Raw genomic sequence first — 206,786 nt, 5'->3', positions numbered from 1 at the left:
GAATTAGAGCCCTGCATCTGGCTCTGTGCTGACAGCTCAGAGCCTGGAGGCTACTTTGGATTCTGTGTCTCCCTCTTCTCTCTGCCTCTCCCCCACTCACACTCTTTCCCATTCTTAAAAAAATAAACATTAAAGAGAAAAAAAAAAAGACAATGAAGCAAGCAGAAAGGGAAAAAAAGTCATGAAAAACTGTTTAGCCTTGTAATTAACTATAGCAAAAGCTATACACATTTCTAAAAGACTGATAGGAACATTTAAATAATGTATGTTTCTGCATTATCTTAAATTTAATGTATGTTAAATTTAAATAATGTATGTTCCACTTTTTCTAAGTACTCCAAAGGTTAACATTTTACCCTTTCTACTTTAGTAAATCAAGCATCAAAATATCTCAACAACTCAAGAGCGTATTCCTGACAAGAACTTCACTCAACAGAGCAGCTCTCAAAGTCATTAAATACTATATGGTTTAAAGACTGAGCTTTTCTGTCCAGTGTGAGCGTGCGTGCACACACACACACACACACACACACACACACACACACACACACACACACCTCTCTCTTAGGTAATCTGTTGCCCAGTGGGGTTCAAAGGGTTTTTAGGAAAATATTACCTCCTTCTTCCCTTCTCCCGTGTTAAACTTTTGTGTATTCTTCCATACATATTTGTCTCTACATACCTATAGGACTAAAAAAAACCCTGAAATAATATGGGCTATTATACATTTTACTTAGAAAATTTTCTAACCTCTTTTTAGATCAACAGATACAAATCTGAGATGCTTTTAGTGTTAAGAAAATATTGCACTGCAAGGATGTACTAAATTTATCCAACTATCTACCTAATTACCATTTAGATTTCCAGGGTGGGTTTTTTTTTCCCTCCAGGTAGTTCACTAAACATCTTTGTACTTACACTTATGTGCAAGGTTGCTTTTATCCTGATAGGATAATTTCTCAAAAGACTGCTTAGTCCAACTATGTGTATTCAATGTTAACACCAATCTAGGTAACGTTTTTGGAACGTACTTCTAGCAGCCGTGTTTCAGTGCACCCGTTTCCTTGCATCTCCACCAACACTGATGTTGCCACTTGACTTTATATGAATCTGATTGATGAAAAGCGGTATCATACTGTTGCTTTTTTTTTCCCCCCAACATTCCTTTAACCATTACTGAGGATGAACATATTTTATACTTGCTGGTTTTTTCAGTGTCCTGTTCTGTGAGTTGATTTCTCTAATAATTTATCATCTTAAAGTTCTCTTTGCCCTAATTCATTAAAGTTCTCTTTGTATATATGGACATTAATAATTTCCCTATTACTATACAAATATTTCTTTTAGCCTACCTGTAGTCTCCTGTCATGATATTAAATTTTTTGGTTTAGTAAAATATGTCTGTCTGGGTTCCCAGCCCTGTTAAAAAAAAAAAAGCGGTCATCACCACTTTCAGGTCATATAAGGTATTTCTTAAAGTGGGTATGTTTGTATGTGTTTTCACTGTTGAGACCAGTATGAGAAAATCTTGCAATTTTTTTTAAGTAATTAAAAAAAAAAAAAGGAGAAATGAATTTGGGCAAAATAAAGAGAGCAAGAAAGGAGGAAGGAACTGACCGTCTATAATTCTACAGAAGAAAAATTCTACATTTCAGAAAATGAGACTTGCAATGTTGTGAATTTTTCCATCATTACAAAGCCACATTCTCAGAAAAAACACAATTTAAAAAATGTATTTTGATGTATCCATTCCATTAATGTGGATGAAATTTTACATATATGTGCATCATTTTATATTTAGATATACATTCCAACTTTTTATTCTCCCCATTTTTGAATAACGCTTATCTATTAATTTAAAAAGATTATAAAAAAGGAAGAGCAAGGTATTTAGGAAAATTACTCAATGCTTCCTATATTTTACCAAATATAAATACAGAAATTCTCTATTTTAAAATGTCACATATACTTTAAGTCAACTAAAATTGCATAAATATTACTTAAAACAGTACCATGCTAAAAAAAAAAGTCACTGCATGATTGTTTATTTAAAATATTATGACTCTGATGTAAATACATATGGGCTTACACAATTTATTACTCATATAAACCCTCAATGAAAATGCTTAATTGTTCATCCACAATGCCTTTTTTTTTCTATTAAGCATAATAAATCTTCTATCTCATTGAAAGTGTTTAAAGCCATTTGAATCTTGATTTGTGAAATTACTGAAAAATAACTTAAGCTTAACTGTATCAAACAACGGCATTGTTTGCAATGCTGTCACAGATTTCTCCATGGCAAAATAGTCACATATTGTTATTGCACAATTATAGATACAGGTTATTATGTGCACATGAACTCTCTACATAATTAATGACAGTGTTTTCACTGCAACTAGCTTAACACATTTAAAATTATGAATACAATTTACAAAATCTTTAACAATATACTTTTAAGATAAAAGTATCCTGAGGATATTACAAAATTCATTTTACCAGCCCTTCATTTCTTCACTTTGACTCTTTAATTTCCCAGATAACAGTTGTCCATATTTTGTTACATAAAAATGTTTTTATAGTTCCTATTAACAAAATATATTTAAGCTAAATAGTATATAATTGTCCCTTAAACACTTAGTCCCATCTGCTTCCAGTCTCCTTGGCTAAAATCAAGTATTTATCAAGTTTTCTATAATTTTTAACCAGAAAAGGTATAGCACAGAACAGACAGAAATAGGTTTAGCACATTTAAGTTAAAAGCATTGTGCATTTTTAATATTTTGGTCATATTTTATAGTAAAATAATATATTTTGGCAAAAAATAATAAAATATAAGGTTTAATTTATTTTCTATTAGTGGTAGATCTGGCGGGTATTTTACATTTGTAAATATTATCTATTTAATTTGACTGTCTTCACATTTGTTTCTAAAAACACTGCTATAAGGTGTTCAGAACTTTGAGACTAAAAGCACCTAAAAAGGAAAAAGAAATATAAGTAAAATGTTTGGTGCTCAAAAATCCTTTGACAAATTTATAAATTTACTTTTAGGTGTCTCTTGTATACCAACACCGAATCGTTATTGCCTGCTAAGACTTAACTGATTCAAGATAATCTTTAAAATAATAATCTTGGATGTCTTCCTGAAATTATTTGAAAATCAGGATGGGAATTCAAAACTTAAGAACAAAAAAACATGAAAAAAAAAAAAACAGTTGCAAAGAAAGTTGCTATTCTAGTGGCAGTAATTGTTATGGCACAAAAACACATGAAAAGACTTGTAGTTTTCTCTGATATATACACAAACTAAGTTCAAGTAAGATGTGTAAGATACATATATACACACACACACTGGGGCTTCAGTAAGGACACTGAGGAGAACTTTATATAATAAGACTGAAGTCCTAATGACAGTTTTTAATGAATATGTTCATTATGTTTTTTATTCTTACCCAATTATCATTTATCATTAATTAATAGAAGAGTGTGAGATGTTTATGTATGAAAAAGGAAGTAACAGTGGTGAGTCAAGTGATGACTGATGTCAACTGCCTTTACATAAAGGGTATTTTTGCTGTTAAATAAATTCATACAGAGATTTCTGCAGAAGAGTTTATCAACAATAAGGAAACGAAAGTCCTTTAACACTACGACGTATTCAGCATAACATACTATAAATATGTACTATTACAGTATTACTTATACATTCTACTTTAGGTAATATAGTCTAATTCTGAATGACCTTGTTAGTTTTTAAGGCATCAGTGCATCCAGGGCAAAGCTCCAAAAAGTAAGTATGAAACCAAGAAAGCATTAGTTTATCTGTGGCAGAGACAGAGTGATCAGTGGACACTGTATGTGTTGGCCACTTCCAGGGAATAGGTAATCAATTATACATCCTATTGTCAAACTGTCAGAGCATAAATTTCACATCATTTTTCAACACTTCATTTAGTGGGCTAAACTGATCCGGCAGTATCCTCATCTTCATTGTACCATCGGCTCCACACGAGAACACGTGGTTTGCTGGCCCTGTCTCAATCTGCATCACTCCAGTTCCAATGTTCCGGAAAATGGACTGCCGAGCATGTTCATTGATAAAAGTGTGGAGAAGAGTAAAGGTAGACAGACTCCAAATCTAAAAGATATGAGAAACAAAATTAAAAATTGACATTGACAATTACATTAAAAATCCAAATGAAAATTTTAAGCCGGTTTTCTTGTGCAAAGAAGTAATTTCTAAAACAAATATGGAAAAAAAATCTGTGTAGGCCTAAGGTCATAACCTTTGGATACTGTGTTGCAATTTCCCAATTCCCTTTGATATTATCACATTCTTCAAAATCTACTCATTAAACAGAAAGGTAATTTAAACCTTGCATTGGAGATGAGAACTTAGGTACTAGGAGGTCAAGTGTACACAGCTAAAGAAACTTGTAATATTGTAGGGACTACAATTAAGACTTCTTATCTCGGGGCACCTGGGTGGCTCAGTCAGTTGGGCGTCCGACTTCAGCTCAGGTCATGATCTCACAGCTCATGACTTCGAGCCCTGCGTCAGGCTCTGTGCCCACAACTCAGAGCCTGGAGCCTGCTTCAGATTCTGTGTCTCCCTCTCTCTCTGCACCTCCCCTGCTCATGCTGTCTCAAAAATAAATAAAAACATCAAAAAAAAAATTAAAAAAAAAAAAAGACTTCTTATCTCTCAGCAAAGCTTGTGCTGTGTAGTTTATAATGGGGTAACCCCTTATAATACCTAGCAAGCGATTAGACCCACTGGAAAGAAGGCCTCAGAAAACGAAAAACTATGTTCCACCCGCAAGATAAATTATCACAACTTCAGCAAACTTAATTTACTAAGATTTTCTCTTTTTAGCCCCTACCACAATAAATGCAACTATTCCTAAAGTAAATTACTTACAAAGTAATTTATAAGCATGTTCAAGTATGTGACGGACTTAAATGCTTTTAGGACATCCATTTTAACTTTAGGGAAACCAAAATAGTCCTGATTTTTTGAGATCCCTTTTTTTGGAAAACTTACTTTTTCCTAAGAAATTCATTAGTACCTATTACTCTAGACTTGATTGTTAAGTTGTGATTCCTAAACATGTATTTTTTAAATGTTTATTTGTTTTGAGGGAGAGAGCACACATGTGAGCAGGGAAGGGGCAGAGACAGAGTGGGGGAGAGAGAATCCCAAGCAGGCTCCATGCTCAGTGCAGAGCCTGACTTGGGGCTCGATCTCACAACTGTGAAATCATGACTTGAGCTGAAATCGAGAGTCAGACACTTAACTGACTGAGCCACCCAGGCGCCCCAAGTTGTGACTTCTGAATACTATGCAGTAAACTTTCAAATCTGTTTTTACTTGATTAAATAATAAACCTCCAAATCAGAGCACAAACTAATATAAAGAACTAATATAAAACCTAATACAACTTGTTCTAAAATGAAGGCAGTTCAAGTAAGAAACTAGCTTCAAACTGAAGGAAAATAATTATGTATGGAAGTTAGTGTATATATTTGATTTTAGGAAAAGCCTTTTCAGGGCTCCTGTATGGTTCAGTCGGTTAAGTGTCCAACTTTGGCTCAGGTCATGATCGTGTGGTTCTTGACTTTGAGACCCACAATGGGCTCTGTGCTGATAGCTCGGAGCCTGGAGCCTGCTCTGGATTCTGTGTCTGCCTCTCTCTCTGCCCCTCCCCGGCTTGCACTCTCTCTCTCAAAGTAAATAAATAAACATTAAAAAAAAAAAAAAAGCATTTTTAAAATTCCACAATTCTAGTTAATTTTTTTTCTGGCTGGCAATTATGATAACAATATGCATGTTGTAAAATAAAAGTAGCCCAACTTATTATTTCTTTTCTTTCTTCTCTTTTCTTCTCTTTTCTTTCTTTCCTTTCTTTCTTTCTTTCTTTCTTTCTTTCTTTCTTTCTTTCTTTCTTTCTTTCTTTCTTTCTTTCTTTCTTTCTTTCTTTCTTTCTCCTTCTTATTATTTTAATGTTTAATTTAAGAGGGAGAGAAACAGCATGAGTGCAGGAGGGGCAAAGACAGAGGGAGACACAGAACCCAAAGCAGGCTCCTGGCTCTGACCTCTCAGCACAGAGCCTGAAGTGGGGCTCAAACTCACCAAGTGACTGAGCTCAAGTTGGTCACTTGGCTGAATGAGCCACCCAGGTACCCCCAAACTTATTCTTACTTAGTAGTCTCACTAGGGGTTAAATTAATGGATTCTACGAATGTAGACTCCTTCAGTGGGTTGCTGGCCATTACAATAACTTAGGGACTAGTCTAAACTGACTTACCCCTAGAGATTTTTCCAAGTGTGGCCAGAGGACTCTCCAACAAAACTGTTAGGTATGTACTGTAAAAATGCATACAGGTACCTAGCAATAGTACTTCTGGGATGGGATGCATTTAATAAGCTGCTTAACATTTTAAATAACCTCTAACTTTTAAACATGGTGGAGTGTGAGAAGCACAGGGCTTATCTAGGTATGTCCCTAACTTCTGAATCAGGCACTGAGTGGCTGGATGCTAATACTATATAAATGAAAAAATGGACAGTATTCAGGATAAAGGAAAATATTACTGCATTTCACAGTATCTGAAATTGAATTTGGTAACTCTGAAAATGGGAGTCAAGACTAATTCTAATGTTTGAAATATGTTTTATCTGTGGAAAATCAAGTGCTTTTGCACATTAATTAAGCCTATTTGAAAACTGAAAAAGAGACAATTTCAAGTTAAATATTATTTCATTCATTAAAAGATTTATTAAATAGCAACAAACATACTGCCTACAAAGGAGTTAATATTTCTACTATTTAAATAGAATGGTATCATTAATACGTGTAAACACTTAAGGATTCTGAAGATTTCTCTTCATTTTGTAGACACTGTGGCATTACCATATTTACCTTTATGTTGCCTTCAGCAGATCCTGTAACAAAGTACTCTTCTGTTGGATCAATGGCAATGGCTTTAACAGGAGAATCATGGCTCTGGAAAAGCTGCCTCTGCTGTCGTTGCCGAAGGTCAAATGCACATGTAAAGCCTTTTCTGCCACCTGATATTAGTAGCTGGTGTTTTGGAGCATATGCTAAAACAGTAGCTCCACTATCATGGCAAGTAAAAGCTGAAAATTAAAATTGAAGTAAATCATGAAGTAAAACCCATTTAACAGTGTAAGCAAGAGACTTCTGACTTCTGGTCAAGGTAGAATGATAGATCACCAGATTCACCCACCTACCTCAAACCATTTAAAAAATTAAATGATATACAGGAAATAATGGTTGGAGACAATGGACACCAGGCAAAGAAAAATGATCTCTAAGAGATGGGAAGCAAACTGGGTGAGCCATACGACTGCCCCTGTTATTGCCTATGGAGGGTTTTCTGGCCAAGGCGCAAGGGGAACCCGAGCTGGTCTGGGTTGCTGTTTCCACCAGCCATAGTGGAAAACCTCTTAATTCACAAAGGACAAAATCTGTTTTGTCCTCAGAAGGGTTTTGCCTCAGAAGCAGGTAAAATTTGTAATGCCTGGCATCTGATAAAAAACCAAGAGGCATACAAAGGAGAAAAATACAACCCATAATGAGAAGAAAATCCATCCAATGAAACTAACCCCAAAATTACACAGGTGATGGAATTAGTAGATAAAGAAATTAACAAGTCATTAAAAAAGAGATACAAATAAAAAAAAACCAGAGATTAAAGACTACAGTAGTCAAATGAAACATGTACTACATGGGGTTAAGAGCAGATTAAACAATGCAAAAACAAAAATGGTGAAACTTGAAGACATACCAGTATGAGAACTAACAAAAATACAATGAGTATTCTTTTCTTAAAAAAGAAGTGGATCTTAACAAATCTTAAAGAAAAAAAAAAGCCTGTCAATAGCTCAAAGACAATATGGCATAATGATGAAGAGTGAAGATTTGGGAGTTAGACTGTCAAGATTTAAATCTTGGTTTTTGCATGGATTTCAATATATACCTTAGGTAATTTTTTTTTTAACCTATGTCTCAGTTTCATCATTTGTAAAAAAAAAAAAAAAAAAAAAAAAGGAGAAAACCCAGCCCACCTAATAGGTTTCTGTGAGGATTAAATTAGTTGACATATTTAAAACATGTACAGTTCCTGGCATATACTAAGTACTCAATAAAATTTAGTTACTCTAAGAATCTAAAGAGAAAATTACAGGGAAAGATTCTTTGAATGTGACCAGCACTTAGAGATATAACTTACACAGAATAAAATGCTGAAATTCTAACTCGTGATGAAGTCTGACTAATGGATACATCTGTGTAACCATCATGCAGGTCAAGACACAGAATGTTTTCATCATCCCAGAAAGTTCCCTCATGCCTTTTTGCAGTCAACCCTCCTCTCCCACAAAGGCAATCACTATTCTAATTAGTTTTGCCTCCGTTCTTGAACTTCACATAAATGGAATTTTACAGTACATACTCTTTAGTGACTGGCTTCTTTTCCTTCAACATAATGTTTAAGAGATTAATGAATGTTGTCACATATATCAGCAGATTATGCTTTTTTTTTAATTGGTTAATAGTATTCTATTACATAAATAGACCACTTTCCTATTGGATGTGTTTGTGTTGTTTCTAGTTTGGGGCTGTTATAAATAAAGCTGCTAAGTTTTATTACATTAATGTATTAATATAATTGTATATTATTGCTATACAAGTCCTTCTGTGGATGTGTGCTTTCATTTCTCTTGGACATATATGTAAAAATACATACTGCTGGATCATGCTAGGTCCGTGTTTAACTCTATTAGAAAATGTCAGTTTTCCGTAGTAGCTGTATCATTTTAGACTCAGCAAATCATGAGGGCTCCAGGTTCTTTATACTCTCACCAATACTTGGTATCCCAAAATCATTAATTTTGGACATTTTACTATATAGAGTAGTATCTTATGATGATGCTAACCACATTTCATATGCTTACTTGCCATTAATCATTTTAGACTCAGCAAATCATGAGGGTTCCAGGTTCTTTATATTCTCACCAATACTTGGTATTCCAGAATCATTAATTTTGGACATTTTAGTATATAGAGTAGTATCTTATGATCATGTTAGCCACCTTTTCATACGCTTACTTGCCATTAATATACTGAGAAGATGGTCATTTTTTAAAGTCTTGAATATATCATTTCTTTCATGGATTATGCTTTAGGTATTGTATCTAAAAACTCAAGACTAAACCCAAGGTCACCTAGATTTTCTTCTCTATTTCCTTCTAGAAATTTTATAGTTTTGAATTTCACATGTAGATAATTCACATTAAATCAATTTTTATGAAAGGGGTGAGGTATGTACCTAGGTTCATTTTCTACATATTGCCATCCAATTGTTACAGTATACTTTGACCACTATGCTTCCAATGAAGTGCCTTTGTACTTTTATTAATGATCAGTCTATTAAATACGTATGGGTTGATAAATGGGCTCTCTATTCTGTTCCATGATCTCTATTCTAAAGCCAATAACATGTGTTTATTACTGTAGTTTTACAGTAAGTCTTGAAATCAGTAATAGTGTGAGTCCTTCAAGTTTGTTTTTCTTCAGGGGAGCCTGGGTGGTTGAGTCAGTTAAGCATCCAGCTTCGGCTCAGGTCATGATCTCACGGTTCGTGGGTTGGAGCCCCACGTCAGGCTCTGTGCTGACAGCTCAGAGCCTGGCGCCTGCTTCAGATTCTCCCTTTCTCTCTGCCCCTCCCCCACTCATGCTGTTTCTCTGTCTCAAAAATGAATAAACAAAAAAAAAAATTTTAAAGTTTGTTTTTCTTCAGTATCCAGTATTTTAGGTCTGTTGCCTCTCTATAGAAATTTTTATTTTTATTATATTTTTAAATGTTTATTTTGTGTGTGTGAGAAACAGAGAGGAACAGAGAAAGAGAGAGACAGAGAGACAGACAGACATACACCAAGCGGGAGAGGGGGAGGGACAGAGAGAAAGGGAGACAGAATCCAAAGCAGACTCCAGGCTCTGAGCTGTCAGCACAGAGCCCAACACGAGGCTTGAAGCCACAAGCCGTGAGATCATAACCTGAGCCAAAGTGAGATGCTTAGCCAACTGAGCCACTGAGGCACCCCCTCTACAGAAATTGTTAGAACCAGTTCGGTGGTATGTACAACATAGTTTCCTGGGATTTCGACTGGGAATGTATTTAATCTATAAAGTTAGGAGGCAGTGGCATCTTAACAACTTTCATTGAGACTTCCAATATGTGTATATGGGCTATTTCTCCATTTATTTAAATCTTTGATTTATCTTTTTTATAGTTTTCCCCAACAGAAGCTATACATATTTTTTTTAGATTTATGCCTCAGTATTTCATTATTTTGGGTGCTGTTATAAATGGTGATTTTTTAAAATTTCAAATGCCAATTGTTCATTGTTGGTATATATGAAAGCAAGTGACTTTAGTATGTTGACCCGGTATCCTGTGACTCTACTACACTTACACTTTAGTTTCAAAAGTTTTTACCTTATTTTTGTTTTGTTTTTTTGTATATAGTCTTCAAGATTTTCTACATAATCAGGGTGCCTGTGTAGTTTAGTTGGTTAAGTGGCTAACTTCAGCTCAGATCATGATCTCACAGTTTGTGAGTTTGAGCCCCATGTTGGGCTCTGGGCTGACAGCTCAGAGCCTAGAGCCTGCTTCAAGTTCTGTATTTCCCTCTCTGACCCTCCCCCGCTCACACGCTGTCTCTCTCTCAAAAAAAAAACCCAAACATTTAAAAAAAATTAAAAAAATTTTTTTTTCTAAACAATCATGTCCTCTGTGAATAAAGGCAGTTTTATTTCTTCTCCTCCTAATGTGCACCTTTTATTTCCTTTTGTCTTATTGCATTAGTTAGGACTCTGAGTACCATTCTGAATAGGAGTGGAGAGAATGGGCATAATACTGTACAACAACTGATGCTCACAAAGATGACCTGTGGCTATCAGATTCAAAGTAAAAACATATGATTTTTATATTATGTATGTTCTACTGTCCTTCATGAAGTACAGTGCAAAGTTAATTATATATGTTGTATTTTTCTGTTTTTAAACTCTACGCCATCATGGGCAAAATAAACCTCACAGGCTAATAAGTTTGTGTCATTAAAGACAAATTCATTAAAAAATTAGTTTATTGATTTTAGTCAAATTCTTGACTTTCAAAATTTGTAAAATGCTTTCAAAACTTACCATGGACTAAACTATTGGCAGGTGCCACAAGAGTATCCCACAAACATATATTTCTGAAAAAAAAAATTACCTTTGAGTGACACAAAAATTTAACAACAGAATAAAAAGTAAGCTTGTTTCATATAGTTACATAACATTCAAACCTTGCTCTAACAAAAAATTCAAATACAAGTAACCAATATATTTATGTATGATTAAATTTTACACAAAATTTTAAAAACTACTAACTTACAAAACTGATTAGCTCTAGATTGACATGTATTTACAAATAATACTGTATGAAGTGTGAACACGGGAAATACCTTTTGTATCTGCTCATTCTGTAACCTAACAGATGGCAAATACCATTAGCAGGATACACTGAATTTCCCCGAGCACAAATAAAACTTATTTCTGCTCTGAACGGGAGCACTTTTACTCCGTTCTATGAGTTACAGAAGAGACACAAATATATGTAAGGATTTCTATGGCAGATGGGCTGGAGACTCCATATTCTTACAATCCAATTTCTAGTGCAAAGTGAGGCCTCACAAATAAATAGAAAAACTCAGCAACCTCAGTAGACATTTACCTCAGAACTCAGCAGTGTGAGGGAAGTAAAACACGGGGGTGTGGAGACGGAGGCAGGAGGAGACATTTTCTTACCTATTTAAGGTTTTGGGGGAAATGTGGACAGGCTGCCACTTACTATCTATCGTACAACTCAAAGAGGTCTTTGAGTTTCTCGTTATCGTGAAACACTGGTAATATCTATCTAAGAGAGCCACTATAAGGATTAACAGAAGAGCAGGGTCAAGAAATAATGGTTCTTTCCTTTGCCTCAAGCTTTCTTAACACATAAGGAATAATACGGAGAAAAATTAATTTCACTATCAAATCATTTTTCTCTTTAAGTCTTAAAATAAAAAAATCAGAATATTAAAAATACAGAAGGAACGGATGTTTTTAATGCCACCAGAATTTCCTTGGCCTTACAATTAGAACACTAAAAATGCTCTAAGAAGGAAATCTTTATAATAAAAATATTGAAAAGCACAATTCTGAAAACAATCTTGAGATATAAGAACGTAAAGCAAATAAGAAATAAAGCTGAGCTATAGAGACACACACTTACATTTCAGTTACAATCTCTTACCTATTGTCAGTTGAAAGACCAGCTGTAGCTATCAAAGAGGAGGAACTAACGAAGACAAAATCATTGGCTGTTTTGTTATGACACTGCCAGGTCTGGAATGGTTATGAAGAAACAAATGTTACTGCTGTCAGTAACAATTTTATAACCAAGTGGATGCATTCACCAAAAGGGATCATATAATGTGTGGCTTACTTAAATCCCCTTGTATCTTTTTTTCACCCTGAACTTGTAGATAAGTTTCAAGAGTAAAACAGAGAATTCTCATATACTCTTTACCAAGATTCACCAATTTTTAACATTTTGCCACATTTGTTTTGTCCCTCCTCCTCTTTCCCTCCTCCTCCTCTCTCTCTCTCTCTCTCTCTCTCTCTCTCTCTCTCTCACGTGCACTTTCCCTGGACCATATAAATAAGCTGCATTATAAATTCTTATAAGACCTTTTGCTTTTGTTCATCTAAAAGTTAAAAAGAAAACAAAAGGAGGTTAAACGTTAAATATTTCTTAGAATATTTGTGAAAATTTGTCTCTTAGAAAAAACCCAGAATTTTAGATTATCTGAGAATGAATTTTCAGAAATATTTAAGCTTTTAAATAATTTTTCAAATATGTGAATAAAAACATATTAAGAGTCAACAAATTCAGAAAATTTACGTTTCTGAATATTCCAGTAACAGTGACTTAATATGAGAGGTTTAGCAAATTATAAAGTCTTCCAAGTTTTATGTGTTCAGATATTTCTCTTCAATCAAAAATGACTTAAGTATGTCAAAATTATCACATCAAATATTTTTCCTTTGAGTCACTTCCCCATTCCATCTGACCATCACTGGAGCTGGATGATCATATGTCCTTAAAACAAACAAAATGTACTTTAACCCCACAAAGCCAATAATGTACATTTTCAATCCAATTTATCTTTTTAGATGTTAAAAAAAAAAAAAAGGCAGCCCCTTAGGGAATGTAAATTTACATATTTAAACCTTATGTTGGTTTTCTTTAAAAAAGAAAAAAATTCTTTTGAAATACCTCACCAGCCCTCTCTGCTTTGCTTGCTTTTACTTAGATCGGTACTGTATTCCAGAATATAACCTTGAGTGAATTACCAGAACCTTCACCCATTTCTTGATTTTTTTAAATAGGTACTGCTTAGTCCTATAAAGGGCTTCACTAAAGAATATATTAAATACAAACTCAGTGGGTTTTTTTTTGCCCCCAAACTCATTGCTCTGTGGAGCTACAGGAGGTTCATGAAGCTTGTGCAGTCCTGAATAGAGATCATCAGTTGTTTCTTTCTTTTCTTTTTTCCAAAGACATAGACAAGAAAATAATAGTACCAGCTATAACATATCCTTTCTACTTTGTTCATAGAGGACCAATTGCAGAAAAACCACAGACTGATGATCTGATGATCACTCTTTTTAGGTATAATCTTTACTGCAGCTCAGTGAGGCTGGAAAAGGGCTTGAGTAACCCACAGGTCACATGAGCCTCCGGAGGTACCATGTTTGTTCTATACACGTTAATTGTCCAAGGCACTAGAGACCAAGACCTCACAGATTAATTTTCACATAATACAAGGACAGGAGTTTACAGTAAAGTGACTGAATACACAGAACTACATTTTGGCTTTAATATGTATTGCCTCAAACATATATTCTTGTTTTCCTTAAAATAAAAATTGAACAAAGTTTAAAGGTAAGAAAATTTGGCTTACCAGGTATGGCTTAGGCATGCTTCCAGTTACTGGACAACATTTCCAGTTTGTCTGATACAGGCTTAAATATCCATCAGCATCAACTATTCCAAACTTAGAGAAAAAAAATTTTTTTAAGTATTAAGTATATCTACCCATACCTTCACTGTGAATCTATTTTGATCTTTAACATTTAATTGATAAATTGACTTTTACTTCACCTATGCATGGATCTAGTCCAGAAAAACATTTAGCTGCTGCTTAAAAAAAAATTCCAGGTGACACAGAAGAAACAAACAGACACATTGTATTATACTAACCAAGAGCATAGTCTATATATTCTCTAAAAGTACTCAAAAAATAGGATACTGGATTTACACATTAAGACATGTGACAACAAACTTTTAGGATATATAAAATAGAAAACTGTTCATTTTCAAAAAGACAAAATAAGGACTTCTAGAATATTCAGCAAGGAAAACATGCAAACAACAGTAGAAAGTAAAATGAAACACAGATTTTTACAGTAAATGAATTCCTACTATGGAAACTCAAGGTAATTTCAGAGGGAAAATGTCAAAATTATACAATGGGGAAGTATATGTCACAAATCTAGAAGGATGAATAAGAGTAAACATTTTTTTCTTTAGATTACAAAAATAATGTTTACTGAACAGTTTATAAAATAAATGTCTATTCTGAACTCCTGCCTTCTCCCATGTCCATATCTGGCAACTATTAACAATCTGAGGTGTTCCATTTCAGATTTATTCTCTGATTATTCAAACATGCACACATATAGGGTTTTATAAAAAAAATTAAAATAATAACAAATACACAATTCCACAATTACATTTTTGACTTATTATGGCCATCTTTTCACATCAGTACATTTAATCTACTTCATTCTTGTGCTGTATTACACTATATAGTTGTATTATAACTTTTGAAAACTTCTCCCTTATAGTTTCTAATTTTCCTGATTACAAAGTGCTGCTTTAAATATTCTGATACATATATCTTTGAGTATTTACATACAATATGTATCTAGAAATGGGAAAGCTTTATCAAATGACATCATTTAAAATTGGCAGATGAAGGGGCACCTGGGTGGCTCAGTTGGTTAGCCATCCAACTTTGGCTCACGTCACGATCTCACAGCTCATGGGTTTGAGCCCCTCATCGGGCTCTGTGCTCACAGCTCGGAGCCTGGAGCCTGCTTTGGATTCTGTGTCTCCCTCTCTCTCTGCCCCTCCCCTGCTCATGCTCTGTTTCTCTCACTCTCACAAGTAAATAAACATTAAAAAAAAAAATTTTTTTTTTGAATAATAAAAAAGAATGTAGTATCTTCCTGAAAATTGTTTCTCACAGGTCATTTACTCTGCTTAATGCCTATTTTAGGCTCAATGAATTCTGGTAGCCCATTTCTGTTCACAATTGACAAACTGATCAGCATTACTGTCATCTGTTCTATTTACTGTAGTAGCCTTCCCTACTAAGGGAGATAGCATGCTTAGTTGTTATGCTATTTAGCTCCATCATGGCCAAGGTAAATGAATGGTAAGTTGACTGTTAAATATACTCGGGTAGGCAATGGAAAACAGTTTTCTGTGCTTTAAAATAGAGTATGTGGAAGGCTATACTGAGTGTTAAGTGGAAGGCTATAATGAGTGTTAAGTCTATAGAATAATTCAGACTGTAGAAGGTACTAAACGGCAAGGTAAAGAATATTGGCTTCAGGGGCGCCTGGGTGGCTCAGTTGGTTAAGCGTCCGACTTCAGCTCAGGCGGTGATCTCGCAGTCCGTGAGTTCAAGCCCCGCGTCGGGCTCTGTGCTGACAGCTCAGAACCTGGAGCCTGCTTCTGATTCTGTGTCTCCCTCTCTCTCTGACCCTCCCCCCATTCATGCTCTGTCTCTGTCTCAAAAATAAATAAACGTTAAAAAAATTTTTTTAACAGAATATTGGCTTCATATATAATAAGGAGCCTTGAAAGGCTCTTGAACAGTCATGTTCATCTCCCTTATAATGTAATTATGTAACTATGTTATTTGTTATGGAATAACAAATGATGTCGTGCTGGCATCATGAAAGATGCATTAGAAAGGTAAGGGTTGAGGTACAGGGACTAGTTAAGGAGCAATATAATAGTAACAAAATAAAAAAGCACGAGTATACATTACACAAATGAAATTACAGTAGTACTCTAAAAGCTTCTAGATTAAGTACCCTCGATTTCCCATTAAAGGGTAAAGAACGTTGCTAATTGATATTAAGAATCCACATTCTCTCAAACTTTGTCTCATAGCTACATGAAAAAATTATCATTGACTTTTGTGAAATGGTAAGAGAGCTAAGTGATGAATATGGTAGGCAAAAAGACTGCGCCGCACCATGATACGAGCAACACACGAGGGGGGTTGAAGGTTTGTAAGTTGAGAGGAAAGGAAAAGCAAGATGGCCCATCTGAGAGGCCCCTGTGTGTTTTCTGTGAAGCATGGCTCTGAAGATGAAGAGCAGCCCGACTTCTCCTTTAATTGTTGTTTAAAGGGACAGTGAGATGCAAGGGGAGCAGAGAGGCAGTCAGATGAAAACAGGACTGTGTGAAGTGAAGACAGTAGAAGTTCTATAGCAGGGCCGGCAAACTTTTTCTTAAAGGGGCATATAGTAGGCTTGCTATCTATAAAGTCTTTGCTTTCCTGAACTCCACTGTTGTAGTAGAAAAGTAGTCATGAAAACAAATAATGAGTGAGGTAGCTGTGTTCCAGTAAAACTTTATTTACAAAACATATGGCTAGGTCATAATTTGTTGATGCCCTGTTCTAAAGCATTCCTCAAAAGTTTAATGTAGGTATAAATCACAAAAGAATCTGATTAAAACGCAGATAGCGATTCAGTAGGTCTGCAGTAAAGTAATCTGTATTTTTAATAAGCCCCCAGATTTTACTCACTACTTGTCCGTACTTTGATTAGGTTCCAGAGGACAAAGAAAGTACAAGTATTTTATAAAAAATGTGTAATATATGGTGGTCCTATAATCATTTGGTCCTTAAGCATCACTTAAGTGAATTTTAATGGATATATATACAGACATACACATACACTCAAACACACACACACACACACACACACACACACACACACACACACAATGTTGTTCCAGAAAGAACCAACTGAACATTAAGTGTTCTTGGGGAAGAATTTTATGAAACAGAATTCACATGGATTAACACTTTATCATAAGTTCACTGAGCTGTTCTCTTCAGAAACCCAGACTAGTAACATTTATAAACCTCCAACATAATCAAACCATATTCCCATTTACATTTTCATATGCTACCTTGTTTCCTTGATAGTTAAATCTCATTCTTGTAACTCTTGAATTGCCACCAGATCGAAAACAGGTTATTTGTTGAGAATGGCCCCATTCAAACATTCTGACACTTCCATCTTGAGCTCCTGTCAGATCTGCAAAAAGGACAAATATTGTCAATTTATTACAGGAATCTTTGGTAAGTTAATTTGTGAATCCAATGTGCAAACCTTTATGACAGAGACACCTATGAAATAAATCACAGTCAATTGTTATGAAATTTCAATTGAATATTTTGAATCTTAAAAACAGTTTTATGATGACTTTCATTTGACTAAACACTACATGGCAGAAGCAATTAAATCAGACCTCTAAGAATTTTATTCCTTTTGAAATTATCTCAAAGAGGTTTTAACAGCCTTTAATAAATACTTTGTACAATAACCAGTTAACAAATTCTTGGGTGTACAAATGAGTCATTTCTTATCAGTCATACTATTAATGTTTAAATGCATACATTTTCTGTGGGAAAAAAAAGATTATAGGAAGCCTTGAACGTCATGCATGGTAAAGAAAGATATCACTTCTAACACTTATTCTGACTGACCGGATAGCTCAAATATATGTTGTATGTTTCACTGAGGAATATGAATAAGCTAAATAATTATTAATTCTTTACTTTGCCAATTCCTAATTTGGTGATGCTAGGAACCTTATTTAATCTCCCTGAGCCTATTTCATATTGTCCTGTAAAAGGGGAATAATGATATATAAGTTAATGGACAGTTGTTAGAAGGAAATGAGATAAACCATATACATCATTTAGAAATATGCCTAACATGTAGGACTCAATTTATGTTAAGTATAATTATCAGTGGTAAGGTGGTATCCAATGTATTAAAAACACTGATTAATTTTTAGATTATTTTATACCTTTAGTATAAGTAACAAAAGTTACTCTCTTCATTTTAAATATAAACCCTTGAATCCTTTTGTTACATATGGTATATAATTTGGAAAACAGGTGCTTGTGGCACTTAGAACAGTGAAGAAGAAAAGGACACTGGTTTTGTCAACTGTACTTTATCAGAGTATCTCTCATAAAAAAAAGTCGTAAAATTTTTTTATATGTTATTAAGTTGAAGGGACATGAATACCTCTTAATTAACATGCACTATGCTTATTACTATAACTGAAATAATTAACTGAAAATAACATATCCTGCCTGAGAGTATAAGAACTTACGACTAACCATTTCCTATGCCTACTATTAATTAGTGTGTCTGATAAAAGGCAAATGGACAAAATATTAATAAAATACAAACTGATTATGATGAGGCAATAAGTGACCACAATATCATTCTAATTTACTTAATAAAATATGGGAGTGATCCTATTAAAATAATAACCAGTAATGTTCAAAAATAAAATGTGCTAACTTAGAAATACGCAGTCAAAATGGTAAAAATTTACTGCATCAAGTTAGCCTTCTCTATTAATTCCAGAAAATTTCTTTTTCTATTTTTATCTAATTTTGAAATGAAGATTTTATTTACTAGCACACATTCTCTACAAAAAAAGTAAAATACTTGACTATCTTTCAATTGAAACTAAAAGCTTCCTTTAAACTGCTTAGAACATGGGCTAATTACGATCAACTTACAGTACGGAAGAGTTGGATGAGAAGTCATTCTTCTGACATTATTAATGGCTTTCTTAATCATCTGTTAAGAAAGAAAAATTGTTCTTCTATAGTTATGCTAAAAAGTAGTATTAAAGATACAAATTGTGACAGGAAATTCAAATAACATCTATTTATTTATTTTTATGTGATTCCATAACTACCATTATGGGTGCTAAAAATACCAAGCACGGTTAGCAGAAATTAAACTTAATAGCTCAGCTCTCTTACATTTAAGTATACATACATTTTCTGCATCACTGACAAGGCTCTAAGAACAAATTCACCTTGAGAATTTACTCTTACCTCCTTTCTTGCCAATTCTTTTCTGATCCCATTAAATTTATTGGAATAATCCTGAATAGTATAAGGTTAAAAAGACAGGCAGAAGCATGTGAAAAAAAAAAAAGAGGTAAACAGAAATTGTACAAATTTTTAATTGCTAGTTTGGAATTGTTTAGTTACCCATTTTTAAGTCATGCTTTGAATGATTTAAGTAGCCTGTCAAATAAGAATAAATATGCAAAATTAAAGGGATAATTTTAATTAATAGAACAATTCCTATTTATATAGCACTATAAGTATAATTATATGCTATCCTAGGTTTGTAGCATCAGTCTTGAGTAGATTTTTTTGTTGTTGTCTTGTGAATTTTAAACTTCCCATTACACTGAAGTTGTGAGTAAAGTGGGGATTTGGTAGGGAGGGAAGAGAGCAGGACAGCACAAATGGTGAAGGACACAAACACTAAAAGGTGTTTATGGTTGTGATTATATTCCCAAAGCAGAAGTTGGTCATGACAACTATTCTTTTTTGTTCGAATTTGTAATTGAATAAATCAGTAAAGAAAATATTTTATTAATCCTCCACAAAAAAAGAAAACTTGCTGAATGTTTCTTTTGTTTAGTAAATTTCGTGTTGAAATCTCATGTTCCTTTTAATTAAGAAATGCTTAAATACTCCTGTTCTTTTTCCTTCGACTAAAGTATCCAAGAAAAACCATAAGTAAAAAAATACATAAACAGAGGTTTAAAAAATCTCTCAGAGCATGTACAGAACATTACAAAGGAAATAAATTGTTACTTATTTTAGAAGATCCATATAAAAAACAACCATTGTATTATACTGGGTCTTTTACTTAATGACGTGGGGCTCGTTCAGCTCATTATGCTTACAAATCACGATCATCTCCATTAAAAACATGTCCTTGTAAGATGCAGACAGAAAGAAAATTCAGTCCTAACAGGAATGACAAAGGTAAATTTCTGTATTATAATGCTTTGGAGTATAAACAAGTATTTTCTGAGCACTGACTATATGTTAAACACTATTCTGGTTAGAGATCATCAGTGTCTAAGGGAGGCATAATGTAATCTCTCAGGGAACTTACACCATTAAAAAAGACAACGAAAGAAAAGGCTGCTGGGGTGACTCAATGGCCTAAACATCTGACTCTTGATGTCGGCTCAGGTCATGATCTCACGATTCCTTTGTTCGAGCCCCACGTCAGGCTATGCACTGACACAGCGGAACCTGCTTGGGATTCTCTGTCTTCTTCTCCACCCCCCTCTCTGCCTCTCCCCTGTTCACATGCTCACTCTCAAACTAAATAAATAAACGTTACCCAAAAAAGTCAACTAAATAATAAACAGATAATTTCAAAACTGATAAAGGCCATAAATATGATAAAATGGGATAATATGATACTGAGTGACTACGGGGAGGGGAGAGAGGAGCAGATGCTGTCACTAAGGAAGCAAGGGAAATTTCTGGGAATGTGAGTTGAGATCTGAAAGGTCAAAAAGAAAAAAGAGTATATGAAGCAGCAAGCATGGCAAAGGCTGTGGACAGGGCAGTGCACTTCATGCTTCCAGAGATGGAGACAAGGCCACTGTAAGCAAAGCAAAGTGAATCAGGTATGGAGTGAACAGAGGATGAGGCTGCAGAAGCTGGCAGGGGTCGAAACACACAGGACCTTAGTGCCATGTTAGGGACTTGTTTTTTTAAAGCTGTACCAGGAAATTTGAAAGTTTTAAACACCGGAGTAAGAGAGCACGTGACTCTTAATCTCCGGGTCGTGAGTTCAAACCCCACAATAGGGATGGAGCCTACTTAAAAATCAATCAAACAAGTAAAATAAACAGTGGAGTGACAACCTAAATGATGCTTAGGAAACACCAACTCTGGCCGCTATATACAGAACAGAGGGAGCAAGTATGGAATCAGAGACCAGCAAGAAATCTGTTACAGGAAAAGCTGTAATACATTGTCTGAAACTGGAGTTGGAAAAATGGTCTTTTATGTCTATATTTTGTATATTCTCTTTAAGTTTCCCTTTAAAAGATGGTAATATCAGTAAGTTTTATAATTAATGTATTTTAATATATCTGTCAGTTGAAAAAAATGAACTATAAATGACCAAGTCATTTGATTTGAATAATTACTATATTGCTTTTCAAATTCTTCAATACTTAAAACATTCCTACCTGAAATCCACGGGCTAAGAGGAACAGAAGACTTTAATATAATAAGCTCTACCACAGATTTGAGATAATGACCTAAGTTAAATCACTAGACCTTCTTGGAACTCAACCTTCATCTAAAAAATGGTAAGCAGGAGTAGTTATAACAGCCATCTCAACAGATACCTCAAAGAATAAAAGGGTTATATGACAAAAAATAAGGTTATATGACTGACAGAACTACATGAATATAAAACACTGTCAGGTATTATTAAAGATGATTAAGCCTTTACTTAAATAATTACCCTTAGTAAAAAAGTTTGGTGGGGGAGGCCAAGGAAAGAATACTGTAGGAATGAGGAAACTGAAAATAACCTCACCCCCAGAGAGCCACTGAAAGAATTACTGGTGCTGGGTTTCTCTGACTCTATGTATCATTAAGTATTAATAAAAGAATCTCATGGAGGTTTACACATGGATCACATCTTACTCAGGGCTCAAGAAAATCCTCAGACAAAATATAAACAAATTACTGTGGCTATGTTCCAATAAAACTTTACTTATAGACAATGAAATCTAATTTCATATCATTTTTATGTGTCACAAAATACCACTCTTCTTTTGATTCTTCCTGTAGCACTGAAAAATGTAAACACTATCCTTAAGCAGGCTGTCTATACAGAAACAGCTGGTAAAGCAGGATTTGACCCAGGGGCATCTGGGGGGCTCAGTCGGTTAAGCCACCGACTTCGGCTCAGGTCATGATCTCGCAGTTTGTGACTTCGAGCCCCACATCGGGCTCTGTGCTGACACCTCAGAGCCTGGAGCCTACTTCGGATTCTGTGTCTCCCCCTCTGTGTACCCGTCCCCTGCGTCTCTCTGTCTCTCAATAATAAATAAATGTTTAAAAAAAAGTTTTTAAAAAAGGTTGAAAAAAAGTTGAAGAAAAAAAAAAAGCAGGATTTGACCCTAGATCTTAGCTTGCTGAGGCTGATGTGTACCAGTAAGTTCCAAATAATTATGTAAAACGCAACTCTCTGTATTTTATTTAAAATCATTTTCTTATCTTTTTCAAGAGGAAACATGTTGTTCTTCATAATCAAAATTTATAATTTCCAGCAATTATGACTTACTAAAAAGTTGGGAATTTTTCAAAAATATGTTTAGATCACCCCTATTCTATTAAGCTAGAAGGGAAAAAAGGACATTTATGCACCACATTTTTAACTTGACGTACCACAGAGGCTCCTCTGCCGGTCTGTGTACTTCCAAGCCATGGCATATTTATCGGAGTGCCGGGATTGCTGTGTGTATATGGGGTTGTACCTTGCACAGCTGTTAAATCATCCCGAGCATGTATAACCAAGAAATCTTCTGATCTACAAAAGAATGTCAACCGGAATGAAAGCAATCCCATCAGTTCTTCATTTCTTCTGTTATACATGAAAGCTCTAATATATGATTTTCTATTTCCCTCCAAAATTAATTTTCTTCAGCTCTTAACCCCCAACTCAAAGACAGTAAGTTCATATGTGAACAATTTTAGGTCCTCTCACTTTATTCTCTTCCAACTCTCAATTCCTTTCTTTAAAGTTCCTGCCACCCCCTTTGCACTCTTTTGCATATTGGCAACCACTGTATTTACAATCTAGGAATATTCCTCTAAATATCTTTTGAAAGTTACAGTCCTGTGGATATCATCATTTTTAACACAATGTTACTGAATAAAAACAAAGTATAAAAGTACCCTTTGTTTTCCATTTCAGTATCATCATCTACCCAAGTATAGATCTGTGTAGCCAGAATTCCAGAAACATCCAGCTCTTGAACATCATGGCTTGAAGCAATTGCTATGCAGTTTCTATTTGCCTGAAAAACAAATCATATGGTAACTTTTAAATAAAAAAGCATGCATATGAGCTACTTCTGAAAATGGAAACTACAAAATAGCCCCTAGAAATGGTAACTTTAAGATATAGAAAAGATAGCATTTTCACCAATGACTCTTTAAAATTAATTCTAATAATTAAATCTTGAGTGTAATTATTTTCAGCTTGATCTTGGAGATATGTTTATGTTCAAAGAATTCAAGAGCATCTAACAGAAAGCCTCCTCTACATGGTAAAACATATACTACTTTATTTCTTCTCCCAGCATTGTCTTTCCAGTTTGTTAGTATGGTACAATCTCCCCAAGGTTTTGACACAGTTCAGAAATTTGAAGGAGCTGTTGAAAAAAGACAGAAGCTCTAGAAGGTAGAAAAAGGTGAGGGAAATAAGGAGCATCACACTAAAATAATGGTGCATTATTCAAATAAGGTAGTACCACTTTCACCTAAAGCTTTTCAGTCCTAGACAAGAAAAACACAATTTGAGAAATGGTCACAAAGAAGAGATGCAGGGAGTAGAAAAAGAGTGGGGACGTATGCCAGAATAAATCATAAATTAAATGCTGGTGAGATTAAATGACCTAAAATTTTAACCATCTATGAACTGAAAATATACACCTCTAAAAGAGAAAATGAAAGGATACTGACAGCAAAGAGAAAACAAGGTTAATATTTCCACTATGTAAAATGCTAATACAAACTAAAACAAAAAAAATGAATATCCCAGACATAAATGGATAAGGAATTCTCTACGGGTCCCTCCATTTCTCCATCTTTTCTGAGCGACTTACTGACTGCTATTTGTTCTGGAGGATGGCTACATACCTACAGTGTCTCTCTCCAGATCAAAGGGCAGGTATATGTAATGTTCATTAGAGAGATTTAGGTTTCCTAAACTCTATGTTCCTTTCCTTACCACACACAACCCATTCTGTGCAGTTATCATTTGACCTTCTCCCTGCCACTCTGTGGTAATTTGAACACAGGGAACCAGAGCATAAATGCTAATATTCCTGGATACTACTTCTGCTATTAGTAATAAACTGTAATGGTCTGTGGTCCAAGAGTCTGTGTCTTCTTACAGCATTCGTTAAACTGAGAAAGCTAACTTGCTAGCTTGAATGCAGGGAAAAATTGTCACAGATAATTCACAACTAAACAAATGGGAAAAAGTTCAATCTCATCAACATTTTAAAATAATGCAATTTAAAGCAAAAGGTATTGTTCCTCAAATACAAATTTAGCAAGATGTAAAACAATAATAAATCAGGAGAAATAAAAATTAAACAGGTACCCTATTCTTATATAGTGGAACACAGATTTTATATATGTGGATGATTGTTCATTTTTTGTTACTTATATACATCCAAAAAAAAAAAAAAAGAGGCTGTAATATATCATATTACATAGATATTAGAACTGAGAACTGCCTAGCTAAGGGGCTGTTTCCAAACTTGCTTGTCTTCAACAGAATCAGTCACTGTTTGGGGGTGTGTAGAAGAGAGAAACGAGACAAAAGACACAGGGAAAGATGAGGGCAGAATGACAAAGGAACTACCTAGGAGAAATAGAAAGAAAGACACAGAATAGGATGATGGAGAAACAACTGGTGAAATGATTAATGCAGGGGTAATGCCATAGAATATTTACTTAAATAATATTTAAAAATTATTTTAAAATTAGGAATACTTGAAAAAGAAGATATACATACTTAAATATATATATTTGTGTGTGTGTGCACGTGTGTATAAATAAAATTGTGCAGTAAAGCATTTAGGTAAGAGAAAAGAAGAAAATGATTAGAGTAATTTTTGACCTTACATTACTGTATATCTAAGGTTATATCTCTTCTATAAGTAGCTTACAGACACTTTTGAGGAAGATGTTGAGTAGAAAACTAAGGAATGTAAAAGAAACACTAGTTAGGCAGCTACTATGGTTGTAAGTCAAAGAGAGAGAATTTCTGTAAGTCATATAAAAGCTTAAATTTAATCTAATATTAGTAATCACATTCAACATATTCATATAAGGAAAATAAAAAATCTTTTCTTTGGATTAAATGCTGTAATGTGTTATAAAATTCTCAAGGCTACTGCATATATAAATACTTGATATTCTCTCTGTGTAGTAATTAAACATTATTTTATCTCCTACATATGCAATATATAATTATCAAACAATATAATCATTTTATAAAATAAAATAACTTATTCAGATTGCAATTTAGGCAATGGGAAGTAGCTTTCAGACAGAAAAATACTAATACCGAATAAACTGACAAAACGGGACTTTCTTCAACCATGAATACTTAGTCATCAAAGAAAAAAAGTCTATCTACTTACTTTATTAACAGCAAAGGCAGTAATGATATCAGATTCCTTGTGAATAATCCTTGCTTTACCTCCAGGATATCCCAAGTCTGCTTCTATCTAAACAGAAGGAAATAGAACATAAAAATATAGTAATTTTAATCACAGGAAAAATAATATATGCAAATCTGTCATTTAATACTTGTATAAATTAAAGAAACTTTTTAAATATTTCATATCTAAAGGTATTGTTTTACATGCTACTCATCCCTAAAATAAAACTCATGCGAACAGGGAAATTTAAACTTTTTCAAGCTTGCCTTTTCATATATAAAAAGACAGTTGATACAAAATACAACTTCTTAATTGCTCACATTCCCAATAAGTTAACAGCAATGAATTAACTTTAAAGGATCAAGACATTCTAATCATTAAAACAAGATCTGTTTACCCTATTTCTTAGTATTATAATCTTTTGATAAATATTAGGTCAGAAAGTAAATATTTTTATATGTTTTGCATGTCATAGAAGATCACTGTTGTATATTTATCTTTTCTTTTTTTTTTAGAACAACCTTTTAAAAATATAAGGACCATTCTTAGTTTACTGCCTGTAAAGAACAGGTCAAATATGGCCAGCTTACTGAATCCTGGTCTAAAACGGCTTTTAATTTATAAAAACAAACAAACAAACAAAAAACAACCTGAAACCCTGAAAGGCACAGTAATTTCCCCAGGGTCAGTAAGTCATTTTAGGTCAGTAGTCATTTTTAATAGCTGAATAAACCATAATTCAATGTACTTTAGATGAGGGAAATAATCTGACCTTTAGCTTACCCCAAAGAAGGTACATACAAGGCCTTTGAACTCAGAAGAGAATACTGTATAAATCAATATTTACTAAACAGAGGTAAAAAGAGAAGGTAATTATTAAGAATTAAAAATGTTAATATAGGATAGTGTTTCATCTTATTTTATATCCCTAACCTTCATTCTTTAAGATGAATTAGTATAAAATGGTTCACAACTCATTGAGAAGTGCGGACGTTATTAATCTAAAATAAGAATATAACAAATTTAAGTCCTGCAAAGTTTAGATAAAAACATCACCAATGCCTGTCCAGTGTTTCACCAACAGAACCGAGTAGAATTAGCAGTATTTTTTAAATGGCAAATATAAAAGACTGTTGAATTGCAAAGGTGAGATGCCTAAGATAAAAACTCAAATAATCCTATGCCAACTAAACTCCTAGTCACTAGATGTAATGATGCCAAAGATGTTCGAATCTAAAATACAATCTGATAACAAACCAAAGATTTTCAGTGTTTGCCAAACATTTTGGTTGATTTTGGGGTCAACCTCTTTTCTAACAAAAATCTTATCTCAAATTCTGTAATTTATGACAGAATCCCAACTTAGTGACCTATCTATAATATCTAGTATCTAAAGTATACTGAGTGTCAGGGCGCCTGAATGGCTCATTCGGTTAAGCGTCCGGCCTCAGCTTAGGGCGTGATCTCACTTTGTGAGTTCGGGCCCGCGTTGGGCTCTGGGCTGACTGCTCAGAGCCTGGAGCCTGCTTCGGATTCTGTGTCTCCCTCTGTCTGCCCCTCTGCTGCTTGCACTCTGTCTCTTGCATTGTCTCAAAAATAAATAAGCATTTAAAAAAACTAAAAAAATAAAGTATACTAAGTGTCTACTACTAGATTTTGAAGAAATTGGAAAGAGAGACAAATGATGTTTGCAGGAAGTGGAGGAGTATGTTATGTGCTGATAACGGGTGGGTGGGGGGAAACATACTAGTTTTAGCTGCAGAGCTTTTTCCAACTTTACCTGATAGGGAAACAGGCTCCTGCAGGCATAAACTTAAAAAGCTTCTTCAATGTGAAAATACATGCCTGTCCTCTCAAAATCTTTATTTAATAAAACATTATTTCTTAATATTGTGGTCTCAAGATCACCTGCTTTAAAATCAAGTGGAGGGAGAGGGAAGGAATGGTGTTTAGCATCTCAAAAACTTAGTATTTAATTTAGAAAACAATGACAAGTGGTAGGAGATTGAATACCAGGCAAGATTCAGTTTGCAAAGAGTCCTAAAAGCCACAATGAAGAGTTCAGATTTTATTTTGGAGCTAGGAAGACACTGCAGGGTTTAGACAGTTCTGCAAGTTGTGAGGTAAAGTATAAAGGGTGTGAGAATGGTTGCCAGAAAACAGTCAACAGGCTACGTTAGTTGCTGAAGAGGTAAAGGTGGGTTTAATTAGGGTAGTAGCAATGGTGGTAGTGATAGTTGGTTGGAATTAGGGTAAATTTTGCTAATGAAATGAAATTATAGTAAGAGTAAAAAAAAGCAAGTATAACTCCTAGTTTTCAGACCTAAAAACTGGGTAAGTGAAGGTACCATTTAATGAGACAAAAGTGAAGGAAAAGTAAGGATTTAGATAAAGATGAGAAGATAGAAAATTCTACTCTTGACATTCAGGGTGAGGTAGCTATTAGATTAAGAAGTCAAGTCCAGAGTTCAGGAAATGAATGGGCTAGAGAGATTTAAGAGTTATCGGCCTATGGAGGATATTTAAACCATGAGATAAACCAAAGAGAAAGTAAAAATAGGGAATAGAAAATGTTACAGAACTAAGTCCTGGTATACCCCATGTTTCAAAAAAGGGGGAAATAAAGGAGATGTACCACAAAAAAAAAGGGGGGGGGGAAGGTCAATTCGAAATGGAAGTAGTTTTAGGAAAGAGGAATACTGACAGAATAAACAGACAGAACAAGGAACATTTTCCAAGTATGAATACTAAATAATCAAATATGATGTTAATAGAAACCAAGTGAAGCAAGAGTTTTAAGAAGGTGGCTGTGGTCAACGGTATCAAAAGATACTGAAACATTGAATTAAAGGAAGACACAATCAACTACTGAATTTAGCATAGTGGGAGTCAAGGGTGACTTTGACTAGTAACATCTCAGTGTAGTGGGCTGGAGATAACACTTAACTAGTTTAAAGACACATGGTGAATAGGGAGGTAAATCCATTGGGGAAGATTCACAGAGGCACTCAAATGAATTGATAATATTTTATTTCTTAAACTGGGTGGTTCCTCCAGGGAGTGTCTGCATCATTACTCTTTAAGTCTTCTATAATGACTTTATAGGCAATTCTATAAATGAATTTTCCTAGATAGGGAAATTAAAGCAATGGGATAGTAGACCGATTCAAAGGTAGGTGTTTTGGTTTTTATTTGAAAGAAAGACAATAAAATATATTTGCTTATGTAGAGAATAATCAGAGAGGTAAATATTTATTAATGAAGACGGAGGTGGGGGAGGAGGGATAACTACTGAAGCAAAGTCCTTGGGTAGGTAAGAGCCCATACGATCAGCGTACAAATGGAAGATCTGGTTTTGGACAAAAGAGTGACAGTCTATCTACTGTTAGAGAAGTTAATGAAACATCTGCATATAGAGCAGAAGTAAGATTTGGTGGTGGAAAGATTAGTCTACATTCCCGATGACTGCACTTATTTTGATGACAGAACAAGGTCATCGGTGGCAAACAGTCAAGGAGTACTGGAAGTTTGAGGAAAGAGAGTAAAAGTGGGGAGAATGAAAAACAAAACAAAACAAAACAAGTACTACAGAGTAATTTATTTTGATCGTTGGGTAATTTGGGAATTGTGGCTATAAATTTTAAGTAAGGCAAACCCCCACTGTTTGTGCTTTTTCTTCATCCACGTTCAGCTCTTGAGGTGAAGATGTCACCAGCTAATCCCCAGGATCTGACCTTTACTATCCACTTGCTTGTATTCACTGACCTTTGTCCTATATTCTTTCTTCCTTAAGCTCTTCTTTCCAGCTTATCTCTTAACTCAGGCAAACAGAAGTCAACACTGCCCCTCTGGCAATAAGCAACTGCCCTGACAAGACTGCCAGGCCAGTCTGAACTTAACCCCTGACTCCAGACTACACAGATGGACCACAGAGGGATCTCTAGAATGACCTATCACTACCTTTCCCTCATTATAATACTAAAATATCTGCCCAAGGAGGAGCACAAGCCTTATACAATATACAATGTGTGTATAGGCACGTTTCCTTAAGGCACATGTGTGACCTTATGCCCGCCACTACATAGGATAATAAGGTTTCTCTATCTAAATATTCATCCTAATCCCAAATAAAAGGAACCCATCCACTCTTGTGCCAGGATCATGGCTTTGGAAGCCATTCCTCACAATCTCCTTATTTGCTGCTAATAAAGTTTTCTTTGTGCAAAAATGCAACCTGATGCAGTTTGTGACTCATCAAGGAGTGAACTCATGTTCTATTACAAAGGCACAGAGTAGACAGAGAGTTGCATGTAAAGAGGTTTGGGGATTTTCAAGGCAAATACACCATAGAGAGAATGGCACAAAAGGGTTGAGGATTTTTCAGAATGATGAATCATGAAATCTAAGGTGGGAAAGAAAGAAGTGGAAACATGATATGCTCAAAACAGAGAACCTGCATCAGCTATGAACATAATTTAATTTGCTAAAGGCCATACAATATAAAACCAAAGTAAAAAAAAAAATCACAATAAATACTATCTTAATGTAAAATTTAATCTATGTTTAATGTAAACCTTAACGAAAGGTTTCAGGCCATGGTTTAAAATCTGATTGGGCTGCAAATGTCCATCGACAAATGAATGGATAAAGAAGATGTGGTATATATACACAATGGAATATTACTCTGCAATAAAAAAGAATGAAATCTTGCCATTTCCAACTACGTGGATGGAACTAGAGGGTACTGTGCGAAGTGAAATTAGTCAGAGAAAGACAAATATCATAGGACTTCACTCACAGGAGGACTTGAACATACAAAACACATGAACATAGGGAAGGGAAGCAAAAATAATATAAAAACAAGGAGGGGGACAAAACATAAGAGACTCATAAATATGGAGAACAAAGAGAGGGTTAATGGACGGGGTGTGGGGGGGGGGATGGGCTAAATCGGTAAGGGACACTAAGGAATCTACTCCTGAAATCACTGTTGCACTATACGCTAACTTGGATGTAAATTTAAAAATAAATAAAATAAAATCTGATTGGGCTGGATTTGTGAGGAAAAAAGAATCCAAATATTAGTACCAGAAGAGATTTTAAGAGATTACACAGATCAAAAAAGAAAGAATTACCACAGATGACAGCAATTCCATTTCTGGGTATGTGTCCAGAAGAACTGAAAGCAGAGGCTTAAACAGATATATACATCAATTTTCACAACATTACTCACAGCACCCAAAAGATGAAAACAACCCAAATATCCATTGATAGATGACTGGATAAACAATATATGTGACATGTACACAATGGTATACTATTTAGCCTTAAAACGGGAGGAGATTCTGAGACATACTACAACATGGATGAAGCTTGAAGATGTTATGCTAAGTCAAATGAGCCAGTCACAAAACGGCAGATATTATGTTCCCACTTACACAGACACCCAGAGTAGTAAAATTCATAGAGACAGAAAGGAGGACGCGAGTTAGCTGGGGCTAGGCTAAGTGGGATGGAGAAAGTGGAGAGCTACTGCTCCAGTTTGGGAATATGAACAAGTTCTGCAGATGTTTGGTGCTGATGGTCGCAAACAAAGTCAATGTACTTAATGCTACTGAACTATACACTTAAAACAACTAAAACGGTAAATTTTTACATGTATATTTTGCCACAGTTTGTAAAAAGAGTACATTTTATACAGGTGATGATCTAAAAAATGTTCAGGTTCTGCAGACCTTCCTTTAAGAACTGAAGAAGAGAGGAACATAACAGACTAACTTCAGGACTTCACTACTATTTTAATTAGAGCAGTTAGCATGTTTAAAATTATCAACCCAGTTTGATACATTAAGGTAAATGAGGCTTCAAGGACATAAAGAGCCCAAGGTCCCACAACAGAGCTATAGAAAAGCTAAGGTGAGACTCTAGGTCTCATTAGTGATTTTCAGCTACTATCACCTTCTATGATGTAAAGCTGAGTGCTTGCACTTCAGCACTGCTCTAATAATATAATTAAATACAACATAGAGTAAAATGAGATCTAAACAATATCAAAGGCATATTGGAAGGAAATGGGAAGCTGGCAAGTGAATACAAAAGAAGACAAATACTCTAAATATTACGAAATAAAAATATTCAAGAAGTAATTTTGTTTTCAAAACTAGCAGTGAAATGAGAGGTGACATCACCATAAATTTTCTTGTATATTAAAAGAATAGGGGAATATTATGAATAATTTTATACCAATAAATTTGACACCCCAAATGAAGCATATTTCTTTAAAGACATGGACTACTAAGGCTCATTCAAGAAGAAATAAATAACCCGACTTGCCCTACATGTTAAAGAAATTGAATTTGTAGATAAAAAACTCCAAGCCAAGATGGTTTCTCTGGTGAATTCTACCACTTAAGTAAGGAACAATACTAATTCTACACAATTTTTTTCCCAAAAAATTAAAGAGAGTATTTCCCAACACATTCTATGAGTCCAGCTTTAGTTTAAAACCAAAAAAAGAACCCCAAAACATTATAGGAAAACTTATGTTCGTTAACATAAATGCAAAAATCTTAACAAGAATTTTAACAAATATACCAATATATAAAAAAAATAAATACAGCACGACCAAATGAAGCTTAGCCAGAGAATGCAAGGTTTGTTTAACATCAAACAAATCCATCAACGTATTTAGTCATATTTACAGACTAAAATAAGAAAAACCATATGAACATCTCAGTGGTAACAACAGAAAAGAGAGGTGACAAAATCCAGCAGCTATTACGATTAAAAATTTTCAACAAGCTAGGAACAGAAAGAAACCTCCTCAATCTTATAAAGAGTATCTATAATAACCCTATAGAATACAGCATACTTAATGACAAAAGACGCAATGCTTTTCTTCAAGATCAGGAACAAGATAAAAATGTCTGCTTTGACCATTTCTGTTCAACATGGGACTGAAAGTTCTAGCCAGTGCAGTAAGACAGTGGGAGATTAGGATAAAGATAAATAGATCAATAGTCCAAAACAGAGTCCCTAACACACATAGGTCAACTGTTTTGTTTTGTTAATTTTTTTTCACCTTTATTTTTGAGAGAGAGAGCCAGAGTGCGAGCAGGGAAGGAAAGAGAGAGAGGGAGACACAGAATTCAAAGCAGGCTCCAGGCTTTCAGTTGTCAGCAAAGAGCAGGCGCTTAACCTAACCGACTGAGCCACCCCACCCAGGCACCATGTCAACTGGTTTTTTTAAAAGGAGGAAAAGGCAATTCAGTGGAGGAAAAGATAACTTTTTCATTAAACAATGGTGAACAACTGATACACACATGGGGAAAAAAAAAAAAGCAACTGCAATCTATACTTTCTACCCATATTAAAAAATTGACTCAAAAATTTTTTTTGTAGGATTTAAACACTGCCTTCGTGTTATAATTTCTTTGTAGGGCAGAGCTTTAGATTTCTGTTTTTAACTGGAAAGCTGTGGTAATGGAAGTAGCCTTCACTAATTGTAAAACTAACACGAGAGCAGAAGTGGAGAAAATCTTTGTGATTTTTAGGTTAGGCAAAGATTTCTTAGATATGACACCAAAAAGAACATCCACACACAAAACAAATTTTGATGAGGTTCGATGTACCAGTTAAAAACTTCTCAGTTTAAAATAAATTGTAGAGAATCAAAAGACATGTGAGTAGGAGAAAATATCTGCAAATGTGATACACCATTTATTTAAATAATAAAAAGAACTGTTAGAACTCTGTCAAGAAAACAACCCAATCAAAAAAAAAAAAAAAAAAAAAGACATTTGAAAATACACTTCAACCAAAAAATTATACAAATGATATAAAAAAGCACACGGAAGATGGTCAAAGTAAGTTAAAACTAGTACACACCTACTAGAATGGCTAAAATAAAAAGGCTGACCATACCACGCCCTGGTGAGGAGGTAAAGCAACTGAGATACCATGTACTGCTGCTGGGAATATAAAAGGGTACCATCACCTTGGAAAATACTTGAGTAGTTTCTCAAAAAGTTAACCACACACATACAATAAAATCTGGCCATTCCACTCCTAAGCATTTGCACAAGAGAAATGAAAGCATACGCCCAACCAAAGGGACCTGTATATGACTAACGTGAGCATTCTTATTTGAAACAGTTCTGAAATGGAAAGAGCTCAAGTGGTCATCCACACATAAAAGAATAAACAAATTATGGTACAGCTATACAATGAACACACCTCAGCGATAAAAAAGAATGAATTAATGAAATATCCAACATGGAGGAATATCAAAATAATTATGCTATGGGAAAAAGTATACATTGCATGATTCCATTTACATAAAATTCCAGAAAATGCAAGCTAATCTATAATATGAAGAAGCAGATTGGTAGCTGCTTGTAGAGGAAGAAGGCACAGATGAAAAAAAGAAAGGAGTAAGAAAGAGATTAAAGTTTTGGGAGTGATGACTATATTCATTTTCTTGGTTGTGGTGATGGCTTTACCAGTGTATACATACTCCAAGATTAATCAAACTGTACTTAATAAATATGTGCGGTTATTTTAAGTCAGGTATACACGATAAAGCTATTTAAAACAAAATTATAGCAGATGTTTGGAAAATCTTGCCCAAAAATGGTTGATGTTAACTAAACACACAGAAGGACTACCTTTGAATGTAATGTGATGACTATAGAAATACCACATTCTGATATTTATTAAATTTAATATATTTATAAATATTTAATATTTATTAAAATATTTGCATGAGATTTCATGATAATGTACAGACTAGTAATTAATGATAACTTAGGCAAGGAATTATTGTAAACTGATTAAAAGTTTCAACTATATTCTTTCAAAATTGCCAAAGGCCATTAGACATTTCCAAAGTATGGACTAAATATACTTATTTTGCCAAACTTGAGTTATAATATACACTTGACAGCTAATCAGTCTTTTTTATTAATTATACAGAATTATTTTTCTTATTTTAACCAGAAGAATTTCTTTGGAAAAGAATTAGCAGGGGGAATTAGTAACCTTAAAAAATTATCTTCAAGAAAGTTTTCCTCTAAAAGTTACTTTGTTGAGATGGTCTTAAAATCAGAGTAAGAAACACATGAGTGAGTTAAATGTCAATTTAATAAAACTCACATTTGAATATATGATCATAGAACATTTGGGAGATATTTCATGATTACACCAATTCCTACCATTCTTGCTCTGTTCTCAAGTGTTAGCAGAAATTGCTACATACAAGGCAATGTGCTATGTGCTATTCCTACCAGCACAATAAATGCTACATTTAGCATCTGATATATTTTAAGGAACTAACATCACAGAAGACATTGTTAACTTCCAAAATGACACTTGTAAAACAGAACAATACTGCTACAATTCTACAATGGCTATTGTAATACACCTTATTAAGAACTTCAGTAGCATTTACTCAAAAAAATGTGTAGCCAAAACAGGTTACATTCAACTCTCTTTAAAATTGCATTCTCTTATTAACAAAACAGAAACAATTTTTATGATTGCATATTTAAGCTACTGAAATCAAGTAAGAATAATCTGAGGGAACAATAATTTAATTGCACTGGAAACAAAGTCCGGTTCAAAACTCAAATGCAAACAATGTGTTTTTCTTGTGAAAGAATGCAATTTCTCATTTTAGTTGAATGATATTTTGTACCTTATTGATGTTTGGCTCCTCCATCATAGAATTTTTGATGGTTTCACAGTTGTCCTCTAATGACTTCATCAAGAAAGAATAACCACATGACAAAGAGTAAAGACGAGATATAACATGCAAAATACCGGGGATATTTTTATAATATTTTAAACTAAATTTACTAGAAAACAACACTGGACTGAGTTGTTATTTTTCAAGTTCATACATCTTAAAAGAAGCACATGTGGAGGTGCATGGATAAGGCTGGGCAAAACTGAATCCCTCAGAACTCATTAACCACCACCATAAATTTTATTTGCCCTTGCAAGAAATTTTAACTTACTTATTTTGAAATGTTGACATTAAAGCAAAGTTGAGCCCCAAGTTCTTAATATTACAAATTTCAGAGCTACTGATCCACAGTACTCTCAGCTGAAAATTAAAGTCAAATTGTTCTCTTTCACATATGCTACTATGCCTTGTCTCCATTATGGTACCTCACTCCTCAGGAAAACCTCCTGATTAGAAACTTTTAATTTCTAGGTTTCTAATTCTCTCCTTCTCTTGATTTAGCCAGAAATAATAAACTGCTTGGAGGCACACATCTTGCTAAAAAGGGGATATTAGAAAAAACTGGTTCAAGACCTCTGGTTCTCAGAAAATGAAAGAAAACAGAAATACAAAGTAGGGACAAAGATGATAGCTGTCAAGTATTTTTTTCTGGCTGGGGATCATTCAGATATAGTTCATTTGCAGCCATCTGTATTCAATTTCCAAGTATAAAAAGGAAAGATCTTTTATTTTAAAAACGCAGTATAGGAAAAGAAAAGATCTGAGCATACACCAGGATTTAAACATCAGATGGAGAAAATTTCATTTTCACACACATAAGGAATAAAGAAACCATCTCAAAATTCTCCCGTCCAAAATACAGAGCCTGTCATGTATCTATTTCCTAACCATATGAAAAGTCACAGTGACGTGGACTCAAACTATTTAAATATAATCATCATTTTATAAAAAAAGACATGGAAGATAATTTTGTTAACATCAAGAACAAGCTAATCAACTTGCCAGTAAAGATTAAACATTATACTAACTTTATAGAGTTAATATTCTACTTAATTCCATCCCATCTGTGGTTCACCAAAGTTTTCATTTTCATATTCCCTTTATCAAAATGTCACTATTTTTAAAAAGTGAAGAATAAAACATGAAGAATAAAACAATAATGCAGTAGCAATTAATTTCTAATAACTACCATTAATGACGCCAAGTTTTAAGTAAATAAGATCTACCGGTTAAAATATTCCAAATTAATTTTGCAAGGGAAAAAACCCCTAAAATTCAGAGAAAATATTTAGCTCACTAATTATAAAGCTTTCTCTCAGTCCAACATTCATAAGCATGCATTTAATTACTAACAAAAAAATTAAAATTTTCTTAAGGTATCATCGAACTCTGAAAGAAAACTCAAACAGCAAAGGAATTTAAAAGATGTAGTTGTACTCATTTCCCTGCTGTTCTTCCTCATGTATCTGGCTTAGTCATGCTACTCCCCTCCCTTAGTGGTTCTATTTCCTGATTCAACTAGACAATCTGGTGGTGAAGAATTTTTTATTTTGTTTTGAGAATTATTTAATTTCCCAAATACCTATATTCCAAATTCCCTATATCAGCAGTAGAGAAATAGTTTTTATATTTACAACTATATTAATCAAATATGGCCATGTTCTTTAAAAAATGATTTTTGCATACATCTATACCTATACAAGGTAGGTCAGAGAAACCCAAGAAATAACAAGCACAGTAAACATACTTTTTCCACAGTAAGCAGGTATAAAGTGTATAAAGAAGGAGGGCTTTATTCACTATTATGGAAATGTTTCAACTTGTAATACATTATTTTAGGCAAAGATATATTTAAAATAAAATCAGAAACATTACCTCACCAATGAACACACCCTAATTAATTAGTCTCTGATCCAGTACATTTTTAATTTTACTTATCCCAAAATTTTCTTGAACTGTTTAATGGTAATTCATATACTAAATATTTAAGATACATCTTATGGAAAGTTAAATAAAACTACTTTTATTTATTCTATTTTATCTATTGTTGGCTTAGATTTCAATGTTATCCTAAGATACATATTTCACAAGTTTTCTAAGTTGCAAAAAATTATGTATTTTGTTTCCTGGCTTGGCTAATTCAAATATATTTACATCACCAGGTGAATGCTAAGTATCAGCACCCGCAGTTGCCTCTTATAAAATAGTGCTTAAACCGAGAGCCCATCAGATCTATGTAATTTTTCTGATTTTCATTAAGGTTATTATATGCCATCTTGCTTTTTGCTAACTTGTCTAGTAAGAAGCCACTTTAATGTATAAACATGCTGAGTCACTATGGTGTACACCTGAAATTAATGTAACATTGTATGTTGACTACACTCAAGTAAAAATTTTTTTTTAAAAATCAGGAAAAAAAGCCGTTCTACTTCCTTATTTCTCCAAGTGAAATACCTTCTTTTTTTCCCCCCACTTCAAGAACCATACAAAACTTGCTTTCAGACTAGTTCAGTGCTTCTCAAAATACGATCCACACACCAGCTGAGGGTCTTGAGTCCATGAGGACATAAGAATTAGTGTCATCACTAAGTCCACCACTGAGTTTACCGGGTATTTTTTAAATAGCAATACTGTCACAGAAAAGGAAGCAACATGTTAATCTACACTCAGGTGCAAATTCTCCATAGCGTCAAAATGGAACTTTTTAAAGCACTGAACTAAATGTTAAAAATAATCATAATGATAACATCAAAGTATAAATAACCACAGTATATTTATAAACTGCACTTACAAAATTCACTAAGAAGCATAATAGAAAGAATAAAAAGAAAATGTACATATTTGAAATGTTCTCAGTATACAAACCCAGTTTCAATAAAACTTCTAAGATAACTTCTTTTAACGATCACATTCTGAAAATCATGGGAAAATTCGACTTTATTTCCTAAAATGGCAATCATGACAACTCAAAGCACACCAAACAAGATACACAATCTTCACTCAAACAGTACCTTTTTAGGAAAAAAAAGTTCCAAATACATCTGAATTAGTTACTTTAAATTGACTTCAGAAAATAGTGACCAGCTCTCTCTCCTTTTCTATTACTGTATCTATTTATTAACTGCATAATATACGTTTATGGTATAAAAGTGGGTTGTAAAATACAACTTATTCTTTATAGGTACATAAAACAAGACTTCAGTAATAAAAAAAAAAAGGTTTTAACTTATACAGACCTCATTTAGACATCTTTTCTTCGTGAATATATTTCTGATAAAAGTTTCCTGAATTTCTTCCTGCTTCACCAAATACTGCCAAAGTCTCTTCACAGACAGTGCCAGATGGTGTTTGGATCTGCAGAGACAGGATATTTAATTATACACTTTGGAGATTTCTGATTAACTTGACCACATTTCCTTGGTGCTGTAAGAATGTTTATAATAATAAATGAACTAGAATCAGATCACATCATCTAGGCAGCAGTCTGCAAACTTTTTCTTAAAGAACCTGATTGTAAAGATTTTAGGCTTTCAGGCTACATGGTCTTTCAACCACTCAACTCAGCTACTGAAGAAGGAAACCACCCATAGATAATATTAAAATCAAAGGGTGTGGCTGTAATCCAATAAAATTTTGTTTACAATGCAGGAGGAGGGGTGGATTTGGCTCTAAGCTGCAGTTTCCGACCCCCAGGAACAGAAGATCTACCAAAATAGTTAGACTTCCTGGAAGAGATCTAGAGGCAGAGCTACTCCAAGTGTCTGAGGACACATATCAGCCCACGAACTGTTACTGATGCTCACTATGGTTAAGAACTTGTGAAATAATGTGTATCAACTGTATAACTAAGCTTGTAAGTACAGTTTAATTCAGTTAACATTTGGTAGCAAGGCTTTATTGATGAAACAAGCACTGCATCGATTTACCTTTTGGTGCAAATGCTTCATCTCCCCACGGACAGTAAAACAGTTTGCTAACTAAATATTTTGAAGGGCACTGTTCCAGAGTGGGCGGAAGTAAACTATGGCCCACAGGTCAAACTCAGCCTGCCTTTCATTTTCAAAAATAAAATTTATTGGATCACAGCCATGACCATTTGTTTACTTATTGTCTATGGTTGCTTTCACTGTACAATGGCAGTTTAAGAGCTGCAACAAGGATTCTAGGGTCTGCAAAGCCTAAAATATTTACTTTCTAGGCCTTTGCAGGAAATGTTTGGTAACCTCTGGCCTACAATATACATCTAACAAAGACACAGATACGAGCCAAGAACTGCAAATTAGACACAGAAGGCCTTAAGTATTTTTTTTTAAATTACTAGTTGATAGCATTCTGATTTAGTAACTCTGACGTAAAAACAGTATGCATAGGGGGCGCCTGGGTGGCTTAGTTGGTTAAGTGTCTGACTCAGCTCCCTCAGGTCATGGTCTCGCAGTTGTGGGGTTAAACAACACGTAGGACTCTGAGCTGACAGCTCGGACCCTGGAACCTGCTTTGGATTCTGTGTCTCCCTCTCTCTGCCCATCTCCCCTCCACTTGTGCTGTTCTCGCTCTCTCAAAAAGAAGTAAATAAACATTAAAAAAAAAAATCAAAAACAGGATCTATAGGAAAACCTACCTAAAAGGAGTGTTTGTAGGTTCCAGCAAAGCTTTATGGCGGAGAATTGCAGGGCCTGCAGACACACTCTCTTCAGAGGTATGACTTGAGATATAGTTTTGAGGTGGCCCACCATGGATTTCAAGTCGTCGGAGAAGAACTTGTTCCCAACACTGAAGAGTTTTCAGAACCGCATGACAAAGTGGTGAACTAACTGGAAGTTCTAAAAAGAGAAAATAAAAATGACCCACATTTGTCTTCTGCAGTAAAATGTTACATTCAACTGTAGGAATGAGAGAAGACACGTTCTGGCAGAGGAGATGTGGAAGAGAGGTGGGCACAGAAACCCAAAGGATTAAAAAAAAAAGATGTAATGAATCTTTATTTCAACATTATTAGGTGACCCTCAGCAACAGAAAAAAAAGAGAAATCTAAGTTGAAATTATATCATAGCTTTACAAGTATAACTTGGAATAATATTTATGACTTATGATATAAAGTATTGATTGCTATATCAATTACTGCCTCTGGCTTTAATTTCACAAGAAAAAATATACCTGCATATTATAAAAATATATTGGAGAGGAAAAAATAATAGCTTTTAACATTTAATTTCTTTATGGTATATATTTCTATATGGTATATATGGTATACAGTGTATGTATGTACATATATATGTATGTACATATATACAGTGTATGTATGTACATATACATACATACACAACACACACAGACACACACATACCCAAATCTATATGGGTATATTTAAAACTTGTTTAGAAAATTAAAATAATACACGAAAGTAAAGAAAAAAAAACCTTAAATAATATTTACCAGTAAATTCAACACTTTCTGGTTCTGTAAACTTTCATTCACATGACTCCTCATTCCACTCTCAACTTTTATTTTATTAAAATTTTTTTAATGTTTATTTATTTTTGAGAGAGAATGAGACAGTGTGAGCGGGGGAGGAGCCAAGAGAGAGGGGGACACAGAATCTGAAGCAGGCTCGAGACTCTGAACTGTCGGAGCCTGATGCGGGGCTTGAACTCACGAACCGTGAGATCATGACCTGAGCCGAAGTCGGATGCTTAACCAACTGAGCCACCTGGGTAGCCCTACTTTCAACTTTTAGCTATTCCTATTTACCTCTGAAGATCTAAATAACAGGATAATACTGTGAATTCATGATTTTTCAATTTTAGAAATGACGTACTAATTTATTACTATGGAACATAAAAATAAACGGTCTCTCCATCACTGCAATATAGTCACATAATAATTTCTGGTTAAATTGATGTTTTCAGGTTTAACTTGTTATATCTATTTATAAATATAGATCATAGCTGAACCACGTGGTATACTATCATGTACCTTTCTGTACAATCTTTTCTTCCCCTGGAGTTAATAATCACTAAGTTTTTGCACGTGGTTAGTTTTCTAAGTGTCTACTGCTATTAAATCCCTCAACACCTGGCTACAGCTATAAATAAAGTCTCAATACAGTCAATCACAACAGGTTCAGATCCCCAGCTTTCTTAGATGATGTCCTCCTAAGGGCACCTATAGAAAATATTTATAGATGGTTGGTTTGGTTAAAAGAAACCTATCTTCTACAATAGTAAGTCACTAAAGTTTTTCTCCACTATTTGAAAAAAAATACAAAATAGTAATTCAAAAGCACTGGGAATATTAGTTCATGTTAAGATATTTATTACCTGCAAGATCGTGACCTGCAAAGGGATAGAAAGTCTTCAAATTGTTGAGTACCAACTGCACCATTGCCAAGCGCATCAATGACCAACTAAAAATAAAACAGGAGATGTGTTAAAAACTTACTTAGGGTTTTGGAAGAGTATACCACTCTTTAATCCAACAATTTCACCACCAAGAATCTAGTCTGCAGATATACTTTCCCAAAACCAAAACAATATAAGCATGGAGTTACTCATGTCAGCTTTATCTAAAATAGCAAAAGAGCAGAAACAACCAATTATCCACCAAGAAAATACAGGTTCAAACACTATGGTTTTGAACCACAGAAAAAAGTTGCCATAAAAAAGGAATGAAGAAGGATCTCAAAGTATTAATATGAAATGAACTCCAGTATGTATTAATAAATAAGCAAATTATAGAACATTATACACAGTATGCTTTTCCATGTAAGAAAGCAGGGAAATAAGATTTTACACACACACACACACATACACACACACACACACACACACACACACACACACGATTATTTTGCAAAAAGGCAGATAAAACAGAAACTAATAAAAATGGGTGTAGAGGAGGAAATGGGTGGAAGACAGAAATGTGACACTTCCGATTTCACATTTTTATATAGTTTTTGCTTTTTTAATTGAAAAAAGAAATATTAGCTTCTCTTAAAGTGAAACACATTTATTTCTTAGAGTACTGGCTTTTTACTACTTTCAATTGTGGTAAAATACACATACCACAGAGTTTACCATCTTAACTATTTTTTAGTTCAGTGGCATTAAGTACATTCATATTTTTGTGCAACCATCACCACCACCTATTTCTATAACTCTTTTCATCTTGCAAAATTAGAACTATCTCTATTAAGCAACAATTGCATTTCCCCCTTCTCCTAGTCCCTGGCCACCACCATTCATAGAGACAAAAGGTCTCTATGAATCGGACTACTCTATGATACTCTACTAAGTATCTCATATGTGGGATTATACAGTATTTGTCTTTCTGTGACTGGTTTGTTTCATTTAGCATGTTGTCCTCAAGGTTTATCCATGTTATAACATGTGTTAGAATTTCCATCCTTTTTTAGGTTGAATAATATTCCACTGTAGGTATATACTATTATTTCTATTTATGCATTTATCTGTCAACAGACACTTGGTACTTTTACCCCCTGGCTACTATTAATAATGCTGTCATGAACATGTTTGTACAAATACCTATTCAATACCTTATTTATTTTAATTCTTTAGGGTATATATACTTAGAAATGAAATTGCTGAGTCATGTGGTAATTCTGTTTTTAATTTCTGAAGAACTGCCATAATGTTTTCCACAGTGGTGTTACCATTTCACATTTCTACCAATAGGGCACAAAGGGTCCAATTTCTCCACATTCTTGCCAACACTGCTATTTTCTTTTTGAGAGCAGTCATGTTAAGAGGTATGAAGTGAACTCTCACTGTGGCTTCAAATTGCATTTTCCTAATAATCAGTGATAGTGACCATCTTTTCATGTGCTTATTGGCCATTTATATATCTGCTTTGGAAAAACATCTATTCAAGTCATTTGTGCGCTTTTTAAATTGGGTTGTTTTGTTTTTGTTGATATTAAATTATACAGTTTGACTTCTGAGCCATGTAAATATTTTGTGTATTCAAAAAACAAAATCAGGTCAACAGGAAATCAACAACAGTATACTAGTAAGTAAAAAATCTCATAATTTTTCCTTTCGATAAAGGACTACTTCATTTTCCCTAATATCCTACTTACTGCTTGTGGAAAATTTCTATTTTTCTATCATACCATAACATACAATGTCTTAATAAAATGTATACACCTTTCAGACATATACAACATATCAACAGAGATAAGATAATACACCATTATCCATGCATGTAAGGATAATGCAGCTTCGGAGCCGAGGGTGAACATTTTGAACATTTATGATTTTTATAATATGGGGAAGACATTTTTAAGACAAAAATCACTGACATGTTAGAGCATTAGTATTACACTGAAAAGATATTGTGTCTTCTAGGCTAAAACAGTGGGATTTGTGTATCTCAGGGAGCAAAGGGCAAGGAATAGTCTGATAGCATTTGTGAGGACTGATTCATACATAATAAATAAACTGTGAAATTATTGTTAAAGAAAGGTATCTAACAATTTCATCTAAAGAAATTTGACTTAGGTGTTTTAATTCAATGAGCTATTAATTTTACATGAACTATTTTCAAAAATATTATGTATATAAGCCATGAGAAATTTTTAAAAAGAAACTTAAAATTAAATATTCCATACCTATATGAATTTGAATTAGAATGCTCTTGCAGATGGAAATCAGAAGCTAAAACATCATCATCATCATCATCATCATCACTCTCCAGACTCTCTTCTGAATCATACTCTGCTCTACTTTGTGAAGGAGGGAGAAAAGGCTATAAAAAAAAAAAAAAAAGTTACGGGATTTATCATTCAACTCCCTGATTTAAAACATTCAATGACAGAGTCTAATATTAACAATTTATCTCATTTTCAGGCACTTCATTGTAAGAAAGTAAAGTAACCAGTATTTGGCTGCTTCTTTTCTGACATTCTATGCCTCTGACTTCTCTTGACAGAATTCTTTATTAATTCAGCCATTCAACAAAAAATTCATCAAGTATCAACACATCAAAAAGTATACTTGCTATAAGAATTTTTGAGACATATACACAGTCACTGAACTCAAAGAGCTTACATTTTAGGGGGAAAAATGGCAAAAAATAGAAAAGGAAGTACAAACTGTATGTAGTTGTGATATATGTATACACACACACACACACACACACACACACACACACAAGGATGGCTGGGATGGAGAAGAGCAACAAGAACAGAGATGAGCTCATCATGAAAGCCCTCTTTGAAAAGTGGCGTGTGAGACTGCAAGGACAAGAAGTAAGCCACAGATCAGAAGGGAAGAAAAGCTCATTTTGAGCAGCGGAAAGAGTAGGTAGAGAGGTTTTCCTACGGGAAAGAGTTTGGTGTGGAAAGAAAGTAGTTTGACTGAAGGCCACTAATGCAGGAGGGTAAGTGTTGCAATGAACACTCAAGACAGTGGTAGGTGATAGGTGGGGCAGGGTGTCTGTAGGTCACAGTCAAGAGGGTAATGGAATGTCACTAGTCAGTTTTAAGGAAAGGACAGGTATTGAGATTTACATTCTAAGACTATTACAATGCCCCTCTCTTATGAGACAAAACTCAAAAGGCAAGAGTAGAAACGGAGACAGTAACTAGGCAAGAGTTGACAGTCTGGATGAAACCGCTACAGAAACGTAAAGGCAGATGGGAATTAAGATGGACACACTAGTGCTTCGGCAAGGCTTGCCTTTAAACTGAACGAATTTTTCTCTTCCTCATTCTTGAAGCCTCCCTCTTCCCTTCATGTGTTGTTCTGTAGAATCCTTTGTTCCATGAACTTGGTATCAATGTGGACATCTCCCTGACCTCGGTGCATAGCCAGTAACGAGACTCGGATGGCCAGGCCTGAGGTAGTCAAGAAACATGAACAACCCGCCTGGCATATGTACCAGATTGTTCTCTAAACTGCCCAGATCCTGTATTTTCCTAAAACCACCCTTAACCTTTTATTACAGGTGGATCTGTAGCTTTGAAGGCATTAGCCTGCTTCAGCCTCCTTTGCCTGGCAAAGCATTAAAACCAGTGTTCCTCTTTATCCCCAAACGCTGTCTTCACGGTATGTTTCAGCTCTAGAGCACAGAGGTCAGGTTTTGACAACGTGGTAACAGGTGATGAAGATGGAGAGAAATAACATACTGATGGTGTATTTGGGGGAAAGCACTGCCAGATGTGCCAATAAATACGGAGAGCAAGGAACAGAGAGAAAAAAGACTATTTCTGGGTTTCTGGCTTGAGCAACTATTAGGAGGAAGATGCCATCTACTAAATTGAGGGAGCTCTGGTTGTGAGAGGGAAGTAGTGGACAAAGTGAGTATCAAAAACCCAAATCTTGGGGCGCCTGGGTGGCGCAGTCGGTTAAGCGTCTGACTTCAGCCAGGTCACGATCTCGCGGTCCGGGAGTTCGAGCCCCGCGTCAGGCTCTGGGCTGATGGCTCAGAGCCTGGAGCCTGTTTCCGATTCTGTGTCTCCCTCTCTCTCTGCCCTTCCCCCGTTCATGCTCTGTCTCTCTCTGTCCCAAAAATAAATAAACGTTGAAAACAAAAAAAATTTAAAAAAAAAAAAAAAAAGAAACTAATCAAAAACCCAAATCTTGAATAAGATTAAGATTATAGATCAGGTAGAAAAGGAAGGACAAAGAAAGGAGACCACAAAAGAATAAATAGTAAGGCTAGGGAAAAAAACAGAAGAGATTGGCATTAAGAGAAGACGACAAAAAAGTGTTTCAAAGGAGGAAATGGTCGTATGTGTTGAATTTTGCTAAGAATTTAAATAGGACGATGATAAAGAAGTTTCAGTTACATGTGACAACAAGGATGCCCCCTGAATCTCAATAACAGCAGCTTCAGAGGGGTAGCTGTGTCAGAAGTCGCACAGTGGGGAATTATGAAAGGGACCTAAGGTAATAGGAAAAAAAATGTGTGTACAGTTTTGAAAAGTTGAATAAGAGGAAGCAGAGAAATGGGGTAATAGCTGAGAAAAGTCTGGGGATCAAAGCAGGACTTGGAATGGGAGACTGGAGAGCACATTTTTGTCCCGATGGGAAGCAGCCTGTAGAGACAAGAGAACTGAAAACATAGTGAAGAGTAGACAGGAAAGCACGACGGGGATTCAGAACAGAAATGGAGCCTGTGACAAGAAGGACTCTTCTTCCATAATAACAGAAGGAAGGAATAAGATGTAGTTATAGCTTCATGATAGGACAGTGACAGTTTTGTGCAATTCTACCTTTCTAATGACTTGTAAGATGAGGGCATTAGTTAAGGGTGAGGACGGAGGAGGAGACGTGGGAAGTCTGAAGTTACTTTGGTCTAGGGCAGCCTGGTGAAGAAATAGCATGGATGGCAGAACTTCTGAAAGAGCTGAATGAGGAGCTTCGTAAGTCCTCTCACCAGAAAGCAACAGGAAAACTGAACAATGTTGTAAAAAGGTCCTTTAAAAGAAACTGGAAATTGATCAATATATACAACACACAGAGAAGCACCTGGCATTTTGGCCAGGGTCTCTGCGACTCCACCCTTGCCACTCTGTGTGACAGGGGTCCACTGGAGCCAGCAGGGCATCCTTGAGGATTGAGAACTCTGCTGCATGGCCAGAAGGGCTGACACTTTAATAAAAAATCCCACCCCAATGGCACAGTCAAAAATGACAGAGATCTCATTACCAAATAGCTAGGAAAGGCTAACATCTCAATTAGCCTGAGGCTATGATATAAAGTGGGACAAGGGCAGAGCAGCCAGAAATTTAACAAGGTCCAGGAATACAGAGAGCTAAAGAAGGCCGTGCTGATCAAGAATCCTTTATCAACTCAAACTGTGCTTGAGAAATGAAGATGACATATATATATTCCCATAGCAACAATAAACATTTGCTGAATGAATGAATGAATGACTCTGTAAAAGGCAATGAGGAACAAGGAGATACGAATACCTGTCTTTAGCCCACGCATTGTACAATAAACGAAAAATAAAAGCTAACGCTTAATGTGCCTGAGGGACTGGTGTCACCAGAAATAGTTCAGTGTCAATTAATACAACAAAATATTAAGAACATCGGGAAGTTGAGAATGTTAGGGATCGGGCTGATCGTAGGAAAAGGAGAAGATACATTCAGGCCTTTTCTGCATGTGCATGGTAGCACAGGAATGTGAAAACAACCATGCAAGCTGAAGTCACTATGAGGCAATCTTTAAATTTTTTTCTTTTTTTTGACGTTTCTTCATTTTTTTTATTGTTTATTTTTGAGAGAGAGAGAGAGAGAGAGAGAGAGAGCGAGCGAGCACTAGCGGGGGAGGGGCAGAGAGTGAGGGAGACACAAAATCCAAAGCAGACTCCAGGCTCTGAGCTATCAGCACAGAGCCTGATGAGGGGCTCCAACCCACAACGTTGAGATCATGACCTGAGCCAAAGTCAGATGCCTAACTGACTGAGCCACCCAGGTGCTCCAAGGCAATTTTATTAAACAAAGGAAAAATTACAAATATTCTATGACTATGAAAAATATTTTTCAAAACATTAAGAACACTTATGGTAGGCAATAAATGTATAAGGAAATGAAAAAAATAGTAAAAATATTTATTTAGAACACTGTAATTAAAATATTAGAAATATTGAGAATTAAGTGTTTTATGTCTTTATAAAAAATTTATCAAGAGTACTCTGAATAGTCCCTGCATTCTAACTCTGTAATTTAGGATACAAAGCAAACATCTTTTCTAATCACTGGCAAATCGTCATCATATTTGTTTCCAAGTTGGTATCAGCTTCCAACATTTTCTTCTTCGCACCTTCAACGTTGTGAAATATTACCCGGAGTTACTCTAACATGAAGATTGTTTTTTTTGTTTGTTTTGTTTTTGCCAATTTCACTATCTCTAGAATATGGTCATCTTTTTGTCACACTTTCCTCATTCGTGTTGACAAGTCAGCCTTCCCTAAGTCTTCTGGCTGCACTAGAGTCTCTCGAATGACAGTAATGTCAGAGATCCCACAATTTGCTATTTTTTCCACAACTTCATTTATATTTGATTTGAATTTCACTTATAGTGCTACCACCTTTCACTGTTGTGTTGCACTTCCATCTTTGTGAGCCAGTTCCCTCTTGTGATTATGCAACTTTAGAAAATGTCACTTGAGTTCATCATGGGAGCCAAGACAGCAACACACTTTTCTGTCTGCATATAAACTAACAGGTACTAATCACCAATAGACTTTGAAAGAACTGTTGTGATTGGTCACTGAACATGAGGTACATGTGTTATTTCCATACTGAACTGTGGACTGAGGAGCCAGCAGGGAGGTTTGTACTTTATGCAGTTATTCACAGTTAATATATTGTGGAAACTTTAAGCCATGTTGTTGAGGGACTCATGTTACTTACTGAAGGACCAAGTAACTATAATGTGTATATGAGAACAGTGCAGGACTGTCTGTAGGACAGAAAAGGAATGACAGCAGGAATGGCCCTGTGGCTTCTTAGCAATCTTGATTTCTTAATTACAATCAAGTACATTAGCATTAAGGTGCTGACCAATTTATCTTTCCATCTAGAACTATTTTGTCTAAAATAAAGAAATCATAACTTATCAAAGAACTGCCTTAACTGATTGGAAATGGCCAAATGTTTTTGAGGGTTTTTTTGGTTTTTTTGTGTTTTTTTTTTGGTTATGCAGCCTGATAAAATGAAAATTTTCTAAATCAGAGTGGGAAAATACTTGGAAGCAGCAGCAATTACAATTATTTTAAACATTTTCATTTCCATTTCACTGCATAAGTATTGTTCTGGGTGGCACTTTTATTACCTTGGCTATGAAATAGTCCCAGATACTGAGCTCCGGCGGGATGAACTTCTCTTTGACTGTCAGTAAGTCCTGGCTGACTGGTGATGAGGAAGAGGTTGGTGGGGCAGATTCTCTGCAAGACATTTTTGATGGCCTAAAACGTTTGTTCTGTTTCTCTCCTTCTTCCACAAGTGAAGAAACTAATAAAAAGAAAAATAAAGTATTATTCAAGTAAGCACTATTTCCAGTGTACTAACTTCATCTATCTTTATATAAGATTTAAGGTTACAAATAAGCACACACACAAAAGTGAATTATTATAATAGTAAGGTAATAAAATAGAAGTGAGACAAAAATCACCATCAACAGCAATCTTTGCTTTTATCTCAACTTATCTCTCATTCTCTGAATGTTAACTTTTCTATTGCATATGTGGGTAATAGGATATAATATCCACTTATAAATGAGTCCACAATGGAACTAAGATCATGAAAGAAAATTATCTATATCCCTCTACTTTGTGTTTAAAAATTTTTTTTTTCAATGTTTATTTATTTTTGGGACAGAGAGAGACAGAGCATGAACGGGGGAGGGGCAGAGAGAGGGAGACACAGAATCAGAAACAGGCTCCAGGCTCCGAGCCATCAGCCCAGAGCCCGACGCGGGGCTCGAACTCACAGACCGCGAGATCGTGACCTGGCTGAGGTCGGACGCTTAACCGACTGCGCCACCCAGGCGCCCCCCTCTACTTTGTGTTTAAGAATACCATGGAAGACCAAGAATATCATGGAATGTCAATGTTAATTGAAAGCAAAAATTCACTTAGGAGGTTCTTTAGTAATCCCTTGGCCTTTTATCTCCATACAAAACTATATGTTTTCACTGAAAATATTAAAAAAATTCAAATATGTAAGAACTTAATTAAGTTGACTCAGACTTCTGGAAATGGGTTACATATGGAATTTTCTGGCCAGTGCAATAACAAATACGAGGGAGAAAATGCAATCTCTGTTGTTTTAACTTCTAAACATTTAACAGTATTCTTTTAGTATTTTGCTTTAGAGTATTAAGGGCCTTAGTAAAGAAAAACAAGTTACACAAATCTTTGACAAATACTAAGTCAGTCACGAGATGCAAATCACCAGTAGAGAACCCAGGATCTCCCAGAGAGAAGCACAGGTCTAATCAACAGGCAAACAACTCCACAATCAGGCACACCCCAATATTCTCCTTCAGTGGTTTCAGTGAGAATTTACTTACCTCCCAAAGGAATGCAAATATTTGTTCTGTAATACAATTTTGTTTTATTGTTGGAAGCTACTCAGCTTGCATAAACAGCATGCTCATGCATCACATCAAGCTACAGCCAAGCTGAGTTTAACAGACTAATTTCATTATTTCAGAGAAAAGGAAACTAAAATGAATAAAATTCCAAACGATTGCTAAAAAAGTGCTATGATTATTACATAACCTTTCAAATGATTTTAAAACGAACCATCAGATTAAAATGTGTCATTTTTTTGTTTTTATAAGCAATTGATATTCAATGATCATTCTTCTAATATATCTGTTGCATACATTTATGTATATTCTAAAGCTTCAACAGTGGTTCTACCAAATTCTGATCAAGTAAAAAATTTAGAATATAAAAGTATTCTTTACCTTCCAAAAAATTAATGCTGTGGTTTAAAAGAAATTTATCATTTGACTTTAACATTAGTATTTGGCTTTTAATTTTGTTTTTAGATCAGAAGGCATATAAACATAGAAGCGTAAAGGATCTCCAGAAAAATAAAACTTACAAACAATGCTAAATGAACACATTTTTGCCAAGATGGCCACGGGATTAAAAAAATCAGAGTTTTTAAAACAAAACCTAAGAAGATTTTTAGAAAGGAAAAACTTTGGAAGTACTGCCTGGGGAGCCCAGATACTGACATGAAAATGAGAAAGTCACCACACACTGGGGGTAAATGTTTAAAGTTACAGACTCAATGCCAGAAGTATAAAACTACTTCTTAAAATATTTTTGATGAACAAGGACAGAAAAAAAAAATGGCAAACAAATTCACAGTACTGAATGTTATGTTATTTCAAATGCTATAAATACAAAAGGACCTGAGCAGTGCCTCCCAGCAAACAAGAAATAACTCGTAGCTGGTTCTTAGTGTAGATGCTCCTTCCTTTCCCTTCAATTACAGCAAGACCTAAGGCAACTTTATGCTTAATCACACGGGGTTAGAGTAGTCGTGAAGTACCAAGAGAGACTACCTATAGTGGCTGAGTGCTCGGCTGCTTACTTTTGAAAATGCTAATAAATATCAAGGATCTCTGCCACTCCTTGGATAAAAACTGACTCTACTATTCTATTACCGAGAGAGTAAATGGATACTTTACCAGTAACAGAAGAAAAAAACAACAACAAAAAACAGTATTAGAGAGAATTGAAAACGAAGTTGGGTATGGAGTTTATGAATTATAAGAAATACAAAGAGGCTAGAAAGTGGGTAAGGAAAAACTACCGTTCATTCACTAACATAAATTTTTAAAATATATTTCTTAGCTGTTTTGGATTCACAGACAGTACGTTTTAAAAGTATAACAATGGTGATTCAAAGGAGCACATGAACCCCAATGTTCAGAACAGCACTATTCACAATAGCCAAAGTATGGAAAGAGCCTAAATGTTCATCAACTGATGAATGGGTAACGATAATATGGTGTGTACATGTGTGCGCGCGTGCGTGCGACACACACACACACACACACACCGGAATATTACTCTGCCATCAAAAAGAATGAAATCTTGCTATTTGCAGTATCATGGATGGAGCTAGAGTGTATTATGCTAAGCAAATGCTTAGTTCAGTCAGAAAAAGATAAATACCATATGATTTCACTCATAAGAGGAATTTAGGAAACAAAAAGATGAACATAGAGGAAAGGAAGGAAAAATAATATAAGGTAAAAACAGGGAGGCAAACCCTAAGAGCCTAATAACTATAGGGAACAGCTAAGTGTTGCTGGAGGGGAGGTGGGCGGGGAGGATGGGATAAATGGGTGATGGGCAATGAAAAGGGCACTTGTTGTGATGGGTACTGGGTATTATATTCAAGCGATGAATCACTAAATTCTACCCCTGAAGCTAATATTACGCTATATGTTAACTAATTTGAATTTAAATAAAATCTTGAAAGAAAAAATACTTTTAAAGTCAAGATAGCAGATTGAGCATGCAAATATATTTTCCTTCCCTCTTAAGAACCCCTATCCTCACTCCGCAGGGGTTTTCTTGGAATATGGAAATGACTCCCAAAAGAATTCACAACAGAACTGGAGAAATGGCTAAAGAAGTTACAGTTGAAGAATGGACCTAGGAGGTACAGAGAAGTAAGAAAGACAACGTTGCTTTTTTTCACAAATTCTTCTGGACTACTAGATTTGCTACCATGCACGTATATTGCTTTGATTAAAATCAAAACAGAAGGCAGCTAATAAGATTAACTTTTTTTGTTTGTTTATCAGACACAAAATTAATATTCTAAACCTAGACTCAAATGTTATTTCTTTAAAACCTGACCTCAAAGTAACCAGCAGGAACGATCTCATTCCTTGCTCCTCAATCTAAGGCAACCTTATCCATGAGACTATTCATGAGTGTGCCAGAGAGTGCAACGAAGCTTCAGGAGGCTTGAAGGTCCTGGACCCTCAAATTTAGCTCCAAAGTTTAAGGGGTGGGAGGATGAAGGTAAGTAACTTAAATAATGACTTAAAACATTTCAGTGGAAAGAAACAAAGATATGTAGAAGATAAAAGTCATGTACGTTCAAGATAAAATAGATTTCAAATCTATTTGTTACTTTTGGCAAGATAATTCAGTGGAAGAGATCTCCTAAGAGATATGTATTCACTCTCCTTTAGCATCCACTTTAGGCAAAAAGTTTGAGAAGTACAAACATATGCCAACACAAATCAAATATTCTGAAAATTATATGTAAAACTTGATTTTACAGGTAAACTTCAAAGATTCTTAAAAGAAAAAGACCAGAACAGGAGATTAAAAGAGTAGTAAATTTAAGGTACTTCTTAATCCTCAAAGAAAAAAAATTAATGCTAAAAAAATATCTGACAGGTGGTATTTTCCATATTTTAGAAAGACTGACTCTCAAGGTCTTCCTCAGATCATTACCTTGCATCTGCTTCATAAGCATCTATAAAAAGAAAACAATGAATGGGGCACCTGGGTGGCTCAGTTGGTTATGCATCCTACTTTGGCTCAGGTCATGATCTCATGATTCGTGAGTTCGAGCCCTGTGTTGGGGTCTGTGCTGACAGCTCAGAGCCTGGAGCCTGCTTCGGATTCTATGTCTACCTCTCTTTCTGCCCCTCCCCTGCTCACACTCTGTCTCTGTCTCTCTCTTTAAAATAAATAAACATTTAAAAAAAAAAAAAAAAGAAACAACTACCTTAGTAGAAAGTAGTGATCTATCTCCAAATCACAGGGCGAGTAGTCGCCAAGGTGGTTGGTGTTGAAAGTGATTCAATGGAATATGGAAATAAAATCTAAGTAAGTAGTAAGTAAATCCACTACTTACATTGAGTTTTTTAAATGAGTAGAGGTGGGAAAAAAGGAAGAGGAGAGAAACAGGGTAAGAAGAGAAGCAAAAGAAGAAAGGAGTAGAGGGAGAGTGGAGAAGAAGAGTGAGAAGGAGGCTGAGGGAAAGCAGAAGTATTAGGGGAAAGAAAAAAAAAGGAGGGGTGAAAAGGGGAGCAGACACGGGAGCTAAGTGGTAAGGGGAAGAAGAAAACAAAATTTGTTTAATATCTGGATCAAAAAGAGTACATGTATTTTATTTAAAAAAATTTTTTTTACATTTATTTTTTTTTTGAGAAACAGAGTGAGACAAAGCGTGAATGGGGGAGGGGCAGAGAGAGTAGGAGACACAGAATCTGAAGCAGGCTCCAGGCTCTGAGCAAGCGGTCAGCACAGAGCCTGATGCGGGGCTCGATCCCATTAACTGTGAGATTATGACCTGAGCCGAAGTCGGACACTCAACCGACTGAGCCACCCAGGTGCCCCAAAAGAGTACATGTATTTTAAATAAGTAAGTACACACACTGTTGTTAAGCATAACCAAGCAGGACTTAGTTAAGCATGTTTTGTCACTAGGGTTATATAATAAAAAATCTAGAGGTAACTGTCCTATGGTACTACTTTTAAACAGTCAATTAAAAGGATTTGGCATATTCACCTATATTTTAAATAGCTGTTTTCTATTTTAAAATGCTCAAGTCTTACCTTTTCTGGTCAAGAAATGCTGCTATTTTGTATATTTTGCTAAAGGAAGGATAGCAATGACATGTATAATCAATCACTAAATACTGAATACAAAACTTCTGATACAAGTTGGAGGGGGAAAAAGTAAAACATCTGGATTTTCTGATCTGTATTTAACATAAATAATCAAAACGCAAAAACACACTTTAAAATGTCTAAAACATCATTAGCAGTCTCATAGTTAAAAAAAAACAGGCTTACAAATAAAATACTCATTTTTTATTTCATGCCTCAATTTGGAGACATAAAAAATCATTACTAAAATTTTATCAAGGTAAAAATTCACAGTTCTCACAACTGCAAATATTACTACAAAATACAATAAAAATTCTTCAAATAAAATAGTTTTGCTTTATAATATGCAATAAAAAGCAAAAGTATGGATTTCTAACTGTTAGCATAAAAAAATCATTTTTTGAAATTTGCTATTGCTTACCTGATTGTCTACTTTAAAAATTAACCATAACAAAAAAATTCCAAACTCCATGAACATACATCTACACTAGTTTTAATTACAAAAAAATGAATCTTTAACATATGATGTGGAATTTGCAAAATTAAATTTGATTAAAAAATAAATTACTGATTTATTACATAACATTTTTGTTAAGAATTCTGACCTGCCAAGCTAAACTCTAATAGAAATCATCTACCATGTTCTCACATTACAAAACTTAGTCATAGTTTTAAACTCTGTCGCTAAAAGAATTAGTACATTAAGTATATAAAAGACTTGTACAGAGAAATAGAAGTTAGTTCATGACACCATTAGTGCAAAGAAAATTAAAGTTAGAATTTAGACCAGAAGAAGGAAAACAAATGGCGACTTTTAAATACCTCTTCTAGTACTAAGCTACATCAATGATTGGTTTAGAAGAGTTTCTAGGTTCTCAAAGACAGATGAGCATCACATAATCTGGATAAGGCTATATCCAGCCCTACTACTAAGTGAACTACATATTTTAAGTATTCTGTGTTATTTGGCTACCAAGTCCTAATCCAAGGGATTAAATATACAGATGCAGATAATTTTTGGTCACCTTACTTACTTATTTACTTACTTACTTCAGTGACTGGTGAAATACAGTTTATGATGGTACCTCTAAGATAATTTAAGTAATGGTATTTGTATACACGAAAAACTAAACCTGGTTAAACAATGAACTTGTTAGACTTTGAGTAAGGTTCTTTACACATCTGTGCTCAGAAGAACTGGTCGGAATTGAGACATAGTGACTGGTAAGAATATTTTTAATTTTTTACAGGTATTTGGACATTCCATAGCTAGAATTTATTCCTTTTTAGCATTTCACATTAATAAGATCAAAGTTTTAAGTAATTTTCTCTTAGAACACATTAAATTAGTTCTGAATTAGTGAACCATTTTTGCATAATGCTTATCTCAGTAGAGCTCTATCTTATACCCCCCTCTTAGACTTTGAAGGTTTTTCTTTAACTGAATTCAGATATCTGAAGTATATATATTCTCAGGCAAGTTTCATGAGAAGTTAAGTCTTTTTCTTTTTTTTTTGTCCATATAAAAAATAAAGCATGAGAAATTACTCTTTAAAAATTAGAAAACAGGTTATAAAAATTAAAATATTTGTTAAAATTTGAAAACTAAGATTAACACACACAGGCTAATAAATTAAAAAAAGAAAACTTAACAGAAAGGTAGAAAGCATTATGAAGATTCTTTTCAGGTCAAGATGCAATATATAGAGTTTTACTATTAGAAAGTTTAGAAATAGGAATACAGTTGTTTAAAATATTTACTTTTCCTGGTATTATGAACACTTAGAAATCCAAATCCCCTAATGGCCAGAATCATAGTATGCAAAACATAAAGCAGCCAATTTGAAATGTTTTCCAGTCATTTCAAGCCATAGTCTGATTTACCATGATTAGCACTGACATTTATTTCTACACATTTAAAATTATGTTAAGAGTGTAAGGAATAGATAACATCAAAACAATTTAAGAGCAGATTGTGGTTTCTACAAGGCTAATCATTGTTTTAAATCAAAAATATGGCTTGATTAAATAAAGGAAATTTCTTAATTTTCTACTGTTAAGTGCAAAACAAAATAAAATGGGCCCAAGGTACCCCAACCCCTTCAAAAAAACACAAAGCAAGCTGAACTGTAAAAGCCTATTTCTAAAGCTAGTATCTTGCCTGCAAGACTGGGAGGGCTATGAGAACTGATGGCTGAAAGAGCTTTGGTAAAGCCCACACATTCCATGGAGAATACCACTACCTGGTGGGGGCTAGGCATAGCAAAGTGCCTTCCTGCCAAAGAAAGAAGAGAGAATCTGTATTTGGGATAGAACAAAGACCACAGTTACAGTATATTTCAAAACAAATGATAATTTCAATAGTAAAAGATTTAAGAAAATTACATTAGACAGTTCTAATCACTGGTGCATGAGTATCGTAAAGTTTGGAAACTGCACCAGAAACTTCATACTGCATTTTCACCATAAAACTATTTGTTCATGCTTTAAGAAAATGGTCTGTAATAAGAATTTTGTGTGAATAAGTTAAAACGTCATTACGCTTGACAAAGTTATCATTCAGATGAATAAATAAAGTTCCAGTCTTAAAAATAAATAAATAAATGAAACTGATGAAAAACTAACCAGGTAAAGGTTTTGAGTGTGTCTGTTCTTTGCTGGGAACATGCGCACCTCCACCAAACACAGCAGACCACATTTTTTCATTTAGAGGATGGGCCACAATCCGAAATAGTTCATTACTAGAATGTGTCGCCAGGCCATGGATGAAGAGACTAAGATACACTGCTGTGAGAATCTCACAGAGTAAAACGGTAAGCCCTGACTGGGCTTCCTCGCCAGAAGAATTCAAAAGTCGAATCAGGGAAGTTATGCCTAGGACAAACAACAAACATAGCTACTAATGACAATAAATTAAAAAAAAATCAACTATAAAAAACTTTATTACATCAGAATTAAAAGTTTTTCTTCTGTAGATTCACAGACTAGTAGAGGTTATTACAGTTAATGCACAAACACTGAGATATCTGTTCAACTTAGAGAAATGATGAAGATCTATAAATCTGAAAGACAAAATTTAATTGCCATGACAAATGATCTCCTATTATAACAAAAGTATAAAAAGTGATAACAATACATTTGAGTTATCTTAGTAAAATGGCTAAGGAAATACCAATGTTAAGTAACTACATAACTTATAACGAATGGGAAATACTCAAGTGGTATCAATTCTAACAATGTTAACTGTTATGTTAACAGTTATTAACATACAGCAAAACTATGCCAAATGTACTTTTTCCTCATCTAATTCAATAAGGCTGAGAAAAAACTCATATATGTATATTTATTTATATATTTTATTTACATATAAAGATATATATATATACAAATTATTTGTACCTGGCCATTGTGCTGGTGCTGTATTAGGAGTTACTGCTTCGTCTAAGCTTCCTGTTTTCAAAGAATGTCGATGGGGAAGCAATACTGTCTGATACATCATTCCAGTAAACTGATTTGTTTGAAATGAACTACGGGAAGAAAACATTTAAATAAGAATAATTTACAATAACAATATAATAAAACAGTAAACATAACATACAATGATCTAAAATGAATTTCATATGTATTATTTCCATATTTTAGATCTAACTTCTAGGGTATCTTAAATATAAATTTATTAGTTATACTGTTATTACTGATCTAAGTACTGTTATCTATAGTCTAGTGTTATGTTAAAACCAAGTATCCTTTGAGTGTAAACGTGCAAATTTTCTAAATTAAAACACATGTCATGTTTTAAGTATTTAGTGAAAGACACAGAATACATACAAATGAGAAAACTAAATTCCTATTGACCACAAACTACCAACTATTCAATCAAATTTCAAAACAAGATTATCTAGTTGAAAAGAAAGTCAGTGTAGGTTCAGTGTGATATTTAATGGCTAGTCAGCCCTACATCAGGATAGGTTACATCAGGTATATGCACCAGGTACCAGGGATATAATTAAAAATGTGGTTTCTGTCTCCATGAAATTTACAGTCAGCTGGAGGTATCAGACACAAATCATTTTATTATATTGCTTTTAAAGACAAAATCTACGCATACAGGGCTATAAAAGCAAAACAGAGTAACATGGCACACAATTTGGGAAGTCAGGATAAGTTTCTCCAAGTAAAAGGCACTTTAAGCTTAAAACTAAGTAAACAGAGGGGCGCCTGGGTGGCTCAGTTGGTTAAGCATCCGACTTTGGCTCAGGTCATAATCTCAAGGTTTTTGAGTTTGAGCCCCACATTGGGCTCTGTGCTGACAGCTCAGAGCCTGGAGCCTGCTTCAGATTCTGTCTCCCTCTCTCTCTGCCCCTCCCCCACTCATGCTCTGTCTCTCCCTCTCTCAAAAATCAACATTAAAAAAAAATTAAACATATACTGATGAAACTAAAGCCACACTCAATGACAAGAAAATGAACTCTTGGAGGACGAAGGCCAAAGATATCAAGTTGAAGCTATCTTGAGAATACATAAGCAGAGTAGTAAGTTTAGACTCTCATGAGAGAATTCAAGGACATAAAATAATCAAAAATCAACACAAAGGAAGAGTAACAACATGTAAGAAACAACAAACTCTGTGAATGACCTGCACCTAAGGAAGCAGATATACCAGAACATTACAGAATGTGCTTTATACTCAGAGAGGTTAAAACAATTAAGAAATAAAGACTGTAAGTTATAAAAATAAAACTGGCTATTAAAATCAACAAGGAGATCTTAAAAATGAAAAACAGAATTTCTAAATCACAAACTCAGATAGGCTAAATAAAAAGACATTGCTGAAGAATGAGTTAGTGTCTGGAAAACGAAGCTAGGATTTCTCCTGAAATGAAGGAAAAATGAATAAAATGAAAGCTAAAACAAAAATAAAAGAAACCTCTATGTTCCAATACCTGTCTAATAAGGAACAAAGAAAAGACAAAATATTTAAAGAAATGAAACAAAACAAAGGATCATAGGAGAAAAAGAAGATGCAAACCAAGAAACAAACTCGTAACCAGAGGGAAGGAAGTGATGCTTACTAGAGTGGGGGAGGGGATGGTAATAGGTAATAGGTAATGGGGATTAAGGAGTGCACTTGGCAGGATGAACACCAGATGATGTACAGAAGTGCTGAATCACTATATTGTACACCTGAAACTAATATTACACTGTTTGTTAACTAACTGGAATTTAAATAAAAATCAAAAAAAAAAAAAAAAAAAGAAAGAGAATTTCAAAGCACTAAGGAAAGATACCTAAGTGTCAAACAATATGTTTTAAAAGTCTAGCTAAATTAGAGTGAAACTTAGGCTATAAAGAGAAAAATCATAAACACCACATTTTTTTCATTTTATTTTTATTTTTCACTTTTATTTAATTTCTTTTTAAATTTACATCCAAGTTAGTTAGCATATGGTACAACAATGATTTCAGGAGTAGATTCCTTAATGCCCCTTACCCACTTAGCCCATCCCCCCTTCCACAACCCTTCCAATAACCCTCTGTTTGTTCTCCATATTTAAGCATCTTATGTTTTTGTCCCCTCCCTGTTTTTATATTATTTTTGCTTCCTTTCCCTTATGTTCATGTGTTTTGTATCTTAAAGTCCTCATATGAGTGAAGTCTTATTTGTCTTTCTCTAATATCGTCTGACATAATACCCTCTAGTGCCATTCACATAGTTGCAAATGGCAAGATTTCATTCTTTTTGATCACTGAGTAATACTCTGTTGTATATATATATACCACATCTTCTTCATCCATTCATCCATCGATGGATATGTGGGCTCCTTCCCTACTTTGGCTATTGTGGATAGTGCTGCTATAACCATTGCGGTGCATGTGTCCCTTCGAAACAGCATACCTGTTGCCTTGGATAAATACCTAGTAGTGCAATTGCTGGGTCGTAGGGTAGTTCTAGTTTTAATTTTCTGAGAAACTTCCATACTGTTTTCCAGACTGGCTGCACCAGTTTAAATTCCCACCAGCAGTGCAGAAGAGATTCTCTCTCTCGGCATCCTTGTCAACATCTGTTGTTGCCTGAGTTGTTAATGTTAGCCATCCTGACAGGTGTCAGGTGGTATCTCATTGTGGTTTTGATCTGTATTTCCCTGATGATGAGTGATGTGGAGCATTTTTTCATGTGTCAGTTGGCCACCTGGAAGTCTTCTTTGCACAAGTGTCTATTCATGTCTTTTGCCCATTTCTTCACTGGGTTATTTGTTTTTTGGGTTTTGAGTTTGACAAGTTCTTTACAGATTTTGGATACTAACCCCTTATCTGATATGTTGTTTGCAAATATCCTCTCCTATTCCATCATTGCCTTTTAGTTTTTCTGATTGTTGCCTTCACTGTACAGAAGTTTTTTATTTGGATGAGGTCCCAAGAGTTCATGTTTGCTTTTGTTTCCCTTGCCACCGGAGACGTGTTGAGTAAGAAGTTGCTGCGGCCAAGGTCAAAGAGGTTTTTGCCTGCTTTCTCCTCCAGGATTTTGACGGCTTCCTGTCTAACATTTAGGTCTTTCACCCATTTTGAGTTTGTTTTTGTGTATGGTGTAAGAAAGTGGTCCAGGTTCATTCTTCTGCATGTCGTTGTCCAGTTTTCCCAGCACTGCTTGCTAAAGAGACTGTCTTTATTCCACTGGATATTCTTTCCTGCTTTGTCAAAGATTAGTTGGCCATACATTTGTGGGTCCACTTCTGGGTTCTCTATTGTGTTCCATTGATCTGAGTGTCTGTTTTTGTGCCAACATCACTCTTTTTTGAAGTTTATTTGAGAGAGAGTGTGTGAGTGGGGGAGGGGCAGAGAGACAGAGAGAGAGAATCCCAAGCAGGTTCCATGGTGTCAGCACAGAGCCTGACACGGGGCTCGATCCCATGAATCATGAGACCTGAGCCGAAATCAAGAGTTGGTTGCTTAACCAACTAAGCCACCCAGGTGCCCCAACATCATTCTTCTGTGAAATTTTTCTCAATTCCAAGTCACTTACTCCCTCCTTTGGGCTCCCTGAGCCTTTTACTATCTTACATCATATATACTATAATTGTATGATATCATACATTACACGTAACAGTATGTAGTTATATATAATTGCATATAATGACAATGTAACTATACTATTATACTCATGCCTCAAGTACAATGTCATGCTATATATATCACTTATCAGCTCACATGTATGTCTTTAACTAGAATGATCTTAAGAAAGGAGAACTTATCTCAGTGCATACTATGACTCCTAAGTTAGTTAAATGAGTTATACTGACAAGGGTCTATTTGGCATTCATTTACCAGAAAGGCATACACCAAAATTTCAAAGCTGGGGAAAAAAGTACTCTTCAGTTCAAATGCTTTCTGTGCTATTTAAAACACTGTCATAAACAGTTTTTCTAAATCTAGAGCATATAAATTCTGAAATGTCATCAGTTACTATAAGCATTCCTCAATTTCACAAAGATATTTACCTGTAGTTATGACTACCACAAAGGCACTGATAAATACAAGCAGAAAGTGAGGCTGCTAAAGTATGCATTACATATACCTGGAAAAAAAACCACAAAATTACTTTAAGTATAACTTTTAAAAAATCAAACTTGTTTCAAGACCAACTATAATAAGCATTATAAAAAAGTGGAAAAAACTATTCTGTCCTTATGAACTACTTCCTTTTTTTCCTTAACATTCATTTATGCCTATACAGGTCTCACTACAGACAAATTAAAAACACTAAGGCTGTGGGCAGATAACATAAAACACACACAGGCTACCTAATTTCTATTTTAAGAGCAAATGGGAAAAGACATTAGCTATTCAGTAGTGCATCAGCCATGTATTAAAAGAAAACCCTTTGGGGCACCAGGGTGGCTCAGTTGGTTAAGCATCCAACTTTGGCTCAGGTCATGATCTCTCAGTTCAAGAGTTCAAAGCCCCATGTCGTGCTGTGTGCTGGCAGCTCAGAGCCTGGAGCCTGCTTCAGATTCTGTGTCTCCCTCTCTCTCTGCCCCTCCCCTACTCATGCTCTCTCTCTCTGAAAAATAAACAAACATAAAAAAAATAAAATAAATAAAAAAAGAAAAAGAAAGCCCTTCAAGACTCAACCTTCTTCAAACAAAATATGTACAAGCTCAGTCTGGTAAATAACAGTTTACCTATGGATAGGTCACTGAAGAATATGCTACCACATATTCTAGCTACTAGAGAAAGCAAGGAACCTAAAGAGAGGGAAATTATTTAGGGAAAGAAGAAGGTATGAAAGACAGCAACTGAAGGGCAAACATTTGTACTGAGGAAGAGAAGGCTCTAAACATGGCATGACAAGCAGTAAAAGAAGTACATCTGACAAGCATAATCCAGGTCAGAAAGCAAACTAGATTAGACTATTAAAAGATTAAGTTCTTCAAATGGAGGGTTGCTGGAATGGAGGAGAGTGGGGATGCACTAGATGCATGATGGACATTAAGGAGGGCATTTGTGATGAGCAGTGGGTATTGTATGTAAGTGATCAGTCACTAAATTCGACTCATGAAACCATTATTACACTATACATCAACTAACTTGGATTTAAATTTAAAAAAAGAGACCAGGTTCTTGATCTAATTATGAAGTAGGACAGTCTTGGATGCAGATAAAAATGGGAGAGTCACAGATTAAAACCAAAAATCAAGGATATCATCATATTAAAAGAAGACAACAAAACCCACATATGGGAAATTGCAAAAATGATCAAAATATTTTTAAGCTTCTCCAATCAAAAAGTGGAGTCTATTTCTCTACTTACTGAACCTGGGCTGGCCTTGTGACTTGCTTTGACCAAGAAGGCAAAGCATTATATGAGTTCTGAACCTAGTCCTCAAAAGGCCTTGCAAATTCTCCTATTGCTGCTCTTTAAACCCTGCAACCACTATGTAAAAATAATCTAGGTGGGATGGTTAATTTTATGCATCAACTTAACTGGACCATGGGGTGCCCAGACATTTGGGGAGACATTCTGGGTTATGTCTGTAAGCGTGATGTGGGATGAAATTAACACGGGTACAAGTGGCAGACTCAGTAAAGCAGACTGCCCTCCCTAATGTGGGCGGGCCTCACCCAATCAGGTGAAGACCTAAACAGAATAAAGCTGAATATAAGGGAACTTCTGCCTGGCTGTACTGAGCTGGAACACTGGTGTTGTCCTGCCTTTAAACACTTGCTCCTCTTGGGTCTCACGCCTACTGGCTCTCACACTGTACCTTATACTACTACTGGCTTTTCTGGTTGTCAGGTCTCTGGACCCAGACTTGAACTACACAATAGGTCCTGGGTCTCCTCCACCTTGATGACAGCCAATCTTAGGACCTCTCAGCTCCCATAGTTATGTAAGGCAACTGCTCTGTACATATACATACACAAGTCCTATTTGTTCTGTTTTTCTAGAGAACCTAGACCAATACATTAGGCTTGGTTCATAGTAGATGAGACCCATATGATCCAGATTCTCCTGTCATCCCTGGAAATAGTGTGCCAACCACCCAAAATGCAAATAAGGCCATCCTAATCCAGAATCCAGCCAACGTACCAGCTGATGGAAGACAAATGAAAATATCCAGACATCAGTCAGTCCAGCTGGCCCAAATTAGAACTGAGGAGCCAACCCAATGAATCATGAGCAAAATAAATGATGGCCATTTGAAGTTACTAATGTTTCAGGGTGGCTCTTAAGCAGCAAAAGCTAACTGATATACCAAGTGTATGCTCATTATTAAAATTAAGTATGTGATACAGTTTAGCTAAAATGAGCAAAATCTCAACAAAATTAAATTCCTTACTGTATTATATACCATGTGGGCATTTATACTAGAGGAGGACAGGAAAAGCGGCAAAATTAAATTACAAGGGTTAAGGTTATCAAAGAGGGTAAGGCTGTAGGCAATATTCAGGCAAGCAGAATATTGAACTGGTATGATATCGCAGCCTGAGAGGTGGGCGAGAACCAGACGACAGACTATTAAGAGAAAAAGAGAAAAGGAGTCCAAACTTGGTCATACTTTAAAGGATTTCAGTATGCTTGGAGAGTAAAGATAAAACATGGAATGTGATATTAACTGTACATAAAGTACAGTGGTGATGATGAAAAGATGATGTGCTTGACTAGATAACCATGTGTACCGATTCAGTAAGTTTGGAGTCAATTTAAGAATCACATATCCTTAAAATACATGTTTTAATATTAATAAAGGAAAACTTTAATTTTATACCATAATACTTAGTTCCTATTTCTAAAAATCAATCAGCTTCTCCCCTAATTGTAATGCTAAAACAATTACTCATGTATCTGCATACACACCTATTACTCTTATCTTAATAAAGTGGCTAAATAACACTAAATAACTAAATTTAAAATTGAAGTACCCTATTGGGTATGAGAATACAAGTGAGGTCAGCCTGGCCTACAACCCTAAGTTCTCTTTGATCAAAAAATATAAACTTAGTAATGTGACAATCCCTATGTATAGTCTGATGTTTAAAATTGCTTCTAATAAGTGTTTCTTAACACTTAGCTTTCGGTTTTATCATAATATACAGGTAAGTTAAAAGAATGAACCAAGCATACTTACCTTATTGCTCTGGATGTCAGGATGGGGTGGTGAATCAAAGTTTATTATGGCATGCAGAATATCATGTGTGAGGTTACTAAGGTGCAGTAATGGATTGGCAACTACTGTTTTGGCACTGGCAGTACAAGCAAAGAGGAGGGGTACCGAGGTTTGCTCTGACAGAGGGCTAGGAAATATGGGTTCTGATGTTTCCTTAAAAACAATGGGAAAAAAAAAGGTTAATCAACTATTTAAAGTGGTAATTTACTACTTTACTATTTCAGAAGTCTCTTGGAAAAACTTCAAAATAATTCAAAATTAAAAGCATAACAGATTACAGAATTAGGACCTGAGGAGGTCAACATTCCACCAATTATAGAGGAAAATGAGGGGACAATACCCTTTTATCCTAAGGAGAAGTTCATCACCTCACAAGGCACTCACGTAAGAAAGCAGAGTATGAATGCAGCAGATCACAGGGCTTGACGGAGAATGATCCTGAAACCATTATACACACACTACGCTACAAACTCCTAACACAAAACGGTATTCCTTAAAGCAACCATAATGAAGAAAATCAACAACTTTAATACTTAAAAACCAAAAGAGCAGTATCAAAAACCATTTCTCATGTGTGTACTATTTCAACTGGCCACTGTGTAACTTACATACCTGCTGAGATTCTTGTAAAAGCAAAATCAACTCCATTCTCACAGATGCAAGACCCCCTCCGTGGGACCCGTGAAGTATGCAGTAACTGAGAAACATCCTCAAGAGTGACTGATATTTCAAAAGCCACTGTCTTTTTTCCTGAAAATTTTCTCTCAGTTGTTTCACTTTTGTTTGCTGAAGCAAATCTTCAGAATCTTCATTTAATCCAAATCCATCTCCATTTTCGTCCAGGGCAGACTGTAATTCTTCTCCATCTGAACAATAGTCACAGGTCCTCTGAAGAGCTATTACCTCTCTTTCAAGCCAGTGGTAGAGTTGGTAACGCAATTTTCCACCATCTATTTCATAGCCAGTAGATAAAGTACGAAGTTCTACAGTGAGAATCTTTAAACATGCTCTAAATTTTAACTGAACTGCAATTATGTCTTCTGATGGACTCAAAATATCATTTTCATCTAGTGTGCTGAGTGTGTCTGTATAATTAGAACTTGTTTCATCTACTTTTTTCACCGTTTTTCTCTGTAAAGGTTTCAGTTCTTTCATTGAGATAGGGAGATCGTCATTTTCTTCATCGTTATCACTGTCCCATTTTAATTCTAAAGAGTCATCCTGAAATACAACGCTTGGTTGGCTCCAGTCAAAAGAAAGAGTGGAGTTTGACTGCTTCTCTGAGGAACCCTCTGAAGAAGATCCAAAACCATTCATCACTGACTGTGACCAATCAACAGCAGAAGACTTATCTTCCCTTGCATCCAAGTTCACTGGAGAAGAAGGAGAATAGTCTTTACTAGTATCCAGAAAACTCGATGTTCTACAAAAAGGTTTTGTTTTCTTGATGACTTTTGGCATCTTTGATAATACTTCCAAAGCTAACATAGGACAGCCAGCTTTTAAATGAGCACTGGCAGTAGTAAAAAATAATCTTCTTTCACTTAAATTGATTGTTCCTGCCAGTCCACTTTTTCCCGTTAAACTCATGTGTGTAGACAATACATCAGATGATCCAAAATGACGTCTCAGCAACAGAGGATGCGTTCTTAGATAATTGTAGAAATTAAAAACTGCAGGATTACAGGCTGACATCATGACTTGATCTGAAAGTAAATTAAGTTTATCAGCTAAGAAAAATTCAAGAGTTGTACTGCAGTCTTTTTCTCTATGGCACCTTTACCCACCTGGTCTTTCGAACAGAATTTTACTAAGAGATCACCCTCACACATGGCATTGAACAGACAAGAACACGTTTGTCATGAAAGTGTTTTAACATAAAAGGAGAACGGAGGTTATACTGATTTCCGCCTCTTCAGGTAATAATTTAAGATTATTTGAACATCCACTTACACACTCATAGTTCTTATTCTCCTACTTCCCTCAACATCCCTTCCCAGTCTGCTGTGCTAAATCTTCCTCATCTTCTCTACTTGAGGATGTTAAGAGTATCCTAGAGTTCAGTGCTTGGCTTCTTTTCTGTCTACACTCGCTGAGTGAACTCATACAGTGCCAAGGCTTCAAATACCATCTAGACATTGGTAACGTGCACATCTATTTCAAGCCCAACTTCATCCTGTACATCTAGACTGCTATATCCAAAGGCCTACATTACATTTCCATTTACATGCACATACTCTTTCCTCAAGGTCTCTTTATCTAGTGTGCTCTTAGCCTAAACCACTCTTTATCCAGACAGCTACTAGATAACTCACTCAGGTCTCTGTTCAAAGGTCAGCTTATCAGAGAGGGCTTCTCTATCTAAAACAACACCCCCCCAAACCTGCTCCTGGTTTTCCTCATACCATTTACCTCAAGCTAAAAATCCAGGAGTTATCCTTGACTCTTACTCCCTTCACATCCAGTCCTACCTAGTTTACCTGAAAATTATATTCCAAATCCCACCATTTTTCTGAGCCTCCGCTCCTATTATTCCAGTCCAAGCCACTCTTACCTTTTAAAATTTTCTTCTAGAATAGAGAATTTGACTCTAAAAGTATGTGATCATGTATTAATACCAAATCAAAATACATTTTTGACATGAATATGTGTAGGTATAAAAAAGTGACCGGCAAAGGCCTTTTCTTTTCCCCCTTCATTACAGACAAGTCAGTTTGGAAATCTTTAGCTCAGATGGCCAGGACATTTCAACAACTGAACATGGCTTTCTCACAATTCTCTCACAGTAAGACTCATGATATTCCTCATTAAATGATGCTATGTAAAAACCTATCAACTAAAATCTTTTCCAATTAGTACTTCAAGTGATATGACTGACACAAAGGATACCAGCTATTACAAATAATTCAATTCTACCTATGGAAAAAGATTTGAAAAGCATATCCCATCATTTTTATATGATTTCATACAAAGATTCCATTTTATACTAACCTCTAGAAAAGCTTAAGCAAAAGGGATTTCTAAAACAAAAGGAGATCTTAAAAAAAGGTAAATTATAAAAAATTCTCTACCTCACTCATCTCATAAAAAACTAATCCTATCACTTGTCAACTTTCTTTAAAGAATGTATTTTTATTATAAAAATTATAAAACTAATGAACAAACACACAAACTTGCACCTGAGAAAAATGGATTTTCTATCACTACTTTCCTCAAAATTTATATTCAAATATTGATAATACTTATGTCGAATACACTGATTTTATAAAAACAGAAAATCCAAAGTTCTTGGTTTTCAAAGGATTTTTCTGAAAAAAAGGATTTTCCTAAAAAAAAAAACCAAAAAACTGTATATACATAACTCTGTGTCCCCAACTAAATCTTAAAAGTCTTAGACCATGTTTTCAACTTGCTTTGTATTACCCTTAGCACCCAACAGTGTGTTCTGCACCCAGCAAATACTAAAACAACTGTATTATTATCTGTATTATTAACATCTTAGAAATGTAGCTTACCATCATCCTCTCTGACTGGTTGCTTTATTAATGTTTCCAGAGCACCACTATAATCTTCCAAAATCCAATATGCCATACTCCGAAGAAAAGGATCATAATGCATACTTATGTTCAATGAATTGAGTTCACTGACAGAAGAATCAATTCCCAAAACTTTTTTACGTAAAATAGATTTATATGCTGCAGATGTATCAAATTCAGACTCATAGAGTCTTGCTATTACAAGAGCCAACTGAATGTCATTCAGTTTCTCAAGACATACCTTCAAAAAGAGAAATACTGGTTATCAATAAGCAGAAGCATCTTTCATTTTAAGATAAACTCGACTGACTCACTAATAACTAGATGAAAAAAAAGGCACTGTTAGTATCTGAAATTTTTAAAAATATTTATTCTTGAGAGAGAGGGAGACAGAGTGCAGGGGAGGGGCAGAGAAAGAAGGGAGACACAGAACTGGAAACAGGCTCCAGGCTCTGAGCTGTCAGCACAGAGCCTGAGGTGGGGCTTGAACTGTGAGATCATGACCTGAGCCGAAGTCAGACACTTAACCAACTGAGCCACCCAGGCACCCCTAGATGATGGGATTTTTAAAAGTCACTATTAAATATTACTATGTATTTATTAGCCTTATGCAATTTCTGCTATTCTTAAATCAAATTAAAAAATAAAAATTTAAGCCTACATAAAAAGCTTAAAAGGCTGACAATGCTTCTTTTCATGTTTATTTACTTTTGGGAGAGAGAGAGAGAGACAGAGCGCAAGCAGGGGAGGGGCAGAGAGAGGGGGAGACACAGAATCTGAAGCAGGCTCCAGGCTCTGAGCTGTCAGCACAGAGCCCGACGTGCGAAATCACGTCCCAACACACAAACTGCGAAATCATGACCCAAGCCAAAGTCAGACACCCAACCAACTGAGCCATCCAGGCGCCCCAACAATGCTTTTATTAAAAAAGTTTCATCATTACCTCAATTGCATCTCTGAGGCAACCGGCTAAAAGAAAAAATGCTGCAGAATGTTCAAATCTTTGTTTGCCTAACAAAGAAAAGGCATTCTTTAAAGCTGCTTTACGCCATCTCTCATCCTCAAAATTGTGTCCAAAAAACTGTGTCATCTTGGTGTCTTTTTGGGATCTATAAAGAAAAAAAAATGTATGAAAATTTTGAAGCACAATGTTTCCACAGTCAGAACCAATTTTATAAAGTCAGCCATTTACAAGTTAAGACTCAAAGGAAACACTTGCCCATGTATGGATTACTATACATCTGCCTGCCCACTGGAGGATTACTGGTGATCAAAACCTAAGGAATTTATTTATCCTGATTCAAAACAATCCTAAAAGATCTAGTCTCTGAGAAAACTGACTGGTGCCCATGATCTTCCCCTCAAAGTTGTATTCATATAGATTCACCTGGAACAGAGTGTGAAATAAATGATGAACTATTTTTAGTAATCATGTTTATCAAGTCTTGCTAAGAATAAGTAAAAGAGAAAATTCCAAGTGATCCTTGCTCAAGAGTGGGGTCGGGGCGCACAGGAGGAGGGTAGTTTGGAGGGATAGCCTGGTCCATGAATCTGTAATAGGGCAGAGGGTAGATGCCTGTTCCAGATTCCACCAATTCGTCTTCTTCCCCACTACAGAGACAAGTCTTTGGTTTAGTTCTTTGTTCCAAAGAAATGCCATGAGAAGTTCTTACAATAAATAAGAAAATGGCTTCCTGGACTGATAAACCTAAAACCTAAAGTGATGTCATCAAGATTTTTCTATTCTGGAAAACACTTGGGCTTCTTTCCTATGAATCTCTCCCTAAACACAAAAATAACTAAGAATGTACATGAGTCACAATTAACAAGAACAACAAATCTTGACTTTATTTCATACACTTGTTCCTTACGAAAAGTTTTCCATTTTGAAGCAGTTTTCTTACCTACCTATATAAGCCCCAAATCACAGCTTTCTTTCTCATTGCAAGGTAAAAAATGGCAGCATCTAAAGGATCATTCTTTCTATAAAAGGCTGCTTTAGCTACCTATAATTAGAAAATGTTGGTCAAAATTTCACGGAAACAATTTTTAAACAAACAAAATAACTTCTCTCACATACCACACCGACACACATTATTTCAATGACCAATGAATTAAGAAAATATGTGCACGAATGCATGGATGTTTATGTATACATACGCACACATATACACATATTTTACACTTGAACGCGTGCATTTTTTATAATTTCAAAAGTAATTCAGGGTGGTGGCCTCCAAAGACACAGAGAGGTGGGAACACATGGACGATGCTCTTCAGTACAAGCTCCTCAGTACTATTTTACTTTTCCAAGACGTATACACATCATTTTGTAAAAATCAGACACATACTAAGTAAATGTATCAACTACAATGGAAGAATTAGAATATAAACATTAAAATCCTGTATTAATGAGATATTTTGAAATATCATGGCTATTTCAAAGCATTTTACTGATTCACTTAAAAAATAGAAACAAGAAAGGGAGTAAGGAATGTTCTTTAAAGCAACACCTAAAATACATTAATTATTTCATTTTTCTACCACAGTAAAATACAACTTACCTTTTCTATGCACTTGCGTAAGGTGCGGGTGTTCCGGACCCACCATCCCACGCCCATGGCTCTCAGTTCCGACCAGGTGGGATCATCTTTCTGCATGGCCGGCAGCATGCTTAGCAGTTCCTCCTCTGCTACTGAGTGAAACGCCCAGGCAAAATGACTAGTAGACAGGCCTGAATAAATGTCAAAAAATAATGTTCATGGGAAATATAAACATGTTTATATAATGATGATCAGAAATGCGTGTGCCATATATGTCATAAGGAAGTCTCAACTCTTTATGGGACTCATAGAAGCACAATTAAGAGTTTAGGGTTGGAGGAAATAGGTTTTTTCTTTCGTTGTTTCTCCTAACAACTCTATCACTTCACTATTTTTTATAATAAGTACATATTTTCTATGATTAAAACACCTATTTTTAAAAAAAGGTAAGAAAAAATGTTTTATGGAAAATGCTACTTTTCTGATTATTTTTGCTCTCTAGCTATTACCCATGATCTTTCCTTAGAAAATGAGAAACACTCAACGTACTGTTCTATGCTGGAATGACTGTTATTCACAGCTGATTCTCACTTTCCTTTGGTCAATGTTTGTTTTGTGGATTGAATACCATGGAATTAAAACAGCATCAAGTAGATAGGACACCTCCCTGAAAAGAACTTAACAGGGTAGACTCTGGAATCAGATGATACAATAAACCCAGATCCATCTCTAACTATGTAACTGTGGACAAATTACTTCGACTCCTGATTGTTCAACTGCCTCATTTATAAAATGTGAATAATCACAGCACTACCTTATTACATTGTTGTGAGGATTAAAATACCAGAGTTTAAGCATTTAGAATAGAATCTTAAAGCATTTAAAATATCAGAGTTAAGGCATTTAGAATAATAACTATTATTACCCCTTATCACCACATTAGTCAGACACTTTTTTATGTACACAGTATCATTTACATCAGCAATTCTCTTAACCTACTGGCCCCTACATTTGGGGCTTACTGTTCAGCTTCCATTTGGTCTCTTCACAGAGTTCATTTTCTTTGGTATTTCTGGGTGAAGTACATGCTTAATTATAAGATGTGGCTTTGAACATATATGGACTCAAAATTTTAATCTGATAGCAAATGCCAAGGAATCTGAAATGCCCACTATACTTTCTTTCCTTGGAAAGAAATATAGAAATTAAAAAAAAGAAAAACACCTATGCAGTAAATGGACTGCTATTCTGAACTGTTTTTAGATGTCTATTATCTCTCAACTAAGTTCAATAATATTTCACAAATAATTAAACGATTAGACTTAGAATTTTAGTACTTTTCCAAAGCTAAATACAAAATGAAGGGAAGGAGGGAGCAGAAAGACAGAAAGGAAGGAAAAGAGAAAGCAAGAGACAGACAGACATCAATAAGAAGAGGCTAACTTCTGTCCCAATAACACTGTTTAACCCTGTAGCTCCAGTAATGCTGGAACCCAGCTGCACCTCTGAACTTCCAGGGCAGTAAGCCAAGAAATACCCTGTTTTAAGTTACCTTAAACTTAAGTCAAATATTTCTGTTAATTTAAGGCCTAAGGTATATGAGAGTATCTGAAAGGTTAATAAACTAACATCTGAAATACACATTAATATTAACAGTAGTTTTGGGGTGAGTGAATTTTCCCTCTCTATGTTCTATACTCTTTACGTAAGACAATTAAAAACTATTATTTCTGGAACAAAAATGTTACTCAAATTTTGGGTAGAAAACTCAACTTTGATAAATGTTAAATAGAGCAAAGAAAAAAATCTAAACAAGTTGAAGAGAATAAAACAGTATTAATTGGTCTTAAATGTATGACGCATTTGAAAATGTAACACAGATTATCTAATTGCCCAATACCCATTTCTTCATTAAGTCTTTCCATCTACCAAAAAAATTCCAGTATTTTAAGCAAAGAAAATTAAATGGAAATAAATATTTTTACAAGTAAGTTAAGGACACTTAAAATGTGTCAAATTTGTCATTGTTATATCTGGGCAAAATGTTCTCAAGCCTCTCTACTTTTACTCTCTTTCCTTTTAATAGATTACTACCAAAATCACCTTGGTGAAGGAGCTGAGCTCGGTAAGCTGGAAGGGAAGTTGTAAGGAACGTATGAAGTCGAACAGCTAAAAGAAATTTTAACCCACATTCATCGAGAGTTTCTCCACCTATGAACAACAAAAACAATAACAAAGTATTTACTTTTTTGTATTTATAAGAAAACCATTTCATGAGCAAACTCCAAGTAAATGTTAATAATTCTGGCATGTGGCATATGTCACAGCACCAAATACAGGAACAAAACATTCTGAAACCAACAAAAGTTACCGGTCTAATTATTATCTAATATTTCCTTTGTCTACACAAACAAACATCACAGACCAAAGTAGTATAGTTAAATATTTTGAAAAATATTAAAGAGAATGAATTGACTTGGGGTTAGCGATATTTTTCATAACTCAACCTCCTCCCATCTGATCTTGTTTAAATTAAAATGTAACTAAATTTTAAAATAGTTTAACCTTCCCTCTGCAATTCCATGTTGATTCAAGCCATAGACCCATCCCAATAATCAACTGCTAACACAGGAAAAAATAATTACATATTTTCCTTTCAAACACAGTTCAAGGGGTGCATCCTACTGACCTATGCACAAGGCCAGACTTGTTAATTTCAAATCTTACTGAGATCTGATGTGAATTCTACCTTCCAATTTTTTTTTTTTTTTTATAACTCAGATTAAGAAGAAAAAAATGCTCTCTGGGTGAGGAAAAGACCTAATTTTATTATACTTATTTTTGTTATGCTAAGCAGGAGTATACATTACTGCTAATTTTAAAGAACCTCAATATTTTAAAAACCCATTAACAGGGGCATCTGGCTGGCTCACTCGGTTAAGTATCCAATTTATGGGTTTCTGCCCAGGTCAGGATCTCAAGGTCTGTGGGATTGAGCCCCGCGTCAGGCTCCACAATGATAGCATGGAGCATGCTTGGGACTCTCTCCCTCTCTCGCTCTCTCTCTCTGCCCCTCACCTCTCTACATGCATGCAAACTCTCTTTTAAACTTAAAAAAAAAAAAAAATTAACAGTGATTACAACAGGAGAAAAAGCAGAAAGCACCTTTTACTTTCAGGTATTTAAAGTGATTATTTATTTATTTATTTATTTATTTATTTTTGAGACAAAGAGAGACAGAGCATGAATGGGGGAGGGGCAGAGAGAGAGGGAGACACAGAACCGGAAGCAGGCTCCAGGCTCCGAGCCATCAGCCCAGAGCCCGACGCGGGGCTCGAACTCCCGGACCGTGAGATTGTGACCTGAGCTGAAGTCGGCCACTTAACCGACTGAGCCACCCAGGTGCCCCTAAAGTGATTATTTAATAAGAAGGTTAACTTTTGCCAAACTCAAAAGGATTCGATTGGATCTTTAACATTATTAAGCAGACATCAGGTAAAAATGACTGGCATAGTGACTCTCTGCATACTCTCTCAAAGTACTATGATTTACGGAAAAATAGTATCTATTAAAGTTAAAACTATCATGAAGGTATAGTAATAATGATTTTAAAAACCGTCATGGGCATAATTTTTATAAAAATTACTTAAGATTATTTTCTGCATAAGTAAGTAGAACGGTGACCAGCTGTTCTGCCACTCCCATACCTAGTTTAGTTTTACCTTGGCTTCTGTCTCTGCTTTCTCCGATATCAGTGCTGGTAGTTGCGATTGTGTCTGCTAAGGCCATCAAAGACATCTGCTCCATCCGGCTGAGTCCTGGTAAACTAGAATGAAGTAAGTGGCCAGAGAGAACCTGAGCGTGCTCAGGACCAAAGTAAGTTGGACTGTATTGTGAAAGGTCGATAACCCTGGGCTTTGTGTTTTCTTCATCTGTCTCTAACACGTGATTATCAGTCATTAAAGTTGGGATCTGAAAAAGCTCATCATAACTTTCTTTTGACAACTGGTTTGAGTTGTTTAAAGTACTTTGATTACTAGATTTCTCTAAAGACGCATAACAGCTATCGTCATCTGCTGCAAGTAAGGCATATAAAGGAAGCGGAGGGACAGAATCTATTTCTGTATAATCTGTATTTTCACTTTTGTTGAAAGCCTGGGGATCTCTGGTAGTACTTCCACTAGCACTGATGGTGAGAGATCTAAGGCGGCGCTCGTGGTTGGATTCGGCTTCATTCAGAGCCACAACCTCTCCAGCAATGCACTTGACAAGGTGCGACAAGATGGCCTTTGCTCTCCGAACTTTGCCAAGGTCCATGAGTTCTAAAAGCTGCAAAGGATGGTACTGAGGTAAAGTTGGGGAAAGAACATGAGCTGCTTCAAAAAGACCTGAATCTTCTGTGTCCACAGAAGGATCAAAGGCAGTTCTCTTTCCACAGATTTTCTGTGCAAGACTGGTCATGGATCGAGTCAGAGTTTTCTTTGGAGGATGTAATCCAGAACTTGATGAGTTACTCTGTTTTATTAAACTTATTATAGATGGAGTGCTCCCATTGTAGGACTCTGTGACAACAGGTTCTTGTTTAGAAGATGGCTGCCACTGGGAATATACATGCATTTCACAGTCCATGCCTACCACCAGGATGCCATCCCGGACCCATGACAAAGAAACAGGAAAAGGTGGAGAGCCTTCTACTGAAGAAACCAAATCCATACTTCTTAATAGCACAAATTTAGAAAGAGGCACAGCTTTAGTGCTTTCCCAGAGAGGAAATGCAAGGCTTTCCTTACCAGCCTGTTCTTGTACCTTGCCAGCCAGGGGTCCATACATAAAAAGTTTTGATCCAATTCCTACAGTGAGGATATGAGAACCATCCTCTCTGGACATCCAATCTAAGTGAACTAAATGCTTTGTGTTGGATGTGATACTCTCTTTACTGGAGAAATACACCTCTTGCTTATTGTAAGCCACTAAGTTGCTATCAATACTAATGCCAGAATCTAACACTGTATTTAATTCGTCTAAATGAATTGTCTGTTCAAGGACCCAACAGGAACCTCCTGTAGACTCACATTCAAAAATGCTTACATGCATCAAAAAGTCCTGAGAAGACCTACTATTAGATGCAGGCTGCTTATAGGCTACTGCTAACCGATTTGTATGTGCACAGCTAACTTCTACAGGCCTACCAGGGACGGTTATACTACTATTGCTATGAAGTCCATCCTCAATAAGTAACGGCCATTCTTCCCAAATGTATACAAGATCCATTTTTCCATTCTTCAATGTGGCAGATTCTCCATCTGTTACTCTGCATCTCCAGAATCTTACTTTCTCATCAGAGCACGAAGTTGCCAATAAATAAGGAGCACTGCACACAGGATATATGGAAGAAGAACTCAGATGTCCTAAAACAAAAATGATCTATTAACAAAATGTCAAATTGGATAAGTATTTCTGTTTTCATGTACTAAAGGTTTTAGTCTTTGTACAAACTCCTGTTAACAACATGACGGCCTATACTCAGTTTAAGAGTCAACAAGATCAGTAAAATGCTTTTAAAGATGTCAAAAAGGTATACATAAAGGGCAATATTACCAAAACCGAGAACTGGAAGAGAACTCTGAGGTGGTCTGCTTCAGTTCCTACATTTAATAGGTAAGGACCTTTGACCAAATATGTGATGTATCTTACACTAAATCAAACACAAGCTAGAATGACGCAGAGTTAGAAAACCTGAATTCTAATGCTGGTTCTCAAACCAGTAGTCTCTCTGCTCATTTTATATATTAATATGCATCTCATTTTAAAGATACCAATATATTTTTAAAACTGTGTCAACATTTCCTGGCTCCTTCTCTTTCATCTTTTTCAATACAATTTTGTAAGCAGCCCATGCTTACTGAAGTACTAGGTGAGCCCTCCGTAACTGATGTCTATGTGACATTACTGATGCTGAGAAGATTCTTAAGTGGGACAAAACATTTGCCATCCTTAATGTAATGACACACTTTTAATTTCCTAAACCACTGGCAAACTTCTTTTTCTTCAAGATGGTAGTGACTATTTTAGGTTCCTAGCCACAGGGTCTCTGATGCATCTATTCCACTCTAGGAGTCTAGAGCAAAAGCAGGTATACACAAAAAGTAGACAAATACGAGTGGCTATGTTCAAACTTATTTACAAAACAGGTAGGTAGCCCATAGTTTGCTAACCCATGAACTAATTACAACATAGAAATGCTATATAGGATATCTATCATATTTTAAAAGCATTTCAACATAATTTTAATAAAGTTTTTTTTAAGTCCTCAAGGAGGATAGCAGTGTTGTGAAAGGACACAATTAGCATTGTCCGTTGGTATCTCTGAGCTGAGTAGAGAGTAGCTGACCTTCTTAATAGTCTTGATATTAAAAAAAAAAAAATTAAGACTAGGAAAAATGCTTTTTCTCTATGCTATTTTTTGCCAAACAAAACGAATTTCTCCTTTTTCGCTAGAACTCCTACTCTTCTGCCAAACTCAACTTGGGCCAAAGTTAAATAAGAGGGCTGTTTTTAGAAATATTTCTCTTAGATTTCCCATATTATTTTAATTAGAGTTCAGTAGTGACGATCCAACTATTCTGGCTAAGGGAACAGTTCTTAAAATTGTGTCTATACAAACGTCATTCTTTTTCAAACTTTTTCTTTGCATTAATGCTTCTTTCACTAAAATATATGAAGAAATAAAATTAAAAGTTATTAGAACAATGTTAATACCCCAGCTCCTAACTTCACCAATTAGAAAAGTACTTGATAATGACACGGCAAACTGCAAAGCATTCCAAGTCATCAGTTCAAAAAATGACAGAGAAGTAGAAAAGACCAAATGCACACTGTGACTATGAAACTCAAAGAAGTGGGTAATAAAAGGTGATTTTGTCTTGGTTTTCCTGATACCCTAGAATCGTGGTTCTTTATCTATTGTATGAATTAGAATCACCTGGGTCCCTTGTTGAACCAGCCTGTGAGGTACACCAGCATTTGTGATTCAGTACACCTGGGAGGGTGTAGACCAAGAATTTTTATTTCTAACAAGTTCCCAGATAATGCTGATGCTGCTGGTCTGGAGATCACATTTTGAGAACCACTGCTCTAGATTAAAGATGATAAATATTACAAGGAATGACCCATTCGAAATCCCTCAGAGCACACAGCTCCAGGCAGCCATGACCAACATTATCAAAGTTGGCAAATAAGGCACAAACTTGTTACTATCTCTGCCCTGGAAACGCTCAGTTTTTCTTCATAAAGACGTCATGAAAATTTGTTTTGGAAATCACTACTTAATGCTACAACTCGCTGGCAAATGTCAGACATCTGAAAACATAATGAGAACGTAAGTTTTCAGTTTAAGGTAAAGAGAGTGTTTCCATTTCTGCTTCCATGTGCATTTAAGAACAGGTAGCTATGCCTCTTTATATATATATATATATATTTTTTCAACGTTTATTTATTTTTGGGACAGAGAGAGACAGAGCATGAACGGGGGAGGGGCAGAGAGAGAGGGAGACACAGAATTGGAAACAGGCTCCAGGCTCCAAGCCATCAGCCCAGAACCTGACGCGGGGCTCGAACTCCCGGACCGCGAGATCGTGACCTGGCTGAAGTCGGACGCTTAACCGACTGCGCCACTCAGGCGCCCCTCTCTTTTTAAATACCTTACTGAATATTCATAGATTCCAAAGTTTGAGTAGTCTCTTTTTACAAACTTTACAAACCTGCTGATGGCTTAACACTTATTATCTCAACTCCTTCTGGCAAATTCAATTCTTGACTATAAACCATTTCTGAAGACAGAGTTAACTTGCTGGTACTCTGGAGATTTGCTCTGCAAGCCTGATACTTCTGTGAAAAAGGAGACAGGATCTTCTCTGGAGAAGATGAATAATGTTCTTCTGGTTGCCAAACTGCTTCAGTTATTTTTGTATCTACTTTTTCATCTATAAAACATAAGAAAAGAACCAAAAACCAGGGGGAAAGGGGGAATCCCTGTAAGTATTAAAATTACTACATTTTATAATCCAAAAGCCTTATAAAAGATTTTAAAACATACTAATATGATTTTTTACAATAAGAAAATGAGAGAATCAGTTTGCTTTTTAAATTAATTGAATAAACTACAGTTACCTTCACTCAATAAGAACAGCTTTAAAAAATATGCAGTGAACTATCTAACCACATATAATTTGTTAATTTAAGCCTAAAGTTAAAAAAAAAATTAAAAAGACTCACCTAATGAGACAGGAATAGACTTTAAATGTAAATTCCACATGTGTAACAATGATTGGTTGTCTTGGGTGCACTCTATTACAATTAGGTAGAATTTCTCAGAAAATCCATTAGGTGAGCTGCCTGTTGGTATTAATAATTTTCACTATTAACATGAATAAATGAGACAACTTATTAAATACACCAAGTTAAAATAAGTGAATTAAAAAAAAAATTAAAACCCTTACCTAAAATTCTACGTAGAAAGTAACATTATAGAGTACAATCAACTTTTTTACCACATGAATTTGTATCAACTTGAAATTTTAACAATTATATGTATGCTATGCTTAAATTTCATCTTTGAATTGACAGGCTTAAAAAATCACATATCACAGTCATCACTGTCACATCATTCACATAGGTTACACTATAATAAGGAAATTTCTGAACAGAGACGCTGTGACGTTGTGACATATACTTTAAATGAATACATCATGGGGTGCCTGGGTGGCTCAGTCAGTTAAGCATCAGACTTCAGCTCAAGTCGTGATCTCACAGTTCCTAGGTTTCAGACCTGCACCGGGCTCTGTGCTAACAGCTGGGAGCCTGCAGCCTGCTTCAGATTCTGTGTCTCCCTCTCCTCTGCCCCTCCCCTGCTTGTGCTCTGTCTCGCTCTCTCTCTCAAAATCAAATAAACATAAAAAAAATTTTTTTTAATCAGCACTACTACCATGATTAAAATTGTGTTGCCAAACACAATTCAAAGTAAATAACTTCCATAATGGAATGATCTATTAATGATGTTTATCTAAGAACCAAACCAAAAAAAAGTATTTATTTAATTATTCATCATATTATTTAAGAACATTTTTCTTGGTCAAAACTCCATGATTTAAGCAGTGCATAAGCTGCTCAAAATAAACCAAAAAACTGCAACTAAAATATAAAATCAGTGACTCATTATTAACTGAAATAAAATGGACCTGGTTTAAATTTTATCCAAGTCTTCTTGGTTACAAGCTAATCTTATGTACAAAATCATGTAAAGAAAAATTATAGAAACTATATAAACCATACAGCATATAAAAATCAGGAAAAAAACCACACACAAATCATATTGTGTTACAAGACTAAATGAAAAGGTAGCTTTGGTAACGTGTTCCAGGTGAGTTAGGCATTTAAAGCACAAGAATTTAGGGGAGGGAAAGGATAAGGGATAGTAACTAAAGACAAAAGATCAGAGATCAATCTATTTCTGATAATTTTACTAACAAGAAAGAATGTCCTATTAATGAAAGTATCTGTGAAATATTTCTTCTCTTCTTAACATTACAGCAAAATAAGATGAACATTTTGGGTGTTTTCTAGAAAACTACAATAATGAAGATAATAGCTTTTGAGTAAAAGTAGAATTCCCTGAATATTTTAAGAAAAACTAGAAAAAAGACTTAAAGAGAAAACAAAAGTTAAAAATTAAAGACTCATAGAAAAGAAAATGCTGGAATAGATTAAGATCACAACAAACTCAACCTTAAGCATAAGAGAGTAATTTCTTTTAAAAACCTTAGAGAGATTTGGATGTTACAATATTAATGTTATTAATATTTTAAGATATGAAAGGAATCAAAAAGAACATTTTGTTGATATAAATAACCCTTTATCTTGTACCTGACATCTTTATTTACCAATTTTAGTATCTTTCTATCCTTATATTCAGAACTTACCAAAGCACTGTGTTGTTGCACAGTTCATGAATTCTCAGAGAAAATGACAGACTAAATGAAAACAGTGGTAAGAAACTAGATATTCGACATAACGGTGCAAAACTCAAAAGAAAAGGAAAATGGAAAAAGGTAGAATTAAGAAATAATGCACAAGAGGAATAAGACAAATAATCAGGAACAAATATAAAATGAAAATAATATTACTTGAGGCTTAATAATGGATTTTAAAAAGCAACAGGCACAAAAAACCAAAACCAACAAACAAACAAAAATCCCGGAAAACAAAAGCAGCAGGCACAAGCTGTATGTATGGTTCATGTGCAAGGAAAGTCATTTCTGAGTTTGGTTTGGCTCCGTACGTGAAACTGATGACCAAGAGATTTTAGTTTCATTTTGTTCTATTTTCCTTTACGCAAAGTAACAGTTAATTCTGAGTGTAGGAGTTTAATATAATTTTTTTAAATGTTTAACTTGAAAGTATTAAGGCAGTCTTTATAATTTGAAGTTTTAAGCTACTGTTTTAAAATTTTTTGTTTTAATGTTTATTTTTGAGGGAAAGGGGCAGAGAGAGAGGGAGACAGGGAATCCAAAGCAGGCTCTGTGCTTTTTTAATGCAAAGTCCAATGTGGCGCTTGAACTCACCGCCATGAGATCATGACCTGAGCCAAAGGACGATCAACCAACTGAGCCACCCAGGCGTCCCTACACTACTGCTTTAAACTGTAGGTTTCTAAAAGGTCAGGTGTCCCTATTACCCAAATTGCTGGTGGAGGACCCTGTCCATGCAAAGAGTACTCACACATTTATCGTAAAAAACATTTCTATTATGCTTTTTAAAAAATGTAATTGACAAACCCCTTTAATGTTTTCATGTTTATATCCAGGTTTAAGAATTTAAAAATACTGGTATTTTTTTTTATTTAAAGAAAAAGTTTTTTTTAATGTTTATTTATTTTTGAGACAGAGACAGAGCATGAACAGGGGAGGGGCAGAGAGAGAAGGAGACACAGAATCCGAAACAGGCTCCAGGCTCTGAGCTGTCAGCACAGAGCCCGACGCAGGGCTTGAACTCACGGACCGTGAGATCATGACCTGAGCCGAAGTCAGACGTTCAACCAACTGAGCCACCCAGGCACCCCAAAAATACTGGTATTTATATGTTAAATAATATCAGAAACCTACATAGGAAAATTTTAAGTTCACATAGATGGTATGAAATACTATATCAACTTATCTTCATTAACTGCTTAATATACTCTACATAATATTTCTCACTACATACAAAAATTATTCTTTACCTGCATCAGACAATATTCTGTCTTTTCCCAGACTTTTCTTCTCGAGGTTATTCAAAATGAAATCTTCTTGAAAAACATGAAGCAGCTGGGTTTTTCTGCCTTGCTGAATGTAAATAAATACCAACATATATAAGTTGACATATGTGTTATTTACCTAATGCTAAGTGGCCAGAAGAATAATACTTACAAGTTTGGTAATGGGATCTAATGCGATAATGCATCCTGGCCTGGCAGTTGACTGCTGACTTACTATGTTAAACACTTCACCAACATATTTCTGTTTAAAAAAAAAAAAAAAAAAAAGGATATCTCCTTTATTTAACAATTAAATTAAAAAATAATAATTAACATGAAATTTCAGGCATAGTAGAGAAATAAGGTCAAGTGGGGCTAAATAAGTCCCTAAGTTGCTCTCATCATAAACATTCTGGGACTTTACCTTACCTAATTATGTTGGAATGAATAAGAATTATGGCTCAGTTGGTACAGAGAAAAACAAAAGCAGTGTGCGGTGACTGCTAGGGGAAAGAATATTTCACATCTATAAATATGAAGGACTGACTTCAATCTCATGGAAATATTCTAAGAATCAATGCTTTTCGGGCATAATTTAAAAAAAAATTTTTTTTTTTAACGTTTATGTATTACTGAGAGACCAAAAGAGACAGAGCCTGAGCATGGGAGGGGCAAAGAGAGAGGGAGACACAGAAACCGAAGCAGGCTCCAGGCCATGAGCTGTCAGAACAGAGCCCAACGCGGGGTTCAAACTCACAAACCGCGAGATCATGACCTGAGCTGAAGTCGGACGCTTAACCAACTGAGCCATCCAGGTGTCCCTTCGGGGATTAATTTTGAGGTAAGAAAGATGGAGCTAAAGAAACAAGCTGATATATTATGTCTATATGCTGATTTCTCAAGCTACTTATGTCCTGACTACTCTAGTCAAGGTCACATTGTTAAATTTGATCTTCAACACACTTAATCTATGAGCAGCATTTGATTCTGGTGATCACTCCCTTCTTGAACTGTCTTCATTCGGCTTCCACTATACACCACATTTACCCTACTTTCAACAATGGCATGCTCCAGGGTTCAATCCTATCACTTCTTCTTTTCTTCAGGGATCTCATTCAGCTCCATGCTTTTAAATTTATATTCTGACAAGTACTCATTTTATATCTTCAGACTGGGCTTCCCTCTAAACTATAGACTAGCTTACTAGGTCTCCTAGGTGTCAAACAGTCATCTCAACATTAACATGTCCAACACCAGGCTCTCAAAAATCCATGCTCTTCAAAATCTGCTACTTATACATTCTTCTCAACTCAAGGTCATTCTATTCTTCCTTGTGCTCACACACAAATGTGGGCCATCATCCTCTTTTGCTCATACAAGCCCTAATCCAGTTCAATCTTGCCTATTTGATGTTCAAACCACATCCCGATTTGTCCAATTCTTTTTTTTAAAATATAATTTCTTGTCAAATTGGTTTCCATACAACACCGAGTGCTCATCCCAACAACTGCCCTCTTCCCTGCCTATCACCCACTTTCACCTCCCCTGTACCCCCCAACAACCCTCAGTTTGTTCTCAGAATTTAAGAGTCTCTTACGGTTTGCCTCCCTCCTTCTCTGTAACTTTATTTTTCCCCTTCCCCTCCCCCTGGTCTTCTGTTGAGTTTCTCAGGATCCACATATGAGTGACAACATATGGTATCTGTCTTTCTTTGCCTGGCTTATTTCACTTAGCATAATACCCTCCAGTTGTTGCAAATGGCCAGATTTCATTCCTTCTCATTGCCAAGTAGTACTCCTTTGTATACATAAACCACATCTTCTTTATCCATTTGTCAGTTGATGGACATTTAGGCTTTTTCCATGATTTGGTTATTGTTGAAAGTGCTGTTATAAACATTGAGGTACATGTACCCCTATGCATCAGCACTTCTGTATCTTTGGGTAGATTCCTAGCAGTGCTATTGCTGGGTCATAGGGTAGTTCTACTTTTAATTTTTTGAGGAACCTCCACACTGTTAAGATTTGTCCAAATCTTACCATCTTTATCACTACCACTTGCTACCATTATAAGCCGCTTTGAGACTGTCTCATGGACTACTATAAAGATTCTTGGATTGGCCTTTCTGATTCCACTTCAGCTCCCATGTCTAATGTGTACAACAGCAAGAGAAATCCTTTCAAAACCTAAGTGAGATCATATCAATCTGTCAATGGTTTCCATGTTCTTCAGATTAAAAGCCAAAGTTACCAAAATGGGCCATACAGCCCATTGTATGATCTTGCCAGGCTGGTTTTCCAACTTTATCCCTGACTACGTTCCGCATCACTTACTCCGCTCCAGTCACAATATCCTCCTTGCTGCTCCTGTACATACCAAACATGCTCTGACCTCAGCATCTTTGCACTAGCTGTTCCTCTTCCTAACATACTCTTTCTCTAAATATTCACATAGCTAGCTCCCTCATCTCTATTAGATCCTTTCTCAAACAGTACCTTCTCTGTGAGGCTTATCCTGACCAGCCCCTTATTTGGCATTCTCCACTACTTCTGCAACATGGTTTCTCTCCACAGTATTTATTAATATATTTTTACCTTTTTTCTATAGCCCTTCACTAGAATGTAAGCTCAGATTTTTGTCTGCTCTCTTCACATCTAAATTCCCAGCATTTAAATAATACCTGAAAATAGAAGGCCCTCAATAAATATGCGTGTTTCTCCTATAACACTCTTGTATGTGTTTTGAAAAACCCTGCATTCTGAAAAACCACACATTAAAAATAGGAAAAAAACAGGATTGGAGCAGACCAGTGACACTATGCAATTATATAACTAAAACATTAACAAAAACATTAACTGGTAGCTGAGGAGATGGCTTGAATTCCCTGAATAATAAGCTCAGTGAGGTTGAAGGTTACCTCAGGGTTCATTTAAAAACACCAAAGCCAAGAGTGGAAATGCTGGCTTGCTGGTGGATTGCTATTAGCTGTGTAGAGGAAGAAGCACCGCCTATCATAAGACAAAGGCTTTGTGAGGAGTTGAAAGGACAATAACTGAACTGCAACGAAGTTGAGAGCTTTTTTCTTTCGTGGTTTAAAACTCTACTGCTGCTACTCCAGCTCCCAGTGTCTTGAAAACACTACAGGTGAATCAACATAACTTCCACATTTATCCTGCCAGTCATCCTCATTCATTTCTGAGCAAAGAAGTATTAGAGAAACACATATTGTAGGAAACCAGACTTTACTTTTGGAATGAATAAAAGAAATGGTTTCTTTTTAAAGAAAAAGCTAACGGGGCGCCTGGGTGGCGCAGTTGGTTAAGCGTCCGACTTCAGCCAGGTCACGATCTCGCGGTCCGTGAGTTCGAGCCCCGCATCAGGCTCTGGGCTGATGGCTCGAAGCCTGGAGCCTGTTTCCGATTCTGTGTCTCCCTCTCTCTCTGCCCCTCCCCCGTTCATGCTCTGTGTCTCTCTGTCCCAAAAATAAAATAAAAAACGTTGAAGAAAAAAAAATTAAAAAAAAAAAAAAAAAAAGAAAAAGCTAAGAATCACTATAATGGTACCTTACAAATGTGAAAAAAATGAAATAACTAGAAAATATACATCTATTTACTACAAATTATAGGTCACAATTCTAGAACATGCCCAATAAATATAAATTACTTATCTAAAAACATCATACTATACACTTAATTTTAAAAGCCATTTACTTACAGAAATTTCAGGATTGGAAAGCTCATATAGAAGTTTCTTGGCATCAATAACAGCTTCATATAATCTCAGATACTGCCCATCACTTGCTACAAAGCATGCACTAGGAGAGTTGCAGTATGCACCTAGAAAGTATTTACGGACACTTACAATTTAACCCTTAAATAATAATGTCAGAAAATCTAAATCTCTTAAATAAGAATTAGAAAGCTCACCTAGACAGTAGCTGGGTATAAGAGTGGGCAGCCACGCCACATTGGAAAATGCAGAAACATGTAGAGAATTAATCCGGGCCAGTTCAGAAACACCTCCAGAAAAAGACAATGGCCCAACGGGATCAACCCTCCAAAGAATAAGCTCACTATAAACTGCATTGGGATCCTGAAATGTCACATCAACGCTGCTTTTATTCTGTTGTGCCAAAGAACATTCTTCAATATTTACAGGATCATGAGGTTGCTTTTGGTTATCGACATCCGGTGTCCTTAGTGCATTATGGTGTGACGTCGTCAGCAGTAATGGTAATACTGAATGGCAAGCTAAATCGTTAAGATGAAACCGATGACCACAATATCTGGATTTATGAGAAATACTGAGAACTGTAGAAAAAGCAGATTCTTCAGCAAAACTGACCAGCCACTGATTCAGAGAGCCATCAGCATGCTTTGAAATCATCATAACATTAGGGGTAAAAATACTTAATTTTAAACTATTAGTTGATTTACTGTGACCAGAGGAGATTAGCATTGATGTGGACCGCGTGAGACTAGAAGGTTTTTGTTTTCCTTGCTGAATAGCCAAGTCAACATTCTTGGTGCAGGCATACATCACTATGCTTTTACAGAGAGAGTTTGCATCACCTGTGGGGAAAGCTACAGGAATTCTGGAAACAAAGGACACCTAGAATTAAGAAAGCAAGCATTAGAACATATGAAATAATAAAAAGAGGTATTACAAAACAGTACCCACATTTAACAAGAAGTAGCTCTCCAGAGATCGTAATAATAGTACCTGGACTTGACGAAACATACCAGGCTGGTATTCATCCAGCCAATCCACATGCCAAACCAGCAAAGAACCATCCATGGGATGAATACTGAATAGCATGTCTGCATTTTTACTCCATTCAGACAGAAGTACTTCAATCTGATGATCAATGGCAGCGGAGGGTAATGGTACAAAACTTGAATTTGGTACCATTTTATCACTGCCCAATTCCTTTTTTTCATGATTTGCTTTCAGATCATCAACACCATCATCCATTTCTATGAGCAAAAGAATTCATGACCCAGTAAGTACAATTAAGGTATTACTATAAATTAAGAAACACCCTTGTAAATACATTCAAGATTAAAAACATAACGGCTTTCCTATAAACAAGAAAGTGGCTCCTTTTTAAAAATAACTTTGCTCCAGGAATATAAGACCATTAGAGTTAATTCTAGAGGGCCTATAGGACTGACTCAGTGGATTAATGGTAGAGTACTAATACTGGACTAGAAAATAGCGAAACTGGTTGTACCACAATTTACTCAGAAGTAAAACATACTACTTGTCTGGACCTTAGTTTTTCTCACAGTAAAATCACGGAGTTAGAACTGGGGATAGAATTCTGGGCTGAAATATATTATTGGAATGCAATTTGTATTTTCTTCATAATATTAGATTTTTAAGAACATGAGTCCACTGTACTAGTGATGCTCTAGGTGTATACACTCATAACTGATAGGACACCTTAAAGAAACTATTTTAAAGGAATACACTTAAAGTGCAATTTCCAGATCTCCTTCAGTAACACAGGTAACTAAAACTGCTATACTGAACTATTAAAACAGGTACATATACATATTGTGACCTCTATTTCAAAAATCCTGGCCTCTACTCTTAGTTAGGAAAATAGAGACGTTCTTAAGAGAGACTCAAAAAATGGTAAGACTGTTTATCAGATTTAAAAAATTTGTTAAGACATACAAATTATTAAGAAAAATAATTTAACAGAAAAATAGGCAAAGAGCAGGAAGAGGCATACCACAGAAGAGCTAAAATAATTCTATTCAATTTGCCTCAAGAAAATGACATGTAAAACAAGATGCCATTTTCCCCATATCAAGTGGCAAAAATATTATGAAATATAATGAAAAGCTCCAGTGTTGGCAAGGATGTGAAAAAAGGTTATGTGGATCCATTAGAAAAGGGTATTATAAACACTTCTGGAGGGTAATTTGGCAAAAGTTATTGATATCTAAAATGTCCACACTCTCTGGCAATTCTGTATCTGGAAATCCTCTTATGTAAAAATTCACAGGAAGATTAAAAGATGTGTCATTGTACCATGATCAGTATAGTGAAAAATAATTTAAATCAATTTAAATGTCAATCAAAGAGAAAATACTCAAATTTTCTCTTGATATGGAATAATCAAGAGCTGGTAAAAATCATGAGGTAGAAAAGGGCCCATCAGTGAATTTAAAAAGCAAGCTGCAGGCAGATCAGTGTTTTTGTTTAAAAAAGGAATACCTACAGCACAACTTAAAAAAACAACCATATGTATGTTTGTATGAGCACAGAAAAGAATAGATCTTGGAAGTACACTCATACAATATCCAATTATTTTCCTAACTGTACTGTTTGATTTCTTTTTTTTAATGAGCCCATACAACCTTATAATCAAAACAAAACTTTTTAAAAACAGAAATATTTATGAACTACAAACTGTAGCAGAGATGGCTAGCTACCCACCACAAACTCATGCTTTCTAGTCCTCAGTATAGAATGACCACCCAGTCAGAGACTGCATGGGCCTTATGACTAGTCTTTGCCAGTTAAATTAGAATATAAATGGTTTGTGATATGTGCCAATTCTGAGTTAAAGATGTTGAGGAACAGCTAAACCTTGTCCCCCTCCAAAGACTCTTCCAGCTCCCAACCTACCTGAGGCTGAATGCAGACTTTAAGGCCCTAGTACAATCACCTGAGGATTTCATTAAATTGCAGATTCTTAAAGATCGTGCATTTCTAACAAGCCTCAGGTAATGTCAATGCTACTAGGCCACAGGTAGTCCTTTAAGTAACAAGGTCCTAGGGGCTGACAAGAGCATAAGTATGGAGAATCCTGAGCCTCTATCATCCCATAAAAGAAAGCCACTTGCAACAGGAATGTTAAATGAGCTGGATTATTAAATGAGCTACTCCAAATCTGTATTACACCACTGAAATTCTGAGTTTCTGAAAGGAGCTAGTTTTAGCCAAATATAGACAACTTAGCTATTCTCAACAAAACTTGACATTTTTTTTTTTTTTAATCCTTGTTAAAGCTTTACCTTCATCAGATTTTACATCTGCCTGATTAGCATCTTCTACACTGGGCTCAGAAGATGGCTGTTCAAAACTTTTTCTAAGTTGCTGTAAAAATACTTCCATGGACAAAGTAAAATGCAACTCTTTGTTGTTCAGCCAGTGTACCACAAAAGGCCCACTCTTCTCATTATTGTCACTTAGACTTAGAGATGTGATAGAAGGAAGAAGTGGAATGTCTATAAAGAACAACAAAACACACACAATATTTCTATCATACACAATATTCAGGTCTCACATTTTTACTATTAACTATTACATTTATCTTTACACTTCTGTAACATTTTAAATAAGATTCCCAATATAATGTTTGCCACGATTATTAGTAACAACAGCTTTAAATGATAAATTTAACATGCCTATTATAAAGGAAAACAATTATGTATTCTAGGTCCTATAGCATAATTTATATACACATACAGATATTTTCTTTATTATCTTTTTTAATATGAAATTTATTGTCAAATTGGTTTCCATACAACACCCAGTGCTCATCCCAACAGGTGCCCTCCTCAATGCCCATTACCCACTTTCCCTTCCCTCCCACCCCCCATCAACCCTCAGTTTATTCTCAGTTTTTAAGAGTCTCCTATGGTTTGGCTCCCTCCCTCTCTAACTTTTTTTTTTCCTTCCCCTCCTCCATGGTCTTCTGTTAAGTTTCTCAGGATCCACATTAAGAGCGAAAACACATGGTATCTGTCTTTCTCTGTATGACTTATTTTACTTAGCATAACACTCTCCAGTTCCATCCACGTTGCTACAAAAGGCCATATTTCATTCTTTCTCATTGCCACGTAGTATTCCATTGTGTATATAAACCACAGTTTCTTTATCTATTCATCAGTTGATGGACATTTAGGCTCTTTCCATAATTTGGCTATTGTTGAAAGTGCTGCTATAAACATTGGGGTACAAGTGCCCCTTGTATCCCTTGGGTAAATTCCTCCAGTATCCCTTGGGTAAATTCCTAGCAGTGCTATTGCTGGGTTGTAGGGTAGCTTTATTTTTAATTTTTTGAGGGACCTCCACACCGTTTTCCAGAGCAGCTGCACCAGTTTACATTCCCACCAACAATGTAAGAGGGTTCCCATTTCTCCACATCCTCTCCAGCATCTATAGTCTCCTGATTTGTTCATTTGAGCCACTCTGACTGGCGTGAGGTGATATCTCAGTGTGGTTTTGATTTGTATTTCCCTAACAAGGAGCGACGTTGAGCATCTTTTCAAGTGCCTGCTGGCCATCTGAATGTCTTCTTTAGAGAAGTGTCTATTCATGTTTTCTGCCCATTTCTTCACTGGATTATTTGTTTTTCAGATATTTTAATTCAAAAAATATTTTCATTAAGAAATAAATCTGTGGTTTGTGGATAGTTAATAGGAAAGTGTCCTTAATTTACATACAAACTGGTAAGAAATCTCTTTTAACCTAATCTACCAAAAAAAATTCCATCAATATGATGTCAGAGGAACAAGTGATATATTTATCTTGATTTTAACCACTTTTTAATTTAGAGACTGACAGTAACTTTTTAAATGATGTATCTAACTCTAAGTGAGATAATTCTGATTTATTAGCATCAAGATTCAAGTTGTAAAGGAGAAACTGAGATCCCTATCTTGTACTCAAGGAAGGCATTTAAGACAAACGAACTCAGCTAAAAAAATTCTTTCTTGGTAGTACTTTTCATCTAATTGCTAAATTAAGTATACTGACGTACAAATTCAGAGTAGAATGTGACAAATGATAGTCCCTAATTAACATAAAGGTGAAGAAAAATTTGCCTATCATATTAAATCAAACCTAAATCTAGATCATGCAGATATCTGCTAAACAGTAAAGGCTACATTGGATTCACAAAAGGTTAACAATTTTCCACAGAACAAATTTATTGATTTTTTTTTAAGGGAGAGATAAATAATTTGAATTAATGACCTGTGTCAGACACCAATGGAAACAGTATTACAGAGGATGAATGATAAAATAAAGAATAAAAAAAAAACCTTTCTCCTATCCCTTCTGCTGGAGGCAAATTCTACGAGTTGACAGATATATCCAATCCAAGAACTCTGTTTATAACTGTACATTCATTACTGTAATTATCTGATTAGCATCTATCTCTTCTCTCCTGATTATATGCTTCATGAAAGCAAAGATCACATCTGTTTCTATTACCACTGTACCTCCAGCTCCTACCATATCTCTGGTTGCTATAATGGCACAGACCAAACACTCAATAAAAGTCTTGAGGTACTATATTGCCAGTCCTACTACCCCTAGGTGCATATATATTAGTGTCAGGGAATGTGAGAGTGCCCTAAGAATCCTAATGAGTATGATTTTCTGATTTTCAAGCAACAATCAACACAAGAGAGATCAGCAATGCCTCTAGGAGATCACAGACCTAGCTGTTAAACACACAAGAAGGAGAGGCTAACGGAGGCTTTTAACAGAAGCATTCTGGGTTAAGACAAAACTTACATTTCTTCTGTCTCCTGACCTCAAAGAATTTCATTAAAGCCATTTTTTTATGAGAGATCTTCAGGGAATGGGTATTAAGAGAACATTCTCTACGAGCTCCTTTCCTTTATCTATGGATGGGCAAATAAGGGAAGCTCTAAGAGTTTGGCCTTGAATAACAAACACAACATTCAGAAAGGTCATTCCAAAAGGTCTAATGTGGGAAAAGAAGAACTCCATGGTGTCTAATCTAGCTGCTAATAATATTATTTTGCTTTGATTTGTTATATACATATGGCTTTTCATTAAGGACCTACACTCTAAAAGAAAGGTTTTAGAGTTTTTCTTATTGGAAGGTCATCAAGGAGATGCTACATTGAAACTTAGTGTTTATTTTTCTGTAACAACTCAGACTTTTCCATTAAAGCAAGAATCCAAGCTTCCTTTATTCTCAACATGTTGTCCTTCATTCAGAAGAGACTTTAAAAACTATTCCAGTGATCTCAGAGTTGCCTGTGGGTATTACAAGCACTGTCAGTATACGTTTTTTGATAAAGGTAACGGTATTTCCCAAGCCTAGGTAATGTTTTCATAAAACTAGTTCAGTTTCAGGGCCCCTGGGTGACTCGGTCGGTTAAACATCTGACTCTTGATTTTACCTCAGGTCATGATCTCATGGTTTATGAGACTGAACCCCACGTGGGGCTCTGGGTTGGGAGCTCAGAACCTGCTTGGGATTTTCTCCCTCTCTCTCTACTGCTCCTGGGCTTGCACGTTCTCTCTCTCAAAATGAATCAACATTTAAAAAAAAATAGTTCAATATTGTCCCCTTTCATTTTCTTGGCTCATGAATTATTTTAGAGCTGGGACTGTTGTTAACCAAATTTGTCAGCAAATACTCTTTACTCCTTCCGTAAATATCCCTATATTTAACTTACCAGAGCACTTCTCACTTTGATTCAGGTAACTAATGAACCATATTTATTGTTATTTTTCCTTGAAGAATGCAATAGTACAGCAACAACCCAGTATACTATATGAAAATAGGTTTACTTTATGCATAAGGGTATCTGCAAATATACAAAAACTCAATAGGGTTTATCTATGGCAGAGAAGGACTAAGGTACAGCACAGGTGAAAGGAGGCTTTCACTTTTCACTTTCTGTACAGATGGTATTTGCCATGTGCAAATACTGTTTTTAATCTTTTTCTCAGTAATATTCTAGTTCTGCTTTAAATGTCCCAACTGTGATCACTTGTTTTTTAAACTCACAGAAAATATTTACTGAAATGATGAGCACTTTAATTTTAAAATTCAAAGATCCAGATATCCTAGATCTTTTAATCTAACAGTGCATTATCTCACTAGTAAGATAAATTTAATTCCCATTTACAACTTCTATATATTTATGCCCTATTTCTGGAATGTCTCCTAAAATCAAGCATTAGACACAAGGGTTTTATTTTAACAACCATACAATAGTTACAAAATACTACTTGGTGGTGTTAACCTGTTAAGTTTTAGCTCAAATCTCAACTTTTTTTTTTAAGCTTTATTTATTTTTGAGAGAGAGAGAGAGACAGAGTGTGAGTGGGGGAGGGGCAGAGAGGGAGACACAGAATCTCAAGCAGGCTCCAGGCTTTGAACTGTCAGCACAGAGCCTGATGCGGGGCTCGAACGCACGAACCATGAGATCATGACCTGAGCCAAAGCTGGACGCTTAACCGACTGAGCCACCCAGGCGCCCTGAACATCTCAACTTTTGAATGAACTAATTAAGAATCTCAATGACTAAAAAAAAAAATTTTTTTTCAGAGAGAGGGAGGGGACACAAGTGAGCAAGGGGCAGAGAGAGAAAGAGAGAGTGAGAGAGAGAATTCCAGGAGGGTCAGAGACAGAGACAGACAGAGAGACAGAGACGTGGGGCTCGTGCTAACCCAGTGTGGGACACGAATTCATGAAATGCGAGCTCATGACCTGAGCCAAAATCAGATGCTTAACAACTGAGTCACCCAGGTACCCTACGACTTCTTAAGATTTTAAATCACAAACCAAGTCATAGCCTTAAAAAGCAAACAAGTAAACAAAAACCTATCCTATGTCATTACTGAGCTGGCTATAACAAAGTTAGGTGAACAAGTCACCTCCAATTTTTTTCTTATTCAAAACTAGAAGTATAACTTATTTGTTACCAAATCAACTTACTCAATTTCCAGGAACATTTTTGGAACAGTGTTCTCTTACCTGTGGCTGGGTTGATGCTGGCTGCAATATGGAAGTGGCAAAGTGCATTGGCGTGCAGGGGAGCATTCCTGTGGACACGATGAGGGTCCTGCTGATGTGGCAGGTATCCAGTATGTGCTACAAGGGCAAGTGATCTCCTCCGACCTCTGCGAAAATGTCTCAGGTTGACCTGTGTGAATAAAAACAAAGTAAAACCATCATTAAAAGTAAAACAATCGTTACATAATGATTGCTTGACATTACATATACCCTATTTCATTTTTTAATTCTAATTAACTTTCAATTACAGTATAATTACAGCTATATTAGCTTCAGGTGTACAATATAATGATTCAACGATTCTATTGGTTACTGAGTGCTCCTCATGATTAAGTGTACTTTTAATCCCCTTCAACTAATTCACTCACCCCTCAACCAACTCCCCTCTGGTAACAATCCATTTTTTTTTTTTGTCTTTTTTTCTTTGTTCATTTCTTGTTTCTTAAATTCACATGAGTGAAATCATATGGTATCTGCCCTTCTCCGACTTATTTCATAACACCCTATTTCAGATGAGTTTGAATGTACAAATATTTTTCAGTACTTCTGTGCAGCAAATTTGAACTTGAAGAATAAGCTTAGAACTGCTTAATTTCTTTTAACCATCACACAATACTTTGCGATTTTTATTTGGTTTATTTTCTGATAATTAATTAATTTTATAAAACAGAACTTTAACAATGTGTCTGTGGATAATGGTGTCTCTATGTGTACTGTTCCCTTTGCATCCACAGTTTATACCCTATGACCACAAAGCACTGAATAGTGTTACCATCATACATTAGGATGTTATTCCATAACTTGCAAAGCTTTTTCAGATATCACTTCATGTGACCCACAAGGCAGACAGTGCTGATTTTGTTATTCACATCTTTCATATAATAGTTTCTACAGAACCCAAAGTCACCTAAACATAGAACAAGAGTCTTCAGATTCCTAGTCAAGAACTTCTTTCAGCTATTATACATAACCATTCTATTACTTGTTGAGTCTCCCAGAAATATATATTTAATTATATTCTGAGCCCTGAGAATACTCTCCAAGTTTAAAAAGTAGTTGTTCCATAATCATACAAAGTATTCAAAGATAAATCACTTCAGAACACTTTGTTTTCAATATCAAGAAAATGGGAAACTGTATTATTAGTCTATGTTCAATTAGCCTACACATTAAAAATTTACTTTTACTTTTCACACTACTTAGTAAAATAGAATCTGACAAACTATTCTTTTTTTTAATGTTTATTTATTTTTGAAGGAAGAGAGACAGAGCATGAGTGGGGGAGGGGTGGAGAAAGGGAGGGGGGGGAGAGAGGGAGAGAGGGAGAGAGGGAGAGAGGGAGAGAGGGAGAGAGGGAGAGAGGGAGGGAGAGAGAGAGAGAGAGAGACACACACACAGAATCCCAAGGAGGGTGTGGGCTCTGAGCTTATCAGCACAGAGCCTGACATGGGACTCAAACTCACAAAACTGAGATCATGACCTGAGCTGAAGCTGGATGCTTAACCGACTCAGCCACCCACATGCCCCTCTGATAAACTATTCTAATCATTCCTATAATTATGACAAAACACCCAACCTGTGAACAGCAAATATATATATATGCATATATATATAAAAAAATTATTTTTACAGTCAAATCTTTGCATTCTCAGATTTTCATTTACTTTGTTATTTTAGCTAAGTCAACTGTAATCTTTTTGTTATCATTAGGTAACTTAAGATTAACTTCATAATTGTAAGTACGTTTATGCTCTAGGCAAATCCTTAAAAGTATTTTTTAATATTTACTTATTTTGAGAGAAAGAGCATGAGCAGGGAAGGGACAGAGGGACAGAGAGAGAGAGAGAGAGAGAGAGAGAGGGAGAGAGAGAGGGAGAGGGAGAGGGAGAGGGAGAGGGAGAGGGAGAGGGAGAGGGAGAGGGAGAGGGAGAGGGAGAGGGAGGAAGGGAGAGAATCTCAAGCAGGTTCCCCACTGTCAGTGCAGAGCCCAATGTGGGGCTTGATCCCACACACCGCAAGCTCAGGACCTGAGCAGAAATCAAGAGTCAGATGCTTAACTGACTGAGCCATTTAGGCGCCCCCTTAAGAATATTTTTTGAACGAAACAAATTATAAAGTTTTCTGAGAATCATTTTCCTAATATACATATATGTCTTCATACCTAACCATATGACTTTGAATATTAACTAGGATGAATGTTACAAAAAAGGCAATGTACAAGGGGTTTTAAAACTTGTAGGAAATAACATCTAATAAAAACACTTACATCTGAAGCATTTTGAATTCGTTCTTTACTAGAAGCATTTCTTTTGAAGTTATTTGTTAAATTAATTGGTTCGGTCCAATGGCTGCAGTCACTTCCATAGAGCAAACAATCATTTGGTAAAAAGGTCTCTACCCAAAGACGACATACATTATCTTTGCAGCAAGTCAACAACACGTTACATACAGAAGCCCTGAGGAATAAAAAGATTTTAGAGGCAAATATATAAATTTCGTACGGTATAATATTCTACAGTGTTTCTGTAATTATTTAAATGCACACAATTGGAGTACCAATGAAGAAATGCCAATATACAGTTATGCAATATATTTAGTCAAAACCATTAAAACTGAGTGGGTATTTGATTTCATCACAGCAAACGCCTGCTAACCTATTTCTTTTCTGCTTAGAATGTGGTACTTCTTGTTTTAAGAATCTAAAATTCACTTACATCCAAAGAACAAAGGCTGAGATAATGCCATAATCCCTCAGTCAATAAGCAAGGAAAAACACATTTTCTTTAAAAATTTTCTGATTTATCCATTGAATGGTTACCATTTGAATTCTTTCATAATGCTTTATTTTTGCTTTCTGTGAAGACTCATGCACACTGGTCACTAACAAGCTACACTATTTAGTATACTTATTTTTCTCCATGCTTAACATATTCCAAAAGTAGTGAAGCACAAGAGAAGAAAAATCATGATAAAATAATTAGTAGCCACCTCCTTCCTTATTCTTGACTGTCAGTGAATTTACTATCTTTCCACTCACAAAAGCAAAATCAATTACATATATATTAATAAACCCCATAAGCATGAGGAGTTCAAAGGCTGAACTCATATCAACAAAGACTACATTCTATTGAGGAACTCCTGCAAAAAAAAAAAAAAAAAAGGAAAGTAAGAAAGAAAAAGTCACAATATCTTGCTTGTAGTAGACACATACTCAAACATATCAGAATTAAAAAGAACAATCAGTACAAGGCTTCTATCAAATAACTCAGGAAGTTAAAGAAAAATAAAAAGGAAATCAAAATTTTGTGTAGTAGTCACTTAATTAAACGTTATCTGCTTGATTAAAAAAAAGAACAACTATAAAGGGGAAGAAAAAGGAAAACTGTGTATTGTCTGGGTTGCTCTCCCCTTCAGCTTCCCTCTCTTTTCTCACCTCTCCCTTCCCCACCCGCTTCTCTGTCTACTCCTCTGCCTTTCTCCCCTTTCCATCCACTCTCGGGCCTCCCTCCCTCTGCCTTCTCCCACAATTCTCTGCTTCTCAGCCTTGCTAGGCCATTCTCTCTTTCCACCTGTCCCCACTTGCTAGGGCACCTCCTTCTTTCCTTTCTGAATTGTTTTCCTACTCCTTTCTCCTTCCTCATGCCTCTCCTTCCTTTTCCATTTTTTCTCCATCCTCCTCTGATCTATCCTCTTTCCTTCTCAGCATTTCTCTCTTGTTCATTCGCATCCACAAAGGTGGTGACAATGAGATTAAAAGCGCAATCAGAACAGAAGAAAATACACCAAAAGGCAATAGGAAAAGTTAAAGGTTCACAGAGCCCATCTGTAACCGGCAGAATGCACAGGCTTATAAACGAAGAGGAGAAAGTAGTAGACTGAAGGGCTGAATAGAGAACAATCAGAAGAGGCATTAAGAACTTAGGCAAAAGCAACAAAACAAGCAAGATACACAACTCAGAAGCATAGAGAGGCCTTTGACCTAGGAGTGTGGTGGCCCCAGGTGACTCTCCTCAAGATACTAGACCTTACAGACAATCAGTATAAAGAGGTGCCAGGTAATCTAAGAGAATGGAAGAAATTCCCTGCTCTGTGTGAGGCATTTCGCTAGCAATATGTCCTTTCCTCACTTCGTATCAGGGTAGCTCATTTCCTCATATTCAGGTACAACCACCACCCCTCAGTAAAAGGTATAACCACATGGAAGGCAAGCATGTGATAGGTAAGTGTCTATGACACCTGTGACAGCTACAACAAGACAGTGTGTCCCATCTTCATGTAACAACAGGCCAATTGTTGTTTTTGCAACTAGTTATCTAGGGAAGGGTATACAACAAACCTTCCACTTATCCTACATTCATCGGTGTTTAGTGAAGAAGTATATGCTCATTACAAACACTTTCCCATTCTTTTCTCTCAAGCCAGCAGTACCCTTGCATAAAGTATTACCATTTGGCTGAGTATCTGAATTTTACGTGAAAAACAAAGCACCTGTATAGCCCAGTGAAGATGCCATATCAGAAAGAGCAATGGTTTAGTTGATAATGGGATCTCTGTCATTCTCCGAAGGGGTCAGCCTTCCTACCACATATCTGCAGGCAGCTGGTAAAACAAAAATGAAACCTAAAAGAGCTCAGGGAGATTAGCTGGTTCGTAAATGACATGGACCAAAAGAAAAATTCTTGAGACGTCTAAAAGATACTGTAACAAACAGAAATTCTAGTCCTATGCCACAGTTCCTGCACGATGTAGTTGCTAAGAGATAAAACGAACACAAGCAGAAGGAGAAATTGCTATGCCTCACTGGTGTTACTAGGCATTCATGACAGTCCAGTGCAAAGCACCTGCCTCTGCCTCCACCACGATCCCTTTTACCAACACCGAGTGAATTAGGTCAGGTACAGATGTGACTGTCCTCTCTCAAAAGATAAATACTTCATAAGCCTCTTTTTCAGTATTCTGGTAGTCTCACCATGTGCAAATGAGAACACTTGGATGTATCCGAAGAAATCAGCCTCCAAAATGATGTAATCTTTATGGTTTGCAATGACAGCTATTTTTATTGTGGCCATTTGCAAATTTTATTATTTATTTATTTATTTATTTTAACATTTATTTATTTTTGAGACAGAGACAGAGCATGAATGGGGGAGGGTCAGAGAAAGGGAGACACAGAATCTGAAACAGGCTCCAGGCTCTGAGCTGTCAGCACAGAGCCTGACGCGGGGCTTGAACTCACGGACCGCAAGATCATGACCTGAGCCGAAGTCGGCCGCTTAGCCGACTGAGCCACCCAGGCGCCCCCATTTGCAAATTTTAAAAGGAGAATTAACACATACCACAGCTCATTACATTCTGAACACATTTTTGTATACGTGGGCAATGGTCTCAGAGGTACTGCAGAGCAACAGTTCACCAAGTGAAGCTGGAGTGAGCTCTTTTGCCAACAGTACAGACTGTCCACACCACTCTCTCCCTTAGCACACTCTGCCACATCCTCCTGACACTACTGGTCCTACAGTGTCCTACTCCTATGCTTGGTTAGCCTAGATGGCTGGGGTAGGAATAATGGTAACTACTGTACTAGAAAAGAACTCAAAAGATCAGGTATAACAATGATGGAAACACGTCATCATACATTTGTCCAAATCCATACAGTGCACAACACCGGAACTGAACCATACTCTCAACGATGGACTTTAAGGAACAATGTGTTGAGGTAGGTTCATCAGTTATAATAAATATACACTCTGGTGGGGGAGGTTGATAATAGGGGAGGCTATGCATGTGTGGGTGCAAGGGATAGATGGGACATTTGTTTACCTGCCACTCAATTTTGCTATGAATCTTAAACTACTCTTTAAAAATCAGTCTTAATATACATTTTTGAAAAAAAAAATCTGGATATACTCTGCTGGCTCAGAAGAGCAAAACTAAAGTCAACAAATGATCCAGGTACCCTCCCACGGATCAGTGACAAAAGGTTAAGGGAAAAACTGTATTGTTCCATGGTGTAACCAAATTGAAAATGGCCATCAAACAAAAAGGGATTTCTACTTATACTTAAGTAATAGGTCTCTGTACCTTACTAAGTACAGGCAAAAGCTCAATGGGTTATCCAGTTTTGCAAGAATAAAGGAAAGAAAAGAAGTTATTAACAGGTGTACTTGTGCATGACTGCATAGATTAAACTAATACCTAATTCAGAGAATAGTAATCTTTTAACCCACTCTCTTTTCCATAAAGATGTTAGATATAGTTAAAGAAATGTTTGAGGCCTCATGTTATATCCTCTCAATAAAGCAGCTTAAAAAAAAAAAGGGAAACCAGAGGAGATACACAGAGAAGGAACAAGATTAGGGACTGAAACGTGGAAAGGTCCATGTAAATGGCAATATAGAGAAGGACTAAGAGACAAAAGAACTGGATACTTAACAAAGAGAAGAAAAGACGTACAATTCTGTCACTTATAGACATGTGAGATGGAGATAAATTATCCTTTCCCATGGCTCTCCTGTGATGTGTCAGTCATAGCTGACCCATGGCCAGACATCTGCAGGCCAAGGATTATCTGATATTACTAAAATCTTCATAGGCCAAAGTCCTATAGCTGTGGATTCTTAAAGCGAGAAGAGCACTCAATGTCACAAAGATGATGTTCTCTTAATACATAGATAAAATGACTAAATCGCTGACCTAGGCATATATTTGCTTGTTTTACGCCAGGAAAATCCATTTACAGCTCGAGGATGGGCCAGATATATAAAGGAAAAGTCCATTTCTCCTTGGGATTGTTTTTCTGAACTTTTATCCGGAGAGGTAACAGCTGTCCGCCAGTTTTCTACATTATACCATACCTTTAAAAGACAGTCATCCTAATGAAAAAAAACAAAAACAAAAATAGAAAAACATTCACATCAGAAATAATTTAAAGGTTAAGTCAAACAGCAAAAGTAAGAACCTTCTCCCCACTTACAGGAATTTAGGGGTGTGAGGTGTAGTTGGCACAGAGGAACTGAGAAGAAAACCTCTGATTGAAACTTTTCTATTAGCATTCCATAATCGTGCTCTGAGAATTAAGGTATGAATGTGTATATTTTGCAAGGAATGGATCAAGGAAAATGCTAGTTACCATACAGGACTCACTGAGAAAAAAATTCATGGATAAAGGGTTTATTTTCCCACTTAGACAAATATCAAATAAGAAAGAATTACCACTAGCAGGCTTACGAGGACTGCCAATTTTTTTAAACAAAAGTTTTCATGAAGTATCATGTGAACGTTCAAAGAAAACGTTGAAGATAGTAATGATGAGTTAATAGCTACTACTATATAAGATATTCCAAGTTTATTTATTTTGAGAGACAGCCAGAGAGCTAGAATGTAACCAGGGGAGGGGCTGGGAGGGAAGGAGATGGAGAATTCCCAGCAGGCTCCACAACGTCAGTGAAGACACAGGGCTCCATCTCACAAACTGAACTGCGAGATCACGACCTGAGCCAAAATCAATAGTTGGTCACTTAACTAACTGAGCCACCCAGGCGCCCCAAAATATTCTAAGTACAATTAAAATCGCATCTGCTAATTTGGGAAGCATGGATAAAACAAGGGGCACTACAACGTACCAGGTTCTGCTTTTAAACTATAATTGCACTTCCACTGGTAAAGTCCATCAGAACAAACTCCATTTCTCTCCTAAAAAAACCTCACTGAAGATTTAGGGTAGCTCACATCTTGGGTCTACAGAAAGGTTTGAACCATGAGAACAATTAATTTTAGACAATTATGTGTATATGAACTGTTTGGAGATCCAATGATTACAAATAAAATAATTCCAAGGAAAAATATACTGCTGGGACATCAGCACGGCAAAATATGAAAATGGTTATAAATGTCCTCTTAGAAAGTCGGTATATCCTTATATTTGCCCAAAAAAATTAATTACTTGCCCCAAATCAAAAAGTTGGTAAATGGCAGATTTACACTCAGATCTATCTTTAAGTCTATGTTTCAATTATACCATACTATCTTTTAGAATAATAATAGCCCGTTTTCACTATATTTTAAATGTTTTTATTAGAATTTTTTTTTAATGTTTATTTATTTTTGAGACAGAGAGAGACAGAGCATGAATGGGGGAGGGGCAGAGAGAAAGGGAGACGCAGAATCGGAAGCAGGCTCCAGGCTCGGAGCCATCAGCCCAGAGCCTGACGTGGGGCTCAAACTCACGGACCGCGAGATTGTGACCTGAGTCGAAGTTGGAGGCTTAACCGACTGAGCCACCCAGGCGCCCCTAGAATATATTTTTAATAGAAAATATTTTCAACTTAAATAAAAGAATAAAGCCAGTTAAGGTTTTTGAAGTTCCAAAATAAACCAACAGCAATAGCAATTTCACAAGATTACCTTCCCAGCAGTGGCAAAAAATTCTCCATCTGGTGAGAATTTCATTAAATGAATTTGGGAAGCAGTTCTGTAAATTAAAGAGAAGAAATAATTTTTAAGGAAAATTAGAATTCTGTATTACTTCTCTAAACAATATTCAGGAACTTGCTTTAAATAATGGAAAATTTTCTGATAACACAAGTTTTACACTCAATTTTAAGTACATCATATAAAATGAATACAAAATATAAATTTTTAAATTAAGTATAAAAATTATTTTTACGTGAAAATATCTATGTGTACGAATCATTAAAGGAAAGACTTCTCAGTCTTTAAAGCTTAAGACAAAACAATCATAGCTCTCACTGTCTTGGAATATAGATACCTAATGGCCCCGGAAATTAGATTTCCAAATTGAAAAATTTCAATTTCTCTTTCTCATAGTCTATCATATATTTTAATGGACAATAAATCAGTATTTTGAAATGAAATCTCCCTTAAGGTGGCATTTACCTCATTGAAGATTACGTGTGGGTTACTGGGGGACTTGCACGCATGAGGGAAGCCTGCCAGCTTCGCCTATGCACTTGGTGCACACTTGCCTTTTCTTCTCTGATGAACTTTGGCTCATTTCACGTCATTGCCTTCCCTTCTGGCTACGCACTTATGCTGATCTCAAGACAACCCTCACTGTCATTGCCTTCCTTTTCTTTACCCAATTTTGTGCTTAGATTCACCTCAAATTTATTTGTAAAACAGGCCAAAGAGGAATTCTGTCACACTTCCTTCCAAATTAAAGTAACTTTTTTCTTAATCTTAAATGTAATAGCTACATAACAGAAAGTATTGCTACATATATATGAAAAGAAGAAAATGAAATCACCTAGTTTCGCCACGACACCCATTCCCAGGCAAAACCACTGCTAACATTCTAATGCACAGACTTCTAGACCCATCTCTCCACCCTCCTCCTCTGTCTACTTTCTTTGGGAGCATATAGGGGAGGAGAGGATGGAGAGTGAGGTCATATTACATTACAATTTGCTTTGTAACATTTATCTATTTTAAAGTATGTAAAGAACACGTTTGCATATCAATGTGTATAGATCTGCATTATTTTACTGGCTATATTATTCTATTACGTATATATGCACTGCCTTAAAATAATTTTTCACTACCGTTTTCTCATTTCTGTTGCTACAAAATAAGTGGTGCAATGAACATCCTTGTATACACTTTTCTATGGATCTGGCTAATTCTAAAGATATTCTTAAAACAAATCATTAAAAGTGCCTGATCTCCATTGCAATCATCTCCAGGAGTGTGACCTCTGTCCAGGTCTTCTCAAAAAAGCTAAGGCAGTCCCTTTTAAAAAGGAATCAGTTCTCAATGCTCCCTCTGCTCAAAATTCTCAAGAGCTTCCCAACTCAGCACAAAAGGCAAACCCTCACAATAACCTCTAAGCAAACTCCCTGACCTTGTTCACTTTATTCCAGCCACAAGCTAAGCACACTTCTACCAAAGTCTGCAGTGAATGTTCACTCTGCCTCCAAGATTCTTCTCCCAGAGATTTCCCCACACACCTTGCTCCCTTATTTCCTTCAGGTCTACACTCAAAAGTCACCTCTACTCTTCTTCCTTTTACCTTAGTTTTCTCTATCATACTACTGATCTTCATCTAACGTGTATAACGGGTTTTAAACACATCACAAAAGGAATGTGATCAAGCTCAATGTTTAAATGTGTTCCAGTCAGTGTAATCATCAGCTGCTCCTAAATTGATACCTGAGTCCCATGGCTTTTCTGCTTAATTAAATAACCATCCCAAATACATAGTATGTCTAGTCCAAGTTATCACCGTAGACTCTAATCTTGAATTAACTTAAGATTCTCCCCCTCTACCAAAAGCACAAAACACATTTCAAATTCTCAGTTCAACCCATGGAAGCCCTGAGAAGGCAATATAACACTTTGCTGCTCCCGTCTCCCCAACTTTACATGGAAGACTCCAGAGCAAAGACAACTGTCTCTAAAGAATTTTCTTTGCAAAGTCCTACTCCCTCTCCATGTTAAGCCTTTTTAAAACTCACAATCTAGCCGAAGGGTACAAAATATATGGAAACAACTCTCCTGAAATCTTTCTAAACTCTATATACCAGGTCTGCCTTACTCTCTATTTGGTATCTTCTATAGTTCTCTTCCTGTTTCATATAAAACGGACTCAGGAAGAATGCCACTTAACATTCTGTCATACTGGTTTACTGGTTGGTAGTCTCAGTCCCTACCTGGTCACTGCTATCTATATTCCAAGCACTTCTACCACTGCCTCAAACATGATAAACACTCAGCAAATAATTGCTGCATGAATGAATGAAATGTGGAGTTACTATCTCAGGGTATAAAAATTAAGCCTGTTGATTCATACTTCCAAATTGCTCTTTAGAAAAATACCAATGCACTCCCTTAAAGAGGATTTAAGAGTACCTGTTCTCCAAACACTCACTAATAGTAGATATTATTCATCCTCTTCTTTCTGGATACTTCTCATTTCTAGATTTTGCAGTCCATCAACTCTTACTTAATTTGCTTATTATTCATATGTACTACCATTTAAAATTTTTCACTTGTCTATTTTTGTTTACTACAGAGATATTAATTTTTAAGACCTCTTTTTAAAAAAAGCATTAACTCCAAATTGCAAATATTTTCCTCAACTTTTTATATTCTGTGTGGTCTGTTTGCTTTATAGAATTTTGTTATTGATATGGTCAACAAATATTGATGTTTTCCTTTCCTTTCCTTTCAGTTTCTAGTTCTGGTATTATACCTAGAAAGTATTTCCCTCATCTAAAGCAGCATTTATCCTGCAACAGTGACAGAACATAAATAACAAATGTTAAATTTCCTAGTAGCCACATTGTAAAAAGTAGTAAGAAACAGGTGAAATTATTTTATTTAAGTTAATATATTAAAACTACTATCATTTCAACATGTAATCAATAAAAAAATTAACTGGATATTTTACATTTTTTTCCTTTGTGCTAAGTTCTTGAAATCCAGCGTGTATTTTATACTTACAGCACAGTCAATTCAGACTAGCCACATTTCGAGTGCTCAAAAGTGGTATATCACTAGCTGCTACCATAATGGACACTGTAATTCTAAAATAAAAAAATTCTCCTGTATTTTCTTCTAGTATTTAGTTCATTGTGTAGAAATTCAAGGTTTCCCTCTTTTGACTTATTGTGGTGTGAGGCATGAAACATACTATAATTTCATTTTCTTCTCCACAGAGTTACCAAGTTTACCCACTGATATAAAATGACACCTAATATACTGAATCTCCATGTGTATGTAATTGGGCCTAATTCTGGACCCTAATCTGTTCCTACATCAACAACAAACTGCTAGACCAGCTCTAGCTTTAGAATTCATTTTTCTATGCTATCTTCACTACTTTACTTCTTACAGAATTTTCCTGATTTTCCCATATTTAACCTGTTAAAACAAGTTTAGAACTATGCTCAAAAGTAGAAATTCCAATGGGATTTTGACAAGGATTATATTCAATACATAAAGCAACTTGGGAAAAATATACTTCTTCACAACAGGAAAACTTCCAGTCAAAAGCATGGAAAGCGTCTCTGTCTCCTTTGGTAGAATTTAGCAAGTTTCTATTTAATGATCATCATACAGGCTTAACACATTTTCTATGTTTCTCCATAGGTGTTTTATTCAATAATTAAAAAAAAAACCTGGATCTATAGATTCACTATGGGAAATAGTGAATCCTCTGTATTTATGAAAAGACCTGTTGCAGAATAAAAAATCAATACTTTTAATGTTGTGTAGTTTCACAGAAACTAAAATGCATTTATAACAAAACCCACATGAACAGATTTATCACTTCAATCCCCTAATTAATTGCTTACTTGCAATGCCAAATGCATCTCCAGTCCCCCAAATTAAGATCTGTTTTATCTGGATTTTCATCTTCAGTTGGCTTCTCCAAGTTAGCATTGGACCACAGTTGCAAACAGCTAGAACCAGTTAAAAGACGATTGCCTAAAAATATATATACATTATTCACCATTTATTATTTAGGTATTTAATTAATGAGTTAAGTTACATGGTTAAGAGTCTCATATAATACTATAAAAACAACTCAACTTCTAAAAAAGTTAAATAACCAAAACATTTGCGGGGAGAGGGAGTGAGGGTGTATTTTAATTCTGTTGAAGCAGTTTGGGGAAAATAGGGAAGAGATCATGTAATCTTTCATTTAAAAAACATTTAATGAGCATCTTCTTTGTACCAAGCACTGTGCTAGCCACTGACGGGGAACACAATGACAAATGAAAACTGTCCTTTTTAAAGACGATTTCACATTCTGGTAGAGACATTCTGTGAAGAGAGGCATGAATTCATGCAAGTTCAAATATATTCCCAAGAATGATTTATAATCTGGTTTATGGTTAAAGAATAAGGTGCACAGAAGACTTGGAAAAAATTCTGGTCAGAGACCAAAGCATTTTTGAAGTTTATAAGGCATCTGGTTACAATTAGTTACAATAAGTTGGGAGTGTTAAGTGTAGAGAGGTTACATAAGTGGATCTGTATTTTAGAAGAAGGAGTCTAAGTAGGATGGGCAGATATCAACAGATGGACTTGAAGAGGCCTCGTAAACCTTGTAAACCTCCCTGCACTGAGACAATATGCAGAAGTTATATGTAAAGTATGTACGTTTTTCTAGAAAGATAATCCTTAATTTTCACCACGCTTTCAAAGGCTCCAGTACACAAAGGTAAAGATTCTTTAAAAAAAAAAAAAAAAAGTCTAGAGATGGATGAGATTAGAGAAAACACACAGGGAAACCTGGTTAATTGACGATAATAATACACAAAGGAAATCATGAGGATCTGAATCAAATACTAAACTAAGAAGCAAGGATTTGAAAGCCATTTCAAAAGCAGAATTTTCAAGGCTTGACATCAACTAAAAAACAGGAGATACAAAAGGTTTCAAGGAAAAATCCCAACTTGGGAAGTTGAGAAGACTGTTGTCATCCAAACAAAGAACACAGAGGAAGAGACACAACTGTGATTGAAAAGTTGAAAATAAATAAGGAATTCACTTTAGCAAATAAGGACTATGGATTTGTGTCTCCCCATAAAGATCACTCTATTTCAAGGAAAGTGGGTTTGTGACAAAACAGACTGTTGACCAGAAATCCCTGTGTCTACATCCAAAGTAAGTCACTTAATTAGTCATGTGAATTTAATCTTGGGCAAACTCTGAGCCTCAATTTTCTTCTCATCTATAAAATCAGAAGTGTGTACAGATCGGCTGTAATGGTATCGTATATATAACTGTGAGGCACAGGCTAGTATCGTACATATAACCGCGATGCACAGGCTAGCGGGCTTAGCAGAAGCTCAATAAATAGCAGCAACAGGGTGGAAGGTCTCACAAACAGCTTAGAAAGCACCAATGAGGAATTTCATTCAAATTTAGTTATTATTAGCACTGCTAGGAATTTACCCAAGGGATACAGGAGTACTGATGCATAGGGGCACTTGTACCCCAATGTTTAAAGCAGCACTCTCAACAATAGCCAAATTATGGAAAGAGCCTAAATGTCCATCAACTGATGAATGGATAAAGAATTTGTGGTTTATATACACAATGGAGTACTACAGGGCAATGAGAAAGAACGAAATATGGCCCTTTGTAGCAACGTGGATGGAACTGGAGAGTGTGATGCTAAGTGAAATAAGCCATACAGAAAAAGACAGATACCGTATGTTTTCACTCTTATGTGGATCCTGAGAAACTTAACAGGAGTCCATGGGGGAGGGGAGGGGAAGGAAAAAAAAAAAAAGAGGTTAGAGTGGGAGAGAGCCAAAGCATAAGAGACTCTTAAAAACTGAGAACTGAGGGTTGTTGGGGGGTGGGAGGGAGGGAAGGGTGGGTGATGGGTATTGAGGAGGGCACCTTTTGGGATGAGCACTGGGTGTTGTATGGAAACCAATTTGACAATAAATTTCATATATTGAAAAAAAAGAAAAAAATTTAGTTATTATTCCACTGCTTAGTTCACCAATGGACACCAGTTTTTTTTTTAATTTATAACTAAAAAATAACACTGTATTAATTTCAGGTGTACAATATAATGAATGACCTGATACTTGCATATACTGCAAAATGGTCACCACAGTAAATTGAGCCTACATCCATCACCATACATTGGTTACAATTTCTTTCTTGTGATGCAAGAACTTTTAAAATCTACTCTCTTAGCAACTTTCAAATATACAATATGGTAGTGTTAACTAAGGTCACCATGCTGTACATTACATCCCCAGGACTTATTTATTTTATAACTCTAAGCTCGCACCTTGTGACCACCTTCACATATTGTAACCACCCCTCACTCCAGCCTCTGGCAACCGCCAATCCCCTTATTTATGTATGAGTTTGGTTTTTACAAGTTTTCTTAAACATAAACTGAAGTTGAAATTAAGGTAGTATAAGAGACTCTTAAAAACTGAGAACAAGCTGAGGGTTGATGGGGGGTGGGAGGAGGGGAGGGTAGGTGATATTGGTATTGAAGAGGGCATCTTTTGGGATGAGCACTGGGTGTTGTATGGAAACCAATTTGACAATAAATTTCATATATTAAAAAAAAAAGAAATTAAGGTATCCCATGAAGGATTAAGAAATTAATATAAAATACAAAATAATTAATTCCAGTTATGGAATGATACAAAGATAGCTAATGTATAATACAGTATATTGCTTTGAACACAAAGGGTGGAGGTATGAATATTAAAGTAGGAAAAAAGGCAAAAAAAAAATCTTAAACAGAAAACCTCATGATTTAAGCTGGATGCAATAGTGGATCTGGAGAAAACACAAAAGCACTATAGTCAGTTTAGTAATGGCATCTGAAAAAATTTCTTTATATCCCAATACCTAGCAAATAGTAAGAAAATACTGGTCAGAACAAAAATGCTAATATTTCACTTAAAATATTTACAATCTGTTTATAAATAAAGTTCACTTGCAAAAATAAACTAATTGTTCCCAATTATTTATTACAATAACCCGTTTCTCAACCAAACCATTAAATTTTAAAGTTTTCAATTGTAAAAAGAAAAATAATTTGATCACAATTAAAGAGATAATGGTCATGAGCTGTTGTCAAGTCACTATTAGGTATGCTAGGAAAATAAGTAACTGTCTTTTATTTTCCTTTATTTTTCAGAGAGACAGAGAGAGAGCAGGCGAGAGGGTCAGGAAGAGGAAGAGAGGAAGAGAGGAAGAGAGGAAGAGAGAGAGGGAGAGAGAGAGAGAGAGAGAGAGAGAGAGAGAGAATCTTAAGCAGGCTCCACACTCAACATGGAGCCCCATCTCATGACTGCCCAGCCCCCATCATGACCTGAGCCAAAATCAAGAGTTGAACCGACTGAGCCACCCAGGTGCCCCAAGTAATTATCTTTTAATACTACTCTCTAATGCTGATTTTAGAGCAATTTAATATTAATACTATCCTCTGAAGCATTAGTATTGATAAACCAATGGTACAGAATATCCAAGCAACTATTAATGTTATTACTAAAGAAATATCACTCAAGGGGCACCTGGGTGGCTCAGTTGGTTAAGTGACCAACTTTGGCTCACGTCATGATCTCACAGTTGGTGAGTTCAAGCCTCGCGTTGAGCTCTGTGCTGACAGCTCAAAGCCTGGAGCCTACCTCAGATTCTGTGTCTCCCCTCTCTCTACACCCCTCCCCTGCTCACGCTCTTTATCTGTCAATAATAAATAAAAACGTTAAAAAATTTTTTTTTTAAAAATCACTCAATTGTTAAATGTTTTTGTTGAAGTTAGTAGTCTGACACCTCAAGTAGCTAGTTTACCTGCTAACAATATTTTTAGAGGGCTCTTATACACCAAGTACTTTCAGATACACTGCTATACCTTATCATTAAAAAACTACCTTGTGAAATAGGTTATTACCTTAATTTCTAAGTGAGTTAACCATTCTTCATCTGTTAAGTACTTTTTTTCATGATAACAAAACTTACAGTCAAATATGTGAACATTTATTGAAAACCTAATATATGATGGGCCCCTAAAGATAAAAACATACTAAATAAAATAGTCTCAGCTCTATCTAACCAAAAATTTAAACCATGTAAACAAATAATTATAATAGACTGTAGGGCTATAAGAGAGTAACCATATAGTGTATCATTCAAATAGGAACTTTTGTTAGAGTAGAAGGTGACACTATTATCATATGAGAACAACAGGCATTAACTGGGACATAAGTCTCACTATAGTAGCAACCGAGTTATACGCCAAATGCTGTACTAAATGAAATGTCAAATTTGAACCCAGGTCTGATCTCTCTCCACTGTATGTATAACATATACACATAGATTACCAGCTAGTAAGCATCAATCCTCTAACCTTCTAAGAAAAAACATTTTAAAACAATGATTTTAAAAAAGTATCTCAAAGATAATCTCTTATCTCCTAATTTCCAAAGTTTTCTAATAAACATTTTTTCTCAGCCATTTCAACTACTATATTAAAATGTAAACTATCTTATCTCTAAACTGATGATTTTTTAGTTCTGTTTCAAAAAGAACTTCTTTCTTATATTCTAGAAACGTCTATCTTTTGGATATTGCTACGTGATATGCAAGCATGTCAAATTCCACATGTCCAAACAAAATGTATGTTCCACTATCTGTAACTCCTACATATCACTGGTCTTCTGGGCACAGATATTCTCAAAAGAATCTAAAATCCAACTGCCAAGTAATATCAATTCTACCACCAGTGCATTTCAGATCTATATATTCCTTGCATTAGTCATTCAACATTAATTAAGCACCAATTACATTAAAGACAGTGAAATAAATTCTTATTCCTCATTCAGACTACTGTGAATCCATACTTTGCAAAGGTAACTATAAATATATTTATCCCCCTCTTCCTCCAGACTCTGACCCTTCTAACTTACTGCTACCAGATAAATCTGGTAAAACCATAAATCTTAGCTTGTCTTGAGGCACTTCAAAAACCTGTAACAGTTTTTTGGACAGTCAAAAAGAAATTCAAATACCTTCGCATGACTTTAAAGACCTTCCACAATATGTTGCAATCTCATCTCCTTATCACCAGACTCACTCCAGCTTCAAAGTCCTATTAACAGAATGTATCTAATGCTTTCTTTTTCTGGGCAATGGACTGATAAAAACTGCTTTGGGATTTTTTTTTTTTTTTTTTTTTAAATGCAGAAGTAGGTAAGGGATACATACACACATGACCTCTTCTTAGAATTCCCTTCTTTTTGTCTCTTCTCATCTATCCCCACTCTCAAAGCTAAAAATCTACCTCCTGACCGGTCAAAAAGCTCCTCTTCAATCAAACTTTGATTCTCCAGACAGGATTAATGTCTCCTTCCCAAATCAACAGGTATTCCTACCATAAGTAGACACTATTACAGTATTTGTGTTTATTTCAGTATAAGCTCTAAAAGAACACAATGTTTTACTTATTTTTTACTCCACACAATCTCACACAGAGCAGAACTGAAATACATGAAAGTAATAAAGGAAACAGCCCAAACAAGTGATACTGTTATTTCATTTCAGTTAATCCTGCTTGTGTTCTTACCTGCAGGATCCCAAGTTATGTTGTGTGCTATTGATTCCAGAAAAAATTGGCCACTTTTCTGCCATTGACTATATAATTCCTAAAATTAAAAAAGAAGTCATTTAGCCAACTATTATGGGCAGCGTTTTTCTGTCAAATATATACATTCATTTATTATTATCACTTATTATTCATAGTAACACATGAAGTCATTTTCTTTGAGGTACAATCGACCATGCAGTCATTTTGAAGGAGAAGAAAATGTTCAATTCAGTCAAGAATAAGAAATATGCAATGGAAGAGAAGAGTGAGAGAATGAATACCCATTCATGGAGGTCCAAAAAAGTTTGTCTTCAGCATAAACAACCAGTAACTATATGCCACACTGGAGAACATTCTCTTTAACTTCAGACTTCTAAAATTACAATGTTTATCGTATTATTATAATAGTTACAAAGGTTTAACTTTAAATTTGTCTGTGTCTGTGCTATCTGAGGCTTCCTTCTCTTTTAATGTTTCATCCTCACCTGAGATCATAAGGTATGTATGAAAATTCAGAGTAAGAAATGAAACACTTCCATTATATTACATAATTTATGACATTATCATTTCTGAAAGCAATACTTTTCAAACTTTTTTACCTGTAGGTCACTAAGAAATGTATGTTGCAATAGGGCCCAAAACACAAACAGACATAAATGCAATCTAAGTTTACCCCCTTACTACATGTGATGCACGGTAACATCTTCTATTTTACCTCATTTTCTTTTAAATTCAGGCTATGGCCTACTAAGTTGATTTCACTAACCTCAAAAAGATTGAGACCCACAAATAATCTTTTAATGTAGTGGTTTTCATACTTTAGTACAATAACCTGAGATGTTTACTTAAAATTCAGATTTCTGAGATGCACATCCAAAGGTTTGGGCTCAAAAAATCCAAAATGAGGAATCTGTACTTTAAATCAATGCCGCAGGTGATTCTGATACAGGTGGTCTGCAGAATATGCTTTTATGAAACACTGCCTTGCAGGAATGGCTTTTGATCATAGTGCACGTCAGAACCCTCTCTAGAACCAGACACAGAAGTGCCTAGGCACAACGCCACACCTACAGATTTAGAAATCCCGAGGGCAGGATGGATACATGGACCAGCTAGTGATTCTGAAGTTGTCTTCCCATGAAGAACCACCACCTTAAAAGAATATTCCAGAATGCACAAAGAAAAGGAAATAGTATCTTTTTTATGAGGATCTACAGATTCTCTTAGACTATACCCAGGAATTACAGATTCTATGTACCTTCCAAAGTCCATTTTTCTATTTGATCCAGTTTTTCCCTTACACATCAAGGTTTTTTGTTTGTTTGTTTTTGTTGTTGTTGTTGTTTTTTACCCTTTCTGCAGTCAGGGTTGCCTACCAATAAACTAACTTCTTCTTACTGACTTTTTAACAATATATTAAACAATTATAACCAGTACATGAGAAAATGGGCAAAAACTAAAATTCCTGATTCTACCCTTACTGATAAAGGTATTTTAACATAACTGATTTTTTCAAAGTCAGTTATTTCATTCAATAAATATTTATGGAACATTACTTGAAATATATCATCCCGAGCAGAGCAATCCCTTTTATTTTTACTACTTTCAATTACTAATTCACAGGTTATTAGGGCTTCTAATATTGGATTCATTTGGTAACACAACACAAATATAAATCAGGGGAGAACTGTGGATTCTCCTCCCGGGAAGTTTTAAAGTGAGTATCAGTTAACCTAAAGAAAATATTTTTCATTAACACAAGGTACAGAAAAGAAAGTCCACACGTAGGAATCAATACAGCTAGTTTTACTTAGTTCTGTGGCTCAGCAGCTGTTTCACTGGTTAACTAACTTATTTTCTTTGGGCCTCTGTTGTCTTACTTATAAAAAAGAAATAACAGCTGTCATACTAAGTCAGAGGGAATTTGTAAGATACTAAGGAGCTAAGTGAAAATGAAATGAAAAATACTCAAAGATATATAAAGGTATGTCTATTATTAAAACACCTCAATTCTTTACATTTAACATACTTCTGCACAGTTTCTGACATGTCATCATTACAATATTCCCACAAAGAATGAATCGCTATTAGCCAATTTCAGAATTGATCAAAGAGCCTCGTAAGACTGACTTGCTTAGGATCAAATGGCTAGAAAGCAGCAGAGAAAGCACGCAAGCAGTGCTCTTAAGACCATACTTTGGTGATCCTCTTTCATAGGACTTAAATCACCAGTTTAATCTTCAGTGGAAATGGGTAAAATAAGGTGGTCTATTGTATCTAGGGCATTCAAGCACCCAAGAAATTTACTACATAACCTTTGTACTTATGAAATATTGTTTTAACCAGCTTTCAGAACTATTTCTGAATACAGTTTCTCTATAAAGAAAAACATTTACTGACCTGTTAACAGTTACATTACACGAACATAGTAAGTGCAAAAAAATAAGCCCTGGAGATATGTTAAGACTCTGCAATTAAAACATGTAACTTTAAGAACAAAATACACAAGAAACAGCAGAGAAACTATATAAAGGTAGATAATAAAAACCAAAAACAAAACAGTCACCCCACCTACATAATGGTGTTTGCCACTAGCGATAAATGAAGTGCCAAACTTGAAGTTGTTGACTCTTGAAATATTTATTATAAAAGAAAAACATCAGAAGAAAAAAAGTATTTTCAGGCACTTCATCAACACCATTTAGTTTAATTCTACTTCAATCCAAGATTTAAAACATATTTTAAATATGGAAGTGGCATTTAACATGTATCTACAATTATGGTATAATTTATACTGATTTATTTGATGATCACTCTGATTCTACACCCTTAAAAAACAGTCTTTGAATACTCAAGACATTTCAATTCCTAAAAGAAAAATGATAAATTACTGACCAAATTTTTCTTTTGCTTCGGTAGGTTAACTGGTTCAAACACAGAGATAACATTTCCATAGGATGCTGCAATCTTTTAAAAAGAAAAATAAAGAAAACTTATGGATATGTTAACTTACTTATGAATCAAAAGAGCAAAACAAATTAATAATATAACTTAAAATAAGCCCCCCACCAACACAATTTCATTCATCAATACTTGAAATGTCAGTTTTAAGAGACCACCATACCCAAATCAGAATTCTAGTACTGTCACTTACCAACTGGGTAACTAGCAAGTTAATCTCTTTGCATCTTAGTATCTCTATCTATTTATCTATATTTATAATATGCATAATACTATCTTCCTAATGGAATTAGTTGGAGGATTAAAACAACGGCTATAAAATATCTAGCATATAATTATCCTATAAGATGCATGGTAAATATTAATTCCCTTCCTCATAGAAAAAAAAAATGTACTCATGTATTCCTTGTCAAGTGGAAATCAGACTTAAAACTCAATTTCTAGGTTATCTCTTTAAAGTTCAAAATTCTGTCACTGTATGTGCATGTAGCCTTTTAAAAATAAAACTTAGATCTATTCCTTTGTGAACTCTCCAAGAAATGCATTTTTTCAATACTCTATTTTATTTGGTATCTTTATAATTTACTCTTTTAGTCAATGGCTCTATTTTATTTTTTTTTCAACGTTTATTTATTTTTGGGACAGAGAGAGACAGAGCATGAACGGGGGAGGGGCAGAGAGAGAAGGAGACACAGAAACAGAAACAGGCTCCAGGCTCCGAGCCATCAGCCCAGAGCCTGACACGGGGCTTGAACTCACGGACCGCGACATAGTGACCTGGCTGAAGTCGGACGCTTAACCGACTGCGCCACCCAGGCGCCCCAATGGCTCTATTTTATAAGGTGGCTACTGTTATAGCTTGAGTGAGCCACAAATGAAGAACACTGAAGTATCAGAAATGAGATTGATAGATACAAAGAATGAATGAGAGACAAAAATAAGAACATATAATCAATCTAAAGAAGAGGGGAGTAAGTAATGAGGATGTAATATCCAATGGAAAAAGACTTTCATTGGCTCTTTTTAAGTGTTCTGCAAGGTTCACAGGATACAGAAATCATCTGCAATCAGTCAGTCTGCAAGGAAGTATTTAGTTTGAGCTTTTAAGTATGGGTAGGGTTTCAAAGAGAAAGGAATATTCAGTGTAGAAGCAGGGTATAACACAAATATGAACACAAGTATAAACATTAGAAGAGACAATGTATGCTTGGAGATGACTACTAGCCCAGATGGAACAGAGTGTCCCTTATAACAGAATAAAGGACACACATCCAAAAAGGTACATCCAATCCAGGTTGTACAGGGCCTCAGGCCAAGGTGAACGATTTAAACTTTCCCAAGGTACTGGGAAGCTAAGAATGTTCTAAGCAAATGAGTCAGATAAATGCAGATGAATATTCTCATGAAAATTAATCTGCTAGTACTACAGAGGAAAACAAAACAGTAATGCTAAAATACTAGATGTCTACAGTATTAAGCAGCATTTCCTTCTTAAAGGCAAACAGAAATCTCCAAGTTTCATAACCTGCAAATTTTCTTCCTGATATCATAAGGAGTCTTTTAATTGTACTAAGATCTGTGACACAAAGGAAATTTACCCTTTATGAAAATGACTATAAAACCAAATAACCAGTTTAACCTGGACTGTCATGTAATATAGGATCTCATGAAAATATAAATCATATGTGAAGTTATTAAAATGAGATTTCCAACATTAACTAGGTCTGAGTCCAGATGGTTTAATCAAGTTTTTACACAATAATGAAGATTATAGAACTACAAAGCTGGAGATCAAACAAACATGAAGGGGGGGAAGTCTCAAGGATTTTCAACATTCCATAATAAAGATCATTTTCGTAATGTAGTAAGAATGAAAGTTGTGAACAAAAGAAAGATAGGTGAGAAACACTTGTAACTACAAAGGTAAGGGACCTAGGAATAACAAAGAAGACCAGTCAAAGAAACAGGTAAAGATTTCAAGAGCCAAAACTTATTCTACCATAAGTAACTCTAAACTATGTCCTAAGAGGTAACTTTTCAGACAGGCAGGTTCATCAGAAATGCTTACATTAAAAAACAAAAAAAAAAGATTGGGTCCATTTGATTCCTCACGCAAAATGTTCTGGTGGAATCATATAGGCAAATAAACATTTTAAATATCTAGCAAAAAAATTAAATAAATTTGCACAGTTTAGCCCAGTCTAGTTACAAGTATACCTAGGCTTGGCCACCTATGCCTACATGGTGCTATATTAAGCTATACACTACTGCCTACTAGCTAGGACTCTACCAATTCTGCTACTATGTAGAACCATATTTCACCTGATACAGAATCATAACCTGTTTCTTTTGTTGTTCTTCTTCTTCTTGTTTCAAGGTCACTTTTTACTTTTCACATGCAAATAGAAGCCCAAACAAAATTTTTCATTTTTCTTACAGACTTGGAATAAATTGATGAAAAACTATGGACTTTAGAAGAGTTGATCTCCATTTTAGTATAAAGTTTATCCAGAAGTTACAAGGAGATACCTGCACAATGAAGAATGACTCTAACATATGATTTCTCCTCAGTAGTTTATGTGTAAACAGACTGAAGGTTTATTGTCATTCCTTTACCTTAATCCAATCAATTTTTAAATAAGTAACCTTTAGAACTGTTCTATGGGTAATGTTCACAGAAAAGATTATGCTATAACTTGAAATTATGTAAGAACAGAATTCTTGACAATCTCCAAGACACATCAGAGAGAAACAAGAATTTTGTTCTCTACTATGCATCTTAGAGAGTCAAAGAAAATTGTAGCTACATTGTCCCTGAAACAAAGCAAGCTTCACATTCAATAGGAAATACATACTTTGGAGATTATCTTGACAAAAACCATATTCAAAACAAATCTCACATTATAAGATTACAAACCTTGCCTTGTTGCATTGAGCAGTCTACACATCCTACTTGAATATTTCCATGTTTAGCTCCTGGGATTATTTGCAACCTTTCAAAATCACTTCCCAGTATAACAATGTCACATCCAGATGCATAAGCCTAAAAAAAAAAAAAGAAAGAGAGAAAGAAAGAATATAAAAAGAATAAACTTGTGAAGAAAGTATATATCACGTACAATACTGGCATTAATATTATGTTTTAACAGAGTGATTTTAAACATCCTTTTTTTTTTTTTAATCTGTATAATTCAAGAATATTTCTTTTACCTCTGATATTCAGTCCCATCAGCAAATTCAGCCAGTCCTGTCTGCAAAATGTTCACTTCCTTCATCACTAATGAATGGTACTGCTCTGGTCTAAACTATCATCATCTACCTCTTGCACTACTATTTTTTTTTAAGTTTATTTAATTTGAGAGTGGGCACACTCATGCATGAGTGAGAGAGGGAGACAGAGAATCTCTCATGAGACAGAGAAGGAGACAGAGAATCTCAAATAGGATCTGTGTTGTAAGCACAGAACCCCACCCAGGATTCGAACCCATGAACCGTGAGATCATGACCTGAGCAGAAATCAAGAGTCAGATGCTCAAATGACTGAGCCACTCAGGAACCCCCCCCCCCATACTACTATTAATAGTCAGACTGTTTCCATTCTTGCTTCCCTCTAATTCCTTTCCACACACAGTCATCTTTTTTTTTTTTTTTTAAGTAGGCTCTAGACCCAACGTGGGGTTCAAACTCATGACTCCAAGATCAACAGTTGCATGTTCTATCAAGTGAGTGAACTGAGCTCCCCTAAGAGTCATCTCTTAAAAATGTTTATTAAAGCAAGTAATTTGCCCTGCTTAAACACCCTTTCAATAGTTTATCCATTGGACATGGAATAAATCAACTCCTTACCATGGTTCAATGCCCTAAATTATTATCCTAACTCTCCAAACCTATCTCAAGCTACTGTTTCCTTCCCTCTTTTGGCTCCCGTCCCTACATTGCCCTTCCTTCTGTTCCAGGGGCATACCAATCTTTTTCCACCTCAGTGTGTTTTATCCACCTCTCTCCTGCCTGATCTTTGTCTAGCTAGCTTTTTTTCAATATTCGGGTCTCAGTTCCCTCTGTCTCTGATTACTTTCCGTCCCACCACTATTTATTCTTCTTCATAGCACCTATCATAATTTTTAAGCATCTTGCTTATTATCCACTTCAATTGCTGCAAGTTAAGTTTCAAGACAAAAAGAGAGCATACAAGCATATCTTATTCTCTGCTCTATCCTCCAATTCTAACTAACAGGATTTCTTTATAAACACCTATGGAATAAATGAAGTATCTAACGTCAAAAAACAGCCACCACAGCCAAACAAATAAAAAGGTATCGTTCAAGGCTTGCTGGCAAGCATTTTATAACTCTTTTCGATTTTTACAATTAGCACAACTCTTCCAACCAGAACTGATTTTGCATCCTTTCTTTAACTTCTTAAATCACAGGAGTTTCTCCTGTTACAAAGTATGTGGCTGTCTTCCTAGAATTTACCTATATAAGCCAGCATGAAGTATAACACTAACAATAAAACATTTATCACAAACTGTTTCCCATCCAAAAATAAGTTCACAGTATTGGCAATTATTTACTTTCTCATCACTTTTGCACCAGCACATTTACCTTACTTAATGTAAAAAATATTATACTTAATATACACATGACCTTAATTCCTATCAAAGCCACAATGTTTCTGTACCTGCCAGCAAAAAGTATTTGAAAAGAAATTTGAGAGAACATACAAATAAATATGCTCACATTACAGATAAGAAAATGAGGCCTTAATAGGCTGACATAACTTCTAAGTGCAGAATGGCTTCAGAATCCTGATCGCTTTTGATTCTTGACCTAGCGCTATTTCCCTGGCACCATTAGGACTTCCCTAGTTATTGTGCTTGCCCGAATTTTCCTAGAAGAAATTAGTGACAATCAAGTATGGTTCCACTAGTATCACACAGGGGAAAATCTTGGCTCAGTGAACAAACAAAAAAAATCTCATGATGGTCTATAAAACGATATAAACATCCACTATCGGAACACAAGACTTGTCACAAGACTATTAGCAAGAAAAATTTCCAAAAACTAATTTAAGAAAAAATTTCATTTGTAACACACTAAATATCTTAATATTTTAGAAACTGATTTTCCCCTCATTATTAAATTTTGATAAAGTACTGATTGTCACTGTATCCCAAAACATTGTGTCAAATTCTGAATGTTTACAATTTAGATTTCCCTACTTGTTAACAAAATTTTTTTAGTTTCCATTAACTGGAATGAACATGTATGTTTCCTTCCTTCCTTCCTTCCTTCCCTCCCTCCCTCCTTCCTTCCTTCCTTTCTTTCTTTCTTTCTTTCTTTCTTTCTTTCTTTCTTTCTTTCTTTCTTTCTTTCTTTCTTTCTTTTCTTTTCTTTTCTTTTCTTTTCTTTCTTTCTTCAATATATGAAGTTTATTGTCAAATTGGTTTCCATACAACACCCAGTGCTCATCCCAAAAGGTGCCCTCCTCAATACCCATCACCCACCCTCCCCTCCCTCCCACCCCCATCAACCCTCAGTTTGTTCTCAGTTTTTAAGAGTCTCCTATGCTTTGGCTCCCTTCCTTTATTTTTTTCCCCTTCCCCTCCCCCATGGTCTTCTGTTAAGTTTCTCAGGATCCACATTAAGAGTGAAAATATATGGTGTCTGTCTTTCTCTGTATGACTTATTTCACTTAGCATAACATTCTCCAGTTCCATCCATGTTGCTACAAAGGGCCATATTTCACTCTTTCTCATTGCCACGTAGTACTCCATTGCGTATATAAACCACAATTTCTGTAACCATTCATCAGTTGACGAACATTTTTTTGTAATTTTTTAATGTTTATTTATTTTTGATGGAGAGAGAGACAGAGTGTGAGTGGGTAGCGGCAGAGAGAGACACACACAGAATCCGAAGCAGGATCCAGGCTCTGAGCTGTCAGCACAGAGCCCGATGCGGGGCTCAAACTCACAAACCGCGAGATTATGACCTGAGTCGAAGCCGGATGCTCAACCGACTAAGCCACCCAGGCGCCCCCATCAGTTGATGGACATTTATGCTCTTTCCATAATTTGGCTATTGTTGAAAGTGCTGCTGTCAACATTGGGGTACAAGTGCCCCTATGCATCAGCACTCCTGTATCCCTTGGGTAAATCCCTAGTAGTGCTATTGCTGGGTCACAGGGAAGATCTATTTTTTTTTTGAGGAACCTCCACACTGTTTTCCAGAGGGGCTGCACCAGTCTGCATTCCCACCAACAGTGCAAGAGGGTTCCCATTTCTCCACATGCTCGCCAGCATCTATATAGTCTCCTGATTTGTTCATTTTAGCCGCTTTGACTGGCGTGGGGTGATGTCTGGGTGGTTTTGATTTGTATTTCCCTGATGAGGAGTGACGTGGAGCATGTTTTCATGTGCCTGTTGGCCATCCGGATGTCTTCTTTAGAGAAATGTCTATTCATGTCTTCTGTTCATTTCTTCACTGGATTATTTGTTTTTCAGGTGTGGAGTTTGGTAAGTTCTTTATAGATTTTGGATACTAGCCCTTTGTCCAATATATCATTTGCAAATATTTTTTCCCAATCCGTTGGTTGCCTTTTAGTTTTGTTGATTGTTTCCTTTGCAGTGCAGAAGATTTTTATCTTCACGAGGTCCCAATAGTTCATTTTTGCTTTTAATTCCCTTGCCTTTGGAGATGTGTAAGTAAGAAATTGCTGCAGCTGAGGTCAGAGGTTTTTTTCCTGCTTTCTCCTCTAGGGTTTTGATGGTTTCCTGTCTCACAATCAGATCTTTTATCCATTTTGAGTTGGTTACAAAATTACTGTTTAATGTAAGTATTAAACATCTGCAGAGTTGAGAAATGCATAGTTATCCCAGAAATAAACACTTAGAACTCTAGATAGGAAAATGCCAATTTTTAATACAATTAACCCTTGATCATTCAAAGATTAACCCAGTTCTGAATTACCCTTGTCCTTTTGCTGCTCCTGTATTACACTATTATTGCCTGTCATTTGACTTTCCTTTAGTGACAGTAGAACATACAAAAGCTTTCTCTCTCTAGTTTTGGTAAACTTCGAATCAATTGAAAATGACTGATCTTATCTGGAATATCTTTCAGTCCCCACTTTCTTCTCTTAGAGTTATAACTAATGCATGGCAATAAACTACTATATGAGAAAAAAAAGATTATAATCATCTGCAGTCTTCACTAGTCGACTACTATGCTTGGTGCTTATAATTAAGATTTTCTAGTATTCTTGACTACAGAACTTATTTTTCAGTTTATCTGCATAACTAAATATAGAATGCATTAAAGACTCAAACCTTATTTGCATTATGTTCCGTTTCTCAATCATTTTCAAGAATCTGTAAATGTCTCTCCTTAAAAAGTCTGCTGTGGGGCGCCTGGGTGGCGCAGTCGGTTAAGCGTCCGACTTCAGCCAGGTCACGATCTTGCGGTCCGTGGGTTCGAGCCCCACGTCAGGCTCTGGGCTGATGGCTCAGAGCCCTGTTTCCGATTCTGTGTCTCCTTCTCTCTCTGCCCCTCCCCCGTTCATGCTCTGTCTCTCTCTGTCCCAAAAATAAATAAAAGTTGAAAAAAAAAATTAAAAAAAAAAAAAAGTCTGCTGTGCATAGGAGACTAGTTAAATAAATATTGCACATACCCACAATGGAGTATAATACAGCTGTAAAAATAATAAGGAAGCTATCTATGAACTGAAATGCAGTGATTTCTTGGGGACATTTTTAAGTGAAAAAAAGCAAAGTACGATGTGTTATTCGGGCAAGGAACAAGGAAAATAAGAAAACACACATGGATCTGCTTATTACAGTAAGAAACACAGGATGGATAAAACTAGACAGTAATAAAGCTGATTACCAACAAAGGTGGTGAGGATGAAGTGGAAGAGATACAGGAAAAAATGACTTTTGAAAGCATGTTAACATAATACATATTCAAAACTTAAATCAATCAGAGTAGGGGACAGGTAGTGAAACAAAGGAATTAACTGCATTTCAAATAAAGAAGGCACAAAGGACCTGAGTAACTTATGAACACAGAGTATGATTGTGTATTATCAGTCTTGGACAGTGAAAAGGAAAACACTAGACCACCTCCTGTGTTTCTCCTTTACTCACACACAACTACCACATTCTCAACACTTTTGACAACAGATGTGGGGTCTTTTAACCACAAGAAATAATTCTGTGACATAAACTGGGTCTCTGACAATTTAACTCAATTCTGACACTACGTACCTGGGGATAGTGTCTGATCCCATAGGTTAAGGGCTCAGTCTTAACTGAGACTGTCCTATACTTCACAAGCTAATCTCAAGTGGTGGGTCCCCAGGTTACCCATAACTTCTGTCCAATTTGGTTACATATCAGAAGTTCCCATGACCTCCTTCCCCTTGGATTTGATATGTGCTAAAACAAAACTTAGGGCAATACTTACTTACATTTACCAATTTATTAAAAGATATGTTAAGGGATACAGAAGAACAACTTAGATAAAGAAATGTATACAGCAGGATCTGGGAGGAGGTTCCAAGTACAGGAGCTTCTGTCCCCATGGAGCTAGGGGAGCATCACCCTCCTGGTACATGGATATCTTCACCAACCGGGAAGCTCCCCGAGTGCCATACTGTTGGGATTTCACAGAAGATTCCTTGCACAGGCATGTCAATTATTAACTCCATTTCTAATCCCTCTCTAGTCTCTGGAGAATAGAAGGTGGGGCTGAAAATTACAAGCTTCTAAATCTGGCTTAATCTTTCTGCTGACCATCCCAGAAGCCATCCGGGACCCTACCTAGAGTTGCCTCATTACAACAAAAGATGCTCCTGGTTCCCTTATAACTTAGGAATTTATAAGGGTTTCAGGAGCTGTGGTAAGTCCCAGCGTAAAGAACCAAGTAAGTATTAGGGGGTGCCTGCCTGGCTCAGTCAATAGAGCATGTGACTCTTGATCTCAGAATTGTAAGTTTGAACCCCACATTGGGTAAAGAGACTACTTAAAAAAAAAATTGGGCATGTTGGGTGGCTCAGTTCCTGAAGCATCCAACTCTTGATTTCAGCTCAGGTCATGATCTTACGGTTCATGAGATCAAGCCCTGTGTCAGGCTCTGTGCTGACATGGAGGAGCCTGCTTGGGATTCTCTCTCTCCCCTCCCCCTCACTCCCCAACCCCATGCAGCACGCAGCACCTGGACACACAATCTCTCTCAAAATTAAATACACATTAAAAAAATATTAAAAAACTGTTAAAAAAAACACAAATATTAGAACAAGTGATGCTCATAATGTTTTTATCACTTAGGAATTTAGAAGAGTTTCAGGAGCTCTGTGCCAGAAACAAGGGAGACAGACCAATATATGTTATCTTCTATTATCTCACAGGCAGGGTGGGGAGAAGTATGAACAAATCTTGAATGCTTTTTGTAGGTTGTTTTGTAACTGTAGTGGTACGGACAATGCAATTCTGAAACTACTTTAAATGTATTACAGAACTGAGCAAATTAGCCGAGGATCTCATGATATAAGGAAGAACAAAGATATAAAATAAGGAAAGATGCAACAGAGTCAAGTAAGGTTGTACTGGAATTGGAAATATTGGTATAAAAATTATGCTTTCCAAAATATACATATTTCCCTGCACATATGTAAATATATTTGTACATGTGTATGTATGTGCATGCCATATGCATATACATTTGTATCATGTGCTGGTACTGTCCACTGAAAAGGACAAGAAGCATAAACATCCCAGTAGCAATGAGATCACCTAGCACCTTGATCTTGGTCTCTAATAGCATTCTCTACTAAAAGAAACCAGGGCTCCTTGAAGAAATAGCTAATTACATCACTGGGGCAGGGTAGCTACAATGAGGGCAAAGAATACCCTCTTACACCAGAAAGAAGGTGCTTTAAAAAAAAAAAAAAAAAAAGGACCAGGCAAGAATCATCATCAGCGGATATTCAACCTAGGAATAGGGACTCAACCTAGGATATTTGCACGGTCTTAAAACTCTCTCACACATTGCTTATTAGGTGCAAGAGGAAGGAAAAAAAAAAAAAGAAATTTGTTGTATGGGGGAGAAACTGGGCAACACCTTCAAGAGTCATCAAAATTAACATCACTAATGATAGATATCACATACACCTAGAGAAGAACACAACATCATCTATGCAGAATTTTGGCCAAGAATGCATAACCTCACTATAATCAAGAAGAAACATCAGAAAATGCAAAATGAGTAAAGGTTTGTTTTTTAAAAGTGGGAAGAACGTACTCTACTCTTCAAATGTCAATGTCAAAATGAATTAAAAAAAAAAGAAATGATGCTAAAGAGACATGGTAATTAAATGTAATCCCATGGTCCGAATCTTGTACTAGAAAAGATAAATCCTGTATAGAACACTGTCATATCAACTAACAGAACTGGAATACAGCTAATACATTAGCTAAAAGTTTATCAATATACATTTATGAAATAGATTACTGTTATTATATAACAGAATACTCGTCTTACCATGAAATCAAACTAAAGTATTTGATTGTAAAAAATTATGACATATGTAACTTATTTCAAAGGGTTCAGGACAAAAAATTATGTAGGAATACACATATCCAAGGAGCACAAATGATAAAGAAAATGGGAATCAAATACTACCAATAGTCAAATCTAAGTAAAGAGAATATGGGTGCTCCTTGTATTATTTTTATTTCATTACTTTTTCTAGGTATGAAGTTATTTCTAAATAGTTACTTTCCATGTAGTGATGAAAACATCTAAAACTTAATTATTTTCAAAAATTTAAAACAAAAAATGCTGTGACTTTTTTGTGCTTTCTTTTATTTTTTCACTTTCTATAGTGTTTTGGGCCTATTTTTTTCTCTGGCACTATACTGCAAGGCCAATTCAAGTGGTTTTCACTGTCAACAGATTTAATCCCTACAACAAATACTGTGAAGTACTCACTATAATCACCCCATTTTACTCATAAGCAAATTCAAGCTTAGACAGACTGAGTAATTGCCTTGAGTGTTAGAGCCAGTAGGAGGCACAACTGAGACTGAAACCAAGTTACAACTACTGGGAAAGGACATGCTCTTACCTGCTGTGTTAGGCTGCCACACGATGTCTTATAAACAAACAATGGCATTGAATTTAATAATTTTTCTCTAATTTCTTCCCATAATTAAAAACGTCTTATTTGGATTGTGAAGCAACCAGCACTCCCATAACTGTTGATACGAATATAAATTAAAATGGTACAACTCAAGATGCTTTCATGGCTCAGTCAGTGGGTCGAGTGTCCAATTCTTGATTTCGGCTGAGGTCATGATCTCACGGGTCGAGACTGACCTCCTGTGCCATCAGTGCAGACCCTGCTTGGGATTTTCTCTCTCCCTCTCTCTTGCCCTTCCCTGGTGCTCAAAATAAATAAATAAACATTTTTAAAAAATAAAAAAAATGGTACAACTACTTTGGAAAACTAAACACATGCCTAATCAATAATCCAGCAATTCTACTCCTAAGTTTATACGCAATAGAAAGTGTCCATATTACACTAAAATACATGAATAAGAACATTCAAAGCTATTCATAAACACTCTGAGGTAGAACCAACTCAAGCATCCATCAACAACAGAACATATAAATAAACTGTAGTATAATCATATAATGGAATACTAGAAAGCAATTGTTCTCAAACTCCCTGGTCTCAGGAATTCTTTGACCTCTTAAGAAAATACTGAGGGGCACCTGGGTGGCTCAGCTGGTTAAGCATCCAACTTCAGCTCAGGTCATGGTGTCGTCGTTCATGAGTTCAAGCCCTGTGTCCAGCTCTGTGCTGACAGCTCAGAGCCTGGAGCCTGCTTCGGTTTCTGTGTCTCCCTCTCTCTCTGCCCCTCCCCGCTCAGGCTCTGTCTCTCTCAAAAATAAACATTAAAAAAAAAAAGAAAATATTGACGTTAACCATCCTCCCTTTTCTCTCCTCAAGGGCTTTAGTTTGTACATTATCACTATCAATACTTTCTCTTTTAGAAATTAAAACTGAGAGGGGCGCCTGGGTGGCGCAGTCGGTTAAGCGTCCGACTTCAGCCAGGTCACGATCTCACGGCCCGTGAGTTCGAGCCCCGCGTCAGGCTCTGGGCTGATGGCTCGGAGCCTGGAGCCTGTTTCTGATTCTGTGTCTCCCTCTCTCTCTGCCCCTCTCCCGTTCATGCTCTGTCTCTCTCTGTCCCAAAAATAAATAAATGTTGAAAAAAAAATTAAAAAAATAAAAAAGAAATTAAAACTGAGAAAACATTATACACCAATTGAATCAATTATGAAAACCTTCCAACAACTAAAAGTCCAGGATCAGATTACTTCACTAGTGAATTCTACCAAACACTTGACAATTAATGCCAATCCTTGTCAAGCTCTTCCAAAAAACTAAACATTTACAAACTCATTGTGTAGGGCCAGCATTCTGCCGTTAGAACTCTAGACAAGGTGGGAAGCCTGGGTGGCTCAGTCAGTTAAGCATCTCTCTCTTGGTTTGGGATCAGGTGATGATCTCATGGTTTGTGATTTCAAGCCCCACAATGGGCTTTGCACTGACAGCATAATGCCTGCTTGGGATTCTATGTCTCCCTCTCTCACTGTTCCTCCCCAGCTCAAAGGCACACACTCACTCTGTCTCAAAATAAACAAAATAAACAAACAAAATAAATAAATAAACAAAATAAATAAATAATAAATAAATAAACAAAATAAATAAATAAATAAAAATAAACAAAATAAACAAAAGCGTGGGAAAAAAGTCTAGACAAGGGCACTACAGGAAAATTACACACCAATATAATTGATTAACACAAATGTAAAAATCCTAAACAAAATACTTGCAAACCAATTTTAACAGCACATTAAAAAGATTATATACCATAATCAAGTGGGATTCAAGGACAGTTCAATAAAGGCCATACATGACAAGCCTACAATATAAACACCACATTCAATGGTGACAAGCTGAGGCAAGCTTTTTTATAATTCTCTAAGATTAGGAAAAAGGCAAGGATGCCTACTCTCACCACTCACATTAAAAACAGTACTAAAAGTCCTTGCCAGAGCAATTAGGTGTGAAAAAAAACAATAAAAAGCATCCAAATCAGGAAGAAACACATCAAAATGACTCTGTTTATACTTAACAAGATATCATATATTGAAATTTCTAAAGGCACTACCAAAAGAAAAAAACAACATTAGAAGTAGTAAATGAATTCAGCAAAGCTGTAGGATACAAAATCAATACACAAAAAATCAGTTGTGTTTCTATATATTAACAATGACCTATTTAAAAAGGAAATTAAGAAAACTGACAATAGCATCAAAAAGAGTAAAATACTTAACAATAAATTTTAAAAAGGTGAAAGATACACTGAAAACTGTAAAACACTGATTAAAGAAACTGAAGATGACACACACAAAAAAGGAAAAATATTTTGTGTGCTTAGAATGGAAGACTATTGTTAAAATGTCCATAGTACTCAAAGCAATCTACAGATTCAGTGCAATCCCTATCAAAATACCAACGGCATTGTTCACAGGAAAAAAAAAAATCCCAAAATTCATATGAAGCCACAAAATACCCCAAATAGCCAAAGCAATCTTGAGCAAGAACTAAGCCCGAGCCATCACACTTCCTGATTTCAGACTATATTACAAAGCTATAGTAATCAAAACAGTATGATGCTGGCATAAAGACAGGCACATAGACAAAAGGCCAACTAATTAGCCAACTAATCTTCAACAAAGGCACCAAGAATGCATAATGGAAATAGTCTTTTCAAAAAATGGTAATGAGAAACTGCACATGCACATGCAAAAGAATAAAACTGTAACCTTATACACAAAAATCAACTCAAAATGGATCACAGACTTGAATGTAAGACCTGAAACCATAAAATTCCTAAAGGAAAACATAGAGGAAAAACTCCTTGACATTGGTCTTAGTGATGACTTTTTTGATATGACACCAACAGCACAAGCAGCAAAAGAAATAATAAATAAGGTGGGGGGGGGGGGGACTACATCAAACTAAAAAGCTTCTGCACAGCAAAAGAAACCGTTCACAAAATGAAAAAGCAACCTACAGAATGGGAGAAAATTTTGCAAACCATCTCTGATAAGGAGTTAATATCCAAAACATATAAAGAACTCATATAAATCAGTAAGAAAACAGTCTGATTAAAAACTGGGTAGAAAACTTGAATAGACATTTTTCAAAAAAAGACATTGAAGTGGCTAATAGGTACATGAAAAAAAGTTTTTCATCACTAATCATGAGGAAAATATACAGCAAAACCACAATGAGATAGTGCTTCACACCTATTAGAACGGCTATCATCAAAAAGACAAGAGACACCAAGTGTTGGTGAAGATGCAGACCAAAGAAAATTCTTGTGCACTCTTGTTGGGAATGTAAACTAATATAGACACTATGGAAAACAGTATGAAGTTTCCTAAAAAAGTTAAAAATAGAAGTACCATGTGACTTAGCAAAGTAACTTCTGGGTATATATCCAAAGATGATGAAATGACTATCTCAATGAAATACCTACACTCCCATATTTACTGCAGCATTATTCACAATAGCCAAGATGTGGCAACAACCTAAGTGTCCAACATGGATGAATGGTTAGAGAAAATGTGTATATGATATATATACACAATGGAATAGTGTTCAGCCATTAAAATAAAAGAAAATCCTGACATTTGTGACAACCTTGACAGCATAATATTAAGTGAAATAAATCAAACAGAGAAAGACAAATGTGATATACATGTATTCCATACACGGAATCTAAAAACATTATACTAATAAAAACAGAGACTAGAAAGGTGGTTGCCAGGGTCTGAGGGTTGAGGGAGATGGGAGATGCTGGTCAAAGGGTACCAACTTTCAGCTGTTAGATAAATAAGTTCCAGGGATCTAATGTACAGCATGGTGACTAGAGTTAACAATATAGTATTATGTCCTTGAAAGTTGCTGTGAGAATAAAGCTTTAATGTTCTCACCGTAACAACAACAAAATGGTCATTATGTAAGGGACATATTAACTAGCGTTACTGTGATAAACATTTCACGATATATACTTGTATCAAATCATCACACTGTATACCTTAAACTTACATGATGATGTATGTCAATTATATCCCAATAAAGCTGGGGAAAAAAAGAGATGAATATGTACAGGTAACCCAAACAAGGTATCATCCAAAAATCACTTAGAATAGACATATCTTCTTATGGATAGTTCTAATGGACTATTCAAATGAATTTGAATAAAAATTTAAAAAATAAAATTAATTCAATCTCTAGAGTATATACAACATGGTGAGGTAATAAGCATGGAATTACACCAGGCTCCCTCCCCCACCAAAATCAGGGAAAGCAGGTTTAAAGTGGGCTAAGCACGTACCACTAAATTCTTAAAATAATCAATCAACCTGGTTTAAATAAAAACCAAAGTAGTAATACAATACATAGTATTCCTAAACAAAAATTTAGAAGTAGTTTGAAAGATTTGGCTAAAATAAATTATTCTCAAAACCCATTTGAAGGTGCCCTGACTATATTGTGTAAGGTTATCAAAACAATAAGAACAGCACTGATTTATCAACTAAACTGTAATACAATTTGGTCTTCAAAATTAATATGCATATATTACAACTGATACATGAGCTGCTTCTATCAAGAGATCTGTAATCAGAAAAATCTATTACTATCCAATGATAATTAAATTAACAAATGAGGGGCGCCTGGGTGGCGCAGTCGGTTAAGCGTCCGACTTCAGCCAGGTCACGATCTCGCGGTCCTTGAGTTCGAGCCCCGCGTCGGGCTCTGGGCTGATGGCTCAGAGCCTGGAGCCTGTTTCCGATTCTGTGTCTCCCTCTCTCTCTGCCCCTCCCCCGTTCATGCTCTGTCTCTCTCTGTCCCAAAAATAAATAAACATTGAAAAAAAAATTTTAATTAACAAATGAAAATTCTTTTCGATAATACATAAATAATAGGTTTACTAACTTTAAACAAGATGCACAGGAAGAACTGAGTTCATATATGTGCCATCAAGCATAGAATCATCATTTTTAACTTTAAATTTTGGCAGAGAACCTTCTCAAATATTCTAAATTCGAAAATTATCCAAGACTGTAACAGCCAGTATCTGAATTTGGAAAACAATTTGATTTTTTGTTTTCACTGATTCATTTTAACCAACCATGCCAGGTATATATTCCAAAGAATTTCTTTCTGGTATATTTCCTGGTTAAATGACTTGAGTTTGGTTTGTTGTAATTAACATTTTTTCTCATTTTTAACCGTATGTTAAAAATTAGTACTGCTTCAATATCTTAACAGCATTAATACTATTTAAAATATAATATTTAAAGAGGGCCAGTTTTTAAAAAGAAGTCCAATTTAGTTCCACATGATGGCATATGAGAACCACAAAAATCTTTTTCCAGATATGAATAATATCAAGTTTTCCTCTCGTATTCTCTCCACTTACAAAGACCCACAAGCCCCTTCCAAAAACAAACAAAAAACCCCTTTCTATCCTCCCACCTATAAAGATTTCCCTAGAAGAACAAAACAAAAAGCTAAAGGATGCTTACTATGACAGAAAGTGTTGGCAGGAGAATGCTAATTCAGCCTCCATTTCTCTACCAACACCCAGAGAGCTGCAGTCAGTCTTTTGACTTCTAATCTGGGTCCCCTTAGCTGTGAACACTGGGTTGTCTAACACAAAAGAGAGCCTGGAGCTCTAACATGTTTGCTTTCTCTTCTAAAGCAAAGATGTTTAAATTTCAAACTAGAGACAGGAAGTCCTAAATATTAACACAATCTGTCCCTTATAAATTACCTCCCTTTCCATTTCACTTGAAACACAGTTTCAACACTAACTATAGATAAGCTATGAAAAGAAAAAAACAATCTATTGTATATTAAAGCATATATGTCATCAGTATTCACAGAAATACTAGAAAATCTAGATTCCAATTAACTGTGACTCTTTTTAACTTATCATTTGTCCTTTATAAACAAAATAGTTTTTATTCTAAAAACAAAAGTTTTCAACAGATCAGGACCAGGTTGCTCACATATTTTCACTCTAAAAGCAGTAGGAAATTAACAAGGAAAAAAAGAGTAATGGAAGAATTCAGTCAAATAAAGAAAAAATAAAGAATTTTTGCTTAGTGTACAGGAAATTTTTCCCCGTTGTTCACCTGATATTGAGGGTAAAACACGTAACAAATAACTGAGAAAAATTTCAAGAAACTTTTTTAAGTTTATTCATTTATTTTGAGAGAGAAAGCCTGTGCACAAGTCAGGGAGGAGCATTAAGAGAGGGAGGATCCCAAGCAGGCTAAGCACGGTCAGCACAGAGCCCAAAGTAAACCTCACCACAGTGAGATCATGACCTGAGCCCAAATCAAGAGTTGAACCCTTAACGACTGAGCCACCAAAATGTCCCTAAAGGAACTTTAATAGAAATATTTTTTTCTAATTTTTTTTTTCAACGTTTATTTATTTTTGGGACAGAGAGAGACAGAGCATGAACGGGGGAGGGGCAGAGAGAGAGGGAGACACAGAATCGGAAACAGGCTCCAGGCTCTGAGCCATCAGCCCAGAGCCCGACGCGGGGCTCGAACTCACGGACCGCGAGATCGTGACCTGCCTGAAGTCGGACGCTTAACCGACTGCGCCACCCAGGCGCCCCTTAATAGAAATATTTTATTTGGACTCAAATATAAATTATTAAAGCTATTTTAAAATACAGCATTTTAATTATATCCCAATGTCTTCTGTATGTCTTATTCATCAATTCAACCAGTATTTATGTGCCAAGCATTAGAATAAGCATGACTTGAATTTTATAATAACTGTCATTTTTGAGGGTTTTACATAAACACTGAACATAGTACACTATGAATAGGTAACACTTTAGCTCTATTTTACAGATGAGAAAAAAAGGAATTTAGAGAGTATAAAAGAACTTGCTCATGGATATACAAAGAGCTGTAAGGAACTAGGCTGGAAATCAAATCCAAGTAATGACTCTACTAATAGGAGTCACCACTATTTTAATCACTGTTCTAGATGGTTATAAGGAAACCATGGGAGACACACACAAAGCAATACTGGTTAATGATATAATGAAAGTACAAATAAAGTGCTTTGACAGCAAGACAGACGTGGTCACTGCCTTCCAGAAGTTCTCATACTAAGAGGGAAGTCAAAATATTTGATGCCAGTTTAAGTAGTAAAAGTGTATCTAATACTTAGACAAATTGTATTACTAAGGGCATATTTTAAAATCTAGAATTCATGAGGGCAGGCATTCAATTTCATTTCAATTTGAAACCTGTCAGACTTGATTTGGAAAACAGGATTTCATTTCTTGTAATCTTTCAAAACAAGAACAGTTAGTTATCTGCAAACATGCAAAGGGAGGAATTACAAACACAGGATGTCTTCACAAAAGGCATAAAGTACCAGGAGGAATAAAACCATTCTTCAAGGGGGCCTGCAACAGGAAGATCTCATGTCCCTCCCTCTAGCAATACTGAAATTTAGAGATTTTTTTTTAGTCTATATATACCATCTACCATTAAGGTCTGTTACCTTCCTATCAAGTACAAATTGGAAAATGTTAAAAACAGAATTCAAGGAGTAAACCATAGATTTTGCTTTTTAACGTAAAGAACAACTTGAAGAGACATAAATTTAAGATGTATAGGGTGTCAAGGAAACTGAAGGCCCGAAACTTGGTTTATAACACAACTACCAACTTAATGTTGAAGAGTCAGGGATGGATTGGGTACAAAGGGAGATGACTGTTAATCCTTAAACTACCACCCAAATTACAGAGAATTGGGATCTCTTTATACTAAACAGACAAAAATTTATTTTTATCTAATTCACTAGAATCCTTCCTTAGATCTGGGAGAAAGCAGCAGTATGCTTAGTAGGAGATGATTAAAGTCTAGTTTATGGAAATAGATTTTAAAGATTTTTAATTTTTTTTAATTAAAAAAAATTTAAGTTTACTTATTTATTTTGAGAGGGAGAGAGAGAGTGCGTGCACAAGCAAGCATGAGTAGGGTAGAGACAGAGAGGGGAGACAGAATTCCAAACAGGCTGCATGCTAACAGCATAGAGCCTGATGCAGGGTTCGAACTCACAAACGGGAGATCATGACCTGGGCTGAGATCAAGAGTTGGATGCTTAACCAACTGAGCCAGCCACCCAGGTGCCCCCAACTTTTTTTAATGTTTATTTATTTTTGAGAGATCATATGAGCATGAACAGGGGAGAGGCAGAGAGAGAGAGAGAGAGAGGGAGACAGAATCTGAAGCAGGCTCCTCGCTGTCAGGGCAGACCCCCACTTGTGGCTCAAATCCATGACTTGAGCTGAACTCAGACACCCAACCAACTGAGCCACCCAGGCACCCCGGAAATAGATATTAAAATAAGGTCGCAGAACTGAGCAACAAGCTACATGATGGTATAGAATAACCATATATAGTCTCTGGCACATTACCTCACCTCTTCTTGAAAATAACATGGACGTGGGGTGCCTGGGTGGCTCAGTCGGTTAAGCGTCCGACTTCGGCTCAGTTCATGATCTCACGGCTGGTGGGTTTGAGCCCCAAGTCGGGCTCTGTGCCGACAGCTCAGAGTCTGGAGCCTGCTTCAGATTCTGTGTCTCCCTCTCTCTCTCTCTGCCCCTTCCCCACTCAGACTCTGTCTCTCCACCTCTTAAAAATAAATAAACATTAGAAAATAGTAATAATAATAAAAATAAAATAACAGGGAGGCATCCACCACGGTTTTATATACACTTAAAAGGATATTCTAGGTGTATAATAGGTCAGTCTATTGCATGTGTTTTGAAGTTCACACTATGGCTTACAGATTCTGAAAGCCTTCTTAGAGAAAGTTGCTAGAATTTGCATTGGATAAAGCACTCATGTAACTAGGAGATGTTACCATCCTGTAATCTTCCACTAGGAAAACCTCCTTAGGGCGCTGTTTATTTCCTCCATCTAAATAGCAAGAGCAGAGAGCAGTGTCCAGCTGCAGAAAGTCTACAACTTTCAGTTCAGTGAGACCCTCAGAATTCAATCTCCTCCTAAATATTCAGGCTAGATTACCATTTAGAATTAGAATCTCCAAAAGCTGCTACTGTCAAATGCAAGCTAAGGTGTGTACTAGTATCTCCAGAGTGGAGGTACAAACTGTCCAAGAGCAAAATACTTAGTTGCCGCAGATCTAAAAGCACAATTTAGGGATGGAACACCTGTACCATGTGAAATCATGACTATTATTTAATCTAATACTTATTCTGACTGACAAAGACCACAAAACAATTCATAGGAGAAGAAAATCTGGGGGATCTGCGAAGCTTTTTTTTTTACTTTGTCTCACTGTTAATGTAAAAATAAGTTTTACTTTTCATCACAACTAAGAGAGAGCAACACAAGTTGTAGCAAATATCCTCAGCATTATAAATAAGTTTATATATCCAATCCTGACTTACAGTTTGAAATTATTATAAAAACTATAGTTAAAGCAGAAAATGCCACTATACTGCTAAGTAGCCTGAAGTTTGGGGCCCTCTTCCTTCCAACATCTGACGAAGACAAATGAAAAAGGAGTCACTTTCAGGTACAGAAGAGTTTTATTGAAAAACTGTAACGTAACTTTAAGTAATTGATGTGAGCAATCTAAAATAAATAACACTTTCCCAGGATTTCTAAACTGCTACACATGGAATTCAAAGGATGGCAGGAGCGAATTGTTTACAAAAAATATTTTTTTCTTTCCAAAGTTATTTATGGGTGATTTTGAAGAGAAGTAAATGAAAACACCGCTTTCACTGTATTACTCAGCGCTAGATGTTGATAGCAAACAATCAGTAATTGTTTTAAGACACCCACTTAAAAAAAAAAAAAAAACACAACTACAAAGATACTTGACCTTAACTAAGAAATGAAACCAATCCCAACTATTTCTAAATTTGACAATTTAAGCCGATAGAGCAGGGTAACGAAAAGCCTTCATACACATCACAACAACGATTTCTGGATAAACGACTGTGGGAAACCATCCCAGTCTTAAGGACGTCAGCCTAGAAACTTTAAAAATCCTACAAAACATTCTAACTTCCGAGCCAGTACCTCGATGACCGACATGTTTCTACCTCCTTCGCTCTCAAAAGCCAGGTCCGCCCGGTCCCAGCGGCGCGGACCCGGGGACCCCAGTGCGGAGGGGACCAGGCGTTCTTGGCCTCGGCCCCGCGATTCTGGGCCGCTCCCGGCTGACTCAGGGGCGCGGACCGGGCACGGGCGACGCGGGAGCCTCCCTCACTCACCGTGAAGCGCTGGTCGCCGACGCTGCCCACGGAGAAGCAGTGGTCGCCAGGGTTCACAGCCCCGGTCAGCACCTGGTGCAGGTTCATGTCTGCGTCTTATTCCAGCAACGGACGCCGCGTCCGGCTCATGCCCAGGGTCGGCGGCCGCTTCCCTCCCTCCTTCCCTTAGGGGCGGCGGCCGCTCTTGGGCGGCGACGGAGGCAGCGACAGGCGCCAGGAGCCGGAGCCGCTCAGCCGGGGCCCGCAGTTCATCCCGAGCCCTGGCGGGCAAGGCCCGGAGGGGGCGGGCCGCCGAGAGGGCGCAGCGCCGCGCTCGTCCGCGCACCTGTCACAGCCAGCGGGAGGCCCAGGTGAAGCTCGGGGTCGACTCAAGGGCCGAGACCCCGGGCCGACTCACCGGCCAGCAGGGCCGCGGCGTCCACACACTTCCTCTGGGCTCGGGGTGGCTGGCCCTGACGGATCCCAGTGGCGCAGGCAGCACGCGCTCGCCTTCACCGCCTGACCTGTCCCTTCCCGGCTCCGGTGCCCGTCACCCCCACTGGCCTTTGCCGCTCACTACGCGTCGCTAAGTCCCTTCAGCCGAAATATCGCGAGGCTTCCCGCGATGAAGAGGGATACTGCGGTAAAGGACGCACTTTTTTCACCACAGTTTACAGATCAGCAAGTGGCTACGAAAATGTCTCGTCTAGTCAGATGCTGGCCAATCCCGAGCTCCAGTCTACGTAGGGCCCCGCCCACCACCGAGGACAGGCCAATCTCGTTGAGTCTGGTAAGTGAGTCTGTCTGTCTGAGCTGATCCAAAGTAAGGAGCCTAGCAGAAACCCAGTGAGCCCAGAATGAGGTGAGAGTTGTCAAAAAATGCTTTAGGTTACGGCTTAATCTGTCGGGCCAGAACGCTTGAAAGGGAGAAGTGCATTATAAGTGGAGCTGCAGTGTCCTCTGTCCTGGTAGAAACTACAAGTCCCAACAGGCACTGCTCCGCTAAGGCGGTGCTTGTCGACTTCCAAGTAAATGTGACCCGTTCAGCATCTGTTATCCCGGCGTGTGGTTTCTCCTGCTTTACGCGCGTTTCCAGCGCACCAAACGGGGTTAATTTGAAAGACTTAAATACTCGACAAGTGTTCAAATGGAGTGTTTTCAGCTAAGTTTTCCTTAACCTACGTTTTGAACTAGTGCTGATAATAATATTGCAGCAGCCCTGCGTTGAGCGTTTGGGAAAAACCCAAGGATTCCAAAATGATTAGTGTCACAGTTACAACCGCTAGATACTCTCAGTGTATTTTGACACAGGTTTTGTGTTATTATCGATAACGGTCTGTTTATATGTCTCCTTCCGTCTGTTTAAGTCTCTTGAGTACAGACTGTGTGGTTCGCCTCTGTATTCCGAGTGTGGGGCTCAGGGCCAGCTCCACTGTAGGTGTTGAGTAAATGTTAAACGAGTGAATGTAGATAGGAACTCTCCACCTAAAAGGAGTAGTTTCTTAAAAACTGCTAAACTGATTTTTATGTCCTTTTGCTGGGGTGAAAAAAAAAAACAAAAAACCACTTTCACACCAATACTTGGACGGGAGGAGTATTAATTTTATTTATGCTTTGCCAAAATGTTTTGTAATGTGTACATTTAATTTTGCAATAAAAAGTTACTTAAAAACCAAATTTAAGAGCCATCTCCCATTTTCAATTTGACAGATGTAGGTGAATTCCATTATTTATCCCAGTTTCTTTATCAAAAGAAGGGACTTAAAACTTAATTTGTTTTAAAAAAACTATTTTATTGATGTCTGACATACTTTACAACTTAATCTGTATTTTAATTATTAATTTAAAATATTATTCAGGGTGGCTTTAACTTAATTTTATATTTAGACTCTAAATAACGTTTTCTCTGTGTTCCACATAAATTGTATCTGGCCCAGCATGTTTTACTCATTCTGTCCTGCCCAGTTTTTACTTTTCAAGGGCATGCAGTATAGCAGAATAAAAGAAATTCAGTGGCCTGGTAGTTAGGAAATCTGAGATCTAGTGTTAATCTCACGTTGGCTGTGTGACCTTGGAAGGGTTTTTGTTAACTTTCAGACTCGTTTTCCTCATCTGTAAAATCAGCAAGTTTAATTTATCAACAACATTTTCATTCCTGCAACTCAGTACATCTGTTAGTTTTAATTAAATTCCTTCAGCCTTCAGTTAGACTACCTGAGTCTGAATCCTGGCCTTACTGCTCACTTAGGTTATTTAATCTCTCTGTGCTTTACTATGAATGGGAGATAGTAGTAGACTTTCTTCTTTTAATTATCACGAGGATTAAGTGAGAACAGTATTTGGTCCATAGAATTCAATAGATGTTAGCCATTATTACTATTATTACTATTATTAAATGAACTTAACCTTTTGACATACACTTACTCTTTCTAAGGTTTTCCAAATAGTGTCAAACCCCAGCACAAATCAGACTTTCCAGGGAAGCTTAAGACTACCACAAAAGTTCTGAGGATGTTATAGTCTATCTAAAACTATGGCACTACAATATCTGATGAAAAGCAAGGGTATTCTTTTGCTTCTTATTCATCAGAAATACTTCTACTACTTTATTAAATTGCCTGTTAAGCAACCTGTCTTTGATATAAAGCAGATGAACTGTTTCAGTGACACAACTAAATGCTTGTAATGTATCTTTTTTCTTCTACTGCAATTCTGGCCTACTTGTCTGGTTTTATACAGCCCAGAATTGAGAATGCTGTTTACATTTTTAAATATAAAAAAAAATATATGAATAGAAGAAGAATATTTAATGACACATGAAAATACATGAAATTCATATGTCCTTAAATAAAGTTTTATTGGGATACAGCCATGCATAGTCATTTAGGTGTTACCTATGGCTGCTTTCACACTACAAAGGCAGAGTTAAGTACACCTGACCTTGGAGCAATGCGGAAGAAGTTCTAGTTTTAAAGGGGAAGGAGGAATTTCTTTATACTCAGTGGGTGGTGACAGTGTAAAGAACAACAAACAGGCTAACCTCTGAGATCTTGGAGGCAAAAAAGGAATATGTATGAAGCCAATTCAGATTGGGAAGCAGTCATGCCTGTTTTTCACTCTCTGATTTCCTGAAATCCTTCTCATTACCCTTAATGTAAATTTCCTACCTTCCCAGTGCATGTGCCAAGAGAGCCACCAGTTGGAACATCCGACCCCATTGCCAACACTCACTTGATGAAGGAGGTTGGAAGTAAACAAAGTCCCTCATCCTATATCTAAGGCTGAATTAGGGGGACTGTGTTGCTGGCATTTCATACAAGCATTATGAACTTACTATTTCATCAAAATAATATGAGGGTTTCTGGTGCATCTAAGACACTGACTGCCCCAGGAACCTGCCTGAACTTTTAACAACAAGCTTGCTATCGCAAAATCTATCAGGGATATTACAGGTTACATAGATATTTGAGCAATGAAATAGGACCCTAATCATCATTTATAATATTGTTACCATAGAAAAATTAATTCTGATACCTCTTAAAATTTGGAGATTGTCATTAAATACTCTTGGCTCATACTCACTTGCTCAGTTGAGGAATTTTCCACCCATAAGCATTTAAAGGGCGGTTATTTATAAAAAGCTACTATTTTATTAAACACCCACTGTACACTGTCATACGTGTTTTATTTATTTCATTTAAATCTCAACAAACTCTTGAGGCACCTGGATGGCTCACTTAGCTAAGCATCTGACTCTTGATCTCAGCTCAGGTCTTAATCTCAGGGTCATGAGTTCAAGCTCTACATTGGGCTCCATGCTGGGTGTGAAAGCCTACTTTAAAGATAAAAATTTAAAAATCTCAACAAATCTATAAAGGTAATATCTCTGTATTATAAATGAAGAAACCTAAACTTAAAAAGACTACATATTGACCAAGATCATATTAGATTTGGATCATATCACCACCCAAAGATTTGAACTCAGATTTCTTGGGCTGCAAAGACCCTCTAAGTGTTTTCCAAAGACCCCTGAATCCCAAAGTGAATACAGTCAGAGTCTATCACTTCCCTCCTTGCTAACAAGGTAAGAAGAGATAGGGAGGTGAGATGACTTCTTTAAGTAAGTCACTTCAGTGATTTTTCTAGTAGGAAGAACCATCTTCCCCAAACACTTTTCTCTTCCCCTTCCTAATGATGGAAGAAAAGCTGGTCTCCTTACCTTGACCCACTCCCAAACTATAAAGACCATGTTTTGTTGAAAGTTAAAATCAACATTTCCAACCAAAATACTCCTGATACTTAGCCAATTAGGTAGATACTCACTTGGTTAAAGGCAAATATTTCTAGGAAAGTCTTGGAATTACCAGTAAGTCACACACATCAGTTGCAGCTTTAATCAGACTGTGACTGTCCTCATGCCTATTGGGACTTTTCTTCAGTGGGAAGGAGAAGTTGAGAGACGGGATTTTGCTCTCTCTCCCTTTCTCTTCCATTGTGGTGTGTGCCCTTGGCTGTTCTTTGCTGTGTCTTCTCACAAGACTTTGAAGATCAAACAATTCCTGGCCAAGAAACAAAAGTGGAATTTTCCCATTTCCCAGTGGATTTGGATGAAAACTGGTAGTAGAGTCAGGTATAACTCAAAGAGGAAACATTGGAGAAGAGTAATTTGGGTCTCTAAGGAGTCACATGAGATGACGCTCATTTATGCTGTTTCAAGATCACTTAACATCTTACTATCACTGAAAAAATCACTACCATCTTTACAGCTAGACATGTTTTATTTGGTGAATGCTTCTTTATTTTTTTATACTTCTGCACTAACAGGTTGGTTTCGTAAAAAATATGTGTGAGCTTTTGTTTGGAAAAAAAGGGGAGCATACAGAAAGGAGAGGCCATATGGGAGACAGCAGCAGGGGGTTTTGTTTAACCAGGAGCAACTTGAGGGCTATGGAGTCTGGAAAAGTAATGAAGAAAAGGGACTGTCCCGATGAAAATCCCAGGAAGTTATTTTGTGGATACTGACAAATTGATTCTAAAGTTTTATAGGGAGGAAAAAGACCCACAACCAGTGAACACAATATTGAAGAAGAACAAAGTTGGAGGACTGACATTAACCAATTTTAAGGCTTACTATAAAGATACAGCAATCAAGACAATGTGGTATTGGCAAAAGAATAGACAAACAAATCAGAGACAGAATAAAGAGCCCAGAAATAGACCCACATAAATATAGTCAACTGCTCTTTGACAAAGGAGTAAAGGCAATACAATGGGGCAAAGATAGTGTTTGCAACAAATGCAAAAAAAATCGACAACGGTGTGCAAAAAATTAATCTAGACACACCTTAAACCCTTCACAAATACTAACTCGAAAATGGATCACAGACCGTGGCGCCTGGGTGACTCATTGGGTTAAGCCTCTGACTTCAGCTCTGGTCATTACAATGGTTTGTGGGTCTGAGCCCCGCATTGGACTCTGTGCTGACAGCTGGGAGCCTGGAGCCTGCTTCGGATTCTGTGTCTCTCTCTCTCTTTGCCCATCCCCTGCTCATGCTGTGTCTGTTTCTCTCAATAAACAAACAAACAAACAAACATTGAAAAAAATGGATCACAGACCTAAGTGTGAAATGCAAAACTATAAAAGTCCTAGATAACATTGGAGAAACCTAGATGCCCTTGGGTTTGATGTTGATTTCTTAAATGTAACACCAAGGGGACGATCCCTGAAAGAGACAATGGATAAGGTGGACTTCATTGAAATAAAAACTTTTGCTCTGTGAAAAACATGTCAAAAGAATGAGAAAATGAACCATAGACTGGGGGAAAATATATGCAAAAACCATATCTGATAAAAGACTGTTATCCAAAATACACAAAGAACTATTAAAACTCAACAATAAGAAAACAAACAACTTGAGATATTATTATACATCTATTAGAATGGCTAAAATCTCCAACGCTGACAACAGCAAATGCTGGTGAGGATATGGAGCAACAGGAACTCTCATTCATTGCTAGTGGGACTGCAAATTGGTCCCACATTGGAAAATAGTTTGGTGCTTTCTTACAAACTAAAACTCTTACCATTTGATCCAGCAGTCGGGCTCCTTGGTATTTACCCAAAGGAGTTGAACATGCATGTCCACACAAAATCCTGCACACAGATGTTTATAATAACCTTATTTATAATTGCCCAACGTGGAAGCAACCAAGATGTGCTTCAGGAGATAAACAGGTAAATAAATAAATTGTGGCACATCCAGACAATGGAACATTAGCCAGTGCTAAAAAGAAATGAGTTATTAAGCCATAAGAAGTCATGGAGGCATCTTAAATGCATATTACTAAGTGAGAGAAGCCAGTCTGAAAGGCTACACATTGTATCATTCCAGCTAAATGACATTCTGAAAAGAACAGAACTATGAAGACAACGAAAAGATCAGTGATTGCCTGGGATCGAGGGTGGGGGATGAATTGGTGGAGCACAGAGGCTTTTCCAAAGGGCGTTGAAAATACTCTGGATGATACTACGAAGATGGATACATGTCCAAACCTACAGAATGTACACCATCAAGAATGAACTCTTAAGACTTTAAGGTACAAAACAGATAGATGAACATAAGGGAAAGGAAGCAAAAATAATATAAAAACAGGGAGGAGAACAAAACAGAAGAGACTCTTAAATATGGAGAACAAACAGAGGGTTACTGGACAGGTTATGGGAGGGGGGTATGGGCTAAATGGGTAAGGGGCACTAAGGAATCTACTCCTGAAATCATTGTTGCACTATATGCCAGCTTGGATGTAAATAAATAATAAATTAATTTACAAATATACCAAAAAAAAAAAAAATGTGAAGCTTACCTAAGGTAAGCTATGAACTTTGGATGATTATTATGTGTCAGTGTAGGTTCATCAACTATAAGAAATTTATCACTCTGGGGCACCTGGTTGGCTTAGTCGGTTAAGCATTCGACTGTGGCTCCAGTTATCGCACAATTCATGAGTTCAAGCCCCATATCTCTGCTGTCATCACAGAACCTGCTTCAGATCCTCTGTCTCTCTCTCCCTCTCTCTCTGCCCCTCCCCTCCTTGCTCTATCTGTTTCAAAATTAAACAGACATTAAAAAACATGTATCACTCTGGTGGAGGATGTTTATAATGGAGAAGCTATGCATGTGACAGCAGGGTTATTTGGAACACCTCTGTTCCTTCCTCTTAATTTTGCTATGAAACTAAAACTTCTCTAAAAAATAGCCTTAAAAAAAAAAACAACAAAACTTTCTCGGCCCCTCCCTCTCCCTGCACACACTCACTCTCTTTCAAAATAAATAAACTTAGAAACAAATGGCCTTAAAAAAAAAGAAGAAAGAATGGGGAGTAAGGTTTGGAAATCTTCAGAGCATACCATTTCCCCCTAGCTAGAAAGGTGAGAAGAGGTAAAGGAGGTAAATTAATGAACAAAAATGTTGGGAATGTTTCTCAAGCGTGGCAAGGAATAATTACAAAATACTGAAATATTCTGAGAGCAAAGAAAACTGAAGTTGCGTGCAGAGGTGAAAATTTTTTTTCCCCTCCGGTTAGAGTATAAACAAACTTATCAGGAACTAAGCTTGCACTCAATCATGTATGTGTTATGGAATAACTGATGAGGTAGAACATGAAATTTTCCAACAAAAGAAACTACCAGCCTCTTTTCTGCCTCAGACAACATAGCAAAGTGCCCTTGAAGCAATCTGTGTCTAGGTAAGAACCACTTAAGTGGCCCGTTTAATTATGCCATATAAGTGAGGCTATTTCTACGTAAAGGTAAGTGTAGCTGAGTCACACACGATCCACCAATATCTAACTAAATAATATATGCATATTTTTTGGTAATTTATTTATCTTGAGAGAGAGAAAGTGTGCATGCTTGCACACATGAGCACGAGTGAGGGAGGAGCAGAAAGAGAGGGAGAGGAAATCCCAAGCAGGCTCTGCACTATCAGCACAAAGCCCAACTCTGGGCTCAAACGCGCAAACCATGAGGTCATGACCTGAGCTGAAATGAGAGTCGGATGCTCAACCATCTGAGCCACCCAAACACCTGCCCCCCCCCCCAAAAAAAGTATTATTAAAAACAGCACAATTTTGTCAGTAACAACTACATTAGGAATGCAAAACAACCTCACAAGATAAACTAGAAAAAGTGATGGCCAACTGCACAAGTCCAAGCTCCTGCTGATGGTTAGCATGGTTCTCCGAGAAGCAGTCCTTGAAAGTTACAAACGCGTCATAAGAACTCTCACACATAATCTCAAATTTAGAAAAAGGGGACTAAGTGTATCCTTATTTTTACCACCACCCCCCCCTCCTCCTTCTGCCTAGGGAAGTAGAAACAGATGCTAGAGAGAGATGGATGAAAGGAATACAACCTAAACTGCCTCTCTCTGGTCAATGCTTAGGCTCCAGGGCCCTACCCTGTAGTGGAGATTAGCAGTGGTAGCTCTCAGGAGAACAGGATTATGAGCCTGGCAAGTGTCTGAGAGTACAATGGAAGTAGATTACAGAAATCTACAAAATCCTACCAGACTATGTGCCCTTAATTGCTGGGCAGTACTGCTCACCTTGGGTTCCCTGGCCACTATAATTGATTCAGGAACGGACCCCGGCTGCGTGGGTCAGGATCCTTCTCTGGGATTTTTCTGCAGCAGGTAGCAGGGAACTCTTGCATTGTTTAAAGAAAGAACCAGGATCCCTGAGCTTAGATGATGACTGAGTGTTTTAGGGAAGAACAAAGAGAGAACAGTAGAGCTAAGTTCTATTTTTTTATTAAAAATTTTTTTAATTTAGGTTTATTTATTTTTGAGAGAGAGAGTGCATGTGAGGGAGGGGCGGAGAGAGAGACACAGAATCCAAAGCAGGCTTCAGGCTCCGAGCTGTCAGCACAGAGCCTGACATGGGCTTGAACCCATGAACTGTGAGATCATGACCTGAGCTGAAGTTGAATGCTTAACAGACTGAGCCACCCAGGCTCCCCAGCTAAGTTCCATTTTTATAGGAACTGTGAGGACATCATGACAACCTCACTTGAACTCTTGGTCCAGTCCAGTGTTGTGCCTTTCCTGCCCAATTACGTGATTCCCAAATCTTCCCCACCTGCTTTTTTTTTTTTTCTTAAGTGGGTTTGAGTTTTAATTCTTTTTCTGTCACTTTGAGTCCCAAGGTTAATACAGAATAACTTACACTCCAACCACACAAGAGTGCCAACTCTCCTGAATCTTTGGAAAATATTAGCATGTGAATTAGCAGAGAGAACGTCAGATAGGAAAAAAGGCAAGAATACTATTCCTGAAAAGTGCTCTCTCTATAACTCTATATAACTTGGCGTGGTTGCTGCCACTAGGATTAAAAAAATAATAATAATAAAACTATAGACACCAGGTAGAAAATTAATTCCACAGAAAACCATCTGGCAGAGCTCTGAACAAATAGAAGAAAGCAGAGATGAGGAATGTATTTCACCTGCTGATTTTTCCTTTTCTTTGTAGTAGAGGAAAGAAACAGAAAATGTTTTTAGGAAGGAAATTCAGTAAACAGCTTCCTACAAACCCTTATTTCTGTACCTGAAATTGCTAGAGATTCAAATGGCCATAGTACTTTTCTTTCCCTGTGTTCTAGAAGAATACTGCCCTATTCTCAGTGCAAAAGATTTTGATTATAGTTCTTGGATCAAAAGCATCCATAGAGAGAAGGTGAACTCCAGGTTGTAAATTGTGCTTTAATTAATGCACATGTGTCTGAATCAATAACGGATTTTCAATAAATAGGGTCTTTGGCTTTCTGAATGTTAAAAACTCGAGGTAGATAAAAGAAATGCCTTTTTGCTACATATGAAAAAGACACTTATGCTGTATATATTTCTGAAAAAAAATCTCATCAAGTTTGTGTATTAAAAAATGAAATTTAAAAAGTATATAGGATGGTATTTTTACACGTGTCTAACTTTCTACTGTAGATGTTGAACTTTGGTGTCTAAAATGGTACATTTGTTTTTTCAGTCTTCTTCCTGGGAAATTTTCATCCTGCAGAAGAAGGGCTAGGAGATTTTGAAATTTTCTCATAGAAGAATAGGAATGGAGAGAGGCTGCTGATTAACAGAGTTGGGTGACTAAGGAACTGGCATTTTACTAATGTAGTAAAACAATGGGGAGAAAATAGCGGGACAAGCCTTTTTGAGTGGGTAAGGCCAAGGCTGATTTTCATGTTTGAATTTGAAGTAATTAGGTGCACTGGGTGGCTTAGTTGGTTAAGCGACCAACTCTTGATTTCAGCTCGGGTCATGATCTCACAGTTTGTGAGTTCTAGCCCCATGTTGGGCTCTGTGCTGACAGCATGGAGCCTGATTGGGATTCTCTCTCTCTTTCTGTCCCTCCTCCCTCCCTCTCTCTCTCAGAATAAATACAGAAAGTTAAAAGGTGTATTTGAAGTAATCATAGGACATCCAGGGTAACAGAGAGATGGGATTGTAACTCAGGAATGATTACACAGCTGGTAATATGAAACCAAGAGGTATTCAGTAATTGTCAAGAGCTGACCCTCAGGAAATAGGTGGTTTCCAGGGGAGAGGGGAGGAAGACAGCAAGCAGTGGAGAACCAAGAACTAAAGCTTAGTGACTATCAAGTAGTGGTCAGGGGCCAACTGCTGTAATACAGTCAGGTAGTAGGAAGGTCGTATAGGAACCATAGGAGGAGCTTTTAGAAGTATGTTGCTTGGGGGAAAAAAAAAGTTTGCTGCTCAGAGCATAAAAGAATTTAAGTCCAAGAAGAGAGCGTTGGGTTTAGGATTTAGGTCATAGGTGACCTGCAGGAGCTCGCGAGAAGAATGTACGGATTCACTGGCTGGCAGCCATATCCGTAAATTGTCTTTGCTTTGGTATCTATTTGCTGTCCTTTTCTTAAGCTGAGTCCTGAAAGAGGAAAACAATGAAGAAAATTACAAGGCTCTGAAGAATTAGCCCACCATGAGAGAGAGTTCTCCAGCCAAGCCTTGAACCTGAACTGGCCACTGAGAGCTCTTGAATACATGAAGACGGACTATCTTTCTTTTTCTTTCCTTATTTCCTTCTTTCTTTTTTCTTTCCTTCCTTCCATACTTCTTTTAAAAACTTTTTGTTTGGGGGCGCCTGGGTGGCGCAGTCGGTTAAGCGTCCGACTTCAGCCAGGTCACGATCTCGCGGTCCGTGAATTCGAGCCCCGCGTCGGGCTCTGGGCTGATGGCTCAGAGCCTGGAGCCTGTTTCCGATTCTGTGTCTCCCTCTCTCTCTGCCCCTCCCCCGTTCATGCTCTGTCTCTCTCTGTCCCAAAAATAAATAAACGTTGAAAAAAAAAATTAAAAAAAAATTAAAAAAAAAATAAAAACTTTTTGTTTGTTTGTTAAAGATTATGAAGTACTTAAATTTCCTTGGTATCTCAAAGGTTCTGACAAGGAGAGATGCTGACTAGAGGATACCTGGGCTAAAGTAGATAAGAGGGCAGTAGTTTCCAAGGCTTCACTCAGGGAACAAGTCCTTTCTAGCTCTCGCTCTGGACCACCGTCCTAAAGAGTCTAATTAGTTTGCTTCTCTGACCTTGATTGCTACCTTGGGAAGAGGCTTTAAAGCCTGTTCAGTTTCCCAAACTTGCCAAGCCCTGCAGTCTCCAAGTAGTCAGCAATCGTGCCCTGCCCAGACCTCTTGCTGTCTGACCACACTGCTTAGCTGACCTCATTTCTGTCACACCCTCTGTTGATGCTTCCTTTGGAAAGGCCCGTCTAAGAGGTAGCTCGGCACACAAATAGAAAGGCTTAAAAGATTCTTAACAGAGCAAAAACCAATGAGATAAGGAATCAAGGGTGGAGGGATTGGACTTGGGAATGGTAAGTGTAGAAATAGAGATCGGTAGCTTTCTAGGATGGGTGGAGGTGAAGTAAGAAAGGTTCAACTTGATAGTCATCAAGTCTTTCTACAAAGTAAGACACAAATTTTTTTTTTTATGTTTATTTTTGAGAGAGAGAGAGAGTGCAAGTTGGGGAGGGGAAGCGGGGGGTACAGGGGGTCTGAAGCAGACTCTGCACTGACAGCAGTGAGCCCCATGTGGGGCTCAAACTCACAAACCGTGACATCATGATCTGATCCAAAGCCAGACATTCAACTCACTGAGCCATCCAGGTACTGGATGCAAATCCTTTTTGAAGAGGGAGTGTGAATTATATAGCATGTGAATTATGTCTCATTAAAGCTATTTTGAAAAGGAATGAATGTACACAAAGAAATGGAAAGACATTCCATACTCATGGGTTGGAAGAACAAATATTCTTAAAATGTCCATACTACCCAAATCAATCTACGCATTCAATGCCATCCGTATCAAAATAACAACAGTATTTTTCATAGAACTAGAATAATCCTAAACAAACAAATAAAAGGAGTGAATGTAAGAAATCGGATAAGATCAACAAAATATTGACTTTAATACTATTAGCATGGCAGTTTCTTTTGTTTGAGAGAGAGACAGAGTGTAATTCAGGAAGAGGGGCAGAGGGAGAGGGAAAGAGAGAATCTCAAGCAGCCTCCACACAGGCCTCAATCTCAAGATCCTAAGATCATGACCTGAGCTGAAATCAAGAGTCATATACTTAGGCCACCTGAGTGCCTGAGTCAGTGGAGTGTCTGACTTCAGCTCAGGTTTTCATCTTCCAGTTTGTGAGTTTGAGCCCCACATCTGGCTCACTGCTGTAAGCCTGTTAGCACAGAGCCCTCTTCAGATCTTCTGTTCCCCACTCTCTACCCCTTCCCCATTGGCACTCTCCCCAAAATAAATAAATTAAGAAAAAAAAAAAAAAAGATGCTTAACTGACTGAGCCACCCAGGTGCCCCTGCATGGCAGTTTCGAGTTACAGGTCCCTTTATATGGAGTCATTGCAGTTATCTATGTGTTCTTCTTTTCATTCTCATTGAAATAATAGGTTGCTCCAAAGGTTTGCACAAAACCTATTCAACTGTATCATAGTCATTCTAGGAAGGAACAAATAGACCATAACCATACATTTCCTAATCAATAAATGCAAACATGATGGTTATACTAAATATTCCAAACATAAATAATATTTAGTAGGATGTTTTAGGCTGTATATAACAGACTATGCAACGATCAGTGCCTTAAATAATAAAGACATGTATTTGTGTCATAGGACAAAGATAGTTCCAAGATGGAACAGTAACACAACGTGGGCTTTCTCCTGATGGACACATGCTGGTTTTAGCAACTCCAAATTTTTCCTCATCAGAAAACATAACAGGAGTGCAGGAAGGATGGGGAAAGAAAAAAAGGTATTTTCCTCACTTTGTTTACTTTTTCCAGTGAAGAAAATCTTTCTAGGAAGCTACCAAGCAAACTTCCTATTATATCTTAATATAAAAATGGGTCACAATACAAATTTCTGGATTTAAGGGAGGCTGGGAAGTGAATAACTGATTTTTTTAGCTTTAAAGATAGAAGTGCAAGAAAGGAGGGGGCTGGAAGTGGCTTTGGGGTACGTAACCAAACTGTCTGCTGCATTACGCACTGGGAAAAAGAATGACAAACACAAAAAAATATTTGCTTGAGGAAATTTCAAGATGAGCAGATTTCATTTAAAATTAAGTGTCCCTGGCTTTGCCGGTAGTACTTACACAACCCACAAGCCTGCATCTCACAATATGTCAACCACAAATACCCTACACATATTGAAAGTAGGGTTGTCAAATAAAATAAATAAAGCCCAGTTAAATCTGTGTTTCAGATTATTTTTGTTGTATATGTATGTTCTAAATATTACAAGGGACACACTTACACTAAAAAATAATTTGTTATTTGTCTGAAATTAAAATTCAACAGGGGGTGCCTGGGTGGCGCAGTCGGTTAAGCGTCCAACTTCAGCCAGGTCACGATCTCGCGGTCCGTGAGTTCGAGCTCCGCGTCGGGCTCTGGGCTGATGGCTCAGAGCCTGGAGCCTGTTTCCGATTCTGTGTCTCCCTCTCTCTCTGCCCCTCCCCCGTTCATGCTCTGTCTCTCTGTCCCAAAATAAATAAACGTTGAAAAAAAAAATTAAAAAAAAAAATTCAACAGGGCTTCCTGTATTTTTTTTTAAATGACTATTGTTTTAGAACAATTTTATGTACATAGCAAAATTTAGAGAAGGATACAGAGTTTTTCCATATACCCACTTCCCCTATAGGGACGAAGGGAAGGCCATCCCCAGATGTGCCACTTTGGCATATTGATTATTTTGAATTACAAGTTACATAAGAAACAGCCAGTGCAAGAGGAACACTCTGACCCCTCTTTGTCTCAGTAAAGTAGGAAATAAATCTCCCATGTAAACATATCCTCCCTGTACCAGGAAGTGAAGAGACATCCTTAGTACCAGAGATAGGGAATTTAGTGCCAAGAAGGCTGTATAATAAATAAACCTTGTTACTTTTTACTATTTACTACCCAGCCCAAGCTGTTTAGAATTCATTAATAATTTTAGCTCCCAAACATCATTTTTCTTTGTCTTGTCAGTTCTTCACTGATTATTTGTCTCTTTGTCTAAAAACTGCCTGCCTTAGTCATTTCTCTAGGTCTTAATTTCATTATTAGGCCTCTGTGTGCACATAACTAAACTGTTTCTTTCTCTTGTTAATCTGTCTCATGTCAATTTAGACAGCTTTTCTAGAAAAGCTAGAACTTTAAACAGCAGAGAAATTGTTTTTCCCCAATACCCCACACATACATGTCTTCCCGCATCATCAATATCTTCTACTAGAAAGGAGTATTTCCTACAATTGACGTACCTACATTGACACATAATCACATTATCATAGACAACTATCAAGATCATAGTTTACATTAAGTTTTACTCTTGGTGTTTTATATTTTATGGATTTTGACAAATGTGTAATGACATTTATCAATGATTACAGTATCTTACAGAGCAGTTCCATATATATGTGTGTTTGTGTGTACATATATATATGTGTGTGTATATATATGTATATATATATATATATTTTTTTTTTTTTTGAGACAGAGAGCAGGGAAATGGGGCAGGAGAGAGAGAGAGAGAGAGAGAGAGAGAGAGGGAGAAAGAGAGAGAATGAGAGAGAGAATCTTAAGCAGACTCCCCACTCAGTGCAGAGCCCAACACAGCGCTCAACCCCACAGCCCTGGCATCATAACCTGAGGCAAAATCAAGGGTAGGACTATCAGCTGACTGAGGCACTTAGGCACCACAGCTTCCTATATTTTTATATGCTAAATCTGGCATCCCTGACCCGAAGGCTTCCACTCATCATGGGAAGTGCCTCCTCTCTCTCAGAAAGAGCCTTGCCGATTTGGTGAACAGTCTAGAGGTCAAAATATTGTGATCAGTCTCAGAGAAGGAAGGGCAAAGTTGGGATATTTATTGGGACTTTGAAGTTTGATTTAAAGCAGTTCTTTTAATTCCAATCCAGCAGGACGGGGCATGTTGATTAGTAATGGGTATGGATCATTGTGTAGTTTACATGTATGTTATAGTTTACAAGTAGTGAACACAAAAGGTGAGGATTTTCTGGCGAGTCTTGGAATATGAACTGTTTTCTGGTACCTTCTATTGACGAGTTTATGGTTCTCCCAGATAATTCCACTATTTGATATTTCCCTTATATCCAAATGGTGTTTGTTCGCCTTTTCTTGGGAAAATCAACAATTATCTTGGACAATTATGCCTGGAATGTGACTCAGTCATACTTCTACTTTGCATAATTCTACAACCAAGGCCTCAAAGACAGTAAATTTCTCTGTGATTCTATCTATCAGTCCTAAGACTGATTCCAAATCTCTATTTACTGTTTTACCAGAAAGGTCATAAGTTTCCCGATGAGAATATACAGTTTTATCAGTCAGGTTCTTTAGTTAGGATATGATTTATATTGAAGAGATAAATCCTTTACTTCTGACAGATTATAGCTTGTTCAAAAGTTCATCAGGCCAGGAACTAAGACACAATTAAGAAGATTCTTGAGTGGCACTATGTTTTTCAGACAGTGGGTTCCTTATTCTTCTGAAATAACAGTATCTTTAAACAGTGTCGGGGGATGCCTGGGTGGCTCAGTCGGTTAAGCCTCTGACTTTGGCTCAGGTCATGATCTCACAGTTCGTGAGTTCGAGCCCCTCATCGGGCTCTGTGCTGATGGCTCAGAGCCTGGAGCCTGCTTCAGATTCTATGTCTCCCTCTCTCTCTGCCCCTCTGCCACTTGCACACTGACTCTCTCTCAAAAATAAATAAACAAAAATTAAACAGTGTCTGTTAAAAGCAGATGTATGACTTAACTAAGTCCTTGGGAAATGAAACTTCTGCTTTGGGAACCCAAATATGAGCTGAACTTTTGCAAGTTAAAATGAGCCCTGCAACAGCCTCTCATTGTGGTTTGTGTAATAACAATGACCACAGAGGCTAAACTGCTAGACAGAGGCAGCCTGTTTTGGGGCCTCCTTTAAATCTGGTGTTCCTCCCTGCTGTACCATCTTTGATTTTCTCTGAAAACATAGCACATTCCTTTTTTTTTTTTTTAATTTTTTTAATTTATTTTTGAGACAGAGACAGAGCATGAGCAAGGGAGAGGCAGAGAGAGGGGGAAACACAGAATCCAAAGCAGGCTCCAGGCTCTGAGCTGTCAGCACAAAGCCCGATGTGGGGCTTGAACCCACAGAATGTGAGATCATGACCTGACCTGAGGTCAGACACTTAACTGACTGAGCCACCCAGGCGTCCTGAAAACATACCACATTTCTTAGCAAAGAAGCTTGCCTCCTATGAAATCCTATTACCTTCTCTGTTACATATTTCTGATCATTGTTATAGTAATTTAAATCCTGCTACTTTCCTTCCATTACCTAAAAAAGAGGAAACTCACGACTCTCTGACCTCTGTTTGTAAAATCTATGTCCTAAATACATTTATTAGAAATCCTTTTAGAAAATGCAGACTTCACCTTGCTTTTCTGATGGGTCATACTGTAAAACTAAAACAGAAAAATGTTAGGTAAAATACACGGCAAAGAGGGGCGCCTGGGTGGCGCAGTCGGTTAAGCGTCCGACTTCAGCCAGGTCACTATCTCACAGTCGGGGAGTTCGAGCCCCGCGTCAGGCTCTGGGCTGATGGCTCAGAGCCTGGAGCCTGTTTCCGATTCTGTGTCTCCCTCTCTCTCTGCTCCTCCCCCGTTCATGCTCTGTCTCTCTCTGTCCCAAAAATAAATAAACGTTGAAAAAAAATTAAAAAAAAAATACACGGCAAAGAACAAAATCATTTTGGTTCTAGAATATAGCCCTTTACCAGAAGGAAAAATTTGCTCAGATGGCAGAACTCACTGTGCTCACTAGAGGTTTTTGGCTAGATAAGAGCCTTAACATTTACAAGGATAATAGATATACTTTTTGGGTAGTCCTTGAAGTGCTCTGGAGACAAAGAGAGATCTTCATCTCAGGAGGGGCCCATTTAAGAATGGTCAGCAAATTGGGGGTGCCTGGGTGGCTCTGTCGGTTAAGTGTCAGTCTTTTGATTTCAGCTTAGGTCATAATCTCACGGGTTCCTGAGATCGAGCCCCAAGTTGGGATCTGTGCTGACAATGCAGAGCCTGCTTTGGATTCTCTCTCCCTCTCTCTGCCCTTCCCTGTTCACATGCTCTTTCTCTCAAAATTAAATAACTTTAAAAAATTAAATAAAAATTAATTTAACAATTAAAAATTAAAAAATAATTAAAAATTAAAATTAAATTAAAAAATTAAATAAACTTTATAAAATGAAGCATAGAGGGGCCCTTGAGTAGCTCAGTCAGTTAAGCGTCCGACTCTTGATTTCCACTCAGGTCATGATCTCCTGGTTTGTGGGTTCAAGCCCCCCATCTGACTGTCTTCTGACAGTACAGAAACTGCTTGGGATTCTCTGTCTCCTTCTCTGTCTCTACCCCTCCCCCGCTCATGCTTGCTCTCTCTCTCTCTCTCAACAATAAATTAATTAATTAAAAAGAAAAGAATGGTCAGCAAATTAAAGAATTTTGAATGTTCTGTTTCCTAAGAAGGTAGCTCTTATGAAAGTAGGAGCTTATACAAAATGTGAAAGGAAATGCTCTGGCACTCAACTAAGATTCTAGCCTCATGACACCTCAAACAATTCAATCTTTGGAGACGTTCAAAAAATCTGGTATAGAAAGCCAGCATTCAGGATGCCTGGGTGGTTGAGTCAGTTAAGTGTCCAACTTCGGCTCAGTGTCCAACTTTGAACTCAGTTCTTGCTGAGTTCTAGCCCTATTGTTGGGCTCTGTGCTAACCACGGCTCAGAGCCTGGAGCCTGCTTCAGATTGTGTGTCTCTCTCTGCCCGTTCCCTGCTTGCACTCAGTCTCTCTCTCAAATAAATACACATTAAAAAATAAAGAAAGAAAGAAAGAAAGCAAGTAAGCCAGCGTTCAACAGAGCTTACAGTCTAGCCAGGTGAGAACATTTAACTTAGTAAATACAGTAAGGGATATTATGCATTATGAAAATTAACACATAGGCAAATTTTCAGGGAAATGGACTTTGGAGGAAATGGTCAGTTCTTAAACAAGGAAGGAGAATACTAATGGATCTGGAACAGTTGCTCAAAGCAAGATACCCTTGAGTTAAGTCTTTGGAAGATGGAAACATAGAGTGTTTTCTAGACAAAGTAAGAAGCTCAAGCAAAAGTTGTGAAGTGGCTTGGGCAGTCCAGGGACTTGGAACCACCTTGCATGGTTAGGATATTTGAGTGACAAATAAGAGATGACACATCTATTGTGGACGATGTATGTATCTTAATCCCTTGATCCCTCGAATAAAGCAATTTAGTATATGTGCTGCTGAAGCGAGCACTCGAATAAAGCAATTTAGAGGAAAGAAGTGATTTGGTAAAAGCATAATTCTTTATTAAAAAATAAAGTGTTTTTTTAATCTGAAAAGCTTCTGTTTTCATAATTATATCTTGATCTTGATACTTACTCATTTTTCAACTGCCCTAAGTCAGCTTTAAAAATTATGTCCCATGTTCAATTCTGATACCCTTTCTCTCCATAATCTAGTCCCTGCAAATATTTGAAACTTCATTCTGGATAAGTATAAATTGATGCAAATGGATCTACTTTTCACTGGGTGCTCTTCACTTGGAAAAGTAGTCATGTTCTGATATTCAGGTGCACAAAGTAATTTACAGGCATGGTCAATGAATATTCTATTTGTATATGTGTCTGTGTACGTGCACGTAACTGTTGATGTGTACCCACAAGTATCATTTCTATTTATGTAGTATCCTTTATAACATAAGCCTAAAACCAACATTCCAGACTATCAACTAATGGCTTCCTATTTATATTATTAAGTAGCATTGTTGTTAGTAAACACTGTACATGGAGAGAGCTATTACGGTAAACCAGCTAAACCACAGTTCGATGTCCTTACTCAGTGGGGTTTTATTTAGAACATAAGCAATGTCCTAGATAACCTAATGATAGACACAGGAGTGTGTCTTATCCTTGCATTCTTTTCCTTTCTTTGGAGTTCAGGTTTATAAGTTTAAGCTAATAATCGTACTTCCTTGTTCGTGGCACATTGCTATCATTGCCTTCCTCCATCCCCTCACTTTTTAACATTTTAGGTAAGAGGGGTGTTTTTACATGTGTACTTCCATTTTCCAGGAAATGGAAGTCCTATGAGTCAGATCAGGATTTCGATCCTGATTCTCTGCCACTAATAAGCATGCAATTTTGGGTAAATGATTTAACCTCTCTGAGACTCCATTTTCTCATGTATAAAATGGGAATGGGGTGCCTGGGTGGCTCAGTCAGTTCAGCATCTGACTGCAACTCAGGTCTTGATCTCGCTGTTCATGAGTTCAAGCCCCATGTCAGGCTCTGTGTTGACAGTTCAGAGCCTGGATCCTGCTTCAGATTCTGTGTCTTCCTCTCTCTCTGCCCCTCCCCTGCTCACACTCTGTCTCTCTCAAAAATAAGTAAACATTAAAAAAAATTGTAATGGGAATAATAACAGCTACCTCATCATGGAGTTACTATGAGAATGGATTATGTACCTAGAGTACTTAGTACAGTGTCTAGTATGTGGTAAGTGCTCAGTACAATCTTGCTACTGTTTAATAACTGTCACTGGCATTAGAACTTTGAATTTGGACAAATTGCAAGCCAAGATATTAGTATCTACTACCAATATGCTATGTAACTTTAAGTAAGTCACTTTGTCAAACTGTCACTTCCATTTCTGCACTTAGGGAATAGAAGTGGCATTGCAACTGCTTGTAAATAAGACTGTGAAAATTTAAAGCACTAACTAAATATTGATCATTTATATCACCTCATAAAAATCTGTCGTTATGTCTATAATCCTGAAGATAAGTATAATTGATATTTTGTATGAATAGTGCACTTTCCACTTGTTCAGACATTTCAAAGATGAACGAAAGAGCATTGAACCTACCCAAGGTTATAGACTCAGTAAGACGGGAGGAACAGATGTTCTGTTAACTGATGGGCAATGACAGAAGAAATTTATCTTCTTTGAAGAATTTCATGTTTCTTCCTATCCAGCAAAGAGTGAATCTTAGCAGTTCCATCAAGAAGTAGATGGTGCTAATGGCAAGGTCTTCAGTGGGAGCTGATTCTGTGGGTTTTTAGACCACCTGAGTAACCTTGGCTGTTCCTCTCCTTTTCAATGCCTAATTCTGAACTTAAAATTTAGCTTCCCCAGTGGGTTAGCAACAAAGGAGGAAATGTTATGCTGTAAAAGTAATGGAAGTCCTGGGTCCTCTAATTCTCTCTTCTTTGACGGTACTTCTCAAGGCACAAGATTTGTCACAGTATAGGCTTATTAAGCTCTTTAGTGGGAGGACTGTATAGAGCAGTGACTTAGATCCTTAGAGCCAGACTGCCTGGGTTTGAATCCTGGCTCAGGTTCTCATGAGCAACGTACACTTAACTGTCAGGGCTTAAAATAGCACCTGCTTCATGAATTAGACCAGCCCCTGGACCATGCTAGAGGCTCAGTTAATATTACCTATTAGTTTTGCAAGTAAAAGTGTATGCCTAACTAGAATGTGGTTTACCTGAAAGGTAAAATTGGAGGACAAAGTTGGTTTAACTTGAAATAATTTATATGAGCAGACACCACCAAGATGGGTTCACCAAAGTGAATCACTACATAGTCACATAAATAACACAGCTTTATTTCTTTATTACTAGAATTACCAGTTAGTATAGCACAGACAATAAGTGCCTGGGCTTTTAAGTCAGTTATGACACTGTGTCCTTGCTTCAGTTTCTCCACTTGTAAAATGATTAAAAGTAGTACCTCCTCTGTGGAGTTGGTGTGAGGTTTAGATGAGATAATGCCAGTGAAGTGATTAGCAGTTTCTGACAAACAGTAAACACTTAATATTCTGTTATCAATAATAAACGTTAGTGGTCATTGTCATTTGAAGTAAAATAGCAAGGCATATAAGCCCCATTCAGATAGAACTAGTTGTAACTAATTTAAATGTTTGTCACATACATTGTCACAAATTTAAATGTGGTCAAACCTGGGGCTTCTCGTTGTAGATTTAGACATATGGAAAAAGTTCTAGAACAATTCTATGCCTGGGCCATAGTAGGCACTTATATAAATACTGATACATGAGTGCCTCTGTGAATACACTGATTGTTTTCCTCTCTGAACCTCACATCTCAGTGTCTTAAGATTCTTTGTTTTGCCTTACTATTTCAGGTCAGTTTAGCTGTGGGAGGTTGTTTATGCCATCACTAGGGCTTGCTGTATCTAATCTGGTCTTGATCTGAATCTGTTCGAAGCAGCTAAAAGAAGCCATAGCTAGTTGGCATTCACTGAAAAAAACATGAAGGCTTTGGGGAAAGTTTTTAAGAGTAACAGGAAAAGAACAGGATGTTATTAGATTGGATTTAAATGCCTGGCATGTATATTGGAGTTTGGATTACCTTCTCTATGGGCTAACTCCTGCAAAATTTTAGTTAGCATTTTCCCTCCTACGATTTATTCTTAAAGCTCATTATCTTCTTAATAGATTAAAATTAATTTTAGTTTTAGCCCATGTAAAATTTAATAAGGACAGTAAATCTTTAGCTCCAGTTTTCTCAAATGCTTAACAAAGCAAAATGGTAGTTTTACATTACTATTTGCTCTCAAATATTCAAAGCTCCACTATCCATCATATAAACTGATAAATCCTTAAATTGTAATAACAAATTAACAAGTGATGTTAGCAGAAAACATTGGCCACTAATTCCCAAAGGGAAGCAGAGTTGTGTTTACCCATTCATATACTTACAATATGTCATTTATTAAATCCCCTTTCCCTTACCACAACCCTTGATCCAAACTGAATGTTCATTTGCGGTGGGTCTAGGGTGTTGCCGTGGCAACACTGGAACTCAAGGCACCAGAATGTGGCCAGGTCAGAACACACCAGAATCTGTACCTCCATGTCCATAGCTCTTTGTTTATGGCATTTATCATTGATTTGCTCTATGTGATTTGTTTGGTTATTTGTGTACCTATCCAGGAGATAGGTCTGAGAAATACCACTGCCTGGAGTCATATCTTCTTGGAAGAAAGAAAGGAAGGAAAGAGAGAAAAGAAGGAAGGATGATAGGAAGGGAAGAGAAGAGGAAGAGAGGAAAGAGAGGAGGAAGGAAAAGAGGAAGGGAGGATAGCATTTGTATGGAGCCAGAGTCAGAGATGTGAGTCTAGGAAAACATTATTATCTCTCCCACCTTCTATATACCACCCCAGTGGTTGCTTTTTTATGCCTCTATCCAATTTCTTGATAAACCTAGATTTAAAAAGAAGTAATCCTAAGATGTTTTCTTAGTTGTCATGAATGAATTCAGTAATTTTTCTTTTTTTAAGTTTAGTTATTTTGAGAGACAGAGAGACAGACAGAGAAAGAAAGAGAAAGCAGCATGAGCAGGGGAAGGGCAGAGAGAGGGAGGGAGAGAGAGAATCCCAAATAGGCTCAGCACTGTTAGTGCGGAGCCCAACAGGGGGTGGGGTTTGAACTCATAAACCATGAGATCATGACTTGAGCCAAAATCAAGAGTTGGTTGCTTAACCGACTGAGCCATTCAGCCTCCCCTGGATTCAGTAACTTTGACTCTCATTAGCCGTAGTTCAGTCAACTGGAAATTTTTTTTTTTTTTACTTTAGAGGACACACATGTGTGAGTGGGGAAGAGGGGCAGAGGGAGGGAGGAAGAAAGAGAGAGAGAGAGAGAGGGAGCAGCATGAGCAGGGGAAGGGCAGAGACAGGTAGGGAGAGAGAGAGAGAGAAAGAGAGAGAGAGAGAGAGAGAGAGAGAGAGAGAGAGAGAGAGAATCTTAAGCAGGCTCCATGCTCAGTGCAGAGTCTGAGTCGGGGCTCAATCCTATGACCTTGGGATCATGACCTGAGCTGAAATCAAGAGTCAGACAATCCCAACTGACTGAGCCACCCAGGCACCCCAACTGGAAATATTTTTTATTGTAAGATTTGAAATGGGCTATGCTGAATAATTCACAGATCTATCATATATGGTCATGTCTATTCTCCTACTTCAAAGTTTGATTTTTATGTTTCTGTCAGCTCCAGGAACTGTAAAACCTGAGACATAAAAAGGAGAAAACCTCAAAATTGCTTTCTTTCTATACTCTAACTTTCCCTTTTATCTATAGAAGCTAAAAGCATTAACTTTGGAACCACACCTATATTTTGCCCCGAAGACTGTATTAAATAATGTATGATGACATACAGTGAAGTACAGTTGTTGAAATGACTTTGGGAGTGTTCTTTGGCTCCAAAAGACATTTGATTGAGCGCATTCTTTCTGATTGCAAGATAGCAGAGCTCATTAACCCAAGGGATAGAATGACATTTGCTGTGTCTTTTACCGTTTCAAGAATAGGATCTTCCCAGTAGATTATGCTCTTGTCAGTCTTGTTAATATTTTAAGGGAAACACATCAATCTAACTTTCAAAAAATTATGTTTCCTTCTTTGAATCGATAATATATTCGTATGGCTTAAAACCCAAAAGCTACAAAAGAGTATAGAGTGAGATGTCTCTCCTTTGCCCTTGTCTCCCAGCCACCCAGTTTCTGGAGATAACCACTGTGTTTTGGATACTCTTCCAGACATGTCCTCATACTGATTTTTGACACATCTCTCTTAATCTAAACAGACATTTGGCTCAGCCCTGAAACGTCAAATTCTGTTATTTCCTAAAGGAGTTTCTCCCTGCTGGCCATTTGCTATAAACTGATTCACAAAATGGGAAAATTTAATATAATTAAATTCCCATTCAAATGACTTTGAGAAAGTGTCAAAATTGCTGGGATTAGTTGATTTAAATATTGTTTAAGAGAAAATCAATTGCTATAGAGTCCAGATGGCAACTCAAAAAAAAAAAAAAAAAAAAAAAAGAAAAAAGAAAGAAAGAAAAAGAAAAAAGACAAAAAGCAGTGTCTTTTCTTAGATTTGTCTGTCAATGAAGAGGATGACTTCTATATTATGAAATTACTTGTTTTTGTTGTTCTTAGCCTTCTCCCATAGTGTCCCCTCTATTACCTCTCCCTTTTTTTTGCATGTTTTTTAGCAAAACCTTGTCCTTAGCCTACCTCCTCTACTCTGAGCTTTACATTTACATTAAAAAAATTTTTTTTAAATGTTTATTTAATTTTGAGAGACAGAGAGAGAGAGACAGAGACAGAGCATGAGTGGGGGAGGGGCAAAGAGAGAGGGAGACACAGAATCTGAAACAGGCTCCAGGCTCTGAGCTGTCAGCACAGAGCCCAACGCGGAGCTCGAACTCACAGACTGTGAGATCATGACCTGAACTGAAGTCGGACGCCCAACCGACTGAGCCACCCCCAGGTGCCCCTGAACTTTACATTTACATTTTATACTTTCTTAGAGCTGCCCAGTGGTTCTAGCCACGTGTGCCTCACTTTCTGTCCTTATCCTCTGTTCTGGAGCTCATCAATATCCCACAGTCACTCTGTATGGGAGTCAAACCATAAGAGACTTTTAAATACAGAGAACCGACTGAGAGTTGATGGGTGTCGGGTGTGGGGGGTGGGTTAAATGGGTGACAGGCATTAAGGAGGGCACTTTTCAGGATGAGCACTGGATGTCATATGTAAGAGATGAATCACTGGGTTCTACTCCTGAAGCCAAGACTACACTGTATGTTAACTAACTTGAGCATAAACATAAATAAATAATTTAAAAAACAAACAAGTATTAAAAAAAAAAGAATTAACTGTAATAGTCTTGTTGGATACATCTGTGTTTGGGAACAGTACTTCTTTTTTTTTTTAGTTTTAAAAAAAAAGTTTTATTTCTTTTTGAGACATTGCAAGCAGGGGAAGCACAAATTCTGAACTTACAGCAGTGAGCCCGATGCTGGGCTCGAACTCAAAAACTGAAGTAATGACCTGAGCGGAAGTTAAATGGTCAACTGACTGAGCCACCCAGGTGCCCCCGGGAATAGTACTTCTATATGGGGTTTTCCATTCAATGCAATTTGTTGAACTGTATCACCTGCCTTACTATTAATGGGTCATTTGCTTGGATGTGGGAGTTGGTTCATTAAACAAAAACTTGAGTCAAACAGATTTTTAGTTAAATTGGACTTTCCTTGATGATGCAGTTCCTAGAATCCACTAGAGTGCATTATATACGAGCTGATCATGCAGGAAGGTGCATGATCCCACCCATAAGGAGTATTGTATTCATGAAGGGTGTTATAATGAAGATATAAGGCAAGGTATTTCCCTCAGGCTATGTGCTCTCAGTTCACAATAAGACAACTTTCTGAGGAGGCCTTTTGGGTATTTCTAGGAGTTAATCCTACCTTTCCAGGATTCAAAGAGGCTTTCCCTCATGCTAAACTATATACACACTTAGGGCAGGGTCCCAGGTTTTTGTTAGTTCTGATACCATAAATTTATACTAACAGGACATGTACTAATAGAAACAGTGCTTTTATTTTTTTCATTATCAAGTATCAGAACTAGGCAACCAGGGATTTGATTAGAATCTGCCATTCGCTTGACACAATTCTCATTGCCCTCAAGGTCTCTGCCAACAAGGTTAGAAACTACCGTGACAATGTTAAGCAGTTCAAAAACTAACGGATCATCTGTGTTAATATGTTTTTCCCCCAGTGTGCTTCAGATCAAGTATTTTTCTACTTATTACTCATTTTAAAAACCATACTGCTTTAAACGGGTTACGTGAAATATAGTCTTACTAGCACAGGCTTGTACCTAGTCAGTTGAAAACAAACTTATCTGGGCCCAAGCTATTTTGGGTATAAGTGGAAACTAATTTTAGTAAAAGTTTGGAATTGTATACAAAATATTGATGTTCTATTTCTGGTATGTACTCTCATAAGACACCTCATCACTAAAGGAAGGGGCACTGAAAACTCTGTGGTCAGATATTCTTTGTTTATGGTGTTCAAAAAATTCATAATTATGTTTTAGCTACAATGTTCTTACATTATAAGGTGGTATCTTAGAAGCTAGGATACCGAGATAGTACTGAAAAAATTAATAGAGAGCTATTGACTTGTCTAATATACTTCCTATATACTAGTGGCGTAAGCCACCATTTGCCATTAAGAATAGCATAAATGCAACAGGTATTTGTCTCTATATATTTTCAAAAGTTTTAAATGTTTATTTATTTTTGAGAGAGACACAGAGCATGACCAGGGGAGGGGCAGACCAAGAATCCAAAGCAGGCTCCAGGCTCTGAGCTATCAGCATAGAGCCCAATGTGGGCCTTGAACTCAGGAACATGAGATCATGATCTGAGCCAAAGTCAGATGCTTAACCCACTGAGCCACCTAGGCGACCCTGTCTCTCTATTGTCTTAAAGGTGAGAACTGTATCTCAGTGTTTCATTTTGGCAATATCTTTAGTTAAATGCATCTCCTCAAACGTGGTTTCAAACAACCCACTATTGACCAACTGGTAGGAAAATGGCTGCTATTTTACTTCCTTACTGTGATTTCAGATGGTTTCTGTTTAAATAATTCTCCTGGAAATTGCCTTAGGACTGACAGGTAATGACTCAATGGAACAGTTCCACTTCTGACTCACGGAGAATCTGGTATTAGTCATTTGACTCATCTGCTTCTCTCATTTAGGAAATGTCACTATAAATGCACCATAAGGTGCTTGTGAAATGCTCCAATGCGCATATAAAAGGTGCTAGAAAATTACAAGGTTAGAGAGTCTTACTTCAAAATGTAGTCTTATAAAACTTCAAACAGGTGTTTGGTTTCATTATAGACCAACTCTAGAATAACCTATTTATGTGTGTGTGTCGGAGGGGAACAACCCACCTCCTCTCCAAATGAAATATCTCATTAAAAAGTTTTATAGCTTCTGTAGGCTTTGATAATTAGGTTAAATAAAATAAATGGGGAAAAAAACCAAACATTCAGTGCTGGATTTAATTTAAAAATGTTTCCTAATTAAGTTTAAAAATCCACACAATGTCCAGAGCCTACCATAAATTAAATTAATTAAATCAGTTGCTTATTCCACTTTGGTTAAGTAGAATTAAACCTGTCTGCAGCCTAATTTTTTTTTAAGATTAACAAATGTCAGTCTCCCAAAAAAGTATTTCCATTACATAGAAAATATGATGCAGTGTGTAAATGATACACTTTTATTAGAATAACTGATAACCTTTTTTTAAAATAATAAAACTTTATTTTTTGGAACAGCTTTAGATTTACAGAAAAATTGAGAAGATAGTTCAAGGACTCCCCACAAACCCTATACCTAGTTTCCTCTGTTATCAATATCTTACATTATTGTACATAATAAGATTAACTAAAGATCTGTATGAATTATAAGTCAAATAAAGATGATAAAGTGTATATATATTTTTAAACATTTTTAACATTTATTTATTTTTGAGAGACAGAGAACAGGGGAGGGGCAGAGAGAGAGCCAGACCCAGAATCCGAATCAGCCTCCAGGCTCTGAGCTGTCAGCACAGAGCCTGATGCAGGGCTCGAACCCACAAACCATGAGATCATGACCTGAGCTGAAGTCAAACGCTTAACTGACTGAGCCACACAGGTGCCCAAGTATATTTTTTTATACCAAATTTATTTGGGTTATTGGCACTTCCTTCTATACTTGGGTGCCTCAGCTCTGTTTATATTTTCCTGTGAGCCCTGATTTACCTACCTCAGTGGCTAAGAAGAAACCAAAAATTGCTCCAACCTTTTTCTTCTTTTCTTTTCTTTTCTTTTCTTTTCTTTTCTTTTCTTTTCTTTTCTTTTCTTTTCTTTTCTTTTCATATCTCAGCAGCAACTCTGCAGCTTGTTCCACAGCTCTTGAGGCTCATGAGAGCTGGTGCTACTGGGCAGACATAAGTTCCTAAAACATGCATCTCTACCCTTGGCATTCCTGAAGGCATGGGCAAATCCAGATTTTGTGGGGCAGAAAGATCATACATTTTTGAAGGCCTCTTAAAAAGAATAGACAAAATTAGGTTCATTTCTTAGAAGGGGCCCATGCAAATGAAAAGCACTGAAGTTTAGCATTTGTTAATGTCATGGTTAAATCTGTTACTGCCATGGAAGTACCCCCTAAATTTGTGTGTGTGTTGTGTGTGTGTGTGTGTGTGTGTGTGTGTGTGTGTGTGTAAAACCCAAAACAGCATAGCCATAGGCACATATTATTTCTATCTGGGATTTTTGTCTTCTAGCTCCAATGTAGAATCTAGCATTAGACTGGACCACCTCAATGCTCAAACTCAACTCTCAGATTTCATAAGTCTTACATAAAATGAGGTCTAGGGCAATGAAAAATGTCAGAATGCAAAAGAGCAAGACACGACCTAAATTGGAGCGAGCTGGAATATTATTTATCAACCTAGACACTTCCCTGGGTGAGGACCCAGCCTGTTTCTCCTCAACACCTAGAACAAAAGAACTCTCAGAGAGAGATGACTCCTCTAAGTTTTATTTACCTTTGAAAGCATCTTCCCAATAAATCTAGACCATCCTTTCTTCTATGGGACAAAGAATCACGCAGGAGCCCTTCCTGTGGGACAGAGCCATGCAGCAGAGTAAAGAAGGAAGTCAGCTGGGGGGTAAAAGGACAGGAGGGCTGAATGGAACAGGCTTACTCTCCTGCCTTCGCCATCTGCAGGCTTTAAAGTAATTCCTCCATTCATCCATCAACCCCCATGTGAGATTTAGAAACTTGATACTCATTTTACAGAAGTATTCAGATTGTTTGCTCTGATTAATCAAAATGTTTAATTCACCTTTTTATATAGCATTGTTTTCTTTCTTTCGTTCTTTTTTTTTTTGAAGTTTATTTATTTATTTTGAAAGAGAGAGCAGGAGAGGAGCAGAGAGAGGGAGAGAGAGAACCCTAAGCAGGCTCCACGCTGTCAGCACGGAGCCCTATATGGGGCCCGAGCTCACAGACTGTGAAATCATGACCTGAGCCAAAATCAAAGAGTCAGATGTTTAACCCATTGAGCCACCCAGGCTCCCCAGCATTATTTTCTTTCTTTCTTTTTTTAATTTTTTTTTATATTCATTTATTTTTCGAGAGAGAGGTTGACAGAGTGTGAGCAGGGGAAAGGGCAGAGAGAGGGAGGAAGACACAGAATCCAAAGCAGGCTCCAGTCTCTGAGCTGTCAGCACAGAGCCTGATGTGGGGCTCAAACCCACGAACTACGAGATCATGACCTGAGCTGAAGTCGGATGCTCAACTGACTGAGCCATCCAGGCGCCCCCCTAGCATTATTTAAAAAAAAACAAAACCTCCCCTTAATTAAGAGGGAAGATAAAGAAGTTTCCTGTAAAGATACATACAGACATAGAAACAAATTATAGCTTCGTTTCTGTCTACTGGGTCATAGTTTCTACTTCCTTCTGGGTTTCTGCTTAGCATCTGCCTGGTGGCTAACTTCTGCTTACAGTTTCTACTTTTTAACTTCTGCTTGCGCATAACTTGTACTTGTTATAGTCCTAGGCTGGGTGCTGGAAATACAGCAATGAATAAGATGACCCTGACTCCTCATGGGACTTACAATATGACAGGGAATAGATAGAGAGAGAGAAAGGGAGAGAGAGAGAGCAAGAGCGAGTGAGCTAGAGAGGTAGGAGGAGCGGAGGGAGGGAGGGATGTTATATTATGAAACAAGCACACAGGGTGCAATGAAAACCTACTTGAGGTCAGTGTAATATAAACTGTGGATCATGATCCATGAGTGGGCCCTGAAATCAACCTAGTGACTTAAGACCAATATATTTTTTTTAATGTTTATTTATTTTGAGAGAGAGACAGAGAGACAGAGACAGAGACAGAGTGCAAGCAAGGAAGGGAAGGCAGGAAGAGAGGGAGACACAGAATCCGAAGCAGGCTCCAGGCTCTGAGCTGTCAGCACAGAGCCTGATGCGCGGCTCGAAACCACAAACTGTGAGATCATGACCTGAGCCGAAGTCGGATGCTCAACTGACTGAGCCACCCAGGCACCCCTAAAATTTTTTTTAATGTTTGTTTATTTTTGAGAGAGAGAGAGAGATACAGAGTGTGAGCAGGGGAAGAGTAGAGAGAGAGGGAGACACAGAATCTGAAGCAGGCTCCAGACTCTGAGCTATCAGCCCAGAGCCCAACGTGGGGCTCAAACACACAGACCGTGAGATCATGACCTGAGCTGAAGTTGGCTGCTTCACCGACTGAGCCACCCAGGCGCCCCTAAAACCAGTATTTTTTTTAAGAAAAGAAATAAAAGAAAATATAATAAATCACACATAGTAAGGATAAGAATTGTGAAACTTTTGTTGCAGTTTATATTACCAGTGAGTAAACAGACAAAACTCCAGGTTCTTGTGGAGTGTGCTTTCTAGGAGAAAGATAATAACATAGTTTAGTAAAATATAGAATATGTTAGAAGATGATGAACTGAAAAACAAAAGGAAAGGAGGAGTATATCAAATGTCAGAGATAAGGACTGAAGTTTTAGAGACAGCAGCCAGTGAAGACTTCTGTGAGACAGTGTCTTTTGGGTAAAGACCTAAAAAAATTGAGGGACTGAGCCATACTCACTGTTTGGAGGAAGGACATTCCAGACAGAAGGCATTAGCCAGCATAAAGACCTTGAGTGGGCCTGAACGATTGTTTGAATTTGTAGATGAAGTAAGGCCAATGTGACTGATGGGGAGTGAAAAGGCAATAAGGAAGGAGGGACAATGGGGGCACTGGGTCATGTAAAGAATTGTAGTTCAAAGCAGGGGTATTGGTTTTGACTTTTGAGTGAGATGGGAAACCACTGGGTGATCTTGAGCAAGAGTATCATCTGACTTATGTTTTAATAGGATCATTCTAGCTGCTGGATTAAGAATATTTTAAGTGGGGGGCACCTGGGTGGCTCAGTTGGTTCAGCACCTGACTTTGGCTCAGGTCATGGTCTCACAGTTTGTGATTTGGAACCCTACTTTAGGTAAAAAAACATGAGCCCTGCTTCTCTCTCTCTCTCTCTCTCTCTCTCTCTCTCTGCCCCTCACTTGTGCCCTCTCTTGCTCTAAAAAAAAAAAAAAAAAAAAAAAAAAGTTTTGAGGAAGGCAAAGGCAGAAGCAGGAACAACAGAATGTAAGCTCTCTCCAGGGCAAGAGTGTTTCACTGTGGTACTCGCTTTGTGTCCTTAGTGCTTTCTAACAGTGACAGACGCATAGAAGTAATGATTTATTCAAGAATGAGTATTTGCCAGGGCACCTGGATGGCTCAGTTGATTGAGTGTCCAACTCTTCATTTTGTTTCAGGTCTTGATCTCATGGTTGTGAGATCGAACCCCCCTGCCGGGCTCTGCACTGAGTGTGGAGCCTGCTTGAGATTCTCTCTCCCTCTCTCTCTTTTTCTGCCCCTTCCCCCCTCCCTGCCCCATCAAAATAAATAAATAAATAAATAAATAAATAAATAAATAAATAAATAAATACACATTTAAAAAGACAAGTATTTGCCTGTCTGTGCACCAGGCCATGAAATGTATTTCTTACTGTGAGTCAAAGTCATAAGAGTTTAAAGCTTTTGTCTTAAAGGCAAGTGGCCTAGTCTTGGTCTAACGAAAGGGTCTCTGGGAATTGACATTTAGGCTGAGATCTGAAGAATAAGCAAGAGGAAGTTCGGGAGGAAGAGAAAACAAGAATTTTTCAGGAGGTGTAAATTTGGAAATTATCAGCACATGCAGAGTATTTGAAGCACTCTCCAAGTGTTTCTGTCTCTGTGGAAGGAGGAGCAAAATTAAGGCCATTGCAAACCACCCCACTTGCCCGTTCTTATTTTTTGTACTCATTTCTTCTAACATTTGTCCTATTGAAAAGTAGTATGTAGCAGTCAGGTTTTTTTTTAATAAATTTTTTTAAGTTTATTTATTTTTGAGACAGAGAGAGACAGAACATGAACGGGGAGGGGCAGAGAGAGAGGGAGACACAGAATCGGAAGCAGGCTCCAGGCTCTGAGCCATCAGCCCAGAGCCCGACGCGGGGCTCGAACTCGTGGACCGCAAGATCGTGACCTGAGCTGAAGTCGGACACTTAACCGACTGAGCCACCCAGGCACCCTAGTCACTTTTTTTTTTTAAAGTATAAATCTTTAAGGCAGCCTCCTGTGTCATATCATAATAATAGGAAAAGTTAGTAAACTGCAAAATTCCTATTGTGTTTTTATTAAAGGTTTTTTTTTTTTTTTTTTAACTTTTTTAATGTTTATTTTTGAGAGAGAGCATGAGTGCGGCAGGGTCAGAGAGAGAAGGAGACACAGAACCCGAAGCAGGCTCCAGGCCCTCAGCTGTCAGCACAGAGCCTGACGGGGGCTTGAACCCACAATCCGTGAGATCATGACCTGGGCTGAAGTTTCATGCTTAACCAATGGAGCCACCTAGGCACCCCTAGCAAATTTCAATTATATACAATGGTGTTGTCAACTACGGTCATCATGTTTTACATTAGATCCTCAGACCTTATTCAAGTTCTTGCTAAAAGTTTGAACACTTTTACTAACCTCCCTTAATTTCACACACCACCCAGTCCTTGGCAACCATTTTTCTACTCTCTGTTACTATGAGTTTGACAATTTGTTTGTTTGTTTGTTTATTGAGTCCACATACAAGTGATATCATGCTGTGTTTGTTTTTCTTTATCTGCCTTACTTCACTCAGTATAATGCTCTCAATTTCTATCCATGTTGTTGCAAATGCCGGGATTTCCTTCTTTAACTGACTGAATAACATTCCATTGTGTATATATACAATATCTTCTTTATCCATTTGGCCACTGAGAGAATCTTACATTGTTGCCATGTCTTGACTATTTTGAATAATTCTACAATGAACACAGGAGTGCAGATATCTCTTCAATATCCTGTTTTCATTTCCTTTGGATATATTCCCAGAAGAGGCATTGCTGGATCATATGATAGTTCTATTTTTTATTTTTTATTTTTTGAGGAAACTCCATACTGGTTTCCATAGTGGCTACACCGATGAACAGTCCCACCAACAGTGCACCAGGGTTCTCTTTTCTCCATATCCTCGAAACACTTGTTATTTTATTGTTTTTTAAAAATTTTTTTAACATTTATTCATTTTTTGAGAGAGAGAGACAGAGCGTGAGCGGGGGAGGGGCGGAGACAGAGGGAGACAGAATCCGAAGTGGGCTCCAGGCTCTGAGCTGTCAAGCACAGAGCCTGATGCGGGGTTCTCATGAACCCCTCAGATCATGACCTGAGCCGAAGTTGGACACTTAACTGACTGAGACACCCAGGCGCCCCAATTTTATTGTATTTTTGATGTAGCCATTCTAACAGGTGTGAGGTGACATTGTGTTGTTTTTTTTTTAATTTTTTTAATGTTTATTTATTTTTGAGAGAGAGACAGAGTGCAAGCAGGGAAGGGGCAGAAAGAGAGGGAGACACAGAATCAGAAGCAGGCTCCAGACTCCGAGCTGTCAGCACAGAGCCTGATGTGGGGCTCTCATGAACAATGAGATCATGACCTGAGCCGAAGTTGGACTGAGCCACCCAGGCGCCCCTATTACGGGTTTAATTCGCACTTCCCTTGCAATTAGTGATGCTGAGCACCTTTTCATGTACCTGTTTACCATTTGTGTGTCCTTTTTGTTTTTGTTTTTTAATATTTATTTATTTATTTTGAGAGAGAGAGCTGGGGAAGGTGCAGAGAAAGGGGGACATAGAGAATCCCAAGCAGACTCCGAGCTGTCAGTGCAGAACCCGATGTGGGCCTCCAACTCACAGACTGTGAGATCATGGCCTGAGCTGAAATCAAGAGTTAAGCACTCAGCCTGCTAAGCCACTCAGGCGCCCCTGTATTTTGGAAAAATGTCTATTCCGTCCCCATGTCCATTTTTCTATTGGGTTGTTTGGTTTTTGCTACTGGTGTACATGAGTTCTTTATATATTTTGGATATTAACCACTTATCAGAAATACAATGTGCAAATATTTTCTCCCATTCTGTAGGTTGCCTTTTCATTTCATTGGTGGTTTCTTTTGCTGTGCAGCTTTTCGGTTTGATGTAGTCCCACTTGTTTATTTTAGTTTTTGTTGTCTTGGTTTTTGGTGTCAAATCCGAAAAATCATTGCCAATACTGTGTCAAGGAGCTTACCTTCTATGTTTTCATCTGGGAGTTTTTCCAGTTTCAGGTCTTACGTTCAAGTCTTTAATTGATTTTGAGTTGATTTTTGTGTATGGTAGAGGATAGAGATCCACCTTCTTTCTTCTGCAACTGGCTATCCAATTTTCCCAATGTCATTTGTTGAAGAGGCTATCATTTCTCCATGTGTGTTCTTGGCTCCTTTGTCCTAAAATAATCAACCATATATGCTTGGCTTTATTTCCAGGTTTCTATTCTGTTCTATTGATCTAAGTAACGTGTTTTAGGCCAATACCATCCTGTTTTGATTATTATAGCTTTGAAATATAACTTGAAATCGCAAAGTGTAATGCCTCCAGATTCATGAATGTCTCAGATATTGCATGTTTTCTCAAGCTGTTTCTTTTTGTCTTTAATCCATGCTTTAATTTTGAGTCGGTAAGAGTGTGATTCCTGTGTACAGATGGAAGTATAGTTATATAAACTGCCCAAAAGACTAACAATGCTTTTCTCCTGACTCTTCATCCACAGTGTTCACTACACTGATTTGATTTGAACTGATGCTAGGTCAGATTCTGCTGTGGTGATACACACACGTACACACACATGCACACCCATAATCTCAGCAAATTTAACTCTCAAACCGTTCACTTAAAGCAATGCTAACTAAACATACCTTTGGTGTATATTATTTTCCAAGGGAAGTTCAGTGTCCTTCATAACTTTCTAATATTTGTCAAAGTGTGAAATAGAATTAAAGTACTTGAATATGTTGTTTAGAAAAATATCACAATTTAAACTACAATAGAATCCAATTTTAGCTTTCCTAATTAAAATTCTGTAATCTTTGACTTGTCTAAAAAATCAAACTGGAAAAAATATTTAACTTGTTTTAAAGAATTTTAATAATAGTTTCAAATAACTTTTTTCTTATTACAAGGTAAAACATTGTCTTTGTGGAAAACATAGAAAACCCCTAAATGTATAAAAAAGAAAATAAAAATCACCTGTAGTCATATCATTCAGGTGTGATGTCACTATTCACATTTTATAATATTTTCTTACAATTTCCATACATACATTTAATGTATGTTTTTGGTTTTTTTAGTATACTATGGTACTAATACGACCATTTCTTATGAGCTGGCACCACACTAAATATTTTATATATATATATATATATATATATATATATATATATATATATATAGTTCCATTTAATTGTTACCAGGACCGTATATAAAAGTAGTTACTATCATTCTCATTTTGTAGACAAGAAAACTGAGGCTCAGACAGGTTTAGTAACTTGTTCAAGGTCATACACTTAGAAAGTGTCTGGGCAAACTGTAGAATGTTGGCTGATCTGACTACAAAGCCTAAAACCTATATTCTCCACCATTATCATGACCTGCTTTTGTCATTTGCCATTAGATTATATGAATCTCCCCATGTCACTAAGTGTTCTTCATCAAATGATTTTAAGGGCTGTAAAGTAGTCTGTTTTGTCAGGCATACCATAATTACTTTGACCATGTCTGTTTGGACATTTAGGTTGCTTCTAAATTTGAAGGCAAGGACCATCTGTGAGTCATTGCTGTAGCCCCCAGCATCCAGCAAAGTATCTGGCGCTTTGTTCAGGCTCAAGATGTCAGCTGAATGACTAGGTGGAGAGAGGAAAAGCAACATCCTGTAAGATAAAAAACAAAATATGGAAGCAGGCAGAAGTGAAAATGGCATGTTTGTGGGAAAATGAAGGAAAAATCCTACTCAACAGGAACAGAAAGAATGCATATTAGAGGGGTTGGTTTTCATTAGACTCTTTGAGTTGAAATGAACAGAAACTCATTCAGGCCAACTTTCTTAAGATGATAATTATCATTAACGAAAACAGTGATACCACAGGAATTCAAGTCTATAACTATAATGGGCTCCCTCTTAATATGACCCTACTACTTTCTTTGAATCCATTTCAGGGTGTCTGTTTACTCTTTCTCTAATTACCAACTGGCTCACATACTCTTTATTCTCTTATGCCCATATATTTTCCTCACCCCTTGGGGTAAGTCAACGTTTCAGCTCACTCATGGCTCATTAATGCCCATCTGTCCTCCTTCTACTTTGTGATCTTCCTGATTTTGCTTCCAGAGTCGAACTGTCTAATGCAGGCTTAAGAGGCATAAAGTTTGACATAATCAGGATAGTGGGTCTGGGAATGATGCCGGAAGGAGATGGTAGGTGTGAACAGGCCTTCGTTATCTCTTCACTGCAGCCGCAAAAGACAATCTACGACTCCGTCCCTTTGAATATAGTGTTTCCTCTTCATGAAATACACAGCTTAAAAATGTCATTCTTCTCCCATAGTAGCCTTTGTACACCTCTAGCATAATACCTGAATTTCCTTATTGTAATTATCTACTTACCTTGTCATGACTCTATAAAAGCTATTCAACAGCAAGGAGAATAAATGAATGAATACATTAGTCAAAACTTATGTACGTTTATTTTACAGTACCATCCATTTATTCACTCATACCGTAGTTTATTGAGTGTCTGTCTATGCCAATGTACAAGGAAAGCTCAGTTAGGGGTGCCTGGGTGGCTCAGTTGGTTAAGTGTGCGACTTTGGCTCGGGTCATGATCTTGCATTTTGAGAGTTTGAGCCCGGTGTTGGGCTCTGTGCTGACAGCTCAGAGCCTGGAGCCTGTTTCAGATTCTGTGTCACTCCCTCTCTCTGCCCCTCCCCTGCTCATGCTCTGTCTCTCTTTGTCTCTCAATAATAAATAAACTTTAAAAAAAATTAAAAAACAAAAACAAAAACAAAAAAAAAAACCAAGGGAAGTTCAATTACCCAGATTGTAAAGAATGGAAAAGCCCCTCTGCTTAACCCATGGGTAGATCCCAAACTATTACAACTATGTCAAAAGCTCTCACAGTGTCTCATAGTAATATACTTTTAGGGGCACCTGGGAGGCTCAATCAGTTCAGCCTCAGACTCCTGATTTCGGCTCATGTCACCATCTCAAGGTTGTGAGATCGAGCCCCACACTGGGCTCTGTGCTGGGCGTGGAGCTTGTGTAAGATTCTGTCCCTCTCTCTCTCTGTGCCTCTCTGCTTGCACATGCATGCACACTGCTTTCAGCCTCCAAGAGAAGGGGAAAATGAGAGAAAAACAAAAATAATATAACCAGCACTGGTGGAGTTATCCTGCACCTAAAATGCTTAAGAGAGTCTGGCCACCCAACTTGTTCATAGTAGGAGCTCTGATGTAACACACAGGCAGACCTGCCGGGAGATTCCGAGGCACAATTAACGTTTTTGCCACCTGCTTCCTGTATGACACGTTCCTTTAAGGCCAAGGGAATGGTTTTTCAGTGTTCTACACGACACCTGGCATCTTACCTATTCCTTGCTGCTTTTCCCATAGTGATGAAGCAGTCCACCCTAACATTTTTTAAAAGTGTAGAGTAGTTTTGAGATAGGGCTGTTTCCTAAATAACTTCATAGGGGAAAAACAAAGGAAAGCGTGCCGGGTGCCCTCAATCATGTTATTACCTTTTTAACTTTGATTTTTATTTTCCAAATGTTTTCACCTGTAGGAAAAAAGGCAGATAAAAGTATTACACGATGTTCAGCACATTACACAGTGTGCACATTACAGGAGGTCAAAACAGAGCAAAACAAAACATCACCTGCATGACCCAGGCTGTACCTCCTAGGAATGTGCAGTGTATTAATTCGATGATATCATTAAAGGCTCGGGATGTTTTCATTTTTCACTCATTCATCTTTGGCATGTCTTTTCTTGCTCTGAGCCTTGTCTCCTTATGACCACAAGATGATGTGTTATCAAGGTGAGGAAGAAGAGTCATTTTCTTCCATGGGCCTATTATTATCAGCTAGGAAACTTCTGCTGGACACCCCCTACTAGGTTTCTTGTCATGTCTCATTGTCCAAAATTGCTTCCCTTGCCCAAGCCTAACCCAGTCATTGGCAAGAGGAACTGAATGACAGTAATCAGCGTTCCTCACGATCACTGGGGCCGGTGGAGGAGGAGTCTAGCCTCCCTTAAATTACAAAGCTAACTTAGACCTGAGCATGCAGGGGTTCTCTTAGCAAGGAAGAAATCTAAAGTGTGGGCTGTAGAGAAGCATGGCCTAGGGAATCAATAGGATCTGCTGTACATGTCTCCAGCAGAGCAAAATAAGACACATACAGTCAAAAGCACAGTGGTCTGGACCATTTTATGCAAGGGCAAACAGCCCCACATGTAGTATTCATTCTGAGGGATATATTATGTGGCTCTCTAGGGTGGCAGATAAGACATGGGCTTTGGAATCAAACAGGACTGGTCACTTAGCAGTGACTTACCATTAGAGAGGTTACCTTCTATGCAATTCAGCTTGCTCCTTTACAATGTAGGGATAAACAGTGCCTGCTTCTAAGAGCTTCTGTGGATTAAATTCTATGATGCACCTAGATTACCCAGAATATTACAGGCATTCAAGTGTAAAGTCCTTTCCCTCTTTATTGAAATTACAATAATTCAAAATGATGACTCCCAAGTATGTTCTGTTTGGACTGGATATTTAGATATATTGGACATGTTTTTGTCTAATCTGTTTCAAATAAGAGATTTAGGCTCATAAAATATAAAAAGTCAGTTACCCAGATGCCCAAAATAGTTCATTAATAATAATAACTGAGAACTTATTAGTTTTATGTACTTTGTATACATTTTCTCATTCATTTTTTTTAATGTTTTATTTTTTTTTAAGACAGAGAGAGACAGAGCATGAGTGGGGATGGGGCAGAGAGAGAGAGGGAGACACAGAATCTGAAGCAGGCTCCAGGCTCTGAGCTGTCAGCACAGAGCCCGACGCGGGGCTCGAACTCACAAACTGTGAGATCATGACCTGGGCCAAAGTCGGACGCTCAACCGACTGAGCCACTTGGGCGCCCCTCATTCATTTTTTAAAAATGTTTTATTTATTTTTGAGAGAGAGAGAGAGAGAGAGAGAGAGAGAGAAAGAGAGAGAGAGAATATGAGTGGGAATGAGAGAGAGGGAGACAGAATCTAAAGCCTGCTATCATCACAGAGCCTGACTCAGGCTTCAACTCACGAAGTGTGAGATCCTGACCTGAGCTGAAGTCAGGGACTTAACCAACTGAGCCACCCAGGTGCCCCCATTTTTTTTTTAAACAGGAGTGAGAGCGCACAGTGGCTAAAGATTATAGATGCTGCTGAATAGCGTACAATGCATAAAGACAGCTCGGCACAACAAAATATATCTCATAGTTTACAGTAACACTGTGGGTTATGTATTACTGCCCTTGTTCCATCAACTGACCATCCAAGAGGCTGACAAGCCCACAAGCACACAACTAGTAAGTGGAGTACCTGGTTTTATCTGACTTTAAAGATCACACTCTTTCAACTCCAATGCATCGCCTGAGTAGGGTGAGAGAGCATCAGTAAACGTGTTACTGAAGATTTAGAAGATGCATTTATAATGTCTACAAAATATATGAAGTCCTTGACAACGAATCATTAAAAAATGTTGCAAGAGAGGCACCTGGGTTGCTCAGTTGGTTAAGCTTCTGACTTTGACTCAGGTCTTGATCTCATGGTTCGTGAGTTTGAGCCCCATGTCCAGCTCTGTGCTGACAGCTCGGAGCCTGGAGACTGCTTCAGGTTCGATGTCACCCTCTCTCTCTGCCCCTCCCCTGCTCGTGTTCTGTCTCTCTTTCTCAAAAATAAAATAAACATTAAAAAAAAATGTTGCAAGAGTCCCTTGAGGAGAGAAAAACACAAATGAAAGATATTAAAGGTGATTTAAATAAATTAAACCAAATGAAATATACAGTGATCTTAGGGCAATGTGGTATTGTTTGAGAATATTCTGCTATAAAAGAAAGCAAATGAGATCAACGAAAGCCTTTCGATGTATTAAGTATGGATGGGAAGTTAATATGTAGCACACATGCATGTTAAGTAGAAAAGGATGAAAGAATCAAGAGGTACTTAATATTCATGAGGCACTAAAGACTTAAATATTCATGATATATTAACTATACAAGAGGCACTTAATATTCAGGATATCCTAAGTATACATCCTGTATGAAAACACTCAATATTCTTGAGGTCTTTATTCAACCACCCATTTTTAAATTTTTTTTAAAAATTATTTTTGAGAGTGAGAGAGAGTGAGTAAGCGAGCATGAGCGAAGAAGGGGCACAGAGAGAAGACACAGAATCGAAAGCAGGCTCCAAGGTCCAAGCTGTCAGTACAGAGCTTGACCAGTGCTTGAACCCACGAACTGGGAGATCATGACCTGAGCTGAAGTCGGACACTTAACTGACTGAGCCACCCAGGTGCCCACCAACAACCCATTTTTGACTCTTATTCTGGCCCCATGTATCTTGTATCGAATAACACAAATAAAACCCAAGATTTCTCAACACATTAAATTGAAATGGTAAAGCTGTGACCGAGGGTACTTGCCCTTGTGTCTCTCCAATAGAGCAATTATATATCGTTGGTCCTGAGCCACTTTGCTCAAACCTCCACTCTGGTCCTCAAAACCACACCATCCATCCACATGGGGAAGGCTTATGTGGTGGAGATAGATACAGATATAGATATAGATATAGATATAGATATAGATATAGATATAGATATAGATATAGATAGATAGACAGATGCAGGGCTCAAACCCACGAATGGTCTCACCGTGCATTTTAAAGTGATTTCATAAACCATCTGAGCTTTTTAAAATTAGCCTTGGGCCTTTCTGTTCTGTAATGTCAGAGATAGCTTGTCTGGTAGAATACTTGGCGGCTGTGGCATCGAGGTAATTCTGCGCAGGGCAGGAAGATTCGGTATATGAAAAAGTCAATGGATTCAAAGACATTTCAGTTAGAACCTCAGTCTAGTTACAAGTTTTCCTTGTAACTAACAAGCTGATTCTAATGGCAAAGATCCAAGATCACTCAGGACATTCCTGGAGAAGAAGGGGGAAAAAGAGAAATAGGTGAGTGGACACACTTGCCCTGTCATATAATAAGGCATATTACAAAGCTTATTTATTAAGACCCTGTAGAACTGGCATATGGCTAAATAAATGTACCAACAGATATATAGCAGTATGTGAGAACTATGTTGCAACTCTCCAGGGGTGCAGAGAGGGTGGATACAATATCCACTAGCAGGGATGATTCTTTGGGGAGGAAAGTGGCAGCAGCTTGGACTATCAGCAAGCACATATTGTTTCAATCAGCTGAAGCAGTACAGGAAAATGATGGATACTGTTGTGCATACAAAAGAACACGGTAGAACAGAGTCACCCACCTGAGGACCCCCAAACAGTCTGGCAACACTTTAAGGAGCTGGAGTTTTCTTGTCTGTTTCTTCTTTTGTTTTGTTTGTTTGTTTGTTTGTTTTTTAATGTTTATTTACTTTTGAGAGAGAAAGAGAGACAGAGCATGAATGGAGGAGGGGCAGAGAGAGAGGGTAACACAGAATCTGAAGCAAATTCCAGACTCTGAGAGTCAGCACAGTGCCCCATGCGGGACTCGAACCCACAAACCGTGAGATCATGACCTGCGCTGAAGTCGGACGCCCAACAAACCGAGTCACCCAGGTGCCCCTGCTTATTTTTTTGTTTTAGAGAAACAGACAGCTAGAGCTGGGGAGAGGGGCAGAAGGAGAGAGAGAATCCTAAGCAGGCTCCACACTCAGCATGGAGCCTGATGTGGGGCTTGATCTCACAACCCTGGGATTATGACCTAAGACAAAATCAAGAGTCAGAGGCTCAACCAACTGAGCCAGCCAGGCGCCCAGGGCTGGGGTTCTTGCAAAGTGGTTAGAGGTGAAGTCAGAGAAATATGGTTGTTGGACTGTTACTCTCTTTTAGTCCCAGGCTGATGATAAGATTATATGGGACTAGATAGATTTTTGTTTTAGGTCCTTTGATACAAAAAGAATGTCTTACATAAGTTAATTCTTTTAATTACTGTGCTATGGGTTGCGTTGTATTTCCCCTAAAAGATGTTGAAGTCTTAACCCCTGGTATCTGTGAATGTCATATTGTTTGGAAATAGGTATTTGCAGGCGATCAGGTTAAGATGAGGTCACTGGGCACAAAAAACTATGGAGATAATTGAGAAAATGACCTATGATTTCATCCCCTATTTAATAAATATTATGAGGTGTTTTCTTCCATTAAAAAAAATTTTTTTTTTACATTTTATTTATTTTTGAGAGAGAGACAGAGCACAAGTGGGGGAGGGGCAGAGAGAGAGGGAGCCACAGAATCCAAAGCAGGCTCCAGGCTCCAAGCTGTCAGCACAGAGCCCAATGCAGGGCTCGAACCCACGAACTGTGAGATGATGACCTGAGCTGAAGTCAGTTGCTTAACTGACTGAGCCACCCAGTCACCCCTCTTCCACTTTGAAAATGATGCAAATATCTACATTTTCTAGCAGATTTGGAAACCTGGCTTTTGTGTGTTCAGTTTTGTTCATTTAATGATATGATGTGTATTTTCTTACATCATTAAATAAACTTCAAAATGTGAAAATAAAAATATAGTTACATCTAGGTTCATCAATTGTGTGACAATTAAAGATGTCGATACTGGGGGAGGCTGCTCACGCAATCTCTGTACCTTTCCTTCACTTTGGCTATCAAACTAAAACTGCTCTAAAAAATAGTTTTGGGGCATCTGGGTGGTTTAGTCAGTCGAGCGTCCGAGTTTGGCTCTGGTCATGATCTCACGGTTCCTGGGTTCGAGCCTTGCATCGGGCTCTGTGCTAATAGCTCAAAGCCTGAAGCGTGCTTTGGATTCGATGTCTCCCCCTCTCTCTGCCCCTCCCCTGCTCTCTCTGTCTCTCTGTCTCTCTCTCAAGAATAAATAAACATTAAAAAAAATCCTTTGGAAACTTCCTTTATCTCTACCCCCCAAGATATACGTTGGCAATCATACTCCAGGTATATGGCTCCCTGATATACATCTGAAGGGTCTCATGATTTTACTAGAGGGCCTCACTAGATTTTACTAAACAATAATAAATGACCTTTTCCTAACAGTAGCCTTCAAAGTCCTGGAAACCTTGCTTCCAAAATTCCTTAGAGATTTCCGCTATCCCTAATCCCCTCCCAGCCTAAGGGTATATAGTCAGTCACCTGTCACAATCCCAGTGCAGCTCTTTCTGCCCACAGGAACTGTCCCTGTGCTTTAATAAACCACCTTTTTGCACCGAAGATGTCTCAAGAATTCTTTCTTGACCATTCGTTCCAAGCCCCAACATTTCCACATCATTTATAAATATCAATATGTTCAGACTCTCATCTACCTCTTCAATAACTGAGCAACACACCCAGAGCACAAGTGTTCCCAACTTTCAGGTTCATTTTCTGGAGTTCTTAATCTCCATGTTGACCCAGTTCTTCATGCACTCGTAGTGTGCTAATGCTCACCGTCAGATGTTTTCTGTCCTGCACACTTACAGGCTTAGTGAAAGGGCTCATTTGAATGATCTTATCTGCCACTCATAGAATCCTGATTGACGCAGGCAGGCTAGGTCCAATGACCCAGAGAGGGCGTCCCACAGGACTAGCTAAGAGGGTCCCTGGTGTCATATAGGATGGAATCAAACGTGAGCCAGTAGGAGGTGAAAGCAGAGTTTACTGAAGATATATCAAGAGACATATGAACAGAGCATCTGGGAGACTCGGAAAGGATAAGAGCATGACTCTCTTCTTTGCTTGGGGTCTGGGGTTTTTATTGGTGGTTGTGGTCCGATGCCTGTGTCCTCTTAGGCTTCCAGGATCTGACAGAACAAGGAGAGGGTCCAGGTGTCCTTCATAAGTCATTCATTCTCTGCAGCCAGGCGTCTCAGTGTCAAGGTGTTTGGAACCAGTGGTCTTGGAGCAGGTTTGTGATGACCCCACCTGCTTACCCCTTACAGGTTATCATTGTGCTGAAGACTCCAAAGACATCATTATCTCTCTGTCCCTTACGGGAGGGCTTATTCTATTTGCATTACAAGGGATGTGTAGAGTGGGGTGGGGGGTACAGGTCCTAGCAAGAATAGAAGTTGCAAAAACAATGAAGGAAAAAAAGTGGCTTTTTTTCCCCCATGGGATCCCTTTCAGTGTCCCCGTCTCAAGATGACCTCATTCTGTGTGTGTGTTTGTTTTTAAATTTATTTATTTATTTTTAGAGAGGGATAAAGAGAGAGAAGAGAGTGGGGGAGGGGCAGAGAGAGGGAGAGAGAGAGAGAGAGAGAGAGAGAGAGAGAGAGAGAGAGAGAATCCCAAGCAGGCTCTATGCTGTCAGGACAGAGCCCAGTGGAGGCTTGATCCCATGAACCTCAAGATCATGACCTGAGCCGAAATCCAGAGTCGGATGTTTAACCAACTGAAGCACCCAGGTACCCCGACCTCATTCTGTTTTTTAAACAAAGGACCAAGCCTTTTACTTGATGATCCACCTCCTATTACAACCCTCTTACTTATCAAATATTGAGTTTGTGTAATTAGTCCCTCATGTTTATATTATAAAAATGAAGAAAAGTTTCTTTTAGGCAAATGCTATCCCATTTTCTTGAACTGATTAATAAAGAAGTGACTTCTTAGGCAACCTCCTCATTAAATAAAAATGCACGGAGTGCCTGCATGGTCAGTCACTTAGGTGTCCAACTTTGGCTCAGGTCATGATCTCGCGGTCTGTGAGTTCGAGCCCTGCATCGGGCTCTGTGCTGACAGCTCAGAGCCTAGAGCCTGCTTCAGATTCTGTGTCTCCCTTTCTCCCAGCTCATTCTCTCTGTCTCTGTCTCTGTCTCTGTCTCTCGCAAACATAAATAAGCATTAAAAAAAAAAAAAAAACTAAAGAAAATAATAAAAATGCAAAATATGTCCTGCTTAGAGCAGAGAAGATCTCTAAAAAGATACTGGCCAAAAAAGGAAGAGAAAACGCTCCAGGTTTTCCCTTTGGGAATTTCTCACGTTCTTTTAGACTGCTACTACCTTTCTTAGCTCCCTCAGATACAGGTTCTTCCCTGTAAAACGTCCAGTCCACCCAGATGTAGACAAAACTTCAGTCTCTCGGGGCGCCTGGGTGGCTCAGTCGGTTAAGCGTCCGACTTCAGCTCAGGTCACGATCTCCCGGTCCGTGAGTTCGAGCCCCGCGTTGGGCTCTGGGCTAATGGCTCAGAGCCTGGAGCCTGCTTCCGATTCTGTGTCTCCCTCTCTCTCTGCCCCTCCCCCGTTCATGCTCTGTCTCTGTCTCAAAAATAAATAAACATTAAAAAAAAATTTAATAAAAAAAAACAAAAACAAAAACAAAAACTTCAGTCTCTCACTAGATATGTGACCACTGTGGGTTTTTTACAAATTATGACTTCATACTAATACTAATAGTCCCAATCAAATACTACAGAGTCTTTCTTCCCTCCTTCCATATTTATATCCATCTTCCTTCTCCTTCAGGAAAGCCTTGCTTCTCAGTGGGAGGACTCAAAACCAAATTCTACCTGTCTGCCAGTGTTACCTAGCAGAATTGAGCCTCAGTTGCCCATAGCTGTAATTTGCTTAATAAAGGCTAATTGTATTGTCTTCCTTTTTTCCCTGTCTAGTCTCACCTTCCCATCCCCCTCCTGGTGCTTCTGAGATTCACTTCCCAAGTTAACTACCGGCACTCAAATCCTTATGTCAGGATTTCCTTCTAGTGAAACCTAATCTAACACACATCCCATCTCCCTACCTCTCCACCGATCCCAAGTCCCACAAAATGGTCTTGTGAAAACTACCAAAATACAGGCTCAAAGCATAACGTTAAATTAACAATATAGTAAGCAGTATTTAGAAAGCAAAATGCAGTACATGAGTTCAGTAAGACAAAAGTACTTCTCATTTTTATATTTACATTTTAACACTGAGGCCTTCCATTTTTCATAAAATAGAACTTTACTATTAATATAAGGTATATTTGTGAGTTAAATTATAGGTTGTTTATAGCCAAAGGAAAAAGAAGGGGTCAAGAAAAGGAAGCAAAGGAGCAAGAAGGAAGGAAATGCAAGACAGAAGAACCAAATCTATCTACAGGGTGAATGTTCCATTTTTAAATGGCCTTTGTGAATCACACACATTAGCAATGCGTCATTTGACCCACAATCCATGCCTTCAAGGATCAAATGTAGGAACAAATGAATACTGAAGCCTGGGTTTTGATCTCAGGCAAAAAAGGAGATAATATTGCTTCATCAAATAAGCTATTTGTGAAAAAAAATTTTTTTGGTTATTAAAAAAAAGCTGTTTTCTTTCTTACCTGTCATCTCTGGTTCAGTTTTAGGAGAGAAAGAAATGAAAAGAGGAGCATTCTCAGATCGGTACTAGCTTCATAAGAATGGTTCTTCACATAACACAACATCTCTCTACCTTTTAGAGAATACAAGAAAATACAGGTCTTTGCTCTAAATACACGACAGATAAAATGAGAACCTAACAGAGAAAACTATAAACTTAGTATAAGGAAGTCTGTATTTAAAAATGAATTATAGGGTGCCTTGGTGGCTCAGTCGGCTAAGCATCTGACTTCAGCTCAGGTCATGATCTCACAGTTCATGGGTTCAAGCCCCCCATTGGGCTCTGTGATGGCAACCCAGAGCGCAGAGCCTGCTTAGGATTCTGTGTCTCCCTCTCTGTCTGCCCCTCCCCCTTTTGCACGCGCGCTCTCTCTTGCTCTCTCAAAAATAAACGTTAAAAAATTAAAAAAAAAATGAATTACAGGGGTGCCTGGGTGACTCGGTTAAGCGACTGACTTCGGCTCAAGTCATGATCTCATGGCTTGTGAGTTGGAGACCTCCCTTGGGCCCTGTGCTGACAGCTCAGAGTCTGGAGCCCACTTCAGATTCTGTCCCTCCCTGTCTTGTGCACATGCTCTCTTTCTCTCTCTCAAAAATAAATAAATGTTAAAAAATAATAAACATTAAAAAATAAATAAAAACGAATTGTAGTTAAAAATTAACTGGAAATTAAAAAAAAATACATGGGGTAGTTATTCATGAAAGTACTCATGGTAGGAGTCCTTACATGCAGTGTATTTTACAAACAAAAACGATATTATAAATTAGTAGGAAAGATCCAGAGCTCTTAAAGTAGAAATGCCCTTTGATCTTCTGTATTTGTACAAAAAAATTTCTTCATAAGGAATCTTTCTGGTGAAGAACAAAGAGTAGATTCTTTATGAAGCTGTCCTTTAATTCAGCTAATGAGTTTAATGGAAAAGGTTTCCTGTGGCTTGCTTTGTGATTCCCTGAGGTATACATCTTCCTCAAACCCTTAGCTCTGCCTGGCGTGTTGTGAGTGGATCCATCACTTGGAACCAGGATGCTGGCATTTACCCACCTGACTGTCACCTGCCATTTGAACACACGAAAACACAAATAAGTCATGTGACACAACCCCAAGTTTGCCATGACCATTGGATTTGACTGTCACCTTCACTCAACAAGGGCTTCCTGTCCAACCCCTACCTGGCTTCTGAAGTCAAAAGACCTGAATTGCAGTCCTGTCTCTGCCACTATTTTTGGTGAATGAGTAAAGAGAAGCTGGATTGTCCAATAAAAGGTTCTACAAGTTCTTTCTGGGTTGTTTAGAGGAACCAGCTGGAACAGGGATGCCTCTCCTCTTAGCAGCGGAAGGGGCTATGTCCGAAACAACTTCTTGTGACACCAGTGGTTTCCTTTGTCTCCAGTGGGAAGAACAACTTCCAGGGTGAGCTACAACTAGTGTTCACAGACAACTGGCTCCCAAGCTCAGACCATTTAATGCTCAAGCCCAGGCTTTCTGTCCCTTGCTTAGATGTCCAGTCTTATCCTGCCTTCTAAAAGGGAGAGCACCAGGGGGTGGGGTCCCTCTGTTGAAGCACAGCCCTGTTACATATCCAGTTGCACCCTGGCCCTACCTAGCTCACCTCTTTGCAAGATGCTCAGAGAATGGGGGACCCTTCTGCCTGTGGTATGCAGCAAAGGATAGTCTGATGGTCGTGAACACCCTTGGCCTTCAGTATGATATTTAACTTCTTTGACCTTTAGTTTCCTTTTCTGTAAAAAATGAAAAAAAAAAAAACAATGCTTATCTCACAGGACTGTTTTGAAAGTTAGATTTATTCAACCCATGTACACATTTGCTGCACAGGTTAAATAAAATGAATCACCCCTGGGGGCACCTGGGTGGCTCTGTCGGTTGAGCTTCTGACCTCGGCTCAGGTCACGATCTCACGATTCCTGAGTTCGAGCCCCATGTCAGACTTGCTGCTGTTAGCACAGAGACCACTGTAGATCCTCTGTCCACCTCTCTCTCTGCCCTTCCCCTGCCCCAAAATAAATAAATATTAAAAAATACATAAATAAAATGAATCACCTTTGACTTTTGTTTCGTGAAAAGGACAAAGTTTTTTTTTTAAGTTTATTTTTTTATCTTGAGAGAGAGAGAGAGAGAGAGAGAGAATGCATAGGAGGCACAGAGGGAGAGGGGGAGACTGAGAATCCCAGGCTCTGCACCATCAGCGCAGAACCTGATGTGGGGCTTGAACCTACAAAATGCGAGATCATGACCTGAGCTGAGATCAAGAGTTGGATGCTTAACCAACTGAACCACCCAGGTGCCCCAGGACAAGGACTTCTGAGTCACAGATTTGGTTTCACATTGTGACTTTGTTCTTTCATTCCCCTATGACCTAGCATAAATCCTTAACTCTCTGAACCTAAGAAATGGTGTGAGTATTACATGAGATGAGATGATGTCTATAAAAGCATTAAGTACTTACTTGGTACTTGGTATATGCTAAATAAATTGTTAATTTGCCTCCCTGCCTCCCTTCCTTCTTCTTCCACTCATGCTTCCTTGCTTGCCTTTTCTGCCATCTGACTTCATTTTGTTCCACCTATCCTGACTCTTTTCCCCTCCAAATCTCCCCCAAATGGATATGAAATGCTTCCCCAAATCCCACAAATTCCCCATAGACTGCAGGGAATGTGAATCCCTGGTTATTGTGGGCATAGGACCGGGTGTGCTTTGTGGAGATGCCTACCACACATGGAGAGGTTGGGCAATGGACATGCATCCATCTTTGTGGTAGTTGCTGTTAACTCATCAAAAAAGTACAGTTACCCTTCACATCAGCACACATCAGATGTGCATCTTCACACACATCTGGGCTGTTCTTTGCTTCCCTCTTCTGGTGAGTTTGTTTTCAGATTTCTTCACAGTGCAAATATCATTTGGAGGGATGTAGGACTTAAGGCAGTAATTTTTGAGTGGATCCAAGTATCGCCCCCTAGTCCCCCTCTTTCTTGGCATCTCAGATGTGTCCTCATTTCACAAAAGGGCTTGCTGAAATCAATGGAGCCAGAAAGAATAGGAGAAATTGAGACTTGAAATTAGACATTCTGTTGAGGTACGGGGTAAACAGAACCAGCTGAGATGTTGATGAGAGCTTTGTTGGGTCAGTGGAGGGGCTCTCTCTCTAGGTCTCTAATTCAAATGGCTCCAAGTCCCAGGCATGTGAGCAAATTAATAAAGGGGTTGGTATAATACAATAGGGAGTGACAGAGACTATGGCAAACTGGAGAACATCTTCTAGGCCTAAGGACATTCTTTTTTTTTTTTTTTCTTTTAGAGAGAGCACATGAAAGCAGAGGAAGGGCAGAGGGGGACAGAGAGAGAGAGAGAGAGAGAGAGAGAGAGAGAGAGAGAGAGAGAATCCCAAGCAGGCTGCTCGCTGCCAGCACAGAGCCCAGTGTGGGGCTCAAACTCATGAACTGTGAAATCATGACCTGAGCCAAAACCAGGAGTCGGATGCTCAACCTACTGAGCCACCCAGGTGCCCCCAAGACATTCATATTTAAAAACAATTTTTTTAAGTTTATTTATTCTTGAGATAGATAGAATATATGTGTATATATATATATATATATATATATATATAGAGAGAGAGAGAGAGAGAGAGAGAGAGAGCGAGAGAGAGAGAGCGCATGAGTAGGGGAGGAGCAGAGCAAAAGAGGGACACGGCATCAGAAGCAGGCTTGAACTCACAAGCCGTGAGATCATGACTTGACCTGAAGTTGGACGCTTAACCAACTGAGCCACCCAAGTGCCCTGACATTCACATTTTTAAATTGCAGGGGCACCTGGGTGGCTCTGTCTGTTGAACATCTGACCCTTGATTTCAGCTCAGGTCATGATCTCATGGTTGTGAGCTCGAGCCCCACGTCAGGCTCTGCACTGATAGTGTGCGGTGTGGTACCTGCTTGGGATTCTGTCTGTCTGTCTGTCTGTCTGTCTCTCTCTCTCTACCCCTGCCTCACTTGTGCTCTCTCAAAATGAGTAAACTTAAAAAAATTGCAAATATCTAGTATGCCATACCAATTACGTTAGAAGGCCAAATTTGCCCTATGGGTCATCAGTTTCTTATCTCCCTGAGACTTACAGAACTTGGTCTGTGGGGACAGGTAATCATGGTGAGCCAGGAAAGCGATCACCATCAGGAAGGCACAACCAGATATAAAAGGAGTGGCCTAAGGGTTTGTTATGCCACGCAGTATGAGGGAAATAAGCCAGCAGTTAACAGGGTCCCAGTTGCAGGGATGAGAGTGGCAAGAACCAGACTCATTGGAGGGCCCCAAGCCCTCTGTGATAGTAGAGGGAATAACACCTAGGGTCTGAGGGTGGTGATCACTCCCAGGAATTTGGAACTGGGAGGCAACAATGGCAAACAGCCTGAAAACAGGCTTCACTTATTGCTGAATCCTTTGCATGCTGAACCAGTGATCCTTAAATCCCTTAAAAATATTTTTATTGCTTCTTCTTTTTTTCCCCTTCCATATGTTCATCTGTTTTTGTTTCTTCAATTCCACATATGAGTGAAACCATATGGTGTTTGTCTTTCTCTGGCTGACTTATTTTGCTTAGTATAATACACTCTAGCTCCATCCACTTCACTGCAAATGGCAAGATTTCATTCTTTTTGTTTGCCGAATAATATTCCACTGGGTACATATACCACATCTTCTTTATCCATTTATCAATTGATGGACATTTGGGCTCTTTCCATAGTTTGGCTATTTTTGATAAAGCTGCAATAAACAAAGAGAGAGGGTGGAAACAAAGCATAAGAGACTCAATGATAGAGTGTTGATGGAAGGGAGGGGATGAGTGGGGAGCGGGCTACATGGATGGTGGGTACTAAGGAGGGCACTTGTTGGGATGAGCACTGGGTGTTGTATGTAAGTGACGAATCACTGATTTCTACTCCTGAAACCAACATTGCAGTGTATGTTAACAAACTAGAATTTAAACAAATATTTGAAAAGAAAAAAAAAGTATTGCTTCTTAAAAACTGATTTTTAATTGCTTATTTAGAAAACACAGAAAAGCAGGGGTGCCTGGGTGGCTCAGTCAGTTGAGCGGCCGACTTTGGCTCAGGTCATGATTTCACGGTCTGACAGTTCGAGCCCCACGTGGGGCTCTGTGCTGACAGCTCAGAGTCTAGAGCCTGCTTTGGATTCTGTGTCTCCCTCTCTCTCTGCCCCTTCCCTGCTCATGCTCTGTCTCTCTCTCTGTCAAAAATAAATAAACATTAAAAAAATTATTTTTAAATAAAAAGAAAACACGGAAAAGCATAATGAAAAGAACTTCTGAACTGTCTGTCCTACTGAAGGGAAGACCCAAAGCTTGGAGCCAGGCAAGGAACCAGAGCTTCTGTCTAAGTAAAGAGGATTGGGGATATGGGGGCAGGAAACTGGAGTAAGAGCTAGAATGGGGCTAGCCAGGCTATATGAATTATCTGGAACAGGACTAATTTCAGACTATTCATGAAGATCTTTGGTTTGAAAATACTGCAGTTAGGAACCAGAATATCAAACTTACCTCTTATCTAGTTGGATCTTCCATATTCATAATATAAATTCATCTTTTTTTTTTAGGACTCATGAGCTCTTGGAATGTCAAATATTTGTACCCTACTAAAATGTGTGTTCTAGATCCCTTTGTGGAGATATGGACTATTTTCTATTACATACACCACTCATCTTTCACATCATGGATTATATTGTCTTAGAAAGATCCTGGTTTGGCTAAATATATATACAGAAGAGTATAAATCTTTTTGGTTTTCAACTTGTGACCTGTTTTATGTAACAAGTTGTGTTTTTAGTGTAGCAGTACTCCAGGACAAGTAACCAGTTAATCGAGACTATAACCATATGCCTCAGGCCCAAATTAATTGTTGTCAGCTGATATGGTACCATATTGAATTCTAATTCTGGAGTTTGCATTCAGAAGCTGTAGTTTCTGAATGCAAGAATGAATCATTTTTAACGGAGAGAGAGAGAGAGAGAGAGAGAGAGAGAGAGTGAGAGAAGAGATTTTAGAAGAGAAACATGATACATACAGAACATTTCAACTTGAGATTTTCAAGGCTAGTCTTAAACTACACTCACACTTCTTCTAAAATAAACAAAATAAATCATTCGTCGTATGTTCATGTAACGGCATTTTCACTGAATAGGGGCTTTGTGTATAACATGTCTCCAAAATGTAAAATGTGCGATTTCCCATGTGTGACTGCCAGAGTGAGTCTACTCAAGCATTCTAACATCTGATATTGTAACATTATTATTATTATTATTATTATTATTATTTTGGCAATAACCACATCTTCTTCAGCAGTTTTGTGATTTTTTAAACTTCCTTCTGCAGAAGGGTTTTTAAAACATGCATGTTGCTTGTATAATGTAACCATTACATCTTTGTAAGCTTGAAAAAACATAGTAAAAGCGGTTAAGAAACTGTTAACTAGAGGCATTCTGAGAATTTGTGCCAGGCCTGTTTTGCTCATGGGTTTTAGCTCAAGGTATTTAGGTTGAAGAGACAATGATTTACAGTGGTGAACATCTCTACTTGAATGATTAGTGAATGTTTAATGGATTAGTTGAGAAACAGCAACTCAGGAAATACAAATTCTTATTTTAGCTCTTTCTGATCTAGTTTCATGATGTCAAAGCATTTGTTTTACTCTGAGTTATCTCAGCTTGGTATACTATGAAATTGGGTATATTATTAATAAATGCCCACTCAGCAGTATAGAAAAAATGAAAGAGTCTTCATGGTATCTGAGAAAGAGAATCAGTCCCAGAGTTAGAAGATCTGGCTTTTAAGCAGAGTCTTACCACTTAAAATATCCATGTTCATTTAGACAAGCCACTTCATTTTCCAAGGCTGTCATTTTTCCTTATCTGTCAAACAGAGACAATAATATATGTATCTTCTTGGGGTGCCTGGGTGGCTTAGTTAAGCGTCTGACTCTTGACTTTGGCTCGGGTCATGATCTCATAGTTCGTGAGGGGGATTCTCTCTCTCTCCCTCTCTCTCTGCCTCTCTCTCTCTCTCAAAATAAATAAATAAATGCTAAAAATACATAGATAGATATATACATATGTATGTATATATATATGCATATGTGTGTATATATGTATATCTCTTCTTTACCTTGTCATGATGGAGGGAAGAACAAAATGCAATAATATTGGTAAAAGTGCTATATTAAACATAAGTTGTAGTTTCAGAAATAAAACCAGGGCTTTGCTAGAGTACCATCTGCTTTAGCAGGAAATTCAACGTCCTGCTGCTGTTTCAAACTGTTCAAAGGAGTATGTCAATTGGCGAGGCTACCTCGTGTTCATCTTTGCAGGAATTTTGAGGTTGGTAGTATAATGAAATTCAAAGCGTCTTTATTTTAGCATTCTATTTCTGTTAAGTCATTTATATGCTAGTTCAATGACTCACATTTGTTTTGAGAAATACCACAATTTTTCCCTGTTCATATGTTTCCCATTCGTTTCTCCACCAGTCCTACCCCCATGAACAATAAACTGAAAACAGATATTAGAAGCACCGATGTTTCCTACCATTTGGAAATATACAACACAAAGGGTTTTCAGAAGATATCCTGAAGCTAGCTGTAGTAAAAGCTATAAAAAGTACAGTGATAGCTCATTTTATTTGCTTCTGCTTCTGAAATCAGATAAACGCCTGGTATTCCTAAGGTATAGTTGAATCTCTCTCTCTCTCTCTCTCTTTTTTTTTTAAACAAAAGTACATTTAATGGTATCAGCATTAATTTCAAACCTGTGTTTCCAACCTTGCCCTCTCCCTAATATTCCGGATTCTTCTATCCAACTGCACACTAGAGATCTCTAACTGCAGTGATGGTGCTTGAAATGCGGCACGGACAAAACAGAATTTTGGGCACTCTATTTTGGTACCCATCTCCCCTAAACTCGTTTATCACCCCAGTCCTCCTTATCTGAATTGATGACACCATCATCACTCAGTTGCTCTGACCAAAAACCTGTGAGTTTCCCATGATTTTCCCCCTTCAGTCTGTATATCTAAACCATCAGCCAATATTTTGACTTTACTTGCAAAACACATCCTTAATCTGTGCATTTCTTGTCATCTCTCTCTTATCATTTTGGTCCAAGTCATGTCTGTGTCTCTCTCTCCTCCTCCCTCTCACTCCACCTACACAAACACATTTTTCTTTTAATGTCTAATTATTTTTGAGAGAGAGAGAGAGAGAGAGCGCAAGCAGGGGAGGGGCAAAAAGAGGGAGACACAGAATCCGAAGCAGGCTCCAGGCTCTGAGCTGTCAACACAGAACCCAATGCAAGGCTCGAACTCACAAACCATGAGATCATGACCTGAGCACAAGTCAGACTGAGCCACTCAGGCGCCCCCACAAACCCATTTTTTTAACCATTTAAGAGTAAGTTGCAGACATGATGTCTCATGCTGTTATACTTCAGTGTGTAATTCCCCACTACAAGGATATTCTCTTATACAACCACATACAGTTTTTCTTAATGTTTATTTTTGAGAGAGAGAGGGAGAGACAGAGTATGAATCGGGGAAGGGCAGAAAGAGAGGAAGACAGAATCTGAAGCAGGCTCCAGACTCTGAGCTGTCAGCACAGAGCCTGACGTGAAGCTCAAACCCAAGAACCATGACATCATGACCTGAGCCGAAGTCAGACGCTTAACCAACTGAGCCACCTGGGGGCCCCAACCACATACACTTTTTAAAACAAGAAAATGAACATTGATTTAATAGTGTTATCTAATCTATAGACCTCATTCAGAATTCCCTAGTTGCCTAATTAAATTAAATTAATTTAGGGTGCCTGGGTGGCTTAGTCAGTTAAGCATCCAACTTTAGGTCAGGTCATGATCTCACGGTTCATGAGTTCAAGCCCTAGGTCAGGCTCTGTGCTGACGGCTCAGAACCTGGAACCTGTTTTGGATTCTGTGTCTCCCTCTCTCTCTGCCCCTTCCCCGCTTTCACTCTGTCTCTCTCTCTCTCTCAAAAAGAAATAAAAACATTAAAAAAAAAAAGATATTCACATTTGACTGCCTAAATCTACAGCAGATGGGTAAGTCCTGTGTCCTGTCTATCCTGGAATGATTAGTCTATGACAGTCTGATTTCCCCTAATTATTTAGTTGATGTTTTTAAGAAAATACCTGGAAGGAAGCAGGGACCTGGCTCTATCAAGCACTGCCTTGCAGCCAGATCTTTCATTGGTAACTTAAAATATCTGGTCCTATTCCCTTAGCTATAATATGAGTGAGTTATAGAAGGTTATCTTTGAGGAGGCCAGTGGTTCCAGAATTGCACAATTCTGTGATGATGGTTTCTGTCTCTATATTTTCATCCCAGGCTGAATTCTAGCACCATTTTGAGGCTCCTGGTTCATGACATCAAAGAAAGGATGAGTAAAGGCACAGATCTTGAGCTCAAGGTCCTTGCAGGTTACTAGAGGAGCTCACATACAGGGTTATTGCTTTGGGGAAAGCTGATGAGCAAAATGTATCCTCTCTGCTCAAGGATTCTGACACCAGATAGTGATTATAAAACTTCAACTTTAAAACCAGATGTTTCTTAATAATTACTTTTGCAACATTTGCCCTCAAGTATATTTAAGGATGAAGAGCAAAAGATAACTGTCAGGATGCTTTTAAGAAAAAAGTTCCCATATCCCTCTACAGTGTATTTCAAAACAAAGAAAAATGTAAACGAGAGAGTTGGGATGGGGACATATGACTTCTAGTTAGGAGCACAAACTAGGAATTGCCAACAGATGATGTATTAGACCCAGATGTTCTCTGGGAACCAAAGCTGTCAGGAGGTAGTTTGTTTCTTAAGGAATTTCAAGGTTGAGATCTTTATGCCCTTTGGTAGTTGAGCATAGGAAAGGACATCCATAAGCCCAGACCATAGATGCCAACTTTGGAAATCCCTGATGGGGGCAGTGGGCGGGGCAGGTAGTGGCTGTTCCCAGAGACACATGGGGATTTATCCTTCATCGTCTTTTGTGGGGTCTCCCCATCCATCTTCTTTGAACTTTGCTTTTCTCTTGCTTTCTCTCCATTTTCCACCCTCATTGACAAGTGCTTTATTTAGCATTCCAGATAATTATTTTCTTGGATGCTATCTTAATCTTCTTATATTAGACATTTTTAGTTAATAATTTTCTCTGTCATTCTTCCAGGCAAAGGCTGAGGTAAACTCATTTAACACAGTTGTAGGTCAGTAGGGGAGGGAGGGAGATGCTTCTTCCTACTGCTAGTAACAATGCTTTGGGACGATATGTATACACTCAAGGGTGATATTAAAATATTTAATAATCAGTACCACCTAGGGCCCGATTGTCCATTCAGAAAAGATGCAATCAGCAGGCTGGCTGTGGGTCCCAGAGGCCTCCTAGAGTGCCAAATTTACCTCTCTGGGGGCTGGATCAAGAGTCGGGAAGGTGGGACTCCCAGCAGCAGATATGATAAGCCAGCATTTTAATAAAGGATATGGCTGTATTTATGCATATTGGCTGATTACCAGGTCTGCACTCAGTGGTTTCATGATATAACCCCTCCAAATCTTTCCTTCCCTCCTGTCAGTAATTACATCTAAGTTAAAGGCAAATGGCCCTTCTTTATGGGTTTGAAGGCAATAGTGGATTTTGTTACATTTCCAAAAATTTTATTAAACTGTTTTTGGCTTGCAAATGTTTTACGGTTTCATGTAACCATATGAACACGTATCATATATGCTTTTGTGGTACTGCCCTTATGCTTACAAAGACCTTCCTTATGGGGTGCCTGGGTGGCTCACTCGGTTAAGTGTCTGACTCTTGTTTCGCCTCAGGCCATGATCTTGCAGTTCTGTGAGTTCAGGCTCTGCCCTGGGCTCTGAGCTGGCAGCACAGAGCCTGATTGGGATTCTCTCTCCCCCTTTCTTTCTCCACCACTCATGCTGTCTCTGTCTCCTTCAAAATAAATAAATAAAAACATATATATATATATATATATATATATATATATAAATATATATATATATAAAACCTTCCTTATATCAATATCAGCTGAATGGTAAGCTGTATTTTCTCTGAGTTATTAAGGATGGTACCATTTTTTTAAGTTTATTTATTTACTTGTTTTAGGTAATCTCTACACCCAGTGTGAGGCTTGAATTCACTACCCAGAGATCAAGAGACACATGGTCTTCCAACTGAGCCATCCAGGCACCTCAGGATGATATCATTTGTTTATTTGTTTATTTATCTATTTTTAAGTAGGCTCCATGCCCATAGTGGGGCTTGGACTCAGACCCTGAGATTAAGAGTCATGTGGTCTACTGACTGAGCCAGCTGGACATCCCAGGATGATGTCACCTTAAAATTCAGCTCTTGTTTGCTACCTTTTGAGTATCTTTTAGTTTGTGATGCCATGTGCAACTCTAACCTGCTTTTTATCCAAAGATCCAGTCTTCTCAACATCATAATTTGAATAATGTATGATTTTCCCATTGATTGAGTTTATATTCTCTTTGAGGTTATATTCTTTATGATGGTTTAGATGAGTTCAGGAATTATCTATTTTGTTCCATTAAGTGGCCTTAATTATTAGTTTCATATGCATTACTGTCAAGGAGCAGAATAAATTGACGCCTGGAATTGTACAACACGACAGCCTTGTCTAGAAGGGACTGGCAGTATTGAATTTTACCTGAGCCTGTGCTCCTGCCAAAGAGCGGAGGTTAAGAAATTGTCCACCCTTTTGTGTTCCAGAAGGGGCTTGGTGGAAAGCAGCACCTTTCCCATACACGTTAGATAAGACTAACCGATTTTTTTTTTGTTGTTTATCTATGACAAGGCCACATACAGATCTCCAAATTCCCGTTCATAAACGATTCACTGAACCGTTTTGTCCCACTGATCAATGGGAACAAAATGCTTGTTAATCACCGGGTTAAGATTCCTTCTTTCCTCCAGGCCCCTGAGCTTTGAGGCACCTACAGCCTGAGCCAGTATACAATCCCTCTTTAACAGCCCCTCCAGAGAATTAGGCTGGCCTCAGAGTAAAAAACAATTTTTCTATCCCATTCTTACTTCACTACCTCACACTACCCCTTTCTAACCTTGTTTATTCCTCCTCCAAAAAAAACAAATTCTTTTTACTCTGGAGAAGCTTGCAAATCTTATGGTAATGAGTTCTTGCTATTGCGGTCTTTCCTTCCCTTTCTTGAAATAATCCTTTCCATAAAATCTCTCCTTGTTAAATCTCCACTTGCTTGCAGGCTCTGCACTGTCGTGGGGCTCGATCTCATGAACCATGAGATCATGACCTGAGCCAAGATCAAGAGTTGGATGCTAAACCTACTGAGCCACCCTGGTGCCCCTTCATTGGTTTTTTATTTGGAAGGACTCGCTCATTACCTTTTACTGCCAAATTTTTCTTTCCTGTTCTTATATACTCATAAGAAAAAAATTATTTTGCTAAATCTGTCCCCTCTCAATTTAAGCTTTCAAAAAACTTAAACAAACCAAAAAAGCAGAAACAGATTCATGAATACAGAGAACAAGTTGATGGTTGCCAGAGGTGAGGGAGGTGGGGGATGGGCAAAATGGGTGAAGGGGCATGGGAAGTACAGTCTTCCAGTTACACAATGACTAAGTCATGGTGATGAAAGTCAGCGTAGGGAATGTACTCAATGGTATTGTAATAGCGTATGGTGACGGATGGTAATAGACATGTCAAATCACTATGTTTGACACCTGAAACTAATGTAACATTGTGTGTCGACTACAAAAAAATTACTGAGGCATAATTTATACACAGTTACTACATCCATTTAAAGGGTACAATTTGATGAGATTTGACATGTGTATAACCTCTGTGAAACTTCCAGTACAATCAATACGTGGGATATTTCCATCACTCCTAAAAGTATCCTTGAGTTACTGTCTTTTAAAAAAAAATTTTTTTTTAACATTTATTTATTTTTGAGAGACAGAGCATGAGTGGGGGAGGGGCAGACCGAGGCGAGACAGAATCTAAAGGAGTCTCCAGGCTCTGAGCTATCAGCCCAGACCCTGACACGGGGCTCAAACCCACAAACGGTGAGATCATGTCCTGAGCCAAAGTAAGACACTTAACTGACTGAGCCACCCAGGTGCCCCTGAGCTACTTTTTTATACAACCCTTCTGCCCTTGGCCCCATGCAAACACCTATGTGTTTTTTGTCACTTTGTCATAACATTTTCTAGAATTTTATGTGTGTAGAATCATACTTAGCATGATGATTCTTAGATTCAAAGACATTGTTGCATGTATCAGAAGTTCATACTTTTATTCTCTTGTTGTTTTGTACACTTCTGTTAGTATGGGTGTACCATGTTTTGTTGATTCAGTGGTTTATTGATGGATATTCATGTTTTTCCCAACTCAGTTTTTGAGTATTATGAATAAAGCTACAGTGACCAGTTAAATCCACATTTTTGTGTGAACATATGTTTTCATTTCTTTTAGGGGGAAGTAAAAAGGCAGGTATATATTTAACTTTTAAGAAACTGCTGTGAAACTACCATCTTATGTTAAAAAACAATGTTTATTTTGAGAGAGAGAGAGGAAGAAAGAGAACGTGAGCAGGGGAGGGGCAGAGAGAAAGGGAGAGAGAGAATCCCCAGCAGGCTCTTGTCTGTAAGCACAGAGCTGGACCTGGGGCTCAATTTCATGAACCATGAGATCAAGACTCGAGCAGAAAGCAGGAGTTGGACATTGAACTGACTGAGCCAACCAGGTGCCCCACCATTTTACATTTTAACCAGCAGTGAATAAACCCCATTTAAGTTTGTACTAACATACAGTTTGGGAAGAAACAACCTGTTTATCATATTTGGTTTTTCTACAAAGGTGCTATACATCTTTAGTTATCAAATCTTTTATATCATTCAGTGAAGTTTTACTTCTTTTCATCACACAGGACTTGCTTGCTTCTGATTAGGGTTAGTCCCAGGTGTTTTATGTTTCTGTTATGAAAGGGAACTTTTTGTAGCTTATGTTTTGACTGCTTACAATTGTCTTTAAAAAAAAACAACTTTATTTTTCAGAAAGGTTTTTGATTTATAGAAAAATTTAAAGCTGGTACAGAAAGTTCCTCTATGTCCAGCACCCAGTTTCCTGTTATTAATATCTTACATTATTATGGTATATTCATTACAATTCATAAGCCAATATTAATGCATTATGTATAACTAGAGTCTACATTTCATTCTGATTTCCTTTGTTGTTATTCAATGTCCTTTTTCCATTCCAGTGTCCCATCCAGGGTATCATACTCTATTTGTAATCAGGTGTCTTTTGTCTCAGCTGTGAGTTTCTCAGCTCTTTTGATTTTGTTTTGTTTTGAAACACCTTGACAGTTTTTTTTCCCCTTTCTCTTTTTTTTTTTTTTAAAGTTTACATCCAAGTTAGTTAGCCTATAGTGCAACAATGATTTCAGGAGTAGGTTCCTTAGTGCCCCTTACCCATTTAGCCCATCCCCCCTCCCAACACCCCTCCAGTAACCCTCTGTTTGTTCTCCATATTTAAGAGTCTCTTATGTTTTGTCCCCCTCCTTGTTTTTATATTATTTTTGTTTCCCTTTCCTTATGTTCATCTGTTCTGTGTCTTAAAGTCCTTATGAGTGAAGCCATATGATATTTGTCTTTCTCTGACTGACTAATTTCACTTAGCATAATACCTCCAGTTCCATCCACATAGTTGCAAATGGCAAGATTTCATTCTTTTTGATTGCCGAGTAATACTCCATTATATCTATGTACCACATCTTCTTCATCCATTCATCCGTTGCTGGACATTTGGGCTCTTTCCATACTTTGGCTATTGTCGGTCCTGCTATAAACATTGGGGTGCATGTGCCCCTTCGAAACAGCACACCTGTATCCCTTGGGTAATCCCTAGTAGTGCAATTTCTGGGTCATGGGGTAGTCCTGTTTTTAATTTTTTGAGTAACCTCCATATTGTTTTCCAGAGTGCGCTGCACCAGTTTGCATTCCCACCAACAATGCAAAAGAGAACCTCTTTCTCCACATCCTGGCCAACATCTGTTGTTGCCTGAGTTGCTCATGTTAATCACCTTGACAGCTTTAAGAAATACTGGTCAGGTACTTTGCAGCAAATTCCTCAACTGAAAATCATTTGCTTTGTTTCTCAGGTAGACCAGAGTTACGGTTTTGGGAAAGGAGAGCTCAAAGAACAGTTGCCATGTTCCTCACTTCGGTCTCTCATCGTGACTAATGAGTGTTCATGTTGACCTTGATCATTCACTGAGGTAACAATGGCCAGATTTCTTCACTGAAAAGTAACTCTCCCCGCATTCCCTTTCCGTATTGTATTCTTTTTCAGAAAGTCACTCTGCACAGGCTACACTTAAAGAGTGGGCGAGTTATGTCTATACAAATTATTACATAACTACATATACCATTTGGGATTTTTCTGCATGGGGGATTTTTCTTCTCCCCCATTTTACTTTTTTTACTTGGCTACTTCTGTATATCTGTATGAACTCACAGATTTTTATTTGTGTATCGGGTTATTTATTTTGTGGCTCAAAGTGTTCTGGTTTTGGCCAGTAGGTTCTCTTTCAGTTGGTTCCTGTGTCCCTTTGATGGGGTTTGTGGGGTTCAGAGCTGACGAGCAAGAGACAATTCTTGAAGACGTCTTTGGTGCAAAAAGGTGATTTTATTAAAGCGTGGGGACAGAACCTGTGGGCAGAAAGAGCTGCACTGGGGTTTTGACGAGTGGCTCCTTATATATAGCTATGGGGCTGGGGGGAAGTGAAGTCAAAAGGGAAGCTTCCAAAGAGATATTCTCTGTGCCGAAGACGTAAGGTTACTGTGCAAAGACGCAAGGTTACTGGAGGCCTAGCTATTGTCAAGATAAGGTTGTTTTTCCCTCTAGCAAGGCATTAACATTAAGACAGTAGGGAGTTCCTGGACTTTAGGCTACTGATGGGATTGCCTTTTTCTTGTACACTGGCGGACACTCTTAATCAGTTTCACCTTTTGTTTTTTGTCCCTTTCTGTTTTTGAGTAGCCGGCAGCGGCCAAGGAATATCAAACATATCCCACCTGGGGACGGGTGTGTGCTAGCTTGTACTTCCCCCTCAGCCTGCCTTACGCTCCCTCATCACCTTTTACATATCCCCATTATTGTGTATGTTTTAAAATTAGTTTTGGGGGGCACCAGGGTGGCTCAGTCAGTTAAGCGTCCGACTCTTGATTTAGGCTCAGGTCATGATCTCACAGTTCAGTTAGTGAGACCCAGCCCCACATTGTCAGCACAAAGCCTGCTTGGGATTCTCTCTCTCCTCTCTCTCTGCCCTTTTCTGTGCTCACACATTCTCTTTCCCAAAATAATTAAATAAACATTTTTTAAAAATAATATTATTTTTATTTTTATTACTTCCTTTCTGGCACTATAAAATGCTCTAGGTTCATTTTGTATATTTCCTGTTTCAGTCCTAGAATTGTCCATTTCTCCAAGGATCCCTGGTTTCTTTTATTAGAATAACATTAGAAAGCAAGATGTGGGTGTAGGTGTGTTTATTGCTGTGGGGATGCTATGGCTCTTGAACCCTGTCAGCTGACAGAGCATTACATGTCTATACATATTTCTATCTATCATCTGTATCCATCTTAAGCTAAACATGAATTTAAACTGACATCTCCATGGGGTGCCTGAGTGGTTCAGTCGGTTAAGCATCTGACTGCAGCTCAGGTCATGATCTCAAGGTTTTTGAGTTGAAGCCCCGCCTTGGGCTCTGGGCTGACACCTCAGAGCCTGGAGCCTGCTTCAGATTCTGTGTCTCCCTCTGTCTGCCCCTCCGATGCTTGCACTCTGTCTCTCACATTGTCTCAAAAGTAAAAATAAACATTAAAAAAATAATAATAAACTGATGTCTCCAATTCTGATCCATTACCATATGTATTATTCAAACCTCCACCTCTTCTTACCTATAAACTCACGTATTAAAGTTTCTTTCCAACGATTCCTTCTCTGCAAACCTTAATAGCTTTAATCACACTTTAGAAATTTTTTTAATCCCTCAGAAACTTTAGTTTCTTCTGAAAACTAAGTTATAAGCAATTGTGAACTGTTATACCAACATTCTATAGATTTGCAAATGTATGAATGTATTCCCTAATTTCTAGAGCATATGCCTCTTCCACTTTTCTAATGAAGCACTAATGATGAGGGAGCATAAGGCACAAGCCAGCATACCCCACCCCCCCACCCCTGGGGGGATATGTGTGACATTCCTCAGGCACTCTGGCTGCCCAAGAACAAGGGAAAGGACAGAAAACAAATGCTTAACTGATACGGTGTGCAATTACCTTAGTGATATTATAAGAAAAGGCCAATCTTATCAATAGCCTAAAGTCCAGGAACTCCTCCCTACTGTCTTAATATTAATGCTTTGCTACAGGAAAAACAACCTTAGCTTGACAATAGCTGGGCCTCTAGTAATCTGTGAGTCTTCTTCTAGCGTATGAAAATCTCTTTAAGAAACTTCCTCTTGACTTTACCTCCCCAACTCCATAGTACATAACTAGTGACTTTTCACAACCCCAGTGCAGCTCTTTCTGCCCAAGGGTCCTGTCCCCGTGCTTTAATAAAATCACCTTTTTTGCACCAAAGACATCTTCAAGAACTCTTTCTTGGCTGTTAGCTCTGAACCCCACCATCGGTCCAAAACCTCATCCCTAACACAACCAAGTATCTTTTGGTTTCTCTAATAAGAAGCCAAAAATAGATAAACCTATGCTTTGTAATGAATGTTTCAGTATTTTATCTTATTTGGAAATGATCGAGAAATGTAATTGTAAGCAGAAAGAGTTAGGGTTCCCTGGGTGGGGAATACGACACAGCTTTCTGGACATAAGAAAAGTCATTTTAGTCTCCCCTATACCTTGTGATCTGTACCTGACCAGCTCTATTGGCCCAAAGCACATTTCTTGCAGAACTTCCTGGGATATGTGGCAATTGTAGAATAGACCTCAGCAGTCTAAATAATTTTAAGGGAACAACAACAACAAACAGCTATTAGTAGGCCAGGAGATAGCCTAAATCATATCAGGGACGATAAATCAGGGGTAATACTCTCACTGTTGGTTTAAAAGTAAAGATCTCCGTGAAGCACATTCTTGAGTGATCTTTACAAGATTTAAACCCCTTGGGGTACCCAGATGCTGGACCAAGTAAAGCTGACTTCCATCCATTAAGACCTGGACTCTGTCACCCTAAGATGACCTTTGCCCCAATTTCATGCCCATTTCCCCCATTGCTCAAGCCCATTCATGAATGTTTACGTACCCTTAGCTTAAAAGCTCCCTAGTTTTGTTGTTCCAGGAAACACTATTTTGGGAAATATCCCTGGAGTTCTCCTTTTCTTGCAGCTGATAAAACCCATTACTTTTCCTATTCTTTGGTTTGGTTGTGTCTTTTAGCTCAACATGCGGGAACAGGGAAACCTAGATCCAGGTGACTATAATGACAATGATCCATCATTTAATTTAACTTAGCCAAACTCCAAGGTTTTAAGTTACCAAAAATATTTGGGGAAAAGTATTTAAGTCGACATAAACATTGCTGAAAATTTCATTTATAAACTTTGATCTTGCTTACATTTATGTAATTCACTTGTTCTTAACAATCACTTTTAGATTACCTATAGAAATTTTATTAAACATCAGATAAAATCAACCATTATCCCAAATTAATATTTGTTTGGTTGACAGATCCTTTAAGCCTTTTATTTGCTTTATATTTAAGGCTGATAACTTTAAAGACACGTCTGTTTTAATTAAACCACCAACCTAATCTAGCCTTCATATGGAATATTTTCCCAGATCACTTGAATCTGAAACTTATTTGGGTTGATGTCTATTCTATTTCTGATAATTTTTATGAATACTAAGTATACAGTCACTTGTTTAAACCAGTTACACAGAGCTCTTTTACAAATGAATTTTGGTAATACCATCCAGAGGTAAAAAATTTCACACATCTACTGTCACCAGTTAGACTTCAAGACCTGACCTTTACTGCCCACCTGCTCCTACTCACCCACCTTTGCCCCACATTCTTCCTTAAGCTCCTCTTTCCAGCTTATCCCTTAACTCAGGCATATGGAAAGAAAAACCACCCCTCCAGCAATAGTGACTGCCCTGACAAGACCTCCAGCCAGCCCAGACCACCCAGACCAGTTTGAGCTTAACCCCTGACAGGTATCTGCACAGATGGACAATGGACTCATCTCTAGAATGACCTATCACTACCTTTCCCTCATTATAATATTAAAATCTCCACCTGAGGAGGAGCACAAGACTCATATACACAACATACTATGTGTGTATAGGCACGTTTCCTTAAGGCATATGTATGACCTTATACCCACCCGCCCCTACATAGGATGATAAGGCTTCCCTATCTAAATATTCATCCTAATCCCAAATAAAAGGAACCCATCCACTCTTGTGCCAGGAGTCATGGCTTTGGAAGCCATTCCCCTTGGTCTCCTTATTTGCTGCAAATAAAGTTTTCTTTGTGGTGAGTTACACTACTACACATGTATAGACACACATGAACATACAGAGACAAACAGAATTTATAGCTGTGATTTTAAATTTAAAGTCTTGAATGAGATAGGTACAAAACTCACTGGATATAAAAGAAATTGAATTTAAATTAGTTTTTCTAGTAGATGGAATAAGTTAAAATTGTTTAGTCTAGATGGCTAAACCTTTTTCTGTTTAATATTTGTGGGGAAGATTTTGGAGATTTGTGTTTTTCCCTGGAATTAATCTTAAGGACGTTGTGCTACAGTTTGGGCACAAAAGTGTGTTTAGTAGTTCTGATGGGGTTTTGGGGTGATGGTGGGGTTTGGAGGGGATGGCCAAGAAAGAATGTCTTTGGTGTTTTTTATTAAAGTGTGGGGATAAGACCCGTGGGCAGAAAGAGCTGCACTGAGGTTGTGAAGGGTGACTGGTTATATAATACGGAGTTGGGGAGGTAAAGTCAAAAGGAAGTTTCTTAAAGGGATTTTCATATGCTAAAGAAGATTTACAGATTACTGAAGGCTTAGCTATTGTCAAGCTAAGGTTGTTTTTCCCTCTAGCAAAGCATTAATGTTAAAACAGTAGGGAGCAGTTCCTGAACTTTAGGCTATGGATAAGACTGCCCTTTTTTTGGTAACTATACTAAGATACTTGTAAACTGATGAAGACTCTTAACAATTTAACCATCTCTTTTCTATCCTTTCCTTTGTTCTATTAAAAAATTTTTTTTTAATGTTTATTTTTGAGAGAGAGAGAGAGAGTGCGAGCACTAGCGGGGGAGGGGCAGAGAGTGAGGGAGACACAAAATCCAAAGCAGACTCCAGGCTCTGAGCTATCAGCACAGAGCCCGATGAGGGGCTCCAACCCACAACGTTGAGATCATGACCTGAGCTGAAGTCTGACGCTTAACCGACTGAGCCACCCAGGTGCCCCCTTTCCTTTGTTCCTGGGCAGCCAAGAGCTCCTGAGGAATATTACCCATATCCCACCTTGGGGAGCGGGGTGTGTTAGCTTGTGCTTTGCCCTCAGCTTGCCTTATGGTTCTTCATTAGTTCTTATTTGTTTTTTTAAAAGATTATTTATTTATTTTGAGAGCAAGACGGGGAGAGGCAGAGAGAAAGGTAGAGAGAGAATCCCAAGCAGTTTCCACATTGAGCGGACTCAGAGCACTAGGTCTTGAACCATGAGGTCATGACCTGCGGTGAAATCAAGAGTTTGGACACTTAACCAACTGAGCCACCCAGGTGCTCCTTAGTAGTTCTTACTTAAAGGCCTCTCTCACCTTTTTTTTTTTCTGTTTCAGGTAGTTGTGGACTGTGTTTACATTTCAAAGGCATGATAAGATTAATAACTTCAAGGGACAGTGGAAGAAGGCAAATCCCTCCAAGAATGATTGGCTTTCCTAAGGCCAATAATTTGGAAGCCTTTGGAGATAACAGAATTTTTGCAGCTGGAAAAAGGAATAGGTTAATTTTGAATTGCCTCCAGAGCTGACTTTTGCTTTGCTAAAGATTTGTAAGACAAAGACAGTTATTCTCAATTCCTCAGAAAGTTGGGTTGTAAGTTGGTCCATCTATCCAAGTATGTTATCTTCAATTTTCTGCCTTCTCTCTGGGTACAAAGTTCTAATTTTAAATATTTCTGGCAGTACTGAATAACTCCCCTCGCATGTAAGAGGGGTCCCCAAAGTGGATGCAAAGGATACTATTTTCCCAAGATCCAGAGTCAATTCCATAGATAGCTGAAAAAAAGAACCAATAACTGGCATGTCCCAAGCAGGCAAAAAACCAAGCCCATTTATGTAAAATAAGACAATACCTATCCGTGGGAGAAAAAAGATCAATAACCGATGGGTCTGGATTTGGACAGGAAGAGACAACTTGAAATTTTATTTTCCTCTTTCAACTGGACTACAGACAGACCATCAGAGGAACTGGGTCTGGTATGAATTTTCACCCTTTGCTGCCTTCTGCCAGATTTTCCAGGATCCTCTCAATAGACTCTGGAATCTACCAGAGTTTCCCTTCAGCTGTTTAAAGGAGCAACATAGCAGTTTACCAGAAAATCCCTCAGTCTCGTAAACTCTGGGAGGGGTCCATATGGGAGCCCTCCTTTGAAGGTAGATATGAGGGTATCTACAAGGTCATTAACTTGGTAGGCTTTTGTTTATGGTTGTGTAGTCTTTTTTGTTTTAATGTTTTTATTTATTTTTGAGAGAGAAAGAGAGAGAGAGAGACAGAGACAGAGACAGAGACAGAGACAGAGCACTAGTGGGGGAAGGGCAGAAAGAGAGAAAGGGAGACACAGAATCAGAAGCAGGCTCTGGGCTCTGAGCTGTCAGCATAGAGCCTGATGCCGGGCTTGAACTCACTCATGAAACACGAGATCATGTCCTGAGCCAAAGTTGGATGCTCAACCGAGTCACCAAGGCACCCTGTGGTTGTGTAGTCTTTTCAGAGTAGAAAAACAATTCAGACAGAGGATTAGTAGAATAAGTACTTAAAGGAGGAAAGAGGGGAGCACTAGGAGTTAGCCAGTCTTACAATCTTGGTTTAGGTACCTCTTACATCTTCAATTTTTCATTAGCCTTTTGCAATGCATCTTTCAATGACAATGTTTTGGAACTGTGAAACCTTTTGGAGGCTTCTGCTTGTCATTTAAAAGAGGTATCCTATTCTGTTTAATTTGGGAACACTTGTTTTCAAGCGCACTTTTTTTTTTTTTTTTTGAGAAATGGTGCAAGTGAGTGAGGGGCAGCGAGTGTGAGAGAGAGTCCCGTAAGGGGCAGAAAGAGAGAGAGAGAGAGAGAGAGAGAGAGAGAGAGAGAGAGAGAGGCGGGGCTTGTGCTCACCCAAAATGGGTCATGAGCTCACCCAAAGCAGGGCTGGAGCTCACCCACTGTGGGACTTGAACTCACGAACCTTGAGATCGTGACCTGTGCTGAAGTCAGATGCTTAGCAACTGAGCCACCCAGGTGCCCAAGTGTACTTCTTAAATTATCATACCTAATTGGAACATTCCCCATAAAGGCCATTGTATTTCTAGGCTGTAATTCCTCTG

At 37.3% G+C, this 206,786-nt stretch overlaps 1 protein-coding gene and 1 long non-coding RNA gene across 8 annotated transcripts; one reads left to right on the top strand and one right to left on the bottom strand.

Annotated features, from left to right (window-relative positions):
* Nucleotides 1-2,029: 2,029 nt before the first annotated feature.
* DMXL1 (Dmx like 1) lies at nt 2,030-137,540 on the bottom strand. 7 transcript variants are annotated; one of them, XM_019831227.3, is made up of 46 exons: nt 136,986-137,539; nt 118,464-118,589; nt 115,481-115,552; nt 112,565-112,643; nt 106,806-106,938; nt 102,895-102,961; nt 101,185-101,363; nt 96,758-96,947; nt 94,453-94,621; nt 89,717-89,929; nt 87,408-87,661; nt 86,612-87,296; nt 86,400-86,521; nt 82,858-82,947; nt 82,671-82,773; nt 79,670-79,789; nt 79,156-79,377; nt 75,118-76,803; nt 73,499-73,606; nt 71,417-71,586; nt 70,761-70,858; nt 69,796-69,961; nt 68,832-69,093; nt 65,929-67,022; nt 65,278-65,469; nt 62,146-62,222; nt 58,049-58,176; nt 57,275-57,523; nt 56,811-56,924; nt 49,318-49,496; nt 44,139-44,275; nt 41,830-41,915; nt 40,131-40,332; nt 38,749-38,866; nt 35,462-35,524; nt 25,747-25,833; nt 23,264-23,385; nt 22,754-22,895; nt 19,361-19,411; nt 19,037-19,097; nt 17,401-17,528; nt 14,084-14,176; nt 12,370-12,461; nt 11,235-11,287; nt 6,927-7,144; nt 2,030-4,141 (listed from the first exon to the last, which is right to left on the bottom strand). In XM_019831227.3, exons 1-46 carry the CDS (start codon nt 137,070-137,072, stop codon nt 3,917-3,919), a joined length of 9,312 nt encoding a protein of 3,103 aa, XP_019686786.1. In that variant the 5' UTR covers nt 137,073-137,539; the 3' UTR covers nt 2,030-3,916. The 7 variants fall into 7 exon arrangements, 6 of the variants coding, with proteins under 6 accessions (XP_019686786.1, XP_019686794.1, XP_019686791.1 ...); XM_019831235.3 differs by lacking the exon at nt 35,462-35,524; XM_019831232.3 differs by lacking the exon at nt 19,361-19,411 and having other exon boundaries at nt 136,986-137,538.
* A 91-nt stretch (nt 137,541-137,631) lies between these two features.
* LOC123385509 lies at nt 137,632-205,956 on the top strand. The gene is made up of 3 exons (XR_006598161.1): nt 137,632-137,754; nt 199,322-199,438; nt 205,030-205,956. It is a non-coding gene; the product is annotated as an uncharacterized LOC123385509 (long non-coding RNA).
* Nucleotides 205,957-206,786: the final 830 nt, after the last annotated feature.

Source organism: Felis catus, chromosome A1 (assembly GCF_018350175.1).
Source record: "Felis catus isolate Fca126 chromosome A1, F.catus_Fca126_mat1.0, whole genome shotgun sequence".
NCBI classification, from domain to species: Eukaryota; Metazoa; Chordata; class Mammalia; order Carnivora; family Felidae; genus Felis; species Felis catus.
Note: the sequence above shows the minus strand (reverse complement) of the source record. Positions and strands in the feature narration are given on the sequence as shown.

Coding starts and splice junctions, on each gene's coding strand:
- DMXL1 (XM_019831227.3), bottom strand. CDS start 137,072: ATGAACCTGCACCAGGTGCTGACCGGGGCTGTGAACCCTGGCGACCAC. Junction 14,177..17,400: donor TTAACTATCAAGGAAACAAG/GTAGCATATGAA, acceptor TTTTTCTCTAAG/TTTGGAATAGTTGATGCTGA. Junction 7,145..11,234: donor TGCCAATAGTTTAGTCCATG/GTAAGTTTTGAA, acceptor TTTAATTTTCAG/CTTTTACTTGCCATGATAGT.